The sequence below is a fragment of the Bubalus bubalis genome, chromosome 2, assembly GCF_019923935.1.
Source record: "Bubalus bubalis isolate 160015118507 breed Murrah chromosome 2, NDDB_SH_1, whole genome shotgun sequence".
Classification (NCBI taxonomy): domain Eukaryota; kingdom Metazoa; phylum Chordata; class Mammalia; order Artiodactyla; family Bovidae; genus Bubalus; species Bubalus bubalis.
In genome coordinates, this window is record NC_059158.1 from 27,117,423 (window position 1) to 27,405,780 (window position 288,358).

The window sequence follows — 288,358 nt, forward strand, 5'->3', positions numbered from 1 at the left end:
AGCCAACCAAGAGCAGGTACCCAGTTGCCAGTGCAAACAGAAAGTCTCTTTTGTTGCTTAATGCCAGCAGAGTGAAGCTGCCAGTGTTGGCCAGGAAGGTGGGCTGCTCCGGAGACCCTCTCTTGCACAGCTTGCAGCACTCCTAGGAGGAGCAGCCTCTCCAAGGCAAGAACAGATGTCCTTTCTCTTCCTGTGACTGCTGCACAGTTTAACATCACTGCTGATCAGGAGTGGCCATGGTGGAGCCAGGGTCTTTATTATCATTATTATTACTTGTGGCTGCACTGGATCTTTGTTGCTGCACCAGGGCTTTCTCCAGTTGCGGTGCACTGGCTTCTCGTTGTGGTGGCTTCTCCTGCTGAGAAGCACAGGCTCCAGAAGTGCAGGCTTCAGGAGTTGCACACAGGCTCAGAAGCTGTGGTTCGTGGGCTCTAGAGCTCAGGCTCTGTCATTGAGGCACAAAGGTTTAGTTGCTCCAAGGCATGTGGAATCTTTCCAGACCAGGGATCAAACCTGTATCCCCTGCATTAGCAGACAGATTCTTATTCACGGTACCAGCTGGGAAGTCCAAGAGCCAATGTCTTAAGCTTGTTGGAGAGCTACTTTGATCAACAAATAGCCTTGCCCAGACTGAACGCTCCCAGTGAATCTTCACAAATACTTAGTATTTAAAATTTAAATGTCCATTCTGTGTTGGCCACTCTTCTATATGTTCTGATCCATTAGCACCTCCGGCAGCTTCTCTCAATAGCTGAGCTCCTGAGTGCTGATGCACAACAGATATCAATGACATCATCTTGATATAGCTTCCTCAAGATAAACAAGATCACTCTTAGATCAAAACTTAAGTCGTAAACAAGTGGACTTGAAATCATAACCAATCCACAACAAGTTTTGTGCCAGAAACGGGGATGAAGACCAAACACATCTTATTATAAATCACAATATCACAGGTCCTATCACCATCAGCTGAAAAGACTATTCTTTCCCCACTGAATGTCTTGGCACTCTTGCCAACTGACCACGTAGATTTATTTCTGGACTCTCAATTCTATTCCATTGATTAGTATGTCTAATCTTATACTAGTACCAAACAGTCTTGATGACTGTAGCTTTGTGGTAAGTTTGAAATTAAGAATCGTGAGTCCTAAACAACTTTGTTGCTCCTTTTCAAGAATCTTTTGACTATTTGAGGTCCCCTGAATTTCCGTGTGAATTTTAGAATCAGTTTGTCCGTTTCTATAAAAGGGCCAGACTGGATTTTGACAGGAATTGCATTGACTCTGTATATAAATCTGAAGCATATTCCCATCTTAACAGTGTTAAGCCATTCAAACCAGTACTTGTTTCCTTTTGTTGAGGAACATCTTCCATAATTTCTTTCAATGGTGTTTTATAGCTTTCTGTGTAGCAGCAATTTTTGCAAAGCTCTTCAGAGTTATAATATGCAGCCAGTATGGATCATTGTTCAATATCCTGAAAATCTTGTCCTCAAATCACAAATCTTAGGTTATGTGTTCATGTATGGCCCTGCTAGGCATAAGGAAGTGGGGCTGACTTTGACCAAGATGAACCACTTCTGAGAGATGTCCATTTCATAATATTTCTTAGGACAAATCTGGCAGCAAAATCTAATTACACTCTACACAGAATCATAGAGTTGCAAAATCTTAAGAGGCATGAAAATTAATTTGTGTTGGCCCAGAGGGATGAGATCTATCCTGTTTTAGTGTCTGCTGAGAACAAATGTTCTTTGAATGATCTTTATCATGATAACCCATTCCCATGTTAACAATTTCTCTCCTCTGGAAATATCCTCATCCACTACCTCTGCTTCCCTATTTATCACTAGATTTTTAATCCTCTGGGCTCTCCATCCCATCTGCCCCAAAATTATGATGTGTCTAAATTTTTATTATTACTACTTAAGGCCATTTCTCAGTGATCGAGGAACATCTGCTCACCATCTCTACTGCAAAGACCAGAAGGACTTTGTTTTTGTGTTGTTTGGTTTGGTTTGGTTATTTCCTTCTGGCTCTTGATTTTCACTGCCTTCTAGACTGGACAAAAATCACTATGTCATCTAAAGGGAATGAAGTGACCTTTCACTTTAATCCTATATTCTATGATCTCGTCAATGTCTAAATTGGGCCATGAGTAGCTGGATGTGTTGACTTAACATGCTTTCCTAGGACTTCCCTGGTGGTCCAATGATTAAGACTCCAAGCTTCCACTGCAGGGGGTGTGGGTTTGATCCTGGTTAGGGAACTAAGATTCCCACATGCCGTGCAGTATGGCCAAAAATAACTATCCTAACAAATGATCAGTCTATCTCTGGGGAAACTTTGGAACATGTCAGCACATCGACTTATCTGCGGCTGTCATCTATTCTTGACTCCATATCTCTCTCCTTCCCATTGCTCAACCTGAGGGTCCCTCTAGGTCCTGACACCATCTGCTCTTCTGAAAGTCCAGTCCAGGTGAATTGCCTGGAGATTGAGGAGCAGTCTGGATTTGGGAATACTGATGTAGAGATGGAGTTGAAATATAGGCCCAAGGTTCTCATCTTTTTCTTACTGCTATCTGAATGATGGATGATGTTCACAACCATGCCACTCTCTCATGATCTATCCAGATATTGAAAAATATCTGGAAATATTTTATACAGAAAAAAAAAGAAAATAGTACTACTGACCTTTTTTCTTTATTTGAGATTAATGAAATCATTTTATTCATCTGATGAATTAGTCCTTTGGAATTTAAAAAATTATGATACAACATGGAAAACCACAGCGTTTGTCTAATTTTTAAATTTTATTTACAATGCAAGATGAGTTATTTTTCAATTCACTTGTCCACATGTATATTAACATGGCAAGGAAACATTACAACTGAAGAATAAGCTTAGATAAAACTAGTCTTAATATGCCATCTGTTGAGTTTTTTAAATTAGCATTAATATAAATAAAATGAATAATATATATTTATAAATATAAATAAATATTTGTAATATAATAAATAATAGTGATGCTAATTTCAATCACATTGTTTCAGTAATAACTACTACATATTATGTTGTTGTTGTTTAGTTGCTAAATCATCTCTGACTCTTTTGGGACCCCGTGGACTGTAGCCCACCAGGCTCCTCTGTCCATGAGATTCCCCAGACAAGAATCCTGGAGTGGATCGCCATTCCTTCTCCAGGGGATCTCCCCAACCCAGGGGTCAAACCTGCATCTCCTGCACTGGGAGGCAGGTTCTTTACCACTGAGCCACCAGGGAAGCCCCATTGCATATTAGTAGTGATGTACACAGTCCCACTCTTGTTTGCAAACAGTGTATGCATGTTGTCTACTCTCTATTTGTATTCTACTATACATCTATTCATGCTTCTCGTTTAAAAGAAAATGAGAAATTTTCTCATGAAAAAACGTGTTACAATGATTTACACTTTTCTTAACAAGTAATATTATCTAAAAAATGAGGGCTAATTTGGGGCTTTGGAGAAAATTTGGCAAGCTGTATGACTCTTTTCCAATGGGAAAAAAAAAGCATCCTACCAACAGCAAAGGCACAATCCATAGAATAAATAATTGATAAGCTGGATTTCAATTTCAGTTAAAATTGGAAACTTCTCTGCAAAAGACAACATGAAGAGAATGAGAACACAAGCCACAAACTCGGAGAAAATTTTCAAAAACACATCTGATAAAGGACTTTTATCCAAAATATACAAAAAATACTTAAAACACAACAAAAAGAAAAAAAAAAAAACACAACAAAAAGGAAGCAAAAAACCCAATATAAAAAATGGACCAAAGACCTTAACAGACACCTCTGTATATGTAAAGAACATATGCAAATGACAAGTGGGGAAATAAAAGTATATTCCACATCATATGCTATCAGGGAAATGAAAATTAAAATAACAATGAAATACCATTTTACATCTATCAGCATGGCCAAATCCAAAACACTGACATCACCAAATCCCACCAAGGAGGTTGAGCATCAGAAACTCTCATTCATTGCTAGGGTGGATGCAAAATGGTACATAACACTTGAGAAGGAAATGGCAGTTTCTGAGGAAACTGAACATACTCTTGCCATATGAGCCAGCAATCATGGTCCTTGGTATTTACCCAAAGGAGTTGAAAACTTCTGTTCAACAAAATTCTGCATACAGATGTTTTTGTTTGTTTTAAATGTTTATTTATTTGGCTTCACCGGGTCTTAGCTGTGGCATGCAAGATCCTTAATTGTGACATTTGCGATCTGGTTCCCTGACCAGGGATCGAATGCCAGTCCCCTGCATTGGGAGCTCAGAGTCTTAGCCACTGGACCACCAGGAAGTCCTACATACAGATGTTTTTGTCAGCTTTATTTATAATTGCCAAAACTTAGAAGCGACCAAGATGCCCTTCGGAAGATGAATGGATTGATAAACTGTGGTACACACAGATAATGAAATATTATTCATCATTAGAAAGAAACTATCAAGCTATGAAAAGACATGGAGGAAGCTTACATGCATGTTACTAAGTGAAAGAAGAAAATCTGAAAAGGCTACATACTGTATGATTCCAACTGTGAGACATTCTGAAAAAGGCAAAACTATGGAGACAGTAAAAAATGTAGTTGCCAGGGGTTGGAGGGTGAAGAGAGGGATGAATTGGAGGGATGAACTGGCAGAAGATTTGGGGAGCAGTAAAAATTCTTTGTATAATACAATAATGATGGGTTCAGTTCAGTTCAGTTCAGTCACTCAGTTGTGTCCGACTCTTTGTGACCCCATGGATGACAACATGCCAGGCTTCCTGTCCATCACCAACTTCCGGAGCTTTCTCAGACTCATGTTCATTGAGTCAGTGATGCCATCCAGCCGTCTCATCCTCTGTTGTCCCCTTCTCCTGCCTTCAATCTTTCCCAGCATCAGGGTCTTTTCCAATGAGTCAGTGCTTTCCATCAGGTGGCCAAAGTTTTGGAGTTTCAGCTTCAGCATCAGTCCTTCCAATGAGTATTCAGGACTGACTTCCTTTAGGATGGACTGGTTGGATCTCTTACTGTCTAAGAGACTCTCAAGAGTCTTCTCCAACGCCACAGTTCAAAAGCATCAATTCTTTGGCGCTCAGCATTTTTTATGATCCAATTCTCATTTGTCCAAACTCATAGAATGTACAACACTAAGAGTGAATCCTAACATAAACTGTGTACTCCGGCTGATAATGACATGTCTGTGAAGGTTCATCAGTTTTAACAAATGGTAGGGGATGTTGGTAGGGGAACAAAAATAGTCTTTTAAATGAAAAAACAAAATTACAGCACACTACCTATATAAGAACTGAGAGATAAACTGAATCTGCTCTGATTTTTAAAAATCCCAATCTGATATAAAACATTAACTGCAACATGTTTCACAGTTAATTAATTAAGACTGAGAGCCTCTGGTCTAGACTGATAGTCTCCGATTTTTTTTTTTTTTTTTTTTTTTTGCATCCTACCATTAGAAAACGTGATCATGCAATCCAGTGCTCTGTGACAACCTAGAGGGGTAGGATAGGGTGGGAAGTGGGAGGGAAGTTCAAGAGGAAGGGCACATATGTATGCCTATGGCTGATTCATGTTGATGTAGGGCAGAAACCAACATAATATTGTAAAGCAATTTTCTTCCAATTAAAAATAAATAAATTTTTAAAAACATGAGCATGAACACCCCATATATGTGTGTGTGTGTGTGTGTGTGTGTGTGTGTATTTATTTTTAAATTACATTCATGTACCACTGTGCTGATAAATTCTGTACAGAGAGAGAGGGGAAATTTTTAAAAGGTGACATGAAAGTAAATACAAATCAAAACTCTAATATGTTTTTGTTCCATCTATATGGATTGTGTTGCAGAGACTTTGGCAAATTTATTTTCCCTCCAACTTTTAGCAAAAATAAAGCAGAGAGTTATTTATGGGTCCACCAGGGAATACAGGCCTTAAATGTTGTTCTTTGGTTAAAAAACAGCAAAACTACTAAAAAGCAGGTCAGATATTTGCTTATCCGTGTCATCTGTGTTCTGTGGGTGTCGGGAGGACTTTGGGTCTGCTTTAGAAGATTCCGGATTGGATTGCTTTTGACCTCTCTTGTGAACTCTGGAAAGAAGATAAAAATGTGTCATCATAGAGACTTGCAATTTTTCTCTTATTTCCCCCTTTCTTCCCATTGTAGGAATAGTACAGAGTTTTATGCAGCTTTCACAATCTTTTCCTTTTGATGAAACATTGAAATGGTGAACCTTTGTCAATTGTAACACAAGGTGTGTCATGGGATATTCATAGACGTCTGCATCTGACTTTTGGTCTATTCTGTACTTTGTTTTTGTTATTCATGTCTCCAGCATCAATGATATGGGAATTGCAGTTATTTCATCCTCAGTGAAACTGAACCAATAATAATTCATTTACTTTCCTAGCTTACTTTCTTCTTTTTTTAAATTAAAAAAAAATTTATTTTTCTGTTTTCTGATTCACTGATTTCTGTTCTTATCTCAATTTCTGTTACAGTCCCTCAGGTTATTTCTTGTTTTTATTTATTTTTCTTTTCTTTTGGCTGCATCACTCAGAGTGCAGGATCTTAGTCCCCCGCCTAGGGATGGAACCTGAGCCCCTGCAGTGGAAGCAGGGTCCTAACCACTGAAACTCCAGGAAAGTCCCTGGATGGTGGTATTTCTGATACACTGAAGCAAGGCAGTAAAGCTAGGCAAGCTCCAGGAGCCATCATTCCTCTGTAATTCAGAAGCCCTGTAAAGCAGTTTTAATTTTTTTTCTATGCTGAAAACATAATCCTTCCTCTTATGACCCCTTTTTTTGTTTATGTTTAGAATGTCCTTCTCTCATTTATATCTTAATCTTTATTTTCAAATAAAATTGTATATCTTATGGCTATATGGAAATCTTGAGGCCAAAACATTGGAATTAAGCTTGGTTTTGTTGTTCTTTTTCATATAATCAATGAAAATATATATCATCTGTTGAATAATCTTTCCTTTTATCATTGGATAGTGATATTCCATCTCAAATACATATATTGATCAGATCAGATCAGTCGCTCAGTCGTGTCTGACTCTTTGCAAACCCATGAATCGCAGCATGCCAGGCCGCCCTGTCCATCACCAACTCCTGGAGTTCACCCAGACTCAGGTCCATCGAGTTAGTGATGCCATCCAGCCATCTCATCCTCTGTCGTCCCCTTCTCCTCCTGCCCCCAATCCCTCCCAGCATCAGAGTCTTTTCCAATGAGTCAACTCTTCGAACAAGGTGGCCAAAGTACTGGAGTTTCAGCTTTAGCATCAGTCCTTCCAAAGAAGTCCAGGGCTGATCTCCTTCAGAATGGACTGGTTGGATCTCCTTGCAGTCCAAGGGACTCTCAAGAGTCTTCTCCAACACCACAGTTCAAAAGCATCAATTCTTCGGCACTCAGCCTTCTTCACAGTCCAACTCTCACATCCATACATGACCACTGGAAAAACCATAGCCTTGACTAGACGAACCTTTGTTGGCAAAGTAATGTCTCTGCTTTTCAATATGCTGTCTAGGTTGGTCATAACTTTCCTTCCAAGGAGTAAGCGTCTTTTAATTTCATGGCTGCAGTCACCATCTGCAGTGATTTTGGAGCCCCCAAAAATAAAGTCTGACACTGTTTCCACTGTTTCCCCATCTATTTCCCATGAAGCGATGGGACCAGATGCCATGATCTTCATTTTCTGAATGTTGAGCTTTAAGCCAACGTTTTCACTCTCCTCTTTCACTTTCATCAAGAGACTTTTTAGTTCCTCTTCACTTTCTGCCATAAAGGTGGTGTCATCTGCATATCTGAGATTATTGATATTTCTCCCGGCAATCTTGATTCCAGCTTGTGTTTCTTCCAGTCCAGCGTTTCTCATGATGTACTCTGCATATAAGTTAAATAAACAGGGTGACAATATACAGCCTTGACGTACTCCTTTTCCTATTTGGAACCAGTCTGTTGCTCCATGTCCAGTTCCAACTGTTGCTTCCTGACCTGCATACAAATTTCTCAAGAGGCAGGTCAGGTGGTCTGGTATTCCCATCTCTTTCAGAATTTTCCACAGTTTATTGTGATCCACACAGTCAAAGGCTTTGGCATAGTCAATAAAGCAGAAATAGATGTTTTTCTGGAACTCTCTTGCTTTTTCCATGATCCAGCAGATGTTGGCAATTTGATCTCTGGTTCCTCTGCCTTTTCTAAAACCAGCCTGAACATCAGGAAGTTCACGGTTCACGTATTGCTGAAGCCTGGCTTGGAGAATTTTGAGCATTACTTTACTAGCATGTGAGATGAGTGCAATTGTGTGGTAGTTTGAGCATTCTTTGGCATTGCCTTTCTTTGGGATTGGAATGAAAACTGACCTTTTCCAGTCCTGTGGCCACTGCTGAGTTTTCCAAATGTGCTGGCATATTGAGTGCAGCACTTTCACAGCATCATCTTTCAGGATTTGAAAGAGCTCAACTGGAATTCTATCACCTCCACTAGCTTTGTTTGCAGTGATGCTTTCTAAGGCCCACTTGACTTCACATTCCAGGATGTCTGGCTCTAGGTCAGTGATCACACCATCGCGATTATCTGGGTCGTGAAGATCTTTTCTGTACAGTTCTTCTGTGTATTCTTGCCACCTCTTCTTAATATCTTCTGCTTCTGTTAGGTGCATACCATTTCTGTCCTTTATCGAGCCCATCTTTGCATGAAATGTTCCTTTGGTATCTCTGATTTTCTTGAAGAGATCTCTAGTCTTTCCCATTCTGTTGTTTTCCTCTATTTCTTTGCATTGATCGCTGAAGAAGGCTTTCTTATCTCTTCTTGCTATTCTTTGGAACTCTGCGTTCAGATGTTTATATCTTTCCTTTTCTCCTTTGCTTTTTGCTTCTCTTCTTTTCACAGCTATTTGTAAGGCCTCCCCAGACAGCCATTTTGCTTTTTTGCATTTCTTTTCCATGGGGATGGTCTTGATCCCTGTCTCCTGTACAATGTCACGAACCTCATTCCATAGTTCATCAGGCACTCTATCTATCAGATCTGGCCCCTTAAATCTATTTCTCACTTCCACTGTATAATCATAAGGGATTTGATTTAGGTCATACCTGAATAAAACCACATATATTGATAGATACTAATAAATCTGCTTCAGGGCAGATGTTCTCTTCTATTGTATTAATTTTTTTTCATTCTTACAATACCGCAACATTTAAAAAGCTGACATTCTGTGCTTTATTAGTGGAACAATAAAAATCTTGATTTTTCTCCTCATTTTATTCTTCCAAGTGAATTTTAGAATCATGTCCTCAAATGCCAACAACAAAACAAAATTCCACTGGGATTTTTTGATGGGATTGCCTTAATCTTGTAAATTAATTTAAGAAGGATTTGTTCACCCTTTTTAGCAATCAGGTTTTATTCACCCAGGAATATACTCTACCTCTCCATTTATTTCACCCTACTTGCATATTTCTTAATAAAGTTTTGGTTATATCAGTTCAGTTCAGTTCAGTTCAGTCGCTCAGTCGTGTCTGACTCTTTGCAAACCCATGAATCGCAGCACGCCAGGCCTCCCTGTCCATCACCAACTCCCGGAGTTCACTCAAACTCATGTCCATCGAGTAGGTGATGCCATCCAGCCATCTCATCCTCTGCCGTCCCCTTCTCCTCCTGCCCCCAATCCCTCCCAGCATCAGAGTCTTTCCCAATGAGTCAACTCTTTGCATGAGGTGGCCAAAGTACTGGAGTTTCAGCCTCAGCATCAGTCCTTCCAATGAACACCCAGGACTGATCTCCTTTAGAATGGACTGTTTGGATCTCCTTGCAGTCCAAGGGACTCTCAAGAGTCTTCTCCAACACCAAACTGTCCATATTATCCTGCAATTTACTTTTTCCACTCTACTGACAAGGAGAATTAGCTCCCTGAGTACAACCATTAGTGCTTCCTTTTCCTCGTTGTATGATAGTCCACCATGTAACTGATTGAAGGCCAAAAGAGCAGGGGGCTGCAGAGTATGAGATGGTTAGCTAGCATCACTAACCCAATGGACATAAATTCGAGCAAACTCTGGAAGATAGGGAAGGACAGGCAAGTCTGGCATGCTGCGGTCCGTGAGGTTGCAAAGGGTTAAACACAACTTGGCGACTGACCAACAAAACAGTACTTCCTTCCTTTGTTGTATGATCTTCCACAGCATGACTACACTAGTGTATTTGTCGTCTTTTGTTAATGGATACTTAGGTGGTTTTCTGGGTTTTTTGCACAAGCAATGTTGCAATAAGTATCTTTGCCCTTGCTACCTAGGGCGGATAGTAAGTGATGAGATATCAACTGAAATATTGATTGGTCATTGAGTTCCTAACCTATTTTCAAGGTCTTGGATCATTTTCATTATTTTTTTCCATTGTTAAATAGTTAAACAAGATTGAGGCCCAGAGTTCTTCTCTCAGGCTCGAACTAGTTAACAAGCAGATCTGGCCGTTGTTTTCTTTATTGGGCAGGGTGATTCCTGGAAGCCTCTGGAAGCAAGCTGCTGCTGTTTGTTTTTTACTCTGGGTCGTTTGACTTGGAACATTTCTAAGGCTGTTCAGTTCCTGTGCATCTAAATGGACGGCTGTTTCTGAGTACAGGTTGGTTGGTGGTTTTTAAAACCTGGACACGGGCCTCTGTTTTTGGAGGACTGTGTTCTGTGTATTTGTGTTCCTCCGTACAAGGGAGCCTTATGTGAGGAGCCATTCATCACACCTCTCAAATGGGCCACAGGAGAGAAGCAATTTCCCTCCAACCCACTGGTTATTACTATAAGGTGAGGGCCTGAGCTGAAGTCAGTGAGGGAAACATTAGTTCTACTCATTTTGCATGGCTTAAATTCCTCTCTCCCATATCTCATCAATATGAAATACCCCTCACTCTCTTCCCTGCTGCATCCTCCCTTTACTCCTCATTTCCTCATCCAACACCGTGTTTATTATTATGTACCTACCAGTCTAGGCAAGACACAGAGTAACCTGTACACTTGGATGTATGAGGAAGGGTGATGGAACATGCTAAAACTTCTTTGATGAATACGGAGTAAATTTCAACTAAACAGACCTTAAAATTAGCTGTACTTTGGAATAAGATCATTCTGGGTTCAAATCCCAGCTTTGCTTGTTCATAATAAGCAAATATTTACAATCAACCCTAAGACCTCGAGCCAGTTACTTAGACTGGTTGAGTCTCAATTTTTTCATCACTAAATGAGTATAGTAGCAGGTATCTCACCCAAGGTCATGAAAATATATGAGTTTGTTGTGAGTGCTCAACCAGTGATACCTGTTATCTTTATAGCAAGAGTTTAATATGAAATCCCACCAGGTTATAGACTAGTCTCTGTACTAATTTAGGTAAATCTCCTATATTGTTCTTTTAAAGCCCTATAAAAAGCCTGAATTCTCAAAGATTGACTCAGTTGGGTTTCTCATACTTTTAGGACTAATGTAAGGAAATTGATCAAACATCTTAACAAGATAATTAACAATAATCCTAGAAAGAAAGACCTTACTTAATGCTCCCAAATACTCCATTCCAGATTTGTGGGACTGGGGCATGGCATTCTCCAGATGACAGCCAGATCTGGTCATGAGAATCTGTGGCTTCAAACTTATCCGGCCTATGCCTGTCAGCCGAGTTGATGAGATCTCCACTGATCTAGGCTCGCTTCCCTCTGCAGCCTCTATTGGTTTCCCTACACACAACTCAACACACACACACATACACACACAGTGCAAACTTGTATTCCACGTTCCATTCTGATTCACATTCTCTCTGTTTCTTAAACACAACCTGTTCTCATCACCAGGGCATTGAGTACACTGCTTTTGCTGTCTGGAACACATTTTCTTCAGCTTCTTGCCTAACATCTCACTTTAAATGTCATTTTCTCTGAGTGACGTTGCTTTACTTCTGCAAAGCTGGATAGCCATGTCTGTGTGCACCCGTCACATCTGGTGCTTAATTCCATCCAGTGCTCCTTCTGTCATTGTCATACTCAATTCATTTGTCTGAATCCATGTCTAAACAATAAACTCTTTGAATACAGAAACTGTACGCCATTCTTTGTCACAGCACTGCCACACAGAAGACATCCAATCCATTATTATTATTATTATTTTTTGGCTACGCCACATGGCATGTGAGATCTTAGTTCCCCAATGAGGGATCAAATCCATGCCCCCTGCAGTAGAAGTGCAAACTGTTAACCACTGGACCACCAGGGAAGTCTCATCCAATCTATTCTTGAATAGATGAATAAATAGACTGGATGTATAGTTTTAGCATAACAATCTGACCAATTTGTCTGAGCTGAATATTTATAAAGAGGAGTTTGGAAAGTAAGGTCAGAAAATAAGTTCATTTCCAATTTTAGAAGCTCTTATATTTGAGTTAAATTAAGAGTTTGATCTTTATCCCGTGAGCAGTGACGAGCTATGAAAAAGTTTTAACTCTCTGAAATGACATGATTAAAATGTTTACTTAGAAATATTAATTTGGATGTGGAATGCTTGATAGAGAAAATGACTAAGAGATTACAGACAGGAGACTTGAATTGAACCTTCAATTTCTCACAAGGAGAAAAATACCTGAGAAAGATGATGACCATGACCCTTAAGAAGCTCTGTAGGGCTTCCCTAGTGGCTCAGTGGTAAAGAATCCACCTACTAATGCAGGAGACACAGGATCTGGGAAGATCCCACATGCCACACAGCAACTAAGCCCATGCAACACAACTATTAAGCCTGTGTTCTAGAGCCTGGGAGTTGCAACTGAACCCACATGCTGCAACTACTTCAGCCTACAGCTCTCAAGTCCATGCTCCGCAGCACGAGAAGCCGTTGCAGTGAGAAGCCCTGCACCGCAACTAGAGCAGCCCTGCTCACAGCAACTAGAGAAAAGCCTGTTCAGCAATGAAGACCCAGCACAGTCAAAAGTACATAAGTAAATAAAATTACCAAACAAAAAACTTCTTACGATAAGAACCAATTCTTCTTGGTGGTGGTTTAGTCACTAAGTCATGTCTGACTCTTGCGACCTCAGGCTACAGTCTATGGGATTTTCCAGGCAAGAATACTGGACTGGATTACCATTTCCTTCTCTGGGATCTTCCCAACCCAGGAATTAAACCCAGGTCTCCTGCAGGAAATGGCAACCCACTCCAGTATTCTTGCCTGGAGAATCCCATGGACGGAGGAGCTTGGTGGGCTACAGTCCACAGGTTGCAAAGAGTCGGACACGACTGAGTGACTTCACTTTCACTTTCTCCTGCATTGCAGGAGCTACGAGGGAAGCCTATCTATTTCTTAGTCTTATTTTTACCCACTGCAACCGATACAATGGCTTACATTTCACTGATGCTTAGTAATTGTCACTAAGTAGATGAATAAGGAATGTAAAAAAGAACAGATGCACAGGCTTTGGAAAGGAAGAACTGATAAGACTTGGCTGGTTGTCTCTGGAAAGGTGTCATGTAGAAAAGAGGCCCTTTGCTAGAAACAGAGGATATGGGAAGAAGATCCAGTTTATGGAAAAGATGAATCCAGGAATGCAACTTTTCATGGATGTTTTTCCTAGAAGGGATGGACAAAAAGCAATTCATTCTCATAATATCCTTAGGCCTTTGCAGCATTCATAAAATTCCCCACTCTCCTTGTCACCTTAAATGGCAGGAAGAAATTTGCCAGGTGGTTGAGTGAGTCACCTGCAGTCATAAAGCCAGGAGAGGCCGTCCTCAGAACAGAAGCCAAGCCCCCTCCTGACACGGGATCCAGGGGAGAGACCATGCCAGCTCCTCTTTGAACTAAAAGGCAAATGCAGTCTTTAAATAAGCATATCACGACACTCCAGTTGTGCTACCCGCTCTTCAACTTTTCACCGAGGCTCAAGTAGATGAAACCCTAACTGCCTGACTTCTGAGTGAACAGCAATAGTTGAAAGGAAATAAATCCACACACTCCGCTTAGCAGAGTCCTCAGGTGGGCTGTTTTCCGGGAATGCCCTCTTGAGTAAAGAAGTAAAATGTGGTGGAAATGGCTAAATTACAACTAAAACAAAGGGTGCAAGTGAAGCCTGGTGACGTGTAGTCCAAACTGGGATTAAGTAAATGGTAATCATCCTTGATGCAGGTTCAGTTAGGGGCCTTCCTTTCTATCTATATATCTTTCTTTTTTTAAGGCATAAAGATGTTAACTGTCACACAGACTTGGCCTGGGGTCTGTGGTCTTTGCCTGCCAGCTGTGAGCCACACACAGCCCTCCCAGACTGCCTCTTTCCTCACAAATGCTCCGGCTGGGTCCCCTCATGTCAGGGATACTGGCGGCGTAATACTTAGGGCAGGCCATGGTTATTCACTCACACACAAATATTTATAGAGTGCCTGCTTGCCTGACACTGTGCTAAGCCTAGTGGAGGTGGCAAAGAATCATAAATCCCGATATGCAGAAAGCATTCCCTGAAACTGAAAGGAGCTTACCATCTACTCTGGCAGACAAAGGAAGTAAAGCAGTATAAAACTGTATAAACATTATAAACACATGATAAGAGGTATAGGTGTCCCATGATACTGTGCTAGGACTTTACAATGTGTGGAAAAATTCAAAGGTGGGTTGAGTCTGTAAGACAAAGACAGAGTTTATTTTTTGTTGGAAGGAAGATCTGCAGGAGGACAGAGCTAAGCTGGACTCTTTTGCCATCATTATCCAAACCTGGCCTGAGGCTAAGCTAAAGCTGTTGTATGAGTCACCAGAGATAAAACAATTAAACAACAGACCGAATGGCTTGCGCAGCCCAGCATCCACTCCTGAAGCATTTCCCTCTGAATGGTCGACTCTTCTGATATCACACAGCGTCAGCCTACTATTGCACCCTTTATTAAGACTCTAAGTTTACTGAATTTACTGTTTTAAGACTGGTATGAGCTTTAGTTGTTGTTATAACTTCCCTGGTGACTCTGATGGCAAAGAATCTGCCCACAATGTGAGGGACACTGGTTCGCTCCCTGGGTCGGGAGGAGCCCCTGGAGAAGGGAATGGCTACCCACTCCAATATTCTTGCCTGGAGAATTCCATGGACAGAGGAGCCTGGTGGGGTACAGTTCATGGGGTTGCAAAGATTCAGACATGGCTGAGCGACTAACATACACACACACACACACACACACACGAATGATTAGATAAATCCACGCACATATGGACACCTTATCTTTGACAAAGGAGGCAAGAATATACAATGGATTAAAGAGAATCTCTTTAACAAGTGGTGCTAGGAAAACTGGTCAACCACTTGTAAAAGAATGAAACTAGAGCACTTTCTAACACCATACACAAAAATAAACTCAAAATGGATTAAAGATCTAAACATAAGACCAGAAACTATAAAACTCCTAGAGGAGAACATAGGCAAAACACTCTCCGACATACATCACAGCAGGATCCTCTATGACCCACCTCCCAGAATACTGGAAATAAAAGCAAAAATAAACAAATGGGACCTAATTAAACTTAAAAGCTTCTGCACAACAAAGGAAACTATAAGCAAGGTGAAAAGACAGCCTTCAGAATGGGAGAAAATAATAGCAAATGAAGCAACTGACAAACAACTAATCTCAAAAATCTCAAGCAACTCCTACAGCTCAATTCCAGAAAAATAAATGACCCAATCAAAAAATGGGCCAAAGAACTAAATAGACATTTCTCCAAAGAAGACATACAGATGGCTAACAAACACATGAAAAGATGCTCAACATCACTCATTATCAGAGAAATGCAAATCAAAACCACTATGAGGTACCATTTCACACCAGTTAGAATGGCTGCGATCCAAAAGTCTACAAGCAATAAATGCTGGAGAGGGTGTGGAGAAAAGGGAACCCTCTTACACTGTTGGTGGGAATGCAAACTAGTACAGCCACTATGGAGAACAGTGTGGCGATTCCTTAAAAAACTGGAAATAGAACTGCCTTATGATCCAGCAATCCCGCTGCTGGGCATACACACTGAGGAAACCAGAAGGGAAAGAGACATGTGTACCCCAATGTTCATCTCAGCACTGTTTATAATAGCCAGGACATGGAAGCAACCTAGATGTCCATCAGCAGATGAATGGATAAGAAAGCTGTGGTACATATACACAATGGAGTATTACTCAGCCATTAAAAAGAATACATTTGAATCAGTTCTAATGAGGTGGATGAAACTGGAGCCTATTATACAGAGTGAAGTAAGCCAGAAAGAAAAACACCAATACAGTATACTAACGCATATATATGGAATTTAGAAAGATGGTAACAATAACCCTGTATACGAGACAGCAAAAGAGACACTAATGTACAGAACAGTCTTTTGGACTCTGTGGGAGAGGGAGAGGGTGGGATGATTTGGGAGAATGGCATTGAAATATGTATAACATCATGTATGAAATGAGTTGCCAGTCCAAGTTCAATGCACAATACTGGATGCTTGGGGCTGGTGCACTGGGACGACCCAGAGGGATGGTATGGGTGAGGGAGGAAGGAGGAGGGTTCAGGATGGGGAACACATGTATACCTGTGGCAGATTCATTTTGATACATGGCAAAACCAATACAATATTGTAAAGTTAAATTAAAAAAAAAAAAAAAGATCTCTGTATAATTACTCAGCAAATGGAAGCCAGCTCTCCCTAGAACTCTGGATTATCAAGACCCATCGGGAACCCCAGAGACCAGTGGAACATTCCCGGCCTGATGCGTGACCCCAGTCTAAGACTCCAGCAGACAGGAGATCCTTTCCCCTTCTGAGCAGAGCCCTGGTTGGGAGGAAATGCTCTGAGATGGGGTAGAGTGTTCCCTGTTCAATCTCTTTGTTTAGAAGTGGGGAAAGACAGTTTGGGGTCTAGAACTGTGTAAATTTGCCCATCTTCTATTTCAATCCAGAAACTGTGATTTCAGTACAAGCTTGCCCACACCATGGTTGTTATAGAGCCTGGGAGTGTACTCAAGGCCTTTCTACTGAAAGTCTGGGGCCCTTGTTTTAGCCTAGTGAGAAGAGGGTACCCCATATAGATGGTGAGGTCTGAGCTGGGCAGGGGGAAGGGAGTGATTTCAAGGGCAAATCCTCAGAGACAGGTACCACCCCTGGCCTCTTGTTCATCTGCAAATTCCTTTTCACCCAAGCTTCGTCTATTAAAAAAAAAAAAAAAATATATATATATATATATATATATATACACACACACACACACACACATATACACACATATTTATTTATTTGGCTATGCTGTGTTTTTGTTGTGGAATGTGAGATCTAGTTCCCTGACCAGGGATGGAATCCAGGCCCTGGGAGCAGGGACTCTTAGCCCCTGGACCACCAGGGAAGTCCTGCTTCATCTATTCTTTAAAGCTGTTCTGCCTGTGCCCCTTTGAGCCCCCAGGGTTCCCTGCCCCACCCTCTGTAACTGCACATTGCATTTTGCAATGTGGTGAGTCACTCACCCAGGTGAATCGCTCCTTAGAGAGTTCCTAGAAGGAAGAGACTGTCTTAATCACCTTCAAATGCTCATTGCCTTCTTCATGCCTGGCACACCGTAAGGGTTCGACACAGGTTTATTGAAAGGATGAGTCCTTGGAAATAATAGCTGGCAAAGTTGTGGCCAAGCGTCGTGTTTCTTAAGCTAGTTTCATCAGAGTCCTGGAGCTTCTGACACTCTAGAGGTGTTCTAAAGCCCCAGAGAGGTGTCTTGGGAACCCTCGTGGGAATGTGGGGGAAGATGTTCCCCAGGGCTCCTTCTCCTCCTGTAACTGTCTTTGATTTGAGTGGTTCTGCTTTTGTGTTTTATATATTAGGGGGTGGGCTACAGTCCATGGAGGTCTCAAAGAGTTGAATGCAACCGAGCACACACACACATCTGGTTTTGCTTGAAACTTGCTGGCAAACCCCTAAAGGTGGAAGGAGAAAGAGCCTTTGGGTCAGTATGGTACCATATCAGCAGGATATCATCACAAGATAAAGAGGAGTGAAGCACCTGGGAGTGTCTGAGCATGGTCACAGCCTCAAGACTGACTGCAGGCCACTAGGGAGAAGACCTCAGGGGAAGGAGAAAGGTGGTCACAGGGGTCTCTGAGTCACATCTCAGGGGCCTCCTTGAGAAGATCACCGGCCATGGGCCAGACTCCTTAGGACAGCAGACAAGGCCCCCCTTCCTCCTCTTGCTGTTTCCATTCCCTCAGTCTATACTCCGGCCACTCTCCCCTCAAACACAATGCAATCTTTCCTGCCTCAGTATCTTTGCACAGGCTGTTTCCTCTTCCTGGAAAACTTCCTTCCTCCTCTCTATCTGGACCAGTCCTTCTTTAAGCCTCCACTGAATTGCCTGTCCCTGACGTGCATCCTATCTCCCTCGACCTAGACCGGATAGGAGGAGCCTTTATTCCCTGTATTTCCAACTCAGCCTGTTTGTTACCAGTTGCAATCATCTGCTGAATGTCTGTCCCCTTTCCCCCAGATAGGTTGTGAATTGTGATGAGAGAAGGGTGCTCCTCACTGTATCCTCTGTACCTGGCACAGGGCCATGCAGCTAGGAGGGCTCAACAAATTCTTAATAGATGAGATTGACAACCTCTCAGATGGTCCCCAAATATCTCTACCTGCTGCTGTTCACAGTCTCGTGTATTCTCCTTACCCTGAGAAACTTGTTTCTAAACCATGGGAAATGGCAACTGTGAGAGGATCTCACTCCATTTTCAGGTTATAATTGAGTATAACTTCCATCTTGCTGGTTACCTTCTCAGCTTGCATACTTTGATTAAGCAAGCTGCCATGTTGGAAATGATCACATCGCAAGGAGCCAAGGGAGTCCTCAGGAGGAACTGAGGTCCAGTCCAACATCCTGCAAGAAACTGAATCCTGCCCACAACCACATAAGCTTGGGAGTGGGCGCTTCCTGACTGGAGACTCCATGCCTGGCTGACACTTTGATTACAGCCTTGTGGGAGACCCTGAAGCAGAGATCTCAGCTAAGCCACATCAGACTCCTGACCCTCAGGAATCAAGAGATAATAAATGTGTGCAGTTTTAAGCCACTAGGTCTTAGGGGTAATTTGATACACAGAAACAAATAACTAATAAGACAAGCACATGAATAAATCAGTACACGAATGAATGAAACTGAAGAGCTCACCAAAAAAAGGGGGGAACTTCAGACTTCGGGGGGATAAACTGAATTGCTAAGTCAATAACAAGGGCTAATGTTTCCTGTTTGTTTCTCCTGGCTGTGAAATCTGAAGATGGGATTCTGAAGTTTTGATTCTGAAAATTCTCCAGAGTTTTCAGAATCAGAAATCCATCAAGTCTGTAGACATTTTATTTGCCCAAGTCCTATTTGACATCTGAGCTCTTGAGAAACCTATATGTAGGTCAGGAAGCAACAGTTAGAACTGCACATGGAACAACAGACTGGTTCCAAATAGGAAAAGGGGTATGTCGAGGCTGTATATTGTCACCTGGCTTATTTAACTTATATGCAGAGTACATCATGAGAAACGCTGGGCTGGAGGAAGCACAAGCTGGAATCAAGATTGCCGGGAGAAATATCAATAACCTCAAATATGCAGATGACACCACCCTTATGGCAGAAAGTGAAGAGGAACTAAACAGCCTCTTGATGAAAGTGAAGGAGGAGAGTGAAAAAGTTGGCTTAAAGCTCAAAATTCAGAAAACGAAGATCATGGCATCTGGCCCCATCACTTAGTGGGAAATAGATGGGGAAACAGTGGAAACAGTGTCAGACTTTATTTTTTGGGGCTCCAAAATCACTGCAGATGGTGACTGCAGCAATGAAATTAAAAGACGCTTACTCCTTGGAAGGAAAGTTATGACCAACCTAGACAGCATATTCAAAAACAGAGACATTACTTTGCCAACAAAGGTCTGTCTAGTCAAGGCTATGGTTTTTCCAGTGGTCATGTATGGATGTGAGAGTTGGACTGTGAAGAAAGCTGAGCGCTGAAGAATTGATGCTTTTGAACTGTGGTGTTGGAGAAGACTCTTGAGAGTCCCTTGGACTGCAAGGAGTGCCAACCAGTCCGTTCTGAAGGAGATCAGTCCTGGGTGTTCAATGGAAGGACTGATGCTGAAGCTGAAACTCCAATACTTTGGCCACCTCATGCAAAGAGTTGACTCATTGGAAAAGACTCTGATGCTGGGAGGGATTGGGGGAAGGAGGAGAAGGGGACGACAGAGGATGAGATGGCTGGATGGCATCACTGACTCAATGCACATGAGTTTGGGTAAACTCCGGGAGTTGGTGATGGACAGGGAGGCCTGGCGTGCTGCGATTCATGGGGTCGCAAAGAGTCGGACACGACTGAGCGACTGAACTGAACTGAACTATTTGACATCACTCAAGAGAATTTGTGTTTATAGGTAGATACTGAAAACACATCCTCAGTGATGCCAATTTGGTCTGATTTATGTCAAAATAAGCAGTCTGGCTTCAGAGGCCTTTATTATAAATGACTGTATTTTAAATCTTGATCTGAGTGACCCTCTCAAAACATCTCTATCTCAGGTATATCTGGCTGCAAGAAGGGTCTCGTGTGACTTTGAAAATGGAAACAGCACTAATTAACTGGAATGGGTTAGTGGGCATTGATTGTGTATATAGTCTAGATGTAAGTAATATAAAATCCTCGATAGAGCTGTAAATACCAGCTTTATCAAAAACTCTCATAATTTATAATTTACCAGTGCATTTCAAGATGCCAACTTTCACCTTTTCCCGAGATTGATGCCCTCACTTCAGTGTAATAAAAGGGTGGGAAAAAATAATGATATACTTTAATGTGGGGCTTCCCAGGTGGCTCAATGGTAAAGAATCCGCTTGCCAAAGCAGGAGATGCGGGTCTGATCCCTGGGTCAGGAAGATCCCCTGAAGAAGGAAATGGCCACCCACTCTAGTATTCTTACCTGAAAAATCCCATGGACAGAGGAACCTGGCAGGCTACAGTCCATGGGGTCACAAAGAGTTGGACATGACTTAGCAACTGAGCAAACACACGTACTTTAAATGCTATGCAGGTTTCAACATCCAATTTTAATAGAGGTCTACAAAGAAGTTCCTTTTGTACATTCTTAAATCTCATATTTTTCCTTGCTCAGTTATATATGGGAAATATAATTGCCTATTGAGTTTCCCTGGGTTAAGCTTACTTCAATAGGAACTAATTACTTGATCACTGTGGCATTGTAACTTGCCCTAACATTTAAAGTTTATTTGCTCTCAGATAAAGGGCATTTGCTTTTCCTGTTATTTATAATCATTTTCTTAATCTCCTAGCAGCGAACTCCCATTTCAATTGCTCATTATGAAAAACTCTTATTTGCTGTGTGGAAATGCAGAAATGTGTGTAATGGCATGAGGTACCTTTGTGTGTATCCTAAAAAGAAAGGGAGCAGGCTTATTGAAGAAATCTGAATGGTGAAATCCTGAGCTTGAAAATAGGTTACAGGCTGCCTATTTGAGTAGAAAACTCTTTTTTTGGCTATGTCATTTGTCATGTGGGATCTTAGTTCCCCATCTGGGATTGAACCCATGCCCCCTACTTTGGGGGCGCAGAGTCTTAACCACTGGACCACCAGGGAAGTCCCTTGAGTAGCAAACTTTTAAAAATCACTCTTCGCAGAGGGATGTGTTGCACTTTTGGACTACTGGTTGCAAGACCATTATTCTTAAAGCTGCCATTTTAGAAGCCACCGTCAAGAGACAATAGACCAGAAATTAAGATAAAGCATCTGTGAAGTTGTAATGCAAGTGCACCGGAGCTGAAAGTTTACCCACACTGTGCTCAGGTGACCTGAGAAAACAGCTTCTGACTTTCCCTCACGCCCTTGCCTACCGACTCCTTCTGCTGCTGCAATAATAAGTGAAAATGCTTGGGCTTTCTGATTTTGTTGCCCTCTCCTTTGTTTCCCTAAAATGGGATTGGGAGGAATAATCATGGGACTAGGGACGGAGGTCTAGAATCCAGAAGTGTCTCTTGTGCTCCGATCCCCACTGTTGCCCATTGCTGCCTCCCTGCTGACCTCTGCATACAGCTCAGTTGACTGGAGATCAGGGTTTGGGGCTGATTCCTGATGCCTGGGGGCTTCCTGGCAGGGCTTCTCAGTGTTAAAGAATCCTCCTGCCAATGCAGGAGACTCGGATTCGATTCCTGGGTCAGGAAGATCCCCTGAAGAAGAAGAAAATGGCAATCCACTCCAATATTCTGCCCAGGAAGTTCTGTGAACAGAGGAGCCTGGCAGGTTACATCATGGGGTCTTGGGGAAGGACACAACTTAGCGACTAAACAACAACGTGGCTGCCTGCCTTCTGCAGCCTCTTGCTGGTGTTAAGCCCTCCAAGCCATGCCCTCTGTCCAGCCCCTGCTCTGGGGGATTAGCCCATCCTCCCTGCTGTAGGGTCAGCTCCCCTCGTGACAGTGGGCAGCTCTCAGCTCAGCTCCATCTTCTTCTCCCTTTCCATGAGGGGATGTCTAGGGCCCCTCCATACCATATGGGAGCTGAAAATAGTCATGGTGCGACCAGGCTTCCTGAGGAGTGGCTACCTCCTAGGTTTGGCACAGGAAGGTAGCAAGACAACCTGAAAGGAAGATGGCAAGACAAAATGAAATGCCCCTGCCCTTGGCATTCCTCTCCACTGCTCCCCTAGACTTCTCCTAAAATGGAGAGACGGAGTACCATGTGACCCACTTCCCTACTCACCCGACTCTCTCCTCACCCGTTTATCCATACGGGTGAGGAAGGGAGCTTGTATTTCCCCTTTCTGAATCCCTGAGATCTCCTCCTTGCCAGCCCCGACCTCAAGGCTGAGACTTAATGACTGATAGTGTATGACAAAGACGCGCTTACCCATAAACGAACTAATTCAGGAGGTATTTGAAAGGTATCACACCTCTTCTATAAGTCAACGGAAAATATATCACCTGATTTGAAGTGAAAATTGTATCTTGATTCTTTAAATCCACTGAGAAACATATTGGATGTCAAGTATATGTCAGTCTTTAAAAATGATGAGCTTTCTTCTATTAATACATACTGCATGGTGACATTTATGACATTCAGTAAAAGGCAAAACTAGAGGGAGAGAAAACAGATCGGTGGGTGCCTGAGGTGGGGGATGGGGAGAAGAGTTGATGACAGAGGGGAACAGAAGAACTTTTAGGGGTGATGCATCTTGATTGTGGTGTTGGTTACATGATTGTGTGTGCTTGTTAAAACTTGTACATCAAGTGGGGTGAATTTTATTACACATACATTAGACCTAAATAAACTTGACTTTTACCAAAAATGATGAACTTTCACACTCTCAGCATTATAGCTGACATGTATTGAACATTTATGAATGTTAAGTGGTTCTACCACTTCGACTGCCTTAGCTCATGCAGTCCTCAAAATAACTCTGATTGGACGGAGCCATTGTTATCATCATCTCCATCTTCCTGATAAAGGAACTGAGACCTAGAAAAGTTAAGTAACTTGCCTAAGGCCACGCAGTGAGTGCAGCTGGAATTCACAACTACATCTCTCTCTGTGCCTGTGGGTTTCATCATGTTATATAAGTAAGTTTAGGCTGATAAATCTTTAAGAGATAAACTTGTAACATTTATGTATGCCTGTAACTTAACCTTTCCCAGGATAAGTTCAATCACATTTGCTCTCCGATTAGAAAGTAAGTGGTACACCCCACCCCCAACACACACACACACACACACACACACACACATGCCCCAGGAATGTATTTCTCCAGTTTCCCCAGTTCAACATCCTTAGTTAGACTGAGAGTTGCATTCCTGTCGGTGAACTAAGAATGAGTCAGCGCTGGGTAACTGCTGGTTAGGAAGATCTCCTGGAAAGTTCCAGGAGCTGTGTGGCCCACCAAAGCTCAAACTCCTGACCAGGCCCCCATCCTATACTCTCAAGTAGGGGTCTTGCAGTTCCAACCCAGATACCACCACAGCCTGGTGTAACAACGATGGCAGACTTCTCCTCTGCTTCCAGAGACTCCTTCTCAAGTTGACCAGGGTCTGAGAACTCCAGCTCCTGCTTCCTCTGACAGCAGATGAATGAAGCACTATTCTCATTAGCTGCTGGTTGCTAGCACACCCAGATTTCTGAGAGAGTCTTCCCAGCTGCTTCTCTCTACAGCAGAGGGCTTTCCATAATCAGCCATGGAGTTCGACGTAGGACAGTGGTCAGTCAATTCAGTCACTCAGTTGTGTCCGACTCTTTGTGACCCCGTAGACTGCAGCACGCCAGGCTTCTTTGTCCATCACCAACTCCATGTGGCAAACTGTGAGAGCTCCAGGCTGATTCTCGCCAAGGGAAGGGGGCACTGAGGACCACATCTGGTCTTTGGTTCTCTCAGTTGGGAAGGTAGGCTGTGGAGCCCACTTACCAATGAGCAAGGTGGTCCAGGAGTGCACATCATTACAACAGAGGCATGGGCATGTGCTATGCTCACTGCTGGGAGAATCTAACTGGTTGTATACCAGTTTGCTCAGCCAGGGACCTTGGTTCAGAAGTAGATGGTGCAAACACACTGAAAGGGAAATGATTTACCGCAGCAAAGACTACTTTGTGTTTTTTTTTATCTGCTTTACTTAAGGGACAATTTGGTCCTCTGAAGTACCGGTGAATCACCAATGCCCATAGGGCTGGGGAGAAGGCAATGGCACCCCACTCCAGTACTCTTGCCTGGAAAATCCCACGGACAGAGGAGCCTGGTAGGCTGCAGTCCATGGGTTCGCTAAGAGTCGGACACAACTGAGCAATTTCACTTTCACTTTTCACTTTCATGCATTGGAGAAGGAAATGGCAAGCCACTCCAGTATTCTTGCCTGGAGAATCCCAGGAACAGAGGAGCCTAGAGGGCTGCCATCTATGGGGTCACACAGAGTTGGACACAACTGATGCGACTAAGAAGCAGCAGCAGCATAGGGCTGGAGGAAGGTGCTATGGAATCGGGAGGGGACCACACAGGGGACAGCTTCACTCACCTGTCATCAATCTTTATGGGGCTCCTGGATCCAAGGGCAGGGTTGCTTATGTTGGGTGCTTTGAAGGTCTATCATCTCAAAAATGCACTTTAATTCTCACTATTAAGGGGCCTGTTGTTACAGTTGGTCAGTTTTTGACAAAGATACTGAAGACTGGGGCAAGGCTGGGTAAGTTTGGATGGGATGGTGAGAAGGGGAGAGGTAGGGGGATCAGGGCGAGACTGCAGGTCCAGAGCCTTCCCAGAGGCAATAGAGAGCCTCAGATACATGCTCTGGGGTCCAAGGACACCTTGATACTGAAAACAGGATTAAAAGTAGTCAAGGAGGGGGCTTCACTGGTGGCTCAGTGGTAAAGAATCTACCTGCCAATGTAGGAGACAAGGGTTTGATCCCTGATGTGAGAAGATCTCATATACCACAGAGCAACTAAGCCCATGAGTCCATGCTCTAGAGGCTGGGAGCTGCAACCCATGTACCCTAGTGCTCCACAGCAAGGGAAGCCTCTGCAATGAGAAGCCTGTGCACCGCAACCAGAGAAAGCCCGCACAGCAGTGAAGATGCAACACAGCCAAAAGTAAATGAATAAATACTTTTAAAAAAGTAGTCAAGGAGAGCCTTAGGAGACAAATTGGTCTGCAGTTTGGCCTGGAATACCACATCTCGACTACTCTAAACTGTCATCATTACCAGTTGTTCAGACCTGTGTATAGTTTTTCCTTGTTTTCTAGAGGAAGCCATGAAAATACAGGACACCTGATGGGAAGGATCATGGGTGTGGGTCAACAAAGGACCCAGAGGAGTGAAGACTGGAGACAAAAGAGCAAATGTCGCTTATATTTACCTTTGCAACCTAGGCATGAAGGATGAAGATTATTCAAATTTGAGAGGGCCTAGCAAATAAGCAGTAGAGAGATCAGTCAAGGGAGTAACAGAAAACCAGTCTTCTTTCCTGAACAGAGGTTGGAGGGACCTGAGAAGGCAGCCCTCCTCTAATTTTATTTTCTCAAGCATTAGAAATCATGTGCGTGAAACCTAGAAAGCCATCTTATATGTGTAAACATAAAAGAACATTGCTACACTTAGAGCCACCTCTTTTTCTGTCTCTTAGCAACCTGTTTTGTCCTCCTAAATCTTATTGTTTTGATATTCTTTTGTTTAACAAATAGGTATTGGTGATGGTATATGCAAACCTCTTTCAAAGTTTGTTGCTACCAGTGGGGAAAGATAGCAACTTCCTAAAACTGCTCAGTGCTCTATATTCGGATTGTGAAAGAAATATCAGGGTATTTTTTAAAATGAGCACCTACTGTATACAAAGCACCCTGCTGATAATCCAGAGTCGCGCTGCTCTAACACTTTTGAAGATGGGGAATCCCTGATGGAGAGGAAATGTCCTGGGAGGGAAATTGAGTTATGAAGTTTCCATTTCCATGATTAATTCCACTCTTTCCAACCTCCCTCCCCCAAACTGCCTTTTCTCATCTATAAAATGCACTCAATCACAGTTTATTGATTTCGATAGTCTGCTCATTGATTTGTAAACACAGATCAAGATGCCAGACCAACATTTGTGCAAACTGGCCTTGCTCCCAGACATAGAAACTAAAATAAATCAGACTTTGGGTTACAAGCGGTCAGCATGACCTCAGGAGGCAGAGACAGCGTGCTCCCCAGGGGCTGTCTCCCTCCCTCCTTCAATGCTAAGCGGTGAGTCAATGCTGACCTGCATGCTGGCTTGGTCTCATCAACTCCAGAAGATCCTTGCCCTCCCTCCATCTCCCAGGGTTCAGTTATCTGCAGAGTGCACCTATCTATACAGATAGAATTTGCCTTTAACCATGTTTTCTAGTATTGTTATGCATACATATCCAAATCACTTTAAGACTGTATTTTAGATCAAAATCTGGCCCTTTTCATATGGTTGATTCTCCTCTTTCTTTAAGATTACCCAAGACTCTCCATGAAATCTTCTTTATCCTTTGCTCTACCCTCTGACCTGATCATTAAGACCATTCTTGGCAGAGAAAGAGGAGGGGACAGATAAAAATTCTAAATACAGGATGGCAGTCCTTTCCCAATGATTTGGATTGTGTAAGACACTTTCAGAAAATGCAATTCCCCTGTTTTATTTTAGGTTTTTGGCAGTGGTGGTGTGTGTGGAAGGGAATGCCAGGACAGAACAGGAGTATCTTAGTCCAGAAGACAAACCTCAGGGGCAAGTCAGAAACACAAGCCCCCTGGGTCCACCCAGACCTACTGGTTGAGAATCTGCATTTTCATGAGATTCCCAGCTGCTTCCACACTGTGCACCTGAAGTCTGAGAAGCCCCAGCCCATGGAGCCCCTTTCTGGCCTTCCTCAGGTGGTGCTGATTGTCAGGATTTGTACCTAACCTTCACACCTCCTTGATTTTGAAACTAACAATGAAAATCCCACCTCCACAGGAGTAAACACCTTTGGCTCAGGCCACAGCCCTCATTCTTCTGGGAGAACTCTATAAGTCATTCTCAATGCCCCTGGAGAGCTGGTCTAAATGGAAGTCAAAGGAGGAGGCCAACTTTTTACTCTGCACCACCCCCACCCTAAAGTCCACTCCAGGGTCAGAGCTGTTACCATAAATCATTCACCAGGGGGACAAGAGAGATTCAGGACCACGTTCTTTATTATTTTTTTTAAGCTTATTTACTTATTTTATTTGGCTGTGGAGGGTCTTTGTTGCTGCATGCGGGCTCTCTCTAGATGCCACAAGCCGGGGCTCCTCTTGATTGCGATGCCCAGGCTTCTCCTTGTGGTGGCTTCCCTTGTTGAGAAGCACAGACTCTAGGTGCTCAGGCTTCAGTAGTGGTGGCATACAGGCTGAGTTGCTTCTCAGCATGTGAGAGCTTCCCAGACCAGGGATTGAACCCATGTCCCCTGCATTGGCAGGCCCCACCAGGGAAGCCCCGAACAGCACTCTTTAAATTCTGTTGGAAAAATATCTATCCAAACCCTCCCTCCCCATCTGCACCACCCCACTGGCCTCATTTCCAGCCTCCACTGATGCCTTTAACCTTGGCTGATCCACCAGGGGGCCCCACGGGGGCACAGGCAGGGACCCACGGATTGTGGCGACCCTAATCAGGAGAGCTGGGATCAAGGACTCTGAGTGTGGTACTGCTGATAGAGGGAGAAGAATCCGTGGCAGCAGCCAAAACAGTCGTGTCTGCCTGGGCCGTCAGCCACAACCATGTGTGCACATCGGGACGCGTGTCAGCCCAGCCTGGGTGAAGTCTCCAGGGGGCTGCTGCCATTAGGGCTTTGGTTGATGCCTCCGACCAGGCAGGTGGTGTCTGAAGCCCATCTGAAAAGGAGCATCCCCCTCCAGGACTAGCTGCACCCAGGGGGGAGGGGCGGTGGTTGTCATTCCTCTGTCTCCACACAGACTTCAAAGGTATCCCAGAGCCTTTGTGCCTGGGCACTGCAGCTCCCTCTGGGTGCTGGCACCACATCCTCTCTATCTGTTTGGCAGCATCAGAGGATCCCGCTGGCGCCCAGCCCCGGCCTTGGCTATCAAGCTCTCATCTGGCGTCTCTTCTCTCCTGGGGTTGGCACCCTAAGCTCTGGTGTTGGATCTGCAAATCCTTTCGTGGGCACAGATGGGACACTTATGGGGCCCCAGGGCCTGTACCAATAGGGAGAAGGATGGTTAGAAGTGGCTGCTTCCTAACCCTGGGGGAACTTACAAATGTCACCCAATCCATCCTGGCAACACTGCGTTTATAAAGCAAGCAACTACAGTGGTCATCTTTCCAGAGGTTATGGTGCATAGTGAAAGTCGCTCAGTCATGTCCGACTCTTTGCGACCCTGGCCAGAATTCTCCAGGCCAGAATACTGGAGTGGGTAGCCTTTCCCTTCTCCAAGGCATCTTTCCAACCCAGGGATCGAACCCAGGTCTCCCACATTGCAGACAGATTCTTTACCAGCTGAGCCACAAAGAAAGCCCAAGACTACTGGAGTAGGTAGCCTATCCCTTCTAGGGCCGATCTTCCCGACCCAGGAATTGAACCGGGTCTCCTGCATTGCAGGCGGATTTCTTTACCAACTGAGCTATTAGGAAAGGAGATGGTGCATGCTGCTGCTGCTGCTGCTGCTAAGTCGCTTCAGTCGTGTCCGACTCTGTGCGACCCCATAGACGGCAGCCCACCAGGCTCCCCCGTCCCAGGGATTCTCCAGGCAAGAACATTGGAGTGGGTTGCCATTTCCTTCTCCTATGCATGAAAAGTAAAAAGTGAAAGTGAAGTCGCTCAGTCGTGTCCGACTCTTAGCAACCCCATGGACTGCAGCCTACCAGGCTCCTCTGCCCATGGGATTTTCCAGGCAAGAGTACTGGATTGGGGTGCCATTGCCTTCTCCGGAGATGGTGCATAAGGGGTCGAAAACTCAGACCCTGAGGTTGCAGAGGCCTGTACTCAAAACCGGGCTTCCCATCACTAGCTGGGTGCTTTAGCTCTAAAGTGGGGATCACAAGCCCAGCTTCACAGGGTCTTATGAGAATTAAAAGAGATGCTATATATAAAGCATAGTGCCTGGCAGTGAGTGTGTGCTCACTAAGAGGTAACTGTCATTGTTATTATTACCTAAAGAGGACAGCAAGTCAGGCCAGAAACCCCACGAATCAGCGCTGGGTTCTGGATCTATTCTGGATCTGCCTTGAATCACCCTGTTTGTCTCTGTTTCCTCATCTGTAAGATGTGGATAACGCTGTCTGGTGTCCTGACTTTGCTGTAGCTAACACTTATCCATTCGTACCAGGCACTGTTGTAAGTGCTTCTTCTATTAATTCATTTTATCCTCAGTACATCCCTGTTTGACAAGTGAAGAAACCAAGGTGCAGAGATAACCTTTCCAAGGTCAAGCAGTTGGTAGCAAATGGAGCTGAGATTCCAACCCAGGCCGTCTGGCCCCAGAGCTTGCATTTCTGCCCTTCTTACTGCATCTCCGTTTTTCTCCACCAGCAAGTGCACATGAGTGTGAGTGCTCAGTCGCTTCAGTAGTGTCTGAACAAAGTGTCAGACAAAGTGTCTTTGTTTGACCCCATGAAGTGTAGACTGCCAGGCTCCTCGGTCCATGGGATTATCCCAGCAAGAATACTGGAGTGGGTTGCCATTTCCCCCTCCAGGGGATCCTCCCAGCACAGGGATGGAACTCATGTCTCCTGCATTGGCAGGCGGATTCTTTATCACTGAACTATCTAGGAAATTCACTTTTCTCACTGTGGGGAACCAAATGGTATTTTGATTATGAAAGTGCTTTGGGTAGGGGAAGTATGATAAAAACATGAGAGATTATTACTACTTATTCAAGTCTCTTGGTGCTCGGTCTTATTTTTTTAATTTCTTTTTCTTTTTCTTGTTTTTTGGTGACTCCCCTTGACTTGTGGGATCTTAGTTCCTTGAGCAGAGATTGGACCCGGGTCCCCTTCAGTGGAAGCTCGAAATCTTAACCACTGGACTGCAGGAAGTCCCTCTTGGTGTTTGGTCTTGACCTGGAATCCTTACTCTTTCCTGGCAGGGTATAGAGCTGGGGGTTACTTTAGTTTTTCCTGAAGTCTTTTAATCACTGGATGTTGAGTTGAATTGTGTTCTCCAAAAAAAAATACATGTTGAAAGTCTAGCCCCTCATACCTCAGAGTATGACTGTTTTTGGAAATAGGATCTTTTAAAAATAATTTGATTGATTGATTAATTGATTTTTTCTGGCTGTGTTGGGTCTTCCTTGCTGGGAAGCTTTTTCTCCAGTTTCCGGTAGCTGTAGCTCTTCTCCAGCTGCAGTGCTTGGGCTTCTCATTGTGGCAGAGCTCGGGTTCTAGAGCACAGGCTCGATAGCTGTGGTGCACAGGCTTAGTTGCCCTGTGGCATGTGGGATCTTCCCAGACTAGGGATTGAACTCATGTCTCCTGCATTGGCAAGTGGATTCTTTACCACAACCCACCAGAGAAGCCTAGAAATAGGGTCTTGACAGAGGTCATCAAGTTTAGATGAGGTGATTGGGGGAGCCCTAACCAATATGCCTGGTGTCTCTAATAAGAAGGGAAAATTTGGGCATGGATGTACAGAGAGGCACAGAGGTCATGAGAGAATGCCAAGCGGAGGCAAAGTATTGGAGCCATCATTCCCCAGCCAAGGATCACTGAGGCCACCCGAAGCTAGGAGGGAGGCACAGAAAAGGTCCTGTCGTGGTTGCCAGCACCTTGATCTTGAACTTGTAGCCTCCAGAATTGTAAGATGAAATTTTTATGTTGTCTTAAGCCATGTAATCTGTGGTACTTTGTATGGCAACCCCAGGAGACAAATACACTTACTAAGATCAAGGAGGTGGAGATGAGATGAGGACAAAGATGAATGGGAAAGTCAAGGCTGACAATGGGTGATGAGAGGATGCTGAGAGGGGCTCAACACTCCCACGTGTGCACATGTGTATGCACATGTGTATGTGCGCTCCGACTGTGAAATCTGAGCTGTAGGCTCACCAAGCCTGCAGAACTTTCTTCTACAAGATCACAGGAGAGGTCAAGCAAACGTTCAATCTGTTCCATCTCCACCCAAACAGGTAGGAAGAGGTGTCTTCTCCGGGACAGCATTTAATTAAACCCCACCCCCTTTTTTCTGCACCAGAGGATGTGAGAAGTGGGGAGCTGGGCTCCCAAGACCCCCACATCAGTGAACAGCAGCAATGGGGTCGACATCAGCCATGCAGACACTAGAGGTTTATTTTTGGTTGGCATGGAGGAATTCACTCTTATGCTATTACAACTTACTTTACAAAATTACATTCTGGTTTGTTTATTTTTTAGGAAACTTTTGAATGAAATATAACAGACATACATGTCACAGATCCTAAGTGGACAGACATCGAAGTGTGTCTACATCTGTGTAAGCAGCATCTGGACAAAGACTGAGCCCATCACTGTACCCCGAGGCCCTCCTGCCCCTCCCAGCCACTCACACCAACAAAGGAACCACTATACCGACTTCTAACATCACAGACGGATTTGCCTGTTTCCGAGATGATATGAATGGGATTCAAAGTCCTCCTTTGTGTCTGCCTTCTTTCTCTGCACCTTACGTTTGTGAGATTTCTCTTTATCTCACCTATGGAGCAGTTCATTCTCACTGAGAGAGAATAATCCGTGTTTCTGGTCTTTTGAATCAAATCAAGAGGTGCACAGAGAGAGAAGTGTCCTTACATAATTCAAGCTAGTCCTTAAAAAACAAAAACAAAAACAGTTAAAGCCACTCAATTGCTGAGACAACAGCAAAACAAGTTAATTAATCTTTGTAAATTGGATCCAATTTATTGGTCCTCTTTTAAAAGCCACTTTCCCAGATCACTTTCAACCCACCCTTTCCTTTCCTGTTTCCCTGGATTCCCAAGCCCCAGTTATGTCACTCTGGGCTGACCCAGTTTGGACTTAGAGGAAGGGATAGGGGGTTCACTTGCTCGGATTTCCCCGGGTGAACCCATCTCGACCCCAGAGTAACTGGGAGCCTGGACTATCCCTCACTTGGCTAGTAGGGTTTCTGTGCCTTGAGCAATGTCAGAGCCTCCTTCACCTAGAGTCGAGGAGGCTGCCCTCCACATCTGAGATTTTGGAGTTCTTCCCCGCATCTGAATCAGAGATAAAGCTCCAGTCCCTCCGCGGCAGGAGGGAGTCTGAGAAAGGGGGCGGGTCCTCTGCCGAGTCCCTCCCCTGGTACCGTGGCTGAGAGTCACTCCCACAGCTCGCTCTCGGGCTCTGGCCTTCCTTCCTAAGAGCAGCTTGGCTGGAAAGGGTCTGCACCCCACCCCCACCCCACCCCGCCCCGTCCCTCATGGTTCCACACCAGACCACAATTGGCCAGATTCCTTTATGCTGACCAGCCTTTCTAGGGGCTTCCCTTTGGCTGGTAGCAATGACTTAATCCCAAAATGCAATTTTCTGGGAGCCCCGATGCCGGCCTGAGCCCGAGTCCATATATGGTCTTAATACAACCCCTGGGCCGGGGCAGGGGTAGCGCTGAGAGGCCCTCCCCCTCCCCACGCCGCGCCTGCCCACTCCAGTTTCCAGTGACGTCAGCCCTGCACCCATCACAAAAGGTTAAGGCGGCCCCCTCGCAGCACTTCTTTGTGCCTTTGGAAGGAGCAATCTAGTTGTTGCTTCTTTTCAGGCTCCCCAGTTCCTGGGGGCGCTTTCCCTTCTGGAATGTGATAAAACCGCCACACGACTGGTACTTTTTCTTCAGTTACTGCTCTGGCTGTGGGTGTGGGCAGGGAACATGAGGAGAGAGGACAGTTACTTGCTCAAGCCCAGTTGCCCTGGACTGTTTTGAACTGGAAGCCGTCTCAGGGCCCCACCCTGGCATGGGGCAGAGTCCAGTTTTCGCAGACCTTAGTTGGAGCCTTGGCTGTGCCCTGGTCTCCACCCTCAACTAGTTTTTATTTGTTTGGCCTTCTGTGTGAGCGAGGGAACTAAGACATTGTCAGACGGGGGAAAGAATATTGAAGTCTAGTTACCAGCTCTATTCAAAGCTCATTAGTAGATGAGCATATTCTTTTTATTAGCATCCTCACCACCATTCTAGAACCAATTAAAAGTAAAGCCTGGGACTAGACTCCAGCAGTGGCGTGCTGGAGCTAGCTCAAACCAGTTGTGAACCTAATTATTAAGTTTTCAGGAATTTTGCAAGCCTATGGTTAAACACAACAATTACTAAAGATTAATTTATGTACAATTATAATAGAAGCAACTAGATTTGAAACAAATTTTAAGAAATGATCAAAACTTATTCACTTCTTAAGGATTTTACTGAATTTGCTGTTATCTGTGTTCTTGAGGTTGAAAAAGGAATGAAACTGTCAGTTGCTCAGTCGTGTCTGACTCTTTGTGACCCCACGGACTGTAGAGCCCACCAGGCTCCTCTGTCCATGGAATCCTCCAGGGAAGAATACTGGAGTGGGTATCTGTGTTCTTGAGATTATTCACATCTATTGTATCTGTGGGCTTCTCTGGTGGTTCAGGTAGTAAAGAATCTGCCTGCAATGCAGGAGACCTGGGTTGGATCCCTGAGTCAAGAAGATCCCTGGAGAAGGGAATGTTGGTGGAAACCTCCTATAACACAAACATCCTATGATGCTGTGCACTCTTCAGTCTTCCCATTCCTGGTTCAGTAAGATCACACTGGGATGTTGAAATCAGCCATGATGGGGGTATTTAACAGCTAGAAAGCATTACAAATCAGACCTCCAACCCCCAACCCCCAAGGCAGTTGTTGACCTTGACTGTAGCTCTGAGAGGCAATAAGAAATGACTCACTACCTGCCCTCAGGGTGCTTATAAGACATGGAAGGGGACACGTCCTTCATGACTTGAGCTGCTCAGTGTCTTCTCTAAAATGCCAAATGAAGGGTGTCAGAGGACACAGGCATTGAAGTCGGAGAGACCTGCATCCGCATCCCAGTTTTGCCACTTAATGGCCATGTCCCCTTAAATAAGTTGCCTGATGTTTCTGAATCATTTGCCAGGGAACAATAGCATCACAATATGGTCGCAAGGATTTCATGGTGAAGATATGCAAGTGCAGAAAGAATATTTCCAGTTGGGGGACCAGCCTGAAGGGACGGTGTAGAAGCATACAAAAGTGGAAGGACTATTCAGGGAATGGCCAGCAGTCTGGGAATGTCTGGATATCATGATACACCGGAAGTATTGAGCTGGGCAGAGTGCAGGTAAGATGTGAATCTGAAAATACAGGATTAACAGGGAGGGAAAAGCTGAGACTCCTTGGAGCAGTGCTGGGGAGACTGAGCTGCCATGAGGGCCACCAGCAGTCCAAGTCACCAGGTTTGAAGGATACAGCAAGTTCACGTGTGATTCAGACAATCCTCTCAACCAGGATGTACAGTCTTTGTTGTTATTGTTCAGTCGCCAAGTCATGTCTGACTCTTCCGGACCCCAAGGACTACAGCACACCACTCTTTCCTGTCCTTCACTATCTAGAAATTGAGTTTGCTCAAATTCATGCCCATTGAGTCAGAGATGTTATCTAACCATCTCATCCTCTGCCTCCCACTTCTCCTCCTGCCCTCAGCCTTTCCCAGCATCAGGCTCTTTCCAGTGAGTCGGCAGTAGTCAGAGTATTGGGGCTTCAGCTTCCTCATCAGTCCTTCCAATGAATATTCAGGGTTGATTTCCTTTAGGATTGACTAGTTTGATCTCCTTGCAGTCCAAGGGACTCTCAAGAGTTTCCTCCAGCTCCACAGTTCGAAAGCATCAATGCTTTGGCACTCAGCCTTCTTTATGGTCCAACTCTCATATCTGTACAGTCCAGCACACAACATTGTGGACTATGGGCAATCTATTCCTCTAAGACTAATCCCCAGCCGTAACCAGAAATACAGGGTCCTCCTCCAGCCCTAAAGAGAGGGCCAGCAGGAGTAGGTTAATTGGCTATGTTGATTCAGTGGCTCAACATGGTCGTCAAAAGGCCAAGCACTCTTTTCATTTTGATATTCCCACTACTGTTCTCGTGTGTCAGCTTTTATTCTTGGTGTTGATGCCAAGCATGGTATGATGGTTGCCACAGCTCACAACCCCTCAATTAAAGTAGGTAAGAGTGGGACAAACCTCAAAATCATTATGCTGCGCTATGCTTAATCGCTCAGTCATGTCCAACTCTTTGCAACCCCATGGACTGTAGCCTGCCAGGCTCCTCTGTCCATGGGATTCTCCAGGCAAGAATACTGGAGTGCATTGCCATACCCTCCTCCAGGGGATCTTTCCAACCCAGGGATCGAAGCCAGGTCTCCCGCATTGCAGGCAGATTCTTTACCAGCTGAGCTACCAGGAAAGCCCCAAAGTTATTGTATCAGGAAGCAAAATCTTTCTCCAAGCCCCAGCAGATTTCCTCTGTATCTCCTCAGCCACAGTGGGTCACAAGCTATATAGCAGGCAGACAATGGCCTCCAAAGACTATTACACTCTTATTCCCTGGAGCCTGTGAATTTGTTACTTTAAACGACAGCAGGGACTTTGTAGGTTAAAGGTAGATTCTTGAGATGGAGAGGTTATCCTGGATTTCTAGGATGTTCAGCATAATCACATGGAAATTCCCTGGTGGTCCTGTGGTTGGGACTTCAAACTTCCACTGCAGGGGGCATGGGTTCAATCCCTGGTTGAGGAACTAAGATCCTGCAAGCCATCCTGTGTGTCCAAAACCCCCGCAAAAAAACCAAAAAACAAAAATCCAGCATAATCACATAAACCCAGATGGGTTACAGAGATGGTAGTGTGGGGCAAGGGTTATATGTAAGACAGAAGCCACTAGATACTAATAAAGGCCCCCAGCTGATAGCTAGGGACCTCAGTCTTTCAGCTGCAAGAAACTCAATTCTGTCTATGCCTAAAGGAACAAGGAAACCAATTCTTCCCCAGAGGCTACAGAAAGGAACTCAGCCCAGCAGCCTTGATTTTAGGCCAGTTAGATCTATACCTGACTTCTGACCCATACAGCCATAAGAAAATAAATTTGTGTTGTTTTATGCTCATTTGTTATGGCAGCGATAGTAAACCAATACACCTGCCCATCTTGTAAGCCAGTAAAGGCAAAAGAGACTGAGCTAACTATCCCTGGCTTAGGGAAAACTAGGGATTTTCCCCTGGGACTAGGTGACAAGCCAAGTTCCCTGTGGATGCTGGCAACAGTCCATAAAATCAGGAAGAAGTACCACAGCCAGGGTGGGGATCGAGTAAGCTCCAGGACAGACATGCCAATGGTTTTCAGTAGTCTTCTTCTTCTTTTTAAAAATATTTATTTATTTATTTAGCTGCATCAAGTCTTATTTGCAGCATGGGGGATCTAGTTCCCAGGGATGGAACCCGGGCCTCTTGCATTTTCCAATGTAAGGCCCAGGGATTTGGGCCTTGCCCAAATAACCACCTAACACAGATGCCACCTAACAAATGCCACCTAACACAGAGTCTTAGCCACTGGATCACCAGGGAAATCCCTATCTTTTGTTTTGCTGCTGCTGCTGCTGAGTCACTTCAGTTGTGTCCGACTCTGTGCGATCCCATAGACGGCAGCCCACCAGGCTCCGCTGTCTCTGGGATTCTCCAGTCAAGAACACTGGAGTGGGTTGCCATTTCCTTCTCCAATGCATGAAAGTGAAAAGTGAAAGTGAAGTTGCTCAGTCGTGTCCGACTCTAGCGACCCCATGGACCGCAGCCCACCAGGCTCCTCCATCCATGGGATTTTCCAGGCAAAAGTACTGGAGTGGGGTGCCATTGCCTTCTCCATGTTTGATTGTATCAAGTCTCTAAACATTTTAAATATCACACAGGGTTGCAAGCAGAGGTCCATACAGGCTTCCAGAGATCACTCCTGTTACACCAGGACCCAGGTCTGATTGGTGGGGGATCTGGTGGGGAAGACTCAGAGAATGGGCAAGCAGCTTCCTAGTTCCTGGACAAGCCTCCAGAGCTCTACTGTGGAAGACGCTACCCACCACACTCCATCAAACCTGAGATGCCTCCAGTTGGAAGCGACATCGTTACTTCATGAACCAACAAAAGAAAAAGTGCTGCCAGATATACAGCAGCCTGCCACCAATTGCAGTGTTTAAATGAGTAAGGTGTTAAAGTGAGAAAAAGAGTGCATCTTAAAATCAACCAAATAGGATGCTATGAATCTTCCACCAACAATCAGAGTTAACTCTTAAGATGTTGCCAGCTCAATCAAAATTGGCAGGGGATATACTCATGAGTTTCTAGGGACCAAGGTGGGAGGGTTAGTGTGTGCTTACGGCTCTCCTCAAAGCCAATCTTAAGGATGCGGGCTTCCTCCTGTGGGCAATGGGCAGTCACTGAGGGGTTCCTGGCAGGAAGCGGGCCCCCAGTTTCTGAAATCAAATTTACAACTTTGTTTCAGATCAGAGCATGAAAGACCGCTCCTCTATTGCCCAGGAGAGTTGGGCAAAGGTGACCTCACCTTTGACTGGCACTGGTCACCTCTGTTACAAGTGAGGATGCATTTGAAGGATAGCTCTTTATTAATAAGGGGCTTGGGTTTACCCACCCTGATGTGCAGGGTCTATGTGTTCTTTGATTTATTCAGTTCAGTTCAGTTGCTCAGTCATGTCCGACTCTTTGCCACCCCATGAACTGCAGCATGCGAGGCCTCCCAGTCCATCACCAACTCCCGGAGTTTACCCAAACTCACGTCCATTGAGTCGGTGATGCCATCCAACCATCTCATCTTCTGTCATTCCCTTCTCCTCCTGCCCTCAATCTTTCCCAGCATCGGGGTCTTTTCAAATGAGTCAGCTCTTCACATCAGGTGGCCAAAGTATTGGAGTTTCAGCTTCAACATCAGTCCTTCCAATGAACACCCAGGATTGATCTTCTTTAGGATGGACTGGTTGGATCTCCTTGCTGTCCAAGGGACTCTCAAGAGTCTTCTCCAAGATCACAGTTCAAAAGCATCAATTCTTCAGTGTATAGCTTTCTTTATAGTCCAACTCTCACATCCATACATGACCACTGGAAAAACCATAGCCTTGACTAGACGGACCTTTGTTGGCAAAGTAATGTCTCTGCTTTTGAATATGCTATCTAGGTTGGTCATAACTTTCCTTCCAAGGAGTAAGCGTCTTTTAATTTCATTGCTACAGTCACCATCTGCCCAGAAAAATAAAGTCTGACACCGTTTCCACTGTTTCCCCATCTATTTCCCATTAAGTGATGGGACCAGATGCCACGATCTTCGTTTTCTGAATGTTGAGCTTTAAGCCAACTTTTCACTCTCCTCTTTCACTTTCATCAAGAGGCTTTTTAGTTCCTCTTCACTTTCTGCCATAAGGGTGGTGTCATCTGCATATCTGAGGTTATTGATATTTCTCCTGGCAATCTTGATTCCAGCTTGTGCTTCATCCAGCCAGTGTTTCTCGTGATGTACTCTGCATATAAGTTAAATAAGCAGGATGACAATATACAGCCTTGACATACTCCTTTTCCTTTTGGAACCAGTCTGTTGTTCCATGTCCAGTTCTAACTGTTGCTTCCTGACCTGCATGCAGGTTTCTCAAGAGGCAGGTCAGGTGGTCTGGTATTCCCATCTCTTGAAGAATTTTCCACAGTTTACTATGATCCACACAATCAAAGGCTTTGGTATAGACAATAAAGCAGAAACAGATGTTTTTCTGGAACTCTCTTGCTTTTTCCATGATCCAGCGGATGTTGGCAATTTGATCTCTGGTTCCTCTGCCTTTCCTAAAACCAGCTTGAACATCTGGAAGTTAATGGTTCATGTATTGTTGAAGCCTGGCTTGGAGAATTTTGAGCATTACTTTGCTAGTGTGTGAGCTCATTTGCAGTAGTTTGAGCATTCTTTGGCATTGCCTTTCTTTGGGATTGGAATGAAAACTGACCTTTTCCAGTCCTGTGGCCACTGTTGAGTTTTCCAAATTTGCTGGCAGATTGAGTGCAGCACTTTAACCACATTATCTTTTAGGATTTGAAATAGCTCAACTGGAATTCCATCACCTCCACTAGGTTTGTTTGTAGTGATGCTTCCTAAGGCCCACTTGACTTCACATTCCAGGATGTCTGGCTCTAGGTCAGTGATCACACCATCGTGATTATCTGGTCATGAAGATCTTTTCTGTACAGTTCTTCTGTGTATTCTTGCCACCTCTTCTTAATATCTTCTGCTTCTGTTAGGTCCATACCATTTCTGTCCTTTATCGAGCCCATCTTTGCATGAAATTTTCCCTCGGTATCTCTAATTTTCTTGAAGAGATCACTAGTTTTTCCCATTCTATTGTTTTCCTCTATTTCTTTACATTGATCACTGAGGAAGGCTTTCTTATCTCTCCTTGCTATGCTTTGATTTATTAGGTGATAGACAAACCTGCTTTGGGGCCTCCCAGGTGGCTCAGTGGTAAAGAATCTGCCTGCCAAGCAGGAGTTGTGGGTTCAATCCCTGGGTCATGAAGATATAACCTATTGGTTAGGTTATATCTCAGGTTAGGTTAGGTTATATATGGAGAAGAAAATGGTGACCCACTCCAGTATTCTTGCCTGGGGAATCCCATGAACAGAGGAGCCTGGAGGGCTACAGTCCATGGGGTCAAAAAAAGAGTTGGACACAACTTAGCAACTAAAATCTTCTTTTAAACAACAGCAAATCTTCTTTTCATCCACCCAAGGATTTGGGGGGCCAGAAACATAGCAGGACTCCAGAGGCGTGGTCTGGACAGAGGGAAACATGGTAGATGGAACTCTGAGGGGTCACCAGTGATCACCTTTGCCACCCACTCCATCCTTTTGCCTGTGGTTGACGTCAGGTCCAGAAAGTTTGGAGATTTTTCTGACTCTCTTTATAAATAAGGGGGAAAAGTCACAGCATCACCACATGGAAGGGTCCCAAGAAATCACCTCTTCCTCTTAATTTTTCCGATTAGGAAAGAGTGTAACTGGCCTAAGGTCACCCACCCGGGATTGGCAGAACCAGTCTGGAATCTAAGTCTCCTCTTGCCCCCAGGGCACGTCTGGAGAGGTGAGGGTGGGGACAGGAGTGCCACCCCCAGGCGCACCCTGCCCTGCCTCCTACTGTCCTGGGACCCTGGGCCAGTTACTTAGTATCTCTGGGCTTCTACTTCCTGTAAGTCGGGACTGGCAGCAGGTACTGCTGCCGAGGTTGTCGTGAGGATTACGTTTTGTGAGAGGGCAGAGACCGTTGGGTGCCAGCTGGTAATTGCTCCATCAAGAGCAATGGCTGTCATTGTTATTCTTTCGTGTGATCTCAGGCCGCCTCCATCACTGTGCTCCTGCTATCAAGCAGGAGGTCTGAACTTTGAGACTCTGGGACTGAGGCATTCATGGAATTTGCTCCCCTTGCTAATCTGGCAAAGTCAACAAACCCTTTCTGTCCAACCTGACAGGAGCCTCCTGGAGGTGTTAGGTCGCAGCATGGAAGAGTGTGCTGGGAGGTCCTAGGGTGCTGGCTGGAGGGAGAGCGGGTAGCCCCAGTGATGGGGGGGAGGCGGCCCTCCAGGGGCTGGGGGAGCCCGGCTGAGGGTGCCGGGGAAGGGGTGCAGGAGCCAGCAGGCGCCGGGCGGGGCACTTGGCATGTGAGTGGAGTGTGGAAGGCCAGGAAGGGGGTTGTGATTGGGCCTTCACGCTAGAAAGGAAGGGGACTGGAGTCAATGAAAAGAAGCATTTTCTGTGGTGCTCAGGAAGGGCCTCTCACTGGGGATTTCCTACCCGGGGCCGCAGGCCTTGGCCGCCTTCCCAGGAAAAGGTGGTGCTGGTCGTGGGGAGCCCGCACACTGCGAGGCCTCAGTCTGCGGACAGAGGTGCCCACTCCCACCTCTGGCGCTGCCGGGCTCCCTGAGCCTGCTTTAGCCTGGAACAAAACACTCTTTGCTTGAACCGACCATTTCAGACATCTCTGTGCAGGACAGGGACACCAAGGTCTGGGCGGAAGTGGAAGAGGGGACTGGAAATTACGAAGAGTGGGGAGTAAGGGAGGTCAGGGCCTCACAGGGTGGGCCTTGGAGACTGAGCAGAAAGGCTATTTTAAAGGAACAGGCCTTGGCACAGGGGCTGGCGTGGGCCTAAGACCACAGGTCAGCCCCGGACCACTGGTCATGCTGACGTGGCTGTTCCAAGGAGCTCGATGTGGGCTAGGGCTAAACCTCCTTGGGGAAAAGAATTTCAAGATTTAAAAAAGAAAGAAAACACACACACACACACACACACAGATCAACTCCCTTTTTCTCTTTTTTCCCAACCCCAATCAAAAAGTACACTATCTGCTATTGAAAAATCACATCTCAGAAGCAGCACCACTTTCTGACAGTATCTGCCAAGATTTCTGATGAGGCTGATGGAAGCGCGTTGCATTTTCATGTTGTATAGTGAGTAGACAGAGTCCTCTCACATTTGTTCAGGGGAGATAATGATGATAGTATTACTAGAAGCGCTGTGTTGCAAAGAGAACCTATCTTTTTTTTTCTCTTTCCTATCCGCTGCCTATATCCAGCCTCGCTTTCTTTCTTTCCTCTCTTCTGTCTTTACTGTCTTATGCTTCCCATCTTCTGGTGTTTACTTTCTTGCTCTCACTCTTAACTCTTCTCTTTCTTTCTTTCCTCACCTCAGTGCCCCACTCAGCTTGTGGAAACCCAGGGGACAAAGCAAGGAATTCTTCTCTTATCAGGTGGAGGGGCTGCTGAGAAGGGGCAGCGGCCAGGGACTGGCTGCCAAGATCAGGAGAGAGGGGTCTTGTCTCCCCCCACAAAACCGTGGTGCCGCCCGGTGAAGGGCCCTCTCCCACTCGTCAGTGAGTCCTTCAGCCCAGTCAGAGAAACCTCTGGGCTTGCCCAGCAAAGAATCAAGCAAAACAGCAATGTGACCCACTCATTCTTGCCAAAGAGATAACAGATGGAAAGGGTTTCATGTATTAAGCATCCAGGAATATTTTGCATCATAACTGGACACTCTGGACACATACTTGATTTACAAAGGAATGAATTTTTCATGTTGGAATATAATTGCAGAGAATCAGAATGTGACGATGAATATCAGAGTCAGGAGGAGCTTTCATTGTATTTCCCAAATCATTTATTCATTCATGTTTGTCAACAAATATTCACTTAGCACCTGTTCTGTAGCAGAGAATGAGGTGGTTATTAATACTAAGGCACACATGAAAAGCTATGATTCCAATCTCTCAGGGTCTTAAAATCAACCCCAAGGTTCTATCCAACCTAAATAGAGCTTTGTCCTTGAACACACCTCCTGTGTGGAAGCAGACTCCCCGTGGGGCTCCTTCACTATGGAATTACCTTGGGCACTGATATAAATATGGGATAGTATGGATTCCTTCATGATAGTGGTGGTTTAGTTGCTAAGTTGTGTCCAACTCTTGCAACCCCACGGACTATAGCCCGCCAGTCTCCTCTGCCCATGGGATTTCTAGGCAAGAATACTGGGGTGAGTTGCCATTTCCTTCTCGAGGGGATCTTCCCAACCCAGGCATGCAACCCACATTTTCTGCTTGGCAGCTGGATTCTTTACAGCTGAGCCACCAGGGAAGCCCAGATTCCTTCATATTGATCCATTAATCCATCCACTCTTCCACACATCCAATCATCCACCTTTCCAACCTTTCATTTACCTATCCACCTACCTTCAACCTACATATCCATTCATTCATTTACCTACCCATCCAACCATCCTACCATACACCAATCTTCCCTCCACTTACCTATCCATCCATCCACCCACCCTTTGACTCACCCATCATCCTTTCAAGGACATAGCAGGAGGTCAATTATCTGCTCAGTGGGGATCGAGGCACCCAGAAACAGTTATTGTGGTTGGGAACTGTACAAAGAGAGACTCAGTAGTTGTATGTAGTGTTCCTGATCGTCAGCTCACAAGTGAATGGTTCCTGAACCCTGGGCTGTGATGTGAGAATCAAGCTGGGATGGATTTCATGGATTGGTACCAAAGGTCCACAGAGAGGTGCTTAAATGTAATCAAAACAATATCTCCCTTTCTCCCCAGTCTGGGCGAAAGCTGCTTGGGGAAGGCAGTGGCTCCTATAAGCCATCTTTCCATTGAGCTTTTCCTCACTGTGACGCCCACTGCATAACAGAGCTGCTACTCTGATAGTTACTGCTTTCTTTTTAAACAAACTAAGGATAACTTTCCCAGATAGTTTCCATCTAAAGATGCCCCCCCACATTGGAGAACTCAGTGGAAGTCAGGATCTGAAATTGTTCCTTTGCTCCCCAAATGTTATATTCCGATTATTTTTCTGGTTGCAGGAATTCTGACCACAATGTATTCATTTCTGTGTTAACTTGAGTTGCATCTCTTCTTAAAAATGCCCCCCACTTCCCTTCTGAATGGTGGCACATTCATTAGTCGTCTGGAATAAATCTGTCTCCAGCTGAAGGAGCTGGAAAGAGGAAATAGAGGGCAGTGGTTAGAGCCCTGAGTGGTCAGGAGTCCTGGATCCCATGTGTTACTCTGCCACTGAGTCACTAGCTGCCACTGGACGAGCTACTTGTTTTTTCTGAGTTACTGCCTGTCTGCCAGAGACTAGTGAGCATGGGATACTGAGACTGGGCTGGGAGCTCCAGGCCAGGAAGGGAGGCCTTGTCCTCGCCCCAACTCACCAGTCTTATGGGCTTTCCTCTCATTGTCTCTAAAAGGAGGGGAGTGGGCTATATAATCTTAAAGGTAGTTTTTAATACCTAGACTCTTAACTCTACATTCTCTTGTACTTAGAATATTTAATAGTGAGCTGGAATTTTTTTTTTTTTTTTAAGACTCTGCTCCTTTACCAAAAAAAAAAAAAAAAAACCAGAAATAATCATGACACATGACATGAAATTAATAATAATAATAAATAACAATGGTATTTTGTACTCTGTCTCACTGTTCTAAATTTTAAAACATAAATAAGAGCTGCAAGTGGTCACACAGAATGATGGAACTAAAGTAACAATTTGTCTCTTCATCTGTAAAATCATTATCATTGTTTATTTCCAATTTGTGGTTCAAATGCAAGCTTCTGTTGCACCAGAGGGTGGAGATCTGGCTGTGCCGGAATTGAGCTCCGCTGATTCCAATCCCGTATGAACTTACTTGAAACAAATGTGAGCATCTGAGAACCTGTAAATTAGGGGCCAGCGGTATATATGAGAGCTAAATTAACTTCACATAGGATGCAATGCTTATTAAAAGATAAGTAATAAAAATGGGCTAAGTTACATATGTATTATTAAAACTCAATAGCAACAACAATTATTTAGAACTTATAGCAAAAGTTTGGGCAAGCAGGAGGTATTTTTACTTCTAAAATTGCTTAGAATTGCCATGGTGATATTAAAAAAAAAAGAAACACCAATTTTTAGTCACTTTTGTCATTTAAATTCTTTTAACTTTGAAATAATTTTAGATTTACAGGAGAGTTGCAAAAATATTATGGATAGTCCTCATAAAACTTTTCACTCAGCTTATATAACTGTGGTCCATTTTTTGAAACAGAAATTAACATTGGTACAATACTATTAACCAAACTACACTCTTTGTTTGGATTTGAGCAATGTTTTCACTAGTGTCCTTTTTTTGTTCCGGGTTCAATCCAGGATACCACAGTGCCTTTAAAGGTTTATCATTGTTTTAAAATTCTTTATAGATCATGCAACCCCTTTGTCCCTGCCCCCAGGGCTAACTGCTTCCACTGCCCTGACCTTGGCACACCACTGATTCCACTACACTGCTGTGGGGTACGAGGCAAGAAGATCAGATGGTTCATCATTTGGCAAAAGGTGGTATGGAGTCTGTTTTAATATGCTAGACTCCAAGAGAAACAATACCTCACTTTGTCAAGCTGGAGTTCCATCAGCCAGACACTTCAACAGTGACTGTTAGGGGTGTGACATTTGCAAAATTCATGTGTCTACTGTACAGAAACCAGAAAGCCGGACTCATTTTGGGCAAGAGTGCCATGAGTTCCATAAGGCAAAGAAGCGAAAATATACAGAGTAAAAAACCTTGACAGGGGCTTCCCTGGTGGTTCAGTGGTAAAGAATCCGCCTGCCAACGTAGGAGACGTGGATTCAATCCCTGATCCAGGAAGATCCCCCATGCTGTGGAGCAACTAAGACTGTGAGCCACAACTACCGAACCTGTGCTCTAGAGCCCAGGAGCCACAACTAGAGAAAAGCCTGTGCAGCAACGACATCAAAAATAAATAAATCATAATCAAAAGCCCTGACAAAAATTACCATGCAGACGTTTCTGGATGCCTGCTCCATACCAGTCTCCCAGCCCTTTTTTCTTGCCGTCAGTTGTCAGGATCTTCACAGGAGGCTGAAAGTCTCAGCTCCTTTGAGGATGGCTTCCTGGTGAGGTTACTCTAATCATGTCAGTTCCACTCACCTTGCCAATGATTGGATTAAGTATGGACATGTGGTACAATCTGGTCAATGAGGCATGATGGGAAAGTCTGGGGTTTCTGGGGAAGTTTTCTTCACTCTTCAAAATGCCCCTCTCCATCTTGTCTGAATTTTGGGTCTTATTGTATGAAGGATACAATACCTGGTGCTGTTGCAGCCCCTTTGTAACCATGAGGAACAAGTCTGAGACAAAAGCAAAGTGGGAGGACAGTGAGACTCCAGGGTTGGATGAATCACATACACACCTGGGAATGAACTAATTCAGGACTTCTTGTTATGAGGGAAAAGACATTTTCAATTTGCTGGGGATAGTTGTCATACTTGTACTGGCCATGACCACAGCATTTCTCTTTCAGCCATTTATTTGATTAACACTTGATGAGGACACACAATGATATGAGAGTGAATGGCTAGATTCCTGCCTTGAAAGGTGACATCATCCAAAGGGGGTGTAAAACTCACGGACAGATCCACTGGTTGCAGGAGAACTTGCTGCTTCCTGAGAGGAGTGCACAGGTGCCATGGGATGTCTCCAGCCTGAACGCCCTGAAGACAGTTTTGTGAAGGAAGAGGTAATGCCCTTTATCTTGAAGGTTGGCTACTTTTAACAAAGGGACACGGCACAAGGGTCTTATGAAAGGAACAAAGACACAGAAAGCAGAAACTACAGGGTGTGGTCTAGAAAGAGGGGCTACTCCAGTTTAGCTAGGAACCGGTGTTTCAGAAATATCAGTCCCCACTTCCCTGGTGACTCAGATGGTAAAGAATCTTTCTGCAATGAAGGAGATCTGGGTTCAATCCATGGGTCAGGAAGAACCCCTGGAGAAGGGAATGGCAACCCACTCCAGTATTCTTGCCTGGAGAATCCCATGGACAAAGGAGCCTGTGGGCTATAGTCCATGGAGTTGCAAAGAGTCAGACATGACTGGGTAACTAATGCTTTACTATGGGATAGGTGGAGAGAGAGAGATGGCACCCACCTGATCAGTGCCATGCTCTAGGAAGCCTGAAAGGCTCCAGCCTGGGCAGGCAGAGAGGACCCGGTGCTGACCTCTGGTCTGAGTCCTGTTTCAGCAACCTGCTAATTATGTGGCCCTTGGTCATTCATGTGTCTCAGAACAGCTATAAGAAGGGGCTGGTAATCACTGTCTTGCTCCCTTGTGGGGCAACTGTAAGCACAATATAAATGTGAGAGGTTATTATCTCCTCCACCTCCAGGCCTAACTATATATTCACCCATCTTAGGTCGCTGTCCCAGGCTCAGAGGAGTTTCCCTTCTTGCTTTTGTTGTTGGAGCGGCCCTCATGCCTCTTCCTTGGTTTCATCCATGATCTCCCATATTTCTAGTATTTTATATTTCCTTCTCTCTCTCCTGAGTGTTTCTTCTCTGTCTCCAAACAATGTCAGATCTTAAAAAATAAAGATCCTCCCTTGGATCCTCCAAATCTCCCAAGAACACCATCCATTTTCCTTTTTTTCACCAAACTTCTTAAAAGAATAGACTACTTTCTCATCTCCTTTTCTCATCTCCTACCCAATGTTAACGAAGTCCACTCCAATATCCATTTAAGAGTGGGCCTCAAAACCTCCATACACTGTTGGTGTAGCCAAGACATGGAAGCAACCTAAATGTACATCAACAGATGAATGGATAAAGAAGATGTGATATAGATACACACTGGAATATTGTTGTTCAGTTGTTGTGTCCAACTCTTTGTGACCCCATGGACTGCAGCACACCAGGCTTCCTTGTTCTTCACTATCTCCTGGAGTTTGCTCAAATTCATGTCCATTGAGTCAGGGATGCTATCTAACCATCTCATCCTCTGCTCTTCTTTTCTCCTTTTGCAAACTTCCATCTTTCCCAGCATCAGGGTCTTTTCCAATGAGTCAGCTCTTCACACCAGGTGGTCAAAGTATTCAGCTTCAGCATCAGTCCTTCCAATGAGTATTTAGGGTTGATTTCCTTTAGGATTGACTAGTTTTATCTCCTTGCAGTCCAAAGGACAGACACACAATGGAATATTAACCAGCCATTAAAAAAGAATGGAAGGACTTCCCTGGTGGTCCAGTGGCTAAGAAGACTGCACTTCCACTGCAGGGGCATGCACAAGAATCTGAAATATGTATATAACTGAATCACTTTGCTGTATGCTTAAAACATTGTAAATCAGCTCTACTTCAATTATTTTTTTTTTTTAAAGTAGGCTCTTGAAGACTGTAATGCCTACATCTAGGGGCTTCATCCTCTTCTCATCTTGCCTGGTTTAACCTGTCCTGGTGAAATGCTTATGTTCCAGCTTCCTCCACCCCACCCTTTCCTTTTCCTTCTCCTCTCTTCTCAGGGTTGGGGGTCCCTCAGATTCTGCTGAGTTTGGGCTTTTTCCTCACTCAGCACACTCTCCTGGAACACTTGGTTAACCTCATTGATTCAACAGTCCCCTTGCAGATGAAGCACTGCTGCTGCTGCTGCTGCTCCTGCTAAGTCGCTTCAGTCGTGTTCGACTCTGTGAGACCCCATAGACGGCAGCCCACCAGGCTCCCCCGTCCCTGGGATTCTCCAGGCAAGAACACTGGAGTGGGTTGCCGTTTCCTTCTCCAATGCATGAAAGTGAAAAGTGAAAGGGAAGTCGCTCAGTCGTGTCTGACTCTTCGCGACCCCATGGACTGCAGCCTACCGGGCTCCTCCATCTATGGGATTTTCCAGGCAAAAGTACTGGAGTGGGGTGCCATCGCCTTTTCCTAGAAGAAGCACAAATACCTTTAATTCTGGCTTTCCCTCCCTTAATCCAATCCAATGGTTTCCAACTGACCTGTCAAAGCATCAAGGACCTCTCAGGCTCAGCTTGTGCAAAGTGGAGGCCCACTTTTCCTCTCTTATAACTGTTTTTTTCTCTATTGTTCCATATACATTTTTTTTTAATGGTCCCACTATCATTTAGGTCATTGCCTGGAAAATTCCATGGACAGAGGAGCCTGGTGGGCTACAGTCCATAGGGTCGCAAAAAGTCTGACTCAACTGAGCGACTGAGCATGAGCACCAGAGCCTAAAGTTTTGCTTCCTCCAACTTCTATACATCATCTATTAAAGCAAACAACAAATCCAATGAATTAACCCTTGAAATGTCCCTGAAATCATCCATTGCCTTTTCACTCTTATCACCACTATTGAGAAGGGTTCCTTTTATTTTTTTCTTGACTAGGCTGTTATAATAGTTTTTCAATTGGTCTTCCAGATACCACTCTTTTTAAATAAAAATGATCTTTATATTCCTGATGGTTCTCTCTCTAAAGAGAGATTCAGTTATACTAAAAAAAAAAATTCCCACTGTTTGCAGAGTAAAGTCACAATTCTCTCTCTCTTTTTTAAAATTTTCAGTTTTACTAAGGTATAATTGACAAATAAAATTGTAAGATATTCATGGTGTTTTCATAAATGTATACCTTGAAAGGTACAATTCTTTATCATGGCATTTGAAATGCATTACAATCCAGCTCCATCTTAAGTCTCCAAAATTTATCTCACACTGCTCTTCTGCATTCTCTATTAATAAAATAGAGAATGGAGCTACTGAAGGTCCAGCCTGAACGTCCTCTTCCCAATACCCCAACCAGAACTAAGTTGCCTTTCCTTTGTCCTCATGGGGTACATATTTTAAACTGTTCTTAGAGTCACCATCATCACACTGAATTGTAATGATGCCTCTGTCTCTTCTAATAGATTGTAAGCTGCAGCATACCTCTTGCTGTATAACAAATGACAACCAGATTCACTGACTTAAAACAGCAGATGTTTATTATTTCACAATTGCTGTGTGTCAGGAATTTGGGAGTGGCTACCTTGCTGGTTTTGGCTAGGGATGTCTCATGAAGTTGGAGTCAAGAGGTCAGCCAGGGCTGCAGTCATCTGAAGGCTTGATCAGAGCTGGAAGATTTGCTCTCAACAGGGCTCATGCAGAAGGTTGGCAAGTTAGCACTGGTTGTTGGCTGGAGGTCCTGGTTCCTGTCCATAGGGACTTCTCCATAAAGCTGCTTGAGTATCCTCACAATATGGCAGCCCACCCCCCCCCCCACCCCCAGAGCAAGTGATCCAGCACAAGAAAGAAATAAGAAAACCAAAATGCTTTTATGACCATCACTTATTCTGTTTGTTAAAAGCGAGCCACCAAATCCAGCCCACACGCAAGGGGGAGAGGTATATTAATCACCATCTCTTTTTGGGAGAGATAGGGAAGAACTTGAGGACATATTTTAAAACCACCAACAAGGGTTGTCCTATCTTTCTGTCTTCAGTAACTAGCACAGTTTCTGGCACTTGGTAGGTGCTCAGTAGATGTTTCTAGTGGAATAATGTGTGAAGGGGGGAGATATTGGAGTCATTGTAATATGGGTAATTAGTGTGGCCCAGGTGAAGAATGGTGGAGGTGAGAGTTGATGGGAGAGATTCTGAGGTAAGAATTCGTGGGACTCCATGACTGGTTACATGAGAAGGGTTGGGAAGAAATCCATTTGGGGTTGAAGGTGGTCTTGAAACTAGGACTTAAAGATGGTTGTGACAGTTGAAGTAGGCATTCAGGACTTCCTTCTTGGGGTTTCAAAGGTAATGACATATGAATCATACAGCTAAACTTAAGCCCCATGTCTAATTGTTCAGTTATATTTGGAAAGGTTTGGAGTTGGCAGTCATCAATTTGAGCCAGAAGTCATCCCCTATATATCATGTTTCTCATTTATAAATGTGGAGGTTATAGTACCTAACTGTGTACCAGAACTTTCCAACTAAACTCTTGGGAATGTTAAAAGGTTGGCAACATCTCATCTTTTGCAGGAATTCCCACCACCGCATCCTCTAGAAATGGTCATGTTTAAACACAAGGGAACTATCAGATTAAACCATATGAAATGCTGGTATTCCAGTTTTGACTTATAAAGAAATCAATTCCATAGGGTTCAACCTAATAGATATATGTCTGCAGTTTGAAGATTTGAACACCTCTTCACAGATGGAAAATTGAGATGTTCCAGAGTTCTGGATCTTTCTATTCCTGAGACTGAGGTCCAACTAAAAGAAAGGTCAGTCTTGAAGTTAAATTAGGTTTAGCCCAATACAGGCATTACTTTCTCATTTCCTTAAAGTCAGATAAAGGAATTAAAGAACAAAGACTAAATACTGGATTCAAGAAACTTAAGATGGAAAACTTATCTTGGAACTCCAGCTAAGTCCAGATTCAACCCCATTTCCTACACTGTGCCGTTTCTAAGAAATTGTATTTACTTAGAAGTGAAATTGCTGAGGACCTAATAAAAAAGGAACTAGGAATTAAATAGTTCTTTGCTCATTTTTGTATTTTTGTATATCTGGAAGGTGATTAGTTGACTCCTTCATTATTGGTAGGAATAAATCCAATATTTGCCGATATAAATTAATTTATGAAAAATACCTTTTGTCATTTCCAGGAGTACTTCTAAAACTTAATACTGAATAGAAACTTTCAATGTGAAAGTTCTTTCTTCTCTTCTTCAGTGTTTATTCTTCCACTTTTTCAGATTAATACCGAAGATATTTGGGTAAAAGGTGTGAAACTCATTGATAGTGGCACAAAGATCTCAAATGTCAATAGAGCAAAACTGCACGAATTCATCCATTCCTCTCTTTAGAAAGCAAACTCCCCGAGGGCAAGGTCTTCGCCGCATATTCCCAGCATTCTGAACCGTGCCTAACGCTCTCTAGCTCTCAACAAACACTTGGTTATCCGTCCATTCATAATCATCGGTGCAGGGCGCGGGCCATCAAGGAAACCGGCCTGCAGCTTTTCCTTCCTGTGCCCAACCTGCGCTGCTCTCAGCCCCACAGGGTCAGAGCTCGCACCCCCGGAAGAACCCTGGAGGCGCGGCCCACCTCTCGGTGGCCCTGCGGCCCTTCCCTTCCCGTGGAGGAAGGAGCGGTAACCGAGGAGAGAGGGAAACCCGGGCCCACTTCCTGTCCGGGCAGGGCAGGGCGTTCGTGAGCCCCTCGGCTGGAAACTGCAGATTCGCAGCACAGGAGAAGGGAGTTGGGTGCGCGAGCCGGGCGAGAAGGACCCGGCCGCGGGTACCGCCCCCACCGGCCCCGGCCCCGCCCCCGCCCCCGCCCCCCCGCGCGTCCCCGGCGGCGGCGAGAGGGTTAAGCGCGCGGGGGGCGGGGCCCGAGCGAGCCGGGCGCGCGGATTGAGGGCCGCGGGCGGCGAGGGGGCTGCGCCGGGGGCGGTTCCGGGCGGCGGGGGCGGGGGCGGGCGGAGGAAGGGGGCGGGCCCCAGAAGTTGTTGGGCGCTGGGCCGGCGGCGGGAGGGCGGGCGAGTGAGCGGGCGGGCGGCGGGCCGGCGGGTGGAGCGGGGCCGGGGCTCGAGAAGTTTGCACGGCGGCTCCTGAGCGCCGGGTGCGGGCCCCGCCGGCCGTGCGCGCCCACTGCCATGGCTTTCCGCCGGCGGACGAAAAGTTACCCGCTCTTCAGCCAGGAGTTCGTCATCCACAACCATGCGGACATCGGCTTCTGCCTGGTGCTCTGCGTCCTTATCGGGCTTATGTTCGAGGTGAGCGACATCGGGGCGGGGAGCGCCCCTCTCGCGCGCCGCCCGGCGTCCCCTGGCGGGTCCCCCGGGGTCTGCGTCTGCGCCCGGGCGCCGGGCCGCCGTGTCGGTCCCCCGCATCCCCCCGGCTTTGTGCACCGTGCGCCCCTCGGCCTCCTAGTAAGCCCAGACACCGCCGCCAGCTCCGCGTCGTGCCCGCCAGCCCTGCCGCCCCCTTGGGTACCCACTGGACCCTGCAGCTCTCTCTGCAGCCCCGACTCTCAACCCTGGCCTCGAACTGACGCGGCTCTGCCACCCTAGCCCGCCCAGCGGAGGTTCCTTTCTGGTGTCCAGGAGCCAAGCCCGGAGACTCCCAGACCCGCAGGCATTGCACAACTCCCCCTTCCTAGCCCTAGCTGCCAGCTCCTCTGGGCTTTTCCAGTGGGAGGGACCCCGGCCCTTTTCTACTTCCCACCTGATTTTCGGGGTCTTTTGCATCCTCAACTTTGGGCCATAGTGGAGGTGTTCGGGGTACGGCCCTAGCCCCATCCCAGCAGTGCCCTTTGCGGTCCTCCTGACACCCTCCTTTTTTTTTTTTTGCTCTTGCCCCGAAGGCCAGTTTTCATGTACCCTGTGATCATAACGTTCTGTGAACGGTTCCTTCACTCCATCTGTGGTAGACCTAGAGCTTCTCCCTGTGACAGGAGCAAGGTGAAGGCGAGGCATACCCTCTGCTTTTAGGAGAAAGGTGATTCTACCATAACTGTGGGGGTAGGGGACAGCTGGGGCAGGCCTCACCGACTTACCGCGAATGGGGTCGGAATCCAAGGGGGCTGATGGAAAGACTCCCTGCTCCAGACAGCCAGAAAAATGTGATAGTCACAAGCAGGGAGAACTGGCGAACAGTGAAGGACTTGCCCTGGTCTGCCTTGTCTCAAGGTGAGTGCAGCTTCATTGGCAGCTTATCTGCATCTCAGGATCGGGCTGGGAAGCTGTAACCATCTATCAGTTGCCTTGGATATGGAGGATTCCTGGTGTGGCTAATTTCCTCTTCCGTGTCCCTCTGTGTCTGGGTTTCCTATCTCCTCTCTCAGGATAAGGAGGGCCCTGCTAGGCAGGGAAGCTGCCCTCAAGGTGGGGATGTTCTTGTGGTGGCTGAGCCAGGGTTGGATGGGTACACGTGTCCTTGGCTGGCCTTCAGGGTCTGTCGGAAGTAACTGGAGACTACTATTGGGGTCTGCAGGCCCACTTTACTCTTCCCTCAACCCCCACAACTCTCGCGGTATATCTGCGGCAAGGGCTTTGTCAGGCCAGGGTCATCTCCTGTGCTGCTGTCTCTGCTTGGTCACTCATCTGATGAAATTAAAAAAAAAACAAAACAGCTGCAGCCTCAGTTTCCCTGTCAGTACAGATTAGTAAAAACCTGTCTTTCTCCCCGGGGGTTATTGTGAGGTTTAATTGAGATCATGTGAGCAGCAAATGCAGTAACAGCATCTCCCAATATAAAAGCAAGTCATTTGCGCCTGAACCTTTATTGTTGGCCATAAAAATAGCCTATGGGATAGAGAATTTGTTTGCTCCAGCAGATGCCCTCAGTATCTCCTTGCTGTCCTTCATTCTGAGAGGCCTCCCAATGCCTTGTCACCAGTCTGGGAGGGTGTGGTTGGAGAGACACACGTGACAGCTGTAGCGTGCACGGCCACATGCCCGCTCTGCAGCTGGTGGGCCTCTGCGGTGTCTCTGGCGTTCATTAAGGGTGGTGACTCTACCTACTCTGTCTTTAATCCAAAAGAGCTGCCGAGCATTTGAGCTCCGGATACCTCCTTCCCTCGCCGCCTGTGGTCTGGTGGAAAGTCCTGTTGGTTAAACGTGGCCGCCTATGGGAGGTAGAAAGCGCCAGGAGTCCTTAATCCCGTGAAGAGGAGGAAAGAAGGCCCAGGGTGGGAAAAAACAGCGAAAAGACTGCCCTGCTCTCCTCCCCGTCTTGAGATTGGACTGGGAAATGTGGAAAGGGCCGTGGCCGAAATGCCTATGTCCGTCCCACCACCGTCTTCCAGGAGAGCCTTAGTCCGGTGGCATCCATGCCTTCAGGCGGGTTGTCTCCTGGGAAAGGTGCACCGAGGTATGATGTGGGTCAGTGTGGGCTGGCCTGGGAGGAGGAGGGCCATGCCCCAACCTCCCTTACAAAGCATGTGTGTTCTGCTGTGCTAGGCACACGGAAGGTCCTCATCGCATCTACCAGCTGATGCTCCATGGAGATAGGTATTTGGGGAGACTCAGGTTTCTAGAACTACCAAATGAGAGTGGAAACAACTCACTGTCTTCTGGGGACCTCCAAGAAACGCATGTGGGCGCCCTCACAGGGGAGACTGTCAGGGACTTACTGCTGTCACTCGGGGCCATCTGGGCTCTCCCCTGGAGGGGTGCTGTGCCTGTGTGTGTAGGTAGGGATGTGGGTCAGGGTGCGGGGGCAGGCCAGCACTTAACACAGCCGGATTGAAGACGGAAGGAGATGGAAAGTGGAGGGGGAGGCAGGGCGAGGGGACTGCCGGCTTTTGGGTTTCTAACTTGGGGCAGGGCTAGGATGCCTTCATTCAGAAGCTGAGTCAGGAAAACTCAATTATAATTCTTCCCACAAAGAGCGAGTATCCTGGCCACTCCCTCCTCTGGGGTCCCCTGCCCAACCTCGGCCAATGAGCTGAGGCCCTCTCCCCACACCCTGGCAGCCACGGCTCTTGCATCCTAACTGGTCTCCACCTCTTCTGTGCCTCACCCCTTCCCCAACTCACTGGTCAGCTCACCAGCATTCAGAAGGGCTCTCGTTCCCCAGCAGGGACCTCGGGACCTTAGTTCTGTCCCCTGGGAGATGCTGACTCCAAGTTCCTTCCTTTGGGATCGCTTCCTTTGGGAACACACGTGAAAGAGTTCCCCTCCCACCTCCATCTGGCTCAGTTTTGAACCCTCCTGAGATTCCTTCTCCCAGTTTTGAGGCTGGGGTAGGGGGACAGGCTCTTCCCCCCTGAGCCCAGGTTTTCTTTCCATCCTGCAGGCTGTTTGGAATAGAGCTGTTCTGTGCAGTCTCGGCACTCGGCTAAAAAATGTCAGGAATGTGGAGCTTTATTTCCCCCTCTCCTTCCCTTCCAGCTCTCTTTCTTGACTCTGCTGGGGAGAGATGGTGCAAGGAGGGGTTTCTACTCCACACTTTGGGTCCGTCAGGCCTGTTAGGTGGAGTCCGGCCCCCGCGGCCTTCAGGGTGTGGGCAGCCAGTGGGGTGTGTGTCCGATTTGAAAGCCGCATTCCCTCCCCTTTCCCTTCCCTTTCCAATGTCCTGTTCCTTCGGTGCCACGTTTCAGACCAAACCAGGCAGGGAAAGAGAGAGGAAAAGGCGCTCATTAGCAATCGGAGAATGAGAACAAGGGGGGGCACATCCAGCAGAGACGAGGCGACTTGTATATTACCTCTAAAGTCATTTCGAGACAGAAACTTTTGTTTGTTGCCCAAGCTCATTTGCAAGCGCTGCCGGTCTGCAGCATGGAAACGGTTCTGAAATTCTGGGCCCATCATTTGAAGGTTGGGTTTCTGATTTGGTCCATGATGACTTTAAATTTGGACTCAGAACTTTGAGGGCAGTGGCTGGCTTTTGCTTTCAAACTGTTTTGGAGACAGATGTAGTAGGGCCACCTTTTCCCCAGGAACTACCTTCTTCCTGGTTGCTGACTGGTTGCCATGGTCAGCTTGTCAGGGTGATGTGTTTGCAGCATATACAGTGGGAGCCGGTTGTGTTACAACCTGGCAGGACATGGGTCCCCTGGCACCAGTCCACATCCTGCCAGGCGTCCCCGTAGGCACCGAACCTGAAGTGAGGCTGCCGGTCCTGCCCCTTAGCATTCATGAGTGCCCTAAGACAGTTCTGCGTCTGTTCTGTTAAGATGAAGAGCTGTGTATACAGCACAGATGTTCATCCATGGGTATGTGTCGCCTCTCTTTGACTAACTCCTAATGTGCTTTTGAAGACGTTCCTCTGCCAGCTTGTATAGTTCCTGACTTACGCGTCTTCCTCTCCTGCCTCTGACGTGGCCCATCAGTGGTGTTCTAAAGAAATGAGTCAGGGGAAGCCGAGAAGGGCTGTCTCTAGGGTGCCCTTGTTCTGTGATTGGATTTCTACCCGCATTTCAGTGATCTGAACAACAGAACAGAGATTTGGAGCTAGTGTTCCTCCTGGTCTACCTAAAGTGTCAAACCCTCTCCTGTGGGATGTAAGGGTACCTCAGTGATCCCTACTTATTCCCTTGGCAAAAATGTGACGGCCAGAAAGGAGGTGTTGATCAGTGAGTGAGTTTTTAATTCTCACCACAGGATAATGTGTAAATGTCTCGCACTGGGCCTGGCATGCAGGCACTCAGTTGATGGTCTCAGCAACCACGCTGGTGGTCTCTGTTACTGGCGTCCCAGTTGGGTGTGTGAGCACACCTTCCGCCATCATGCTGGCCCCGATTTCCATTTAGATATGACCTATTTTTCCGTGAGACCTTTCCCCCGAGTTCTCCAGTACCAGCCGCCTGCCCCAAAGGGGACAATCACAATACCCCAGGTGCCTCTTTCCCCAGAGAACATCAGTTGTCCCTCTTCCATCCATCTTATTGAAAGGTGGGCTGGGGGTACTAGAGGGTCTCAGATATGTGGCTGTCAGCTGCCCTGCCAGCTCCGACCTTGCCACTTCCCTCTCGCCTGCTCTGTGTCTGCACCCTCAGCTGCTGCTTCTCCGGAGCACTGTCCAGCCCAGTCACAACAGAGTGCCTTAGTCCTGCCTGTTTGCAGAGTCCCATGTGTTGCTATGGAGAAAACTTCAGTCTGGCAGGCATGAGCTCCTTTTTTGATCTGCTTCATCGTGGGCAGGGGCCCCAGAAATCACTCTATGGCAGATGTATCCCCCGTTCCCACCCTGATAAATGCCTAAGCTGAAGGGTTGATAAGAGGGGATTAGAGTTCCCAAACTACAGAAGTGCTTTCTAATCAACCAGAGTGCTTTTAGCAGGCCGTGGTGGGAAACTTCACTGATATGATCTCGTAACCTTTTTATCCAGCTCTGTGTATCTGGTGTCTATTGGTACCTAATGGTTAAAGAAAAAGGAGTTAAAAAAAAAGCTGGGGGGAGAAAGCAGTAAAGCTACCACCACGGCTCCTGACACAGCCCTTCTCATTTCACAAGCATGCCTTTATCTCGTATACAGCTTTGACTTGCTCCCTTGTCTCAGGTGTCTCGGGTGGAAAGAAACCCAGCCTAGCTTACTCACAGCTGGGTAACGTTGGGGGTTGACTGTGAGGTTTAAAGAGCTTTGCAAGCGGGTCTCCTGGACCGTGCAGGTTCGCGTAGCTTTCCTGCACGAAGGAACGGAGCCTGGTCATCATGAGTGGGGGCCTGGGAGGCCCCTGGAGGGAATTTGGGGACATGCAGGGTTAGGTGAGGTGCTGCTCTGTGGCTCTCCACCCGAGCCACGTTGCCTCTCGACAGCTTCCCTCATCTGTCTCAAGGGGTTGGCAGCAGTCTCCATCTGTGAAATGCTTTACTGGCCTCACCCTGTAATCTGGATGGTTTATGGGGGTTGTCATACCCATCCAGAGCCTGGCTTCTAGAGCAGAGACTTGGCCAAGGACCATCCTCTCCGAGTCAGAGCCAAGACAAGAAGTCAGCCCCGTCTGGCTCACACTTAGAGCTCAGCCCTGATGCTTCCATGAATGGGGCGTCTACGGAATGTAGCCAAGGGCTGCTTTATTTTTCTTTGTCTGAGTGGAATCCGTTTATTACCTGGAAGTAATGTCTGGGGGTCAATGTTCCATGTGGAGACTTTTCATCCTGGAACAGTCATTGCAATTTGCGAATCCCTGATAGAGACTCCAGAGAGTAACCCGAATATGTGTGTCATATGTGACCAAGGGTGAGTGGGCAGAAGCTTTACCTCCTGTTAAAGTCACTGCCTGCTCTTGGTCCACATCTGCATGAGAATTGTTGCCTCTGGCGGTGATATCTTCATTGACCTTTTCATCAAGTTAATTCCGTGGTCACCGCTCAAGACACAGCTTTTTTTCATGTTTTACAAGCCCAGGGGCTAAAGGAAAACCTAGACGTCATCTACTACGTTCATAGAAGGGGAAAACAAGACCCCAGAGGTTGAGTGATTCGCCCAGGATGATTGAGTGAATTTCTGGCAAACTCGGGGCTTGAACCCACATCATCTAACTCAGGTCCAGTGTGTTTTTACAATTCTGCTCACTGGCTTTCCAGATGCTGCCTTTGAATGCAACTGTGGGTGCAGAAGCCTTGAGACTGATAGATCTTTCTTCAGTGTGCTGCATGCATTTATTTGGCAGCTCTTTGCTGACTGAGTGCCTGCTGTATGCCTGTGTGGAGCTCTGGGGACGAATGTGAACATGGTGACCTCCTCTCCAAGGAGGTCATGACATGGTAGCTTGAAGCTGATAGTCTGTTTTGCAGGTAGAAGTAAGATCTTGAATTTGATGACAGCGGCAGGTGCAGCTTACAGAGTTACAGATGGCTGGGCCTCACCATCAAGCCATTGCCATTGGCGGAAGAGCAGATTTATTGAATAGAGCCCCAACACCCTGAGCAGAGGACAAGTGTGGCGGTGACTCCTAGGCATTGTGTATGACACAGCTTCGTGGATGAGTGAACTGACCGAAGGCGGGGTGTGTGCGTGCGTGCATGCAGGTGTGATTTCTGGTATGCAGAGGCCTTCATTGGTTGGAGCTTTGGTTGAGGTTTGAAGAACTCCTCCCTATGGTTTCTTAAGATTTTCAACATCAAACCCCAACATGATTTGAGTTGGTAGGGGTGAGAAAGACGTCATCCCCAGAGCCTCAGTTGTCCTACCTCTGAAGAGGGTTTCTTTTCCTTTTTTGGGCTGCACTGGGCTTTTGTCACGGCCCTCAGACTTCGTCTTGCGGCGAGCGGGGCTGCTCTCTAGTGGTGATGCGCAGGCTTCTCCTTGCAGTGGGTTCTCTTACTGCAGAGCACGGGCTCTAGAGTGAGTGGAGCTTTAGTAGTTGTGACTCTTGGGCTCTAGGGCATGGGCTCAGTAACTGTGGTGCTTGATGGGCAAGGAGTAACTGTCGATATGGATTTTGTGACTACTGTTTGAAAGAGGCTGACGGGGGACCTGGGAAGAGCAAGAGGCCACTGTCCTGGGCAGAATGGCCAGCGTCCGCCCTGCCCGCCCAGCGTTCATCACACGGGTGCTCAGGGTGGTCCTGGGCCCTGGGCCGGAGCGTGTGTGCATATTCAGTGATATGCCACATACACACATGCGCACACACACACACACACACACACACCTGTGGCCTCTTAATTTCACATCAGTGGGGTGAACCTAGAGTCTGAAGCCACCCTAACCCCACACCCACAGCAGTGTTCTTAAGGCGTTGCCGGCCAGCTGGTAGGGTCCCACTCCATCTGCAAGGCCTCTTCAGCTCCTCTGACCACGGGCGTGCTTTCTGCCTTGAGATTATGAGAGCGAGTTAATTAAAGGGGTGGAGAGATGTTGTAAAGGAGAGGCATCAGCACTTGGTGACATCCTTCTGAAGCCTAGTTTCGAGGAGGGATTATCTGTTCCGGTTAGCATTTGAGCTGTCAGAGTTGTGGGCTCAGCCAACACAGGCCTCACATGTGCCGTCCAGTAGGCAGCCACACGCCACACCCGGCTGTCTCAGTGTAAACTCATCAAGATGATACAAAAGGTTCAGTTGCTCAGCCACACTGGCCACATTTCGAGAAAGTTCTGTTGGACATGCTGGTCTCCGTGTAGCTTTCTGAGAATTTGGTTTTTGTGGTTTTTGTTTGTGTAGTAATGTAAAATGGGGGGGTCTTTAAGGTGCGGTTCTGTTAAGGACTGTCAGAGGCATGAATTATGGGGCTGAGGTCATGGGCCTGGAGCCACATGGCCTGAGTCTGAATCCTGGTTTTCCCTGTCCTAGCAGCATCATCGCTAGATTATTTCATCGCTCCATGCCTCAGCTTCCTCATCTGGAAAATGGGGGTAACACTATGTCTGATGGTTGTTGGGAGGATTAGAAACATCAACACAAAAGATGAAATGTTGATACAGCCACAGCGCTTAGAAGATGGCTTGGTGCAGGGCATCAGCTGAGTGCATGTGCCCCGTTGTTTATGTTGCTCTCAGGAGGTGTTGGAGAGATGTCTTGACTTGTAGGGCTCCCCTTTGCGGCTCCCTCGGCATTTGGAATGCAGCTGGGAACAGGGTGTCCGGGGAGGTCAGCCCTGTGCCCTGTCCTGCGACCACCACACCGGGTAGTCACTCAGGTCCTTGTCCAGCCGCCCGCACTCACTTCACGTACAGTTATAGGAGGCGTGGGTATGTGATCCAAGGTTACAGGAGAAAGAACAGGTTCAGATGGAGCAGTGGCTGGGCAGATAGACAACCGTGGGCAGCTAGGTGGTGGCCGCCAGCCTGAGACTTTCTCCTGGAGGTACTGGGGGCCTTTGAAGAGCTTTGGGAGGGCAGTGACCTGAGACTCCGTCCTCTGCTCTGCTGATCCCTGGGGGATGAGGTTGGAGATGAGGAGTCTGATCAGAAGGCTGTGGCAGGGACTCCCCAGGAGGACTCCTCCTACCTCCTAATACAATTTCAGTCTCCACCCCAACTGGGAAGTACGCCCTGGGCCCCCACTTTCCCTGGGACCCCCACATCTGAACTTTCTGGTGTCCACTCAGAGACTCTCCCTGTCCACCCGGTGTGGCAGACACTCTCTGTGACCAGGCGGTTGTGTGGGACCCACTGTGACCTGGCTGCCCCGGTGCAGAGTTGCCCTTGAACGCAAGTGTTGCTCTGAGCCACTGTCTGCTGCTGCCTTTGTGTGACCTTATCACTGAAGTGTCCTTCAGACTTACTCAGACAGTATGTTTTGTGTCTAATGCGATTTCTAATTTTTTAAGAAGTCAGGCCTCAGCCAGATGGAACATCTTCACCCCCCTTCCCTTTTTTTCTCGCTACATAAGCCATGGAGGGGCTTATGTTCAAGTACAGCAGCCTGACCCAGGGAAGCAGGGTTTGTTCCAGTGTCAGAGGAGGCGGAGGGCGGGGGAGCCCTTTGGGGAGGTTTCCTGGGGTTGGGGGATGGGGGTTGACTGGGGAGGGGAGGAGAGAGGCTCGGCCTGTGCACAGCTTCGTTTTGTTCACGAAGTTGCTTCGCTCACTGTACATAAGGGGCTGTCTGCGCTCCGTCCGTCAGGCGGTGGGTGCTGATGGATGTCAGTCATCATCTTTGACATGTGTCTTCCATCTCTGTGCTGGTGCCAGGCTCCTGGAGACAAAACGAGGGGATCGGGCCCTTGTCTGACCTCTCACACCCCGGTGGAACCGTGGGGGTCTTCTTCCCGAGGCCCGTAGGTGATCACCCGTCATCTTAACAGCCCTGGCCCCACTGCCTGTGATTTACGTGGTCTACAGCAGAGGGAGGTAAAGCAAGTGCATCTGTCGGAACAGACCCCCGTGGTCACTGGCCCACGTCTGGTCTCTTAGTCCCACCGGCTGACCTTCTGAGCTGCCCCACATCCCTGCTCACCCTTACTGCTCCTCGACCTTTGCTCATGCCCTGGGCGTCTCCCCCCTGAACGGCGACAGTGAGTCCCAGCTTGGTCCTCGGCCTCCTGTCTGGCCTCCTCTGTGGTCCCTTCTCCATGGATGTCGTCTGGCTCAGAGCTGGGTCTGGGTCTCCCTCCCTTCCAGGCATCTGGTGGTGCCCACCTGAAGTCTGAGGAGCCCAGTGTGGCATTCCAGGTCCCCCTGGAGTCTGACCAGCCTTTGTCCTCCAAGCTCAGCCTGCTCCTGCCCTGACCCCTCATCGCAAACCACCCTAGTGCTTCCTGAACATTCCTCTTTCCTGCCTCCTGCTTTGTGTATGCAGCCCTCCCCCATCCCCTGTCTCCCGTTTTGTTGACTGACTCTAGCTTCTCCCTAGACGTCACCTCCTGTGTCACCTCCCATGTCGCACCGGCACCACCTGCTCTGAACACTCTCGCAGCCTCTAACGGTTCACGCCTCCTCACTGCCAGCCTCGGCCTTTCTCATCTGTTCATTCAGCCCGACTCAGGCCGGGCGTGTGCTCTCTGCCAAGTGGGTCACAGATGGAAAGGTGAAGGTCCTGCTGTCACAAGGGCCCGGAGTCCTGTGGGAGGGGGCAGTATCCTTGGTGCTCTTGTGTGCAAAGGTACAGAGTGAGTCACTGTAAACAGGAGATGTGTGTGCTGGGCCTCAAGGCCCGAGGGGTGCTGGCCAGGCAGATGGGCCTGGGAGAAGGTAGGTGTTCCAGGCAGAGAGAGGATGTGTGGAAAGGACAGAGAGGTTAGGGAATGGGAAGAGGCTCTGTGTTGCCAAAGTCGGGGAGGTGGCTCAGGAAGGAAGTTATGGAAGATGAGTCTGCACTGGTCTCAGGGCCGTGGACACCCAGCGTTTGGATTTGCTCCTCGGCTTAGGGAACAGGGAGCCATTGCTTGAGTCCATTTTAATAATACTAAAAAACATTTGTATATGCAAAGGCAAAATCCGGAAAAATCATAGCAGACTGTCAACATCGATTATGTCTGTCCCAGGTAGCTCATGGAAGACTTTAGTTTTCAGTGTTATATCTTTCCCTTAATTTTTTTTTCTAACAGTAGATGTATGTAGCTTTTAAATTCATCTAACTCCTCTCAGTTCTGTTTTGGAAAAAAAGAAACTTGAGATAAGAATTCTATCTGAATCACTAGATATCAGTGTAGGAAATAGTGCTAGATATCAGCTGATAACTAAATGCTGAATATACTTGTGGTGAATACAGTGGTTTTACCCACTGTGTAAGCCTGGAGTTGAGAAAGCTTTTAGATTCCAGCAAGGGAAGTTTCGTCAGAGAAGAGTGGGACTTGGCTGGAGCCTCAGAGGATGCTGACGTTCATGTAGCACTTTACAGCTTGTGGGGTCAAAGGACAAAATGTGCTGAGTGCTGACCTCGTGCCAAGCACTGCTGGGAGCACCTTCCTTGGGTCCCGTTTTCCCTCCCTCCAAGCCACCCTTAGGGTGGATACTGTGGTTGCTCCCATAGTACAGATGAGGGAACTGAGGTCTGCAAAGAGCAGGGAGCCTAACCAGCCTTCCATTGGTCAAGAGGCCAGAGCCAGGATCGACAGCCCACCTGTCTGACTTCAGAGCCCGAGTCCTGACTCCATTTTAAAGAGAAGAAAACTGAGGCCAAGGGAATTCACATAACTTGCCTGAGGTCACACAGCTAGTAAATTGGGGAGCCAGGTATACACTCAGGATATTCTAAATAATCCGTCTACTCACACTGATATTTCCTGATTCGAGTTCCAGGATGTTGGAATCCCTGGCATGGTGCCAGGAGGCTGGAAGTTTCTGGGTCAGAGGGGTACATGAAACTCTTCCTACCAGGCCCCCTTCCTTGGAGATTCATGCACCACATAAACTTATCAAAGTAGAGGAACATCTCAGATCTACTGGCCCTCCCTTTCCAGTAGGATTTAGTAACATCCACAGGTTTACTCGGGCTTCCCTGGTGGCTCAGTGGTCAAGAATCTGTCTACCGAGACACAGGAGATGAGGGTTCGATCCCTGAGTCGGGGAAGATCCCTTGGAGGAGGAAGTGGCAACCCGCTCCAGTATTCTTGCCTGGGAAATCCCATGGACAGAGGGAGCCTGGCAGGCTGCAGTCCGCGGGCTCGCATAGTTGGGCACAGCAGAGCCACTGAGCACGCACACACAGGCCTGCTCTGTAGACTGCCACCCTCCCGTCCTGTTGGAAGGAGCTGGGAGTGAAGCAGGTGTGTGGACCGCTCGCACTCCTGTGACCAGTGGAGTGCCGGCTCTCAGGTCTGGGGTTGAAAGTGTGTAGGGAAGAGTCTGGTTTCTTGGATGGATGTGGGGCTTTGTCTCTGACCCCTTACACGTTTATTGACTCTTCCTGCTTTAGGATACCTGGAAGGGCCTACTGAGTGTCCCGTTTGCCACCTCTGTGACATTTTGTTTCAGTAAATCATGGTTCACTGTTAATTGTTACCTTATTAAACCCACCCCATACTTGTTAAACTCAAATTATTCAATGCACACAATGCCACACTTCATACAATGGATATTAGAAGCATCTGAGTGTCACCGCCTTTTATTTTTCTGTGATACGTGTTATTTTTTTTTTTAATTGTGGTAAAATATACATAACATGGGCTTCCCTGGTGGCTCAGAGGTTAAAGCATTTGCCTGCAATGCGAGAGACCTGGGTTAAATCCCTGGGTCGGGAAGATCCCCTGGAGAAGGAAATGGCAACCCATCCAGTATTCTTGCCTGGAGAATCCCATGGAGGGAGGAGCCTGGTGGGCTACAGTCCATGGGGTTGCAAAGAGTCGGACATGACTGAGCGACTTCACTTTCACTATACATAACATACTAGTTAGTATCTTACCATTTACAATTTTTAATTTTTTAAATTGAATGAAAGGTTCTTTAAATTCCATAGTCCTTTACAATTTTCAGAAGTTTCACACACATGACTTCATATAATCCCATAGCCCTTTTACCCCCGTACCCTGATATTACCATTTAAGTGTACAGTTCTGTAGCATTAAGGACATTCCCATTGTTATACAACCATCACCAGAACTCTTTTAAATTTGTCATTGTTGTTTATTTGTTGTTTAGTTGCTAAGTTGTGTCCGACTCTTGAGACCCCATGGACTGTATAGCCCGCCAGGCTCCTCTGTCCATGGGATCTCCCAGGTAAGAATACTGGAGTGGATTGCCATTTTCTCTTCCAGGGGATCTTCCTGATCTGGGATCTCCCTGACCTGGGTCAAACCCAGGTCTTCTGCATTGGCAGACAGATTCTTTACTGTTGAGTCACCAGGGAAGCTCAAATATTTATTGAGCCCCTGCTGATTGAAGGTGCCTGGGACCTGGAGATGATTGAGACTCATGTGGACTGCTCTGCCTCATGTGGAGGAGGGATAGGAAAACCAGTGGTCACAGTTCCTTGTGGCCATAGTTGTGAGGGGCTCTGTCTGAGCTCGATCGCTGGGGGGGCTTCTGCAGCTGGGGAGGGGGCCACGTTACCACCTCGTGCTGCAGGGCTTCCTGGCTTCCTGTTGGCTCCGTGCTGGTTTTCTCACCGCATCACTTCCTGGAGTGCTGGTGCCGCCTCTGCTCCTCGGAGCCCCAGGGAGGATTCAGGGATGTGCCTGTGTCAGAGCCAAGTGCTCGAGCCACATGGCTTGGGTGGGGGCAGGCGAGGGTGGGAGAAGGGCACTGCCACCCAAGCCAGCGCTCCACGGAACCCCCCATCAACAGTTTGCCCAAATATAGTCTCCTTGCCCTTCTGCCCAGCGCGCTGAAGCTAAATAGACGGTCTTTCAGCTGTGATTAGTCCCAAGTGCCTTTGCTCCACTTTACTGCTAAAAAAAAAAAAAAAGACCATGGTGACGTGGCCAAAGTCCCAGACGAGGGGCATGTGTAAAACCAAACGGATCGGAGAGGCCTGGCTCCAGGGCGCAATTGGTTCTGTGCATTTCCATGGAGACCTCCGGGAAGTGAAAGGCAGTCGTGGTGTTCTTGTGCGGGTTTATTGGGATGGTTCACTCCCAGGCTGTCCTTCTCCTGGAAAACAGACTGCTGGTGTGAGGCTCGGCTGCCCTTGCCATCTGGGTGGGCATCCCGTTTCCCAACGTCATGTTGCCAGGTCGTGCCGGGCTTGTAAATACCCCAGAGCATGTACAGCTTGGGAGTGCAGACGTTGCTTTCACACTGCCTGGTTCTTTACCGGCTCCTCCACTTCACTAATTTAGGATCCTCAACTGTGCCCCACACAAGCTCAGTAAAATGGGAATGAAAATAATTGTGCTTATCTCATTGAGTTTTTTGTGAGCTAATAGTGCATGTACATACAGCGTTTTCACAGAGCTTGATATCAAGGACTCCATCAGTGTTCATTATTCATGAATACTAATTAATTCTGTGACCCTCACAAGCCATCATCAGGCAGCTGCTTTTCTGTTGTCTCTCATTTTCATATATATTTATATATCATCCTGATGTATCCACACCACACCAGACACACCATTTGCTGCCTGGGCCACCAAGACTGCTAAGAAATGTGGAAATGGGGTACGTTTGCTGAGGTTTTCTCCTTGGTGGGCTCTGAGCCCCCAGCCCATGGTTCACTGGGCTCCCTCAAGTGATCAAGCCTCAGAATTACCTCTCACCTCTTCCCCTTCTCAAAGATCATATGACTTCAGACTACTGTCTCCTTCTCCCCCTAGAAAGAAAACTCTGTGGTCCAATGAAGTGGAGATCTGCTGCTTGAACTATGTTATACTATGGTGTGGCCTGTCATGAGCTTCTCAGGTGGTAATCTACCTGCCAGTGCAGGAGACCTGAGTTTTATCCCTGGGTCGGGAGGATGCCCTGGAGGGGGACATAGCAACCCACTCCAGTATCCTTGCCTCGAGAATCCCATTGATAGCTGTCCGTAGGGTCCCAAAGAGTCAGACACAACTTAGCGACTGAGCACCCATGCACAGCTCATCCATGCACAGCCCATCAGAGCGTTTTTAAAGATAATATGGTATTTGCATTTTACGAATTGCTTTTATTGAATGACTTTCTTTGCTGTTTGAATGCCACTTTTATAAACAGTTTCTTCGAGCCCTCCCGCTTAGCACAGTTGATTTAAGTTTTACTCTGTTTGCCCAGTGTACTTGAGAGCTTAGTCACGTCTGACTCTTTGGGACCCCATGGACTGTAACCTGCCAGGCTCCCCTGTCCATGAATACCGGAGTGGGTTGCCATTTCTTACTCCAGGGTATCTTCCTGACCCAGGGATCGAACTCGTGTCTCCTGTGTCTCTTGCATTGGCAGGCAGATTCTTTACGGGTGAGACACCTGGATGCTGTGGTTTTTCATGATTGTAATAGAAATGCACAGACCAAATTCCGACCTTTCCCCCGGGCAGTGGTATATCCAAATATTTTGAGATGTTAGCATTTTTAAAAGTTGAGGTTGTTTCTGAATGCCTGCCAGTAAGGGATTGGTTAGATCAGTTGAAAATGGTGACATAAATCTATATGCAATGTCACAGAAGGCTGTCCATAGCCTATGGGTGTGTGTTTCTTTTTAAATCAGGTTATCAGGTTATAGAATGTAATGTTAGTGTGGTCCTCTCTAAAAACTTGGATTTGTTTTATTTTTATAAGAAGACAGTGGTAAGGGTAATTATCAAGATATAGTCGATGGTTTTGTTTTCTGTGTGTGGCACAACTGTAATTTAATTTTTTTCCATGCTTCTATCTATATTTTTTCAACGAAATATAGTTTTGGTAAGCAGAAAAGGCACATTAAGGCTGTTACCATTTTGGAGATGGAAAGATGGAAAGTTTGGATTGGTGCAGAGCCTGTTGCTTGGAGAACAGGAAAGCTGAATGGAGAGAGGAGAATGGGGAAGCACCTGGAGGTGGAGTGGGAATTTGGGTGTGTTGGGTGGGGGAGCTGGAGAGGGGGGTCCACGGAGCTGCCAGGGGATGCTGTAGATATAAGCTCGTGCCCTGGATCTTAGAGACGTCATTCCCACCTGCTGTAAATAAGAGTGTGCTTTTCTGAAGCCTTTTTTAAAGAAAATATTTATTGATTTGGCTACTCCAGATCTTTAGTTGTAGGGTGTGGGATCTAGTTCCCCTATCAGGGATTGAACCTGAGTCCCCAGCATTGGGAGTGTAGAGTCTTAGCCACTGGATCACCAGGGAAATCTTTCTGAAGCCTTTTGAAGAGAGGTTCAGAGGGTGAAACGGGGGTGTTTCAAGCCATTCAGAGAAGCGAATACAGACACCTCAGGAAAAACGCAAGTCAGGGTGGACCAGAAGTGGAAATGAAACTTCTCAGTTTCAGTTATTAACCGAGCAAGTCACATGAATGAAAGGGCCTGTGGTGAAAATTTAAGCTTTTAGAAACAGCAATTGAAAATTTCAAGTTAAATCCTAACACAGCAGGTCATCGTGGCCCAATGTGGGGCTGTGGAAACCGGCCACCCTGTCCACTTTGGGGTGACATCCACCCGCCTTGGTTTCCCGAGCACCTCCCTACCCTTCCAGGGCTGTAGCGGGTGAACAGGTGGTGGGGGCAGGGCTGGATGGTACTATCTCGGGGAGGGTTTCCGTGAAGGTATGGGTCTTGACTGCTTGAAGAATCTTTGGACCCACAGCGTCTTGCTCAATGCTAATAGCCTGGGGCTGCTGACTCCTCTTCCCTGCCCAGGTGTGTACCCACCTGCTGTTTGCGATGGTGGCTTTTGTGCATGCTCCTTCGCTCAATCGTGTCTGACTCTTTGTGACCCCATGGACTGTAGCCCACCAAGCTCCTCCGTCCATGGGATTTCCGGGCAAAAATACTGTGGCCCTTTCCTCCTCCGGGGTATTTTCCCAACCCAGGGCTCAAACCTGAGTCTCCTGTGTCTTCTGCATTGGCAGGCAGATTCTTGACCACTGAGCCACTGCATCAACACATTATTTGTTAAACCTGATGGTGTAGAGGGAAGAGTGGGAGAAGGGACAGCCTTGGGGCTTTCTGTGGTTTTCCATTGAAAAGATACACAGAAAGTGATAAGTGGCAAAGCAGCGGTAACAAATTGGAAGAAAAATGGCTGATGATGACTTCCTGAGTATGTGATGTGCCCAGCCTGTGCTGGATCTGGCCCTTCTGATTGCGCTGACCCTGTCAGCAGCTCTCTTCAGTACGTCCTGTTGTCTCTCCATGCACAGAGCATTCTAAGCAGCCCCATCAGAGTTGCTGAAGGCAGGACTGGGATTTAACATCTTTCTGAATTCGGAATCCAGGCTCTTCACTGCCGTGCTCCCCTGCATCTCAGGAAGGCCCGTAGGCAGCATGGGCTTCGGGGCGAGGCAAGGAAGCAGTGTGGGCACGGACTGCAGGAGGGGGAGTCTGGGGAAGGGGCGGCCAGAGCTGGCCCTCGAAGGGAAATTGAGGCAGAAACACAAATGGAAGGCAGAATGGAGGGCTGATCTTCCAGGCAAGAGAAGTCGTGCAGAGAACTGAAGGGAGCCGTTAATAGATGAAGTGCTGCAGAAGTTTCTAGGCTGAGTAGGCTGGGGAAATGATAGGCTAAACAGGTTTCTTTGCTTCAGGATTTATCAGAGCCTTTAATGGAGCATAATGAGTCTTGTATACCTGCTCCCCAAACATTTGTTGGCCTTGGAGAGTATTTCATGGAGTGATATTCTAGAACATTCTTTAGGGTATCCAGGGCTATTGTACTGAGTTTGGGGAGTTGTGGTAATCAAGGGCGGAGAGGGAAGGAGGTTCAGGAATGTCAGATGGAAGGGTTAGACGTTTTCCTGTAAGCAGTGGGGAGCTTGGAAGAGCGTGGCTGTTCTAGCTAGGATGGCCAGAGAAGAGGAAGAAGACTGAGTCCTGAGGCAGAGACTCCAGTTAAACCCTCTTCTGTAGGCTGGTGAGAGATGAGGGTGTGAGCAGAAATAATGGATTTAATTACATAATAAAGCCAACAGGTGACTGTAAAGGCCAGTGGGAGTCCTTGACTGCATCCTGGGACATGGGCAGATATGGGCATGTCTCTTGGGTATCAGCTTTTGAAATAAAGATGCATAGTGTGAGTTTTGGCATGCCAAATGGGGTCAGTGGCGTGCTGTTTAGGCAAAGATGCAGCAACGTCCCCCAGGAGAAAGAGCTGAGTAGGAAAAGTAGATTTGAATGTCACTGGCTTCGAGGTGGCCACTGGGGCAGGATTTCTAAAGGACCAACAAGGGCCAAGCCTTGAACCCTGAACCTGGGGGTGAGCCGCTGTCCTGGCAGCATCTGTGTGTGGAGGAATCTGAGGGAGCAAAGGGACTGCAGGGAAAAACCCTTTGGAAGAGGTGACTCCCCAGGCCTTGTGGGCGGTGGCTTGTAGCCTGAGGCTCCACAGCTGCTTTGTGGCTGAGCTTCTAAGAACAGTCCGCCGCGTCCTCTGGGTGCTGTTTTCCTTGTGTTCTGCAGGACTGCCTGCTTTTTCTGCTTAGTGATAAATATCACGTCAGGGTTAGATATTTACTGGTGCTTCACGGAGGGCTGCTTCCCTGGGTCGGGAACATCCCCCGGAGGAGGGCACTGCAACCTGCTCCAGTATTCTTGCCTGGAGAATCCCATGGCCAGAGGAGCCTGGCGGGCCACAGTCTGTGGGTTTGCAAAGGATCGGACACGGCTGAGCACGCATGCACACAGGAGGGCTGCAGGCAGCTTCCTGTCAGCTGTGTCCCCCGGTGCCCCCCAGGACTTTGGACTTGGGTCACTTCTTGTCCCCCGCACCCTCTGTCAGGCGGCTGAAGGTCATGAGGGTCTTGTGGTCCCACCCAGCAGTCCATCTCCTCTGAATCCTTGCCTTCTGGACTTCACCTGGGGGAGCCTGAAGTCTCCGTATTTGAGGCTGGGGCCCGGTGTGGCCCGGGGCCTGCTTGACAGCACGTGGCTTGGGTTTCCGTGTTAACGTTCCCAAATTGGGATCACAGAGGATCGAGTGTCATGCTGGCTGGTCGTGCCGAGCCTTCTGGAGCAGCCAGCTGCAGAACTTTCAAAAGGCCGCGTGTAACTTGCGCAGGAGATGTGGAAGGGGTGGGGGGACCGAGATGGGGACAAAGAAGCCAGTTTGTGAAAGAGAAAAAATAAATGAGCATAACAGCCCTGGGCCATTGGGTGGGGCGCAGCAGGACACTTGGGCACTGTGCAACCCCTTTCCTCTTCCCTTCGGATTTTTCCCCTTCCACAGCCGCCTTTAGTCAGCGCCTTAGTGACCCCTGCAGACCCCCTCTGGGTAAATACAGCCCCTGCCTCTCACCCCCCCACTCATTATGCATTCCTTTAATCCGGCCCATCTCCAGGTTGCCAGCTGGCAGAGACTCAGCGGATTCCAAACCCCAGCTGGTGCCGGAGTGTTTACACGGGGAAGCTTGGCAGACAGCTTGCCCCCAGGCTGCTCAGCTGGAGGAAAAGGTGGAAGGACGTCCCGGAGCTGAGGCCCGGTTTGTCTGCAGGCTCTCCCTTCCCCGCCACCTACCAGACCTCCTCTGTCCCTGAAAAGGAAAAGGGAAAAAATCCCCCCATGTCTGAGGAGGTGCTGGGCTGGGGTCTCCCTGGCTTACCCCTTCCACCCACTTGGAGCCTAAACAGGCTGAGAGCCTTTCATTTGCCTGCTGGAGCAGATGAGATTATTATTTCAAAGCTGTTATTTGTCAGTATAAAGTCAGTCTCCAGAGTGGATGTGACTTTCCAAAATCAGGGCTGGAAGCTCTGTGATCAAATATTCCTGAAGCCAAGCCTGGGGTTCCCTTCTGCAGCCCGAGGGCAGTGGTGTCCTAGGAAAAGGCCCCTGAACACGCAGGTCGCTGGTCTGAAGCAGGGGCTTGTGTTGTCGAGAGTGTGTGAGAAGCCAGTCCCAAGGCATCTTGCCCAAGGGAAGTGGTTTCTGCTGGTTGTCAGCATTGCTGGTCATCGCAACTCGGAGCAGCCGTCTGTCCGCCTTCCCGCTAGTTTCCTGGTTAATGCTCCCAGCATACACGGATGGGAGAGGATTCGGCTGATGTGATGTGCCCTGTTGCCAGCAGTTGTATTGATGAGGTTAATTATTGTCACGTGGTATTAGTAGTAAGCCTTTTATTTGAAGAGCATAACAGTTTCAATCCAGGTCCCGGTGGAAACAGATGAGATGATTGAAGGTGCTGTTAACAGGTGGAGACAGATAGGATGAGGGGAAATGGACAAGACATGGTAAACCACCCCAGGGCTTTCGATCTTGGAAGGTGGCCCCAAATCTGAAGACACGGAGGATGGAGCCGGTGCAGAACTTGTGCTGTGAGGGAGAGAGGGAGGAAGAGGGAGAGGTGGTGGGTGAGTGAGCTGTGGCTGAAGGAGGGGGCTGGACCTTTGGTATGTGATCGAGTCACTGCCTCGTCACCCAGCAGGGAGGGCGCCAGGTAGTGGCACCTCCTGGGGTCCTCTCACCTCCTGTGGAATCAGATGAAGCCAGGGCTCCAAGAAGCCCATTGATGCACTCGGTAAAGGTCATCACGCCCTCTGCCCTGGGCCCCAGGGCAGGATGGAGACTCAGCCAGACCAGTAGCACTTGCACATTCTCTTCTATCTCCTGTTTTGAATCCTGCCTCCTTTATGCCCGCGGGCAGTCGGAAAGGGGGGCAAAGGGATACCGGTACTCCTGAAATACTGCAAACTCTGATGACAGCCTTTTGGGGCAGATGTTTCCTGATTGCAATAATTCAAATCCTGGAACACGTTTACTGTAAGCTACTGACTACCCTGATTGATCTCTGGGGAGACCAGGATCGCCCTGGCTCCTGAACCAGTTCAGATAATGCTCAGGTACCACTTCAACCCATTTCCTTCTCTGCCAATGCTCTGCACCCTCGGCCTTCTGGGACCAAGAAGAGGTTCCAGTGGAACGTATATAGGATTCTTATCATGTGTCCAGTTACCACTGGTCTTGGAACATCGGTATCCAACAGGAAATTACTTCCCTGATGGTTTCACGTGGAGAAGCTCAGACTCACTAGACCATTAAATAACTGATAAAATTTAATTGGCAAACAAATGCAGGATGGTCTGTCAAGTTTTGTGTCTGGAAGTAGAGTTCGGATTTTTATGTGACAGTTTTGCCTCCCTAATTGAGGGAAGCAATTACTTTTTCATCTGTGCTTGGCTCTTTGGGGAAGCAAGATGTTGAAATGCCCATGATGCAGGAATGGACAGCATCCCATGGATGAATTCAGTAGGCCAAAAGTCTACTTTGGAGCCAGGTTGCTTTTAGAATGAATGAATGAATGCTAGAATGAATGAATGAATACTTGAATGAATGAATGCAAACTTTAAGGGGTCTGAGGGCCAGATTTCCCTTCCTTTTCTTGTTTTTAGACTAGCTTGTTTGAAATACATGGGATTCAGCTGATCTGAATTGACCCACATAGTAGATGCCCCCCAAAGTTGCCCTACACAGTAGATGCCCCCCAAAGTTGCCTGATGCAGTAGATGCCCCCAAAGTTGCCCCACACAGATGCCCTCCAAAGTTGCCCCACACAGTAGATGCCCCCCAAAGTTGCCCTACACAGTAGATGCCCCCCAAAGTTGCCCGACACAGTAGATGCTCCCAAAGTTGCCCCACACAGTAGATGCCCCCAAAGTTGCCTGACACAGTAGATACCCCCCAAAGCCGCCCCACACAGTAGATCCCCCAAAGTTGTCCCACACAGTAGATCCCCCAAAGCCACCCCACACAGTAGATCCACCTCCCCGCCCTGCCCCACCAAAGCCCCCCTGGTGCACTGAGCTGGCTGGCTCCATCTGGGTCCTCTGCACTGTCTCAGCACAGTTGTGTCTCTTCTCACCCTCGCCCCTCCCCTCTACTTATCCACAATCTGTACATCTTTCTGGCCGAGCTCACCCCTCCCAGGAGTCTTCCCCAAGGAGATCCATACGCTCCAAGCCCAGAGCACTTGCTGATATTTAAGGAGTCGCTCCTTTGTACCAAGGACCCTCAGGGTGCAAAGATGAATAAAGCCACAGTCTCTGCCCCAGATAGAAGGACCCCCACTTGTTCTTTGTCTCGTCATGTCCTGATTCACGGCATCTTTTCTTGTCTCACAAATAACTCTTCGCGCAAGAGAGTCTCCATCGTTAGTTTTCAGGCTCACTGTTCAGGGGTGCATGTGGCTAAGAGTCCACATGTCATAGTCTGATGGATCTGGGGTTCCAGTCCCACTTCTGGGGCTTACTAGTCATGTGCCTCTGGGCAACCCTCCTAAGCTTTTTGAGCCTCACTTGTTCTGTATAATAGGGCTTGTGGGAGGGTTAAATGAGGTAATTTCTGTTAAGTGTTTACAGCGATTCCTGGCACATGGTAGGAACATAGTAAGTAATAGTAGAGGCAGTGTTCGTAGCAGTAGGAGTTTCTACAACAGAAGGTTAAATGGGGTGATCCTGTTTGCTGTTTACCACAGGGCCCAGCATTTAATGAGATCTCACACATTCATTGTTGTTCCTTACAGGCTGTTGAGGGTTACGTGAGGTAATCACGTAAAACGCCTCAACCTGGCCCAGCTGGCAGTAAGTGTTCAGTAAAGCGCAGTTTTACCACTGCTGAAATTAAGGATTTGCACTGGATTGACAGGCTGTAGCTTCTGGTTTGGGTCTGAGCCTTTGAGGGAAGGAAGTGGGTCTTAGAAATTTGTGTGTCTCCAGTAGCATTGTGCCTTGCACAGAGCATGCCCTCAGTAAACATTTTGTGATTGATAGGTTGATTTTATATTTTTAGAAGTTTTACATGTTCTTTAACTTTTCAGATTTTTCAGTTCTAAGCAGAGGTATGTTTCTGGGGAGAGTGTCTTTCTTACCAGCCTGTTTTACATGCATGCGCACACACATACGCACTTCTCTTGCTTTCCTTGACCCAGCTGTTAGAAAACTTGGTGTGGCCACTATAAGATCCAGGAGAAGGCCCCAGAATCCCGCCTGCGGCTGTGGTGGAGAAGGCGGACCCCGGCCTCAGCCGGCCCTTATATAACTGCGTGTCTGAGGGTTCTGATTCCGAGCCCCATCACTCCGACCAGAGACAGTGAAGGCTGCTGGAATGATGGGAAGTCGGAGGCCTCCTGGTGGTCCTCTGGCCAGCATCCTAACAATTCCCCTGAACAGCTGTCAGGCAGAACAGCTGTCCTCCTGTGAGTCCATCCAGGCGGCCCTGCCTCTCCCTCTCGGGCCGCGACTGAAGGTGAACTGATGGCCTCGGAGGTGGCCGCGCGGTGCTGGGCCCACGCGGTGCTGGGCCAGGGGAAGCGACGGACAGGCCAGAAGGTTTCCCAGCCCTGTTGAGCGTGATGGTGCAGGGCTGTTGTTATAATTTTGGTTTTGCTCCCCCACCACATCCTCCCCAGTCCTCTTGACTTCCTGTTTCCCCCTCGAATTACATCAGTTCAAGGCATACTGAATGAGCATCTTCTCGGATCTGAACAAGTGTCAGAACTTCAGAGGCATCAGCAATCTTGTGGAGCTGCCCATGGCCAGTGCTCCCTCAGCCACCCCTCGTCTGTGGTCCTGTATCTCATTTCCTCAAGAGATCCCCTCTGAGTAGATGTATTCCTTCCAGCTCCCCCGTTTTCTGCATATCCAGTCACTTCACCTCCCGTAGATTTTCTCCTCACCACGCGGAGGTTTGAGAACTCTTCCATCCCTCCCTGACCTCCTGGCCAGGTCCAGATCTGTCTCCCCTTCTCTCTACGTTTCACGCTCATCTCATGCGCCAGCTTCTGCCACCTCCTTTTCTGCAACATTTTACTCAGCAAATAATGAGTTTATGATCTTCCCGTCCCCAAATCAGATAGACTATTCATGCACTCATTCTTTCAGCAAATATTTATTGGGGTCCTAGTGTGTACTGAGCACTGTTCCAGCTGCTCTGGATCCATCAGAAGAAAAAAAGTTAAGACCACTGCCCTCTGCAGCAAGAATCTCCATCCCAGGCTGGCTGGTCCTCCCTGGAGCCCAGACTCCTCCAGACTCCTCCCCTGGCTGCTGTTCCTTCTGCCTCTCTTGTGGGTCCTTCTCAGCCCCCTCCCTTTCCCTCCCCCTCCCGGCCCTGGACCACAGCTGCCTTCTCTCTCAGTTGATGATCCCACCACCCTCCCAGCATTCTGCATTACCATTCTAACCCCAAGCACATCTTACTGAAGTTATATGTTTCACCGTCCATCTCCTGAACCAGACGGGAACATCGCTGTTGGATACTCCATCTGAATTCACTGTGTCATCGAATCTTCTGAAAACGACCCACGCTGCCTGTGTTTGTGGCCATTACTTTCGTCCAGGTCTGCGTTACCCTTCCTTCCAAACTGGTTTCCTGCCCCCCAGCCTTCCCCAGCCCCTCCTCTGCGCCCCGAGCAGGTATGCTCTCAGCAGTGGAAACCTCAGTGTGTTCTCCCCTGCTTAAAGCCTCCCACAGGGAGCAAAAAGTCCAGTTTTTATACCCACCATAGAGGGTCCTTCATGGGACTTGGTTCTTGCCAGCCTTCCAGCTTCATCACTTTCCACATACAGGCCATTCATTTCCCCAGAGTCATATTTCTCTGGTGTCTCTGAGAGCGTGCAACCTGCTTCCTGCCTGCCTTTGGCCTGTCCATCCCTTCAGTTCTTCACGGCAGGCAGAGCCCCCGTCTAGTCTCCAGAGCTGCTGTGTGTACCCTCTGATAATGACGAGGTTGTGTTGTAAGCTTTTCCACGTATATCTGGCTTTATCTGGCTGGGCTCCAGGTTTGGGAAGTGCCTTTCCCGCCTGGGATGGTGTTTGGGGTAGGGGTATTCTTGTGTCTGGGAGTTGAGGGGGCAAAGCTTAGGTGGGGTGGGGTACCTGTGGTGTCCTGGGATCCAGGAGGGGGCCTGATTCCTTTGTAGGCACTAAGGAGTCACAGAGGACTGTGGAGTGGGCCTGTGGTGTTCTCAGGAAGGCTGATCTTGGTCTTTCCCAGTGCAGTCTGGGAAGAGGGTGAGACCGCACTCAGGCTAGCTCCTTGACCTGCCCTCTGCAGGCCATGGCCTGGGCTCCTGCCTTAGAGGGGGCAGAGCAGTGGCTGAAGCACTGTCCCCCGTCGAGGCCTTGGCAGCGAAGCCCCCCCCGCCCCCCCGCCTTTGTGTGTGCCTGTCTGTCTGCATCCTCCCCTCCTCCACCTTTGCTGTGTGGTTGATTGCTCTACGTGGAGTTCATCCGAGCTTTTCAGCCAAAGCTTAAGGTCACTGGTGTCCCCAGCGGTTCCTGTTCCTTCTTATGTCCCTCTGAAATAGAGTTGCCCAGTTTCGCCCCTGGCCCTTGCTCCAAGGCCTGGATTCATCAGCAGGTGGTCGGGGGTTTGCACACTGGATGTTGGATGAGGGTGCCTGCTGCCGCCTGTCTGCCTCTGAGGACCCAACCTGAGTTCAGCCTCAGTCCAACCTTTCCCTCTGAGGTGTGGTTTTCTTCCTGGGCCGCCTTCACCTGTGTGAGGTCACAGGCAGCCTCCTGGGTTGCTGAGAGACTGTGAAGGAAGCTGGCCTCCTCAGCAGAGAAAAAGCACCACACATTTTTAGATCTCATTTAAAATACTGCTTTGAATTAGTAAAGTGAGATTTTGCACTAACATGCATTGCTTAATCTGAGAGTGTGTGTGTGTGTGTGTGAGAGAGAGAGAGTATCTTGGCATATAGCTTGTAACCTAGATATTAGTGTTTGCCTGGGCTCTGTTTATTCATTTTAGGGTTACAGAGGGACTCTTGTGGCAGTGTGGGCACCTCAAGTGGTGCCTTGGGGGTTAGAATTGTGTATTCCGTCTGTCTGTAGGACATTTTTCTGGGAACTCTTGCCTTTCATGTTATTTTCCTTTTCCACTTTGAAGACGATTTGGAACATCCCCCTGTGAATATTATTTGCAGACAAGGGATGTTTGAGTGCCTGGTGTTTTTCATTCACCTTGATGGCCTTGATTTAATTCACCTGAACCAAGTCATCATCCATGAAGTTCTCTCAGGTGCCCTCCTGCGGGTGGTCTTCGGCAGGCCTTCCTGGACTCGTGCTGGGTAGACTGGGGGCCGCCCAGGGCAGGGTATAGTGCATGCGCAGTGAGCGCGGGAGAGCGGAGGTTCAGAGGTGCGATGCGCAGAGCAGAGCTCAGGCCTCGAGTGTGGAGGGTAAGGTGTTGCCTGCAGTTAGGTGGCACCCCAGGGGACCCGCCGAACCCGCCCTTCACTCCTCAGGTGTGTGTGCAGAGACCAGGACGACAGACAACGCACATCCTCAATTGCAGAGGAACGGCTGAATGTAAGAGCTCACTGATTTGCCTTTTTGCCCTCTGTTCGCTCAGTTCGCGTGTGGGCGGAGGTGGACAGCCTGAGTCAGGGCCTCTCTTCGCGGCTCGACTGGAGCCCAAGAGGAATCTGAAGGTTCCCACGGGAATCAGGCCTGGTCTGCAGCCCCGGAGAAGCTTCATCGCTTTCCCCAGTTCTCTTCTCTAGCAAGCTCCGCTCCCCACGCCTGGCTGACGTTTTTAAGTAGGAAACTTTCCAGACGGTGGAAAATCATTTAAAAGGGTGGCCTTCGACTCTGGTCTACCCCGCTCTTTCCTTCCTTCATTGTAAACAAGCAAATGAAGGCAGATCCACCTGGGCCTCGCCTGGTTCCTCCCCACCCCGCCCCCCAATAATCCTTCCACTTCCTCCAAACAGGAGGAAATGCCACGAGCTCCTTGGGTCCGAATCTCGCTGGCAGCCCCTGGTGATGATGGCCAGTGAGTAGTGACTGGCTGCCGCAGACACATGTGGCTTCAGAATTGCCCCCTCCCTGTGTGTCCCGCCTTATGGAGCTAAAGCTTCTCTAGAAACTGCAGTTTGGTGGGCGTTGTGATATATTGGTGCCACAGTTCCTTTTCTGCAATCAAGTCTAAGATGTTACTTAATCCCCAAAAAATCACTTGGAGCCTAAAATTCTACACTCCACAATCCTTTCTTTTTTCTGTGTTGATTTTTATTTTAAAGATGATACTGCATCTGAACAAGTAGCTTTTGCTCATAAAAATAGTTTGTTTTCACTCATGTATGTGCTCTGGGAATATCCACAGAGAATCTGAACTCTGCCATATCCTGCAAGAGAAGCGCATTTTAAGAGCATTGACATGCTAGAAAGGTATTCTGTGTACACACTTCCTTATTTTGTTATTTTTAAATTTTGAATGACTAAGTGCTGCTTTGAGTGTCCTGGGTGGCTCAGAGGTAAAGAATCTTCCTGCCAGTGCAGGAGACTCAGGGTCAGACCCTTGGTTGGAAAGATCCCCTGGAGAAGGAAATGGCAACCCACTCCTGTATTCTTGCCTGGAGAATCCCATGGACAGAGGAAACCTGGTGGGCTACAGTCCACTGGGTCCCAAAAGAGTTGGACACAACTGAGTGACTAAACAAGAACAACAAGGCTCTTCTTTATTTTTATATAGTTTTTAGCTTCTGTGGGGAATGGTTTCTGAGTATGCTGACCCACCCAAATAAGGGGAGAGCTGCTGAGGATGAAGGGGAGGTGAAGTATGTAATCAACTAAGAGTATTTAAAATATTGGCTCAGGGCTCTTTGTGGGAGGGAGCAGATGAGAGTGTGTATATATTAAGGCCTCTAGAGAAGAAATATACATGGGATGTAGGTATTTTATCTAAGGCTGTCTGTAAGGCACATAGTGGGTCGAATTCCTTCTATACAAGCATAGGTTGCATAAACATGCAGTCTTAAGGTTATCAGTCAGTTGTGGCTGTAAAAGAAGTGCAAAGAGCTGACTTTAGACCACCTCCTGTGTTTTAGTACTGGATTAACCTCAAATTCAGTTTTCATATGTATCTTTTTTTTTTTTTTTTTTTTCTGTTTTTGATTAGCTCATCTTGGGAATTCCCTTGCTGTCCTGTGGTTAGAACTCCGTTCTTTCACTGCCAAGGGCCAGGGTTCAATCACTGGTCAGAGAAGTAAGATCCTGTAAGCCGCTCAGCATGGCCAAAAAAATTAAAAGCTCAACTTCAGAATTTTAGAAACTGTTTAAGTGGCCCTTTCTAAATTCCTCTTGATTCCAATATAATATAGTTTAGACCTTGGAATCAATGAATGTTCTAAAGCCCCTGCTATCATTGTATCATGGTTGCTCTGATGATGGGTTTTTCTCATAAATATACAGTGTCATTTTTTTCATTTGATATAGGACTATGATCATGACTGTTAACAGAGTCTTTTCAGCACAATGAACACAGGTTTGTAGAGAATCTGTTGTGTGTGTTTGAGTAGTTTTGCCTTGTTCTTACATCAAGGCAGTTTTTCAGGTGAAAAAACGGAATCTCCAGGTGTTTATAAAAGCCACACGGAAGGTACCATCAGCAACCTGCCCCTGACTGCAGGCACTCGGCCCTCCCTGCCAGCCCCTGCTTATCCAGATGGAAACGTTCAGAAAGCAAGTGTGAAAATCATCTTTGTCTCAGCTGTATCTGCCTTTATTGAGTGGCAGAGGGGCTTCAAACCTCCTTCACTGAGTCCCAGCCATATTACAGTGCATGTAGGTGACCAGCCGGAGAAGGCGATGGCACCCCACTCCAGTACTCTTGCCTGGAAAATCCCAGGGACGGAGGAGCCTGGTAGGCTGCAATCCATGGGGTCGCTGAGGGTCGGACACGACTGAGCGACTTCACTTTCACTTTTCATTTTCATGCATTGGAGAAGGAAATGGCAACCCACTCCAGTGTTCTTGCCTGGAGAATCCCAGGGACGGGGGAGCCTGGTGGGCTGCCTTCTATGGGGTCACACAGAGTCGGACACGACTGAAGCGACTTAGCAGCAGCAGTAGCAGATGACCAGCTGGACTCAATGAAGCCAACACTCCAGGAGAGAAAGGCTAAAAGACTCATTAAAAACACTCACCAGTTGAGCATGACGTATTTACTTTTTCTTACAGTTTAAAACTGAAATATAGTTGATGTACAATATCATATAACTTATAGGTGTACAATATACTGATACACAATTTTAAATGTTATAGTTATTATAAAATATTGGCTATATCCCCCATGTTGTACACTGTATACCTGTAGCTTATTTTATACATAACTGTACCTCTTAATCCCCTACTCCTATATTGCCCCTCCCCCCACCTACTGGTAACCACTAGTTTGCTCTCTGTATCGGTGAGGGGTGTGAGTTTTAAATGTTTTTCTGACTGAAATTTTTCTGTGCACCACCTGGGCAGGAAGATGCAAGAGCAGTTTTGGGAAATTCTAAGTGGAGATCATGTGGCTTCGGAGAGCAGGCTGGGGCACGACAGGGGGATAGGTCACTTGGCTCACTTGTGCTCCTGAGGAGCTGGGTGTGAGCATCCCTCCCCAGAGGTTCCAGGTCGGCTGCATGGACTGCGGTTCAGCCCCTGGGTGGGTGAGCTTCGTTTGGAGCAGGACCCCTCCCATCTCCTGTCCTTGGTGGTGAGTCCTGCTGTGCAGCCCCATTCAAGGACCAGTGTGTGGATATGGCCACGAAATAAACAATAAACCAAACCGAAGGTCAAATACTGCTTACCTGGAAAGCCAGGAGACTGCCTTCGTTGCATCTCTCCTCTCTTATCTCTGCTGTCCAGACATCAGCTTGCAGTGAAGGAGAGCAGACTGGGGCATTGGCAAGCCCAGGTGTATGTGGTACATAGGCATGGCAGGTTGACCCAAGAGGTCTTGTTTTCTTGCTGTTGGTTACAGGTGACACCTGGGCCTTATCTTCTCATGATGCAGATGCAGTAGTAGATTTTACACTCTCAGCAAGCTGTCAGCATGAAGCTGTTTTTTAAATTTGTGTGTGTGTGTTTGGCTTGCTGGGTGTTTCTTAGTGTGCAGGATTTTCTCTGGTTGTGGTCCTCTGGCTTCTCATTGCAGTGGCTTCTCCTGGGGTGGAGCGCGGGCTCTAGACTTCAGTAGTTGCGGCTCCCAGGCTCTAGAGCGCAGGATCAGTAGTTGTGGTGCATGGGGTTAGTTGCTCGGAAGCATGTGGGATCTTCCCGGACCAGGAATCAAACCTGTGTCTTCTGCATTGGCAGGCGGATTCTTTATCACTGAGCCACCAAGGTAGGCCAAGGCTATGTTTTTAGCATTAATGGTAAGTGGAACCAGGAAATAACTTTTTGGAGCTGAAGGTGGAGAGAGGATCTTTAAGGACATGCGTTCTGATACCTAATCCTTTCTATGCTTATCTGTAAAATGGGAATATTATGAGGATCTGCCTCACAGGGTAGTTGTGAGAATTACAGGAAATAATTTCTGTGAAGCCCTTAGAAACATGCATTGCACTGAGTAAGCCCTAACATTCACCACCATTGTTGTTCATGGATGAAAAAACTGGGGTCCAGAGAGGTGAAATGCCTTGCCTGAGGTCGGTCACCCACACCCACAGCAGGACTGGTACTGGAGTCCGTCTATTATGCTTTGCTGGAGGCAGCTGTTTTACTGGCATCCTTGGTCTCAGTTGCAACTGAGAGCTCAGATTCATGTGCCCCTAATAGAACACGGCATGTGCAACAGTTTGGGTTCTGTTACGGCTGCACAAGCACGCTCAATGTCACTGCCTTTGTGCTTGATGCCCTGTTTGAGTTAAAAGTTCAGTGAAGCTTCCTGTGTGTGTGTGGTGGCCCCTCCTACATAATTTAGTATTCTTCTTTACATTAGCATATTAGCACGTTTGCACTTTCACCCACTGAGCCTGGCATTTAAAATGCTATTAAGCTCGATAATGTTTCCTATAAACAACCTTAGAAGGATGGGAAATAAATGGAATGACATTTTTAGTAGGTTCCTGTTTCTTAGCCCTCTGTGTTAACGAACCCAGCCAGTGCTGGCAGGCGGGTGTTTGTTGTTTCATCCTTGGTCTGAAGTTGGGAGAAGTTTGGAGTGAACCTTTGGGGTGCCAGAAGACCTCAGAAGTTTCTTGTGCTGGAAAAGTAGAGCTGCCTTTTTTGTGTGCTGGAAAAGTAGAGTTGCTTTTGGAGGGGCCGTCTTTTTTGTTTTCTTAATTAAGGGATGTGATCAGTCTAGGAGCTGATGATCCTCCTCCCTTCCTTCTGACGACTTTGAGAAAGTTTAAGGCCAAATTTCTGGGGGCCTTAAGCCAATGAGACTTTCTGAAGTGAGTTTTTGTGGATCAGCCTCATCAGTGCTCCTTCTCTTTGCCTTCAATATATATTTTTTGGTCATCCTCTCCTCCTATTTTATGTCATCATTCTATTTTATGTGTCATGTTGTATGTCTCCTAAATTTGTTTTTGAAATGCATTAAAAAAAAAATCAAATTGTTGCCTTTTCTGCTTGTGAGGTCTTGGTGGACAGGGGACTTCTCTGTGGCTCAGGTGTAGTCTCTTTGTCGTCAAAGCAGAGAAAACACGTTATCTTGCTGAGGCGTGTAACGTGGAGGCAAGCTTGGCTGCTGCAGACAAGGATGCATGGCTTGAAATGGTTTCTGCTGTTACGACCAGGGGCGTAGGGATGGAAAAATACAGGAATCTCGAATTTTTTGCCTTAAGCAGAGTCCCAGATGCTTTCCTCTTAGAATCATGTTTAGAAAGCATCTGTTAAGCTTTTGTCCGTGGTTACTAAATGCTATAGCTTCTTGCAGTATTCGCTCATCAAATAGTCATTTATGAGAGATCTACTACATGCCCAGCACTGGGAAGGCCCCCAGGGAGAGAGAGGGGACATGCACAGGGGATGAAGGCAGAGGACAAGCTGAGGGTCAAGTGACAAAGCAGCAGCGCCTCCCCTGCCTAATCAGGTCTGCATTTAACAAGCACTTGCCCAGTGCAGGCCGTGTCTAGGCACTGTTGCAACAGTGGATTGAAGATAATCAAAGACCCCTCCTTTCATAGAATTTACATCCCAGTGAAGAGAGTTTAAAAACAAGGAAAGATAAGCCATATAAAGCCGGCTGCTTATCAAGGATGACGTTTATGGTGCGTAAATTACACCCCAATAAAAGTTAAAAAGGAGAAAACCTTTCGGGTTCACCCCAGAACAGAACTCTTGGCGCCTCTCACGTGTGCACTGCTGCTGTGTGCTGACGTGTACCTGTGATCCCCAGCACCCCATCTCCAGGCGACTTTGCGGTGTCTGTGGACATGCGCAGGGCAGTGGGGTGTATGGCTCACTCGACAAGCACGTCCCGGATGGAGGGGAGCCGGCTGATGCTCTGCCTTCCTGATCCAGCTCCTGCCATGAGCAAGTGGCCTTTTTGCTGTCTGATTAGTGCCACGGTCTTGCATCTTCATGCCTTTCGTTTGTGACTTAGCTGCTTACAGGGGCCCTCACATGGGGTGCCAGGGTGCCGTCTGGGGATCTTGAGCATGGAGAGGCCGGGATGGGCCTGGCGGAGAACGTACGTGTGTTAGAGAAGCTTCCTCAGGCTCAAGCCACAAGCTCAGGGTTCATGTTTCAACAGTGTGTGTTCCATGCAGCGTCTCTCAAAGGGAACATGTGTAAACCACGGTTACATATTGATCAGTTGATGCAAATGTGCTCAGAGGCCTGTAGGAGTCTGATCCCCTGTCCCCTAGGAGCAGTGAGTGGTCCACTGTTCCTGGGATCACAGTGATTTTGCAGAACAGCAGCAGTAACAAGAATTGACTGGGTATGCAGGGCTAGGCCAAGGGCATTGGTACAGCCCATATACCAGATTGCTGTCATCCCTAAAGCGAAGTGGGATTATCCTTCCACCAGTTAGAGGCTAATGCTCTGGGTGTTAACTCCTGTGTCAATAGCTGTTTCCCTTAATTCCGGGTACAGCGTCTTGTGTAGGACAGCATTCCTTCACATCCCATTTTTGTGGATGTGTATATTGGGGCTAATTGAGACAGAAACACAGCTTTTTCTTTAACATATAGTTGATTACAATATGGCATTTCAGGTGTACAGCCAAGTGATTCAGTTATATATATTTATTCTTTTTTCAGATTTTCCATTATAGGTTATTCTTTTTCATATTTTTCCATCGTGGTTTATCACAGGATATTGAATGTAGTTCCCGGTGCTGTGCAGTAGGTGCTTGTTGTTTATCTGTCTTCTATACTGCCGTTTGTAAGTGCTAATACCATACTCCAAACTTATCCCCAACCCCCAGCTTTCCCCTTTGGTAACCATAAGTTTGTTTTCTATGCCTAAACGCACAGCTTTCTAATTTGTTTAAAATAGACTTTCTGCCTGTTACACTTTGTGCTTTTAACCAATTAAAGAAGCTAGCGGCATGCTTCGTTCTACCTTGTCCCTATGTTTTCTACTTGTATATCCCTGTTGACTTGTTTGTGCCCTTTATTGTCATTTTCTAAAAATTTTTTTTCAATGAAACGAAAAAAAAATCCGTCTGTATACACTTCCACAGAGAGGCCATTTTATTTGGCCTAACTTTTCAGCATAAAACTTTAGGGGTAACCCCATGGGAAATTGTAATGAAAAGGCCTAGTTTTTATAGGAAGTTTTTATTATATAGCCACTTATCTCTGTGTTCCCATCAGTAAAGGAAAAGTCAAGCTACACATTCTGTGTCACCATACTTGGAATACTTTCATGCATGCTGGATGTTTTTGTGCCTTGGTCTGTACATTCCTGCGACAACCATTTGATTAACCAAGCTAAGAAAGTGACTTAAACAGTACTTAATAAGTTCTTTTACTAAGTGAAGTAAGTCAAGGAGATAGACAAATACCATGTAATATTGGTATATGTGAATATATTGCCTATATGTGAAATCTAAAATATACAAACAAATTTGTTTACAAAACAGACAGCATGGAACACAAATTTATGGGTACCAAAGGGAAAAAGCTAGGGGGCAGGGAGGGATACATTAAGAATTTGGGATTAGCAGATGCAAACTACTATATACCAAATAAATAGCAAGGTCCTACAGTTTAGCACAGGGAACTGTATTCAATATCCTGTCATAAACATAGTGGAAAGTATGAAAAAATACATGTGTGTATAACTGAATCTGGTGCCCTAGTGCTGTACACCAGAAACTAACGCTGCATTGTAAATCAACTATACTTCAATTAAAAAAAAATGGAAAAAAAAGTAGTAGCTCTTTTAAAATTTCTTCACTCTTTAATCCCTTCTGTCAAGTGGTATAAACACAGACAAAGTTATGATGTCAGAGTCAAATGAAATTAATTCCAAGTGGATAGATGCATAGGAAAGCTCTCAGAAAACTGACCCCGCACAAGTGGGGAGAGAGGAAAAACCAAGAATGTAGAGTGAATATTCAGCTCTTAGTTTACATTTCTGAATTGTTTCAGTTTTTAAAGTATGTGTGTTTCTCTTGAAGTTAAAAATGGACCTAAAACATAACTTGATTACATGAAATGAATTCTATGGAGGACACAGACAGAAACTGGCCAGAGAGACGTGCTTTGCGAGGCTGGGGAGGGTGGATCTCCCATGAGGGGCTCCCAGGCCAGGCTGCACCTGGCCTGCTTTGGGGAGCCTGGTGGGTTGCTGACACCCCCGAGGGGTAGGGTTAATTGAGGGTGGTCCAGGAATCGAGATTCTAGAAGCTCCCCCAGAGGTTCGAACATGCAGCCTGGGTTGGATCTCAATGCTGTACTCATGAGACTCTGATATATCTTAGGATGGACTCTGACCCAACTTTAAGGGACCGCCTGGGGGTTCCTATGGTTGATGTGAGTCTCTGCTTCAGGAACCCCAGCAGGAGAGTCTGGCAGGCACATGGCACTGACCAGGTTTTCCTCCATCCCCGCCCAAGATTCAGAGCCCGGGAGAAGGTGTCTGATGGGCTGGGGAGAGCTTCTGCCCCCTCCATCCTTCCAGGAGGACGGGGGTCACCAGACCACCGTCACCACAACTCAGGTGGGGAGAGGTATCTCTTCAGGAAATGTTGGTGCCATTGGGCAGGGGCCAGGGGGTCCTGGTCAGCCAGAACTACAGAGAGGTCCACTTCAGCCTGCCAGCTTAAAAGGCGAGTGTGTTTCTTAGGTGACACTGGAGGAGACTGTGCCCTAAGAAGTAGGCAGTGTTTGGTAGGGTGTCCTTCAGCCATCTCCCTGCTGTTCCTGCCACAGAAACCCGTGTTCCCTCACACCCACAGGGCACCCTTCACATCTTTCTGTTTAGAGGCAAACCAGTAACTCTGCTGATAAAGTGTCCCCAGGGGCCTGCCAGGAAAGGCCTGGTGTCTGGCTACCCCATACCTGGCCTCTGCACCTGCTCCAGAAACATCAGCACATCAGAAACATCTGGGGAGCTTTAAATGACGCTGACAGCTGGGCCATCGCTGCCCCACACCGCACCCCGCCCCAGACCAGCTGGGGCACCGCAAATATCCTGCCTTTTACAGACACAGGAAGTGAGACTCCAAGTGTCCGATGGGCTGGGGAGAGCATCTGCCCCCTCCATCCTTCCAGGAGGACGGGGTTCAAGGTGGGCAAATGCAGAGGCAACGTGTGAGCCATGGCAGTCGGTTCTAGAGTCCAAGCGTCAAATCCCCTCATCTTACAGTCTCTCCCCTGCAGGCTGAACCACGAGAGGACTGAGTTGGCTGTTAATAACCCAGGTGACAGCCACGGTTTTATCACAGCACCACTGAGATTTGAAAGGCAGCTTTCGAAATAAACAGACCAACAGTATGGGGTGTTGTGTCCTGCCACCCCCTGAGTAGAGAAGATGTGAAATTAGCAGCTGGAGTTCTCTGTTTCTGAGGCTCGGGTTTAGATTTGGAGGGCTGCCGCCCACTGTGCAGTTAATCAGCATGCTGGGGAACCTCAGCTAGGTCCTGAGTTCTGGAAACTCTGGAAGGCTGTGACCTTATCTTCTATTAGTTCCTGTCTTCACTGGTGCTGGGTACTTAGAACCAACTTGATAAACACTTGAGTGAATGAATGAATGATGCACAGACAAATGTGTATCCTTTGCCTTCGAGCTCTCTGCCAGTGGGTGGAGCACACCTTGTCGCATTCTGTCTGCAGCGAGCACCAGTCTAGATACCATCCAGGACTTGGGGTGGTTTCGTTTGTTTTCAGTGCAGGTATTGGGAGGGATGCCATTAAAGAAAATGGGGGAGAAAAACAAATGTTGCTAACTCAGCTCCAGGTGAAACCCTTCATTGGAGAGGCCTGTGGGTCTGAGAATGTGAAAGGCATGGACTCCAGGGCTGGTCGCAGGCTTTGCTGGTTGGTTTTTTTTTTTTTAATGTGGCCAAGAAGCTAACTTGGAACTTTTCCCTCTGTTTCACAGGTCACCGCCAAGACTGCCTTCCTATTTATCTTACCTCAGTACAATGTTAGCATGCCTACAGCAGGTAAGGAAAGTACTGGTCTCTATCTTTCTCGGGTCCTGTTAACCCCAAAGTTCTTGGAAAACTTCCTTTTCCTGTGCCATGTATGATCATTTTGGATATCTAGACTGAGCATCCCACTTCCTGTTGCTGAAAAGGTGTCAGCCACATGCAATGCTCAGCCAGGGGCTCTGCAAGCTTGGGGTTCTGAGGTCCACCTCCAGGAACTGGGTGGGCATTTCTGGGGCCCTCCTGGTGAATAAAGGGGGACACGTTCTTCCCTGAATCCAGTCCTCCCTCCTCATCCTGCAGTGAGGTGGTGAGTTGTCTGGACATGGAGGTAAGATTCCTTTCTTGGCCTGGCTCCACCAGAGGCTACCTGAAGGGCTTTGGGGGCAAAACTCTTAAACCGTGGCCTCTGCAGGACATGGCTGGCGTCTCTCCCAGACTCGCCTGCCCCTGCAGTCCCTGTAGCTAGGCTCTAGGGGAAGTCACACCCTGGGGACGGCTTACTCAGCCCTTCATCTAGAATCAGAGCTGGTTGGAGAGGGAGAAAACACCATACTCATGACGGAAGAGACAGGAAATGGCACGGCCAGCTCATCCCAAGGCACATGCCAGCCTGGTGGGCACACGGACCATCTTGCTCCTTGCCATGTGGTCCAGGGTCAAATTCGGCCTTCTGTACCTATGTCTCTTGAAAATCGTAAGAACTAGGACAGCTCTGGACCCAGCTATACTTATGATTTATGCATTTAACATTTAAAAAAGTATTTTGGCTTTTTAAAAATTGGGGTAAAATACACATGTCATTTACCATCTTAGTTATTTTAAAGCATACCAGTTCAGTGGTATGAAGTTCCTTCACCACCATCCATCCATCTCTAGGACTGCTTCATCTTGCAAAACTGAGCTCTGTAGCTCTTAAATGACTCACCATTCTCCCCTGCCCACTACCACTCTACTTTCTGTCGCTATAAATTTGACTCTTCTAGGGCCTCCTATAAGTAGAGTCGTATAGTTTTTGTGTGTGTGTGATTGGTTACAATTTAGTTTTAAATGGTTTCCAAAGTACATTTATGACTCTCACAGGGAACTTATAAAATACAGGTAAACATAAGATAAAAATCATACATGACTCTACCACCCAAAGACTACATTTAGCATTTTGTAATCTTGATTCATATAACCCACTTTTCTGCTGTTAGCATATGATGAACCTTTTCCCTAGTCATTCATTATTCTTCCATTCAATTAGGCATTTGCAAAAACTAAAGAAAAGTTATTAATAAGGATTACCACAGTTGTGTATTCAGTCATACATTGTTGGATATATAAGTTTCCAGTTTTTATAGTGCTACAGTAAACATTCTTGTGACTTCCTGCATTCATGATTTTTTTTTTTTTTTGATAAATTCCTATTACTGGAATTTCTGGGTCAAGTAGTATATACATTATAAAGGTTTTATATATGTATTGCCCAGATACCCTCAGGCATCTAATTCTTATGACCCATAAATCATGTTTTTTATAGATAGCATCAGATGCATTTTTTTTTTTTTTTTTTTTTTGGAGAGTCACTCAGTTGTGTCTGACTCTTTGCGACCCCATGGACTGTATAGTCCTTGAATTCTCCAGGCCAGAATACTGGAGTGGGTAGCCTTTCCCTTCTCCAGGGGATCTTCCCAACCCAAGGATCGAACCCAGGTCTCCCACATTGCAGATGGATTCTTTACCAGCTGAGCTACAAGGGAAGCCCCAAAATACTGGAGTGGGTAGCCTATCCCTTCTCCAGCGGATCTTCCTGACCCAGGAATTGAACCAGGGTCTCCTGCATTGCAGGCAGATTCTTTACCAACTGAGCTATGAGGGAAGCCCAAATGCGTAGGCTTTTTAAAAATGTCAGAATGCCAGTTTATTAATTCGTAAAGAGATACCCACTCCAGTGTTCTTGCCTGAAGAATCCCAGGGACGGGGGAGCCTGGTTGGCTGCCGTCTATGGGGTCGCCCAGAGTTGGACACGACTGAAGTGACTTAGCATAGCAAAGAGATATCCAGGGGCTTCCCTGCTCATGCAGTGGTAAAGAATCGGTCTGTAATGCAGGAGACACAGGTTCAATCCTTGGTTCAAGGAGATCCCCTGGGGAGGGAAATGGCAACCCACTCCAGTATTCTTGCCTGGAAAATTCCACGGACAGAGGAGCTGGGTGGGCTAAGTCCATGGGGTTGCAACGAGTCCAACACGACTTAGCAGCTAAACAACAACAGTTGGACACGACCTAGCAACTAAGCCAAAGAGATACAGCAAAGAGATATGCACCTGTCAGAGGTGGTGCCTGGACTTTCTTTACATTTCTGCCCAAAATCGACTTAGAGGGGCTGCCTGCCAGATCCTAGCCCAGCCTTGCTTTGTTCATTACTGGGAGAACGTACCGTCCTGGGGACCACAGTGGTTGAAGCACGTGTGAGTGGGACATGGCTTTATTTTAGGAAGGGCCTGTTTGTAAAGCCAGATCATGACTAGGGGATTGATTGTTTCAGTCTGAAACTTTCCAGGAGAAATTAAGGGACAAGGGATATCCTAAAAGTGTCCCTCTTCACAGTAAGGGTAACAAGCGAGACTTCTTGCTCCAGGGCCGAACCCAGAGCTCCTGAGCAGGAGGCGCTTCCTATCCTGCCCTCATTTGTTTGTTTTAACTAATTAGTTAATTGATTAATCCAGACAAATATTTGTGTGCCTGCCGTGTGCCAGGCCCGGACTGTGAAGCAATTCATGAAGCACGTCTGATCTCTGACTCATGGAACTTAACTGTTTATTAGGGAGGGAATAGATACTACACAGCAAACAATAAATAATTAAAGCTGTGATATGGGAGTCGAAAGGAGCATACAGGTTGTGCGATAAGGAAACATCAAAGGGTGATTGCCAGATGTTTCTGGGAAACTGCTGTTTGAACTTCTGGGAAACAGCTGGTGTGAAGGGGGTTGGGGAGGGGGGTATGTGCAGAAGAAGGAACATTCCAGACACGGATTGGCATGCACAAAGCCCCCAGGTAAGGCACAGACACCTCAGCATGTTCTAGTAACTGAACCAAGGCCAGTGTGTCTGGAGCCAGTGAAGTTTGGCATTTTTCTCAGGTGGGGCTATTGAATTGTGTCCTGGAATCCCCATCCAGGCCAGAATAAGGCCTGGGTAGAGGTGGAGGGATGTACTGACAGAGGAGATAAAGTATTGGTAAAGAGCCTGGCTTTTGTTTAAATCTTGCCACTGGGGCTGTTCAAAATAAGACTGGCACATCACCCAGAGAGACAGTGCAGTTAGAGCAGCCTGCTTAATTTTGCTTTGAGCTCCTTGATCACCAGACCAGTGTGGTGGTATTTGGTTTGTAAGTTGCAGAGGAGGGCCAACTTCTCACTGAAAAGAAGCAGTTCACAACCCAGGGCAGAGGGCCTTTGAAGCTGCGGATTTAAACCCCACATCAATGGCAACCCACTCCAGTATTCTTGCCTGGAGAATCCCATGGACAGAGGAACCTGGTGGGCTACAGTCCATGGGGTCGCAAGAGTCGGACTAAAGTCACTAAGGTTTAGTGACTAAACCATCACCACATGCCCCTTTGGGACTTTCCTGGTGGTCCACTGGTTAAGAATCCACCTTCCAATGCAGGGATTCAGGTTTGATCCCTGGTCAGGGAACTAAGATTCCACATGCTGCGGGGTCAACTAAAGCCATGGGCCATCAAAATTAAAAAACAAAAAAAAAACAAAACAAAACCCTCCGGCTGACATCTCTTCCAGCCTGCAGCTTCTTGAGGATGAGTCCTATTTGTAGAACCAGGGTCAGTTCTGATTTCTAAGGTTTCTTCTTTCAGTGGCTTGGGACTTGTTCAAATCTGTGTTTAACCTGTGGATTTTAGGAGAGCAGCGACGGTTTTCATATAACCGGCCTGCTGTTTCTATATCCCTAGCCTCCCTCGGTGGAGGTGTTCAGGTTCTACAGGAAACGGCCGGTGGGAACGCTGAGGAGTTTCTTCCGAGCTTCCTTTCCTCCCTCACCTCTCTTCTTTCCAGCTCCCAGCATGTGTTTATAGGCCAGCAGCGACAACAACGTACCGCAAGCTGAGTGGCTTAAGCAACAGAAATGTAACGCACTGTAAAAGGGTAAGATCAAGGTGTCAGCAGGGCTGTGCTCCCTGGCTAGGACCAGCGGGACACCAGTCTTTGTGTTTGCGGCCATCTCTGCATCCAGTTTCTCTTTCTGTAAAGACGTCAGTCATATCAGATTAGAACACGTTCTACTCCATTATGGTCCCATCTCAACTATTTACATCTGCAATAACTCTGACTCCAAAGGAGCTCACGGTCTGAGATGCTGGGAATTTGGATTTCACAGGAGTTTTGCTCCATTCAACTCATAATGCTGGCTAATAAATGCATGACTCTGTCATATTATATTAAGCTAGCTAAGAAGATTAAGCTCCATTCAGAGAAATGAACTAAAAGAGAAGATGGCACAGACCTTGCAGTCAGAAGTTGTGCATCCTGGGACAGTGTCAGTGTCCCTGGGGTTTTCTTTAAGGTCAACAGTGATGAAGTGTTCTTGTCACATCATTCCCACCTGTTAGGGTTGCCAGACTTTGCAAATAAAAATCCAGGACTATCTGTTAAATTGGCATTTCAGAGAAACACTACTTTTTTTTTTCCAGTGTAAGTATATCTCAAAGTATATATGGGGCATAATTATACTAGAAAAGTAGTCTTTGTTTATCTGGAATTCAAGTTTAACTGACCATTGTGTATTTTATCTGCAACCATACACCCAGCTTTGGCAAGGAATAAAATGTCATGTTTCTGGTCTTAACCATCAGACAGAGTCTTTCTGATTCAAATACCCCACAGTATCTGGTATTACGGCCAGAAGTATATAGACTGTAAAAGGTCAGCAAAGAGCAGAGGCTTGAGTCCCGCCACAAACAGACTTGTGGCTTCCTGACCCCCCTTCTGATGTAGAACAGGGGACCCCACACAGGCTGAAATGTAGCAGCTTCTTTTGAGTTGTTCAAGAGTTTGCTGAGCTGTCTTGGGCAAACCAGGCGGTGTCAGGGTCTCCATCACCATCTGTCAAGTTGAGGGTGATGGTCACTATCTCCACCCAGCACCTCCTGAAGACAGGGATCCAGGAGGCACTCACTCCCCAGATTGTCACAGACCTGCACCATCTGGAAATCGGTTAGAAACACAGACTCCAGGCCCCACGGAAGACTTCTGCCTTGGATCCCTTGTGGTAACGAGACCTCCAGGTGTCTGAAGTGCTGCTCCCCATGCTCTGGGTGGAACCCACTAAGTAGGCTTTCAGAGGACCCTGTGCTTTCAGCCCCCAAGTTCAGGGAGGGAAACCCCCTAAATCCAGGAACTCATTTGCATCTTTCTGTTCTCGTCCAATTTTGGCTTTTCTAGAACTGTTTTTAGTCTGAGGAGTGGAGGCAAGGGGTTACTGTTGTTGGGTGGATTTGGTTTTGAGCTGGGGCTGCCACTCTGCAGGAGTCAAGGGCACCTAAGTGTTCCTGACACCTGGAGAGAGAAGGCTGGGTGTGCAGGGCCTGTTCCGGAGAAGGGCTGGTTTCACAGTGAGGAAGGAGGACAAGGACCATTCCCTGTTGGTCCCGGTGGTTTTATCACCACCAGCTGCCACGTAGCATTTAACAGCTGGAGATGAAAAGCCCAGGGACCCCCCGGGGTCCCTCCCCTGCACCACAGTGTGGCCCTTGTTCTCACAGCCCTCCCAGGGCGAGACACACGGCCCCATCAAAACAACCTCAGACAGATGGTTTTAAAGCCTCATTCAGCTGAAAGCCTTTGTCCAGGGCTCAGAGTGTGTTTTGTTCCCTTGCTAGCCAGTAGGAGTTAGCCCTGTGCTTGTATCATGTACTTAGGAGATTGGTGTCACATACCAAACTGAGCCCCTGTTTGTAAGATGAGCTTGTGGGAGACAAAGAGGGAAGAGACAGGTGGGCAACAGTGACTCTAGAAGTGGAAACCTGGCTTGATTACAGGCGGAAGCTGCCCAACCAGGACCTGTGGTCTGTCCAGCTGCAGGAGTCTTGAGACTCACAGAGTCTGGCCTTGTCCTTTTACAACAAGGAAAAGAGATGATGGACGTTCCTAAGGATACACCAGTAAGGACAGAGCGGATGCTGGGCTGTCACACCCCTGAATGCAAATGGGGCGGTGGGCGTGACTCCAGGGGGCCCAGTGAGGCTGGCAGAGAGCTGGCTCCATCCTAGTCCCTCTGGCCAAACAGCTGCCAAGATCCCCTTTTGCCCTGAGGTCCTATCTGTATGAATAAGAGAACATGAAAATAAACCCAAGTCTTCACTGCCCTCACCGTATTGGATGGCATCTGAAGAAGCATGGGAGTTTATAGCCAGCCCTGAGTATAATCTGTTTTTTCGTTGTTAATTTATTAAACTTTCTTAGTCTGTTCAGGCTGCTGTAACAAAATACAGACCAGGTGGCTTATAAACAACAGAAATTTACTTCTCCCAGTCCTGGAGGCTGGAGTCCGAGATCTGGGTACAGTCTGGTCGAGTGAGGCCCCTCTCCCAGGTCACAGGCTTCCTGCTGTGTCCCCACGTGGTGGAAGGGGCAAGGGAGCACTCTGGAGCCTCTTTCATAAGGGCACTAATTCCATTCATGAGGGCTGCACCCTCATGATTTAAACACCTCCCAAAGGCTCCACCCACTAATACCATCATCTTTGGGAGTTGGGAGTCCAACTGAACTCTGGGAGGGGGGGACACCAACATTCAGATCATAGCACTTAATTATTTAAGTGTAACAGTTGTGCAGAAAAGTGGACGCACAGTCATTGGTCAGCCCCAGGTAACAGCCCCTCAGAATGTGTCCCTTTCCTGCCTAGACTTGATTTTTATCCAGTCCCCCTGTTATAGCCCAGAGAATTTATGCCACGTGGAGCTCCTGAGGTTTAAGCAGGGGCCGCTGAGTTGCTGTGGCTAATTGTTAACCAGCCTGAAGCCTCCAAGCCGGCAGCATCTTTGAATAGCTGCCTCCCCTCCCCTACACGGCCATTTCTCCTGAGCAAATCTTTTCTTCTCCTGTCTAGCCAGGATCGTTTTTTTTTTCCTTGCTTAGTTCTTACTGAAATAATTTTTGTCCTTAATTAAAAAGTGAACCTGATATTTTTATCCAAGTTAAAAACAAGGCTGAGATTTTAGACATTTTTTTGGTGTATGATCTTGAGTTGTTTTTTCTTTATGGCTCTCAGTTCACATTGTCCCCTCGGTAGGCACTCTTCAGGGACCACACAATTTCTGCCCAGGCCTCAGACTTGTGAACCACAGTGAGGCTGAGTGTGTGCCTGTGGTATTTCTTGAAGGCCTCAGGCAGAGCTATACAGCCTTATAGAAAGAAATGGTTCACCAGGAAAACTACGCAGAGGCTGTTCACTTTTATTTGTAGGTTCTCTTTAATGCGTCTCTCATTTTTTGCTGCATTTTTGTATCATAAAAATATCCTTGTCTTCCTACCTCCAGTGAAACTGGAGAAAAATATATTGCAACAAATTGTGCAGTCTGCAGTTAAAATGATGACTTTGAAGATTTTTTCATTCTCTGAGCAGCCTGGGAGAGAGAGAGAGTGTGTGTGTGTATTAAGTTTGCCAAGGCTGCCTTGGTAGCTTGGATGGTAAAGCGTTTGCCTACAACGCGGGAGACCTGGGTTCAATCCCTGAGTCGGGAAGATCCCCTGGAGAAGGAAATGGCAACCCACTCCAGTATTCATGCCTGGAAAATCCCATGGATCGAGGAGCCTGATGGGCTACAGTCCATGGGGTTGCAAAGAATCGGACACGACTGAGCGACTTCTCTTCACTTTTCTTCACTTCACTTCAAGGCTGCCATGATGAAGTACCACAGACTGGGTGGTTTGAACAACAGTAAAGCATGTACATACTTGGGGGCACAGTGAGATGAATTTTTACATCCGTGTGTGCCATGCGCCCATCCCCCAGGTCAGGAGGCAGCCCTCCTAGCTTCCTCAGACCCCTCTGGTGAACACCCCCTCCCAAAGCAACCACTTGTCTGCTGTATTGTTTTCTGATTAGTTTCTCCTGTTCTCGCCCTTCATTTCTCCCTGAGTTTTGTAAACTGGCTCCATTGTCTATATGGACAATGTGTTGGGATCCCCTGGTGACATTAAGCATGGATTCCTGGGCCATGTCCCAGTGTCTGATTCGCTGGCCCTGGGGTGGACGTGCAGCAGTGTGCATCCCTGAGGAGGCTTACACCTGTGTTATAAGGTGTTGTAACCCAGGCACCAGAGATGAAAACTACTTGGGTTGTTTTCGTGAGGGTAAAAACCATGCTGCCATGCACAACCTTTTGCAGGTGTCATTTTGAACATGGCAGATATGGCTATACGACAGATTCCCAGAAGTGGAATTGGCATATCCAAAGGCCAATGGTTTGTAATCTCAGTGGAAATTTTCAAATCACCTTTCCAAAGAGGTGGTCCATTTCGCATCCCACTGCAGGGTGAGAGCCTGGTTTCCCATAGCTTCAGCAAGAGTTAGAGACCAGTTTTGGATTTATGCCAGTCTGACAGGGGTGGAATGGTATCTCATTGTGTCTATAATTCGTTTCTCTTCTCAGTGAGGTTGAGTATCCTTTTAAATGTAAAAGGGCCATCTGTGTTTTTTTCCTCTGTGAATTGTCTGTTCAAATCCTTTGCCCATTCTTCTTTTGGGTTTGTTATCTTTTCATCCTCAAGTTCTAGGAGCTCTTCATACATTGGAAGATCAACCTTTGTTTCTAATCCGAATTATAAATATTTTCCCCTCGGACATCATTTGCATCTTGATTTTGCTTTTGGTGTTTCTTCATGTCAGAGTTCTGGATTTATTTATTGTGTAGAAGATTCAGAATAATGGGGAAACAGTTGGCCATAAGCACAGAAACCAATAGAAAGTGACTCATAAATCCAGGTTTGCAAGGGTGAGGAAGGAAGCTGGGAGCAAAAGAGGCATCCAGGTTGTACAGTGGTGGTCTTTGAAGCACCAGGTTTCGGGACAAAGGCAGAACCCTCGCTGGCAGGGCCTAGACTTTAAGCGGATGCAAAGAGCGGATGGGGCATCAGCCATAGCTGGCCACTGGCCAGCTCAGGTCCCTGGGAGGAGGTCAGACACTGCACAGCGGTATCCAGACAAGATGGGACTTGTGGAGGCAGGCGGGAGAAGCTGCTTCCAGGTGACACCAGGGGAAATGGGAAAATGTCTGTTAGTCATAGGAAGCAAACAAAGCAGGAGGTGAGAGGGTGCTCCCGAAAGGGCCGGCTCCACCCGAGGTTGTCAGGACAGCCAGGCTTTTATTGAGCACGTTGATTCTCTTTTTAAACTGTTGTTGTTCAGTCGCTAAGTTGTGTCCAGCTCTTTGTGACCCCATGGGCTGCAGCACACCATGCTTCCCTATCCTTCACTTTTAAACTGTGATCAGAGATAAAGCAAGTGCCACTTTTGACAGGAGACAGGATGAGTCACTCATAGAGGGAGGGTCATTATTGAAGGTGCTTCTTCCAGGGCAAGGTTAACTCCTCCAGGGCATATATTGACCTTCTCCATCGTGGTGTGCGGGAAGAGGACTTGGAATATGGGCGTTGGGAGGTGTCAGGAGGCATCTGGGCTGGGGATTGTAAATCGGTGACCTGTGGTCAGAGCTGGCTTATATGTGTATTTTCTTTGGCCAGTTTGGTAATTGGCCCATAAAGTGTTTTTACAATTTTGGAATTAGTCACCAGCATTTTAAAATCAGATGATTTCACGTAGGGAATCTCTTTCTCTCTCTCTGCTTTTGAAATATGGGGCCGCACCCCTCCAGTGGCCTTCCCCCTCCTTCCTTCACCCGCTCGGGGCAGACGCTCTGCACTTTACCACAATCGCCACTCTTCTCTAATGTGCCCCCAACACCGAGACTGCCTGGCAGCCACCGCATATCCCGGTCTGAATTGTTGTTTTTCTTCTAGCAAGGTTAAAAGGGATGTCACTCTTTTCTTAAACTTGTTTCTCTCTGAAAGTGGAAATGTGAAAGACAGACCAGGAGAGCCCTACAGCTGAGGAGAAACAGTGGGGAGCTCTGTGGTCCTGAAGACTGTTAGTGCAGAAGACCCTGGGTTGAAAGGACTTACCTGAAGACGCCTGGACCACTTTGCTCATTGCATTCCCCGCCTGGTCTCTGCGGGCATTTTGCTGTGTCTCTGGGTTGGAATCACCTCTCTGGTCTAAGAGCTCAGATGTGCCAAAACATACTCTTCTTAAAAATCACAGCAGCTCAGAAACTTCCCTGGTGGTTCAGTGTAAGACTCTGCACTTCCAGTGTAAGAAGTGTGGGTTAGTTCCCTGGTCGGGGAAGTAAGGTCCCACATGCCATGCAGTAAAGCCAAGAAAGTTTTTTTTTTTTTTTCTTTTAAAAAGGGACCTATTGGCTATACCCCAATATAAGATAAAAAGTTAAAAAAAAAAAAAAAGGACCTAAACTTTAATAAAAAAAAATCACAGTAGCACTGCCAGACTATTGCCGTTCTTTTTTGAGAGCTCATACCAGGCGGGGGTGCTGCTTAAAGGGTCAGAGCTCTAACATGGGGAGAGACGGGATTTTTTAAGAATTTGTTAGCAACCAAACATTTAAAAAGAAAAGAAAAAATCCATTTGATTATAACCTCCTGAAAAAACACAGGTTTCAGACCTCCATAGCTCCGTGGTGAGCGGAAGGGGCCAAACCAGTCCCCTTTCCTGCTCTGATCAAGGGCAGGAGGGTAGCAGATAAGGGGAGAGCAGTGGACATGCTGTGCGTGAATCAGAGCACAGCTCATGAGTGCTTGTGTGATGCTCCTTGCTCCGTGGTAGGAGAAAGAAGTCCAAGGATCAGCTTCGCACCAGTCAGGGCCGGGGTCATGAAGGGGGGTCCTGTTGACCTGAGGTGGCTTTGGGGGCCGTGCTGGGCTGTGGGACACTGGGAGACCTGAGAAATGGCCCTGTCCCTTAACCCTGTGAGTTCTGCTGCTTCGCCCACTCTGCTTCGCCATGGATGGGGACAAGAACCAAACCAGACAGCAGGTTGACGCATTCTGAAACTGTGGGCGCTACCAGAGGACAGATTCCAGAGGGAACTTGAGAACCGTTCTGCACGGCCAGCCCACCAGCTGGTCCTTGTGAGTCCATTGCCCACATCTCTCTGGATTTGTCTTCTCAGACATCACGCTGCCACCCTCGGAGTGGAGGGCACGCCTGTACCCAACCCTGGCCTCCTATGGGCACATCCTGACTGCTCTGCCGGCCCTATTCCAGCCCACTTAACCCGTCCATCTGACAGGAAGAGTGATCTTTACAAAAGGTGTCTGTGACTCAGTGCTCCAGAACCTTCCCTTGCCTTTGGATGGTTGTCAGTGGTGGGTGGTGGGGCGTGGCACGACCTGCTCACCTCTGCTCTCCAGGTCACCCAGTCCTCTGCCCATCAGGATCTTCCCTGGTTGCCTCTACCCAGACCACTCTGCCCTGACCCGCTCTCTGACCAGCACACCTCAGTGACGCCTCCTCCCCAGGACCCTGCCCTGATCCTTTCCTGCCCAGGTCGCAGCACTCATCACACCTGGCCGCTGCTTTTGTTGTTGTTATGAAATACGCTTATCATGAGATGTACGATCTTACCCGTTTCTGAGCGTCCAGTTCAGTGGTATTAAGCACACTCATACTGTTGGTGCAACCTCCAAAACGCTTCATCCTGCAAAACTGAAACTGCATCCATGAAACAGCGGCCCCCATCCCTCCCCTGCCCCAGTCCCTGGCAACCACCATTCTTGTTGTGTCTCTGAATTTTTCTCCTCTGGGGCCCTTCGGTAATGAAATCATGCAATATTTGTCCTCTAGTGACTAACTTATTTCACTTAGCATGATGCCCTCAAGGCTCTGTGTAGCATGTGACAGGTTTTCCTTCCTTTTTAAGGCTGAATGATGTTCGTGTTCTGTTGTGTGTATGGACCATAGATTTTGTTCTTCTATGCATCTGTGGATAGACAATTGGGTTGTTTCTACCTTTGGCAGTTGTGATGTGTGTTGTGAACATGGGGTTTACAGATATTTCATTAAGATCCTGCTTCCAGTCTTTTTCTTCTGTGTACGGAAGTGGAATTGCTGGATCATCTGGTAGTTCTATTTTTAATTTTCCAAGGAATCATCGTACTGTTTCTGATGGTGACTACACCATTTTACATTCTCAAAACAATGGACAAATACGGTCCTAATTCGTCCACACCCTCACCGACACCTGTTCTTTTCTTCTAAATTGTGGCCATTCTAATGGATTTGAGTACCTTATTGTGGTTTTGATTTGCATTTCCCTAACGATAGTGATGTTGAGGGTCTCTCCATATACTGGTTGACCATTTGTATGTCCTCTTTGGAGGAATGTCTATTCCTTTGCCCATTAAAAAAAAACAAAAACAAAAACACTTCTTTTCCATTATGATTTATTATAGGATATTAAATATAGTTCCCTGAGCTATACAGCAGGGCCTTGTCTTCCTAGTTTGTGTATAGTGGTTTGTATCCGCGAATCCAAACTCCTGCTTTATCTGCGTACCCCCTTCCCCCCACCTCTTTCCCCTTTGGTAAGCATAAGTTCTCTATGTCTGCGAGTCTGTTTCTGTTTTATAGATAAGTTCATTTGTGTCATATTTTGGATTCCACGTATAAGTGATATCATATGATGTTTGTCTTTCTCTGTCTGACTGACTTCACTTAGTATGATCATCTCTAGGTCCTTCCATGTTGCTGCAAGTCTTTGCCCAGTTTTCAATCTAATTGTGTTTTTTTGTTTTGTTTTTGTCGTCATTGTCAGCCTCTGGTTTTGGGTAGAGAGAATTTGGTGTGTAGGTGCTAAGCTGCAAGAGGGCAGGGCCGTGCCCACCTCCTTCCCTGCCATGCCCCAGTGTCCAGCATGGAGCCCTGCCTGTGGTTTATTGGTGGGTGAGCAAATACGCATGGAGCTCTTATCAGCAAAGGAGTAAAAGGATGTTAGTCCACGCATCCCTTCTTGTTTCAAGAAGGATTTAGGGCTCTGGTCACATCTCTTTGGAAGCATAGTGAATAGAGTGGTGAATGGAAGTAATTTGAAGAGGCTGTTTAAGATGGATAATCCAAAGTCTTGACATTTTTTTTTTTTTAAGATTTGTTTATTTTGGCTGTGCTGGGTTTTCGTTGTTGCATGGGCTTTCTCTGGTTGTGGCGGTCAGGCGTTACTCTTCCTTGCGGTCTGAGGGCTTGGCAGTTGCCAGTCAAAGGCTCTAGAGCACTGGTTCAGTAGCTGTGGCTCATGGGCTTAGTTGCTCCACAACATGTGGGATCCTCCCCAACCAGTGATCAAACCGGTGTCCCCGGCATTGCAAGGTGGATTCTTAACAATTGGGCCACCAGGGAAGCCCTTGACATGTGTTATTCAGCTACTCTGGGGCCATGCTTTTTTTGGTTGAGTCCCATTTTACCTAATAAGGCTGGTCTTGATGGTGAAACTTTGCATGTATTATTTTATAGTTTCAAAATATGCTGCCAGCTAGTTAGTCTCCGTTGATCCTCCACTACGAAGGCTGGGAAAGGGTGATGCTGGCTTTGCAAATGGAAGGGCAGAAGCATAGGCTGACCCACACGCCCGCCTCTCTGCTTCCTCCGTCCTGGGTCCCAGCTCCCCGCCCGGGTCTCAGCCCCTGCCCGGGTCAGTCACCTCGTCTGACAGGTCTCGGCCACCGATGGCCCTCCTCCCTCCCTGTTTCCTCTTCGACTTGACTTCCTGTCCCCCTAGTTCCTTACCTGTCTCACTGGCGTCTGCCTCCAGGCCCAATGCTTAGCAGCACTGCTGCCAGAGTGAACTGTCTGAAACCCAATTTCCGCGTTTTCCTGTTGAGTTTGAATTCTTCGATGTTTCCATGTTGCCTTCAGGATCATGTCCACACCCTTTTATGTGGTACCCTGGCCGCCCTCAATAATGTGTCCTTGTTCCCTGCATCCTTAGCAGATGCTCCTCTGCCCAGGATGCTCCACCACCCCCTCCCGCCCCCCGCCTGCCTACCCCTGCTTGTTCTCAAGTTTCTATTTCATCCCATTTATCCTGACAGGCTACCCCACCTCCCCCGCCCCAGCTGGAGTCTCCCTCACCTGCCTTGGCTCCCTGTGTGGCTGTGTTTACCTCTTGGTACCATGTGGTTGTCTGCCTGTCTGTAGGTCTTTGTACACTTATTTTTCAGTCTCCTGACTGGTCTGTGCTCTCCGAAACTAAGGCAGTGTCTTTTGTCTCCATGTTTCAGCAATCAGCCCAGTGGCTCTCACAGAGTAGGGTGTTTGTGGAAGCAAGGAGGGAGAGGACAAAGGAAAGCCGGTCTGATCTCAAAGTTCATGTCTTCCTGCCCCCTCCCCAGCCCACTCCCCACCCACTCCACCGCCCACCAGTGCATTCTCCCAGTCCAGGGTGGCGGGGTCATGGGTTGGCTCCCAGAGTGACCCAGTCAGCTCTTCTTGGCTCTGGCCACCCTGAAACTCACTCACCCTGGCCTACCTTCTGGTAAATGCATCCCAGCAGAGAGAGATGACTCATGTGTGTGTGACTCAGCGCGAAGGCAGCACAGCTGGAGAGGTGGCCAGGGTGTCTGCCCGGGGGAGGGAGGGCCACAGAGCACCAGGGATCCAGGCCTGGGACCTGAACTCCCGCAGGTCTGCCAGCTGGACAGAAGGCAGGAGCCTCCTCTGTCCGTGGAGGGAGTGGTTGCACTAGCAGAGCTTTGCAAGACTTAAGATACCTGGAATTGCATCTCGTTTATCGCTACTAAATACTATTTTTAATAACTTTAGTGTATGCTTATAGGCACTGGTAAGCATCTTGCATGCAACCAAAACAACAAAAAAAATAATAGCAGATACAGGTACAGTACTTCCTATACACCAGATACTATTCTAAGTAAGCACTTTGCATTTTTGAAGTCACCTAATTCTCACAGAAACCCTATAGTACAAGAATCCCATTATCCTCATTTTATAGATGATGAATCTGAGGCCCAGAAAGGTCACACATAGAGGTGCCCCAGAGCTACATAGGGAAGAAATGACATTTTCTTTGTCCATTTGTCTGTTGACGGACGCTTAGGTTTGCTTCCGTGTCTTGGCTTTTGTAAAATAGTGCTGCTGTGAACATTGAGGTGCTTGTATCTTTTCAAATTATAGTTTGCCTCTTTTTTTTTTTTCTGGATAAAGATGTTTTATATATATACAGTGGAATATTAGCTGTAAAAAGAATGAAATAATGCAGTTTGTAGCAACATGAATGGACCTAGAGATGATTATACTAAGTGAAAGTAAGTCAGACAATGACCAGTATTATATGATGTCACCCATATGTGGAATCTAAAAAATAATATGAATAAATCTATTTACAAAACAGAAACAGACAGACATGGAAAACAAGCTTATAGTTACCAAAGGGGAAGGTAGGGGGAGGGAGAAGTTAAGATTGACAGATAGGATTAACAGATGCGCAATACTATATATAAAATAGACAAGCAACAAGGAATTACATATAGCACAGGGAACCGATTCAGTGTCTGTGATAACCAATACTGGAACATAATCTGAAAAAAATTACATATAACTGAATCACATTGCTGTGTACCTAAAACCAAAACAATGTTGTAAGTCACCTATACTTCAGATTTTTTTTTTTTTGAGGAGGAGTGGGTTTCCTGGTGGCCTAGAGGTTAGGACTCCGGGCTTTCGCTGCCATCGCCTGGGGTCAGGAACTGAGATCCTGCAAGCTGCACAGTGTGGCCAAAAAGCAAAAAGAGGGAGGAGATAAATGGCAGTTTTGATACGAGCTCAGGTTTCTGAGTCCACACTCTGAACCCCACCCCGTGCTTCCTCAATGAAGTCTATAATCTGCGGTCCTGTTTTTACAGAGGAGGCGATTATGGCTCAGAGGTTGGTCACTCTTCTGTAGTCACGCAGCCAGGGAGTGATGAAAGCTGGTTGTCTCCAACCTCTAGCTGCAGCCACCAAGCCCTCCTGCCCAAATCAGGGCATGCCATGGGCTGGCTTCTCTTTACCCCTCCCCACTGGTGCTCCCGGGACCCAAGTCCAGATGGTGGGTGGGTTCTCTGGAATAAACTCTTTCTTCTCAGGCTGAGGTCACAGCCAAAGGGAAGCCCTTGATGGCACCTTCCGCTCCTGTCTCCCTTCAGTTGTGGGTTGCAGAGCGCTTCCTCCGCCGGGGTGCTGACGTGGCTCTCCTTGCCTCCGCAGACGGCGAGACGGTGCACTACCACTACGGCCCGAAAGACCTGGTCACTGTCCTGTTCTACATCTTCATCGCCATCATCCTGCACGCCGTGGTGCAGGAGTACATACTAGACGTGAGTGCCGGGTCTGGGCTCGGAGGTGCGAGGCTGGAGCAGCTGCAGCTCAGGGGCCTCCATCCTCCCCTTTTGCAGGCTCCAGCTGGCCCTGGGGGCTGACCTTCCACACCACACTGTGGTCCCCCTCCCCCTCCCCGCCTCCTAGTAGCGGTGTTTATTCACGGGAGGGAGCTGCCTGAAGTGTGTCAACACAGCGTCATCGGGGCTCACGTGACACGGGTCGGGGATGTCGCCTTTACATCTCGGCTAAAGACATCCACCTCGCTGCTCTTTCAGAGTGCTTGCCTTCAACTCAACGCTGTATGCACATGCAACACTCACACGAAATAGCTTCAGCCCCTTTGTGGGGAGAGCAAAGGTGTTTGAAACCTGCCCGTTATCCATACACTTATATATTAACGCGCAGGTCCCTCTCTTTTCTTTAGAAAATCAGCAAACGGCTTCATCTCTCCAAAGTCAAGCACAGCAAGTTCAACGAATCTGGGCAGCTGGTCGTCTTTCATCTCAGCTCGGTGATCTGGTGCTTCTACGTGGTGGTGACGGTGAGTGGTCCTCGTGACGGCCGGGGCCCGGGCAGCCGTGGCGTCGTGGTGGAAGAGGGGTCAGTGGTTTAGGAGCTGTGTGAAGCCAGGGAGCATCATCTGGTCCAAACGATGTCACGGTGATGACAGCGTACAGCTCCGTAGCTCCGTGACCGCTCCCAGGGCCCCCGCACCGTGCTGTCCCTTGAGCTGAGGTTTATGTTCACCATGGCACCTGGGTCATGGATTGAAGAAATCCAAGCTCAGGTTTTGCAGTGGTCCTGCAGTCACGTGGCTCTGCAGTGGACAGGACTTGAGGCTTTGCTTCTGATTCACCACGTTGGCCTCCCAGGGCATGGCCAGCCCCGCTGTGTGCACATCAGGCCCCTGAGAGTTAGCACCGCCCCCAACGAATGCCTGGAGGAGCAGACAGCGGACCTGCCTCCCCTCTTTGCACAATACGACTCTTAAGCAACCTTTGATACAGCCAAATTCCTTTGTACAGCAGAATGTGGACAGTCCTTTGAAGTTCGCTCTAACAAGCCGGTTGTGCTAGGAAGTTTTTAATTCCCCAACCACAGCCTGGAGCACCTCCTGTCTGTAACCAGGTCTCTTCCTCAGGAGCTAGAATTGTCCTGTGAGAAATCCAGGCCAGGGGCTTGGAAAATTCTGCAACCTTGTGATCTTTTAGGAGTTTCTTTCCCTGCCTCCCCTGACCCCTCACCCTGCTTCCTCTTCCTTAGCGACAGTGGCCCACTCTCCCATCCTCAGGACCCCTCTGTCTCTGGTCTGAACCCTGGACCCATGTTCTCAAAGCAGGACTCAGCATGTTGCCTGTATTTCTGTTACCACAGAACACTAGGGATTTGAAACCCAGGGCCCCAGGCCTCTGTGCTGCGGAGCAGGCCCTGGGGCGGACTTTCGGTGTGGTCTGTGCTGGTAGGGCCCCCCTGCTGTTGTGCAGCGCAGATGCGGGCCCAGGAAGTGTACACACCGCTGGGCTCAGATCTCATCTTGCTGCTGGGTGTTTGGGTCCTGCGGCCTCTGGAGACCTGGAGCTCCCTTGAGGCAGGGCAACTCTGGGGTCCCTCAGATACCTCACTGCTCTTGCCTTGTCTCTGAATCACTGTTGCCCTTTCAGTCTCACCCCACCATCCACCCGAGCTGTGACCCGGCTACTCACGCAGGGGATTTCCCACCCGCTCCAGAGTGTGCAAAGCTCCACGCCAAGTCCCTGCTTCTCCTGGGCCGGTCGAGGGCTTGGAAGCGAGGCTCATTAGTCTTTAGCGGTCGCGCTTTCCTGCGTTCACTCTTAACAGGCTTTTACTGTGGTGACAGCCAGGCCTCCACTGAGCGTCTCCAGCTGGAGATCGAGACCCTGGAAAGTTCGAGTGACCCCGGTCCTTATCCACCACGTGGCTCTTAGCCCTCACGTGCTCCCTCCACGCCATTCCAAGTGAAAGTGACTGAAGAAGAGAGGGTCCTTATGTAAAAGGAGTAAAAATAGCTAGGTTTTTAAAATCATATGTTTCTGTTATGATGAACTTTTTCTCAATTCTTCTCTTTCACTCTCCAGCCAGTTCATCAGCAGGTCCCCTGCCTCCACCAGAACGTGGAGGGCCTGTCCCCTGCTTTCTGCCTGCATCGCTGTCCCCCAGGCCGGTGGGTCTCTGCAGGGGACACTTGACAGGATGCTTCCGGCATCTGGTGGGTCGAGGCCAGCGATGAGCTGAGTGTCCTGCAGTGCACAGGAGAGTTTCCACAGCGAAGCCCGGCCTGGCCCCGGGCATCACTAGTGCCACAGCTGGGCAGCCCTGATCTGTAATCGAGGCCACCATCGTCCTTGCTGGACCACTTGCAGAAGGAGGCTGTTTCCACTCCTGTATCCATCCACCCACCCCTGTCCATTGTCTGCCCAGCCAGACCGATCTTCATCGAGTGTAAACCAAGTCATGCACCCCCTGCTTTCAAAGCCGCTGTCCCACTTGTAGAGAAATTGTGCTTTTTCCTGAGCTCTGGGCCAGCCTTATCCATCTCTTCTCACTCACCCCAGCCCCCACCGTTCCTCTAAACTCTCCTGGCCTTCCTGCCTCCTGGGCTTCGCAGGCAGCGCTCCATCCCCTGACATCCCATGCCTTCCAACTTTCCACCTATATGTCACCTCTGCAGAGAACGCCCCTCCTCTTGTATCTGCTGCACTCCGCCCTCTACTCTGGTGTCTGCTTGTTAACGGGTGTTCTCTGCTGCCTGCTTCTGCCTAGGACTGCTCCCAGAATTGTGCTCACAGCTGGCCCCTGAGTTCAGTTCTCGGTGTGTTCCCAGCATGTACAGCATGTACAGAGTGCTCTCTCAATATTGTTGTGAGAGGGAATAAACTGCAAATGTATCTTCTTGTTCCAGCTTTCAGCAGTTTTTAAAGTAATCAATCACTTGTTTTTATGAATTCACAGATCTTTTTTTTTTTTTTCAAACATGAGCCATACATAAAAGTTTATAAAAAGAGAGTAAAAACTGACCCTAAATCCCTCCCCCACAAATAACCAGTTTTATCTTGGCATTGGATTCAGATTTCTCTCTGCATTGATGTAGGCAGGGTGATGGGGTTGTGGATGGGCCAACTGAACATTTAATAAGAATGTCAACCTCCTACCTTTAATCTAGCCCAACTACTGTTCATCGTTCAGGGCAAAGAAACAGAACTCTACTGCGGAAATCGGGCTGGGTGGGTGCCTGGTCCCCCTGCCTGGCTTCCCAGGGACGCCTCCCTTCCTAGTGTAGGGCTGCAGCTGGGCACTCAGCGGGAGCCTTGCCCTGGAGCACCTTCGGGGCAGGTGTGCAGGTCAGGGCTGCCGCGGCCTGACAGACAGACTGCCTGGAGCGGAACCTCCACAGCGGTGTTCCTCGCAGCGGTGTTCCTGAAGGACCAGTGGGTCCAGGGAGCAGCTGGCCGTATCAGGACTGGGTTCTCCTCTTCCGCGAGTGCTTTCTGGCTGTGGGGGAGGGGAGGGAGTGTGGAGGCTCTGCCGGCCTCCTTGTTGCCTAGTAGATTTGTAGAACCAGGAAGGAACAGAGGACCCCAAAGGCCCCCAGACGGCATACCCGGCGGCAGGGAGATCTGGGGGCGGCGAGCCCACACTCCATGTGGAGCTCCGAGGGTCCCAGCCTGGGCCCCGCTGGGCGGCTGCCTGGCCCGAGGTCTGGAAAAGACTGTTCTCAGAGCAGTGAGTCATTCTTCCTCCGGCTGCCCCGTGCGCCACCCTCCTGCCCTGCGCAGGCAGGCAGCATTGTTCTGGGGCGTTTTCTCTGCCATCGGTTGGCTTCACAGTTCTGACTTCTTTGTCTCCTAAATGAAGGTCCAGGCCAGGAACGTCCCTGTTTAATATCCCAGGATTCTCTGGGCTTTAGATTTCTGTCAGTGCTGCTTTTCTTGGTCAGTGGTTTTTTTTTTTTTTTGGCAGCAATTCTCCCACCTGAGTCCTCGAAGTACTATTTTCCTCCTTAAGTGCATTGGTGCTTCTTCTAGGAAGGAACATCCTGCCTGCTCTGGTTTCTTGGAAGCAAGGGTGGAAGGCTGTGAACCTCTGTGCCCAGGGTTGGTGTCTGATGCAGGTGGCGTGTGGGTGGCAGCAAGGGGTGGCCTCAATGCAGAAAAGGCCCTCTCTTCACCCAGCTCGCCCCGGAGCCTCCCACCGCTTCCGGACTGTGAGGAGGAAGATGGAATGAGGCTAGAAGGGTTTGGGGGATACCATGACTGCCCTGGGCCTGGGCCTGAGGGCACCCAATCAGTTGGGAAGCTGTGTTAATGAGGCCCCGGTCGTGGGTTTGGGGCCATGGGCCATACCTGAAATGTCCTCAGGTGTTGAGTGACTCAAGTGGAGGTAGACTGGCCCTCCCGTGGAAATAAGGCTGAGGCTCCTGTAGCCACCTGGAGGTTCCCCTGTGAGCCACTGGGCCTCCTCCCCCCAGCACAGCCTGGTCCTTGGTCCTGGTGGGAACATCTGAAACTCTCGGCCTCCTCATCCAAGCCACTAGCGTGGTTTCTTTCTGACGGACCGGGCAACCAGGCCTGGGGTGCCAGGACCAGGAGGCTGGGGATGCATCTCAGATTCCAGTTGTACTGCTGAGAAACCACCTTGTTTCTGGGGCTCCTTCCTTTCCCTGTCTCTAAAAGGAGGTCAGGCTGCCATCACCTCCTCTGTCCTCTTTGAGCATCCTGTTGGCCTCCTCACTCTTGGTGGGTTGTTTCCTTGTATGTTTTGTGATCCTGGATAATAAAGTCATCTTTAGCAAGGCTTTGCTTGTCAGAACCCTGTATGTCCTTGGACAAGAGTATGTCCCAGTGGTCTCACTGGCCCACAGTACCGCCAATGCTGAGTTCTTAGGTGGGGACTCCTGGACACACAGGTGATGTCCATGTGCACTCCAAACCCACGTGAAAATGAATCTGAGGTTACAGATGTTCAGGAGGTCATATTTTTTTGTTTCCATACTGAGCCGAGGGTGAGCAGACATCGACCTCTTCTCCCTCTGTTCTTCACCAGATCCTTTCTAGTCTCCCCTTCCTCTGGAGTGGTAGCCTTTTGAGGGTCTTCCTGTCCCCATGTGGGTACATATGCCCTGGTCCCACAGCCTCCGCCCCCTGCTCTGCCCTCCTGGGCCCTAGGGGTTTTGCCTTTCTTATTGTGAGCTCAGCCTTGCATCTGAAAAAACATTTGTTAGATTTCATGCAGCATGTCCAGGTGTCTTCTGATCGGAGGGTTTTCAGGTTGCCTCCCCCTTACTCTGTAAGAGGCCCTGGGCTAGATGCTGGAGATGCAAAGAAGGACTAGAAAAGAACCAGAAAAAAAAAGCCAGAAAAGAAGGCCCTAGGTGTCCTGGCACCAGGACAGGGACTGCACTGTGCGAAGAGTGTCACATGGGCCACCGGTGGGGAGGCCTGTGGGGTCCTGCTGTTGTTTTTGCTCACAGCGTTGTGAAAAACCAGAGGAGGCTTTTCATTTTTCCAGTGGACGGTGATTCTGGAGTTGATCTGCTTATTCACCCTGCAAGCATTTCCTGAGTGCCTGCATGCCAGGCATAATACTCGACACTGTCACATAAACATAAACTGTCACATTTATTTCTAACAATAACTCGGGGAGGGTATTTTTATCCTCATTTTACAGACAAGCCAGCTGAAGCTCAGGGAGACAAACTTGCTCGGAGGATGCGGCCAGTCAGGGTCAGACCCGCAGTCAGACTCGGGTCTTCAGTCAAGTCAGACCCCAGAGCAGGGCTGTTCCTCCTGCATCATGACTCTTTTTTATAATAAAGAGACCGGCCAAGTGCCAGAGAGCCTCCGTGTTCACGTTTTCCATTGCCTCCTTGTTCTGTCATCTGGGGACTAGGTGTGTCTGTGACCCCTAGACCCTGGGCCTGCCCTGGATCCCTGCTGGCCTCACGGTCACGTCTCTAAACACGGTCTCTTTCTGCCCATAACAGGAAGGATACTTAACAAACCCGAGGAGCCTCTGGGAAGACTACCCACATGTGTACCTCCCGTGAGTATTGTCACGTTCTGTCCCCAGGGAGGAGCGGGCTGGGTGTGCCAGCTTCTCGCCCCAGACTGGCCAGAACATGGGCCAGTGGGCATGAAGACTGGATGCCCCCAAGCCTTCTGGGGCCAGTGTCGTGGAGGCCAGTCTGAGAGCTGCTGCCTCCCCCAGTGCTCGCGGGTGCTTCCTGCAGGAGCTTGGGTGCTTCCTGCAGGAGCTCGGGTGCAGGGTCTCCGCCCAGCTGCCCTCAGGGAGCACTGCAGATGGCAGGGGTCCAGAGGGCTTATAAACCCCAGACAGTCCTTCCTTACAGTTCTGGAGGCTGGCAGACCTAGCGTCTGCTGAGGCCGCTTCCTGCTTCACAGAGGCATCTTCCTCACATGCAGAAGCAGAGAAGGGCCTCTGTCACCAGGGCCCTAATCCCACTCAGGAGGGTCCACCCCTGTGCCCTCATCACCTCCCAGAGGTCCCACGTCCTGGTACCCTGTCACTGCGGAGTTAGGATTTCAAATGTGAATTTCAAGGGTAGGGGCTGCAAGTGTTGGGTCTGTAGCAGGTTCCTAAACTGCCGGGAGGAAGGGGGAAGCAGAGCCACTGCCTGGAGCTCCGTGGGCTGCGCCTCCTGGCACCTGCTCACATCCACACCTGTGTGTCTCTGAGCAGCACCCCCTCCTCTCCTAGTCTGATGGGATACCAAGAGGGCAAAGCTGGGCCCACATGCCCCTGAGACGACTCTCAGGCTGTCCTAAGATCCTTAGAACGGCAACCCCAGAGACTTAGCAGAGTTAGATCCATCCTCTGGCTGAGACCCCTGCCTTCCTTGGCACATAACCACTGCCCACTACCTCCTCCCTGACAGGGCTCTGGAATCAGGCCTCTCCTTAGCCTTTCCTCCTCTGGGCTGAAGACCCCCCTCCTCTGCTCTTTTCATCCTTCTTGTGTCTTTTCATGGGCTTCCTGTGTCCCTCCACGTGTGGAGCAGTGTCCCAGCCCAGGGATCTAGTGCATGCCAGCTGCCCGCCCCCACTCCCTGCAACCCAGCTCTCCCCAACCCGCCCCTCCCTGCAACCCAGCTCTCCCCCACCTGCCCCTCCCTCAGCCCAGCTCCTCACACAACCTGCCCCCGCCCGCCCTGGCAGGGGCTTCTCTCCATCCCTCTGGGTGACTGGCCCCCTTGTCTCCAGCTTCCAGGTGAAGTTCTTCTACCTGTGCCAGCTGGCCTACTGGCTGCACGCACTTCCCGAGCTCTACTTCCAGAAGGTACGGAAGGTGAGTACTCGCCACCCCTCTCTGATACCACCTGTCCCCCCACCTTCCTGCTGTTCCTCTCTCTGGCCACCCACTCATGGGGGGTGGAGATGGGTGTGTGTTGAGTGAGATGCTGAGCAAGCGCCTGTCAGAGTCTCCCTGACATCCTCCAGGATTGTTGGGGGTGGGGTGGGGCGCTGCCAGGTCGGCCTCTTCCTCCCCCTGAGGATGTGTGACTTTGGGGGAAACCTGACTCATCTTCAGGGGAGCTGATGGAGAGATCTTTGCCTTTTCCACAGAGATTTTTTTTTTTTTTTTAAACTTCCCTCTGACTTATTTCCAAAAGCCCTTGTTCCCCAGTTCCTGTCTCTTCTTTTTCAACCCAGTCCCGCCCTCTGACCATCGAGTTACCTTTGGACTTTGAACAGCCTGGTGCACGGGTCTCTGGGGGGACCCCAGGCTGCCTGTGTTAGAGCAGCATCGTTCTGCACCCCTCCTGCCTGCTCTGCAGCTCCACCTGCACCTTCTTCCCCTGCTCCTGCATCTCAGGTTAGGGAGTCAGCACATGTGCAGTTTGTGTCTCTGTCTTGCAGGAGGAGATCCCGCGGCAGCTCCAGTACATCTGCCTGTACTTGGTCCACATAGCAGGCGCATACCTCTTAAAGTGAGTGGGACCCAGAGTGGGCCAGGTCTCCCCGCCCGTTTACGTTTGTGCCCCTCTCCACACCATCATTCAATCAGGAGGCACTGATCAGACACTGTGTGTACCAAGCACCGTGCTGACACCTGGGAACACTTAGATGGACAGTGGATGGTTGCTTTATGTTTACCGGACTTTTTCTCCGACGAGTAGGAGAGAAAACTACAAAGATAAGTGGGATGAACACTGTGCTACCACGTGGACCACCTGCCACGGGAACCCAGAGGAGTGACCGCCTCAACCCGAGACAGAGCTGGGAGGGATCTGAGGCATACAGCTGCCGACCCAGGGCGTTGCAGGTTGCCGGCAGCCTGAGCGGGGCTCCCGCCCCACGCGTCCAGGTGGGGGCGCTGCCAGAGCTCGTGGCCCTGGACTTCCCTTTGGTCTGCAGTGAAGCGTAGAATAGGCACTGCTTGGCTGTCCTGAGGTCAGAAGCGTGGCCGTCACCCCGAGTGTGTCTGTAGTGAAGAGAATCACTGCTGGGCAGGATGTGTCTTCTAGTTTGGAGTTTTCTCGGGCTGCGTTTTTTAGCAGGACAGGAAAGCAATGCGCCGTGTAGCCTTCTCAGGTGCCCCGGGGGTGCCGGCCCTGGGGTCTCCTGGGTCTGTGCTACAGGCCTCCTGTGAGAATGACCAAACAGGGCGACCCAGAGCCAGGTCCGTTCTCTCTGGAGGCTGGGAGCAGCGTCCGTGCCTGGACAGGCCTCTGAAGGGCACAGGCCGTGTGGGGCCCGCTCTGCTCTTGGTGCTGCGTGCAGGGCAGGTCTGAGCAAGCCAGCCCGCAGTCACCCAGCAGTGAGGCGAGGATGGGCTGAGGGTGCACAGGCAGGACCGCTCGAAGGAAGGGAAGGAGTGTCCGTCAGGAAAGAGTTTCCCGTGGTGGGCAGGATGAGGAGGTGGCCCCTCTGTGGTGGGAAGAGCTCTCTGAGGAGGGAACTTGGTGCGGGGGCGAGTGGCAGAATCAGGCAGGTGGAGACCTGGGCGGGGGCGGGCTGTGCAGGAGAGGGGACCCCAGGAGCAGAGCCCTGAGGTGGGAGTGGGGCTGGGAAATGAGGCTTGTGACGGTCAAGGGCACGATCCCACTGGCCAGCCTCGGCTGTGTGGAGGCCCTGGGCCACCCTCAGTCATGCTCTCGACCATTCTTAGGATCCAGAGAACTCGTGGTTTAAGAGGCCAGTTCACTCACACGTATTCTTACGTTGTGTTGAGTTTTGCTTCTTCGTGCGCCTCTTAGCCATGAAGACTTGGATGATAAATCGGGCAGTGGGACTCCCTCCCACCAGCCCCCCCAGTATTTCTGCACGTGCACAGCTCAGCTACTCGCCGTGAGCACCTTTTCTGTGGCCCCACCCTGGGCCAGGTGATGAATGCAGAGTGACGGGTGCTGTGAAGTCAGCCAGGTCCACGGGGGGAGCGGGTCGGGGCAGCGGGCCCAGACAGAGCAGGTGAAAGGCCAGGCTCGGTGTGGGGGCAGACTGGAAGCAGAGCTGAATCGCGGGCTGAGGCAGGGCCCCAGGGCGATGGGTGTCTCACGGGGACTGTGAGGCTCGCCTGTGTCTCCGCAGCCTGAGCCGCCTGGGCCTCGTCCTGCTCCTGCTGCAATACTCGACCGAGTTCCTCTTCCACACGGCCCGGCTCTGCCACTTCGCGGACGAGAACAACGAGAAGCTGTGAGTGATGCTGAGGCCAGGGCGTGGGATGGGAGGGCCCTGGGGCTAGGTGGAGCCCTGGGGTTATTTTTTTCCTGGAGCATCTTATTCTGGACATCTCAGTTCTCAAGCACCCTCCCTGACCACCCTTGAACCCTCTTCCCGTTCGGGCCCCAAAGGCTGACACACCTTCTGCACCTCCCTGCGGGCAGGTTCAACGCCTGGGCGGCCGTATTTGGAGTCACCCGCCTCTTCATCCTCACCCTTGCCGTGCTGGCCATCGGCTTCGGCCTCGCTCGCATGGAAAACCAGGCCTTTGACCCCGAGAAAGGGAACTTCAACACGTTACTCTGCAGGTGAGCTGGCCAAGAGCCTTGTGAACTCAGCCCAACTTCAGCTAGAGGTCAGGAGGGGGCAGACCCCCAGGTCTCCTGCACCTTGATGTTTAGGGGGGAATCTCAGACATCCAGCTGGGAGGGGAAAAGAGATGCCACCCCCCTGCTTCCATCACAGCTGTCTCTCCTGCCTGGCCCTAGTCCGTCAGTCTGCAGGCCAGGTCCCGGTGCCAACAAGGGTCCCCCGCCGGTTCACGCCTCACGGTGGGTGCTGGGCTCACAAACAGCCTCTCATCTGTCCGTCACGGCCCCTTGTGGGCTCTTCACAGCATGTTCTCCCAAGTGGCCAGAAGGGCAGCGAGGAGGCCATGGACCTCATGATCTGGGGTGGGGGGGTCAGAGATTTATCTGGGTTGCTCGCCGGATGAGAAGTCGCTCTTCTAGAATGATTTCTGCTGTATCGTACCTCAGTTCACTTGAACCACCACCCCCCGCCCCAATGATATGGAGCTTACATGTGCCGTGTTCTGGGCGGCAGGTCCCGGGCAGGTACAGGGCGTTGTGACAGGAGCTGGAATCACATCTATCACCTCCTCCCGGCCGGCACACCCCCCTCCCCCGCCACGCGCCTGGAGCTGAGCCCGGCACTGGCTACGTTCTTCCCGGAGGGCTGGCGGGCCGGGCGCTGCGGGGTCCTGGCTGTGCCTCCGCCCAGGCCCACCCGGCCCTTCTCCCCACAGGCTGTGCGTGCTGCTGCTGGTGTGTGCCGCCCAGGCGTGGCTCATGTGGCGCTTCATCCACTCGCAGCTGCGGCACTGGCGCGAGTATTGGAGCGAGCAGAGCGCCAAGCGCAGGGTGCCTGCTGCCCCCAGGCTAGCAGCCAGGCTCACCAAGAGGGAGTCGGGTGAGTGTGGATCTGCGTGGGGCAGGTGGGCTCCCCCAGGACCCTGGACCAGACCTGCTGCTCCTCCTCCCCAAAGGGGACTCTTGGGCTCCTGCCGGGGCCTGACTGGCACGTGGCTGGGCCCAGATGGCTTGTTGCGGGGGCAGGGGCAGGCAGGTGAGGCAGGGGCCCTCGTGGCCACAGAGGGCAGGGCGGCGGTGGGGTGGGGAGCTCTGGCAGGAAGCATGCCTTCAGGCTGGCCTTGGGGACCCCATCAAGGGCGGCCGCGTGTCCTCACCTGCCCCCTTGCTCTGCATCTCGGCCTGGCTGTCTCCCAGGATGCTGGCTCTGCGTCTCTTCAGGGGTGACCCGAGGTGACAGCACTAGGGGCTGGCGGATGGGGGACACCCCCTTCTCCTCCGGCCCCGCCAGGTCCTGGGGCGCTGCCAGCCCCATGCTCTCCATGCAGCCTGGGGGCCTGTCTGCGCCAGGCTCTGTCTTCTGAGTCACCGGCCTTTCTCCAGGTGTGGCCTGCTTGGCAGGGCTTGTGTGTGTTTCAGACACGTGTGCGGCTGGGTGTGGCTAGGAGTCAGGCCTCGCTGGGGGCGGGGGTGGGTACGGGGCGAGGCTGCAGCCAGATGAGCCTCTGACTCTGAGCAAGGAGACTGGGGTGTTGCTGACAAGAAAAAGCGGAGTTTTTTCGGGCAGAGGGAGCATCAGGCAAGAGGGTACGGCCTTGTCCCTGCAGCCTCTCCACCACCTCCTGTCCGGCTGGTCAGCTTCCCTGAGTCTTTGCTGAAGCCGGCCAGTGCCCTGCAGGGGCCTGAGGGGAGCTGAGGAATCCAGAGGCCTTGGAGTGATTTCAGGAGGGTCTGGGCCGGCCTCGGTGGCTGCGTGTCACCCCAGCGCCTCCTGCGAAGGATAGAGACCAGCCAGCTTAGCGGGGATCAGGAGCCCCCGGGAGCGGCCTGCTGGTGTCCTTCGCCATGGGGGGCTGCAGCCTGGGTCCCCTCAGCTTGTCCCGTGGAGAGCCACAGGGCTGCCAGGCCTCCCCCGACCCCTCTGCTCCCACCCCTACCTCCCGCTTCAGACGCAACAGAAACACCACGTCCGTCTCCTTTTATTCCCAGGTTACCACGAAAATGGGGTGGTGAAAGCCGAGAATGGAACCTCCACACGGACTAAGAAACTGAAGTCTCCTTAAGGCCAAAGTGCTGAGAACAGCAATCCTCTCGTGGGGGCCAGCAGGGAGCGCCCCCACCCGCCTTCCTGCTCCAGGCGCCCCGCCTCAAACAGCACAACCCCGTCTTCACACAGGGCCTTTTCCTCTTTCTTACGTCTCAGCTGTCTCCTCTTCTTCCTCCATGAACCGTTCTCAATAAAACCAAAAATCTCCCTCTTTCCCTTCCTCAGACCGCCTCACCTCCTCACCTCTGTCCTGGGTGGGGTTTGCTAGAAGCCCAGGCTCTCTCACGGTTCCTTTTCTGTCGGCCTCCTCTTTCTCTTCTTTCATGGCTTGTTTCTCTTTCTACTCGTTAGTGTACCTTATCGTGCAATTTCTCCATGTCTGATTTTTTACAACGAGAGGAGGCTAAGCCTGCAGTGCTGGCCATCCAGTACCCAGTCCCTGGGACTTGAGTCGGCCGCCCTGTGCCATGGAGCCTCCGCCAGGCCGGCAGCGGCCCCTCGGTGATCTCTGTGCGGATGGGCAGCAGGAGGAGAGACCGGCTCTCTCGGATCATCATCTCCTAGGTGCTGATGAACTGACGAGATGTATGATTCCAGTTCTGCACGTGCCATCTTGAGTACCACCCCCCCCTCCCCCGTCCCGGGGGCCCTTTCTAGTCCTAAGTGCCAAGGCTTTTGGCTTTGGGACGTGACAACTCGTTCCAGAAGGATGGTGGTGACTGAATTGGGTCCCGTGGCTGATCATGCATTGGCAGCCACCCCTGCTCTCTGTCGGGGACCTGCTAGAGGAGGATGAGTCATCACACTCTACAGCAAGAGCAAAGTAACCGGCGCGGTGGGCACCTCCAGAGAGGTAATGTGGCAGAAACGACGGCGTCGACCTGGCCTTCTGCAGCACGTCCAGCTGCACTGCGCTTCCCATCTTTCACCAGCAACCAAACCAAACAGCAGTTAACAAACCAGCCCAGCGGGGGACACGCCGGTTCTAAACCCAGCAGCCCTGCCTGTTGGGGGCTGGCCTTGCCCCTGACTTCATCTCTTTCGCTGCAGGAACACTAAGTTCCCCGGTGACCCCTGGTGCCCCATCGAGGGTCACCTAGGCCCCTCACCCGCAAGCCTCACTTGCTGACTGTCCTATGGAGTTGTCGTTGTCTGCTGCTGTTTGCTGAGCACGCCCACAGCATTTTAGACGGTATAAACCCAGGCTGACTCAGAATCGCTCTGCTGGTTAGGAGGGCAGACCCAGCTTTGTTGACGGGAGTCTTTTTGCACCTTCCCCCTACGTGTTCCCTCCCAACCCCCCAAAGACAAGGCTTCCAGGCCTCACAGTGCCTTGTGAGGACTCCAGCAGGGAGCGAGGCTCTCAGGAGGACACCTGAGTGCCGTGCGGAGCTGGTGGGAGCAGGCATGTTAGTGCCATTTGAGGGGCTGCTCTTCTCCCTGACATCAGAATAGAAAGTAAACCTTGAGTTATTACCCAGCATGGGGGAAATGGGTCTCTTCATCAAGGCAGCTTCCTTCTCCAGGTCACTTGCCCCAGAGAGAAGTTTTAATCTCCCAGTGCCTGGGATTTGCTTCCTGACAGCCTGGTAGACCCTCACCTCTCTGCTCAGGATGAGGCCCTGGAGAGGGGAAGGGGTTCTCTTGATTACCATTAGGAGAGGGACAATGCTTGTGAAAACGCGAATTTCTCCCATCTTCTCCTTCCCTGACACTTATCTGGGCTGCAAGGGAGAATGTTGGTGAAAGGGTGGCTTGTACCAACTGAGCGGACCCAGTCTAGAAAGCCCTCAGCCGTTCAAATAGTCCCCCTCCCCACTCGTGGCTGTAGCTAAGTTTCTGCTCCTGCTTGCCTGGGGATGCTGTGTATGTAACCCAGGTCAGCCTGCAGCCTCCTCAGCCTGCCCGCTGGCCTCATGCCCGGCCCAGTCCTCTCTAGGTGTCCTTGGCCTTGGCACTGCTCCCCGGAGGCCACCCCCCATGCTGGGGAGCCCTGCAGCCTCATGCCTTCTCCCTGGGCCGGGGAGGAGGGAGCCGCAGCTGGGGCCCTGCCCAGAGCAGCGTCCCTTCTCGGGTACCAAGGTGATCACTGACAGAACACAGGTGTTTGGCGTGCCCTTGGTCTCCGCGGTACCGTGTGCCTCACGGTGGCACCACCGGCCTGGGCCCGGGCCGACTCTCACTGCATCCTAAACGATGGGGTCGGTTCCCCGATGAGAGTTTGGGAAATCTTCCCCACCGTGTGAAGCCCCTGAGAACATTACGGAAGGCTAGTGTCCCACCCGCCAGCTTCAGGAGTGATTTGAGGGGAGGCTGAGAGGGTAACTGTGGGTGCCTGTCACCCCAGGCATGCCTGGCACATTTGCTTCAGAGCAGAGCCAAGCCTGTGGCAGGTTGGCTCACAGTGTGTGACCAGGGGCCGAGAAATCTCAGTTCCGCTTGGTCTTGAGAACTTGGGCTGCCTTGTCTTGGTTTGGCCATTCTGACTCTGTTCTTCAGTCTCAAATCCTCTGTGATGGCCCGGCCAGACGCCCCCAAGTTTGAGAGGCTGCTTAGCACCATCTGCCAGGAGCCGAGCAGACACTTATCTACCTCAGCAGCCCCACCCCACCCCATCATCGCCGGCTGGCACACGTTGGGGCATCTGGTAGCATGGGAGAGGAGGCCCTGGGGTGGCGATCCTAACCCTCCCTGGAGGCTCTGTGATGGGAAGTTGTTGTCTCGCTCTGGGTTCTGATAACTGCATATTATTCCTTGGTTATAGATGCCCCTTCTGAAGGCAGGGCAGTTCTGGGGGACACAGGAGCAGGCCGAGCTGGGCCTGGTCAGTCCTAGTCCTGCATGTGTCTCTGCAGACCTGCGTCCTTTCCCAACAAGGGCCTCTCCCATTCCTGTCCCAAGCAGAGCTACCACACTTCAGAAACCAGACTACCAGCTACCAGACTTCAGAATCCCTGCCCTGGCCCCCTCTGCAGAGGGTGCTGTTGACTGGAAAGCCCTGGAGCTGGGCCAGGTGTTCCGGGATGCGCGCGGCTGGGTTTGCTTTGGGGACCTGTTTTCTTGTCACCTTTGACTTTCCTCGGTGCTGAGGAGAAGGTAGGGGCAGGGTGTGTGCCCCCCTCCCGGGTTCAAGTTCAAAGTGGCTGCTCCTTGCAGCCTTTTGGGTTCTTTCCTGGGCTTCGGCCTCCCTGTCGGTCTGTCCTAGGCTGGGGGGCCAAGAAGGCTGGGAGGTCTGCATGTGACTCGCACCTGCAGGGGCCCCCGTGTCCCAGTGAACAGACCCCCTCTCCTGAGGGTCAGGGCCTGACCTCGTGGAGAGTGGCTTGTGAGTCAGGGCCGCCGAGTGGTCTTTCTCTCTCCACACTGCCATCTTGGCTCGCAGCCCTCTCCTCAGGAGGGCTTAGGCACGACTGCACCACTGGGCTGTTGACAGATCACTTGGGACCTAAGTCGAGTCTCCCCCAGGTATGGCTGCCTCAGGGAGGAGCCTTCACTAACTTCTCTCTCTCTCAGTTCTTGCGTGAGTAGTAATTCTTTTCAGAAGGCTGTGAAAGACCACGGTTCCCCCAGCCGCCTCCCTTACCAGCTCGCTCTCTTTTATGGAGGTCCCCAGAAAGCACGGGGACGCTGGCTCTGCGAGGCCTCTTTCTGCCCTGAGCTGATCCTGTATCTTTTTGTCAGAAGTGCCTTCCTTACCGGGGTCTCCTGGCCTCCACTGCAGTGTGTGGCCAGCCCCCGGCCCCAGTACGGCTCCGTGGAAAAGGGACACGGACTGTGAGTTTCCCCTCATTCGTCTTAGCCTCGCCCCCGCCCGTTGTCAGGACCTGGTGGTTTCCAGTTCCTCCTCGAGTCCAGGTGCTTGTGAGGGCCCCTCTGCGGGCAGCTGCCCATCAGGGAAGCTTGGGGCTCCCTGGGCACCAGGCGCCATGCCTCTGGCTCATGCGCTGAACCCTGCTCATCCAGCTCCCCCGACGTGTAGAAGAAAAGGTATCCTCGCAGCAGCCTCTTCTCATCTGTTCTGTTTCCCATTCGACCCAAAGTTTATGCAGGAAGGTGTTTACTCTTACAGATGCCCGTCTGACGTGGGTCCTGCTGGGCTGTGGCAGACGCCCCCTCCGTGCAGTGTTACCTTGTTGAGCATCAGCTCCCCCTCGCCCGCCCCTTCCCGCCACCTCCTCCCTCTTCCGGGTTGTGCAATAACTCTCCCAGCCAGTGGTCTTTCCCACAGGCCGTCTGTCCCTCCCAGTGCTCGGCCACTGGGGCAGGACGGGACCCACGGGAGGGTGGTCGTCATCCCCACAGAAGAAACGGTAGCCACGCTCCCTCTTTGTCGTTCTCGTGACCTTGGTGGCACTCTAGTGGAACATTATAGCATTGTCTTAGAAGTCCCTGTATTTTTTAAACTGTTTAAAAAGGAAAAAAAAAAAAAAACCATCCTCACGATGGGGCATTAATAGGTTAGCATCTGGGAATAAGATCTGTGAGACACCCGAGGCATCACCAGCACTTCGCTGAAAGCATTCACGAGTTTGTGTGGAGAGGAGGGAGGTTTTCCTGGGAATCAGCCGTGTGTGGGCACCCGGTCACCCGATCACATCTGACCAGTGCTAAGTGCCACCATCTCCTTGGGTACAGAGTCAAGTGTTTATGTGATGAGACGCTACACCTCATCGTTTTCAGTTTCTCTTGTTTAATAAACATCTGAAGGATGAGCTGAGGCTGCTGGTGCCCTGAGCAACTCATAATGCAGATGTGGACGAAGTATCTCTTCACTTTTCCACTTCAGCCTGTTCATGTTATGGACCAAATTTCCAACGAGGAACTCAAGGAAAATTTGTACCTGCCGTATTTATGCTTTCATGTAAAAGGGTTTTGTTTTTTTTTGAGGGGGCTCTTTATACTTTCAGTGAACTTTTTTCCAAATCCTTTTCCCACTGTGTCTGTCCGATTTTAAAACAAATTACAGTTTTGTATGAATTTTTTAAAATGTACATTTTGAGACAAATGATCAAATATTTTTGAAATAACTGAATAAAAGGCATAGAATTATTAGTCTAGTTGTCTCAGGTATTATTGCTTTTTACCTGGATGCTCACATTTGCTTTTTAAAATTGCAGTTATTTTATTTCACCTCGAAATCAGATGGTTATAAGGGAATTGATTAGGGTGTTGCTTCAATGCATTTATAGAGTATGTTTCTTCCCCTGAAGATTGAAAAGGTTACAATTAAGATTGTTTGAAAATAGTGACATTGCTGGCAACTTTTTTTTGTAAGAACTTGCACCAACTGTAATCTTAAGTTTGTATTCGCAAGTGTGCTTTTATATGAAGAATGAGTTTGCGGCCATTTCAACCTCATTTCTAATGTTTTTCACTGTTAGTAATTTCTTGCATATCTTTTGAGATAGTTGTTTATTGTGGTCATGTGAGTAAGGGAGCTGGACTTAAGGACAGAGAACAAGTCAGTTATTTTGAGTGGTGGGTAGCAGAACGCCTTTTACTTGTGTCTGTAACAGGAGGTGTAAATGTGGACAGGAGTGTGCCGACGTCGGGGGGGTGGTTAGGAAGCTCCAGGTGGAGGCTCCCCGTCATCCACAGGGGTGTGTTCTGAGACCCTCAATGGATCCCTGAAACCCCAGACAGGACCGGGCCCTATACACACTGTGTTTTCCTAGACATACCTACCTACAGTGAAGTCTGTAAATTAGGCACAGTAAGAGAGAACAATTACAAACATACACCATAATGAAAGCTATGTGAATGTGGTCTCTAAAAATGTTATCTTAACTGTGCTGCACTTATCCTTCTCATGACGTGAGTTGACTGAATGGCTGTTTGGTGGGGTGACATGAGCTGTATGCTGCAGACGCCATGATGGAGCCTTGGGCTACTGCTGACTTGACCACACGTCAGGAGAAAGCACACTTGCTTGGGGCGATCCTCGATCTCGACACTGATGGCTGGAGATCCGGGGTGGGACAGAGCGGGATGGTGCAAGAGTCAGCACAGTGCTCAGAATGGCACACAATTTAAAACTTACAAAGCATCTCTGGAACTTTCCGTCTAATATTTTCAGACCATGGCTTACTGTAGTAATTGTAAAGTGAAGGTGTGGATAAGGGAGGACGACAGGGTTATGGCGTCACCTGGCTAAAAGAAGACAGGGCTGAGTCTGTGTAGAAGCCATCAGATGTCAGTGTCGGTGCTGAATAGATGCTGCCTGAGTGCTTGTGCCAGCGGTGGCAAGGGATACAGCTGGCACAGTCAGGTGGCCTGTTGCCCGTCTCCAGAGCGAGCTTAGGAGATGGGTGCAGTTGGCTGAGGGACATGCACGGACTATGAGGACCAAGCAGTAACCATGCACCTGAGGCGAATGCACGGGAGAGCCAGGGGCTCAGCTAGGTGAGCCAAGCGGTCAGCCTTTCTGAGCTAGCTTACTCACTCACCTGTGCTCGGTGTTTTGGGGGAGGCAGTTGGCTGGTTGGTTTGCTTCAGTTCAGTTCAGTTGCTCAATTGTGTCCGAATCCTTGCAACCCCATGAATCGCAGCATGCCAGGCCTCCCTGTCCATCACCAACTCCCGGAGTTCACTCAAACTCACGTCCATTGAGTCAGTGATGCCATCCAGCCATCTCATCCTCTGTCGTCCCCTTCTCCTCCTGCCCCCAATCCCTCCCAGCATCAGGGTCTTTTCCAATGAGTCAACTCTTCGCATGAGGTGGCCAAAGTATTGGAATTTCAGCTTCAGCATCAGTCCTTCCAAAGAACACCCAGGACTGATCTCCTTTAGAATGGACTGGTTGGATCTCCTTGCAGTCCAAGGGACTCTCAAGAGTCTTCTCCAACACCACAGTTCAAAAGCATCAATTCTTCGGTGCTCAGCTTTCTTCAGGTCCAACTCTCACATCCATACATGACTACTGGAAAAACCATAGCCTTGACTAGACGGACCTTTGTTGGCAAAGTAATGTCTCTGCTTTTGAATATGCTATCTAGGTTGGTCATAACTTTTCTTCCAAGGAGTAAGCGTCTTTTAATTTCATGGCTGCAATCACCATCTGCAGTGATTTTGGAGCCCCAAAAAATAAAGTCTGACACTGTTTCCACTGTTTCCCCATCTATTTCCCATGAAGTGATGGGACCAGATGCCATGATCTTCATTTTCTAAATGTTGAGCTAAATTTAAGCCAACTTTTTCACTCTCCACTTTCACTTTCATCAAGAGGCTTTTTAGTTCCTCTTCACTTTCTGCCATAAGGGTGGTGTCATCTGCATATCTGAGGTTATTGATATTTCTCCCGGCAATCTTGATGCCAGCTTGTGCTTCCTCCAGCCCAGCGTTTCTCATGATGTACTCTGCATATAAGTTAAATAAGCAGGGTGACAATATACAGCCTTGACGTACTCCTTTTCCTATTTGGAACCAGTGTGTTGTTCCATGCCCAGTTCTAACTGTTGCTTCCTGACCTGCGTATAGGTTTCTTAAGAGACAGGTCAAGTGGTCTGGTATTCCCATCTCTTTTAGAATTTTCCACAGTTTATTGTGATCCACACAGTCAAAGGCTTTGGCATAGTCAATAAAGCAGAAATAGATGTTTTTCTGGAACTCTCTTGCTTTTTCCATGATCCAGCGGATGTTGGCAATTTGATATCTGGTTCCTCTGCCTTTTCTAAAACCAGCTTGAACATCTGGAAGTTCATGGTTCACGTATTGCTGAAGCCTGGCTTGGAGAATTTTGAGCATTACTTTACTAGCCTGTGAGATGAGTGTAATTGTGTGGTAGTTTGAGCATTCTTTGGCATTGCCTTTCTTTAGGATTGGTTTGCTTGCTTGATTGCTTTTGGAGGGAATGGTGGTGGTGAGATTGAGAGACAGTGAACACTAAGCTTGTGGTTTGAACAGAGCACTCGATGAATTGATTTCTCATAGGAACAGGCTCATGGTCCTACACCAGCAGGATATTCACTCATCCAAGTGACCCCTGATCTCCTGGAAATCTAGAGATATCTTCTCAGGTACCCCTGAAGCCTACAGGTAACAGGCTTGACTAGATGGTATTTTCAGGCCCCTGGGAGTGCAGAGAGAGTACAGGTGGTAAGGAATCCAAGACAGTGCTTATAAAGGTGAAGCTGGTGGCTGACTTCAGCTGAGGAGCAGCCCTGCTTCTGGACTTCCAAAAGTGCATCAGAGCCTGGTTGATAACTGGGAGCTATTATTCTAATCTGTTCTGCTTATCTTGAGGCCAGGCTCTCTAAGAGCAGTTTCTCTAAATTTATTTTTTTTAAGCTACAGCCAACATCAAGAAATACATTATACATCATGACTCATGAAACAAACATTTCATGAAACAATACTAATCAGTATACCACCCTGTGATAGTTCCTGTTCCTTTCAGGTCAGGTCACGTCAGTTGCTCAGTCGTGTCTGACTCTTTGTGACCCCATGAATTACAGCACACCAGGCCTCCCTGTCCATCACCAACTCCCGGAGTTCACTCAGACTCACATCCATCGAGTCAGTGATGCCATCCAGCCATCTCATCCTCTGTCATCCCCTTCTCCTCCTGTCCCCAATCCCTCCCAGCATCAGAGTCTTTTCCAATGAGTCAACTCTTCCCATGAGGTGGCCAAAGTACTGGAGTTTCAGCTTTAGCATCATTCCTTCCAAAGAAATCCCAGGGCTGATCTCCTTCAGAATGGACTGGTTGGATCTCCTTGCAGTCCAAGGGACTCAAGAGTCTTCTCCAACACCACAGTTCAAAAGCATCGATTCTTTGGTGCTCAGCTTTCCACACGGTCCAACTCTCACATCCATACATGACCACTGGAAAAACCATAGCCTTGACTAGACGAACCTTTGTTGGCAAAGTAATATCTCTGCTTTTGAATACGCTATCTAGGTTGGTCATAACTTTCCTTCCAAGCAGTGATTTGGAGCCCCCCAAAATAAAGTCTGACACTGTTTCCACTGTTTCCCCATCTATTTCCCATGAAGTGATGGGACCAGATGCCATGATCTTTGTTTTCTGAATGTTGAGTTTTAAGCCAACTTTTTCACTCTCCTCTTTCACCTTCATCAAGAGGCTTTTTAGTTCCTCTTCACTTTCTGCCATAAGGGTGGTGTCATCTGCATATCTGAGGTTATTGATATTTCTCCTGGCAATCTTGATTCCAGCTTGTGCTTCTTCCAGCCCAGTGTTTCTCATGATGTACTCTGCAGAGAAGTTAAATAAGCAGGGTGACAATATACAGCCTTGACGTACTCCTTTTCCTATTTGGAACCAGTCTGTTGTTCCATGCCCAGTTCTAACTGTTGCTTCCTGACCTGCATACAAATTTCTCAAGAGGCAGGTCAGTGGTTGGTGCAAAAGTAATTGCTATTTGGCATGGTTGAACTTCATCATTTGATGTCGGAATACATTCTTAAATAAATGTAGTTATGTTATACATCATTTTAATCCATATTTCTTGCTTTGTTGCTTTTTTTTCGCTAATGACTTATTACTTGCTGTTTATTTTATATTTATTTGATGTGTTTGAGCCTTGTTACAATGATTCAAAATTCATGGTCTAAAACATTTGTAACTGCATTTGGTGCAGTTACATTTGCACCAACCTAATATCTAATTTTTGAAAATGCAGGTCTACTAAGGGGCCTAGAACTGCAGTTGAAAAACGGTGTCTACTTCTCTACCCGGCTAGGGGGAGGGGTGGTCTGGCAGCAGTACCACACCCCACATGGTGTCTCTCTGAGCAAATTCTGTTGGTGCTGCTCCTATTCATTCTGCTCCTGCATTAATCAGGGTTCTTTCTCCAGAGAAATAGAACCAATAGGCTCTATAGAGAGAGAGAAAGGGACTGATTATAAAGAACTGGTTCTTGTAACTGTGGAGCCTGACAAGCTCCAGTATCTATAGTCAGCAGTCTGGAGACTTGTTGAGAGCTGATGAGGAGGTCCCGTCTGAAGGCCAGCAGCCTCGAGACCAAGGAAGAGCCGACGTCTCAGTCTGAGTCCCAAAGCAGGGAAAAGCTGATGTCACGGCAGGCCTTGGAGGAGTCCTTTCTTATCAGGGAAGGGTCAGCCTTTTTGTTCTATTCAAGCCTTTAGTGAGGGGTGAAGGGTGAGGGGTAAAGGGTGAGGGGCTCCCATCCTAGAGGGGGCCATGTGCTTTCCTCCATCCACCAACTCGGATGGTAACCTCATTCAGAAACAGCCTCACAGACACACCCAGAAATGTCCAGGCACCCATATTTAGTCAAGCTGACACAGAATTAACCATCACAACACCCCTGTCCCCTTCCCTAAATAAGGCACCAACCTTAGCTCATTTAATTTAGACTTCAATGGTAGTGAAATATAAGAACCAAAAGAGAAATGGAATTTCAAGATGTCTGTAAATGCCTCTATGAGGCATACAGGTAGATGGAGGCCCAAAGTCAGCATACTCTGCTGCGTTCTGTCCTCAGCAGGTCAGTTGGAGAAAGCACGGACGAAGTTGTAGTAGTCAATCTTGTCTTCTCCGTGAGAGCACATTCTGATGAGCTGCAGGTGAGAGACAGGAGGCTGCTTTCAGCTCCGCAGCAGAGCCTCTTCAGTGACCGTCCCCCCACACTGTAACAGTTAAACCGTTTATTCCCTCAGCTGATCTGACATGATCTTGGGAGCCTTCCCCAATCTTAATGCTTTATGAAAAGAAAGCTCAGATGGTGTAAATGGCCTGCCCGAGGTTTCAGCTCTAACATTTGTAAGAATACTGTCATTTTCAAAGCATTTTTGTTCTTATATTCAGTTACAAGACTACCCATCAGGGCTGCTGTTAACACAGCCTAAGAGAAAAATACAGTTATGTCACTGCTAACACCAGGTCTCCTGAAACTCACCTGTGAGTGGCAGTAAGTACACCGATGCACTGTGGTTAAAAGATGTGTGCAGACCCATCCCTGCCCCACCCCCTGATGCAGCGCCCATGTCAGGTCACAGGCGATAGAAATGACGTAAAAATCAAGGGCTGGACATGCTATTGGCCTGAGGCTTGGGAAGCCAGATGGGCGTTTTGCTCACACGAGACTGCTGAAGGCCAGCAGTCTCGAGACCAAGGAAGAGCCAATGTCTCAGTTTGAGTCCAAAAGCAGGGAAAAGCTGATGTTATCCTTCCACCTGCCTCCTCACTCCTTGCTAAGGTTCCTGTCTGACAAATTCTTGTCCCCAAGCTAGTCACACCAATCCCAAACAAAAGCTTGCCCTAAATGACTCTTAACTTCCCAGCATCCCATGTGCTAAAGTGTCATTAAGAAGGACTCCAGCACCACAACGCTCTGCATCAGTGAGAATGTCTCATATCAGCCATTGTCACTGGCAACTGAGGGAGAAAGCCTGTTCTAACTTCTAGTCCTGACAGACATCCTGAACCTGGTCAAAGGGATTTATAAAGAGAAAGTGAAAGTGAAGTCGCTCAGTCGTGTCTGACTCTGCGACCCCATAGACTGTAGCCTACCAGGCTCCTCTGTCCTTGGGATTTTCCAGGCAATAGTACTGGAGTGGATTGCCATTTCCTTCTCCAGGGGATCTTCCCGACCCAGGGATCGAACCTGGGTCTCCCGCATTGTAGACAGACGCTTTACCGTCTGAGCCACCAGGGAAGTCCTTTATAAAGAGAAAGAGGTAGGAAATGCCCCCTCAGCTCCCTCATGGAAACTCTAAGAGGAGAATGTCCAGCTGGCCATGGACCTGGGTCAGTGGTCACGCCCTCTCCCATGCCAGCCCTACCAATGGACAAGCATAGGTGTCACCTGTGAAGGTGTCAGAGGCGCCCACCATCCTGCTCAGTCCAGCTTTTCCATCTGCCCTTGGCGACTGCCCTCCTTCTGCACCCACATGGCTCACCGGCTGCTCTGCTGTCTGAACCCTGCCCACTTAAAGAGATGCCCTACAACAGCATTAGGAATGACCAACCAATGACAAGAGTCAAAGGCAAATGCCATAATCAGGACTGAACGGCAAATCTGATTCGAGCACCCCAAAGCTTCCCCAGTTAAAATACATATGCAGCTGCCTTTGGGAGCGAGTGAGCAGTGCCCAGCCTCCACAATTAGACCAGAAAAGTAACTCCTACTCACCTCCTTAATCAAGGAGTCGTCAACTGGGAGTTGGTAAGAGTCACAGATTTTAAAGAACGTCTCCCTGTCCACGTATCCTGAAGCTTCCTTGTCATAGATCTGAAAGGCCTCGTGGATGTTGTCCCTGCATGGGTGATCTTTCAGTTGCTTCTGGATCGTGTCTATCAGGGCCTCCATGTCCCGCACACCCGGGTCCTCTTCCGCTTGCTGGCTGTGGAGAGAGGAAAGAAATGGCTGGACGTGGTGTTCATTCTCCAACCATCTTATCTCGGTGACCAAAGTTCTCACTTGGTGAAGCTGAGGAAGCCTCTAATGATACAGTTCTGATGCTGAGCTGATCAGTAACTGTTCATGTCTGTGGCTCAGCCTCCCTCGCTACCATCTGTCAAATACTTGCACCACAAAAAGCCAGACCTACCACCACGGCAGGCCCCCTCCAAGTCAGGCGTCTGCGGGAGTCACATGATTGTCAGCATCTGTGTTGCATCACCTAGAAATGAATGTTTTTAGAAACAGATGCCTAACAGTAGTGTGATGAAGAAATCAAAGTAAAAGAGAAATAAAATATCTAGAAACAGACAAAAATAGATATACAGTTGACCCTTGAACAAAAGCAGGGTTTAGGGGCATCAGCCCTCCACACAGTCAAAAATCTGGGTATAACTTATAGTCAGCCCTCCGAATGTGTGGTGGTTCTGTATCCACAGATTCAACCCATTGAGGATTGCGTACAAGTGCAATACATATTCACTGAAAAAAAAAAATCTGCGTATAAGTACACTCACACAGTTCCAACCTGTGTTGTTCAGTGGTCCCCTGTACCACATACCAAAATTTATGGGATACAACAAAAACAGTTCTAAGAGGGAAGTTTACAGTAATAAAGAAAAAGGAGGAGTTTCTGGACAGTCCAGTGGTTAGGACTAGGTGCTTTCACTGCTGTGGCCCAAGTTCAATCCCTGATGAAGGAACTAAGATCCCATGAGCCATGCAGTGAAGCCCAAAAGAAGAAAGAAGATAGATCTCAAACCACCTAAGTTTATACCTCAAGGAACTAGAAAAATAAAAATAAAAGCCCAAAGTTAGCAGAAGAAAGGAAAGATCAGAGCAGAAAGAAAGGAAAGAGATCCTGGAAAAATGATAGACAAGATCAATGAAACTAAGACTCTTTTAAAAAAAAAAAAAAAGATAAAACTGACAAACTTTTTAACTTGACCAATTTTTTAAAAAAAGACTCAAAATCAGAAATGAGGGGAGACATTACAACTAATACCACAGAAATACAAAGGATCAGAAGAGACTACTATGAACAATTTACTTATCAATGGGTTGGATAACCTGGAAGAAATGGATAAATTCGTAAAAACACACAACCTACCAAGCCTGAATCACAAAGAAATAGAAAATCTAAACAGACTAATGATATGAAGATTAATCAGGAATCAAAAATCTCCCAACAAATTCCCAGGACCAGATGGTTTCATGGTGAACTGTACCAAATATTTAAGGCAGAATTAATACCAATCCATTTCAAACTCCTCCAAAAAAAAATGAAGAGGAGGAAACACTCCCAAATTCATACAAGGCCAGCATACTTTGACATCAAATCCAAACAATGACACTACAAGAAAAGAAAATTACAGACCAATAACCCTTGGTGAACACAAATGCAAAAGTCCTCAACAAAATACCAGCAAACTGAATTCAACAGCACATTAAAAAGATTGTACATCATGATCAAGTGGGATTTACCCTGACTAGGCAAGTATGGTTCAACATATAGAAATCAATACACACTGAGAATGAAGGATACATACATACATAAATACACACATACTTAAATATGATCATCTCAATACACACAGAAAAAGCATTTGACAAAACTCAACATCCTTTCATGATGAAAATTCAAATAAATTAGGTAGAGAAGGAATGTATCTCAACATTATAATGGCCACACATGAGAAGCCCCCAGCTAATAACATACCCTGTAGTGAACAAGACGATGATGCCCATTCTGTAAGATCAGGAACAAGACAAAGGTGCACACTCTTGCCACTTCTACTCAACAGAGACCTGTGTGCCCACTCGGTTGTGGCTGACTCTTTGTGACCCTTTGGACTGTAGCCCACCAGGCTCCTTTCTCCATGGGGTTTTTCAGGCAAGGATACTGGAGTAGGTTGCCATTTCCTCCTCCAGGGGATCTTTTCTGACCCAGGGACTGAACCAGAGTCTTTTGTGTCTCCTGCCTTGCAGGCAGATTCTTCACCGCAGAGCCATTGGGAAAGCCCTACAGAGACCTAGCCAGAGAAATTAGGCAAGAAAAAGAAATGAAAGGCATCCAAAGAGTTAAGGAAGAAGTACAACTGTTTCAGTCTATAGATGATAGGATCTTATATATTAGTCTTTCAGTTCAGTTCAGTCGCTCAGTCGTGTCCAACTCTTTGCAACCCCATGAACCACAGCACGCCAGGCCTCCCTGTTCATCACCAACTCCCGGAATTTACTCAAACTCATGTCCATTGAGTCAGTGATGCCATCCAACCATCTCATTCTCTGTCATTCCCTTCTCCTCCCACTTTCAATCTTTCCCAGCATCAGGGTCTTTTCAAATGAGTCAGCTCTTCGAATCAGGTTGCCAAAGTATTGGAGTTTCAGCTTCAGCATCAGTCCTTCCAATGAACATTCAGGACTGATTTCCTTTAGGATGGACTGGTTGGATCTCCTTATAGTCCAAAGGACTCTCAAGAGTCTTCTCCAACACCACAGTTGAAAAGCATCAATTCTTCGGTGCTCAGCTTTCTTTATAGTCCAATTCTTACATCCATACATGACCACTGGAAAAACCATAGACTTGACTAGATGATGTTCTTTGTTGACAAATAAATGTCTCCCCTTAATATGCTATCTAGGTTGGTCAAAACTTTCCTTCCAAGGAGTAAGCATCTTTTAATTTCATGGCTGCAGTCACCATCTCCAGTGATTTTGGAGGCCAAAAAAATAAAGTCTGTCACTGTTTCCCCATCTATTTGCCATAAGTGATGGGACCAGATGCCATGATCTAGGTTTTCTGAATATTGAGCTTTAAGCCAACTTTTTCACTCTCCTCTTTCACTTTCATCAAGAGGCTTTTTAGTTCCTCTTCACTTTCTGCCATAAGGGTGGTGTCATCTGTATATCTGAGCTTATTGATATGTCTCCCAGAAATCTTGATTCCAGCTTGTGTTTCATCCACCTCAGCATTTCTCATGATGTACTCTTCATATAAATTAAATAAGCAGAGTGAAAATATACAGCCTTGACATACTCCTTTCCCTATTTGGAACCAGTCTGTTGTTCCATTAGCAAAAACAAGATCTGGAGCTGACTGTGGCTCAGATCATCAGCTCCTTATTGCAAAATTCAGACTCAAATTGAAGAAAGCAAGGAAAACCCCTAGCCCATTTAGGTATGGCCTAAATCAGATCTCTTAAGATTATACAGTGGAGGTGATGAATAGATTCAAAGAATTAGATGTGGTAGACAGAGTACCTAAAGAACTATGGACGGAGGTTCATTACACTATACAGGAGGTGGTGACCAAAACCATCCCCAAGAAAAAGAAATGCAAGTAGGTAAAGGGGTTGTCTGAGGAGGCCTTACAAATATCAGAAAAGAAGAGAAGCAAAAGCAAAGGAGAAAGGGAAAGATATACCCAACTGAATGCAGAGTTCCAGAGAACAGCAAAGGGAGATAAGAAAGCCTTCTTAAGTGAACAATGCAAAGTAGAGGAAAACAATAAAATGAGAAAGAATAAGAAAATTAGAAGATACTAAGGGAACATTTCATGCAAAGATGGGCACAATAAAGCAGAGAAACGGTATGGACCTAACAGAAGCAGAAGAGATTAAGAAGAGGTGGCAAGAATACACAGAAGAACTGTACAAAAAAGGTCTTAATGACCCAGATAACCACAATAGTATGATCACTCATCTAGAGCCAGATATCCTGGAGTGTGAAGTCAAGTGGGCCTTAGAAAGCATTACTACGAACAAAGCTAGTGGAGGTGATGGAATTCCAGCTAAGCTATTTCTAATCCTAAAAGATAATGTGGTTAAAGTGCTGTACTCAATATGCCAGCAAATGTGGAAAACTCAGCAGTGGCCACAGGACTGGAAAAGGTCAATTTTCATTCCAATCCCAAAGAAAGGCAATGGCAAAGAATGCTCAAACTACCGCACAACTGCACTCATGCAACTTTCACATGCCAGCAAAATTATGCTCAAAATCCTTCGATCTAGGCTTCAGCAGTACGATGAACCAATGATTTTCAGATGTTCAAGCTGGATTTAGAAAAGGTGGAGAAATCAGAGATCAGATTGCCAACATCCGCTGGGTCAGAGAGAAAGCAAAAGAACTCAAAACCATTCACTTCTGCTTCACTGACCACAGCCTCTGACTGTGTGGATCACAACAAACTGGAAAATTCTGAAAGAGATGGGAATACCAGACCACCTTACCTGCCTCCTGAGAAACCTGTATGCAGGTCAAGAAGCAACAGTTAGAAGCAGACATAGAACAAAAGACTGGTTCAAAATTGGGTAAGAAGTACGTCAAGGCTGAATATTGTCACCTTGCTTATTTAGCTTCTATGCAGACTGCATCATGCAAAATGCTGGGCTGGATGGAGCACAAGCTGGAATCAAGATTGCTGAGAGAAATATCAACAACCTCAGATATGCAGATGGTACCACTCTAATGGCAGAAAGTGAAGAGGAACTAAAGAGCCTCTTGATGAAGGTGAAAGAGGAAAGTGAAAAAAGTGGCTTAAAGCTCAACATTAAAAAAACTAAGGGCATCCGGTCCATCACTTCATGGCACATAGATGGGGAAAAAGTGGAAACAAAGACAGATTTCATTTTCTTTGGCTCCAAAGTCACTGGAGATGGTGACTGCAGCCACGAAATTAAAAGACACTTGCTCCTTGGAAGAAAAACTATGACAAACCTAGACAGTGATTAAAAAGCAGAGACTTCATTTTGCCAACAAAGTCCATATGGTCAAAGCTATGGTTTTTCCAGAAGTCATGTATGCATGTGAGAGTTGGGCCATAAAGGCTGAACACTGAAGAACTGAGGCTTTTAAACTGTGGTGCTGGAGAAGACTCCTGAGAGTCCCTTGCACTGCAAGGAGATCAAACCAGTCAATTCTAAAGGAAATCAACCCTGAATATTCATCGGAAGGACTGATGCTGAAGCTGAAGCTCCAATACTTTGGCCCCGATACAAAGAGCTGACTCTTTGGAAAAGACCCTGAAGCTGGCAAAAACTGAGGGCAAGAGAAGAGGGTGACAGAGGATAAGATGGTTGGATGGCATCACTGACTCAACAGACATGAGTTTGAACACACTCAGGGAGATAGTGAAGGACAGGGAAGCCTGGTGTGCTGCAGTTCATGGGGTCACAAAGAGTTGGACACCACTTAGGAACTAAACAACATGAAATGCATAACAATTAACTATTGAAAGAAAAATTAAAACAATCTCATTTATAATAGCATTTAAAAAATACTTTAGAATAAATTTGACCAAGGTGAAAGATCTATACACTGAAAACTATAAGACATTGATGAAAGAAACTGAAGACGACAAACAGATGGAAAGTATTTCATGCTCCTGAATTAGAGTAATTAGTGCTGTTAACATGCTTATAGCCCCATCACTTCATGGGAAATAGATGGGGAAACAGTGGAAACAGTGTCAGACTTTATTTTTTTGGGCTCCAAAATCACTGCAGATGGTGACTGCAGCCATGAAATTAAAAGACACTTACTCCTTGGAAGGAAAGTTATGACCAACCTAGATAGCATATTCAAAAGCAGAGACATTATTTTGCCCACAAAGGTCCGTCTAGTCAAGGCTATGGTTTTTCCAGTAGTCATGTATGGATGTGAGAGTTGGACTGTGAAGAAGGCTGAGTGCCGAAGAATTGATGCTTTTGAACTGTGGTGTTGGAGAAGACTCTTGAGAGTCCCTTGGACTGCAAGGAGATCCAACCAGTCCATTCTAGAGGAGATCAGCCCTGGGTGTTCTTTGGAAGGAATGATGCTAAAGCTGAAACTCCAGTACTTTGGCCACCTCATGCGAAGAGTTGACTCATTGGAAAAGACTCTGATGCTGGGAGGGATTGGGGGCAGGAGGAGAAGGGGACGACAGAGGATGAGATGGCTGGATGGCATCACCAACTCGATGGACATGAGTTAAGGGAACTCGGGGAGGTGGTGATGGACAGGGAGGCCTGGCGTGTTGCAATTCATGGGGTCGCAAAGAGTCAGACATGACTAAGCGACTGAACATGCTTATGGATGTGGGAGTTGGACTATAAAGAAAGCTGAGCGCCAAAGAATCGATGCTTTTGAACTGTGGTGTTGGAGAAGACTCTTGAGAGTCCCATGGACTGCAAGGAGATCCAACCAGTCCATCCTAAAGGAGATCAGTCCTGGGTGTTCATTGGAAGGACTGATGTTGAAGCTGAAACTCCAATACTTTGGCCACCTGATTCAAAGAGCTGACTCATTTGAAAAGACCCTGATGCTGGGAAAGATTGAGGGCAGGAGGAGAAGGGAATGACAGAGAATGAGATGGTTGGATGGCATCACCAACTCAATGGACATGCGTTTGAGTAGGATCCGGGAGTTGGTGATGGACAGGGAGGCCTGGCGTGCTGCAGTTCATGGGGTCGCAAAGAGTTGGACGTGACTGAGCAACTGAACTGAACTGAACACGCTTATACTACCCAAAGCCATCTACAGATTCAATGTGACCCCATCAAAATTCAAGTGGCATTTTTCACAGAAATAGAAAACAAAATGCTAAAACTTGTATGTAGCTACAAAAACCCCAAACAGTCAAAACTTAGACAGAACAACAAAGCAGGAGGCATGGCACTTCCTGATTTCCAACTGTATTATAAAGCTATAGTAATCAAATCAGTATGGAACAGGCATTAAAAACAGACACATATACCAATGGAATAGAACAGAGAGCCCAGAAATAAGGGTCCCAAGAATACATAATGGAGAAAGGACAGTCTTCAATAAATGTTGCTGGGAAAAATGCATATCCACTATTTTATATAATTAGAATGAAGCTGGATTCCTATTTAATACAATTCAAAAAGTACTGCAGACCTAAACATAAGACTTGAAAACTGTAAAGCTCCTACAAGAAAACACAGGAAAAAGGTCCTTGACTTTGTTCTTGGCAATGATTTTTTGGATAAGACACCAAAAGCACTGGCAACGAAAACAAACAAGTGGGACGACATAAAAGTCAAAAGGTTCTGCACAGAAAAGGAAATGATCAACGTACAAAAGAATCAACAGAATGGGAGAAAATGTTTGCAAACTCTATCTGTTCGGGCTACTATAACAAAATACTACAGACTGGATCACTTATAAACAACAAAAATGTATTTATCATAGTTCTGGAGGTTAGAAGCCCAAGATCCTGGTGCCACAGATCACATATGGTGGCTAGTGCTGACTCTCTTCTGGGTCACAGCTCTCTCACTGTGTCCTTCCTTCCTTGTGGAAGGGGGCCAGTGAGTTTTTAAGGCCTTTTTTTATATAGCCACTAATAACCTCCCAAAGGCCCTACCTCTTAATAGCATCACATCAGGTATCAGCACGAATTTTGGAGGGACACAAACATTCAAACCACAGCACAAACCATATATCTGATAAGGGGTTGAGATCTAAAATATATAAGGAATTCACATGTGTCAACAGCAAAGAAAAAAATAATTTAAAAACGAGCAGAACTGAATAGCTATTTTTATAGGACACACAAATGGCAATAGGTACATGGAAAGATGTTCAACGTCACTAATCACCAGGGAAATGGAAATCAAACCACAAGGAGATACCTCACAGCTGTTAGGATAGCTATTATCAAAAAGACAAGAGAGAAGATGTTGGTGAGGATGTAAAAGGGAACCCCTTTACACTCCCACCAACAGCGGTGGGAACTGGCACAGCCACTATGGAAAATAAAAGCTGGAAAATATTTTACACTATGGAAAATAGCGTGAAGGCTCCTTAAACAATTAAAAACAGAAAGACCATATGATCCAGCAATCCCACTTCTGGGTTCATCTCCATGAAGGATACAAAATTAGTATCTCTACTAAAGAGACACATGTACTCCCCTGTTTTTTGCAGCATTATTCACAACAGCTAAGATACAGAAAACATCCGAAGTGTCCCCTGACAGATGAATGGATTTAAAGCAGAAGTCTTGCCATTTGTGACAACATAAATGAGTTGTGACCATAGTTAGTAGTACTGTATACTTGAAATTTGCTTAGAGAGTAGATTTTAAGCATTCCCACCAGTCACACGCAAGAATAAATGGTAACTGTGTGAGATGACTGCACTCCCTAGACTGCAAGGAAATGAAACCACTCCATCCTAAAGGAAATCAGGCCTGAATATTCATTGGAAGGGCTGATGCTGAAGCTGAAGCTCCAATACTTTGGCCACCTGATGTGACAAACCTAGACAGCATATTAAAAAAGAGAGACATTACTTTGCCAACAAAAGTCCAACTAGTCAAAGCTATGCTTTTTCTAGTAGTCATGTATGGATGTGAGAGATGGACAGTAAAGAAAGCTGAGTGCCTGAGGAACTGATGCTTTTGAACTGTGGTGTTGGAGAAGACTCTTGAGAGTCCCTTGGACTGCAAGGAGATCAAATCAGTCAATTGTAAAGAAAATCAGTCCTGAATATTCATTGGAAGGACTGATGCTGAAGCTGAAGCTCCAATACTTTGGCCACTTGAAGCGGAAAACTGACTCACTGGAAAAGACCCTGATGCTGGGAAAGACTGAGGGCAAAAGAAGGGGGCGACAGAGGATGAGATGGTTGGATGGCATCACTGACTCAATGCACTTGAGCTTGAGCAAACTCAGGGAGATAGTGAAGGACAGGGAAGCTTGGCATGCTGCAGTTCACGGGGTCGCAAAGAGTCGGACACGACTGAGTGACTGAACTGAAGCTCTGGCAGACGGTGAAGGGCAGGGGAGCCTGGGGTCACAAAGAGTCGGACACGACTGAGTGACTGAACAACAATGTGAAATGATGAATGTGTTAACTAACTAGGTTGTGGTAATCACATCACAATGTACATGTATATCAAATCATCACATTGTACACTTTACACAGTTTTGTCCATGACACTTCAATACAATGTATGATGAATTTGGAGTCAAGTGCCAGCATGACTGGTATGATAACTCGCGGCCTGGTAACTCGGTGCAATGGGTTAAAGAAGAGAATGGTGGCAGACAGATGAGTCAGAAGGCACTGTGGTAAAAATCAGTTTACATTATCTGCAGATCAAAAGGCTGAGCGCTAGACCAGGGGGGCCTGGCCCAAAGGCCAAAGCCAGTGGGCGGCCTGTGTTTCTAAATAGAGTTTAAGTGAAATCCAGTCACACCTATTCGTTTACACACTGTACACGGCTGCTTTCACCCCACAAAGGCAGAGCTGAGTCGTTTACAACAGAGATGCTGGTATGGCTTACAAACCTAAATTATTTACTCCTCATTCCAGAAGCGTCTGCCAACCTCTGCCCTAGACAACGAGCTCCTATTCTCTCATCTGGCTGCCTTGAGTGTTTATTAAGGTCCGGCATGTGGTGCAAGCTCCAATATCACTGAATTAATGAATAAATGACAAGAGACCATTAGATCTGAAAACAATCAGTGACCTCAAGAAACAACTTCTGGAGGGTATTTGGATACTAGCGCAGTCAGAAAGGAGGCAGTGACAGACACAAAAGAATTTGGAGAAATGGGAGCTACTTAGCTGTGACAAGAAGGTAAAGAGCTCAGTGAAGAAACATTCCAAGGCAAAGAGTAGGAAAATGGAAGCCACTCACACTGGATCTACTTGAGACCAACTGCAGAGTGAATATGGACGGCTTCCCTGGTGGCTCAGTGGTAAAGAATCCACCTGCCAGTACAGGGACCTAAGCCTGAATAGAATTTCAGATGAAGTCAATATTCCAATCACGTGGGAACTGTTTTAATTTTATGGCTCAGAGGAAGAAGATGGCTAACTCCAAATTCCATCATCCGGTAGCCAACACCTCTTGCCTGGGAAATCCCATGGATGGAGGAGCCTGGTGGGCTACAGTCCATGGGGTCTCGAAGAGTCGGACACGACTGAGTGACTTCACTTTTACTTTTCACTTTCATGCACTGGAGAAGGAAATGGCAACCCACTCCAGTATTTTTGCCTGGAGAATCCCAGGGATGGGAGCCTGGTGGGCTGCCATCTATGGGGTCGCATAGAGTTGGACACGACTGATGTGACTTAGCAGCAGGAGCCAACACTGGACATAAAAAGTTCTTGGGCATGATAAGTACTCAGGATCCCTTTTCATTATTCTTTCCAATGATCAAATACAGGGTTTGTGTTTCCTTAGAGCGGGATTCTTTACCAGATGGGTGAGTCAGGAGCCAAGAGAAGTAAGGCTGTAAGACACAGAAGGCGAGACCCCTGGGTTCAAAGCACCTTTAAGCGTTTTCTCTCATTTATCCCTGACTCATCACAAGAGAAGAGAACGAAAGTGAGGGTCAGAACAAGGATAGCCATGGATCTATTAACCCAGAACTTATATTTATTTTTATTCTTATCTTACTCTAAGTGTCCTAATTCTATCTTTTCCTCATTACTAAATAAAGGGGGAGAAAACAGCCCACCTGTAGTATGCCAAAGCAAGCAGCTTTCCAGTGTTCCTGGTATTGGCAGAGACATGGGGAAATTACAGAAAAAAGCTTTTGAGAAGTACTCAAGTTAAATGTGTGCCATGAATCTCAACCTGGCCCTTCCTGGTGCCCAGCCACCAAACTAGGGTTCTCGTGCCATCTGCCTCCCACTCTCCTAGACGGCTGCCATGTTTCACCAGCCAAAGAAACTTATTTTCCTTCATATTTTTCACATCTCTAGAATCAGGATGCATTTTAAAATTGATGGTGAGTCTCAATTACAACTGACAGTCTTTCTTTCTTAGCAGCAGGTAAAATGATGGTATGTATTTATTTTCACTTTATTTTTATATTCATTTTATTTATTTGTAGAGTCAACAGAACATTTCCCAACTTGTCCTCCCGGAACCTCCAACGTCTCCACATCTGCATTCTCCCTACTGCACTGCTACAGTGAAAACAGCGAAACAATGAGAAGGACCCCTCAGCCACGTGTTGACCCCTCAACCAACCTGCCAGCACCTGCACCCACACACCCTGCCTTCCTGCCTGGCACACACATTATGGTTTCAGAGAGTAATCCAGAGACCCTGGGAGCTTCTCGAGACCCTCATGGAAGTCTGTGAGGTCAGAGCTGCTCTCTGACCTCTGAATGTGAACATTCCTAAATGTGAACATTGGTGAACCACTGCCTGAGATGGATGACCAATGCTTCCGTCTAAAGCCAGTTCCTCCCCCTGGGTCCTGAACACCCCACCGTCTCTCACAGACACCAGAAATCTCCCCTCTCTCACAGATTTATCAATGCTTCCTTCCCTACAGAATTATTCCCGTTTACATACAAACTTGCTGCCCTTTATTCTTACAAACAAAACAAAAAGCCCTCTCTCTATTCCATTTCCTCTGCCAGCTACTCCCCATCTCCCTATTCCCCTTTCCACCAACTTCCTCAACTTCCTCTCCTCCCATCTCTTAAGCCCACCCCCCGCCCCATTCCAGTGGAAGTCCTCACTGAGGTCCCCAGTACCCCCTCAGTTCAGTTCAGTTCAGTCACTCAGTCGTGTCCGACTCTTTGCGACCCCATGAATCACAGCACGCCAGGCCTCCCTGTCCATCACCAACTCCCAGAGTTCACTCAGACTCACGTCCATTGAGTCAGTGATGCCATCCAGCCATCTCATCCTTGTCGTCCCCTTCTCCTCCTGCCCCCAATCCCTCCCAGCATCAGAGTCTTTTCCAATGAGTCAACTCTTCACATGAGGTGGCCAAAGTACTGGAGTTTCAGGTTTAGCATCAGTCCTTCCAAAGAACACCCAGGACTGATCTCCTTCAGAATGGACTGGTTGGATCTCCTTGCAGTCCATGGGACTCTCAAGAGTCTTCTCCAACACCACAGTTCAAAAGCATCAATTCTTCAGCGCTCAGCGTTCTTCACAGTCTGACTCTCACATCCATACATGACTACTGGAAAAACCACAGCCTCGACTAGACGGACCTTTGTTGGCAAAGTAATGTCTCTGCTTTTGAATTATGCTATCTAGGTTGGTCATAACTTTCCTTCCAAGGAGTAAGCGTCTTAATTTCATGGCTGCAGTCACCATCTGCAGTGATTTTGGAGCCCAAAAAATAGAGTATGACACTGTTTCCACTGTTTTCCCATCTATTTCCCATAAAGTGATAGGACTAGATGCCATGATCTAGGTTTTCTGAATGTTGAGCTTTAAGCCAACTTTTTCGCCTTCCTCTTTCACTTTCATCAAGAGGCTTTTTAGTTCCTCTTCACTTTCTGCCGTAAGGGTGGTGTCATCTGCATATCTGAGGTGATTGGTATTTTTCCCGGCAGTCTTGGTTCCAGCTTGTGCTTCTTCCAGTACCCCCTACTTGTTGCTAAATCCTCACCTGAGACAGCATATCACTGTCTTCATTGATGTGCAGACAATTACGACTTCACATGGCTCAGATATGCATGAATTTCAGTTACCACAGTTCACTGGTTAAATAACCCAGTCCTTCAACAACATGGTTCGACTTTCAGTTACCACAGTTCATTAACTGTGAATTACTGCCTAAAGTGAAAACTCACTGTCAGATTTCTAGCCCACAAGTCACTGTATAAATAGCAGATGTGTGTCATAATCAATGACAAGCATATCCTCTCTTCAAAATCTGTCAGTAACGAGTAACCAGGCATGCGTTTTTGAAGCCACACACAGATAGCAAAGTGTGTAGCTGCATTGCCTCCTTTTCTCTAAAAGATAAACTCAAGTGACAGTTTGAAAAAATGGACAATGAAAGAGAGAACTCTGACCAGCAAAGATGAGAGTGCAGCAGAAAAACCAAAAGTGATAGAGCTAGAAAGGAGAATTCAGGTCAAACACAGAGGAGTTAGAGAAGAACTAGCTGACTGGGAATATGGACCGCTGCCGTTTGAGAGACTCGACGTGCAGCCAGAGGACCCCAGCAAAGGCCAGCACACTGACCCAAAAGGAGGAAACGATCAGGACAAAGAGGATCACGATATCCCAGTTGCCAGCAAGACATGAAGCCAAAGTCACTCAGTCGTGTCCAACTCTCTGTAACCCCATGGACTGCAGCCTGCCAGGCTTCTCTGTCCATAGAATTCTCCAGGGAAGAACACTGGAGTGGGATGCTGTTCTCTCCTCCAGGGGATATTCCCAACCCAGGGATCGAACCCAGGTCTCCCATGTGCAGCCGGGTTCTTTACCATTTGAGCCACCTGGGAAGCTCAAAAACTTCACATTAAAAGGACTCTGAGATATTTCACTGTCATTAAAGGAACTCTAGGATATAATCACAACACTAAAAGCGAGAATAAAACATTGGAAGTTGATTCAAACTTGGAAAGGAATCTGATGATTTGCGGAGGCACAGAAAAGATACTCGCATTGTGTGACAACAGGAAGGCAAGCACTGTCCCAACTACTCTTAATTGTTTTTTAAAAACAAATGAAACATTTTTAATCTTCAGCATTGGCAATGTCTTAAAATTACAGTGGACTAAATAAAAATCAATTTTACTATTTTTTAATCTCCCTATACATTTGTAACCATCAGAGTTTTTCATGTTTTGACAAAAAGTTTTTGAAGTTGCAGAACAAAAGTGAATTTTCCCATTGGCACAAAGATTGTCTGCGTGGTCACATTTATAATGCCACTATAAACTTCTGGGCAAAAGGGGATGCCTGGACCCTCCCCCTGGATTCCAGGACACACCTGCCTAGCTTTCTTCCAGCCTCACTAGCTCTTCTCCGGTTTCTCTTCCCAACTCTTATTGCTGGAGGACTCCAGAGTGCAATCCTTGGAGCTATTCTTTCTTCTGTCTATAACAACTACCTTAGAGATTTAACCCAGTCTCGTGGCTTAAAATATCATTTATATGCCCACAACTCCCACAGCATAGGCCTCTCACCTGAACTCCAGATTTATATGTCCAACCACCTGCTTGATCACTCTACTTGACTATCTAAAGGTATCTTAAACCCTAGTATGTCCAAAACTGAAACATCCCCACCACCCCACCACCTCCAAAAAACCCTCCTCTACCTACAATATACGTCTCCATCCCAGTTGGTGGCAACTCCTCCTTTCCAACTGCTCAGGTCAGAAACATTCATCCTCCGTACCGCCTCCTCCTCTCATCTCCCCTATAGCCACTGTCTTAATCATTGTTGTTTAGTCACTAAGTCATGTCTGACTCTTTGAGTCCCAAAATAGACTGCAGCCCACCAGGCTCCTCTGTCCATGAGATTTTCCAGGCATTAATACTGGAGTGGGTTGCCTTTTCCTTCTCCAGGGGATCTTCCCAACCCAGGAACTGAACCAGTGTCTCCTGCATTGGCAGGCAAGATTCTTTACCACTGAGGCACCAAGGAAACCCAAGTTATTATATTAAACCCAGGTAACCTGTGTAGACCACCTGCCAAGCAGGAAACATGGGTTCCATCTCTGGGTCAGGAAGATCCCCTGTAGAAGGAAATGGCAACCCACTCCTGTATTCTTGCCTGGGAAGTCCCATAGACAGAGGAGCCTGGCGGGCTACAGTTCATGGGGTCATAAAAGAGTAGGACACGACTTAGTAACTGAACAACCACCACCACCTGTGTATAAGAATTTCCACTGGTGAGGGAAATTTGAAAAGCTAAAATGTGATTACCCATTCATTAAGAACTGTTTCCTGAATATCTCATTGTGCCAAAGCCAAAATGGATCTCAGATGGTCAGACATACCCATCCAATTCTGGTGCAGGAGCCTCTTGCTTTCGAATGTGGTTCTGAATCGACAGGAGTGCTTCTGGTGAATACTGGGCAGCGTTGCTCTCCATGTATTTTAAAACATAGTCGTCTGTGTCAAGGATGATGAACCGGTGGCCAAACACTGGGGAGAAGGTAGAAATACATTAGCTTGGTTATGTTTTTATCAGGCAACCAAGAGTAAAAATTCACAGACATGTATTTGTGACCTAGACTAATGAACCTTAAATAGCTCTCCAAACTAATGTGCACTAGTTTGCTCAGCACTTAGGGAGCTCCAAGTCTCCATCTACAGCCAACAAATGCAACCAATTTACAGTTTAATTGATAAAGGAGGACATTACGACACTGAACCACATGTACTTCTGGACTGCAGACTAATGCCTCCTACAAGTGTTCACTCAGTTAAATCCCCAACAAAGCCAGTAGGAAAGCCTGAACTCTGCTGAGACCTACCCTCAACCACAGCACCAATGAAGAAGTCACTGGGGCCATAATAGACAGGGTTTTCCACCGAGGAACCTGGTTTGACAACTTTAGTTCTGCCGAGATACTTGCCCCCAATGATACCAGAATTTCGAACAGGAGGCTCAAAGATACTGATCATGTCAGTGGCTAGAAAATAAGACAAGACAAACCGGCGGCCCTTGTCTTCTGGGAAGGGGGATTCCTGGAAAGGTGAAGAAAAGAGGACATTATGAAGATACATGATCTATGCAGATGCCACCAACTAAAACACCTACAGGGACTAGGGTACAATATAAACCTAACATATGGAATATAATATGAATGAACAGTATGGGGTGACTCTGGAGGCCTGGACAGGGTACACCTCACCTAAGGGAAGCTGCCCCAACTCACACCAGTTGACTGTTGCCTGTGGGAATGAATGCAGGCCCAATGTTGCTAGATCTTCCAGTTTTTCATGAGAAGATAGAAATATGGATTACTATATTAAATCCCTGACTTTAACATGTTGACTTCAACTCTTTAAAAGCACCAGGCAGGCCAGAGATAACATATGAGCTATATTCTATCCAAAGGTGGCTAGTCTGAAACCTCTTAGCTGACATTATGTTCAGCTTCAAGGACACTAAAGTAATTACGCAAAGTCTATGGCTTTACACAAATCCATTTCTATACATAATTTTAAAAAGAAAATTTTAAAGGGGAGGAAAATGTATGAAGATCCTTTTCTGTGCATATCAAGGAGTCCGTGATGTCAAAATGTCTTTTTATTGGTGACGCTGACCTTGATCACTTGGTTAAGAAGATGCCTGGTAGGTTTCTCTCCTAGGAAGTCACCATCTTTCCCTTTGCAGTTAATAAATATCTTGAGGGAGATACTCGCTAACTATGGAGATCGTGTCTACTTGCAAACTATGAAAATCGTGTTTTTCCCCAAAGGTTTTCCCACTAATTTTAGCATCTGTTGATGGATCTGGTCAGCAACAAATTTACTGTGGGGTGTGCATAATGCTAATTTTCTACTTCACTCTTCTCTTCCAGGCTTGTTTATTGAAATTCTACTATATGATAATCTCTAGGTCAATCCATGTTGCTGCAAATTATTCCAAGTTTTCTTATGGCTGAGTAATATTCCATTACACACACACACACCCCCTTCCACACAGCTTCTTTATATCCATTCCTCTGGTGATGGACATTTAGGTTGCTTCCATGTCTTGGTTATTTTAAACAGTACTTCTGTGAATACTGGGGTGCATGTATCTTTTCAACTTGAGAGTTTTCATTAGGTTGAGTTCCAGTTCTGCCTCTGTCTAAGCAGTAAGACCTGGGACACACCAATTAACCTCTCTGATTCTTATATTTCAAAACATAAAATGAGTAAAACATTATATTGCCTGACTCATGGACAGTGTATGTGTAAATAAATTCATTTACCAACTCAACCAATAATTATCGAGTGCCTACAAAGTCTAAAGAGACACTACCCCTGCCCTCAAGGAATTCACAATTACTATGTTATAATTCAACAAACCTACTGAACTTTAATAGTAACTCAAAGAACTTAGCAACAATGCAAAACCTTCATTAATCAGAATTCTTTTATTTTATTTTTTAATCAGAGGAAAACTGCTTTACAATGTCATCTTGGTTTCTGCCTTACCAGAATTCTTACAGTGTGAAGTGTTCTAATTGGCCTAGAATTTGCTAGAACTCTCATTTCAAAGCTTTGTTCAACATTTCAAAAAATGTATCAGTTAACTATGTTCTCATTTTTCAAACACATTTCTATTGCCAGAGTAATGTGTCAATTTCTGCTATTTATGTCTACATTTCTAAATAAAACAGTTATATTTCTATTTCTGGTTTTTTTTTTTTTTTCTATTTTTAGAGACATTACCCTTTGAATTCTTATCAGTAATTTGCTTCAGGCAATTCAGCCACTGAGTGGAACATTCAGGATCTAAATTTGTCTCTTTCCAAACCTCTTAGCCACTAAACATATGACCTCCCAAAGTTACCTATTAAGTTAGTACGATTCCATTTGTTACATTTAATGAATATAAAAGACACGGTCCCTGCTGTCAAGGAAATGACAGTTCACTGGAAAGGCACACAAAGAGACAGATACTTTGAATATAAGTCAAGGCTTTCATAACTGCTTAATAAAAAAGGCCAAAAAGTCGGTCAAAATGTGAGGGCTAGCGAGGAGAGATGAATGATTTCAGAGAGATTCTGAAGGCAGATAGGACTTGAGCTAGGTCTTGGTTCGGGAGCACCATGCTTAATGCCGTCCACCCTGCCTGAAGGCTGGAGTTCAACGTGACTCCGACAGCTGTTACTCTCTAGCTTACAGACGAAACGGACAACCGTGCACAGCACTGAGGCACAGCAGAACCTCAGGATACAAACACTGTCCTCACCAGTGTGGCCAGATAACGAAGCACCTTGTTCTCGTTCATCAGCATTTTAATAACATCTTTTTGGGGAGCTTTTGGGATGAGAGCAAAGCAGTTTTGAGCAGAGTCTTCAATTAGGCCAAAACCATTATAGGGAGGCAACTCCTGAAGAAAAAAAGGAAGCAAGAAATAAAGCAGATGCTGCTTGTTTTTAACATTTCATTAAAGGTAACTGTAAGTTTCTTTTTAAAGTCTGGAAAATATTTAAAAGTAATTTCTACATATTCAAATGCAATCGGAAAAAACAACATATCACATATTCCGTTCTTCTTTATAGATTTTACGCCCTTGATCACTGCTCACACAAGTGACTCATGATGCTACAAAATAACCCTCCAGACTGGACTGAGACATCGCTGATGTCCACTGACCGCTTACCGCCATAGCAGAGCCCTGCCCTGCTCCCCAGCCCTGGTACTCATGGACTTGCAGCATGGTAAAGCCCAGGGGCCTGTGAATTCTTTGTTCTGGGGTGTAGGTCTCCGCCTGGCAGATCCGGAAACCATTTTCTTGTGTGTTGGAGCTCGGGTAGGGTGGAGGCGACAGGGCTTGGTTCATGCTCCTTTTTTCCCTATTACCCTCCATACTTCTGATATTTTTATTTCTTGATTTTTGCCTCATAGTAATGACAGTCATACTTTACTGAGAACTCAGACCCCCCACTGTCCACCCAGGACTCCCCTTTCCTGGTGAAGAAGTAAACTCATGGAACTGAATTCCAGATGCAAAGATTATTCGGTAAGTGTGGAAGTACAGGGTGAACTTATGTTTGTCATGAACTTAGGTTCCATAAAGGGCTGAAGGTACCACTACAGGATGCTGGGATTTGTCAAAAACTTAAGTATTAATAATTCAGAGGTTTCCTCCCTCTCATCAATGCCAGGCAGACTTCAGCTGAATTCTTTTTCTCGGACTCCTTTTTGCGCTGCTTTCTCAGCGAACTTGCTCGTACCATGCTTTCACCTGTAGACACCTTCCCCAAATCTTCAAACATATTGTATTCAGCAAGTTTAACAAATTAGTCTGTATGAGCCCTGATCCATCTATAATGGGGACTCCCTCAAAAACCATGGACTTTGTTATGTTCATTCAAGGTGAAGTGCTTAGAACATTGATCCTTCACCCACCCCTGGGCTGTATGTGATTAATATGATCTGCATGGCTGGAATGTGACTAAATTAAGTGAAGTCGCTCAGTCGTGTCCGACTCTTTGTGATCCCATGGACTGTAGCCTGCCAGGCTCCTCTGTCCATGGGATTTTCCAGGAAAGAATGCTGGAGTGGGTTGCCATTTTCTTCTCCAGGGGATCTTCCCAACCCAGGGATCAAACCCAGGTCTCCCACATTGTAGGCAGATGGTTTTACCATCTGAGCCACCAGGGAAGTGTGATTAGTGGATCCACTAAATGGACAATGACTAATTTGTCCCATATGCGAAACCAGTAGGCAGTGAATACATAAGTTGCCATGGACAGAGCAACTTTGGTTGAAAGTCCCTCATGCTAAGCTGCCCATAGCACTGCCCACATGCTAAGCTCTAACTTACCTGTAAGCAGCAGAAATGCAGTGGCACTATCTAATACCAATACACAGTGAGAGCAACCTGGTTGGGGGGTGCAGGGGAGATTAAGGGGTTTTGAAATAGGGAGGTAAGCTTCTGAGCACCTTCCTGCCAAATTCCTTTTGTGTTTTAACAGGTTTCCACCTATTTCCCTCAAATCGAATCTCACTGCCCCTCTTGGGATGCAGGCCTTCTCTAGATATCAGCCCTTCCGCCTGTGGCCCTGGTACTGTGCTTCCCATACTCCATCATACGCCAAGCTGCTGCATGGGTCCTGTTCCAAACTAGAGCTATTCCTCTGTGGACACCACCACTCCTAGATACCCCTGTTCCAATGACCCACCCTCCAGAGTTCCTGCCCAGGGTTGTTTTTTTTTTTAACATGTACACACACACATAAAGTCTGAGAGCCCCTCATCCCTTAAATGCTGTGTTCAGAGGCTGGCTCCATGGCAGATGGACCCTCCTGGCCCTGGCTTCTTCCTCCTCTCTACCAGCATGTCTCCAGTGGACCAAGTCTGAGATCTAGCTCATGTGGCCTCTGGATCCATGTGGACTTACTCCTGATCTGAGGGTCACGATTCTCAAATCAAATATATGCACTTCATATCCGGCTCTGTCCCTGCCCATCGGCTTGACTCTGGCTTGGTGCCTCTAGAAACTGCTAGCCTCCCATCCCTGTGTCCCCACTTCATTGTGTAGAGTTTAGATGGCCAAGGGTAATGACTGCGGAGAGCTTAAAGGTACTTGCTTCTTGGAAGAAAGAAGGCCTACACTAAGTTGTGAGAGGTAAGAGAGAGCCGTGTAAAGAAATGATGCAAAGTGGTTCAAGCAGGAGAAGGAGCATTAGCAGAAGTCCAGGGGATAAAACAGGACACAGAACCCTTGTAACTCAGCAGATAGGCAAGCGGCTCGGGCCAAGAGATGTGGGTAAAGCAGCGGCCAGGCTGGAGGAACTCAACCATTCCATCCTTCCAATCACTGTCTTTTGAGAAGAGGCCGCTGACATAATTTTACACACATGCTAGCAAAATAAAGATGGGCCATGGATGCTCACACACTATTTTATACACGAGCAACACACAAAGAGGTTGTGTGAATTGTTCTTCCCCTAGACAGGTGTAATGGCACCAGTGCCTTTGGTCTATGACACTGTGGGCCTTGATACGTGAGATGCTTCTGGAATTGGCTGTGTAATTCTGAAAACACGCAGTTGTTACTTCAAACTCTAAAATACGTGGCTGAGCCATTCTGAAGGCCCAAGTTTACTAGATTACTATTTTGGTGCATTAAAGACACCATGAACTTACTCTCAGATCACAGTGGACTTTGAGGTACACAGAACTGAATTCTGGGATTCTGCCTGATTTTTAAGGACAGCAATACTGCAATTAAAGAACACCATCTTCCAACATCTTCAATTAATTAGGTTTTTTTTTTTTTTTTTTTTTTTGCTCCCAATCACTTTTTAAGTGAAAGGTTTGATAAATAGACAAAAAAAAAAAAAAAAAAAGAAATGTCTTAGGGGTCTGGAATTTAATGAAAAAATTTTAAAAATTATTAAGGTAATATACAGCTTGGTATAGAAAGTGAAATTAAAACCACACAGTATAAAAAACAGGTCCCTGGTCATCTCCCACTTCCCTCTTTCCCTCCCTTCTGCCCACTGGAGAACTAACAACTGTAGATCGTTTGGGGAAACATTCCTCCGGGTCTTTTCCTCAGTGACGGAAGCAGATGCTGTATACAGTAATCTACAGAAATTAGTGCCACATCATGTATTCACACTCCCTTAAAAATGTTATGGACATTTTTTTCATGCCAATATGCACAGACTTCCTCTTTTTTTTTTAACGAGACTTACAGTCTTCTAATTGTATGGATGGATATACTATAATTTATTCGGCCAATGTTCTAACACCTTATTATAAACAATGCTACAATACAGGTCCTTACACCTATCTTTTTATAATCCCCAAACCAGATTTTCTGGGTTAAGAGATATGTAATATTTTTATTTTGGAAAAGTTAAAATGATAACAAATGGTCTTTCAGAGCTTTCCTCACTGGGTCACCTATTAGCAGTCCGGGAAAAAGCTTATTTCATCACATCAGGGCAGACATGGGATGCTGTTGAGTCTTTTTAAATCAAAAATCCTAAACCTCAGTATTTTAATTTCTATTTCTTTGATGATGAGTTGAGGGTCTTTCCATATGTTCATTAGCCATTTGTATTTCTGCTTTTGTGAACTGCTCTATTTCATATGTTTTTCCCATTTTTAATTGGGTATTCATATAAGAGCCCTTTTTGTCCTTAAAGTCCTCTATCAGAAGATGAACTCTCTCACTACCCTCAGAGCCAGTGTTCCATTACCTGTTTCATAGGAGGTGGTTCCTTCTTGCTCATATCAATGCGTGGTAAATCAGAGATTCCAAATTTTTCTTGGTAATACTGCCGAGTAAATGGATCACAATCATAAATGAAGAAAGTTCTCCCGAGTATAGTGAGCGGCTTCCCAACGATGAAGTCTTTGGCCGTGTACCATTCCAACACCTCCTTATCAGAGATCTCCAGCACGCACCGAGGGAAGTTCTCTAACAAAAGACAGCAGAAAGAGGAGAGAGAAAAAGGAATGAAGATGGGAAGAAAGATAGACACACAACAGCCGGGCAATCCTGAGAACAGAGCAGGTGTGGGCTTCAGCTCTGATGGAGGGTCAGTGACTCCTCCACGCTCCCAGCAGAACACAGGGCTGTGTATTTCTATCTGTGAACGGGACCCATAAATAATGGCCCAGATGGTTTCTGTAAAGTCTCTCTCCCATATTAGGCTCCCGATATCCCTGTTGGGTGTGTGTTAGTCACTCAGTTGTGTACGACTCTTTGCAACCCCATGGACAGGCAGGCTCCTCTGTCCATGGGTCACTAATCTCAGTAGAATTAAGGCTTAGAAGGAATCATCACAAGAGAAAAGAATAAACATCCTTCTCTAAAGACAGAGTACTGGATCTAGGGTGGGGGGATCCAAGTCATTTAGTTCAACTGCCCACCCATTTGGGGGCTTCCCTGATAGTTCAATTGGTAAAGAAACCGCCTGCAATGCAGAAGAACCCACTTTGATTCCTGGGTCGGAAAGATTCACTGGAGAAGGGATAGGCTACCCACTCCAGTATTCTTGGGCTTCCCTTGTGGCTCAGCTGGTAAAGAATCCACCTGCAAAGCAGGAGACCTGGGTTTGATCCCTGGGTTGGGAAGATCCCCTGGAGAAGAGAATGGCTACGCACTCCAGTATCCTGGCCTGGAGAATTCCATGGACTTTATAGTCCATGGGGTCCCAAAGAACTGGACACAACTGAGCGACTTTCACTTTCACCCACTCATTTATCCACTCATCTAACAAATTATTAGTGACCACAATTAATAATATGGATAAAATTCCTGGCTTGATGGAGGCAACACTCTGTTTGGGGCGGCAGACTCTAAACACACAAAAAATGGTTTCACTGCAATTGTGATCAATGCTGTGAGGCCAGTGTGATCCTGTGGCAGAAGGCAGGGACAGTCAGTGTGGATGGTTCCAGTAATCTGTTCATCCGGGGAAATCAACAGATGTCCAAACACAGAATCAGACTTCACTATGTCTGTGAGTCTGTTTCTATTTCATAAATAGGTTCACTTGTGTCTTATTTTAGATTCCACACATAAATGATATCATATGATATTTGTCTTTCTCCTTCATTATCCATTCATACAATGAATATACTCAGCCATAAAAAAAGAATGAAATCTTGCCATTTTCCACAACGTGGCAAGACCTAAAGAGTTATTAGGCTGAGTGAATTAAGTTGAAGAAAGACAAATACTGTAGGATTTCACTTACATGTGGGATCTAAAAAGTAGACATGGAAAAACTGGTTCAAAACTGGAGAAAGAATACATCAAGGCTATATACTGTAACCCTGCCTATTTAACTTATATGTAGAGTACATCATGTGAAATGCCAGACTGGGTGAATCGCAAGCTGGAATCAAGACTGCCAGAAGAAATATCAACAACCTCAGATATGCAGATAATATCACTCTACTGGTCAAAAGTGAAGAGGAACTAAAGAGCCTCTTCAAGAGGGTGAAAGAGGTGAATGAAAAAGCTGGCTTAAAATTCAGCACTCAAAAAACTAAGATCATGACATCTGGTCCCATTACTTCATAGCAAATGGATGGGGAAGTAGTAACAGATTTATTTTCTTGGGCTCCAAAATCACTGTGGACAGTGACTGAAGCCATAAAATTAAAAGATGTTTGCTCCTTGAAGGGAAAGTTATGACAAACCTAGACAGCAAAGGTGCATAAAGCCAAAGCTATTGAGAGTTGGACCATAAAGAAGGCCAAGCACCAAAGAATTGATGCTTTCAAACTGTGGTGCCAGAGGAAACTCTTGAGAGTTCCTTGCACTGCAAGGAATCAAACCAGTCAATCCTAAAGTAAATCACCCCTGAATACTCCCTGGAAGGACTGATGCTGAAGCTGAAGCTCCAAAACTTTGGCCACCTGATGCAAAGAGTCAACTTGTTGGAAAAGACCCTGATGCTGGGAAAGACTGAAGGTTAAAAGGAGAAGGGGAGGCAGAGGAGGAGAGGTTTAGACAGTATTACTGACTCAATGGACATGAGTGAGCAAACTCCAGGAGATAGTGAAGGACAGGGGAGCCCGGCATGCTGCAGTCCATGGAGTCACAAAGAGTTGGACAAGACTCAGCGACTGAACAACAACAACAAAAAGTAAAATAAAAGAATAAACTTAACAAAACAGGAACAGACTTAGAGATACAGAGGACTAACTGGTGGTTGCCAGAGTGGAGCAGGGTGATAGGATGAGTGTAAAACTGAGGAGGAAGATTAAAAGATACAAACTTCAGCTGTAAAATGAGTCACAGGGATGTAAGGTACAGCATAGGGATAGAGTCAGTAATAAGTTTGTATGGTATGACAGATGGTAACTAGACAGAACCTGGTGATCACTCTGTAATGTATACAAGTATCAGATCACCTGAAACCAACATAGTATTGTAAGTTAATTCTATTTCGATGAAAATAAATAATCCACAAAAATACCCACTTTTCAAAACTTGTTTTCTTAATCCTATCATTGCTTCAATATCATTATTGTAATACACTTTAATTTTATCTTGATATTCTTAACCCCCTTAAATTCAATCCTGGTGGCTCAGCTGGTAAAGAATCCACCTGCAAAGAAGGAGACCTGGGTTTAATCCCTGGGTTGGGAAGATCTCCTGGAGGAGGGAACAGTACCTCCAATATTCCGGCCTGGAAAACTGCATGGACTGTACAGTCCATGGGGTCGCAGAGTCAGACACAACTGAGCGACTTTCACTTTCACTTTAAATTCAACATTATTCCTTCAGTGGGTATGTATAGTCAGTGTTTATTTAGATTCACCTACATTTTACCATTTTCTTTCTTTACTGCTTCTTACATCTCAGATTTTTACTTCTGGAATCATTTTCTTTCTGTATATAAGATTTTTCCAAGTAAGGGTTAGGTCTTAATAACCTAACCCTGTAAAGGCTCTCCTGTAAAGGCTTCTTCGGTCTTTCTAGCTCACACCCGGTGTTCTGAGCTCTGTCTACATGACACGCGAATCAGCAATCAGATCACCTGGGGCACCCGTGTTACTGTTTAAGCACTCTGAATGTGTATATAACTTGTCTCCCCAGCCACTGAAAGTGACTGAAGGACAGGCATTCTAGGTCTGGAGCAATTTTATCTTATCCTCCACAGCACTTAGCACATGACATGGTTCTCGGAGCAGATATTTAACTCTTGTTTAACTGAATTCAATAAGAACTACCCACTAGATAAAGGCCTCTGGAAGTCGATCAGATGCTTTAACACCATTTATTTTTCCACTTTAAGAAATTATTTAGCTGATGGGAGCTTAGCTTTTTCTGTCCTGCTACCACAAGACTAATTGTAACTTTCACAAAAATATATGTCTCCTATCTTTTCAAGGGACCATGCACAGGTCACCTGGCTACCTCTCCATCTACCTCTGATGAAAATTTTGTTAAAATTTGGGAAGTTATAGGAGCGGATGATTACATGTTAAAAAGTTTAAACATAGGTCACATTGATAAGGCAGACAAACAAGGAACATAAGAGGGACTTCATGAGATTTACTGACCCTTCTTCATGCCACCCTGAATACATTCCCATTCTGCCTCTCAATTATAACTCTAACACTTATCAGCTCCAGACGGCAGGCATTTCAGCTCATTTAAACACCTGGAAGGCCAAAATTAGTACACAGTCCAATGTCATGGAACTCTAGGAGGGTTCTATGGGAGCTAAGTAGAACAGAGCAGGCAGCAGCTGGATTAAGCTGAACAAGGGCACCAATCCAGTTATTGCTATTTGAGAATGGGAGCTGTTAAAGCACTTATTCTCACTTCTTAAAATAAGAGGGTTTTAAAGTTAACTCTTAATTTAAAAATGATGACAATTTTTATCTCCCTTTCCCCAGTCTCATTCTCCTCTGCCTCACAGGCCACCATTCTAATGAACTGCTTTCTGGTTTTGTGTGTACTATTTACACCGTTTTGTGTTTTACTTTATGTAAGTGGTATTCCACTATGCATCTTGTTTTCTTTTTTCTACACAGCAGTATGCATTTAAGATGCACCCATTTGCTTTCTTGTATATTTTGTTTATTGTTTCTAACAACTACATATTTATCAAGGTGTATTTTCACCACATTTTGACTATTCACTCTCCAAGTGATGGAAATCTCTACCTCCTTGCCCCTAAACAACTCTGCATTTTTAAAACACACTCTGCGGACCCAGCAATACATGTGGGTGGGCTGGATTTAGCCTTCAGACTGCCGATTTGTTTATAACCTGAGACAAACCTCTTGCTCAATACCTGGAATTTCTTATCTCTGAGTTCCAAAAAAAAAAAAACAGAGTTAAAAAAAGAAAAAAACAATGAAAGTATTTACAGAGTTCTGTCATCTATCCAAACATTGGTCAGTACATGTGACCAAGATGACACTCTTGCAAGAGAAAATTCTTAAACTCTGAAGTCAATAACTAAAGCAAGTTCACTTATTCCAGAGAAGTAGTGACAGACAGCATGTCTCAGCTGCATTCTGTTTGCATTCTTACTCCAATTCACAAGGTTATTTTATACCAGCAAAGAAAGACCAGGGGCTGATAAAATGGGGATCCACCTTTACGAATCAGAGATGTGTCTTTACCACCTGAAGTTATTCCACACGGAAACTTCCTGATTGATTAGGAAGTGGTTGAGGTGAGAAGCAAAGTCCAAAGCACACCTAAGGACATGGTAAGCTGTGCCTCTGAATGAAAACAAGGCTATTTCAGAAAAGCACTAAAAGCCTGACATGAAATGGCTCAGAAGCCCTTCCACACTTAAATAAATCTCCCACTGCTGTTTTGGTTCTGGTCCCTTGATCTGGGTATCAATCATCTCTGCCAGACCATTTCAGAGACAAGCTTGGACTGAGGGGCCAGTAACGGAGGGAAGTTACGGGAAAGCCTACAGAACACAGCAGGCATCTCCCAAGTGTAAAGGGAATGATCACATGATTGAGTAACTCCTCTGAGATCCAGGAAAGGTCCCAATTAATAGAGGATAAATTGAATCACACATACTTGCATTCTCCACCAAAACCTTGGGCATGCGCTGGCGGTTCATCAGGAGGGGGAAGGGATCTCGTCCATCATTCCGTTCGTGGACCTCTCGAATTTCCACCGTGTCATCCATAAGATAGTAATGAATGATGTAGGTCCGACATTCACCGAACATGCTGTCTGTGTCATCCCAGATGGCATAGAATCGAAGAACCTTTGAAGAACCCAAAGCAGTGACTTAAAGAAAAAATTCCACAAGGGCAGAGTTTAACTTAGCTACTTTGGCATTTATGTATCAGTGATGAAAAGACAAGCTAGAAAGACTATGAAGTAATCTCAGATGGTTATTAAAAAAAAAGTAGTCACCAAAGATACAAAAACATCTGAAATTATAAACCAGATGTCAACAGTTGGAAAATATTAAGTAATAGGCTTATAAGCTTGTGCTGAGAAAGGATTCATTTTGGTCCAAAATATTAGTCAGTGAAAGAGAAGCTGAATTAAAAGAGCAGTGGGCCCTTCATTCAGTGGTTTACACGTAATTAATAAAGATACACGTGAATGGTTTGTATATAATTAGTATGAAAAGAATTTTCATTTATTAATCAGTATTTTAGTTCTTTCAACCTCAAAAACAGAATCTTTACAAAAGAGTAACAGTCATATGACTGGTTTAAAGAATGTTCTTAAAAGAATTTGGTAGTGCTAGGTAAAATTTTCTGTACTAAACAGAATTACATTTCTGAGAGAAACAGCAGCAGAGAAGCACTGAGGGAGATCTCGCTGTTTTCTCTTTCCCTTTAGTACAGAGAAGAGAAGACTCAGATCTGCGCTATACACCAGCTCACAAGGGGGAAGACAGGCTGGAACAGAGTTGGAAAATACCCAGAACATTCTGTACTCAAATATCAATGTATTATAACATTTAACAAGGAAGCATCTGCAATGGGAATGCTTTGAAATGACTATTTTAACATTAGAAACCTCCATATATGCAGCAGCTTCGAAACATCCCAATATAATTCACTCAAGGTTTCCCAAAGGATTCTTGGAGATTAATTCATATTTAGGAAAAGAAGTGGGCGGCTGGAAATGTAAAGTTAGGGAGCAGATGGTGCTTGGGAATTACTTTAAGAGAGAAGTTTGGTGGAACTCACAAGACTTAACTTCACAATCTTCTTTGAATCTCTGATATGAAACCTAGGGATTCCTATACCTGTAACCCCAGAAAGATAGCACTGTACCTGACCAGTTAAAATACAGATGTAATGTTTCAAAATACACACCTACCAAGACAGCTTGCTAATAAGCAGTGCCGCTTCTGGGAACAAACCTACCGGCTCACTCACCTACCTGTTTGTCAAAGGTGAGAAACTGCTTGAGTTGATCAAAGTCCGCTGGGGTCACATATTTACGGAGAGGCTGTTTCCGGAGTTCGGTGTAAGGATCGAGCGGCATCTTCTCTGGGGGATTTAGCTCAATTCCTTGACTTTCCAAAAATACCTATGTAATTCAAAATTAATAATGATTATCCTTCTTGAAGCTTCTTAAAGTAAGTGCTAAGTGACGCTATTAAAAAAAACACTAATATAATAAGAATTTCTAAGCCACTGTCCACATTAACCATTAGTTTAAAGCTTGAGCATGTCTTAGCAGTACCAAGCCTCCAATTAACCCAATTCTGTAATGCAGACAATAACTGATAATTACCTTAAGTAAAAATGGAAGACGTGGTGGCAAGGTAACTGGCTCCAAATATGAATTCAGATCAATTAGATTTAGGTGCCCATGAACAGAGGAAAAACTAGGATTGCTTATACACACTTATATAATGCTTATACATTGGGAACCTAATCATAGTCTGAACAGTATGTAATTCATGTCGGGTATGGGGCCAAGCTGGGGTTCCCAGGTGGCACAGGGGTGAAGAATCCGCCTGCCAATAAAGAAGACCCAAGAGATGCAGGTTCGATTCCTGCATCAGGAAGATCCCCTGGAGTAGGAAATTGCAACCCACTCCAGTATTCTTGCATGGAAAGTTCCACAGAAAGAGAAGTCTGCTGGGCTACAGTCCATAGGTCCCAGAGATTCGGACGGGACTGAGCCTGTCACAGAGCACACGGTGGCAAGCTGCACAAGGCAAAGTTAAGCTGAAATCAAATTCCCAGCTTTCCATCTCAATTAAAACAAATATATGATTAAGCACTTCCCACAAAAAAAAAGAAAAGAAAAGAAAGCAAACCCACTGGTTATTTCAGACCAAAAAATATTTCAATCAAACAGGAAAGATGAATCAAGGGCTCAAATCTCACTAGAAAAAGTTAAAGAAAGCCATCTGAACTCGATGTGATCTTGAATTTCTTTGCTGATTATGAGCAAATATGTATTATTTTAAGTCACTATATATTTAATACAACTCAATTCTTCTTAAAAGCACAACAATTTTTTTTGTTGAGCACACACACACAAAAAAAACAACAATTTCCTGGGATCTGTTTACATTCTGGAACTGGAAATTAATGTGGGTTTCTTTGGGGAATTGTGTGGTTTGCTTTTGGACAATTCCATACAAAATGTACAGATTTCAGGGCCAGAATATACGGGCTCTAGTATCAGTTCTGCTAACTAGCTTGTAATCTTAGTATTTAAAGTTTTGGCAGGAATGTAGAAGCTTCCTGAAGTTGACTATTCTTCCTGTCTCTTAGAAAAAAGCCTAAGCTCTTTGAAGTGGTTATTCTGAAGTGTCCCTGGAGGAGCAGAGAGAAGGGAGTGTCTTTGAGAGCAGAAGAGAGAAGTGGGGGAGGGAACTCCCCTAGACAGGAAACTAAGACACAGACTGGTGGGCCTGAAAAGAGCAAGACTCCCCACGTCTCTGCACAGACGCTCGAAGCCCAGGTGCAGCCCGCCAACACAGGTGTTCGAAGTCTAGTCTCTTACCGGCACCATGCTCCAGGAAGGTGCCCTTGGTCACCAGACAACCTGTGGACCCTGGATGACCCCGTTAGGTCTGGGAATGCTGCTGCTTCCTTACTATTCCTAGGGCCCGGAATCTCAGGTTCAGCTCACTCTGTCTATGGGACCATTTATGCAGAGCCCTGAGGAGGGGGTGAGAATGGATGGTGATGATGATGTGTGTGAACAGAGATGGTGCCTTGTCCAAATCACACTGTAAAGACAGTTTCCTTTCTTATTCACTCATAGGTCTAGCCATGGCGAAAACCATCAAATTAGGTAAGATGTGGACAAACTTCAGACTATTATAGGAGCCAACTTCTAACAGATCAGTTATTGAAACCATAATCTAATCATCAATGCCTGAAACACTCAGCTCTTGTCTATCAGTCATTAGAACTTCAGCTTCCACAAATTTCTGTATTTGTTTACCTGCTCAACCTTATCAACTTAATCAACCCTTGTGGAGCTTTTGTGGTCCTTTTCAGCCGAGCATGGAGCAGTGGGAATTCTGAGTTGTCTGATGCACACTCTCAGCTGAGGTCAAACACTGGGAAGTTCTGCCTGTTTCAGTCCTTTTCCTCGAACGTCCTTTTCAGTCTATTTGGGGCCAGCCACTTTTTCTCACTTATTTGCTTTCTGTAGGCGATTCTGCAGTTTGAAGTGGCCCCCAACCTTAGTGCTATGGTGCTGTCTCATGTTCTCAGTACAAGAGGATTGATAAGTACTCAGTACATCTAAAAATGGTTAAAGTGCTGAATTTCCTGTTACCTACATTTTACTACAAAAAAGAAAAGGCAGCTGTGATGTGCCTTAAGGAAAAATTACAAGTGTCAGCTAAGCTTCCTTCAGGCATGACTTACAGAGCTGTTGGCCAAGACCTCAATGTTAATGAATCAACAATAATCTGTAAACAGAAACAACACACAGAACAAGACTGTGTATTGACCACAGGCTTGTAGGAACCCAACTCTGCATTTCTTGTAGGAGCAATGGTTCAGTATTTGTTAATTCAGTGTCTTTGAAGACTGTACTGCACGTAACTACCATTATTAACGAGAAGTGACTATAACTGGCTTGGATCAACAGCTCAGGGATCAACTTGCAAATGTTCAAACTGTAAAGATGTGACTGTAAAAACAATTGTAATACCTCAAATTCATACAACACTTCATAATTTTTCATTGGTGGCACAATCCTGGAACTGCCTATGATAAAATGGACTTCAAAACCAGAAAGAGATATTAAGACCCATTTGAGGGGGACGGTCTCTCAAAGATGGTCTGGTACCTCCACCTTCTCTATGGTTTTCTTGGCTGCTCTCAGGGCAGCACGGATGCCATGGCTCCCTCTCTCACTGCCCTGAGGTCCTGCCCCTGAGACATCTCATCAGTGAGGCCTTCCCTGGCCAGCCTTCACACACGGCACCCCCTCCAACTCCAACCCCTTTCCCCTCTTTAGTTTCTTCCATAGCTCTTTGCAGCATCTGACAAACATTTGTTTGCTTATTATTTGTTTCCTCCACCCAGAATGTAATAAGTTCTATAAGGGCAAATCTTTATACCTGGCACCTAGAACAGTGCCTGGCATTCAGCAGGCATTAAGTATTTGCTAAATAAATTACTAATTAAAAAAATAATAAATGAGTGAACTCATAGGGGCTCAGTGCATGGTAAAACTTAATTACATTTGGCATTACGTCACATGGGATTAAAGGCATAAAAAATTTAGGAACTGTATCTTTGCTAAGGCAAATTTGCAATTATTTACTAATACCTACACTCTGTGCTAAAGAAAGTGCTCTCTTTTGCTTTTCTCTCTCTACAATTAAAGGTGTCAAAAATCCATTACATATGAAATAGAGAAATAAAGATTTTTCCCAATATGTGTTTTTCTTTAAAAATGGTTTGATTCCAGGAATTTTTTAGATACCAAGTTTCCCTAGTATACAGCAAGTATGAGTTCCAAAAAAATACAAATCGCACAAAAAACTTTTGGCTCGTATCTGCTAGTAGAGATAGTGCTATTTTTGTAAATCCAGACTTAAGCTAAATTGCCCAAGGTCTCTTTCATATTTCTATCCCTTCAAGGGTCCCAGCTCCACTACTCTCTATCTGAACTGGCATGTGAACTGATTTCTAACCAAATGATTCAGCCACAATGGGACTTTAACTTTATTACTCAAATATCCATCTAGGATATGTACCAATGTCATCATGAAAACGATGATGTCACCACGCAGTGATGGCACATGTGTGCTAAGCCGCTTCAGTCACGTCTGACTCTGTGAGACGCTATAGATTGTAGCCCGCCAGGTTCCTCTGTCCCTGGGATTCTCCAAGCAAGAACTCTGGAGTGGGTTGCCGTGCCCTCCTCCAGGGCATCTTTCCAACCCAGGGATCAAACCTGCATCTCTTACATCTCCTGAATTGGCAGGCAGGCTCTTACCACTAGTGCCACCTGGGATGCCCACGATGCCACATATGACATACACAAATGCCAAGTTAACCTACATATTAATCCACTCAGGACAGAGGATCAGTGCCCTCCTCTTATCCTGACAAGTGACATGTATTCTCTCATAGATTAGAACAATGCCTCAGACACCAAAACTTCCCCAAACACATACTATACCTGTGTGAACTTGTCACAGTCAACAATGCGGAAAGTTTTGCCATAAATGGTGATGTTTATTCCTCGGTTTAGGTCTTTCCAATGGTAGTGGTCTCCCCGGTCATTCTTGGGGAGGCGCTGGCGTTTGATTAACTTTCCTTGAGGGATCCCCGAGTTTTCCACGACAGGCTCTATGATGGACATGCTGTCATCTTCTAGATAGTAGTAAATGTGCACTTGGCGGATCCTGTAATGCTCCTCAGTTGACATAGGAACATCTTCTTGGAAATAGGCATCAAATTTAAGCACCTGTGATACAGAAGGGCGGGAGAAATGGTGTGTTAGTGTCTCATCAAAAAATAACAAGTCTCTTCTCACGCTGAGAATCACTCAGGGAGGTTCAAATACTCATCATGCCCACCTTGTAATTCCAAGGCTGCCAAAGTATGAACATGGGACAAATCTACGCCTGCTGTCTATTTCTACAGAACATGCAACTAAGAACAGTTTTTAATACATTTAAATGGTCGCAAAATCAAAAGGAGAACAAAATTTCAAAACAGTTGGGAACTATACAACATAACATATAATTGCTAATGGCTGCTTTCCCATGATAAGGGCAGAGTTGAGTAGTTGGACTGCTGCTATGGACTGAATTATGTCCCCACCTCCACAATATGCAGTGTTGGAAATTTAACCTTCAACATGACTATATTTGGAGAGAAGGTGCTAAGGAGCTAAGTAAGATTACATGAGTCCTGAGGGTAGAGCCCCAATCCAACAGAACTAGTGGCCTTCTAAGAAGAGGAAGAGAGCTCTCTCCCTCCCTCTCAGCACACACGCACTGAGGAAAGGCCATATGAGGACACAGCAAGAAGCCAGCTGCCTGAAAGGCAGGAAGAAAGCCTTCACCAGAAACCAAATCAACAGCAATCTTGGACTTGAAGCCTCCAGAACTGTGGGAAAATTAATTTCTATTGTTTAAGCCACCTGTCTGTCTGTATTTTATTATGGCAGCTCAAGCAGACTAAGTCAGTTGCAAAGACCAAATATTGATTACTTGGCCCTTCACAGAAAAAGCTTGCTGACCTCTGAACTAAATACTCAAAATAGGGGTAGACAGTTTATTAATGTGTTCCTTAAAGACTTAACTCTATTAGCCTTATTTCAACGTCAAAAATTTCATTTCAAATTTGTGAAAAGGATAAGAAATTTGTACAAGATGACGACTTCTGGTTTCAAAATGAAAAAGAATCTCAAGTCCATTTCTTTAGAAGTGGGGTGCCTTGTAAACATATATTAATGACATATTCATTCTTAGACACTTTATATGAATGAATCTCAAATTGACCATCCATCACAACATCTTTGGGTGGCTTGTAAATACCCGTTTTGTGCTCAGAAACAACCATCCCAGATGGAGCAAATCCCAGGTCTTCTGGAAGCAGCAGCATCAGTGTAAAGTCAAAATGGCACAAAATGGGATTTTAAAGTTTCTATTATTCTATTTTTAACATTTCTTTTCAAGGAAAGAATATATTAGAATGATGTTTCAGGGAAGCAAGAGTGTTAACCCAAACCCAACTCTATTAAAACAAGGGGAACAAACCAAGGAGACTTTTTAGCGAAGACACAATTATGGCTCAATGGAGGAGAAGATGAAATAATGTATAATGTTTACTGTGGAAGAATAAGATAAAAACCAAAAAAGAATGGGCAACTGCATAGCAGAAATATGAATATAATGGAGTCAGGGCCTTAAAACTCATAATAAAAAGATGAAATGGATGAATGTAGCAGAATGTTTAAAGCAAAAAAATCATACAGTGAAAGTCAAATACGAAGATCCTTTTAAAGTAACATTTTACAGCAACTGCAAAGAATGAAATGAAGACATGATCAGTAATTCATGTACATAATAGTCAGTATTTGAACCACAGACTTACACAGATTTTTCTGAGAAGATGACTTTGTAGTGCAGATGGGGGGCTCGAATTTAGGCTTACTGAATTTAAGTGACAGCACGGTTAATACCGAAGGAGGCGACTTGAGATGTAGAGCTGGCTTTGGGGAAAGAAGTCAGCATTAGGAAAAAAACAAATGACTCAAACATTTTGACCTGAGCAACTGGAAAAAATGGAACTACAAATTGATATGGGGGAGACTGTAGTGGAGCATATTTGGGGGATGAGGAAACAAAATTAGGGGTTTGGTTTTGAACATGTTTACTTCTGAGGTACTCATTAAACATTCAAGAGGAGATGTCAAACGGGTAACTCATCTAGAATTCAGGACACAGTTCATCATGTAAAGGACATTTCAAGGTAAGAGTCTGGAGTCAAGGAGTGAGCAAAAACAAAGGAGAAGAACAAACACTGAACCCTGGAGCATACCCAGCTTCCCAAGCCATCTGTTTTCTATGGTGGAGGGGATACAGATACCTTTGGCAACAGAAAGTTGGCCTCAGAATGGGAGGCAGGAAAAAGATACATACACACACACCACATTTTAAAGGCTCAAATAATCAGGATTTTATGCATTCTATTTTTTAAAACATTAATGAGTTATTTAAAAGCAAACCTTATAGAATTATGTCACATGATCAGTACAAATGAATCCTAATTTTTGTGCTTACAGTTGTGAATTGTGACCACTGTAGGCCAGAGTAGCTGGGTAGTGCTTACATTTTCCTAAAGAAGTGATGTTCTCAGAGCTGTGCTTTGAGAAATAAATCAAGCAGAAAGAAGGTAGGTTTGTTTTGTTTTGTTTTGTTTTTAAGACAGGATGGTATGACCCTACGTAGAGAAGCAGTCCCCTGAGTGAAATGGCAGCAGGATGAAAAGATGAAAGAAGAAGAACACCACAGAGTGGGAAGTCAGCCTGGGGAAAGATGAGAATGGTACAGGAGCAAAGGGGAAGACACAGGCACTCCCTGGAGAAGTCCTGGTCTTTATCATCTGTGTAAGAGATCGTTGCTGCTGCTAAGTCGCTTCAGTCGTGTCCGACTCTGTGCAACCCCATAGACGGCAGCCCACCAGGCTCCCCCATCCCTGGGATTCTCCAGGCAAGAACACTGGAGTGGATTGCCATTTCCTTCTCCAATGCATGAAAGTGAAAAGTGAAAATGAAGTCGCTCAGTCGTGTCCGACTCCTAGCGACCCCATGGACGGCAGCCTACCAGGCTCCTCCATCCATGGGATTTCCAGGCAAGAGTACTGGAGTGGGTTGCCATTATATTCAGTTATATTCTAATCATGAGGAACGGCATGAAGAATGTCCAAAATATGGACACATATCTTGGGTATGAAGTGGATTTCTGGGTATTCTCAAAAAATTTAAACTCTGATTTAATTCACAGAACCTGTAATTTCCTTACTGCAAAAAAAAAAAAAAAAAAAAAAAACACCTCAGGTTCAAAACCATGCATTTAACTACTCTACTTCATAATCTATGGTAAGAATTATTTATCAAGAAATTATGATGATCCAAGTAACATGAATAGAAAAAAAATGTAAATATTCTTTTCACAACAAATATCTTTAAAGAAATGAATTGTAGTATTTAAAAAGTATAAATTAAGTAATGACAGTTAGCATAAAATTACATAGAAAAACAAAAAATAAGCTTATTTCTTATCAGGCACAATTTTCTCTCTTTGAATTTCATTAATACTTTTTCACTTTCTAGTTTACAATAGTTATTTGCTATTGTTTTCAGTAAAAATTGAACATAACCATTTATATCTTGATAAACTGTTAAAACCTGCCTGCAAATGCCAGAGACTTAAGAGATGTGGGTTTGATCCCTAGGTCGGGAAGATCCCCTGGAGGAGGGCATGGCAGGCTGCTCCAGCATTTTTGCCTGGAGAATCCCATGGACAGAGGAGCCTGGTGGGCCCCAGTCCATAGGGTCACAGAGTCAGACACAGCTGAAGCGACTTAACACAGCACAAACTTAAAAACGCCTGTCTCACTCCTCTCTCGTATTTTCAGCCCTCTCCCTTTTCTATTGGCTTTGCAGTGCCATTCACAGCTGTAAATAAACAGGAGACACAAGAACAAAGTTAAGACATACAAAATCATATATCACTGATAATGGATGTTTAGGTTCAGCTTAGGAAAGCACATGTCAATCTGTTTGTATCAAATGAGTTAGCTGAGATGGGGAAGGGGAGATGATATAGATTATGGCTGATACAGTAAAAAATACTTGTTTCTAATTAAGTGATTACCAGTGCAAATGGAAAATTTCCACAGGATTATTTTGTACCTTTCTGCCTCTAGCTTCAATAAGTACTCTGTAAGACCAAGAAAACAGACAAGTAATACAGGCCAGGAGTAAATGAAGACGGTTAACTCCTCATTAGTAGTTGTCACATTCAGTTATATACAGACATCACTGGGAAATCAGAATCAATGAAGGGCTGGGGTGACACCCAAGTTTCTTAAAAGTCCCGTCAGTAATTCTGCTGCATGGCCAGGGTTAGGACAACCTTACCTTAGTGAAAAAAGAAAGCTCATTGACAAGGAAAATCAAGAATGATATGGAAATGTTAACAGATGGAAATAAAACTCACATTACAAAAGCATAAGAATAAATAAAACAAAAATGTTATACTACCCTTTGGTTCAGTTACGACAAATCTGAAATGTTCCCTGAAAAACAAAAGCTTACAGAAACAGCTTAGACAAAAACCGACAATAGAGGAAGTCATTTTCATGATATTTTGCATTTCACAGAGATTAAGAATTTGTCATTACTGCTGAATACAGGACTTTTAAAATGTGGAAAACACATCAAACAGGTAAACACAGCAATACGAACTCAAGAATCCAGAACCACCCCATGCAACTTTTAAAAACAGTATTTAGAAAATATTTCAGTGACATCTACAGGGAATTATTTTCTGTAATCAGCTTCCTGAGTAAAGAAAGAGTCTTTCAATCCTGTGTCCAGCTGTCTATGACTAAGGGTTGAGGCATTTGAACAATTTTTCCTCAGAGAATCTGGAAAGCCTGTGGTTTACTACTGACTTTTCTGCAAACAGCTGGCTCTCAGAAATCTGAATTTGAGGGGTACCCTTTGATCCCAGATGATACCTTTTTGTCGAAAGCCACATGCGCAGGAACAAACGCTGCAGGCGGGGCCTGCCTGGCCTGTCCATACGTGAGGATTGGGATCTTGCTGGCCAGCTCATCCAGATCAGCCTGGGACAGCTGGTTGACCTGGAGCCTGTCCCCGCCAATCCCAACTGTTGGACGTCGAACAACTGCATAGCCATTCCTATAGCCCAGAGTCTGGCTTCTATGAAATGCTGTTTTCTGAAGGAAAAAAGAAGTGTGTCATGATATAACAAATATTTGTTAGGTAGAAGAGCTAACTTCCAAAGGTATCAGATTCAACCTTTACTTATAAACATCCACAAACCCTGTATCAAAAATTTTACCTACATGAGAAGGTTCTTGTATTTTAAGCTAAAACACGTGGCCAGGAACAAGGGGGGAGGCAGCAGCCTGAGCTTAAAATAAAATTTAAAGCCCTGTTACTGAGCATCCAATTTTAATTATCAGCTCACCCGCCACAAAAAAACTAAAATATCTTTATGTAGACTCCTAATTTTGTACTATCTTACCTGGTGGTCATAAGTCACAGAACCAAAACAATCCAAATCTGTGAAATGAATTCTTACCTGAAATGAAAGGCTCTCTTGCTACAGTGACACTAAGATATTGTAACTCTTTGGAAAGCAAATGGATATTATGGATTAAAGTCAAACTCAATAACTCCACCCTCCATCCTTTAAGTATATAATCCAAAATCATGGGAAAGAACAATATGCCTAAGGCTGCCAATTACAATGTTAATTACAATATACCAAAACATGAGAAGCAATCTAAAAGACAAGCAGAAGCAAATGATGGAAAGCTCACTTAATGGGCTAGTATGCAGCTATTAAAATACTTGTTTTGAAGACCATGTAGCAATCTGGGGGAAATGTTTATGATTTAATAAGCTCAGAAAAGCAGCTTATAAAATTATACACATACTACAATTACAAGCATGCAAACACGTGCACAAAAAGACTGCTTTGGAGAATGTTCTATGTTCTATACATTTCTGAATTATGTTGTTCTTTTTTACAATCAACACTTTTTTTTTGATAACTGGAAAAAACAAAAGATTATATAAAAAAGTGAAAATGAAGTATTTTTGAAGGAAGATCAAAACAGTGGCACGGGGACCCAGCCTCCCCACCACTCCACAAAGATCAACGGTCGGACAGCTATCCACAAATAAGAGCTCTGAAAGAGGTCCATGTAGTAGGTTTCAGCAACACAGTGGTATATTTGTACAGGAAGAGAAGGAAGACTACCTCATTTTGTCTGCATCATCCCATCCTCCAAACCAGCACTGTTCAGTGCCAGGAGACAACTTCCCCTCAACAGGAAAGGAAGAGCAGAGTGAGCAGTCAGTCTCCAGTCTTTTTTACTTTACCTTCATGACCAAGGAGAGGAACTTATTGTTTAAATTGTTAAACTACATAAATGATTATTGTTTCATCTTTGAAAATCAGCCTATTGAATCTTAATGCTGACCTTCCCACACATATTTCAGCAACCCTGAAATTTCAATATTAAAATCATAATTTTGTCAAGGGCTAAACTGTGTTGGAGAAAAAAAACACAAGCCTATTTTTTTTTTCTCTTCAGTTTTGTCTAGAAGATACAACTAACAACACTTAAGGTAGGGGAGGAGTGAAACAAAATCCAAATAGGAATCTTTTATAAAAATGTTAAAAGCGAAAAGAAAGGGCTAGAGAAGAAAAAACAAGAACACATCAATTGTGGCAGAGGGAACTAAAGTGCAATTATCTCGCATAAAGCACCTGAGGATGATTTGGGAGGAAGATGGCCAAGTGTTGAAAATTTAACTTTCCAAGCAAGAGGATTTGGGGAAAAAGATTAAACAAGACTGCAGAAAAAGTCGACGTGCTGGACAGAAAAGGAGATGGGGCTTGGTAGAAGCATAAATGAGACCGAGGAAAAGGACCTGACATAAAGAAGCCAACAGATGGAAAATGGAGTTGGGAGTGGGAGCGATTACTGGGTCTAGGATTCAGAAGAGGGAAATGCGGGCGGCAATGATGGGCTTGGGGAGAGTGGGCGGGATGGGGCTATGGAAATAAGCATGAAGGCGTATAGAGGTTGAGCCGGGGAAGGGGCCCAGGTTGAGGGAACAAGAGTTTAAGGATGGAATTGGGCAGAAAGGGGTATGCAGAGAGAGAATGAGCTAGGGAGAAGGCCGAGGGAGCTCGGGAACCAGGTGGGGAAAACCAGCAAGAGCAGAGCAGCAAGGAAGAACGCTGGGAGGCCAACAGACTGCCAGGATGGAGTGGAAAAACCAGAGAGGGATGGGCTGAGAGCAAACTGGAGAAAGACAGTGAGGTTGGGTGCGGGGGTGGGGGTGTGGAGAACAGAGTTGGGGGCAGAGAGAGGGTTTGAAGGGGAAAAGGACAAACTCGCGTGGACGAGCAGAGACGCAATCTGCTGCGAGCTCTCCGAGGCTGCCAGGAGGTGGGGACAGGGGTTTGGCCGGAGAAGTCCTCACCGTTAAGTCCTTAAAGGACGTGCCTGGGAGAAAGGGCAGGCCATGCACTGGGTTAGACACCATCGCGCCCGCTCTCGCTGCAACCACCCGAGTCGGGTTTGGGGCTCCCGGGTTGCCAGGGGAACCAGCGGCGTTCTGGGCGGCCCGGTAGCTCCATGGTAACGCCAAACACGCCGAGAGCTTGCGGAAGAGGGGCGGGGCCTGAGACGCAGGCGTGTCCGGCCCGCGCTTGCGCAGCCCGTGGACTAGACGTTCTCGCGGGAGTGTGGCCGAGGGGAGCTGGCCCCGCCCCGCACTGTCACGTGAGAACACGGGGCGGGACGAGGTGGTTGTGGGATGACGTGATGGTTCTCCCCTTGAGGGTCCGGGTTCCGGGCGGGTCCCTAGATCAGTTACAGGGGAAGGGTCCTTCCTTCGCTCCATCCCACTCCTCACCTCACCTCACCTCACCTCACCTCGCCCCTCCCGCTCGCTCTTCTCCCACCTATGGGAAAAAGGCTCTTGTCCCAGTTCACACGGAAGTGTCACTGGTTGGTTCCGGTTGAAAGTGTTACTTCTTCTGAACCCGTGCTTCCCTGGGGCCAGGGATTGAGAATTATTCATTATTGTAATTCTGTTGTTCAAGGATGTTCAATAAACAAAAGCAACTGACTGGTGCCTAATCCTCCAACCACGTCATTCAAGTTTTTTCCTACTTTACCTTTCTGAAGGAAATGGCAACCCACTCCAGTATTCTTGCCTGGAGAATCTCATGGACAGAGGAGCCTGGCGGGCTACATACAGTCCATGGGGTCGCCAAGAGTCGGACACGACTGAGCGACTAAGCGCAGCAGATTCTATTTCTACACCCTCCTTCACAGGCCTTGGGTGGGGGGGAGGTGGGTCTTACATAGTCACCGCAGGACACTCATTATTTGTTGACTGGAGAGCTACACGGCGCTCCTGTCAATTCTCCGAGTCTCTAGTATCACTACCTACAGTTGCAATAAAAAGATCAGACCCACGAGGGGAAATAAATCTTCCAAGAAAAATTTGTCATAGGAGAAAAGCAAATAAGCGCGGTGATAAATTGTCAAAACCGTAGGTACTCTTTTTACAAAACTTGTTTAAAGTATTATCCCTTAAAAAATGTAATCCTGTACTTGAAACATCTTCAAGAAAGGAAAAAACAAGCTATCAGAAGCGCGGAGGAGCTTAAAAAGAAAAACAAAACCCAGATGCCTGGACATTGGATTCATTGGGTTTGAAATGGGGCCCAGGCATCTGATTTTTATAACAGCTGTTTCTGAGAATGAGCCAGTTTAACTGCGTGCAATAGAGTAGCAAGCTTCACGCCAAAGGCATCCATGTCATGGGTGGTTTACTGCCAACACAGACAAAGGCTTTAGTTTTACTGCTGCTTGTCAGAGTAAATCCCCCTGATGGGTTTCACTAACAGGCATAAACCCCAGGGGGCCCACGACATCAATGCAGTAGTTTCAGTGAAGCAGTTCTTGGTGGCTGTCTGCACACCTTACCCAAAGAGTTTCTTTTCTGATAACACTTGGTCTCCCCTAACTACTTCTATTTCCCACTTTTGTCCCCCACTCCTTTTTTCACCATTCCAGATTTTTTTAAATTTCTTATTGGTGTAGTGCCCTAATGTAGGTGTTTAATACATTTTTTGAATCAATGCATTGTAATGATACTAAAGACTTTACAAGTATCTGTCCATTACATTTTATCTTAGCCACTGACCTAGAAGGGCAGTGTGGACAAAGGATGTCACCTGCCATATCAGTAAATGAAAAGATGTTGCAGCCATTAAGCCATCAGGCACAGAAGTCATCCATAACTGTGCATGCTGAGGTGATTTAGGATGGAGAAAAGCAGGATACTGGTCCTCGATGGTAAGGTGCCTATCAAAGGAATGGGTTCAGTGAGCCCAGACTCTTACATCTTCTCATACAAAGAAAAGCACTCATTCATTAACTTGAGATGTTTGGTTTTCTTTAATTAACAGTATTTTTTTTTAAATGTTCTGACCCCCTGTTTTTTGTTGCAAAAGCTCCTGGCTCCTCCCTTGCCTCTTTGTGGTGGTTGCTTGGAGCTGAGAGGCTGTCTTCCTGATTTGAGTCCTCAAAAAGTCCACCAAATAAAACATAATTCTCAACTTTTAGGTTTTGCTTTTTTTTTTCTCATTTGACAGAAGTCAGCCACTGGGAGAATATTTCAAGATGGCAAGTTCAGCCTCAGAATCACTGGAAACCATGATCCTTGCTGACTCTTCATGATAAACTTACACTGTTCCTAGTTATACGATCCATCCCCCGCAACCCTGCCACCACCTTTTCTCCTAATTAAAGTAAATCCATGGCATTAGGATACACTTGGAAGAGCCACCCTGGACTCAGTGCAGAGGTGCTCTTGAGTCCGTATTCCCTGGGCTGGGTAGGGAAAGAGCCTGCAGGGCTTGGAAAGGGTGAGTCCTTCACAAGTTTCTTGTCCTTTATGGCATCTGTTCCTATTGGGGCAGTGCCTTCTGGTCAAATGCCTTTCTTTCCCAGAAGGGCACACCATGATGCCCTTAATAGAGTGTTTTAACTACTTTCAGACCTAGACATGCATGGTGAAGGAAACTTCTCTCAGTCTGTGGCCTCATAAAAAATGACTTCACCTCTGAGGAGGTGAAGCCAGGCAGTACTGCATCTGTGTTAAGAAGCACAGGTACAGGTCTGTGAAGAAGGCTGGGGGAGTAGGTAAGACAGGGCTTCAGAAAGCTGTATGAAACCTGAGAAGGAGGGTATGATTAAAAGTTTATATCCCATTTCTCCTAAACACGATGATTCAGCATGGATTGCAGTCACCATTTCTCACCTTGTGGACTATACAGGAGAGGGCCGGAGCCTGACCGTCCCAGGCAGCTTAAGTGGAAAGTGCCCTGTTAGGAAGGCTGAACATAAAGCCTTGACTCAGAAGGCCACGGGGACGTTGCATAACCTTACAGGGTGCTACGAAACTTGGGGGATGGAAAAATTAGGGAAGATCAGACTGCCAGGAGGCTGAAAGAGGGCATCTTGGGCAGAATGACATTTCTCAGGGACTCTTGATGGGAGAGGTCGGACAGCAGAGCCTGCAAGCAGTTGCCTAAATAAATCTCCTTTTTCAGCAGTTTGCCCAGAGCTGGCTTTTACCCAGAGTTTGTTTACAATCCTGGGACATCGTTATTTTTTAGTACCTAATATCACAGGATTAATATCCAGCAGGCTTTCTGCCGGAGAAGGCAATGGCACCCTACTCCAGTACTCTTGCCTGGAAAAATCCATGGACGGAGAAGCCTGGTAGGCTGCAGTCCATGGGGTCGCTAAGAGTCGGACACAACTGAGCGACTTCACTTTCACGCATTGGAGAAGGAAATGGCAACCCACTCCAGTGTTCTTGCCTGGAGAATCCCAGGGATGGGGAAGCCTGGTGGGCTGCCGTCTATGGGGTCTCACAGAGTCGGACAGGACTGAAGCGACTTAGCAGCGGCAGCAGCAGCAGCAGCAGTCTTTCTGCAATAACTGTGATGCACTACTGCCCTCTGCTGGATAAAAGAGGTACAGCATGGTTTGTGAAAAGCAAACTCAATGAAGTTTGGAAGTACTGGTGGTGTTGCTAGTGAGTGGCTGCGGAGGTGACTTGGGCTTCAAAATCACTGCAGATGGTGACTGCAGCCATGAAATTAAAAGACACTTGATCCTTGGAAGAAAAGCTATGGCCAACCTAAACAGCATATTAAAAAGCAGAGACACTACTTTGCCAACAAGTTTCCGTCCAGTTAAAGCTACGGTTTTTCCAGTTGCTGTGTATGGATGTGAGAATTGGACTATAAAGAAAGCTGAGTAGCAAAGAATTGACGCTTTTGAACTGTGGTGTTGAAGAAGACTCTTGAGAGTTCCTTGGACTGCAAGGTGATCAAACCAGTCAATTCTAAAGGAAATCAGTCCTGAATATTCATTGAAAGGACTGATGCTGAAGCTGAAGCTCCGATACTTTGGCCACCTGATGCTTAGAACTGACTGTTTGGAAAAAACCCTAATGCTGGGAAAGATTGAAGGCAGGAGAAGAAGGGGATGACAGAGGATGAGATGGTTGGATGGCATCACCAATGCAATGGACATGAGTTTGAGCAAGCTCCAGGAGTTGGTGATGGACAGGGGGCCTGGCATGGTGCAGTCCATGGGGTCGAAAAGAGTCGAACACGACCGAGTGACTGAACTGAACTAGACTGATGGAGGTGACACCTTGCAAGGGCAGGTACCTTGGTCAGATGCTCTCTATCCTTCATTTCTATCACTCCATGGTCTCTGGACTCTACCAAAACATTCTGGTCAGCCACTTTGATCTTTGCTAAGTATGAAAAAAGAAGAGTGAAGCACCCACAGTGATTTCCAAGCTGATTCTGAAGGTTTAGGACACACAGGAAATCTTCATTTGACACAAAAATCACACAATTTAAGTTTAGACTATTTTAGTCTTGCAGTGGGTTCCTTCTAGAGGGTTGAAAAAAATTGTGCTTCTGGTGCTTTTTCCTCTAAGTCAAACCCATTCTATTATCTTAACTGATTCACTTGGAATTCCCTTCCCTATGAAAAAGTCTATCAAACACAACCTCACAGAATTAGAGATTCCACAGTATGTAAGTTTCCCAAGGATAAGTCCTTTGTTCAGTGCCATTTTCTCAGCTTCCATCACAGTGTCTGGCACCTCATAAATACTCAGTAAACAGTTATAAAATGATTGACCAAGAAAATGAATACTTGAAAATCACCTAGTACTTTTCAAACTGTATCCCCTTTACTAGGTCTTTAAATCATCTTAATGATCATGTCACCCAGAATTTATTTTTAAAAAAGAAATAGAATATTAATTATCAGGATGCATCAAATGTTAAATGGGTGAAACTCAGTGGAAAAACATTTTAATACAAATTTTAATACAACATTTTAATACAAATACACCCATTGGTATTGTGGGTATTACTGTGGTCAGAGTCAAAAAACTTGGAAAGTGATTAACACCACCCAGCCCCTCATTTCACTGATGCAATATCCTCACGTCGACTGGTTACTAATTGGGTATTTCTTACACTTAATCCCAATCCTCACACAGCTGGGAAAGATATTCCTCCTTCAGCATGTGAGGGATCATTGATTCTGGCATCCTGTTTTTGAGACCTCTCTGCCTTGTCATTTCACAGGATGGAGAAAGAGATGTGTTAGAGTGATGGGACAGTAATGTTGATTACAGGTTTGAATTCCAAATGCAGACAGGACGTGAATCCACTGATTCAGGTAAATGACAACCTTGAACATGGGGAGATGTCTTTGGTGCCTCCTCTCCCACTCAGTGGAGACGGCAATGGCACCCCACTCCAGTACTCTTGCCTGGAAAATCCCATGGGCAGAGAAGCCTGGTAGGCTGCAGTCCATGGGGTCGCTAAGAGTCAGACATGACTGAGCGACTTCACTTTCACTTTTTCACTTTCGTACATTGGAGAAGGAAATGGCAACCCACTCCAGTGTTCTTGCCTGGAGAATCCCAGGGACGGGGGAGCCTGGTGGGCTGCTGTCTATGGGGTTGCACAGAGTCGGACACGACTGAAGTGACTTAGTTTAGCTTAGCTCCCACTCAACATCTCGATCCATTCTTCATCCTTCTCTCCTCTCACATGTGCAGCATGGAACAGAATGTACGCAGCATGGAACAGAATATACACAGCATGGAACAGAACATAAGCAGCATGAGACAGAAAGTAACAAGCCATGTTGAGAGTGCTGAGAGCCACGTTCATGTACTCCCTGAGTCATGAATGTTTCTATGAACTTGGACAACTTACATGAGTTTTTTTTTTTTTTCCTTACATGTGTTTTTGTTTTTTTTTTCATCTCTACATTGAGAAGGCTGGGCCAGAATTAGTGATCATTAATTGCTTTGAAAACCTAGCGAAAGCTGTCCTGTCTTCCCAAAAGCACATACTCACAGGTATAGATTTCAGCTATGACTTTATGGAGTTAGGGAGCCTCAGTGGGTCTCAGGTCTAGAGCTGTCCCCTCTCTGAAATCTTACATAAGGAGGAGTCCGTATCATAGCTCCTCGGAAGCAGAATGATGTGTTGGTTGAAAGTATTGACAGTAGAAAGCTCTTTAGGACAGACAACCCTTTTTTGCCAATAAATGAATTGCAAGGAAGGGGACAAAGAGTGAAGTGGAAGGGAAACCAATAGATTAAAAGCCTTCAGTAACAAATCAGCCAGCTGCAATATATGGGCCCTGTTGAGATTCTAATGTAAACAAATACACTTTAAAAATAACGATGCCATTAATGAGACTGCTGGGAATTTGAACGTGAGAATGTTAAGGAATTGTTCTTCAATATTTTAGAAATGATCAGTATGGTGGTTTTGCAAGAATGTCTTCATCTTCTCTAAAAACTTTTAGAGATACATACCCAAGTGTGTTGGAGAAGGCAATGGCACCCTACTCCAGTACGCTTGCCTGGAAAATCCCATGGATGGAGGAGCCTAGTAGGCTGCAGTCCATGGGGTCGCTAAGAGTCAGACACGACTGAGCGACTTCACTTTCAATTTTCACTTTCCACTTTCATGCATTGGAGAAGGAAATGGCAACCCACTCCAGTGTTCTTGCCTGGAGAATCCCAGGGACGGGGGAGCCTGGTGGGCTGCCGTCTATGGGGTCGCACAGAGTTGGACACGACTGAAGTGACTTAGCAGCAGCAGCAGCACCCAAGTGTGTATGATGGAGAAAACGATAACATGTCTGGTATTTGCTTTAAAATAATATGAGAAGTGAGTCAGGGTAGATGAAGCCAGATTGCCCATTAGTTGACCTTTGTTGACATGATTAAACACTTCACTAAATACTTCTGTCTATTTTTGAATATATTGAAATTTTCTATAATAAAAAGTTAAAATTAAAAAAAGAAGTATGGACTCTGGAGCCAGATGGCCTGGGGCTGGGCCCTGATTCTACCGCTTAGCAGCTCTGTGACCTGTGGGAAGTGCCCAGGGACTGCCATTAGTGTGGTCTGGGGGACTCTCCTGAATGGGCTGTTTGAAGAGAGACAGGAAATTGGAAAAATAATGATCAACTGAAGACAGAGAAAGAGGCAAGTGTGTTGGGCATGTTAAAGCCTGCGTAACATTTAGGAAGCTTGGTAGCTATCACTTAAGTCTTTCTTTCCGCTCTCCTCTTGGACTCTCCAAACTCTCAAAATACATCTTATAGATACACAAAGGCACACAGACACACACATAGACAGATGCACACAGAACAGACACAAAGACACAGACACAGAGACACAGACATACACACACACCCCTACACACCCCACATCCTTTAGCAGGTAGGAGGGACTCCAAACTCTGAGTCTGGGTTATGGAAAGGAACCCGTTTCCCCTTTGTGCCATGGAGGAGGCTGGGGATCAGGGTTTCCCTCTGCGCCCTGGACCTGTGTCCGGTTCCCGTGGTCACCATCCCCTTTTGACACCACGGGGATGGAGAGCAGACTGTGACTTTGCAGCTGTGGCAGGTGGATGGGTGGCTGTGGGAGATGAGAAGAGGCCAGGACCCCAGAGGGAACTTGCCAAGGTGGCCCAGGTGCCCCAGCTTCACCGGGGTGGGTCAGATGTGTGGGAACTCCTTTAGCGGCACTCGGACCAGCTGTTCGGAATGTCTTCTCTGAATTTAACCTCCCACCACATGCGTGATAAGCTTCCCAGAGTATCTCCATTGAGTTTACGTGAGAGACCACAGATCTGCACCTCCCTTTAGTGGGTGTGGGTGGTGAGGGGTGGGGTTCTCCGTGTTCTCGTCTCCCTCCAGCCTTTCTCGAGCCTGCTGAGCTGAGAGATCCACGCCACTGGGCGGCCAGACTGTGTCAGTTGATGGAGGTAAAAGCTGAGATCGCCTGGAACAGGTGTTAACATCTTAAGGCAGCCATCGCACAGCAGCAGAACCAAGGAGCTTAGACCGCACACATTATGCTCCAAACTTTCCGGAGGCCAGAATTCAGACATCACGGTCCCGGCAGGGTCACCCCTCCCCTCCCGGCCTCTGGGTGTTCCCATCACCCCTCCAGCCTTGGCCTCCATCATCTCCGCTGTTCTTCCCGCGTGTCTCTGTGCACCATCCCGGGGCCCTGCATCCTCACCTTCTCTCCGTGTCTCTCTCTTCTATAAGGACATCGGTCACACTGCGCTAAGGGGTCACCATACTTCAGTATCACGTCCTAATCACTCACATCTGCAGCTGTCATTTCCAAAGATGGTCACTTTCTGAGATCCTGGGGATTAGGACGTCAACATATCTTTGGGGGAGACATAATTCAAGCTGTAATAGATGTGAGTCAAGAAGTAAAAACAAAGAGGGGGATAAACTGAGGGATTGGGGTTGATATGTACATACTACTATATATAAAATAGATAACTAATAAGGACCAGGGCTTCCCTGGTGGTTCAGCTGGTAAAGAATCTGCCTGCAATGTGGGAGACCTGGATTCAGTCCCTGGGTTGGGAAGATCCCCTGGAGAAAGGAAAGGCTACCCACTCCAATATTCTGGCCTGGAGAATTCCACGGACTGTATAGTCCGTGGGGTTGCAAAGAGTCAGACACGACTGAGTGACTTCCACTAAGGACCTATTATATAGCACAGGGAGCTCTACTCAGTACTCTGTAATGGCCTATAAGGGAAAAGAACCTAAAAAAGAGTGGATATATGTCTAACTGATTCACTTTGCTGTATTCCTGAAACTAACACAACATTATAAATCAGTTCAGTTCAGTTCGGTTGCTCAGTCGTGTCCGACTCTTTGCGACCCCATGCATTGCAGCACGCCAGGCATCCCTGTCCATCACCAACTCCCAGAGTTCACTCAAACTCATGTCTATTGAGTAGGTGATGCCATCTAGCCATCCTCATCCTCTTCTCCTCCTGCCCTCAATCCCTCCCGGCATCAGAGTCTTTTCCAATGAGTCAACTCTTCTCATGAGGTGGCCAAAGTATTGGAGTTTCAGCTTTAGCATCAGTCCTTCCAAAGAACACCCAGGACTGATCCAACTATATGCCAATAAAAAAAGAAGAAATAAATGAGTGAGTGGAGCAGTGGGGATTCCTTCACAGGCTGAGAACCTGGGAACCACATACATTAAAGGATCAGGCTTCCAGCCTGTCAGGGTGGGAGCACTGCGGGAAGTTTCTCCACTGATGCCTGTCATGGTCTGTGATGTGCAGAGGGTGGAAGGAGGAACTCTCACCAAAACACCCACAGAACCATGGGGGAATGACATACATCTTAGTCTGTGATGGGTGGAGAACAACTGCTCTCCAGGGCAGTAAGCTTCCACTCTAGTGAGAAATTTCAGGAGCCCACGGGGAGGGTGGGCGAGTTTAGATAGAATCCATAGCCCCCTGTTCAGGGGGCAGTGATAGAAATCATAATGGTTACAACAACAATCACCACTTGCACTGATTGAGCACAAAGTTTATGCTGTTTCCTCCCTCCTACAGCAAAATTAGTCAAATTCTGGGCTCATTTGTTCTTGATTGAAAAAAATGCTGAATGGAGACGTTTGCTATTAAGTTGCCTTTAAGAAACTGTTTTGGAGAAGGCAATGGCAACCCACTCCAGTACTCTTGCCTGGAAAATCCCATGGATGGAGGAGCCTGGTAGGCTGCAGTCCATGGGGTCACTAAGAGTTGGACATGACTGAGCGTCTTCACTTTCACTTTTCACTTTCATGCACTGGAGAAGGAAATGGCAACCCACTCCAGTGTTCTTGCCTGGACAATCCCAGGGACGGGGGAGCTTCATGGGCTGCCATCTATGGGGTCACACAGAGTCGGACATGACTGAAGTGACTTAGCAGCAGCAGCAGCAAGCAACTGTTTTAGCCAGAATGGTGCTCTGAGTGACTCTGAGGACTAGGGTATTTTTAACAGGTCCTGAAGTCGAGGATGATCCAGTGGATGCTGGGAATTTGATCTCTGGTTCCTCTAGTCCCAGTAGTCATATATAGATGTGAGAGTTGGACTATAAAGAAAGCTAAGTGCCAAAGAATTGATGCTTTTGAACTGTGGTGTTGGAGAAGACTCTTGAGAGTCCCTTGGACTGCAAGGAGATCCAACCAGTCAACCCTAAAGGAAATCAGTCCTGAATATTCATTGGAAGGACTAATGCTGAAGCTGAAACTCCAATACTTTGGCCACCTGATGTGAAGAACTGACTGTTTGGAAAAGACCCTGATGCTGGGAAAGATTGAAAGCGGGAGGAGAATGGGACGACAGAGGATGAGATGGTTGGATGGCATCACCGACTGGATGGACATGAGTTTGAGTAAGCTCTGGAAGCTGGTGATGGACAGGGAAGCCTGGAGTACTGCAGTCCATGGGGTCGCAAAGTGTCAGACACGACTGAGCGACTGAACTGAAGTTGAAGAAAGCTTCACAGGAGAAACATAGGGAATTGACGTGAGCAGGCTTGGTTGTTCTTTGAGCTGCCTGCAGTCCTTGGAGGTTACCCAGGTGGTTGCAGCCTCTGAGACTCATGTGACCAGGTCTGCAGGGGATTCTAGCACAAAGAATATTTAAGAATTTCACTATTGGTGGTAGCCTGGATGGGGAGGGAGTTCAGGGGAGAAGGGATACATGTATATGCATGGCTGAGTCCCTTCACTGTTCATCTGAAACTATCACAATATTGTTAATCGGCTATACCCCAATACAAAATAAAAAGTTTAAATTAAAAAAAATTTTTTTAAGAAAAGAATCTCACCGTTGGTATTATACCAATAATCACAGCCTAGGGACTTTTCTTGACCAAAGTATCCAGAAGTGAAATACGAACTGCCTTTATTTCATTTATCTTGAAAAAAGTAAAAAAAAGATCCTCATGACATTTCCCTTTCAATTCTATACTGTTTCCAGTTCACCCAATTGGCAACAAGAAAGTTAGACCAAAGGGCCTTCTACATTCACTTTATTTTTGTGCCTAAGAATATGGACTCTGGATCAAAGGCCTGAGTTTCTGTGAGATGCTATTACTTAACATTCTGGGGAAACAGTCTGGGGAAATTTTTACTTAATATGCCAATTTTCTCTTTTATAAAGTAGGGACCATAACGTACCTACCTCCCAGCAATTATATGAGGGTTAAAGGAAAGAATTTAAGCAAAGAGCTGAGTGAAGGACTTGGCGCAGGGTGAGCACTAAATAATGTAAACTGTTCAAGTTATTATTATTCCTTATTTGCAGACTCTGCCCTGGACGTTTCATTGCACTTCTACCTGGAGGATTACACAGAGCAGGGGAGACCTGGGTACAAACCAGAGTCAGTAGAACTTAAGGAAATGTCAAAGCCTGTCTGGGAATGGAGGTCAGCATTCTAGGCACTAAAAAGATGGCAGGAAATCTGGGAAGAAACCTGTGAGCACAGGAGTGTGTCCACAGGAAAGCAATCTATTGAGCCAGGCCCACAAGTGGGATAACTTAATGATAACCTGGTTTTTTTGTGTTACCATTGGCAAGCCACAGCATCTGCTCTGTGTTCTACCAGCAAAGCTCATGTGCAATTAGCAATGAGTCCACAGAGATAAATGGCTCCTCTATAATTTTGTCAGATAGGATTCTCCCCTGGTATTCTCCAATCTGAAATCACAGTAGAAGACCGAGTCCTAACACGGCCCTCACAGTCTGTCCTCAGACGATGACTCCTCCAACCTCTCCATTCATACAGGTTCTTAGTTCAGTTCAGTTCAGTTCAGTCGCTCAGTCGTGTCCGACTCTTTTCGACCCCATGAATCGCAGCACGCCAGGCCTCCCTGTCCATCACCAACTCCCGGAGTTCACTCAGACTCACGTCCATCAAGTCAGTGATGCCATCCAGCCATCTCATCCTCTGTCGTCCCCTTCTCCTCCTGCCGCCAATCCCTCCCGGCATCAGAGTCTTTTCCAATGAGTCAACTCTTTGCATGAGGTGGCCAAAGTACTGGAGTTTCAGCTTCAGCATCATTCCCTCCAAAGAAATCCCAGGGCTAATCTCCTTCAGAATGGACTGGTTGGATCTCCTTGCAGTCCAAGGGACTCTCAAGAGTCTTCTCCAACACCACAGTTCAAAAGCATCAATTCTTCGGCGCTCAGCCTTCTTCACAGTCCAACTCTCACATCCATACATGACCAGAGGAAAAACAATAGCCTTGACTAGACGGACCTTTGTTGGCAAAGTAATGTCTCTGCTTTTCAATATGCTATCTAGGTTGGTCATAACTTTCCTTCCAAGGAGTAAGTGTCTTTTAATTTCATGGCTGCAGTCACCATCTGCAGTGATTTTGGAGCCCCCAAAAATAAAGTCTGACACTGTTTCCCCATCTGTTTCCCATGAAGTGATGGGACCAGATGCCATGATCTTTGTTTTCTGAATGTTGAGCTTTAAGCCAAATTTTTCACTCTCCACTTTCACTTTCATCAAGAGGCTTTTTAGTTCCTCTTCACTTTCTGCCATAAGGGTGGTGTCATCTGCATATCTGAGGTTATTGATATTTCTCCTGGCAATCTTGGTTCCAGCTTGTGTTTCTTCCAGTCCAGGGTTTCTCATGATGTACTCTGCATATAAGTTAAATAAGCAGGGTGATAATATACAGCCTTGACGTACTCCTTTTCCTATTTGGAACCAGTCTGTTGCTCCATGTCCAGTTCCAACTGTTGCTTCCTGACCTGCATACAGATTTCTCAAGAGGCAGGTCAGGTGGTCTGGTATTCCCATCTCTTTCAGAATTGTCTACAGTTTATTGTGATCCACACAGTCAAAGGCTTTGGCATAGTCAATAAAGCAGAAATAGATGTTTTTCTGGAACTCTCTTGCTTTCTCCATGATCCAGCGGATATTGGCAATTTGGCCTCTGGTTCCTCTGTCTTTTCTAAAACCAGCTTGAACATCAGGAAGTTCACGGTTCATGTATTGCTGAAGCCTGGCTTGGAGAATTTTGAGCATTACTTTACTAGCATGTGAGATGAGTGCAATTGTGCAGTAGTTTGAGCATTCTTTGGCATTGCCTTTCTTTGGGATCAGAATGAAAACTGACCTTTTCCAGTCCTGTGGCCACTGCTGAGTTTTCCAAATGTGCTGGCATACTGAGTGCAGCACTTTCACAGCATCATCTTTCAGGATTTGAAATAGTTCAACTGGAATTCCATCACCTCCACTAGCTTTGTTCGTAGTGATGCCTTCTAAGGCCCACTTGACTTCACATTCCAGGATGTCTGGCTCTAGGTCAGTGATCACACCATCGTGATTATCTGGGTTGTGAAGATCTTTTTTGTACAGTTCTTCTGTGTATTCTTGCCACCTCTTCTTAATATCTTCTGCTTCTGTTAGGTCCATACCATTTCTGTCTTTTATCGAGCCCATCTTTGCATGAAATGTCCCCTTGGTATCTCTAATTTTCTTGAAGAGATCAGGGTCCTTGCAATTCTTCCCTCTGCCTGAGAATAAAACACAGCTATTTCCCTGCCTCTTTCTGTAGTCTCCCCTGATCCCAGTTAAAGCTGCACACTCACCCTATCCCTCTGCCTCCTCCTGCCTTGCTTTCTCCTTGGCACCATCACCTTCTAACACATTAGCTATTTTTTAATGGCCACATAGCTTGCAGGATCTTAGTTCCCTGACCAGCAATTGAACCTGTGCCCTTGGTGCTAAAAGTGTGGAGTCCTAACCACTATGCCACGAGGGAATTCATGGCTTGTTGTCTTCCCTGGAGGCTCAGACAGTAAAGAATCTGCCTGAAACGCAAAAGACCAGGGTTCCACCCCTGGGTAGGGAAGATTCCCTGGAGAAGGCAATGGCTACCCATTCCAGTATTCCTGCAGGGAGAATTCCATGGACAGAGGAGCCTGGCGGGTTACAGTCCATGGGGTCACAAAGAGTCGGACACAACTGAGTGACTAACCCTCCCCTTTGCTGAGCGTAAGTGTCCATCAGGGCTGGAATTTGTTTTGCGCATGGCTGCATCCTGGTGCCTAGATCAGGGCCTGGCATCTGCAGGCTCAGTGTTTGTGGAGTGACTGCCATTGAACCAGGATGTTCCACAGGTTGGCTCTGCCTCCCGCCAAAGCCTTTCTGGCAGAGGACTCTCGGAGGGCTTGATTCGCATTTCAGAGTTCTTTCAATGAGAGATAATGTACCCTTGGCTTTGTATCATGAGCCAGTATCCCAGCCACAGTGCCATCAGAAATGTCAGAAGGAGTGTCACATGACTGAGAGCTGAGCCAGACTTGATTTTTTTGTACTCCACAGAATCAAAGTATTAGGTTGCCCAGGAGTTCCTAATTTCCAGCTTTTCAGGAAGTTCTATATTACACTGCTCATTAACTTATTGACAACATTTTGACATGACTTATCCTTACTCTGAAAGGATTCATTTTAATGATGGGCCAATGATGTATCTTTTTTCTCTATTTTATGGCATTTTCATTAAAAATTTTTTTTTATTATCAGTTTTTTTTTTTTTTTCCTTTTGGCTGTGCTGGGTCTTCCTTGTGGTGTAAAGGATTAGTTGCTCCACTGCTTGTGGAATCTTAGTTCCCTGACCAGGGATCAAACCTGCATCCCCTGCATTGGAAGGCAGATTCTTAACCACTGGACCACCAGGGAAATCCCTGGCTTCTTCTTTAAAAAGCATGAATTATTTTAAAATGAGAAATAACCAATGACTTTGGGAGGGGGTGGGGATTCCTACTGAGCATGCATACCTCTCTTATGAGGCAAAGACTTGCCTGAATTTCTTATCTGGCCCCTGATCAATTTCTATTGATTAAGGAGGCAAAGAACTCTGGTTGGTAACAGAGCCTCTAGTCAGAGAATGCTATTTTCTTCCTGTTATTGTGATAACATAATCACCTTTTCCACAGCTATTTAAATCTAATAGTTAGGCCACAGAATCCTTTGGCTGTTGGGTGACACATTTCTAACCATAGTTACCTATTATGATATAATGCTCCCCAGGTGGTACTAGCGGTAAACAATCTGCCTGCCGATGCAGGAGACATGAGACGTGGGTTTTATCCCTGGGTTGGGAAGATCCTCTGGAGTAGGAAATGGCCCACTCCAGTATTCTTGCCTGGAAAATTCTATTTTTCAGGCAGAGGAGCCTGGTGGGCTACAGTCCAAGGGGTCACAAAGGATCTGACACGACTGAGTGACTCGAGCACACACAGTATACCATAGTATAATTCATAATTTTTAGGCTTCAAAAAATATAATCGATCGACTCAAAAGTTTGGAATATTTAACACCATTGTCCATGAGATCAGAAATATTTATTCAATTAGATTGAAATCCTCAGAAAAATCAACTCCATAGCTTTTGAGGGGAGGGAGGTGCCATTTGATCTACTACCAAGTGGGGATTTGGGGAGGGGCAGTATTTGGGGAGCTTGGGGAGGGAGATTTCTTTTTTTAAGCTTTTATATTTTCCTACCTCTAGATGGCTATGAAGTGTCCTGGTTTCCTTCTGACAATGTTTGTCTAGATAAAACTTTTCTTTAAGACAGACCTTGTCAAAGACACAAGGTAGCTGTTGAGAGTACAATAACCCATTTACAAAATGTTTAATGGTCATTTGTGTAAGTCGATTTATATAAACACAAAATAGTTCTATGTTTTCTTTGCCAAGACATCAAGCGAAACACTAGGACCAACACAATTAGGCTGAGGCTTTGGGGACCATGGCCGTACCTCCTCTGAATGAGACTTGAGCGCCATCTGGAGAACTCACTTGAAACTACAGCACGGCAACGGAAGAATCTCATGTTTTCAAGCAACCCGGTACAATCGGGGAACTTGATGGACAGCAGAGGCAGGAAAGAACTGCCTCCATTCCATGGTTTGCGCTCCTACTATTTCAAGCTTCCATCGGAGGATTGAGAGTAGTGTTACTGAGTGAGGTACTTTCAGCCGAGGTGGGAGATGAAACCATAACATCTGAAGAGCAGCAACATTAGCTTCTTAGTAAATACAGGTCAGGAAGTGTTTGCAAGAGGGAATCAGGCAAATAGTTCCCCAATTTGTTGCATCTTGCTATCCCCTCTCCTTACGTTGAGTAGAGGGGTGCACACAATATCCACTTTATTCCCAAGATATAACTGACTGATAGTTAAGTTTTTTAAGAGGCATTTACATTTTAATAGATTGAAAGTCTTAGTAAAAAAAGAAAAAAAGAGACAGAAAGAGAGATAATAGCAGAATTTCCAGTAGATGTCAACTGTTGGCTTTGGTAGAGTAAGAAGAACCATCTCCTTTATTAAATACTTAATTATTCCTTTTAAACAAACAAGGTCGCTTCCTTACTGATTCAGTCATTTTAATGAAATTGTTTTAAAAGGAGTGTGTAACCCTCAAGAGTCTGAATAGTGAAAAACGCCTGCATTTCCCGTTTCTGTATTTCTCCTGAGATACTGGAATTTCTAATGAGATAGTAGTCTCCTACCTCAATGCTTTTCAAATATCTCTGGTGAAAAAATACTTGTTCTTTTTAAATTTCCAATCACTTGGTGGACCAATGCTTGGGTAAATTAAAATCAAAATGTTATGAACTTTATGTTCATATCTAAAAACTTAGCATCGCTCTGTACGTGTCACGGACTGTTTCGTGTGCAGACGGGCATTGGCCTGTGGATGGCATAGAGAATCACCCCTCTAGTCTCTCTTTAAAAATACTTGCATTTGGCCTACAGATCTCTGCCCACCATGGCCACCATGGTTACATTCAAGAGCTTGACTTACACTTTTCTTTCAACTCTTACAAGAAGAGAGTCTCCAAATCCATAATTATGAACATTTCAGATGCTTTCTTGTCTCCATTCTAAACTGACCCTCTACCTGCACTGTGTTGATGCAACTTTCTATTCCTTTGTTTATCAGTTCAATCCCGTTCAGGGTCCCTAACTTTACTGGCAGTGAATTTGGCCTGGATGCCAGAAGCTCGTGTAAGACACGTGGGTAGCACAGAAGTTCAGATATTTGAGGATTCCCAGGAGGAATCCACCAGGAGGAAACAACATAGCTGACAAGACATATGCTTTCTCTTTTTTTGGCCACCCACGGCACGTGGGATCTTAGTTCCCCAACCAGGAATTGAACCCACATCCTCTGCAGTGGAAGTGTAGAGTCCTAACCACTGGACCACCATGGGAGTCCTGCTATGCTTTCTTGATATAAAGATTATAGGAAAGCTTCAGTTGAACTTTTCTCCCCCAAAAAACACAGGTCGAAAGAGTCTTCTGACGGATAAGCGATTCCAGTGTTCTGAGTTTCTTTCATCCACTGGTTGAAAGGCAATGAATTCTCTTTTCTTATCCCAATAACCTCAAACAGGAAATTCCACATGGCCGTGTATTAAGTGAAGTGTTTGTAAATTTTCATTTATAAGGCACAAACCCTACACATCTCTCAAGAGAAAGGGGAAAAAAAAAGATGCGAAGACAGTAACCTAGGAAGAGAGGAGGTTCATCAAACTGGAGTGAAAAGCCACCTCCCTTTTAGTAAACAGAGACCTTATACCGATTGGAAATGCAGTCTTTGGGGAGGGTTTCAATGCAGCCCCCTTCCCTGGATCACTGCAGAAGGCGGTCCTCAGGGGGCTGCGAAGCCAGGACACATCAACTGTAAGTACCCACCCCCACGCCCCATCCCACAGAAGCTGCTGGCCAGTGATGTCCTAGCCGAACATTCTGCCTACAGGGTGCTCAGTTCACCAGCCTCACCCAAAGGAGCCTTCGGGGACCAACCTTGCATGAGTACACACACGTGCCTGTTCTGGGGCTTGATTTAAGCTGCTCTAAGCTGAGGTACAGTGCTTTCCCAAGGACCGTGAACTAGGATAGTTACATGGGTCCTTCATGGGGCAGCATCTATTTAAGAGGCTGGACCTTGAGTTCCTTTTGAAATAATCAGATCCCTAGAACCAATTCACTCTACCAGGGGCTTTTTGAACATGCTGGTCAAAATCTGGAGGAGATTATCTGAAGAAAGCTCCAGATCTTCTGGCATGTAAGGCAGCCCTAGTAGATATCAAGTAATCCTGCAGTGCACAGGGATAAAACAGAAGGGTCCCAGGACACCAAACAGTAGCCATGCTTGCTGGCTGGGCCTCCTGATGGCTCTTGGCACTGTATTTTCTAGTACCGTTTCCATTAGTATTATATGAGAGTAAATATCCTGAATGTCTGCCTGGATCCAAGCATTTCCCAGAAGCATGACTGCTTCATCGTCCTCGCTATGCCCATGCAAGGTACAGCTGGGAGTGAATACCACTCTGGAGACAACAGCCAGGCAGACATCATCCTGAGAAAAGTGGGCTAGAGAAGGGACCAGAAGTCAGACGAATCCAGTATCCAATCACCAAAGACCAGCATCGCAGAAGAATGCCCATTTCAATACAGTGTGGTCCAGCCACCTTGTAATGTTTTCAGTCCAATTAGATTTTCCCTTTAGTCCAGGGCTGGCCCCCGGAGGCCACAGTCAGAATTCTACTCAACTTTCAGGCATGAAGATGGTTCTTAATCCCGTGGCCGACGAACCTTAGCCGAGGTCCCTTCCCTTCCTGTGTCTCATAAGGCTACAGCCCAGAGGATGAAAGATAAACCTTTCATTCACGACAATGATAACAAAACTCTTGGAACCTTTGGCTTCCCAACGCCATAGCCATAGCCACCCTTGGAAATATGTACTCATTTAAAAGCCCACTCTTAAAAACACAAAGTCATCTCCTACTGTGGACTCAAGTTCTCCCCAAATCTCGACAGGCTGCCTCCACACCGCGCCCCACCTGGCAGCCTCAGGAATCCTTCTTGGTCAGTCTGGCCTTGATTTTTTGTCTCAAGAAGGCTGCAGTACCCGCACTGCAGGCCACCACGAGGAAGAAGGAGAGGCAGGCCAGGTAGATGGACAGGGGGCTGTGGCGGGGCAGGTAGATGTCCTGTCGCCCCTTATAGTCCAGGAGGATGGCCTCCAGCTGGGAGAGTGTGCAGACAGACAGAAAGGTGTGGAAGATCTGGTGCCCGTGGCCCACGATGTCACAGGAACCAGGGAAGTACTTCTCTGGAACCGGGCAGGAGAAGAAGTAGGCACTGACCAGGAAGAAGATGATCTGGAGGGTGTGGTACCAGGCCGCTGGGTCCTGGCAGCCAGACAGGTGGCACAGAACCACGCGATGTACCACGGGGCTGATGTCCAGGATGTAGGCCAGCCCGGACGGCACCACCTGGCAGATCTTCCTCATGACCGGGTAGGGCCGGCAGTAGCGGTACTTGGCGTAGCAGCAGCCGGCGCAGGATAACCAGCCACAGAAGGCGGCGGCGGGCAGGAAGAGGAGCCAGAAGTGCTCGTACCAGGCTTGGTCGGAGGTGTAGAAGAAGTGGACCAGGGCGCTGCCGTACTGGTAGACGCTCACGCCCACGTAGTCCACGAAGTAGAAGGTGTAGTGGGAGAGCTCCGACTTAGACTGCAGCAGGTGGGCCAGGAGGCTGAAGGTGAGGTACGTGATGGAGGACAGGACGTAGACGAGCAGGGGCAGCGTGTAGGCAGAGGTCCACGGCAGGCCCTCGGCCTCCACAAAGGCCCAGAACCGCAGGAGGACGGCCAGGGCCGCCAGCAGGTGAGTCCAGACGTTGACCACCTCATTGTGTTTCTGAAAGAGGCTGAAGAAGTAGTAGCGCCACTCATGGCCGGTGGGGCGGTACCCGGCGCGGATGTAGGGCTCCCGGAAGAGCTGGGGCACGTCGGTCTCGGGGACGGTGCCGGGCATCTTGGGCAGCCCATCCTCCAGGATCTTGGGCAGGCGTCGCAGATGCTGCCCGCTCACGGACAGGGTGCTCAGACGCTCCAGGATGGCGGTCGTCATGGCTGCCCTGGGATGCTACCTACAGGAAACAGTAAAAATGGGCAAAGATGCCGTGAGAGAGGGGCAGGTTTTCTAGTGCAGCTGGGCAGGCGGGGACTGTAGACAGCTTCTTTGAGCCTCATTCTTTTTTCATATGTAGAATAACAGAGTTGGACCCAGGTCCCTTACTGTCCTGATATTCTGATTTTGACTTCTCTTCTATCCTCTACAGTGTGAGGCCAAGTTGCATCTTGTAAAATGGAATGTTGCTGCTAAGTCACTTCAGTCATATCCGACTCTGTGCGACCCCAGAGATGGCAGCCCACCAGGCTCCCCCATCCCTGGGATTCTCCAGGCAAGAACACTGGAGTGGGTTGCCATTTCCTTCTCCAAAAGGGAATGTTAGCAACCCTATTTTATGACATCTACGAAGTAACTAAGGGTACCTTTAAAGCTTTGCTAGATGATATTTGCTAGATGGCTCAGTGGTAAAGAATCTGCCTGCCAGTGCAGGAGACTCAAGAGATGCAGGTTTGATCCCTGGGCTGGGAAGATCCCCTGGAGAAAGAAATAGCAATCCACTCTAGTATTCTTGCCTGGAAAATCCCATGGACAGAGGAGCCTGGTGGGCTACAGTCTCTGAGGTCACAAAGAGTTGAACACAATGAGCACATACCCTTACACAAGACAATATTAAAATGTAATCAGACAGGCTCTAAAAGTACAAAGTATTTTACTGAAATACAAAAATGATCAATGTTGATATGATGAATGAGAGTCTACATTTCTTGAGCACTAATCTTAAATTATCCACTAATTTCACTGAGAACTTGAAAATCTGAGATAAGCAATAGTAACTTGAAACTCAAGGTCATCCATAGGGTGGTAAAGACCAAGGAATATTCTGGGAAATCTTAACAGTTGAACAAAATTAACATGTGGCCTCAATTTAACATGAAATCTAATTGCAAAGATTGTGTGTGTGTGTTTAAATTATGCTCTGGAAAACAAGTAGTTTTGGATTCGCCTTTCCTGAGTACCCAAATCTGTATCCAATAAGTTTCAGGCTTCAAAAATTTAACTTGCACTTGGAATTTTTAGGTGATACATGAACCAGATGAGCATGGTGATTATTTCATAAAAGAGCTGCAAAATTTCAGATGAAGTTACTGAATAAAGCAATAGATCTTCAGTCTATCTACAGATACCTTCATATTCCTCAAACTCTTTTCTTCAGAAAAGTTCAAAACCTGATTGATTCAAATGTCCTCCCTTTCTTTAGAGTCCTTTAGCAAAGGATACAGCCAGTGTTTCTCAGGGCATTGCAGATTTTAGCCAAGAAAATGTCATCTTCCCATACACACTTCTTAATCAATATTAAAAGGGAAAAAAATACCTCATCGGGTCAAAAATGTAGGGCATGAAAATTAATAAAATGTAAAAAAAAAAGTCTAGGGAGACTTGGAGTCAAGTGTTTGGGTGGCTGCTCCCTGGGTGACTTTGGGCCAGTCACAGACCTTGCTAAGCTTGTCTCTTCATCTGTAAAATGGAGTGATCTTTGTCCATATTGGGTGGGATGTTTTGATGGTTAAATGAGAGACTCTAAATAAAGTGAGGAGCACTCTGCCTGGCCCAGCTGGGTGCTTGAATGTCAAATCCTGCTGCTATGCCATAACTGGGAGCTGGGCTCTGTGCTGGGGTATGGAGACTGATTAGATCTGCTCCCTGCCTTGGAGGAGGTCAGACTCTACAGGACGGACAGATATACAGGTAAATCATGACAGAAACCTGGGATGAGTGCCCCACAAGAGGCGAGGGCAGTTCACTGTTTCTTGTGTTTTAACAATTGATAAAATATATTTATTTAAGGACAGTACAGGGGCCACCCATAAGCAATACATGAATAGAACAGAGAACACACATCCAAACAATTCGAATAAGAGAGATATACTTGTTGCCCACAGACCACGAGGTCTCTGTAAACAACCAAAGCAGAAGGTGGAAGGGGTGGGTGAGCAGGCTTTTCCAAGTGACTCCTGAACTACCTTTTAAGGAAAAGTCAGAATTCCCAAGAGACAATGGGGAAGTGGGTTTGGGTTGGGGTGTCGGAGAAGGCAGTGGCACCCCACTCCAGTACTCTTGCCTGGAAAATCCCATGGACGGAGGAGCCTGGTAGGCTGCAGTCCATGGGGTCGCTGAGAGTTGGACACGACTGAGCGACTTCACTTTCACTTTTCACTTTCATGCATTGAAGGAGGAAATGGCAACCCACTCCAGTGTTCTTGCCTGGAGAATCCCAGGGACGGCGGAGCCTGGTGGGCTCCTGTCTATGGGGTCGCACAGAGTCGGACACGACTGAAGCGACTTAGCAGCAGCAGCAGCAGTGGGGGTAGAAGATGTCCAGGCAGAGAGCAGGGTCAAAGCCCAGGCTCCCGAGGAGGGGGCCCTTGTGTGGCTGGAAGGACGATGCTGGCTCCAGAGATCTGGATCCCGTCGACATGCCTGCAGCGCCAGCCTGGGCTTTGTCATCTGGGAAGCAGAGCTAATGACATAGGACTTTATGACGTAATGCCTGTAAAGCGTTCAACACGGGGCTTGCTCCCAAATCCTCAACTGGCAAAATGTTGCCATTATTATGACATGGTTGGTGGTTGGTGCGAGAGGCAGGGGGCATTGATGAACAGAGGGCCCAAGCCTGCTCTATACCAGGTCCTGAGACATCTGTTTAGCCAGCACCCACCATGGATTCCCCACCAGGATTCGGCTGTGAACTGTGCCCATAGAGGAATTAAAGACACCAAGAGAAACTAAGCATTACAGAGTCAGTCAGAAAGACAGAAAGAGGGGAAGCAGGAAACAGAAAAAACAAAAAGGTATCATTTGAATACTTTAATTCATTTAAAAACAAGAAAACAGAAAGAGGAAAAGCTAAGCAGTGCTTCCGCTATCAGCCAGCAGAGGGATCCAAGAGCCCGGAGTTTTAAATTCGGTACAGCCTCGCCTCCAGCTGACCTCTGTGGCAGTTGGTGACTGAGCACAGCAGGGGAGGTGGGGAATGGGTGGGGTGCACTGGCCCTGGAATCAGTGGATCCACTGCAGGGCTGGGCCTGGGACGGGGCGGCACCGAAGCTAAGATCTGCGTTGGCTGAGAAGCTCTGATGGGGAAGCAAGGCTCACGGGGACCTTGGGGAGCTAAAGGGTTCTATTCTTTACATACAGGTTTCTACCATGTCTGGTGAAGCACGGAGGGAGATCAGATGAAAGTTATCAGTCTGGTTTTACTGTTGAAAAAAAAAAGAGGTGAGTCACTGGGGGTATGAGCTGTGGGAGAAGGAATCCCGGAAGAAGCTCCTTGCTATGCTCCACCCGCATTGCCCACTAAGTGCTGTGTGCTTAGTCGCCCAGTCGTGTCTGACTTTTTGCAACCCCATGGACTGTAGCCCACCAGGCTCCTTTGTCCGTGGACATTCTCCAGGTAAGAATACTGGAGTGGGTTGCCATTTCCTCCTCCGGGGTATCTTCCCGACCCAGGAATCGAACCCACATCTGCTGCCTCTCCTGTATTGCAGGTAGATTCTTTACCTGCTGAGCCATCAGGAAAGCACCCTTCTACCCCCTTAGACAGGCTTAACTTCACCAAGACAGAGTGGGCACTGCTTCCAGAAACAGGTATCCAAGGGCCAGCTGTAGGGACTTCCCTGGTGGTCCAGTGGCTTGGGCTCCGCGCTCCCAGGGCAGGAGGCCTGGATTCAATCCCTGGTTGGGGAACGAAATCTCACATGCTGCAACTAAGACTCAGTGCAGCCAAATAAATACAAATTTTTAAAAAGGGACACCAGCTGTAAAGTCTGAAAGCACTCTTTGGAGGAAACCACATCTTGACGCCATGGCGTTGGTGCAGGCACACACACAGCCAGCTTTCCCTAAGGCCCCTCCTGACTCCCCACCTCCACCCTCAGGATGCCCTAGTTCCCACCTACCCTGGCCTTGCCTCCCCATCACACTTCTCTCCCAGCCCCTGACCCCTGGTGATGCACTCACTTCCCCACCAACAGCCAGTCCCTTTAAGGGAAGGGACTTTGTGGTGTGCAAGTTCTCAGGCTAAAACAGTTTGCAGCATATAAAATAATCATACCCTTGATCATGATTTACCGAACAAACAGTTCTTTAGGCTCAGACATACAGCACCAATTTCATTCTGTTCTGCCAGGTTGAAGGGGAAAAAAAAAATCATGGTTTGTAAGTTGGGAAGTCTGGCTGTTAATATTTGCTCTACACAATGAGCTATGTGGCCATGCCTAAGACATTTAACTACTCCAGGTCATTCTCCTCATAAATAAGAGTGGGTGGGAGATGTTTTCCTGTCTCTCTAGGTCTTAGAAAAAAGAGTCAATAATGAAAAACGAGCAGTAGCTGAATGGTACTTTGAAAAGACAAACCCTGCACGTTAAAGTATCAGCAAGATTTGAGCTAAAGAACACACAGACGGATTACAATTAGTAACTTACATATTTTGTAACTTATGATTGATTTTAATGCAATCTTTGAAAACGGAAATGGAATTTAATAATTTTGGATACATTTATAGATTCTTCATAATACCTCCCCCAACTGCTTTATATAGAGTTTAATTAGATTTAGATTGTAATAGGATTGGAATCAAAAGTTCTGTTTCTTGAGTATAATATCTGCACCATGAAAGGACTGTAAAATATTACATCATACTTTGGACTATTTAGGAGTCCAATCTTAAAGTTTATCTTGGATTCTCCTATAAAACTATTAATAAAGCTAATAGTTTTACACCTAGAGTATGCCATCTAAAAAAAAAAATTAAAAGCTGCACATTTGGGAAATGGACATAGTTTGGCATTGATGATATTTTATCTGGAGGCCAAATAGAGGACTCTTAAGGCAGTGATGTTCCCTAATTACAAGGGCCCTAGGGGAACTGACTACAGACTTGGAGTAGCCAATTCCCTGGAGAAGCCTGGATGAGGAATTAGCAATTCCAGCCCTACCATTCATATAGGATTTTAGGCACATGGTTCAAATTCTCTATACTTGTGTCTTTGTCCATAAAAATGAAGGAACGGTCTCTACACGTTCTAATGCTATGAAATTCTGTCATCCATCTGGGCTATGTTTTGCTGTGTGCTGAAGGTCCAGCAGTGAGCTGAAGTCACCAACCAACAGACCCAGTGACATCACCTCGTGTCACTGTAGTGGGGGGAAGAGGCTCACACAGATGGCAGGAAGGTGGCCTGCTGGTTGTTGGACAGAGAACAAAAGAGCAGCAATTTCCATCAAAGAGGGAAGAAGAAATGCTTCCAGAATCCATAGATACCCAGCCTCACACAATGCTACAAAACCATAAATGACTGAGGAGGAACAGTGGCCAAAATGCCAGCTTGGTGTCTGTTTATAAGGCAGGGAACCCTGCTGTGAGCAGCCTTTGGTCTGACCAGAGACTTAAGTGGACTTGCAACAGCCTCAGAAAACCCCAGGACCTCCACAGTCATCCATCAAGTAAGAGGCCTCTGGGCGCACACTGAACTTGGCAGCTGCATCTGCCAAGGATCAGACCACTGTTTATAAAGTCATATTTTAAAAGGCGGCAGTACCAGCAGAATTCTATTATTAGCAGAGACAATTTTAACATGGGTTCAGATTGACCAGCTGTTAACGCATATCCACTCCATATTTAAGAAAACCTAAAAAAACAAATAGGGGCTTCCCTAGTAGTTCCTTGGTAAAGAATCTGCCTGCCAAGCAGGAGATGTGGGTTCGATCCCTGGGTTAGGACAATCCCCTGGAGGGAATGGCAACCCACTCCAATATTCTTGCCTGGCAAATCTCATGAACTGAGGAGCCTGGCAGGCTATATAGTCCATGGGGTCGCAGAGTAAGACACGACTTAATAACTGAACCACCACCACCAACAACAACAACAAACAAATAGCATTTCAGCATCCAAAACTGGGAGCTCTGATTTAATGCTGCTAAATCTATACAATGGAATACTACACACCCATTAAGATAATGATGTACATATATTGCACTTGTTGCTATAGAGAGATGCATGTGACAGAAATGTGTGCTCCATTGTTTCTCACTGTTCTGGCACTTAGAACAGCACATAGTAGATGCTCAACAAAGACTTGAATAAATACATGAATGAAAGACATTATTACAAAGGAGCAAATTAGAAGTATGCATCCCATTTTTGTAAAGATATACCTATGGCGCAGAGAAAGAATGAAATATAATCAGAACATCAGTACAGATATTTCAAAGTGATGGATGAGTCAATACTACTGTATTTTTGACAATGGGTATTTACTACTTTTATAACTGGAAAAATGAACTTATTGCTATTTTACAAATAGGAATATTTGACACAAATCTACAAAAACTGGTAAAACGATTAATCAGTATATTTAATTAGTACATCCTTCTCCCCACCTGCCAAAACATTCCAGCAATATAAAGGAATATATACTTGTGTTATCCTGTGGATTTCAAGCTCAACTAGTTAGTATATCATGCTAATGACCTTCTTGTCAGAAGCGTCGACTGGAGAAAAAATACACAACCTAAAAGTTGCGAATTATGTTTTATTAGCAGAACTTTCCCTAGCCCAACCTGTGTATGTCTTCTGGGTAACCTGTGGCCAAAGTTATTAAGATAAACCACTTGGAAAGTCAGAGAAAGACAATACCAGGGGAAATGTTTCTTTTTAAATCACTAAATCAATCTTTTTAAATCATTGAGAAGAACTAAAATATGTTTTGGAAAAAGACCACATTTCCTAACTTGGAATATATGTCATTGCTAAGAACTTGATACTTCCCCAGCTGAGATGATGGCACTCTTCTGCCAACAGATGTCCTCTGTTAAACAAAGCAAGTGTGTCCCTCAGGGCTAAATAAGCAAACTAGACTCCAGTCAGCAATATTTGACCGGGTAGCTTTAAACTTACAATAGACTCATGGATTTTCTTGGCAACCTTGGCTTTCTCAAGAGCACAAAGTCAAAATGGCTTTGTAAACTATTTAATTCATTATCATAAATGTACAGCTATCAATAGAAGCAGCTTTTATGTTCAGATTTTTAAAAACTTGTCTAGGAATAATTTTAGATTTACCAAAAAGTTGCAAAGATAGTATAGAGGCTTCTTATATACACTTTATCCCTAATGTTAACTAAGGCGCCAACACTGGTTGGTTCTATTAATGCAACTCTAGACTTTATTTGGAGAAGGCAATGGCACCCCACTCCAGTACTCTTGCCTGGAAAATCCCATGGATGGAGGAGCCTGTAAGGCTGCAGGTCCATGGGGTCGCTGAGGGTCGTACACAACTGAGCGACTTCACTTTCACTTTTCACTTTCTTTCTTTTTTTTTTTTTTTCCACTTTTCACTTTCATGCATTGGAGAAGGAAATGGCAACCCACTCCACTGTTCTTGCCTGGAGAATCCCAGGGACAGGGAGCCTGGTGGGCTGCAGTCTAGGGGGTCACACAGAGTCGGACACGACTGAAGTGACTTAGCAGTAGCAGTAGCAGCAGAACTTACTGAGGAGTCAGCCTCTCAGACTCTCTGAGGAGCCGCTCCAAAGACATAAGAAAGAGGCCTGGATATATTAGGAAATTTCTTTGGGGAAAAAAAAAATGTAGTAGAACATCAAAAGATCAACTGCTTATTTAAAAAACCAGATATCTCAAGTTAATGATGTTAATGCTTTGCGTATGGGAAATTGCAAGAGTCTGGGTTTATTGAAATTATTCCTTAGATATATATCTTAAACTTTCTAGGATCAGTATTCAGTTTTTCTCCACCCTGAATTCCCCCCAGGACTCACCTGAGGGGTAGCTGCAATGGATGAGGGCTTGATGGTGGAAAGCATTCTCTGTTAATGGAATGACAGGCAACATTTTTGCCGCAGGAGTAACATAGCTATACTTGCCACAGTGTAAGCTAAGGGTCATAGGGGTGGGGGATGAGAGGGTTGGTTAAAGGAGAAAAATTGTGTAATATCTGCTGGTAAGGCTGCAGTCATGTTCTCTGAGCTTAGGAAAGTCAGTACAGTATATATAATATTGTATATACAATATTGTCAAAACACTTTTCTTGCAGCACACAAACCCAAAGAGCCTTAATAAGCGAGTCCATCTCTGACTTTATAGGCCCTGGCACTGCTGAATCCTGCCTATAAAAAAGGTGAGGTACACCTGTTTGCCAGGAACACATGTCACCTGGGCTCAGTGATCCCCGCCTCTGAATCTCTTCCTCTGTGGCTCTCCCTAATATGGATAGGAGAAAGAAAGTGTTGGTCACTCAATTGTGTCCGACTCTCTGCGACCCCATGAACTGGAGTCTGCCAGGCTCTTCTGACCTTGGGATTTCCCAGGCAACAACACTGGAGTGGGTTGCCACTCCCTTCTCCTGAGGATCTTCCCGACCCAGGGATCAAACCTGCATCTCCTGCATTGGCAGGTGGATTCTTTACTGCTGAGCCACCAGAGAACCCTCTCCTCACTTAAGCAGGTACTATTTTCAAAACGCCTCATTACAGACCCAGAATGTACCTTCCACATGCAATAAGAAGCATCTGTGTTTCATTCTAGTGGTAGAATGCGGAGGAGCTGGGAACAGTTTAGAATGCATTGGGCCGTCTAAGGTCAATGGCCAGCTTGGCTGGGTGTGACGATCCTTTTCCTTCAGAGACTGCTTGTTTGGGTAAAGGTGAGCTCTACTGTCTGAACCACCTGTAATTAAAGCCTAGGGACAGGGAGCCTCTTAGGACTTTCCACAAGAGTGGAACCACTGGCTTCATTCGGCACAGTCTGGCTTCAGCTACGCAATCTCTTACCTGCAGGAAGCTTTATTACCCAGGTTCCGCAAACCTGCTGGGACATGGGCCAGCCCAGGTAAACCCCAAAGAGAACCACAGATTGCCACTGGCAGGAAATCAATCCTGGAAATGTACTTTCCACAGAAGAATCTGATAACAAAGGAAGGCTGGGTTGGCACAATGAGTTAGGTGTTTCCTAGCAATTCAGTTAACCCTTTTGCAACTAATGCCATACACTCTACTGGAGGTTCCAAGACTGGGGTTTTTCAATTTTCTAGCATGTCATTTCATTCACAGTTTTCTCTATAGACATCCTCAAGCATGCATTCCTGATCAGTTGCTCAGTCATGTCCGACTCTTTGTGACCCCATGGACTATGGCCTGCCAGGCTCCACTGTCCATGGGATTATCCCAGTAAGAATACTGGAGTGGGTTGCCATTTCCTCCTCCAGGGGATCTTCCCAACCCAGGGATCAAACCCCGTCTCCTGTATCTCCTGCATTGGCAGGCGGATTCTTTACCACTGAGCCACCTGGGAAGCCCAGACATCCTCAAGGGCTTAGTAAAATTCTACACTGGCCATGGAGTTTTCTCCAGGCCATCTTGATTTCTTTCCTCCCAGAACACTTACCTACTTATCTATCCTACATGGTTTGGTTAGCAGGACGTCTGGACTTGTGTGCTACTTGCCTGCTGTGTGTGCAGACAGCCAGTTACTGGGTTGCAAGTTCCTTGAGACAGAAACATGGACTTCAGTTCAGTTCAGTTCAGTTCAGTCGCGTCCAACTCTTGGCGACCCCATGAATCGCAGCACGCCAGGCCTCCCTGTCCATCAACAACTCCCGAAGTTCACTCAGACTCACGTCCATCGAGTCAGTGATGCCATCCAGCCATCTCATCCTCTGTCGTCCCCTTCTCCTCCTGCCTCCAATCTCTCCAAGCATCAGAGTCTTTTTTCAATGAGTCTTTTTTCACCTCACATGAGGTGGCCAAAGTACTGGAGTTTCAGCTTCAGCATCATTCCTTCCAAAGAAATCCCAGGGCTGATCTCCTTCAGAATGGACTGGTTGGATCTCCTTGCAGTCCAAGGGACTCTCAAGAGTCTTCTCCAACACCACAGTTCAAAAGCATCAATTCTTTGGTGCTCAGCTTTCTTCACAGTCCAACTCTCACATCCATACATGACCACTGGAAAACCATACCCTTGACTAGACGGACCTTTGTTGGCAAAGTAATGTCTCTGCTTTTCAATATGCTATCTAGGTTGGTCATAACTTTTTTTTCAAGGAGTAAGCATCTTTTAATTTCATGGCTGTAGTCACCATCTGCAGTGATTTTGGAGCCCAAAACAATAAAGTCTGACACTGTTTCCACTGTTTCCCCATCTATATGCCATGAAGTGATGGGACCAGATACCATGATCTTAGTTTTCTGAATGTTGAGTTTTAAGCCAACTTTTTCACTCTCCTCACTTTCTGCCATAAGGATGGTGTCATCTGCATATCTGAGGTGATTGATATTTCTCCCGGCAATCTTGATTCCAGCTTGTGCTTCTTCCAGTCCAGCGTTTCTCATGATGTACTCTGCATATAAGTTAAATAAGGAGGGTGACAATATACAGCCTTGATGTACTCCTTTTCCTATTTGGAACCAGTCTGTTGTTCCATGTCCAGTTCTAACTGTTGCTTCCTGACCTGTATACAGATTTCTCAAGAGGCAGGTCAGGTGGTCTGGTATTCCCATCTCTTTCAGAATTGTCCACAGTTTATTGTGATCCACACAGTCAAAGGCTTTGGCATAGTCAATAAAGCAGAAATAGATGTTTTTCTGGAACTCTCTTGCTTTCTTCATGATCCAGTGGATGTTGGCAATTTGGTCTCTGGTTCCTCTGCCTTTTCTAAAACCAGCTTGAACATCTGGAAGTTCACGATTCATGTATTGCTGAAGCCTGGCTTGGAGAATTTTGAGCATTACTTTACTAGCATGTGAGATGAGTGCAATTGTGCGGTAGTTTGAGCATTCTTTGGCATTGCCTTTCTTTGGGATTGGAATGAAAACGGACCTTTTCCAGTCCTGTGGCCACTGCTGAGTTTTCCAAATTTGTTGGCGCATTGAGTGCAGCACTTTCACAGCATCATCTTTCAGGATTTGAAATAGCTCAACTGGAATTCCATCACCTCCACTAGCTTTGTTCGTAGTGATGCTTTCTAAGGCCCACTTGACTTCACATTCCAGGATGTCTGGCTCTAGGTCAGTGATCACACTATCGTGATTATCTGGGTCATGAAGATCTTTTTTGTACAGTTCTTCTGTGTATTCTTGCTACCTCTTATTAATATCTTCTGCTTCTGTTAGGTCCATACCATTTCTGTCCTTTATCGAGCCCATCTTTGCATGAAATGTTCCCTTGGTATCTCTTCTTAATATCTTCTGCTTCTGTTAGGTCCATACCATTTCTGTCCTTTATTGAGCCCATCTTTGCATGAAATGTTCCCTTGGTATCTCTAATTTATATCTTCTGCTTCTGTTAGGTCCATACCATTTCTGTCCTTTATTGAGCCCATCTTTGCATGAAATGTTCCCTTGGTATCTCTAATTTTCTTGAAGAGATCTCTAGTCTTTCCCATTCTGTTGTTTTCCTCTATTTCTTTGCATTGATCGCTGAGGAAGGCTTTCTTATCTCTTCTTGCTATTCTTTGGAACTCTGCATTCAGATGCTTATATTTTTCCTTTTCTCCTTTGCTTTTCACTTCTCTTCTTTCACAGCTATTTGTAAGGCCTCCCCAGACAGCCATTTTGCTTTTTAGATTTTCTTTTCCATGGGCATGGTCTTGATCCCTGTCTCTGTACAATGTCACAAACCTCAGTCCATAGTTCATCAGGCACTCTGATGGACTTACCCATCCTTTATTCCTCTTTTCAGCAATTATCAGAGGAAAGGAGGCCCAGAATGTGTCAATGGATGTTTGTTCAAAAACAAAGTGAAAGAAGACTCTCCTTTGGCCCTCTTTGCTTCTAAAGGTAAAACCAGTGAGATTTTGGATAAGGAACACATACGGGATTTTTTCAACAGGAAACATTTGACTTAAGTGTTGTTTATCTGGGTGTAGTTCATCCACTTGGGAGGTATCCACAACAATATTTAAATTGTTCACTGGGTTTCCAATCACCAGATGACTTTTGGTCCATTTCCTCCTATCATTGGTACTTTTGTGCCCAAGAATGCCTAAGCAAAGATGCAGGGAAGAGAGGCCAGGCAGAAGAAAAATAAAGTCAAAGAACACTGGAGCAGGAGTTAGGAGACCTAGTTTTTTATTCTCATTGCATAGAAAAGCAGAACAGACTGTCCTGGTTCCCTGAACAAGCCACACACTTCACATTGCCAAGCCTCTATCTATGCCTGGCAAACCCTGCTTCTCTCTCAAGTCCAGGCTCAGATAGAACGTTCTCTGGGAAGTTCAGCAACAGCCTCAAGCAGAATTAATTGCACCCTGTTATATCCCCTTAGCCTTATGTTGTAACTGGTTGTACTTGTGTCTTCTTTACATTAAACTGTGAAATTCAATGAGTTGCACAAGGGAGTCACTCAAAACATTTAAAACATTTTTTTAGTTTGTATTACTTCATCATGAGAATAACTGAGGTATGGAGAATTGAAGTGACTTATTCAAAGCTCTGAACTGAATCTGCCCTAAGGTATGGGCACTTCTTTCTGTGTTCCACCTATCAAACACAAGTGGAATAGAAAGAGTGGGATAAGTCGTGGGAGCCTGCCTGCCTGTGAGCTCATGGCAGCCTCGGAAAAAATCCTGCATCTGGCTGGGACATTTGCCTGTGTGGTCCAGAGTCCCCTCCCAGGCATCCCAGGAGGCTCTCCTAAGGGAACCCCTCTCCTCTATGGGCTTTTCCACAGTTGAAGTAGAAACTCATGATGAGTAGCTGATCTGGTTAAAAACTCTTAGTCATTCCGCAGATGAGTTTCATTGGAAAAGGTCATTGGTTCAGATCAGCAGCTGTGAACAGGGCCCCACCCTGGTCTTCATCGCCATCATTTTACAACCACCTGCCCGCCTTGCTGGCAGTTTCTACAAGGTGGTGGCGGTTTCTAACTCAGGGTTATTGAACTCCAGGGTCTCAGATGTGACGCCCCTCCCTCCTGATCACAACCCACCTCATTTCCGGCTAGACTACTTCCTCCCACCAGCTCACAGGCTCTGGGCTCCTCGGGACCTCCGACCCTTGTTCTCTTGGTTCTCCCACCTCACTTGGCCCCACTGCCATCCCAACATCCCATTTTTAACTGAAAAAACTCTAAGTAAGAGGAAGACTATTCTATCCTTTTAGTGAGATTCTGAAGTTGAGCATACTATCAGTCTTCTTCCTTTTCTTCTTTGTCAAGGTCAGCAGGAAGCAATGGTCTCTCTTTTTCAAGTTCTTCTAGTTAACCAGGACTATCTCTGCTTCCATTTACAAATCCTCTTCTTGGAAGTGTACTCTTAGGCACAGGACTGCACTCTCCTGAACAACTAGACACAAACTGTTCTTGGCTCCCGTAAGACAAGAGTGACATTTTTTCATCTTAGTTTTGCTCCAGGGAAATTAATGGCTAATCTAAGTTAAGTTCTTTGAGACACTCTAATCAATCAGTCTGTCCAGAAGATGCCATAGCTTCATCTTCAGTACTTCCTTATAGTTGTTTAAATGCTTTCTTCGTATTAGCCACTTGGCTTCCCCTCTGGAGCAGTCCATGCCCTCTATCCAGCCGCACCCTGATGACTTCTAATTTCTCTTTTTCCCTCAGCAGGTTCTGGGTACTGCTAGAGAAGGTCATCAAACATTACAAGATCATGTTGAATTTGTGCCTTTTCACTCCACAAGACATCACTGTATCCATCTTGAGGTCCCATCAGCACCTTAAACTTCGTGTGTTTAAAACCAGACCTCTGCTGTGTCTAGTTCTGTGACTGGTCACCAAGCCTTGAAATCAAAGAGAAATTTCTTCTTTTCTTCCTCTGCTAACATTCCAGTCATCAAATCCTCTTTTTTTTTTTTTTTTAACTGCAGTCTATTCCTTCTCTCACTCCCCTGCAGGCTAGTACACTGTCCCAGTTAGATTCCTGTGATAACCTCCTAACTGATCTTCTTATGTCCTCCAACCTCCGGCCACAGTTTCATCTGATTTGATTTGGCTAAAGTTCTATGCCCACAAAGCCACCAGCTTTATTCTCTGCCAAATAAAGCTCACACCCATAATGCAGTCAGTCAAAATCTTCCCTGCCTTGACCCTCACCCTCAACATTATCCACTGTTGATTTCATGCAAAATGAAACAGATCAGAGTGAAGAGAACAGAACCTGTCAGAGTGCACCCCACACATTAAGGATAAATACTGCCATGAAACTCCTGGTTCCTAATACAATCTCTTATGACTGCTACTGCTGCTAAGTCGCTTCAGTTGTGTCTGACTCTGTGCGACCCCAGAGATGGCAGCCCACCAGGCTCCCCCGTCCCTGGGATTCTCCAGGCAAGAACACCGGAGTGGGTTGCCATTTACTTCTCCAATGCATGAAAGTGAAAAGTGAAAGGGAAGTCGCTCAGTCGTGTCCGACTCTAGCGACCCCATGGACTGCAGCCTACCAGGCTCTTCAGTCCAGGGGATTTTCCAGGCAAAAGTACTGGAGTGGGGTGCCATTGCCTTCTCCGAATCTCTTATGAAGGGTCAGGCTAATGTTTGAAAACCACTGATCTCTGTACCATTAGCTATTCCCAAACGTGCCCTGTGATTTTCTCTTTCATTTTGAAATTCAAAATGCTTTGCATACAAGAGAAAAGTATAAAGGATGATACGACAAACAACTGCTTGTCAAATCTTGTGTCATATTAAGATTCAAAAATATATATGCACGATCCAGAGAAAACTCTAATTTGAAAGGACACTTTCACCCCAATGTTCACAGCAGCAAAAACTATTTACAATAGCTGGGACGTGGAAGTAACCTAAGTGTCCATCAACAGACAAATGGATAAAGAAGATGTGGTACACATATATAACGGAATACTACTCAGCCATAAAAAAGAATGAAATAATGCCATTTTGAATCAACAGGGGGTAGACCTAGAGATATGACACTAAGTAAGTCAGAAAGAGAAAGACAAATACCCTACAATATTATTTATAGGTGGAATCTAAAATGAGCTTATTTATGAAACAGACGCCCAGACATAGAAACAAATTTATGGTTACCAAGGGGGAAAAGGGGTAGGTGAAGGATAAATTAGGAGTTTTGGATTAGCAGATACAAACTACTATATATGAAATAAAAACAAAGTCTTACTGTATTGCATGGGGAACTACATTCAATATCCTATAATAAACCATAATGGAAAAAAATATAAAAAAGAATATGAGCGTGTGTGTGTGTGTATATATATATAAATTACTTTGCTGTACAGCAGAAACTAACACAACACTGTAAATCAATTATACTTCAATTAAATGTATAAATGTATGTATATAAATATGTCACTACATATATGTGTTTTTTGTGTGTGCATATATACATATATATATATGACTGTGTATACACATATGACAGGGAAGCCTGGTGTGCTGCAGTCCATGGGGTCAAAAAGAGTTGGATACAACTGAGTGACTGAACAACAACAAATAGATCATCTGTGTCTATCAAACAGGCAACTGAGATCTAGCCTCCTGTAATCACTCGTTCCTTTCCTCCTTTCCTCCCTCCCCAGCAGCAGCCACTATACACTAAATTTGGTATTTTTCATTCCCAGTAATGTTTTCACATGAAAACATTATGAGATTATAAAAGTATATAACTACCTGTAATGATTAATTTAAAAAACATGAAATTAAAAATCTATAAATTATATATATATATAGGGATTTTTAAATCTTTGTATAAACTTTGCACCTAATGTTCTGCAGCCTTCTTTCCTAATTTAATGTTTTGTGTTTTTCCCATGTTAATTGCTGTGTGATTCTTGATTCACTTTCTCTGCTGAATATTTTCCAATGTATTTGTCCCTCCTCCTATGGACAGACAGACAGGTTGTTTCCTTTATTTACTGTGACAAACAAGGCTGCAGTGTGGTCTTCTTGACTGTGTGCCTAGAAGGGGATTTCTCTTCAGTCAATCCTAAAGGAAATCAACCCTGCATATTTACTGGAAGGACTGATGCTGAAGCTCCAATACTCTGGCCACCTGATGCAAGGAACTGACTCATTGGAAAAGACCCTGATGCTGGGAAAGATAGAAGGCAGGAGAAGGGGGTGACAGAGGATGAGATGGTTGGATGGCATCACTGACTCGATGGACATGAGTTTGAACAAACTGTGGGAAATAGTGAAGGACAGAGAAGCCTGGCATGCTGCAGTCCATGGGGTCACAAAGAGGTGGACATGACTGAGCAACTGAACAACTTCAGGTCTTGGGTTAAGCTGCTCCCTTTACCTGGAAGGGCCTCCTCCCTATCTCTACCTCTGAAAACCTCACTCATCCCTAAAGTCACTTCTCAGAGGCTGATTCCTTCCATGCCCTTCCAATCCACTGAGTCAAAGCAAAACCCCTTCTCCTGCCACCTGCAGTTTGTGTCACAAAATGATGCCATCACATACTTGTTCTGGGGTGGTTTGGGTACTTCTCCTATATCCCTAGCAGGCCTTATGAACAAGCACTGTCTCACATGACCTTAAGTCCATTTCCCTCACTTAGAGCCTGGCACATATATCTGCCTGGAGTGAACCCTCAGTGAATGAACATGGAGTCCACCGAGCTTGTTTTCCTTCTTTTGGTACTAAGTACTGCTCTCAGCGCTTCCCAGGTGGCTAAGTGGTAAAGAATCCACCTGCCGATACAGGATATGCAGGTTCAATCTGGGTCAGGAGGATCCCCTAGAGAAGGAAATGGCAACTCACTCCAGTATTCTTGCCTGGGAAATCCAAAGGACAGAGGAGCCTGGCGGGTCACAGTCCATGGGGTAGCAAAAGAGTTGGACATGACTTAGTGGCTAAACAACAACAATTGCTCTCAGCGTGGGATGACACATATCTAATGACAACAGTCTGCTGTATTCCCGTGCCTTTCCCCACAAGGGCAAAGAGAAGCCTGTCTCTACCATCTACATGCTGCGTTGGGAGAAGCCGGGCACTCACAGCTTGATAACCACCTGGGGGCAGATGCCTGGAGGCAGCTGTGCGTGCGAGCTCGAGTGCACTCAGTCATTCAGTCAGGTCTGACTCTTTGTGACCCCATGGAATGTAGCCCACCAGGCTCCTCCGACTATGGAATTCTCCAGGCAAGAATACTGGAGTGGGTTGCCATTCCTTCTCCAGGGGATCTTTCTGACCCAAGGATCAAACCTGCGCTGCAGGCAGATTCTTTACCACTGAACCATCAGGGAAGCCCTCTGTAGACAGCTGCTTCTGCATAAAGATCAAGGGGGGAAATCTTCCTCCTCTCCAAAGCACCCAAGATATTACATTTATGCCAAAAATTTTGTAAGAATTTTGTTCAGGGAGTTCCCTGGTGGCAGTAGTTAGGATTCCAGGCTTTCATTGCCATGACCCGAGTTCAATACCTGGTTGGAGAACTGAGATCCTGTAAGCCACATAGTGTGGCCAAAAAAAAAAAAAAATTATTTTGTTCAGAACTTAAAGCAAACTGAAGGCAGATAAGATTGTTACCAAAATACAGGGTGGGATTTAGCAGGGGTCAGTTTCTGAGCTTGGTGCTGTGCCTTTTCAGCCAACAGATGCTCATTGCCATCTCGTAGGCAGCAGTTCATACAAGATGTCTGCTCCTCTTTCCTTTACCTGGCCCCTGTGACCTTAGCAATGATCCTGCAACTTTAGGCTGGGGAGAGAGTCACAAACAGCAAGTGTGTTCTCAATGGCTGCTGGCGTGGCTTCAGAATCCTCAGCCAGGGCCAGGATTGTGGGGGTGAAGGTGCCGGTCTACCTGCAGACGTTCATCATCCCCTCATCCCTCCAAGTTCAGTGCAATGGAGATGAGGGCATGGTAACAGACTTCTTCCTGATTCCAAAGTAGAGATTCATGCTCATTGTACTTCTCAGTTAGGCATGGAAAAGGTTAAAACAGGAGATGTGAAAAAATCAGTTCAAGAATCCAATGCTGCAAGCCTCTTTCCATTTTTTCAGAAGTTCAAAGTAGAGACTTACATGATGGCAAGTTGATACCTGTGTATACCAGCCTCATAAATTAGTAACATAACATGTCCAGCTCACAGGATTTTTAGAAACAGCTCACTATTCCATGCCATATGACCTACCAAACAGAGAAAAAGAGAACAAGTACTCTCAAGCTGGCCTGCTTCTATTTGGATTGACAGAAATGTCAGCTGAAGCTCTGAAAATCCAAGTCTTATGGAGTTTAAAGCTCAGAAACAGGCTAAACAACAACATGCAAACTTAGGTGTAACTATAAAAAATCAAACTCCTGACTGTTGTTTGTAGGTTATGGAGTTTGTAGAAAGGGCCAAGAACAACCAATTCTCTTTACTGTAATATAACCTCAAGTCTCAGATGACATCTGATTATAATCTGTGCAAACTGCTACCTGAGTGCCTGTTTTTCCAATTGAGTTGAAATGCGCATGTCCACAGTTTCTGCGTCAGCTGCCCACCCCGCCTCCCCGTGATTTTTACAGACACACACCAGGTGATCATTGCCTGGGTCTTGCCACACACCGCCTGTGGGCCCTGGATGATTTAAACGTCCATTGTATCACAGCTGAGAGACAGACAACGCCTTCCAGGCCTCGCTCAAATCTCATCTTCTTATGCAGTGCAAATAAAAAAATGTTGCCTGCCATTCCAGTAAACAATGAATGCTGCCCACCGTCAAGCCAACAGCCACTGCAGCTGCCCCCGGCGGTGCATCCTGAGGGGAATTCAGGGTGGAGAGAACCGGTTTCTGGCCCTACAAAGTTTAAGGTGCACATCTAAGGAATAATTTCAATGAGTGCAAAGGGTCTTGTCTCTTCCCAAAGATAGAAAAGCACTAAAATCATTAACTCGAGATATCTATTTTCTGTGACTAACAGTAACCTTTGATGTTCAATCACATGTTATGTTTTCAGCAAGAACTCCTGTATAGCCTGGCTCCAGGGAATCCCCCTTAGGGTCTTTTGAAAGCATTTGCTGAGTGCTGTGCTTTTTAAAAATTTTTTTAAATTTTAAAATTTTATGTGCTGTTATTTTTTTAAATTTATTTTTAATTAGAGGATAATTGCTCTACAGTGTTGTTGGTTTCTGCTGTACAATGTGAATGAGCCATCAGTATACATAGGTCCCCTCCCTCCTACCCACCCCCAAACCCATCCCATGCCTCTAGGTTGTCACAGAGCACCAGGTTGAGCTCCCTGTGTTACACAGCAACTTCCCACTCTCTAGCTATCTATTTTATGCATGGTAATGTATGTTTCAGCGCTGCTCTCTCAATTCGTCCCGCCATCTCCTTCTTCCCCTGCTATGCCCACAAGTCTGTTGTCCGTGTCTGCTATTTCTGAAGCACCTGGAATTTATTTTGTTTTTGACAGCTCACAAGAAATCCGTAAGAAATAAGGAGGGAACCCTAGTACACAGAAAACTTAGTCATTAACTGGAATGAGGCATATTCAATGTCCATATGGTATCTCTGCTCAGCTGTAACAAATATACCTCAAAATGAACACAACCAACAACAGGTTTAGTCTCTTCACTAAATCTATTTCTGTCCCATGTTCCTTGTTCTTGTTCAGTAAATAGCTTCACCAGGTGCTCAAGTCAGAAACCAGAGATATATTTTTTCCTCATCTCACTCCTCTTTATCTAGTTGCCAATAATTATTATTGAGGGTAGGAGGAGAATGGGGCGACAGAGGATGAGATGGTTGGACAACATCACTGATTCAATGGATATAAGTTTGAACAAACTCGGCGAGATCATGAAGGACAGGGAAGCCCGGTGTGCTGTAGTCCGTAAAGTCTCAAAGAGTTGGACAAGACTTAGTGACTGAACAACAATGAGTCATACACGGAGCATTTATTCTATGCTGGGCACCATTCTAAGTTCTTTGCATATTATTAATTCACAATCACTCCTTACCCCTCTATGAAATGGAATCTGTTCTTTCTACCTATTGTACAGATGACAAAAGAGGTTAAGAGTCCACCCAGTCAGGAAGTAATGGAGCCAGAACCCAGAACCAGGTAGGCTCACTCGAGAGGCCATGTCCTGAATGCATTATTCAGGAAATGATTTCTGTCTCAACTTCATTTATTGAAAGTGAAAAAGTGAAGTCGTGTCCGACTCTTTGCGACCCCATGGACCATAGCCTACCAGGATCCTCCATCCATGGGATTTTCCAGGCAAGAGTACTGGAGTGGATTGCCATTTCCTTCTCCAGGGGATCTTCCCGACCCAGGGATCGAACCTGGGTCTCCTGCATCGTAGGCAGACGCTTTACCGTCTGAGCCTTCTAAAATACATTAGTTCCTAAATGTGGAAGCAATACTTTTGATAATCAGAACTGTCCAGGTCCTTCATCTTCTGGATGCCAGTGGTCCCGATGCAGCTTGGGTAACGGAAGTACCGATGGTCAAGAAGATTGGACCATGTCTGCAGTGAACCTAGGCTTTACTGGGAGGTTGTTCTTAAATAAAAGTTCTAACAGGACCTAATTTACCTGTGTTTTGATGTTTTTCCTTCAAAGTGGAATACATTGGTAAGTATTAGTTTAACTGAAGACTTGATTAATCAAAGCTACATGGAAGTAGGTACATTGTCATTAATACCAATGAGACACTTCCATTCTAAATGCCATTAAGAAACAGACAACTCTTCCCTCTTGGAGGCTGTATTGATCTCAGAGGCAAAGTAAGCTGGAAAGCAGAAGGCCCAAATCCTCTCCTCAAATTAAATGAATCACGTACTTAAAAATAAACCACGATCCTTCTGGCACTAGTAGCGCCATCTGTAAACTGAGAATGCTAAAGGCCAAGGACTTGATATTTCTGAATTAAAGTTGAAAAAAAAAAAAGAATGTCATTACAAGCCTAAGACAAGATAAATACGGGTCTAGAAAGTGTCACTTTCAAGTTTTAAGTTTACCCAGTATCTAATAACCAATTATATAAGCCCACCATCCGGTCAGCATTCAAATGAGATGATTTTAAACTCCAAGGAGTGCATTCTCAAGTCCCAGGGTGCCAGTAGAAAACAAAAGCCACAATACCAGCCAGAAGCTATTCGAGCAAGTTCCACAGATCATATGGTCTTGGCAAGAGACAAGCACTTATTGTTGTGAGAAAACTCAAGGTCAGCACAGTACTTGCAGTTCCACTGCCCCATGCTCCCTTCCACAAAGGATCCTAGTATCTACTGAAAAGTTGCAATTATTCCCCAGCTTGCCATTTCAGCCTTACAGGCCACTTCTCCCACTCCAGAGAATTCAGCTAGTTTGGACATTCCTGAATAACAACCCCAAATAATGTTTGTTTTCTGGCTTGCTTTTATATGACATCCTAAAAGATGGAAAAGGCTTCCCTGGTGGCTAGTAAAGAATCCACTTGTAATGCAGGAGAATACCTGCAATGCAGAAGACACATGGGTTTGATTCCTGGGTTGGGAAGATCTTCTGGAGAAGGAGCTGGCAACCCACTCCAGAATTCTTGCCTGAGAAATCCCCAGGACAGAGGAGACTGGTGGGCTACAGTCCATGGTATCTTAAAGAGTCGGACGTGACTTAGTGACTAAACCACCAACCAACAAAAGATGGAGAAAGCAAAAAATAATAGTGTGTGTGTGCTCACTTGTGTCTGACTCTTTGTGACCCCATGGGCTATAGCATGCCAGGCTCCTCTGTTTGTGGAATTTTCCAGGCAAGAATACTGTAGTGGGTTGCCATTTCCTTCTCCAGTGGATCTTCCTAACCCAGAGACTGAACCTGTGTCTCTTGTGCCTCCTGCGTTGGCAGGCAGGTTCTTGACCACTGCGCCACCTAGGAAGCCCAAAATAGTAAGCTAGAAGAGATTTCAGCTTAAGTGTGATTTTTACATAAGCATTGCCAGATAAAAGTACACACTTAAGAGGAGAAGGATTCTAAATCTAACCTGAATTTTTTAAGAAATACCTTTAAAATACTTGGCCAGCGTAATGCTTTCTTTGATCTGTAAGTTTTCTCCCCTTTCCCTTCTTTTGCTCTCAGTAGCCAGCCGAGACTTCTGAAATAGAGAAGTACCTCTGCTAGTCCTTGCTGGTAAATCAGCGCACTCCAGAACGAGCTCTTTCTTGCAAAAAAAGACTTTTCTTGACTTTTTCTTGTAAAAGAATGTGCTGTGGATTAAAACAAGAAAAAATCACACTTGTGCACACCAGCCTGATCCTAACCACCCAGAGAGCAGCTTGGTCTCCTCTGTTAATCTTCCTGGAGGTAGCTGGTCTGCAGCAGTAGGCCAGTCCATTATCTATAATATGATCATAAATAGTTATCACATCTTCTGTCAAAGAAGTCCCGGTGCTTCATAGGCATTATCTTCACACCCTCCGCATGTCTTCAAAAGGATGCTAGTCAGCTGAGAGTGAGGCACTAAGTTTCTCCTTCTTGCATCTCATTAAACTACACGGAATCTCAATTCAGCTTAATATTAATACAACTGCTCTATTGGATTAGGAACTCCTAAATGACAGGCTGTGGGCTCCCATTTCCTTTATATTCCCCGGTGAGCATTAAACATTCTGGTTCTCCATAAAAAGGATGACTTTAATTAGTCTCACTGACTCACAAACCAAACTACAAACCCAATGCACAAGCCCACTACGGGTCAGAAAGGGAGAGTCAGCACCTCCAATTCCTCTGTGAACCATCAGGTTTAAAACATTTCCCTGTCATCTGCTTTCCAGAAAGGGTTTAGTGTTCTTGAGTGGTAACACATTCCCTCCCTTTGATCTGATTCTTGGGGAAAGAGGAGAGCTGGTCCCTAGCTGTTAAGGCCCTAATGTGACCCATTTAAGTCTGGGAAGGGCTTTAAAGATCACTTACTTTGGAAAGGGCAAATAGGTGTCAACCCTTGGTAACTGGCTTCCTGGGGTCCTGCACTGAGAGGCACCCCTCCCCCCGACCTCACCAGTGAGCTCCAGGGAAGCTGCTGTGATCCATGTACAAGTCTGCCACCAACCCCGGGCTCAGGAGGGGGCCAGGGCACAAAGCCATATATTTGCCATCCCTGAGCTGATTGTATGACAAAGAGCTAGCAATTCCTAGTCTACTGTTTTCCTTAATTTAGTTTTTCAAAAAGTAGAAGTCACAGCAGTCATAAAAAAAAGAAAAAAAAAAACAATATTTATGTTTTTGCAACAACAGTTTTAAGGAAAATAGATGTTCCCTGAAAAAGACACTGGCAGAGGTCCTCACTGGTGTTCCTAGAGACAGTCAAAGGCAGAATTTCTAGACACATCTTCACCTACACCCTGACAAGGACCACCACTAAGAGCTTCATAGGTGAGAGGACTGAGAAGGACTGGGTGGTTCTGTGGTTACTGGCTTCTGCTATTAGACTTCACAGGGATCAGGGAAAGAAAAGAAACAGATTTGAGAATCACTTAAAAGGGAGCGATTCCTGGACTTCCCTGGTGGTACAGTGGATAAGAATCCGCCTGTCAGTGTAGGGACACGGGTTCGATCCCTGATCTGGGAAGATTCCACATGCCGTGAAGCAACTAAGGCCTGCTCATATCACGACTACTGAGCCCGTGTGGTGCAACTGCTGAGGCCAGTGCGCCTAGAGCCTGTGCTCTGCAACAAGAGAAGCCACCACAATGAGAAGCCCGCGCACTGCAGTGAGTAGCCCCTGCTTGCCACAGCTAGAGGAAAGCCTGCAAAGCAATGAAGACCCAGTGCGACCAAAAATAAATACAAATTTTTAAAAAGATGTAAAAAAAAAAAGTGATTCCCAAAGCCAAAGAAAAGTATTAAACAGAAAAATCAATGTGATGCTCATTTTGATAGGGGAAAAATGGAGAATCAATTTCTTGAACTTGAGCTAGCCAAGCTCTTAGATCAGTCAGTCAATAGTATTCACATGTTCTCTGCTCTGTTCTTAACACTGATGGACCAAATGGGCACACACAAGGCAAATGACATGGTTCCTTTCCCCGCAAGCTTATATAATCTCTCTGCCTCTCCGCTGCGGTGGGTTTGGACGCCAGAGGCCAGGTCAGGCCTCTGGAGAGACAGCTGGCCTCCCAACATCTACTCTGTGTTGTCAGCCAACTGCTCCCAGGTGAGAGGAACGTTTTTGGCAGCAACCGTAGTACACAGCAGGCAAGAGACCTTAAGAAAAGGCAAGGGAGAGGAGGCAGGCATGTGATTCTGGAGACAAATAAACACAATTAGCTATGCTAGAAACAAACTGAAAAGACTCAGTGGGAAGGCTGATTCCTTCTGCCAAGAGAGAAAAACCAAAGGAAAATTCATTTTAAAAGAAACCTTTTACTTCCCCTTGGCAGCCAGAGCACCATGACAATCATATTTTCTGTGAAGTCCTTTTCATTATGGGCTTTTCCACCCTTTCAAACACTAGCACAATCAAGGTTTTGGACTGCTTTATCAGTTTTGCTACCCAAAGAGAAGCTATGAATATTTCAGGTCGATCCTTTCATACCTGGAGATGACAAATGTAAGACTTTCGCAGCCGTTCTGTCCCTGTGTACCTACATAGACCCTACCTGTAACAATGACTGGGTGATTGAATCATAGAACTCAATAGTGTTGTCCCTAGGGGTCTATTTTTCCACTTCCAGAATCCAATTCTGTAGTGGAGGATTAGCTACAGCAGAGGGGTCTAATGGCTACTCTAACAGGATATGGTGTTTAATAGGACAGGCCCTGGAGTTAGGCAACTTGGATTTGAATCCTGACTCTGCCTTGGATGACCTTGCTGTTAAGTCACTTCAGTCGTGTCCGACCCTTCGCGACCCCATGGACTGTAGCCCACCAGGCTGCTCCATCTATGGAATTCCCCAGGCAAGAGTACTGCAGTGGGGTGCCATTGCCTTCTCCTGTGTTCACCTGCTGCTGCTACTAAGTCGCTTCAGTCGTGTCTGACTCTGTGCGACCCCATAGATGGTAGCCCATCAGGCTCCCCCATCCCTGGGATTCTCCAGGCAAGAACACTGGAGTGGGTTGCCATTTCCTTCTCCAGTGCATGCAAGTGAAAAGTGAAAGTGAAGTCGCTTAGTCGTGTCCTACTCTTAGCGACCCCATGGACTGCAGCCTACCAGGCTCCTCCGTCCATGGGATTTTCCAGGCAAGAGTACTGGAGTGGGGTGCCATTGCCTTCTCCGTGGATGACCTTGGGCATATAATTTAACCTCCTTGTGCCTCACTGTCTTCACCTATAAAATAAGGATGTGGAGGTACCTGACTAACAGGGTTGTTGACATTTAAAGAATTACGATAAAAGAGCCCTCATCTTTTAGAAATCCATTCTGAAATGCTCACAGATCATGATATGATGGCTGGGGTTTGCTTCAAAATCATCTGGAGGTAAGGTGTATGCAGAAAAGTTGGCCATGAGTTGGTAATTGTTGAAGTTGCGGGATGGTTGCACATGGAGGTATATTCTACCATTCTATCCACCTCTGCCCGAAATGTTCCATAATAGTAAGTTTAAGAGAAAGAGATGATAGTCCAGGTAAAACTGCTAGCACACATGTGCTCAACTAATGCAATCTGCCCTAGATCAGAGGAAGCCTCGAGGCTATCGTTCCCAGGTCCAAAAGACAGGGATGCCTGCCTCGCTAGAGACATGGGTGGGCTCTGGGACAAGCAAGGTGGCGGGTCAGCGGGTTGCAGCTGAGATCTTCACTGTCACTCTAGGCTACCCATTATTGCCCAGCATTTTCATTATCAAACCTGTTTGTGTTTTTTTTCTTTTTTTTTGGCTGCACTGTGAAGCATGTGGGATCTTAGTTCCGTACCGCCTGCAGTAGAGTGCCAAGTCTTAACCACTGAGGATGTGTTGTGTGTGTTTTAGTCATTAAGTCGTGTCCAACTCTTGTGATCCCATGGACTGTGCCTGCCAGGCTCCTCTGTCCATGGGATTCTCCAGGCAAGAATACTAAAGTGGGTTGCTATTTCCTTCTCCAGGGAATCTTCCCGACCCAGGAATTGAACCCGGGTCTAGTCAAGGCTATGGTTATTCCCGTGGTCATGTACGGATGTGAGAGTTGGACTGTGAAGAAAGCTGAGTGCCGAAGAATTGATGCTTTTCAACTGTGGTGTTGGAGAAGACTCTTGAGAGTCCCTTGGACTGCGAGGAGACCCAACAAGTCCATCCTAAAGGAGATCAGTCCTGGGTGTTCCTTGGAAGGACTGATGCTGAAGCTGAAACTCCAATACTTTGGCCACCTCATGTGAAGAGTTGACTCATTGGAAAAGACCCTGATGCTGGGAGGGATTGAGGGCAGGAGGAGAAGGGGACGACAGAGGATGAGATGGTTGGATGGCATCACCTACTCAATGGACATGAGTTTGAGTGAACTCCAGGAGTTGGTAATGAACAGGGAGGCCTGGCATGCTGCGATTCATGGGGTCGCAAAGAGTCGGACACGACTGAGTGACTGAAATGAACTGAACTGAACTGAACTCCTGCATTGCAGGCAGATGATTTACCAACTGAGCTATGAGGGAAGCCCAACCACCAGGGAAGTCCCATCATACTTGTGTCAAAGAGATCATTATTAGTCTTCCATGCTTTGAAAGTAAGTCAACCACATCCATTCAATGATTCATGACCCTGTATCATTTAGTCAGTCACACCTAATCTCAGGTTAGAGTTTAGAAGAGCTGGCAGGTGGCTCCAAGTGAAGCTACTATCACCTGAGCTAAAAGCAAAGGATTGCCAAATTTTGATGGTCTGTGCAGCTATTTGACACACACATATGTGGCTTTGTAGGCATAGGAAATCATGAAAAAGAGCTCAATGCACCACCCCGAGACCCTGCCCCCTGGCCCCAGAGCCAATGCTTCCAGTAGGTTCAAGGAACCACATATACAAATTTAGCAACTCCCACCTTCTGGAATCTGTTATATAGGGTGATGAACTGAGCAGACAGGAAATCCCACCCTGGACCTATTCCAGGCTATAGAAGCTTTGTAATGGAGCCCTAAATTAAACACAAACTCATCTGCCACAGGCCCTTTCACAAATAACAAATCTATAACCAGCTCTGACACTTCCTAACTATAGTGACCTTGGGCGAGCCACTTCCTTTCTTTTTTTCATTGGTAAACTGGGATCTCTGTCTCCTAAATTTGTTTCAAGCAGTAGAGCCAACGTAAAGAAAGACTGCACTGCACAATGCCTGGCACATAGGAATCTTCAATATAGTAGGTATTCGTCAAAATAGTAGGTATTTTGTGTTTCAATATGCCTTCACACACACGAGTGTATTATTATTATTACATCCTGTGGAATTAGGTTAATGTATCTAGACACAATGGTCCTCCAGGCCATGAGACACATCACAGCCACATAACTGTAAACAGTCTAATATTTTCTTTTTCTTTCATGGGACAAAATTGTGCATGTACTTCATGAATTAATCTGAACCTCTTCAGCACAATGAGATCTGACGAATCCGTTTCTACCTGCCTGAAATGCTGCCCAGTTTCAATGAAATTCTTGGCACTTTATACCTGAACCTGTCTGTCTGGGTGACATTCTACAACTGCAGCCAATTCCAATCCCAGCATGAGTCCATGCATGAAACTAACTAATGCCACTTTATAAAGTGCTCAGGGTTCCTGGCAACTCAAGAGAACAATATTGATGCCCTCATCTTGCTTAAGTGCAGGAATAGCAAGGCTAAGATTGAACTCCTGGAATGAATCCTTTGGACAGGGTGAAATACACCATGGAGAATTTAAATTTTCTAATTCAAGAGCCATTACACTCAACATTGATTTTTACATCCTCCTCTTTTTTTCTTCCATAATTTATACAAGCAATTTGAGTCTAAAAGGAAAATGAGATTTTACCAACAAAGTTTTATTTCTCACAAAAAGTATGACCTACAGGCAACATTTAGCAGAGTATTTCTATTCCATCTTCAAGTGGTTTGGGGAACAGTAGCCATCTCCCAGTTTCTGTGCTACGGATTGATCTTGAACCTCTTGGGAAATTCTCTTAGCCTCCAGAAAGCAGGTGCTAAGAACAGGGCAAATACATAGCTTCAGGTTACTGGTGAAAAGCAACAAATTATCTGTTCCTTAAAAATTAGGATGGGGAGTGGGTCAAGAACCTTCCTCGGTGGTCCAGTGGCTAAGACTCTATACTCCTGATACAGGGGGCCTGGGTTGAATCCCTGGTCAGGGAAGTAGATCCCACATGCTGATTAAAGACCCTGCATGCTGAAACTAAGACCCACAAATGCCAAATAAATAAATAAAAATACTTTTAAAAAAGAATTGAGTTTTTTCTTGCTTGCTTTTCTTAATTCTGGACTACATCACCATAAGTGGAAATAAATGTCACTGCCCTTAACGCTAATATCTCAAGACCAACCCTTAAACTCTTAAATCAATAACCCTAGCTCTGATTGCCTTTAGGTTCTTACAGTCCCAGGAACCAGCTCAGCCTGGAAAGTGGGAAGAACTTGACTCTTCTCTGGGTGTGCTTGTCTTGAAATCTTGACATCTTCCATTACCTTTATTATAGATGACCATTCTTTATAATCATTATTAATTCACTCATTCAACAAACACTGGTCTGCTGAGGTACGGAGTCCTTCTCACATAAGAGAAAAGGGACAGTTTGTTAGTTATCTAGATGGCTTGGAGCTTGCACCCTCCCAGACACTCTGAGGACACACCCTGAGCCCCAGGCTTAACTCAACCTGATCATCCAACCCAGGTGACTTCCAGCAGAATGTGGTTCCCCACCTTTGAGGACGTGGAGTTCTGAATGTCATGTGGGCTAACGTGAGGTCTTGTTCTTCCATGCTAAGCTCCTGAGTACAACCAACTGTTTGTACTTTTGTTTACACATGGCCTGAGCTTTGCTTCAGCTCTGTGCTCAGGTATGAGAAAGCCTTGAGGAATCCTTTCCCCACCTGCTTCTGAAGCACAGCATCCTCCCTTAAGTACTCACCTCCAAACTGTAACCTCCACAAGGGCGAGGACTGCATTTGAGTTCAACATTCCATCTTTACCCGTGTTCAGCATGGACCCCAGCCCTGGTAAGGCATTAATACTGATAAATGAGTGAGTGGATAAATAAACAAATGAACAAAATAGCCTTTGCCTCCCAGACTACTGGGAAGTCTATCCAATCTCACTCCACAGGGTCAGTCTTCAGGTTTCTTCTCAGCTAGAACTACCAGGCCAGACCCAAGGATGGCCTAACCCACAGGTTGCTCAAGGGTCAACTCTATGTTTCCTGGTATCAGTAGGTGTTCAGTCAATAGTTATTATTTTGATGCATTATTTGAAGTTGCATCAAGGCCATGCTCCAACTACATCAGAAGAGACAGAAAGATGTGGTGGACACAGCCCTGTAGCAGTAATCAGAAGTCCTGGGTTTGAGTCCATGTTGCCCCTTTTCTCACTGTGACTTTGACAAATTTCTCTTATCTCCAGCCCCAGGTTTCCTTCATCTGTATGAAAGAAATCAATATAATGATATCTGCTTTCCATGGCTCACAGAGTGACTGCAGAAGTTGTATTTGATGAAGTATATAAAAGCAGTTAGAAAACTGTCTAGCAGAAACACATACAGAAATATTTCAAGAGACAATTTGCCAACATTAATTAAATACCTCTAAGGCTTTAAAATAAAGTTTTCAAACTTTTTTGACTACAGCCCTTTGGAAAGAACATATTTTACATCACAAGCAGGTGATACATTCATCATAAAATAAACATTTAACAAAACACTACTTATGTTACTCTCATTTTTAGTTTGGCTCTCTTTTCTTTTGTTTTCCTCTCTCTTTCTTCCTTTTTCTTAAATGTAGGTCATTAATTTCACAAGGCATGGTTCTGAATCTCAGGAGCATCTTAAAAAATGTGATGCCCTAGCCCTCCCCACTGAGAGTCTGAATCAACTGTCTTGGGTGGGGCCTGGGCATCTGAATTCTTAGAAAGCCCCAGGTACTTCTATTGTACAGCCAGGACTGAGAACCACAGAACTGATGGTTTCTAGCTCACAGCTGAAAAACCACTCCATTTGTTTACATCTGGGTCTGCTAAACACTCTCGGAATGTCATCCCACCCCCATCCCGCTGAGGCGCCTCTGGTTGCTTGAATGGACCACTCACTCCTCTGGCTCAAAGTGCACCAGGAAAAACACAGCAAAGCAGGAAGGTCAAAGCGGGGCCTGAGCTTCATGGGCGGCCTCCTTTGTCCTCCCCAGATGGCCAAGAAGGCCCATGAAGAGCAAAACCTGCAGCGGACTTGGAGTATTTCATTAAAAGTGAAGGGACCCGCCAAGAACTTTTGCTTGAGTAGAAGAGGCTAAGAAAAAGTAAAGAGAAACTGCCAGACACCAGGGCTGCTCAAACAGTAGAGGAAGTTGTGCCTGTGCAGAGATAGGGGTCCCAGTAGAGCCCAGAAGACAAGTTCGGGGGTGGGGGTGGGGGGAGGACTTCACCACCTAGCCTTCTCCTTCTTCCAAGTGTGGAGGAGGAAACAGAGAGCTCCTCCAGCCTCAGCTCATCTCTGCCCTCCAGAAAACAGGTCCAAAGCACTGCCCTGCTCACCTGGTTGGAGGCAACTGCAGCCCACCGCCAGCAGAACCAGAATGCAGAAGGAACCACAGACACAGGTGGTTCTGTGTCCCTGCCCTACCTACTCTAGGACACATGGATGGGATCAGGAAACCTGACCTGGATCTGTGCACCATAGGTTCAAAAGCCAAAGCTATGTCTTTGATGCATAGTCCCCAGACTGACTAACCAGACATTATACTAAGAGTTACCATTTACTGGGCAACTCTGTGAGCTAAGTATTTTATATACACTATCCCATCTAATTGCACAACAGCATTTCAGACCTGCATTTTTAAGGAGCTCACCCAGGGTCATTCTAGGATGCTAACACAGGTTGGTCCCCACTCCAGATCCCTTAATCTAGTTCAGGATCTCTCAGCACTACTGCCATTTGAAATGAAAATGAAAGTCGCTCAGTCATGTCCAACTCTTTGTGAACCCGTGAACTATACAGTCCATGGAACTTTCCACACCAGAATGCTGGAGTGGGTTCCCTTCTCCAGGGGATCTTCCCAACCCAGGGATCGAATCCAGGTCTCCCACATTGCAGGCGGATTCTTTACCAGTTAAGCCACAGGGAAGCCCAAGAATACTGGAGTGAGTAGCCTATCCCTTCTCCAGTGGATCTTCCCAACCCAGGAATTGAACTGGGGTCTCCTGCATTGCAGGGAGATTCTTTACAAGCCGAGCTACCTGGAAAATTCTTTGCTGTGAAGGGCTATTGCATGCATTATACAACATTTAGCAGCATTTCTGGCCTCTACCCATTAGATACCAGTAACATCTCTCTCCTTTCCAGCTATGAAAATCAAAAATATCTCTGCTGCTGCTGCTGCTGCTAAGTCGCTTCAGTCGTGTCCAATTCTGTGCCACCCCACAGATGGCAGCCCACCAGGCTCCCCCATCCCTGGGATTCTCCAGGCAAGAATACTGGAGTGGGTTGCCATTTCCTTCTCCAGTGCATGAAAGTGAAAAGTGAAAGGAAGTTGCTCAGTCATGTCCGACTCTTCACGACCCCATGGACTGCAGCCTACCAGGCTCCTCTGCCCATGGGATTTTCCAGGCAAGCGTACTGGAGTGGGTTGCCATTGCCTTCTCCAAAAAATATCTCTAGACATTGCCAAATATCCTGGCAGCCTGGGGGTGAAAGGGATGTAAAATCGTTGCCCCTGCTCCTTATTAAGAACACCTGCTCTAATCTCAACCACCCTGCGGTATTGTTTCCTGGGTGTGAACTACCATTCAGAACACAGACAGCAAAGGCCAAATGCCACTATAGAAGGGATAAACAACAAAAATAGCCTCATCCTCCAGTTATACAGTGGCCCCTCAGTATCTATGGGGATTGCTTCCAGGATCCTCCTGGCATACCAAAATCTGTGCATGCTCAAGTCCTTTATATACAATGGCACAGTATTTGCACGTAACCTACCCACATCCACCCACATACTTTAAAACATCTCTAGATTACCTTATATTACCTAATACAATGTAAATGTTATGTGAATAGCTGTAAATACAATGTAACAGTTTTGTGTAAAATAAATGCTTTGTAAGTAGTTGCCTGGTCATGACAAGTTCAAGTTTTGTTTTCTGGAACTTTCTGGGATTTTTATTTTAACTTTTTGTTTTGTATTGGGATATAGCCTATTAACAATGCTGTGATAGTTTCAGGTGAACTGAGAAGGGATTTAGCGATACATTGGAAAAGACTCTGATGCTAGGAGGGATTGGGGGCAGGAGGAAAAGGGGACGACAGAGGATGAGATGGCTGGATGGCATCACCGACTCAATGGACGTGAGTCTGAGTGAACTCCAGGAGATGGTGATGGACAGGGAGGCCTGGAGTGCTGTGATTCATGGGGTCGCAATGAGTCGGACACGACTGAGCGACTGAACTGAACTGATACCTGTATTCATGCTCCCCCCAAATTCCCCTGGGATTTTTTTCCCTGACTATTTTCTGACATTTATTTCAACTGACATTTTAAGGCTAGACAAGAAAAATTTAAACATAAAAATTTTCTCTGACCTTTGGCCTCCTCCCTCCCATCCACTGGTCATTGTATATCTGCATTATGCATTAACCAGATTCCCCAATGGCAGAAATCCCTGCTCAATCAGAAAAATCACTTGTGCTTCTTCTGGCAGTCATACAACTCTTTAGAAAACATTCCTTTGTCAATCTTTAAGAAGTCATGATAACCCACCTTCATCTTCTACCTGTAGACATCTTTGGTGAGCTTTATGTACAATACCAATATATCATTTGCCTTAAATATAGCAACTGGTATAGAATAGACTGGTCAGAGAACCTGGGGAGATATTGGGTCACACCTAATGGAAGCTCTTCACTTAGATACTTACTTATGACCTTATTAATGCCACTAGCTGCATTACTTGTATTCTTCCTATTGAATAAGATGATTGTTCTTGCATGACCAAGTATGTGGCCAAGGGTCTGGTAAAATTAATGATGATTCAGTTCAGTTCAGTCGCTCAGTCGTGTCTGACTCTTTGCGACCCCATGAATTGCAGCACGCCACGCCTCCCTATCCATCACCAACTCCCAGAGTCCACCCAAACCCATGTCCATCAAGTCAGTGATGCCATCCAACCATCTCATCCTCTGTCGTCCCTTCTCCTCCTGCCCTCAGTCTTTCCCAGCATCAGGGTCTTTTCAAATGAGTCGGCTCTTTGCATCAGGTGGCCAAAGTATTGAAATTTCAGCTTCAACATCAGTCCTTCCAATGAACACCCAGGATTGATCTCCTTTAGGATGGACTGGTTGGATCTCCTTGCAGTCCAAGGGACCCTCAAGCGTCTTCTCCAACACCACAGTTCAAAAGCATCAATTCTTCGGCGCTCAGCTTTCTTTACAGTCCAACTCTTACATCCATACATGACCACTGGAAAAACCATAGTCTTGACTTGATGGACCTTTGTTGTCTAGGTGACTTGAAATGATTGACTAAATACACAATTCTATAAGATTGATGATTATAATAGTGTAACTCTAGATGTGGGAAGAAGCAACAAGAGGAAACCATTTCCCGGACAATATTACAGGCTGGCTAGAGGCTCTGGCTACTGTTAACAGAGTCTTGTCTTCCAAGAGCACATTGAGAAGCCTATCAAAGAAATCCTTGCCCAACCCGGGAAGGAGCGTTCCTAGCATCATGAGACAAAGTGGTCACAAAATGCCTCTCAAATCATGGTCAAAATTAAGACTGAAAAGGAGGGGATTGTAAAAATAAAGAATGTTGTCCACCATCAATTCTACAAGGATTAAGTCATCAGCCACTTTGGTCACTGATCTATGCAGTACACCTCAAAAGGAATTTAGGGCAAAGATCAGGATGAGGCATTTTGTGCTACAGAAAAACAGAAATTGACCCTCAGGTGGTTAAGATTTTTTCAGGAGAAAATTTTATGAATCCAGCTTCTAGAATCTTCCCATACTTACAGGGCACTAAAACCATCAACTAAGACACCTGTTTCTTGCAGATAGCAATAACTCTACCAAGATGTGTGCTTTGATTGGATGTACCCCCTTCTCCAAAGTCACATCTAGACTGGCCACAACCTTCACCTCTTTGGAACAGTTCTCAGACCTCTCTGTGAGACTGTCTCCCAGGTTATAATCCTCAGGTTGGTTTGAATAAAATGTTCCATTTCTTTCTTAGCTTGACTATGGATTAATTTTTTCATTGACATTTCCATCTTCAGTTGGTTGAACCCGATGATGCAGACTCCATCCCCCACACCAGCCCCCATAGAGAAGGCAGACTGTCTATCACTTTACAATTCACTAAGCAATTTTAGAGCCCTTATTTCCTTTTATGGCATCTGAGTACATAGCAGGATCTAATCCTGAAAGAATTTATCCATATCAAAAAATATAAACACTATTGAGAGATCCATATATTTAGCCTTCTCCAAGAAATTGAGGGAAAGGAACATATAGTGAAATTAATATTAACCCTTAGCCTTGTAAGCCATTAGGAGAAAAAAAAACCCCAACAATTCTCGCTAATGTATTGTCCTAAGTAAGAGGGCACATTATGTGAACTTCTGGGGGAAAAAAATCTGTTCCTTATACCTCGTCTTCTGCACATACTTCACTGAAACACAGAGAATTCTCACTAAATGTTGAACATTTCATGAAACAGCTATTTCATAGTAACCATAAATTATTTCATTAAAATTAAGGTAAAATTAACTGAATATAATAAAATTCATAAATTTGCAAAAACTGACTGTTGGTATTTATGAAAGAGCTGAGAATGCAGTGCCAGGTTCTTCCTCTCTATCACTTAAAAAAATAAAAAAGAACAAAACTCCAATTTAACTGAAACAAACGTTTCCCAGAATCATCCCTTTCAATATATGCCAAGAGAACTAGAGCTATGTCATTAGAATAATATTTCATTGGATCAGGGAGAAAATTATAGGAGAAGCTTTTGAACAATTTTCCACCAGCTTTTTACCAAACTGTTACACCTAATACACACTCAAAACTGGACTTTTCATATTTTAAAATATGTGCATGCTTGGTTGCTAAGTCACATCAGACTCTTTGCAACCCCATGGACTATAGCCCACCAGGTTCCTCCGTCTAAGGGATTTTCCAGGCAAGAATACTGGAGTGGGTTGCCATTTCCTTCTCCAGGGGATCTTTCTGACCCAGGGATTAAACTGGAGTCTCCTGCTTGGCAGGTGGATCCTTTACCTCTGGGAAGCCCAATAGGAATTCAAAATAAAGTAGCTTGCTATGGTTGCTGTTAAGGTCACTCTTAAAACACTCCTTAGAGGACAGGTTCATTTGCAAAGCCCAGCCACAGGGACTATCATTACTTGGACATTATAAATTTTTACATGGCTTAAAAGGAATTATAATACAAAACGATCAATAAGCACTCTTAATAACACAAAGAGCTAGACTCTATGGAGCACTGATTATGTAAGGGACACTGATCTCAGGGTTCTACACACACAAATCTTACTTCATCTTCATCACAGCCGCATGAGGTACCTGCTCGTCATATCTTCATGTTAGGGTAAGAAAATGGAGGCCAAGAGAGGTGAGTATTTTGTCCAAGATCACAGTTAAATCAAGATTCAAGCTATGGCTGTATTGAAACCTGTGGCTTCAATTCAACCTATGGCTGTATTATACAACCTGAGGGGGGAAAAATAGAATTTAGGGAAACAAAGGCAGAAAAGGGATATGTTGATTTTTCATGCTATGTGCTATGGAATCCCAAAACTAAAATGGATTTGCAGAAATCATTCTCTTCCCCTTGACTCTACATAGATCTTTTCACATAAAAACTTAGGTATCGGGCAATGATACCTAATTACCAATATTACCTATTGGTAATGCCCAATAGGGTAAATGACTTTCTGACTACCTTTTTTGCTGGAAAAAAACAAGTCTTTTGTTCATTTTGCTTTTGGTAAAAAATACAAGGGGATGGAAACTGCCTGGTACAGAGGACATGGAAGGGGAAAAGAAAGGCTGATTTTCTCCAACCCTATAAGCTATAAGGTGTTGGTGTGTGTTAAGTCACCTCAGTCATGTCCGACTCTTTGCAACCCTATCGATTGTAGCCCGCATGCTCCTCTGTTCATGGGATTCTCCAAGCAAGAATACTGGAGTCGGTTGCCATGCCCTCCTCCGGGGCTCTTTCTGACCCAGGGATGGAACCTGAGTCTCTTATATCTCCGGCATTGGCAGGCAGGTTCTTTACCACTAGCACCACCTGGGAAGCCCCCAAACCATAAGGTACGACAGAGTATAACACTCTGTGTTCAGTTGCTGCTGTGTCCGACTCTTTGTGACCCGTTCCTCTGTCCATGGGATCTCCCAGGCAAGAATACTGGAGTGGGTTGCCATCTCCTCCTCTAGGACCAGTTTTTTTTTTTTTTTTTTTTTTTTTTTTTTAAATGCACCAGAGCACAAACAATCAAATGAAGGCTGCATTTCAAAGCAACTACTTTACAATCCTAAACACATACTCTTTACTGGATGACCCCTGTAGAACTGCTAGCCCTTCAAGAGGACTTTCATTACTTTAATGGACACACTTCCTATAACAACCCCAATTCTCCACCAAAGTTGGCTCCACACAAGTGTTTGGATGTTTCCCAACTGCGGAAGGTTTGCCATCACAGAGGCAATTCAGTCAACGTGTTGCCAACTCTGAAGGCAACTCCAAAGCAGGGCTCCAAAATTATTCTCGGCAATGACAGCATCACTAGAATTAGTACACAGCTTGCCACGATGAGGGGTGAGAAAGAAAGGGTGAAACACGAATTTATTTGAATGTATAAATACTTAGGTACTTATTCTAACATTTGGATAAAGAATTGGAAGAATCAGCTAGCTATATGTCCAAGTGGATAAATATGCTACCGTAATAATGATAATGCAGATTTTGGTGCAAGGTTCTGACCACCCCCTGATGGAAAAAAAACTTGTCCTGAAATGACACCTGTGAAATTGAATAGATCACTTTACCGTTAACTCGCATACTTATTGATGAGCTTTCCTCTGAATGAAGAAAAAAAAAAAATGGGCCCACCATATTAAAAAGTGAAAGTGTTATTCGCTAAGTTGTGTATTGTGTACAACTCTTTGTGAACTCATGGACTGTAGCCTGTCAGGCTCCTCTGTCCATGGGATTTCCCAGGCAAGAATAATGGAGTGGGTAGCTATTCCTTTCTCTAGGGAATCTTCCTCACCCAGGGATCAAACCCAGATCTCCTGCATTGCAGGCAGATTCTTTACCATCTGAGCCAAATACTAGATGACAAAAGTCTTTGGTCCTCCCAGGAAGCTCGAATCTCAGTGTATACTAGAGGATGGACCTATATCTACAGCAGAAAAGAAAAGGAGTAGAGCCCATTCCCTCCCCCTCCCACTGCCCCTTAAAGCCCAGGAACCCCCTCAGGGAGAAATCTACTTAACAGGATTCCCAAGGCCCTAGGTCTTCCTGAATTAGTTGTTATATCAAATAATTAAGGTAATTACCACCCATAATTAACCATATAGAATACATTAATATAAGATGTCAATATTATTTAACTAGTAAAAGAGAGCCAGACACCTAAGACAAACAACAGGGGAGAAAAAACAAGATAAAGCAGACAGTGCACTGGTCATTTGTTTATATTCAGACAGACTCTAGAATGCCCATTCACTGAGGTCCTGAGCAGGCTAGCGCCCCACCAGGTGACCTGGTCAAGGGTGCAGCAACTCAGGGGTGGGTCCAGGCTGTGGACATCCTAAGAGGGCAGTCAAGGGCAGTCCACCTTCCATGCAGGTAACTCCTTTTCACTCCACTAAAGGGAGCCCTCGCCAACAGAAGCAATCCAAAAGTATAATACTCATGTTTACTAGACCGTGGAATGCAATGCATTTGTGGGCGGTTAGTTTGTATGTGTGTATGCTGAAACCTTCCTGATTTTCCTCCAGTTTTTACTCAGAAACAACCTCTCACAAAGTACAAAAGAGGAGGAAGCAAGCAGCACATGTGGATCTAAAAATTACACACACTTTTATTATGAGTTACACACACACACACACACACACACAGGTAGAGCTTACCTATACAATTTGAAAACTCACTCCAGAGCTATTCTGAGCTATAAGCCCAGACTCTTCTCATCGGATCCCTGGGCAAAATCACTTCTAACCCAGCTCAGAAATATGAGACGCAACCCTAAGCCTGTCCAGTCCACAGGTCTCCCTTTTGTGAGTCTGTGCCTGAGGGCCACAGATGCTTAGGGCACTGCAGTGCCCACGCAGGTCTGCCAGGTGCGCCCCTCTCCGGTCCCCCTGCCTAAGTTGCCAACACTGCCCGAGCTCGCTAGGTGGAGGGTCCCTACCCAACCCCGTCCAGGGTGGCCCTTCCTGCTCCCTTGAGAGGATGTCCTCTTGAGATGGCCATGACCCCACCGAGTGGGCTGCGTCCCCTAGGCCGAGATGTTCCCTGAGTGCCCGCCCTACAGCTCCGCGGGCCACCTCGGACCCCCGCCGCGGCGTTCTAGCTCTCCAATCCCGCATCCTCCAGAACAGAACCCCGGGTTCTCCGCACAGCTCCGCTCCCCGCACCCGCCCTCTAGGCGAAACCCCCTCCATCCTTTCCCGGAGAAGTCACTCGCGTCGCCCCACCCTCCCCTGTCCGGGGCTCCCCTCCCTGGGGCTTCTCTCCTGCCCCGCCCGCCTCGGGCTTCCTCTCTCCGCACTCCCTTCCCGGGTTCTGCTCCCCTCCGCCCTGCGGAGGGCGCCCCGAGAAGGCCGACTGGGCAGCCCTCATTCCGCACCCCTGGGGACCTCTCCAATCTCAGGATCCTAACCCCGAGGTCCTCCAGGATCGGGTTTCGGGACGCCCCAACTTCGAGTTCCTGACCCTCTGCCTCGCCTTCAAGGCTCCTGGACGCCCCAGCACCGGAGGCATGTTGACTCCCCGCCCCCGGGCTCCTCTACCTCGCGATGCTCCTCCGGGGGCCCCCACAGTCGCGATCTTGACATCTCGGTTCTTGCGCCCTGGGGCTCCCCAACAGCCGGGTCCTGACCCGCCTCCCTCCGCTCACCGCGCCGCCAGCCCAGGGACTCACCGGCAGCGGCGGCCGAGCCCGTGCACGCAGCCCAGCCCGCACTCCCGGTCCAAGATCCCGCTCCCAGCTTCCTGCAGGCGGCGGTGACTGCGGCCAGCGCGGGTCGGAGGAGCGGCGGGGAAAGAGGGGCCAGCCGGGGGCGGGCTCCGCCCGGCTCCGCCCCTTCCCGGCCCGGGGGCGGGATGCGCAGACCCACGCACCCACCGCCGCCGCGGGTGTTGCCGGCGAGGAAGTTGACTTACGCCTCTTCCTTCCAGCTGGGGGTCAGGCCCGCAAGGCCCCCTTTCGGCGGCTGAAGGCCCGAGGGGACAGGAGAAAAAGAGACGAGTCAGCCGCTGTCCTGGTCTTTCCGGGTGTGGGGGTTGGGGGGGCACTGCAGAAGTCTTTCCGGAGGGGGAAAAGCAACAACCTTCTCCTTTTAAGACAGAATCCAATCTACTCTTAAAGCACTCAAATCTGCACATTCAGGGTCATTCTGCCCATGAAATCATGTTATGACTTGCCGAGGAGGGCGACTGTCGACACACACTTTCACACCCCTGAGACCCATCCTCGAAGGACTCCCCTATGACACGATCCATACAAACACACCTCTTACACTGACAGGCCGTCACCCACTTCTATACCCCCATCTCCTCTAGCAGGTTCCGATAAGCATGACCTACGTCCACAAGGGACGGAGTGGAGGTGGTCAGGAGAGGAATTTCCACGTTTGGTCCTCCCCAGACTTGTCCCCTTCCTGCATTGCTGTCCATGTGTTACCATAAGGAAAATACACTTAAGATATTGGAGCACAGGGGAGCATGGTGGTCCGGTGGTTAAGACTCCTTGCTCCTAATGCAGGGGGGCGGGATACATCCCTGGTCAGGAAACTAGATCCCACATGCCACAACTAAGACCTGGTGCAGTCAAAAAAAAAAGAAGAAGAAAGAAAATAGGAGCAATTAACAAATCAAACTGGCTTTGCTGTTAAAAAAATCAGTCATTATCATTATCTGGACAAAAAAAAAAAGAGACTCATCAGATCCTGGGAAGATGACCTGCACTAGAGTTACCTTAAGAGATTCCTTTAATTCACTTCATGACTCTGTTGAGACAGGCAGGCCCAACTCCTGTCTGTTGAAACCTGGCACTTTTCCATTATATACCCTATGAAACCACCTAGATGTGGAATCTAAAAAAAATACAAAGTATTTGCAAAACAGAAACAGACTCACAGGCATAGAAAACAGACTTGTTCTGGATAGCTGTATGGGATTAAGGGATTCAAACTACTATGTGTAAAAATAGATAAGCAATAGGGATATGCTGTATAGCACAGGAAATTATAGCCATTATCTTATAAGAACTTATAATGGAATAAATTCTGCAAAGATACTTAATCACTATGCTGTACACCTGAAACAAATGTAATATTGTAAGTCAACTGTACTTCAATTAAAAAAATTGAGATCTAACTAAAAAGAAATAATAAAACTTGCTTTCCTAAATACACATAACATTAAATTAAAAACATTTTAATTGTGGTAAAATATGCATAATATCGCTGGAGGAGGGACTGGCAACCCACTCCAGTGTTCTTGCCTGGAGAATTCCAAAGCAGAGGAACCTGGAGGGCTACAGTCCATAGGGTTGCAGAGTCAGACAGGACTGAATCAACGTAACACCTCATGCATAATATAAAATTGACCACCTTAATCATTTTTTAAAATGTACAGTTCATTACTGTTAAGTACTTTCATATCTTTCATGCCTTTTAAAACTACTTGGGGGACTTCTCTGGTGGTCCAGTGATTAAGAATCCACCTTGCAATGCGGGGGCCATGGGTTCAATACTTGGTTGGGGAAATAAGAGCCCGTATGCCATGGAGCAACTAAGCCCATCAGCCACAGCTACTGAAGGCCCTGTACTCTGGAGTCTACATACTCTGGAGGCCGAACACCACAACTAGAGTCCATGCATTACAAGGAAAATCCCACACAGCCAGATAAATAAAATACATAACTACTAAAAAGCTACTTGCATCTCATACTGGCTCCTTTCATTTCCTACTCTGAAATGCTGTCTCACTTCGGTTTGGGCAGTACAAGTGACACTTTTGTAACTCTGGAAAAAAGAATGACCTTCTTATTTTTGAATCATTGTAAGAGGCTCTTGGATCTTTCATAGAAGGGTTGACATAAAATTCATATTTTAAGCCAAGAAAAACTTTAAGCATAAAACTTTTTCTCTGCTCTTTGGCCTCCTCCCTCCCCTCTACCATTCTTTGTGCAATGGCATTCTGCATTAGCCAGACTGCCCAGTGGCAGAAATACCTGCTCAAACATAAACATCAATTGTTCTTTGGATGCCAACCACATGAGTCCTCAGAAGATAACATTCCTTTGTCAGTCCTTCAGGGGTCACCATGATCTACCACTCACCTCGTACCTGCAGACATCTTCGGTGAACTTTGAGTATGATAACAACATATCATTTCCCTTAAAGATAGTGATGGATGCTAAACGGACTGGTTAGCGATCTGGGGAGATACTGGGCCACGCCTACTGGAAGCTCTTCACTTAAATACTTATTTATGACCTTATCAATACTACTAACTATATTACTTGTATTCTGCCTATTGCAGAGCCTGGCAGGCTACAGTCCATGTGGTCACAAAGAGTTGGACACGACTGAGTGACTTAACACAGCACACTGTACAAGATGATTGTTTCTTGCATTACTAGATGTGTAATGATGATTAGCTGACTTGAAACAACTGATCAAAGATACAGTTTTATAAGATCAATGATTAGAATAATGTAACTCTAGATGTAGGGAGGGGCTTCCCATGGGGCACTTATTGTAAAGAACAGGAGACAGAAGAGATGTGTGTTCCATCCCTGGGTTAGGAGGATCCCCTGAAGAAGGGCATGGCAACCCACTCCAGTATTCTTGCCTGGAGAATCCCATGGAGAGAGGAGCCTGGTGGGTTATAGTCCATAAGGTCACACAGAGTTGGACACGAGTGAAGTGACTTCACTCTTTGTGACCCCATAGACTCTGTAGCCCACCAGGCTCCTCTGTCCATGAGATTCTCCAGGCAAGAATACTGGAGTGCATTGCCATTCCCTTCTCCAGGGGATCTTTTTGACCTAGGGATTGAACTCATGTTTCTTATGTCTATTGCATTGTTAGATGGGTTCTTTACCACTAGTGCCACCCAGAAAGGCCCAGTCTCTCTTCTGGATAAATATTAATAGTTCCTGACTAAAGAGTTACCAATGGCAAACTGAAAAAAATGATAAAGTGACCAAGCCAGAAAACTTCATATTATTAATAAAATGATATGAATTGCTAAATCCCAGCAATATTTGATGTGTACACATGTTTATTTTAACATTTGTTCTGAAATGAGACTTGAATGTATGTAATTGGACTGTATATAATTGGATCATGATAATTGAATGGCAAATTAACCTGTGGATATTAAAATATGAAGACTTTTCTCACTCTTCAGTAGAAATTTGTAACTAAGGGGACTTTCCTGGTGGTCCAGTTGCTAAGACTCTGTGCTTCCAATGCAGGGGGCTCAGGTTCGATCCCTGGTCAGGGAACTAGGTCCCACATGCCTCAACTAAAGATTCCTGCATGCCACAACTAAGACCTGGTGTAGCCAAATAAATAAATATTTAAAAAAGAAAGAAAGAAAGAAAGTTGCATCTAAGATGGCTCAGAGTAAATGGCCCAGATGGTTCCCCTCTTCAAAGGTCCTAAAAATTGTGTTTCTTCCATTCGCTTTGCTCCTAATTCTTAATCATTTTATCCTGGGATGGGAGGCGGGGAGGGGGATGGGAAAGTCAGAACAATTGAACTTCAAAGACTGATGTCAGAAATTTTGAAAAGTAAATGTTTTCCAGTCTATCCAACTCTGATTCAATCCAGACTGGGTTTTAAAGGAAGATTTTGGAGGGAAATTTCTCAGAATTTATGGCTAGAAAAGGGAAGTCATGTGAACTTACCCAGGATGGAAAACTGATGTTGAAACTTTGGACTTTGCCACTCCCTCGTTGGTGTGTTGCTAGGGAAGGTATTAATACACACCCTCTCATAGCTCATTTCAGTCAATCATATATCATCTAAATTAAGCTGATGAGCAAAGCCATGCAGCATCCTCTATTGAACAGCTGAGACTCAGAGTCTCGTGCCATGGCAGAGTGTTCAGTCCCTAACATTTTAGCTGATTTCTGTCTAGAGGACTTATCCTGGCTCTCAGTTCCTTCAAACAGGATGAAAGGTGAAAAGGGCAATGTTGGACAAGCAGGATAACAATCACATTATTCATACTTGATTCTGGCCTGGTTTCAGAGTTTTAATGATTTAATAAAGAAAAAAAAGTCAATACTTCAATTGACCAGTTTAATTCAGCTGGTGTTTACTGAATCTCTTTTTACAGCTTAGCGGGAAGTTAGAGGGAAGAAGGGACCTGTCCAGATGAGACTGGTATGGGGCAGATAATTTGGAATCTTCTCCATATTTATGCCTCTCTGAAAGAGCTCAGGGACCTGGGTGTTGGGCCAGGTTTAAAGCTTTCAGTTCGGTTGAGGGTGACCTTTGGTCTAATGAGACAGCATCTTTTTATTTTTTTGAGACATAGCGTGTTGAGCTGACTTCTTATTTTGTTACCTCATTTTGTAATCCCCTATCTACTTCCTTAGCACCTCCACTGGACTGTAAGTTTCTAGAGAACAAGGTTTATGGACATGCTGCTGCTGCTGTTGCTGCTGCTGCTGCTAAGTTGCTTCAGTCGTGTCCGACTTTGTGCTACCCCAGAGACGGCAGCCCACCAGGCTCCCCCGTCCCTGGGATTCTCCAGGCAAGAACACTGGAGTGGGTTGCCATTTCTTTCTCCAATTATGGACATGCTATTAATTGCCAAACTCATGTTATCTAACACATAGTACAGGCTTAAAAAATATTGCTGAATAAATGAACTAACATGCATGCTATGTCGCTTCAGTCGTGTCTGACTCTGGACTCCATGGACTGTAACCCGCCAGACTTCTCTGTCCATGGGATTCTCCAGGCAAGAATACTGGAGTGGGGTGCCATTTCCTTCTCCAGAGGATCTTCCCCAACCAGGGATCAAACCCGGGTCTCCCACATTGTAGGCACCCGACCGAGGAATGGAATCCATGTCTCTTATGTCTCCTGCATTGGCAGGTAGGTTCTTTACCACTAGAGCCACCTGGGAAGCCATATAACATGGAAGGAAGGAAGTAAAGTCGCTCAGCTGTGTCTGACTCTTTGCCACCCCATGGACTGTAGCCTACCGGGCTCCTCCCATGGGATTTTCCAGGCAAGAGTACTGGAGTGGGGTGCCATTTCCTTCTCCAGAGGATCTTCCCCAACCAGGGATCAAACCTGGGTCTCCCACATTGTAGGCAGACGCTTTACTGTCTGATCATATCTGGAATTCAGTCCATGATCATTTACTCCAGAACCCTTAGAGGATGCTAAATCTAGAAATGAACTAGAAGGGCAAGCACTCCAGGCATGAAAAAAACTATTGAGGAGAAACACGTTCCTGTCTAGGAGAGAGGAAGAAAGAAGGACAAAGGATGAACGGAGTTAATTCTGAATCCTTAGTAGGATGTGCTACAGAAAAGACAGAAATTTTTTTAAAGTGTTGAATGGAAGTGAAGTAAAGTGAGATGTAGGCATGTAGCCTTTGGAAGGAACATTCAGAAGAATTCCAATTAAAGCAAAAGTCTCTTCCTTCATCGGCCTCCCAACTAAGTTGAACTTCTCTCATTACCCTTCCTACCAGCCTGGAATCCTTCAGCTCCGAGGACAACAGGGAGGAACCCAAAAGCCACTCAGGTTCGGGACCCAACTTCATCAGGCCTGTCTCTCCAAACACTCTTGAGAGACTACAAGAATTATGGAGTCTTGCTAATGCCAACCAAAATTTCTAGCAGGAAGTTTACAAGGCAAGTAGTCCATGGGTAAGATATAATGACTGAGGGAGGCCTGACCAAATTAACTAGGGTCTGTGCATGAGACAGGAGACCCAGGTTCGACTCCTGGGTCCGGAAGATCCCATGGAGAAGGAACTGGTAACCCAGTATTCTTGCCTGGAAAATCCCTTGGACAGAGGAGCCTGGTGGGCTACACACCATGGGGTCACAGAGAGTTGGACACAACTGAGCGACTAAACAGCAACAAAAACCCTCATAATGATTTTTCTGAATGATGATTTTGCCAGAAAACTTAATTTTCCTTTTCACAGTTCTCAATATTTTTCAAAAATAGCCTTAATAAAATAAATACACAAATGAATGGCTGTTGCCCATTATTCTGGACCTAAGTATAATTCTCATGGGCTATAATTTATAGTAGATTATTACAGGATGGAAATATAATAAAGTTAATTATAGCAATTGTAGGGTGCTTTGTGGGCACTGTGCTTCTGAACTTATAACAACAACAAACAAGAATCTTTATTCTCTTTTTTAAATAGACGTTACAAGAGGTAACCTGCTCAAGGCAGTCATAAACCGTGTCGGCATCACTCCCTCATCAGTGGAACCACAGGAACAGGCGGCAGGGAGGTCAGTCTCTTCGAGCTCAGATTCCAGGAACCCGAGGTTCTTGCGGGGAACACGAGTGCAGTGGGCAATGTGTCCCTTCTCTTCACAGCCACTGACGGGCAGGACTGTCTCTCCTGACCAGCTCCTTTGGATCCCTTCCTCCTGCACTCCCGTTTAATAGTGCAGTCAACAACTCTTGTCCCACCATTAAATCAGGGCTGGAGGACAATGGTGCCAACTGATTCAATTTTACTGAGACTGAATCCAGTAAACTTTGCAGGGAGATGAGGCTTGGCTGTTTTAAGTCTTTCTCTCCCATCATTCTCCTTCTCTTCTCTTTAGACAAATCCAATTATCCCAACCCTTCTACATTTCTGAGAAGGGGCCAGCGAATTGTTTAGGTGAGAAGGGAAGCACCTTATCAGGATGCCCTGAGGATAATGAATAAGATTTAGTCTGGGTCAAAGGGATGCGTGGCAATTTTTCAATATGCAGCATTCTGTTCTTAATTCCTTCAGCTATTCAGAAATGATTCATTGAAAATGACCTAGGCGCTAAGCACTTTGGTAAGACCTAAAGATAAAGAGATGAGCATGACACAGCCATCACCCTCCATCTATCGGTGAGGACACACTTAAACCAATAATTGCCCTCCAGCATTACAAAGGCTGTAGGAGAGGCGCCCTGAATGTTATAGAAAAAGCAGAAGACAGACACCTAGCCCCCAGTCACCTAATTTTTTGTGTTAAGAGGGTCAGTAAAAGCTCCAAGGTGAGCCATGAAGTATGAGGTTGAATAAACTGATAAGACGGGAGAGAAGCATTCCAGCCTGAGGGCACAGTAGGTGGGAGAGCACAGAGGCTCAATAGCCTGACTGTGGAGGGAATGGCAATGGCTAGTGTGTAGGCACACATGGGTGCAACCCCTGCTCACACTCCTCAATGGAAGGATGCGATGGTACCGTGATCGTTCATGTGCTGGTACCAAAACAACCAAGTAGCTTTTTATTGTTTGTAGCTATCAGCACAGGCTTCCAGGTGATGCTAGTGGTAAAGAACCCACTTGCCAATAAGAGACATGGCTTCCATCACTGGCTTGGGAAGACCTCCTGGAGAACATGGCAACCCACTCCAGTATTCTTGCCTGGAGGATCCCATGGACAGAGAAGCTTGGTGGGTTATCGACCGTAGGGTTGCAAAGGGTTGGACACGACTGCTGACTTAGCATGCACACACAGCTATCAGCACATATGGGATATAAAAGAAAGTAAAAGCAGTTCTTTGTTTTGGGCATGTTCCAACTTGTAGAAAACCCTCACAGGAAGAGACATTGGGGGGCAGCTCTTCTTACCCAACCAGTTCCTCTAACTCACATCACAAGACTCGATGTCAGCATGCCCAGAGGCAACATGGTCCACACCCAGAGGAAGCAGGGGCGGGGAGCCATCTCTCCTCTCTGGTACTTTCTGTCTCTTTTCCGCCTCATTTCTTTGGTCCATTTAAACTCTTTTGTTCCCTCCTCTCTCTGCTTTGCCCAGGGTCCCTCTTCTTCTTGCACAGAAGCTTAGGGAGGCTGTCAGTCCCTCAGTTCCATCAGCTTCTGCTGCTGGACTGAATGAGGGCTTCAGTCAAGTGGGTGGCAGTCAAGTGGGTGGCAGACAGAGGCCACGAATGGGTCAAATCCTGAAAGATCTTCAGAACTTTAATGTGGCCTTAGTTCAGCTACCTGGCAACAAAGCACTGGTGAATTTTTAAATGAAGTCTGTCAATGAGTCTGCCTTGGGAAGCATGCTCAACTGGTGTTGAGTAGACTACGGAGATGGGGAGAAACTGGAGAAAGAAAATCCATCCTCTGAGCACATGGGAGAAGCCATGGTGGTGAGATTGAAGAGGTAAGCAGGGGTCACTTTATGAAGGACATGTTATGTCCTGGCAAGGAATTTGAACTACACAATGATTCTCCATCCGAGTTAGGAAGAGGACCAACTCCCGTTATCAGTCACTGCAGCCCTTCTTCTGGTAGGAGCATATTATAGCCTTCAGGTTTGTTGAACACTATAGGAGACAAAATATTATAAACAAGGAAATTGCATGAGGAGGTGTTTTGTTTTTGAATGGTCTTTCTAGCAGCAGGGTGGGAGAAGGATTTGAGACTAGCAAGGCTGGTGGCATGAGAAATTGGGACAAGGAGACCAGTTAGGAAGCAACCGAGGTCATGTAGACAGGCTTGAAGGAAGACAAGAGTACTTTGAATGAGGAGCAAACACTGGCTTTGAGAGGTATTTAGGAGGCAAAATCAATAGCATTTGGTGCATAATAACAGGTGGGAGTTGGCTCCCTCTATCCCCCAGGCCACTGTTCTCATCTCACTGTGTCTGAATGATCTATCCCATGGTCCTCCACAAGAGCTGGAACCATATGTGTCTCATTCCCAGCTGCATGTCCAGCACAAGCCTGTGCCTGATATGTGACAGGTCCTTAAAGACGATTTGCGAATGGATGAACAAATGATTGAATGATATAAAGAATGACTCACACATGGATGCCTTACATGACTGAGTGGTCAGTGAACCCATCACCTGAAGGAGGAAATACAAGAAGAAGAGAAAGTTAGGGTCCAACATTGCAATTTTATTTTCATTATGTTGGGTTTGAGGTACCTATGGGGAATCTCCAGGAAGCTGCAGGGGAGTCCTAGGCTGGTGTAACAGATTAGGGAACTGTCTGTGAATAAACGAAATATTCACACCGAAGTATAGAAGGAAAGAAGAGAAAGAAACTTTTTCTGAACAGAAGGCTTATTTTTTAAAATGTGTCTTTGCTATTGTTTTTGTTTTGTTGAGACATAGTTCACCGATTTGAAGTGAATTTGAAGTATGCTGCTGCTGCAGCAGCTGCTGCTAAGTCGCTTCAGTCGTGTCTGACTCTGTGCGACCCCATAGACGGCGGCCCACCAGGCTCCCCCATCCCTGGGATTCTCCAGGCAAGAACACTGGAGTGGGCTGCCATTTCCTTCTCCAATGCATGAAAGTGAAAAAATAAAGTGAAGTCGCTCAGTTGTGTTCGACTCCTAGTGATCCCATGGACTGCAGCCCACCAGGCCCCTCCTCCGTCCATGGGATTTTCCAGGCAAGAGTACTGGAGTGGGTTGCCATTGCCTTCTCCAGAATTTGAAGTATAGTTATGCTTTTTTGTATACTCACAAGGTTGTGCAATAGCCACAACTAACTCCAGAACATTTTCCTCATCCTCAAAAGAAATCCTGTACATGTTAGGAGTTCCTCCCCATTCCCTCTTCCCTCTAGCCCTGGGCAACCACCAATTCTCTTTAGGTTTCTATGGGTTTTCCTACTGTGGTTATTTCATATAAGTGGAATCATACAATATGTGACTTTGTGTCTGACTTTTTTCACTCAGCATAATGTTTTCAAGGTTCATCCATATTGTGGCGTGTGTCAGTACCTCATTCCAGAGGCTGGTGTTTAAGCTTGAGCAAAGTTTCTTGCAGTCCCATCCTTGACTTAGAAAAAGCTCTTGGACCTTTTGAATACATCCGTCAACGTCCACTGATCGGTCCCTTCATTAATCCACAGGATTTAGAAATTCTTTACATTGAGAGGAGATATAGAAAGTATTCTCAGCCACACCCTGTCAGTGTCCCTGACTCTCCCGTCCACAGGGAGCTTTTCTACCCCTGACTCACAGCGCACTCACTGGGCGCCCTCTATAATCAGTGCCTGGTTCTGTAAATTCTTCCTGTCTCACTCAAATCAGAGTGAAAGCTCCTAGAGGCAGAGGGCAGGGAGTGTTCTGTGCTGTATTTTCCTTTTTTTGGTTGCAGCATTTAGCACACAGTTGTGCTGATAGAAAACAAAATGGCACTTAACTAATCCCTCTAATTGCTAAAAAAAAAAAGTTTCCAAGAACACTCTGCTTTTAACATGGGCTTTGGCTATTTTTTCATAGACTCTGGACAGACCACTCTTAGATTAAAAGCCCAATTCATGATTATTTTCCATCTGCTGGGAACTGGTCCTCTTCTTTCCCCATTCCAGACTAGACTGGTCCAGCTGCACTGGTTGTTTAGGGCTCGTGTCCTTTCTCAGTGACTGAAGCCCATCTCACACCAGTTGTTAAGAATTCTCAACATCGTTCCTGCACTACCACCCGCATTGACAGTAAGAGGCCCCCAGCAGCTACTTTTTTTTTTCCAATATGACAAAATCATCCCGGTCACAGGTAGATGGTCAGGAAAAGGAACCTGACCCAAGCTTTGCCAGTTAGACTCCTTTCAAGAGGAATTTGGGTCTGATTCCTCTTGAGTCTGTGTGATATTTAGAACAACAACAAAAGGTAAATTTAGGAGCATATAGACTGGAAACCAGACAAAGACAGTCTGAATAGATGAAAGATAAAACAAACCAGTGAGGGAGTCCTGCAGAGAAGAGCCCACAAGTGAAGGATCTAGAGTCTTGCGGCCATACAAGCCCCTGGTTCTAATTCATTCTTGCAGGCTGGTTGCATCTTTGCCCTTGGGTTCCCTTAAATGTCTGTGTATCTCTATGTGTTGATTTAATTTATTGAGGTATTATTATTCTTGTTTGAGGGTGGGGAAACCAGAAAGGAGAAGCACTTGTGTTTTATTATTTATTCTCTCCCCCCACCCCCTCTATCCCACCAACTCCCACCCTTTCAGGCAGGCCTGTGATCAGCTGGCGTGTACCTTTGCACCTCTAGCAGCTGTTAGATATTTTTAATATCATCTTTGCTTTTCAAACCCACATTCCTGCACCTACACACACCCTATCCTTCAGTTCCTGCAAGCGCAATGGGATGGAGGATCCGAACCAGGTTTCTGTTTGAATCAAAAAAAATTTACTAAGGTTCCTTCTGTTACACTCTGGTGTTTTGATAACTCTCTCTCTTTAGCTTTTGCTAGCTCATGCGAATTTCTGTTCAGTTCAGTTCAGTCGCTCAGTCGTGTCCGACTCTTTGCGACCCCACGGACAGCAGCACGCCAGGCTTCCATGTCCATCACCAACTCCCAGAGCTTACTCAAACTCATGTCCATGGAGTCGGTGATGCCATCCAACCATCTCATCCTCTGTTGTCCCCTTCTCTTGTCTTCACTTTTGTAAGATCTCTGAGAAATAAAAGTCATGAATTTCTGTTATTGGTCACAAAAAGACTTCTAAATTGAAAATGATTTTAATACAGACATCAGGAATAGAATTGGAAGAGACTTTAGGAATCACTCCATGATTTGATGGATAAGAATACTCAGGTCTGGAAAGCTAAAGAAACGTGAGTGATATCACACAAGTGTGTCTGAGTGGAGGCAGTGACCTCATTTTCCCTTCAGTTGTCTTGCTTTACCATTCTCTCTCCTTCTCGATCTCACACCTGTGGTTTCAGGCAAATATGAAAAACACATTATTTAATGATGAGAGAAATATTAATTAATGCTTATACTACTTACCCTAATAAATATCACTCATAGGGAGATAAAACTGCACTTTAGGGGGTGCACAGCCACTTTGAATCTATCTGTCGAATTGGTAGGAAATTTGAGTCTTGCTGACAAGCAAGAATTGATGCACACTGTGGAAAGGTGGTTTAATACTATAACGATCAAATCAAGGCAACACTGAACTGATTGTAAGAGGTTTTCCTTGCCGACTGCCAAGCCCTCTCAAGCCTCCCTGCCTGGTAACTCCACGCCCAGCAACTGTCTTTTCATTATGATTTCCACTTCCACATTCTGCAGCCTCTGTCTTAGTTTAAGCTCATCAGAGGAAAGTGAGGAAACCTAGAATATCTCGCGTCATCTATCACTGGCCGTGACACAGTTCTTTGATTGGTTAAGTCCCAGCATGGCTGCAGGCAGCATATGGAATACCAGACACAGTATAATGTCTGAGATCTAGCCAGGTGCTCCGAGCATGCCAAGGTGAAACACAATTACAGCCTGTAGACACTCCCCATGTCTGCCAGGATGGAGTACCTCTCACCTAAGGGCATATCTAAGATAGCAAGCCGGATGGACTCACGAGGTTTAGTTGACCCCCTCAAGGTAAAGATCCTGTATTTTGACCGCACTTGGGTTACAACATTCAGTGCAACTGTAAGTACATCATTTACATCTTCGGCTTCAGTTTGTTTATTCAAACGACACCATTAACTTGCTTCTGAGTCCCTGTTCTTCAGAATCTCATAGCCTTGTCTACACTATGTATTTTGTTAAATACTTTTTCATTTGTCACCAAAAGAATTCTATTTAGCTTAGGCTATAAATTGTCCACCCTGCTATAAATTGTCCACCCTAGGCTATAAATTTCTTAAAAGCAAATACTATCAAATTTTTGTATACTGTCAAAAAATAAAAGCATTTAAAAATCAAGTAAAATCTTGAGTAGACTATTTCCTGCTATTTTTTTTTTTTGCCACGTGGCACAGCTTATAGGATCTTAGTTCCCCAATCAGGGATCAAACCCTGGCCCTAGACAATGAAAATGCTGAGTCCCAATTACTGAACCACCAGGGAATTCCCTAGTACTACTCCTTAATGATACCTCAATTCAGTTTAGCAACAATATATCAACTCCCTTCTGTATTGGTGATGGTTTCTACTGGCATCTTTACCTTCAGAAGCTCAGCCTCCCTCAAATGGCAGTGCTGACAGTCACATCCCTTCCCTTTTCCAGGCCTGCGGGTCAGGAATGGATCCAGACTGGCCAATCAGAGTTTCCTAACCCCTTGGCAGCAGGGACGAATCTAATCCAAAATGGACCATTGGGTGTTGTCTCTGGGACTAGCAAGAATCACTAATAAAGAGACACACTTTTTTTCTGCATCATCTGCTTATCAAGGACCATGTAAACCGAATGCTGCCATTGGGATAATCACCACCATTTTGAAAGACTTTGCCTGAGAAAAGAAAATCTGCTGGACTTGGCTCTGGAAAAACTTCTATTAGTACAGGACAAAGTCAGGATCCCTTTTATCTTCCTCTCTTCTGACCTGAATGCACGTGTTATGGTTGGAGCTGAAGCAGCCACCTTGAGGGAAAGACAAAGAGCATCATAATGACATCAGTCTTCTCATCTTCAAGCCACCCAAACAGTATCTAGCAACTACCTTACTGTAATCAGGGGTTGGAAAACTACAGCCCTCATGCTAACTTTGTGTTCCTATGCCTTTGAGGCACAAAGAACTGTGTGACGACCAAGCCAGGGCATCCTTCTATACCCTTGGTCCCCCATCTGCCCCCCTCACGGCATGGAACATCTCGAATCCCCTATACCTACAAAGACTGTAGCTCAAGGTGGTGAAAAAATCTCATTTCTCACTCTTGTGACAAAAGGAACATTTTTACTACAACCAACATTTTTTTAAAGAATGAATGGAATATAAAAGAAAAGGTAATGTATTATACATAGTAATGGTAAGCATTGTTTTGTAAAACTTATCTTTAGTTATATGTGTGTATATACATATACTATATATAGGGTTAGAATATAATAAATACACATATATATTCACTTAGATTATAAATACTATATAATTATAAATTATATTATACATATAATGCATATAATATATAATGAATACACTATATATTAGTGTATATATACAAGCATATTAGTATATAAAATATAACACATGGTTATACATTATATGATAAAGACATGTATAACATGTGCATTTTAAGCATTTTGAGTGTATATATAAACATACATATAACTAAAACAAATGTTTTACAAAACAGTTTTTACCCTTACTATGTGTAATACACTATATTCTCTTCTTTTTATATATTCTACGCTTTATATAGAGCTGGTAGTATTATATATTATGATATTTCTTACTATGGGTGATGATAAAAAGTGAAGAGTTTAAGAAACTGTAATGGTGAAAAGCTGGCTGGGGCTAGACTGTGCATGTCAGTCTGAGGAATTCTGGCTTAAAGCTGCCTTCTATGTGGCACCCTGGGGACTTTTCAGGAAGGAGATGGTGTAACCAGATACATGGAAATAAGAGTTTGAGGGGGAGAGAGACCCCTTGGTGGGCAGTGAATTCCAAAGGTACCAGGAGGCAGAAAAGAGAGTGTAGAAGTTGAGGTCCTTTCTGTGAAGGTGACAGAAATTCAACTCAGAGAAGCTGAGTCTGTTTACTGCTGGCACAGCTGAGAAGAACATGAGGGCATTTCAGAGAGTTAAATGTTATAAGCTGCAGGAAAGCGGAGCTTTGGTGACTCCTTGTGTGGGGACTCCTTGCTGTTAAGCCTCTCCTTCTCTCTCTGAGCTTGACCTCGTTCTTCCCTGCACAGAGGCCCTCGGAATGTGGTGGTGAAGACAGCTCCCAAGCAGACTGGATTCATTTCCCTCTCCAGCTTAGCAAGCCTACAGGACTTTGTCCAGAATCAGGTCATCAATCCGAGTAAATGACTCTGAGAGGCTCTGCTTTGGTCGCCTGCCCATTCCTTGTACTGAACCTATTACACGATTTTAGTTAGAAAGCTTTGGGCTGGGAGCTGTAGAATATCCATTTTTAGGTGGCTTAACTATTGAGGATAATATAATATTTTACTTACATGAAATTCTGAGGTAGGTTACCTTTGATTAAGTGATTATGATTAGTGAGTCTATGATGTCAGGGTCCCAGGTGAGCTTCTCTGCTGTTCTTTGAGTTTCTAAGAATCATCTCCTCGTATAACAAGCTCCAGGGCAGGAAGCAGCAAGTCCTTGACTTGAATTTATATTTAGGATGAAGAGAGCTTCCAGAAGTGCTCTCTTCAGCTTCATCAGTTAGGATTGTGTCATTGATGCACGCTCAGTTAATCATTGCTGAGGCAAATGGAATAAACAAGACCGGCTTAGACCAATCGACCCTCAAAGGGTTGGAGAGGGACCTCAAAACCTAAAACACAGTCAGTGTTCTGACAGAAAAAATATAGGGGGAAATGGCTGATAAGCAACTAACGTATCTGCCATACTACAGAGAATGGGATACTGTATTAGTTTTCTAGGGCTGCACAAAAATTTACCTCCAGGACTTTCATGGTGGTCCAGTGGTTAAGACTCCACCTGCCAGGGCAGGGGACGTGGGTTCAGTCTCTGGTCTGGGAGGATTCCACATGCCTAGGGGCAACTAAGCCCACGCACTGCAACTGCCTAGAGCCTGTGCTCTACAACAAGAGAAGTCACCTCAACGAGAAGCCTGCGTACCACAACTAAAGAGTAGCCCCTGCTTGCTGCAACTAGAGAAAGCCTAAGTGCAGCAATGAAGACTCATTGCAGCCCTAAATAAATAAATAAAATAAAAAATCTACCACCAACATAGTGGCTTAAAATAAGACACATGTCTTATCTTGCAGTTTCTATAGGTCAAGAGTTTGGGCAAAACATCATCACTGGGTTCTTTGGAAATGTTCAGTCGAGGAGTCAGACAGCACTAGGTTCTCATCTAGAGGCTAAACTTGTGCAAGGTCTGCTTTTAAGCTCACTTAGGGTGAATGAGTGGCAAAATTTACATCTTGCTATTGTGGGACTAAGGTACTTGCTTTCTAGCTGGCTACTGGCTGGAGGCTGCCCTCAGCTCCTAAAGGCCACCCACAGTTCCCTGTGAAGTGGGCTTCCCCAAGATGCCACTTAGTCATCAAGCCAGCCAGAAGAATCTCTAGAGCAAGTCTTACAGCAAGGCAAGTCTTATATAACATAATGAATACACAGGAGTGACAGCCCATAAATTTTGTCATAGTCTATTGGCTAGAAGCAAGTCACAGGTCCCACCCACACTCAAAGAGAGGGGCCACCCAGGGGCATGAGCACAAGGAAGTGGGGACCATGAGAGGTTACCTTAGCATCTGTTTGCCATAGACAACATGAGTAGCCAGACCTGGGTCATATACCCACTCAGTTACCAGAAGAAGGGGGATGGGAAAGCTTTCTGGGCTCTTTCAGTTCACATGAATATGAAAGAGATTCTGAAAATGGAATTGCTGAGATTTGGCAACCATTGAGTATGGCACAATGCTGCAGGAAATGGAAGAGAGACAAGTGACTCAGGACTTGAGAGCCAGTGACTGGAAAGAGGGATGGTGCTATGACTGAATCTGGGGACTCAGAACAAGAGAGAAGGAAGATAAAGAGATTCATCTGGAGTTCCCATAGGATGTCCACATGGAATTGTATATCCAGAGCTCAGGACAGATGTCTGAGACTCAGATTTCGATATCATCAACCTAGAAGACGAGGACATGTACATATATGGGAATGGATGGGTCACAAACCAGGTTGGTGACAAGGTTCACACACTTCTGTGCTAAAAGCCTTTCATATTTCCACTCACACTCCTTACGCTTGCAAAGTCTTTTGTGGTTTAGTTTGTTTCTCTCTCTACACTTTTGATAGACCCTCTCCCTAGAACTCCACTGTACTCTCTGCTGCTGCTGCTGCTAAGTCGCTTCAGTCGTGTCCGACTCTTCACGACCCCATGGACTGCAGCCTACCAGGCTCCTCCGCCCATGGGATTTTCCAGGCAAGAGTACTGGAGTGGGTTGCCATTGCCTTCTCCAACTGTACTCTCTACAAGTCTCCAAAATACTCTGTGCTATTTTCTTTGAGCCTTTGCTTACTATTTTCCATTACAAGATTCTTCACCCCTCCCCACCATCACTGCCTGGCTATGTATCCTTTGAGTCTCCATGTAGATTATACCCCGCTGAAAAGCCTTCCACAATTCCCTGAAACAATTTACATGTTCCTTCTTTGTGCTTCCATAGCATGCTACACAACTCTGTTCTGGGGTATTAATGGCCTATTCTGTCATTTTCTATTTACTTGTCTCTTTACTAGCTTACAGGCTTCTGGAAGGTAGAGATAGGTAGACAAGCTCACAATTGTCTCCAGTAATTAGCATGATCCTTAGCACAAAGAAAATGCTTGATTAAGTACTTGTGGAATGAATGGGGAATGAATGTTAACAGATTTCCTTCTCAGTTAAAATCCCTTTGCTTATATAAGTATCAGAAAACTCAGTACAAAAAGGGATTAATGTATAAGCAGAAGGGGACTTGATGACTCATGTAAGTGAGAAAGTCCAGAAGTTATGTTGCTTTAGGTGTGATTTGCTACAGAGGCCCAAATGATGCCACCAGGATACAGGTTTCTTTCCCCATCCTTTGGCTCTGCTTTCTCTGGCTATGGGGCTTCCCAGGTGGTGCTACTGGTAAAGAGGATCAGGCTGCCAATGCAGGAGATATAAGAGATGTGGGTTTGATACCTAGGTTGGGAAGATCCCCTGGAGGAGGAAATGGCAACCCACTCCAATATTCTTGCCTGGAGAATCCCTTGGACTGAGGAGCCTGGTGGGCTACAGTCCATAGGGTTGCAAAGAGTTGGATATAAACTGAAGTGACTTAGTACATATGCCTCTGGTTTTAGCTCCATTGATTGGCTAGGTCTCCTGCTTGGGAGCAGGATGACTGCATTTGCGTCTGGTCTTAAATCTTCACACTTTCAAGCTCAGTGAGAAAAAAAGGGCCCCACTCCCAAAAGCCGCAGTAGATCTCATGGACCCTCAGTGATGCTGTGGAGTCTCTAGCCCATTCTTGAACCAATCACTGTTTGCCCAAAAAGATGCTAGACTCTGATTGACCAGGCTTGGGTCACTGACCATGCCTAGATCTGCTCCATTAAAACCACTCAGACAAGGGTAGGGGATATACGGAGCTTGGAGAGGGGGGAGGTTGGGAAGGGAGAGTCTCTCTGATCTTGTCCTGGAGTTTTGGTGAGGGGACCCTCCCCCAAAACTAATTTCTATTAAGTAATGCCTGCAATTCAGGAGGAAAGGAAGGTTAAAGATCCTGCAAAGAAATTTTAAGTAAGAAAGATAGGAAGAAAACTAAAAAGACTGTATAGGGTCATCAAAGGAAAATAGTCTAGTATTTGTTTAGCATCTACCATGTGACAGAAACCTTTCATACAATATCTCATTTAATCCTCTCAATAACCCAGACACATAAACGTTTCAAATTCCCAGTCAACAGAGTCTCAGGATAAACTGATCCCACAAGAGGGTTAGGATAAGTGAACACTAAGGTGGGGATTGGACATTCAGAAATAGGAAGTCCCAGCTGATGTTTCTGATGGTTATTTCTAAAGAGCTGGAAGGACCACAGGGAATGAGTAATGAATAGGTGGTTTTTCTCCAAGGGAGTTTGATGATGAAAAGGAGGATAAAGGTGGCACCAGTATATTCCTGTTTAAATGTGTCTCCCTGACCACAAAACGGGCTCCTTGAACGGCAAGGACCTTATCGGTTTCCTTTGTCTCCAGCCTAGGAGAGGTCCTTGCCACAGTGTCCATCACCACGTATTTGTTAAGTTAATGAGTAAATGAATGATCAAAGGGAAAAAAAACTGTATTCCAGGAGGAAAGGAAGACAGGGAAAGAAATATAGATGTAGGTTAGTTTGAAACATGTTTCTATGGCAAGTATAATGAGGTTGAGAAGGAAAGAGAAAGTTGATGAATGACGTAAAACTCCCTGTGAAGCTCAAACCCCAAGGAGGAATAAGGCTCAGATAAAGATTTCCTTCTTCCCTCAAGGCAAGAAGGAAGGCTATGATTTTCAGAAAGTCTCAAGTTGGAGAGGAGGAAAACCAAATTCATTTGTATCTACTGCCCTCAGTGAAATAGTAAAGATGCTTACTTCTCTGGGCTTCCCAGGGGGCACTAGTGGTGAAGAACCCACCTGCCAATGCAGGAGATGTAAGAGATGGGAGTTCGATCCCTGAGTCGGGAAGATCCCCCGGAGGAGGGCACGGCAACCCACTCCAGTATTCTTGCCTGGAGAATCCCAAGGACAGAGGAGCCTGGAGTCCACCAGGCACCAGTCCATAGGGTCGCAAAGAGTTGGACAAGACTGAAGTGACTTTGCACTCAAGCAGCTTACTTCTCTAACTCTGCTCAAGGTACTTTAAAGCAGCCCTAATATGTTAATTCATGTCTCACCCCCACAGTGCCAGGCATAGACTAGATGCTAAAACAAATGTATCAGAACCCTGAGACTTCCCTGGTGGTCCAGTGGTTAAGAATCCACCTTGTAATGCAGGTGACACAGGTTGGATCCCTGGTCAGGGAACTAAGATCCCACATTCTGTGGAGTAACTAAGCCCCCACGCCACAACTAGAGATTCTGTGCGCCACAACAAAAAGATTCCACATGACGTGATGGAGATCCTGCGTGCTGCAACTAAGACCTGCGTGTGTGAGTGTATGTGTATATGTGTGTGCACGCACATGCGTGTCCTCAGTCGTGTCTGACTCTTCAGCCCCATAGCTCACCAGGCTTCTCTGTTCATGGAATTCTCCAGGCAAGAATCCTGGAGTGGGTTGCCATTTCCTTGGATCCTTGGATCCATTTCCAAGATCTCACTCTAGGGGAATCTTCCTGACCCAGGGATCGAACCCTCATCTGCTGCATCTCCGGCATTGGCAGGCAGATTCTTTTACCACTACTGCCACCTGAGAAGCCCCAACCAAGATCTCATGCAGTCAAATAAATAAAATTATTTTTAAAACAATAAAACAAATGTATCAACTTAGTGAGTTGAGTAGAATAAAATCAAATTTTCTTTTACAAAAATTTGAGCAGAGCCTGCAGAAAGCACAGCCACAATACAATGCTGATTTGGTGGCTTGTAGGGACTTTGTAGATGGAAAAGAGGGAGGCAGGCAGTACAATGTGTACATGTTATCTGCTCTCCAGAATGTCTTTGCTGGGCAAATAGCTCCTTATCATTTTTTTTTTTAAATACAAGCTTACACCCCATTTCTTCAGAACACCTGGGCTTTGGCCATGATTATGAGGTTTAGCACTTGTAATCACAGGTCTGTCTTGGGAAATTATAGGATGTGAAGTCTCAGAGGTTGGCACTCAGGAGGGATTTACTAAGCCTCTTCTGGAACATTGCCAGGACGGCCCCTCTTAACAGACCAACTCAGACATCATTGTCACCTATTCAGCAGGTGGCAGAACTGGTCACATTGCCTCTGCTCACATGGCCGTCCCCTAAAGACCCCCAACACCAGCCTAGTGGGTAAAGCCTAGGGCTGTCAGGTGCCTCCAGCTGCAGGGGGGCAGCTTCACCTTGAACTTTAAATGTTTAACACAGCTTTAAATGTTTTACTCCACAGAATGAGGTGACTGGGAAGATGGATGATTGCTGATTAGAGGAATGATGAATGAAAAAATAAAATAATCCACAGTGAAAAACTCACTCCCCTGGCTGTGGTTAGTCTCTAATAGGTACAAGGATAATGTAAATGGATGGAGTAGGGGTGGGATATGGGGTGGGGTCCCTTTGGCCATGTGTGGGCACCTTTGTGGATGTGTTCTTGGGAGGAGGAACAAGGAAAGGAGACTGGAGAAAGTGAAGTTTACTCTTTGTGGTTGTGGATGGTCAAGAGCAGGCTGGGATGGGCAGGGAAGCAGGAAGGCTTTTGCCCATCTCCAGGGATTTCTGCTTTCCCTGCTTGTACAAACAGGTGCTTTATTTCCACGTAAGCTATTTTGGATTCTTAGTTTGCAGAGTTGGTATGTCCTTTCTGCAGAGGCCAGAAAACGGCAGGGAAGGGAGGGAAGTCTGGCATTGAAACCAGTCAGAATGAAGTTCTTGATGAATGAATCTTTTACCTAATTTCAAGCAAATATATCTGCTCCCTTTACCTTTCCTTACCCAGCTCTACCAGGCAGGGTTCCTATCTGTACCAACAGATATACGTTCATCAACTGCCCCATTATGGTGGAAGGTCTATTATCACAACAGGGGCCATTTTTTCGGAAAAACTGTACAATGATTGAAGTCCATCTCAGCTCCTCCGTCTCCCAGCCCTCCCCTCCCCACCGACTCCATAGCACAGTCTATAATAGTTGTCAGGGACCTCGTCAATTTCTGTTTGAAGAGGTGACCTTTCTCATGGTCTAGGTTCATTCTAATAATAGACCTTATACTTCACTTTCCTGTACATTATCTCATTTGGCAGCAGCCCTGTGAGGAAGGCAGTCATGGTCATTATTTCCCAAAAGGTATTTCTGACAACTTATAAAATGAACTCTCATTTACTCTCTACTTCTTGCTTGCCTGACCCTGTGCCAAATGCCTTACATACTTTGATTAATCATCATGTCCACTCTCAGAGGTTGACAATATTATCCCTGTTTTACAGAGGAGAAAGCCAGGTGTAAGCAACTTGCCAAAGGCCATGGAGCCAACTACTGGCAAAACCAAGATTCGGGCCTGGGTCTGGCCAAGTCCGAGTACTGTGTTTTTATCTCCTATGCCTTTCTGTCTATGCAGCAGGCAGGCTAGATATTAGTACAGGGGCTTCCCTGGTAGCTCAGCTGGTAAAGAATCCGCCTGCAATGTGGGAGACCTGAGTTTGATCCTTGGGTTGGAAAGATCCCCTGAAGAAGGGAACAGCTACCCACTCCAGTATTCTGGCCTGGAGAATTCCATGGACTGTATAGTCCATGGGGTCACAAAGAGTTGGACACAGCTGAGTGACTTTCACTTTCACCTTTAAGGAATATTTTCCTCTTTCAAAAATGGAAGTTCTGAGACCTGTTTTAGAGAACCCAGTAGAGCTGGAGCTAGAACCCTTTCAAATAAGTAACACCGGAAGACAAGTTCCTCCATCAACAGGGACTGCACGGCCACGCTGGATTTCCACAGTAAAAAGCATAGAATAAACTCTTTGTACCTATCAGATCGTGCACAAGGAAGACCCCCACCTATGGACAAGTTCCCTTCCAAGAGCACTTTCCTAAGTCCAATTCATTCACAAATCCACCAGTTAGTCTAGGTAACCAACTAAGACAATCAGCCACAGTACTGTACTGTAATAGGTTTAAATACTTTTCACGCAATACATTTAAAAATAACAAAAAAATAAAACATTTAAAATCTTACAGTACCTTGAAAAGTACAGTAGTCCAGTACAACAGCTGGCACGCACGGGCTGGCATCGAGTGAGCCGGAAAGAAGAGTTACTGATTGGAGGAGGGAGAGGAGGTGGGAGATGGTAGAGCTGAAGGATCATCAGCAATAGGAGATGGAGGGCAAGCGGCAATTTCATTCACACATGACCTCGATGAAAAGCACCTTCACATCTTTGAAAGTTCACAGCTTGAAGGTTCATACGCAGGGGACTCACTGTAGTAATACTTGACTATAACACCTCCTTCTTACTTCATAAGTTGAGTCCAAATAAAATGGAAGAATTTTCAAAACCTCGGCAGCTGGCTGCCTCCCCTGCTATGTTCCACTGAAACTGCTCCTCTCAAGATCACCTGTGACCACCTGGCTGTGTTATTTCTACTTTACATTTGTAGCTGTCTTGACCTCTCTGCAACATCTAACTGCTGACCACTTATCAAAACTCTCCCCTCCCTTGATTCGGGGGCAGCAGTCTATCCTGGTTTTAGTGCTCTATCTCTGGACTTTTGTTCTAAGTCTCTTTCAAAGGCTCAGGTTTCTGCGACCATCTCTGTGACGGTTTGTTAATAGTTGCAAAGGGCAGAACCCACCCTGGCTAGTTTAAGTGGAAAGGGATCATTACAAGGTATTCATCAGCTTATAGAATCCATGGGTGACTAAAGACCCTAAGCTGAATTACCTGGAACATAGATGCCCTTAGGCATCTATGCTGAGTTGCCACAGGAACTGCTGCGCCCACCGCCATAAGGAAGTGCCTGCTGAACCAAGAGACTGCTCGGACTGCCGCCCACCTGAGACCTAGGGCTGCACCCTCAGCACCAGCCAAAGGGATGCCTCCACCCTGCCTGTGCCCCACTCATTCCGCTCGGAAGCTGACGTCTCATGTGAGGGTGTCTATTGGCAGAAACCTAAATCACATCCTTGGAAACCCTAGCTGCCAGGAGCCTGGGGAATGACGTCTTTATCTTTCCAACTTTGCTGTACAGGAAGGCACGCTAAAAGGAGATCCAAATAGACATTGAGTCACATAGTCCCTTACATTTCGGGGTTCTTCAGACTTCTGTTCTCATCCTTTTCTTTTCTGGTGCTGAGACTTGTCAGCTCATGGCGTCAACCACCATCTGGGTTATCTTTAACCATGAACTCCAGGCCTGAATGTCTAGCTGGCTACCAGACAGCTCCGCTTCCTCTGAAGTCAGCAGCCTCCTTCTGTGTTTTTCACATTAACAAGTGGCACCACCACCTATCCAGTAATCCAAGCCAGAAACTGGGGCCTTCCCTCTGTCTCTCATCTGCCTTGAGCAAACAGTTTTGTGGGGTAGGTAGTTGGTCTGTGAAATGGTTCTTGGGGGTAGACAGTTGGTCTGTGTTTTCTAGTCTTTCTTCAGTTAGGTGGGGCCATGTGACTGCATCCTGGTCAATGTGGTCTGAACACAGGTGGTATGAACAAAGTCCAGGTGAAACCCATGGACACCTTTCACACAATATCTGCCAACTGAATGGAGAGACCTTTAGAAACCTGGAGGAGGGCAGAGCCATACATTTAAGCAGACTGGGTCCCTGAATGACTTGGTGGAACTCTGCAACTCCCAGAATTGATCTGTGTAGGGGGATCAATTGAACTGATGAGGGGGACATGGAGTCATGAAAACATGCAGTTCAGATCTCTTGCTGTGGGGAACAAGATGTACTACGGCCCCAGCCCTGCCCCACTGGATCTAGCACACTGTTTGAGCCAAGGCTGTACTTCCCATGGGCTCCTCTCTGCCAAAGGCTGAGGCTGGTGGGGTACGAACTCAGACCCACTCCTGCATGACCTGGGATTCCTCCAGCAGGTGACTTTGACTCATGGATCCTCCACTGGCCTGGCTGAGTCTTTCTTGGGACTGCACTGAAGTTCAGAATGCTTCCTACCCATCCTCCTTCCCTCTCCTTTGTAGGTGTCAGAGCTGCACCGTAGTCTGAAAGCTCTCCTTGCCTTCTCTATTATTGTTTTTCAGTCACTCAGTCGTATCCAACTCTTTGTGGCCCCATGGACTGTAGCACACCAGGCTTCCCTGTCCCCTTCACTATCTCCCGGAATTTCAATCTCATGCACACTGAGTTGGTGATGCCATCCAACCATCTCATCCTCTGTCCTCCCCTTCTCTTCCTGCTCTCCATCTTTCCCAGCATCAGGGTCTTTTCCAATGAATCGGCTCTTTATAACAGGTGGCCAAATGATTGCAGCTTCAGCTTCAGCATCAGTCTTTCCAATGAATATTCAGGGTTGATTTCCTTTAGGATTGACTAGTTTGATCATTTATCCTTCACAGGAATTCTCCCCAATAAATCTCCTGCGTGTCTAATTTTATCCTGGCATCTGTTCTCAGAAGATCCAAGCTAACACAGGTGAGAAATAAAAACTTTATTATATGATAGAGATTGGGAGGGCAGGTTATGTGACAGTAAGTTAGCTTACTCTAATGTAATCATCGAGGTTTGAATATTTTTAAAAGGTATTTGCTTTCCTCTTTGCAACTGCCTTAGTTTAGGCCTCCTGAGCCAACTGTTCTTATTACTGAGTAAGTCTTCTCTACTTAGTCTTGGTAACAACCCAGAATCCACATTCAAATCACCTTCACAGTGATCTTTTTACTATTAACCACCACTTTTTTGTTTGTTTGCTTATTTGTTTTCTCTTTTTTTGCTCTGCTTTGTTTGTTGTTTTATAATGATTAATTTATTCTTTGCTGCTGCTAAGTCGCTTCAGTCGTGTCCAACTCTGTGCGACCCCATAGATGGCAGCCCACCAGGCTCCCCCGTCCCTGGGATTGTCCAGGCAAGAACACTGGAGTGGGTTGCCATTTCCTTCTCCAATGCATGAAAGTGAAAAGTGAAAGTGAAGTTGCTCAGTGGTGTTTGACTCCTAGCGACCCCATGGACTGCAGCCTACCAGGCTCCCACGTCCGTGGGATTTTCCAGGCAAGAGTACTGGAGTGGGGTGCCATTGCCTTCTCCGAATTTATTGTTTACTTTATATTTTTACTTACATCTTTTTAGTTTTTGTTTGTGTCTGTTTGTTTAACCACTGCTTTTAAAACACCTATACAACGCTCTGATACATGTTCTTCCAATTATCACAACAATCTTGCAAGGAAATTATTATTAGTTCTAATTTATATAAAGGGAACAAAGATTTAGAGAGGTTAAGTATCTTGCCGGATATTATATCTCTGGTAACTAACAGAACTGGAACTTGAACCCAAATCTATCTGTTACCAAAATCTGTCTTTTTCTTACCACCCAAGCAGGGCTTGGATTTAAATTTTTTTTTTCTTGTTGCAATATACATTCACAGGCATTATCTATTTCTTGAGTTAACCTCAATTCTGATGCAAATTTGCTGGAAAGTAAAAGCAAATAGACCACAGGCTAATCTGGGAAGGGGCATTATATTCATAAAAGCATATTATAAATTATGTAAGTAAATAAAATATCCATTTAAGGATATTGTTGCTCTAGGCATGTTTTCTTCATTAATGTTTTCTCTCCATTTTAAACTAAACATATAATCACTGAAAAAACTAAAAAGAAAGTGGGAAAACTATAAAATGATAAATGACCACAATTTTGAATCTTAATTGGTATTAGAGGTTACACTGGGTGCTAAACTGAAACACTGATAAGCTGGGGTGTGAGGAGTGCATGCCATGCCCAAGGCTCTGGTGATAACTCCATTCAAAAGAACATTTAAAAGCCAGCAGCTCAGAATGCTAAGTGTAAAGGTACAATCAAGTATCTATTTTAATGTATTAAAAGCAAGACATTTATGATTTCAACTCATCATCACTATTTTCAGGGTTTGAAAGCATTTGATAGAGAAGTTATCTCCACGCACGGACACCAGTACCGCAAGACTCCGCTAAGCCACATGCAAAGCTGATGACATCATGCCCTGGTAAATAGCTTTCAGAAGAGCCACATCTCACTGGGCTTAAGGAGTAAATTCCTAAGACCAGCACTGCAGGCCCTCTGTGAACCTCGCTTCACTTCTTGCGACAGTCTCTGTAGCCACGCTCCACTTGGACTCAAACAAGCTCTCCGGAGCACAGTGCTTCCTCCTGCCTCTGGGTCTTTGCAAATGCTGTCCCTCCTGGAAGAAATGTCTTAACTCTAAGAAATCCCCAAGATACAGTTCATGTGCCTCCTTGCCCAAAAAGCTCTTCCGGAAACCACTCTCAGATCAGATCAGATCAGATCAGTCGCTCAGTCGTGTCCGACTCTTTGCGACCCCATGAATCGCAGCACGCCAGGCCTCCCTGTCCATCACCAACTCCCGGAGTTCACTCAGACTCACGTCCATCGAGTCAGTGATTCCATCCAGCCATCTCATCCTCTGTCATCCCCTTCTCCTCCTGCCCCCAATCCCTCCCAGCATCAGAGTCTTTTCCGATGAGTCAACTCTTCGCATGAGGTGGCCAAAGTACTGGAGTTTCAGCTTTAGCATCATTCCTTCCAAAGAAATCCCAGGGCTGATCTCCTTCAGAATGGACTGGTTGGATCTCCTTGCAGTCCAAGGGACTCTCAAGAGTCTTCGCCAATATCACAGTTCAAAAGCATCAATTCTTTGGCTCTCAGCCTTCTTCACTCTCAGCCGTACCCAATTCCCAGACTGTATTTGCTGCCCTCCCCACTGAAGCCTCCCCACACCCCTTCCTCTCCTGCTCCTCCATGACCCTTGTCACAGCACCCAGTTGTAATTGTCTTTTAAATATTGATTCTACCCATTAACTGCTTTGATTCTTGAAACTGGACGTTGATTTTACGTAAAGGTATTATTCCAAAATAAAAAGTGCTTAGCAAACAAATGTTTGTTAAACGAATGAGTGACTAACAGAGGAAGGAAGGAAGGAATAAAAAAGTTGACTTCTCTGGTGCACAGTTCATATATGCTTTAGGTAACTTGTAAGGACTTCATTTGAAATATCCAAAAACAACAGATCTTATATCTTGTGGTAGGCATCTAAGGTATTTTAGTTTAGTTATAATTTGCGGACTTCAGAATTTTAGGAACAGAGAGTTCGGCTAAGAAGTAATTAAGAGGTTATTAACTGGGTTTATTCGGCAGTCCTGAACTCACCGAAATGTGAAAAACTGTGTTTGTATGTATATACGTGAGGAAATAGTTCACATTTTCAGGCAAGACAAGAAAAACTTTAAACATAAAATTTTCTCTGCTCTTTAGTCTCTTCCCTCCCCTCTCCTATACATCATGCATCTACATTCTGCATTAATCAGAGTTCCCGATGACAGAAATACCTCTTCAGACATAAACATCAGTTGCTCTTCTTTGAACACCAGCCCACATAATTCTTCAGAAGATAACATTCCTTTGTTCATTCTTAAGGGGTCACCATGATCCATCACTCACCATGTATCTGCTCCGACATCTTTAGTAAAGTTTACTTATGACAACAACATATCATTTCTGTTAAAGATAACGACAGAGATAAAACAGACTGGTCAGCAACCTGGGGAGAATCTGGCCCACAGTTAATGGAAGCTCTCACTTTAATACTTTGTTAAATACTTGTTTATAACCTTGTTAATGGTACCAGCTATCTTACTTGTATTCTGCCTATTGTACAAAATTGTTTCTTGCATGACCAAATGTGTGACTGAGCCCCCAGTAAAATGAATGATGATTAGGTGACTTGACATGATTGGCCAAATATACAGTCTATAAGATCAATGACTATAATAGTGTAACTAACTCTAGATTTGGGAAGAAACAACAAGAGGGAACCATTTCCTGGACCATAACAGAATGTAAGGCAGGGGATCTAGAGACTTCTGGCTACTGTTCACAGGTCCCAGTCCAGTAAATGCCACATTAAGTGGCCTATCAAAGAAGTCCTTGCCTGACCTGGCAGTGAGCACCCCTAGTGCCATGGGATAAAATGGTCACAAAATGCCTCCCAAACATTGGTTGAAATTAAGGCCAAAAGGGAAGGGACTGTAAAAACAAAAAATGTTGCCCACTATCATTTCTACAAGGATCAAGTCATTGGCCACTGCAGTCACTGACCTATATAGTACACCCCAAAAGGAATTCATTCAAAGGGTAAAGATCAAGAAGAGGCATTTTGTGCTGCAGGAAAACAGACAGAACCAACCCTCAGGTTGTTAGATATTTTCACAAAAAAATTTTGTGAATCCAGTTTCTTGCATCTTCCCAGACTTAGAGGAGCACTAAAACCATTAAGATACCTATTCTTCAAAAATAGCAGTAACTCCACAAAGGTGTATGCCCGACTGCACGTACTCTCTTCTCCAAAATTCTGTAACTGGCCTCCACCTTTACCTCTTTGGATCCATTCTCAGAGGTCTCTAAGAGACTTGTCTCCTGGTTATAATCCTTAAATTGGCTCTAATAAAAATTTTCATTTCTTTTTTAGGTTGACTATTGATGAGTTTTTTCATCAACATTATCTGTTTATATATCACTTCTTCCCATTATCTGCTTTGATTCTTGAAGTTGGAGATTAATTTTATATAAATGTTTTACTCCAAAATAGTAAGTACTCAGCAAACAAATGTTTGTTAAATGAATGAATAAGAAACAGAGGAAGGAAGGAATGAATTAAAATGTTGGCTTCTCTGGTACATAATTTATATATACTTTATGAAATTTACAAAGATGTTTCATTTGCCAATCCACAAAAGAAAATAGAGTTTGTACCTTGTCGAGGGCATCTAGGTGTATTTAGCTAAAATTTGGCAGTTGCAATTTTATGAATTGAGAACTTGACAAAGAAAGTAATTAAGTGGTTATTAATTGGGACTTAGACTTTCCTGGTAGCTCAGTTGCTGAAGAATCCACCTGTAATGCAGAAGACCCAGGTTTGATCCCTGGGTTGGGAAGATCCCTTGGAGAAGGGAATGGCAACCCACTCCAGTATTCTTGCCTGGGAAATCCCATGGACAGAGGAGTCTGGCAGGCTACAGTCCATGGGATCGCAAGAGTTGAACACCACTGAAGTGACTGAGCACTAGCTCAATTGGGGCTTATTCAGGTGTCCATGAACTCAGTGAAATTATATGAAAAACTGTGTTTGTGTGTATATGCACAGTATGCACTTCATATTCGTGTGTTCTAATCAGGCAGGTTGACAAGCATTCTTTGAAAGGACAAGTGGAACAGCCAAGTCTATACCAGACAAAACATGGTGGAAACACTTTGATGGACAGTGAAACTAAGAAAGGGATAGGAAGTCCTAAGAATAATGAAATGACAGCTCTAAAGAAGTTGTCGATTCATATATTTTAATTATTTTGGGGTTATTCTCTTATGGTGAAGTGTGTCATGTCAAATACAGAGTTAAAGAATACAACACATTTGCTGATTCAAGGGTTACAGGGTCTAAATTTACAGCTCCCCTCCCTGGTTAATGAGTCTGCTTGCCTTTTGCATGCTGTTGAGAGTAATGAGGACGGGAGAAGGGAGAAGTGCAGAGAAAGGCTTAATTGATTTGCATACATAGAACTGATTTGCATATATACCTGTGAAAGAAAGCACTAAGTCCACAGGTAGAGGAAAGGGTCTCTGGAGTTTGCCAGCAGTAGAAAGGAGAGATCTGTTAACAATGCCTTGGATGCACGAAACCTAGGATAAGCTGATGAAATAAAAATTCACATTTTAAGGCAAGACAAGAAAATTTTGAACAGAAACTTTTTCTCTGCCCTTTGGCCTCCTCCCTCCTGTCTACTGTCCATTATGCATCTGCATTAGCCAGACTACCCAGTGGCAGTAATACCTGCTCAAACATAAATATCAATTGTTCTTCTAACACCAGCCATAACTCCTCACAAGATAACATTCTTTTGTCTGTCCTTAAGGGATCACCATGATTCACCACTCACCTCATACCTGCAGAGATCTTTAGTGAACTTATAACAACATACCATTTCCCTTAAAGATGGTGATGGATGCAAAACAGACTGGTTAGACAACCCTGGGAGATACTGGGCCACACCTACTGAAGCTCTTCACTTAAATATTTACTTATGATCTTATTAATAACATACCTACTAGTTATATTACTATTATTCTGCCTATTGTACAAGATTATTGTTTCCTGCATTACCAGATGTGTGACTGAGCCTCCAATAAAATTAATGATGATTGGTGTGGTGTTAGTTGCTCAGTCATGTCCAACTCTTTGCAATCCCATGGACTGTAGCCTGCCAGGCTCCTCTGTCCATGGGATTCTCCAGGCAAGAATAGTGGAATGGACTGCCATTCCCTTCTCCACAGGATCTTTCTGACCCAGGAATCAAACCCGGATCTCTTGCATTGCAGGCAGACTCTTTACCGTTTGAGCTACAGGGAAGACCCGATGACTGGGCTACTGGAAAAGACTGACCAAATATATAGTTCTATGAGATCAATGATTGTCATAGTGTAATTCTAGGAATGGGAAGCGATGACATGAGGGAACCACTTCCTAGAACCATAATGGAATGTAAGGCAGGTGATCTAGAGGTTTTGGCTACTGTTAGCAGGGCCTAGTCCAGTAATAGTACATTGAGTGGTCCATCAACCAAATCCTCACCTGACCACCTGGAAGTCAACATCCCTAATGAGTGGACAAAATGGTCACGAAATGCCTCCCAAACACTGAAATTAAGAGGTACACCCCAAAAGGGATTCAGGGTGAGGTATTTTGTACTGCAGGAAAACTGAGAACCAGCTCTCAGGTGGTTAGATACTTTCAGGGAAAAAATTTTATGAATCCAGTTTCCTGCTCTCCCCTGACTTAGAGGAGCACTAAAACCATTAACTAAGATACCTATTCCTCAAACGGGCTTCCCCGTTGGCTCAGACAGAAAAGAATATGCCTGCGATGTGGGAGACCCAGGTTTGATCCCTGGGTGGGGAAGATCCACTGGAGAAGGGAATGGCAACCCACACCAGTTGCCTGGGAAATCCCATGGACAGAGGATCTTGTCGGGCTACAGTCCATGGGATCGCAAAAAGTCAGATGTGACTGAGCGACTGTCACTTTCATTCCTTGAAAACGGCAGTAACTCTACCAAGGTATATGCTTGATTGCACACACCCCCTTCTCCAAAATCACATCTAGACTGGCCTCCCCTGACCTCTTTGGAACGGTTCTCAGAATTCTCTGAGAGACTGTCTCCCAGTTGTAATCCTCAAATTACAATCCTCATATGGGCTCAAATAAATGTTTCCCTTTCTTAGGTTGATTATGAATTAATTTTTTTTGGTGGACAGAGCTGTTGAAATAGGACTTTTAGGAACTGTAATTTTTTAAGGAAGTGTGGTAACACGTCCTTGCATATTTTCACCAGACTTCAGGAAAGACAAAATCAGTTTTCAAGGTCTAGGGCATCAGATTTATGTCTCTTTTCTAGTGTGGGTGCCACTTCTGCTTCTGCAAGCAGAACTTCTCAGGCCTCCATGTTTTTGTTCGGGTCACACAGGTTTTCCTGCTTGTCTGGCTATGGAGCAGCCTGGCATCCACACCCAACACACCCGTTTTGGGTCTGGGTTGGGTAGGTTGGGGACAGGTGAGTCATGCCAGGCTAACTAACCCCCTATCGCAGTTTCACTGACCAAGCCACTCCTGAGTTTCTATTTGTTTTGTGGGAAGTCTGGACCATTCTTCAGTTGGGGTGAAACTTCCCCAGGACAAACCATGGAGTCTCTGGACAAAAGGATGTCATCATTTTTCTCTTGAGCACTTTTTTTTAATGACTTGATTTTTTTTTTAACAACTAAAAGACAATTATAGCAACTTCAAAAACGTGGCGGTGGACATTGTGGTGTGCTGCCCAAATCGAGCTCGTCATTTATGCCTCCTCCTCCAGCTGCTTGGGGACGGAGGGTGGGTGACTGGCAGATCCCACTGAAGTCCCTCCTCCCTCCGATCACCCTCTGCTGAAGTGAGCAGCTTCATCCAAATAGATGTCGTCTTCCGAGGGACAGCTCATATCCAAAGCCTGGCCAATGTCTTGGATTTGAGGACAGCTCTGTCAGGACCCTCACGGAATCTGTGGAGGCCTCTACAGTGACAGCCTCACAGTCAGACTTCCTTCTCTGTTCAATCCTGCCTCTTCACACCCCTACAGATGTTGCTCCAAGGGCGTCCTCCAATAAGCCTCCTGTATGCTGATCTCCACTGCAGAGTCTGCCTCCCAGGGAAACCTGGCTTGTGGTGGTAAGAGTGGGTGCAAGAAAGCAGATGCTAAAGCTGGGTCACCCACCAGCTGGCTAGAAATAAGGAGCCCATGGTGGGTGGCTGGCGGAGTGTGGATAAAGCCAGGCATGCAGCAGTATTAGGAGTGGTGATGTTTTCTGGGAGGGCATGCCTTTGGAAGGGCATGCTTTGGCTGAGGTGATGGAACCAGTATTTGAGAAGCAGGAGCAAGTTAATAATTATAAGGGTAATGGTATCAAATGGCTGTTCCTGGGGGCAATGGAAGTTCAGAAGAAAGACAAGCAAAGGCTGAGGGTAATGAATGAGCTATTAAAGGCTAAACAGAAAAGTCAGAGGGCCTCCTTGGCAGAGTACAGTGGAACGGATGCATATCCCATAGCTGGAGGGTAGATGAAGCTGAAACTCAGGTTCAAGATTTAAGCATAAAAGTAATAGGCTCCATAAAAGGTTGAATTCCCCTTGGCAAGTCTGCTACACCTAAATTCAAGCTACAACTTGGACAGCCTGAGGCCTGGAAACAAGGGATGTGGATCTTTGCAGTGCAATGGAAGTCCTCATTCTGGAGGTCTCTGCCTTGCAGGACAACATGTGTCCCCAACAGGTTCTGCCACTTTTGCCTTACTGACACTATACCCATCATAACCCATTATAGCCAATAACATAACCCAGTAAGTCAAAACAAGTACCATCAGGGATACACTTGGGTCTGCTAAGGAGAAAAGAGTCTGTTCCTTGAAGGAGCTGTGGATCCTGGCTGATTTGTACCAGCAGATCAACGGGAGGTCAATGGGAAGCAGAATATAAAGTTGTTAATTAATATGGGAACATTCTTTCTTTCTTTTTTACCCTTGGATGCCCTGCACAGTCAGTGGGAACTTAATTCCTCAACTAGGGATTGAACCTGGGCCCTTGGCAGTGAAAGTGCAGAGTCCTAACCACTGGGCCATCAGGGAACTCCCCAGCCGATAAACCCCCCAGAACATACCACTCAGAGTTTCCTTGGCACTTGGAAAAGTGATGCCCACAATCAATGAGCAATAAATGCTGGACTTCTTTTTTAGGCAGTGGAAAAAGGAACCAAATGTCTCATACAAGGGGGTATACTGCTGCTAAGTCGCTTCAGTCATGTTCGACTCTGTGCGACTCCATAGATGGCGGCCCACCAGGCTCCCCCATCCCTGGGATTCTCCAGGCAAGAACACTGGAGTGGGTTGCCTTTTCCTTCTCCAATGCATGAAAGTGAAAAGTGAAAGTGAAGTCTCTCAGTCGTGTCCGACTCCTAGTGACCCCATGACTGCAGCCTACCAGGCTCCTCCATCCATAGGATTTTCCAGGCAAGAGTACTGGAGTGGGGTGCCATTCCCTTCTCCAAAAGGGGTTATACTTGAGTGGATTTATTAGATGAGGCAGGAAATTGAACCAGGTTTACCATGTGAGGGCCAAGAGGACATTTACCAAAGTAGCAAGGCAGGATATGGTAAGAGGGATATAAAATTCACTGAGAAACGCACTGGGGACTCTCCTTTATGGTCCAAAGCTCATGGTGAGAGATGTCATTATAGAACTGAGCTCCTTGATGGGAATGATAATAGCCTGAAATATAAGAGGTCATGAGAGTGCCTTAACCATTAGAAATAAAGTACATTCAGCTGTTGCAGTGAGAGGCAAAGCTGGAGAGGCAGCAAGAAGGGCCTGACCTACAGAAAGCTGTTGTTGTTCAGGCCCTCAGTCACGTCTGACTCTTGGCTACCTCCATGGACTGCAGCACACCAGGCTTCTTGGTCTTTCACCTTCTCCTGGAGTTTGCCCAAACTCATGTCCATTGAGTCAGTGATATTTTCCAACCATCTCATCCTCTGTTATCCCCTTCTCCTCCTGCCTTCAGTCTTTCCAGCATCAGGGTCTTTTCCAGTGAGGCCATCAGTATGGAGTGGCCAAAGTATGGAGCTTCAGCTTCAGCATCAGTCCTTCCAATGGATACTCAGGGTTGATTTCCTTTAGGATTGACTTGTTTGATCTCCTTACTGTCCAACGAACTCTCAAGAGTCTTCTCCATCATCACAGTTCAGAAGCATCAATTCTTCGGCATTCAGCCTTCTTTATGGTCCAACTCTCATATCCACACATGGCTACTGGAAAAACCATAGCTTTGACTATATGGACCTTTGCCCACACAGAAAGCTGTGGAGATGGTTAATAGAACAGATCATCCTTATGGGCAAGATAAATGGGTAACAACAAAAGTACTGTTCAATCTATCCAACCAAAATAATCAAAGATGAATGATCAAGAGGCTAAGGGCAGCTTCCCCAGTACAAACTCATGATCCCTCCCTCATGCAGTTTCTGTATCTGAGTCAGTTTTCACTCCCAGAACTCTTAACTAAACCACAGAAGATATCTCACATTAAGGAGACAAAATGACTCAGTCAGTTGATATCAGCCAGCCTCTTTGTTGTGCCTCAGCTGTTGGCACAACAAAGTAGCCACAGTTGGAGGGATGGAAGGCAGGTATGGGCTCAACAATCCCAGCTCCCACTCAGCAAGCCTGCTCTAGCTGCAGCTGCTACCAAAGACCAGCACTATGTCCCTGGTACAGCACCACCTCTTGAAGAAGACCCAAATTGGCTTCACTAAACTCCTACTCTGGAAAGGGCAACAATTCCTCTTGGTTGGAATCAATAAATAGTCCATGGGATGGATTTGGAGGTTGGGGTTAGCAGGTATAAGCTATTATATATAGAATGGATAAACAACAACATCCTACTGTGTAGCACAGGGAATTATATTCAATATCCTGTGATAAACCATAATTGAAAATAATATAAAAAAGAATACATATATATGTATAACTGAATCACTTTGCTGTACAGCAGAAATTAATACATTATAAATCAACTATACTTCAGTGTAAATAGAAAAAAAAATTTAATGCATACATTCCAGCTCTTGAGTTTGTCTTTCCTATTTATAGGACCTGCTGCCCTGAAACAAATAGACTGCTAGATATTTCTCTAGCAAAGATGTGTTGATTCAGATCAGCAGAGAATTGCCGTTTGGGGTCTGTTTGGCAAGCCACATGCAAAGTCCCAAAACAGCAAGGGAAGGAGACCCCTTTTATAGAGGGGGAAAGGAAGTCAGGAGGACTGTAATTTTTTTTCTTTAAAGAAGAGTCTGAGGCTTTTCATTGGCTGAGTCCTTGCTGGGGAAAAGGCCTCTGTCTTCTTCCTGTTGCTGCTACTGCTAAGTCACTTCAGTCGTGTCCGACTCTGTGCGACCCCAGAGACGGCAGTCCACCAGGCTCTCCCGCCCCTGGGATTCTCCAGGCAAGAACATTGGAGTGGGTTGCCATTTCCTTCTCCAATGCATGAAAGTGAAAAGTGAAAGTGAAGTCGCTCAGTCGTGTCTGACTCTTAGCGACCCCATGGACTGCAGCCTACTAGGCTCCTCCATCCATGGGATTTTCCAGGCAAGAGTACTGGAGTGGGGTGCCATTGCCTTCTCCCTTCTTCCTGTTGGGCTCTGCTATTGTAGCAGGGCATGAGAGCTCCCCTTTCTGGTCTCCCAACTCTACTTCACTGAGGTTCTTTAATAATTTGGGGGGCTTCCCTGGTGGCTCAGTTGGTAAAGAATCTGCCTGCAATGCAGGAGATCTGGGTTCGATCTCTGGGTTAGGAAGATCCCCTGGAGAAGTCATGGCAACCCACTCTAGTATTCTTGCTTGGAGAATCCCCATGGACAGAGGAGCCTGGTGTGCTGCAGTACATGGGGTCGCAAAGAGTCGGACACGACTGAGCGACTAAGCATACACACAATAATTTTTTACAGGCCTCAGCACCATTTTTCAAGGGCTTACAAAGTGTTTGATCTACTAAAAGGAGATCCTGCAAAAGATCACATTTGAGTAAGGGACATACTTTGTAGCAAACAAAGTGTGGTAGTGGGTACCTGACCCTGGGGTCATAGCCCTATTCTGAACTGCACCACACAGAACAATGTAATAGTTGTGATAGAACTGAGAGGCTGGCTGGGAGGTGTAGGTACCTTGGAGTATATTCCCTAAATCCACCACCATTCTATGGTGTGGTGTCCCTGACAGAATACATGTGTCTGAGAACCAAGGCCCTGCCTCCCCACACAGAGAGACCCACTGGAGAATTCTTTTCTCCTGTTCCTAAAACTCTGGGCTCTAAGGGCTTACAGATCTTGGCTCCCAGGAAGAGGATGTTCCACCAGGGTACACAGCAGGAATCCTAATCAAGTTTTGTTGAATGCCCAGTCCCTTCAGCTTCCTCATACCAAGAAATGAGCAAACTTGGAAAGAAGTCACCTGCTCAAACAGGTAAAGAATCATCCTAAGGTAGGCCTGTTTTCTGTTACTGCGGAAAAACCCGAATGAACTTTTTGGCCAACCCAATACATTGGGGGAGCTGGGATGGGAGATTGTATTTGACCCCAGATAATCTACTTGGTACTCCCTTGCAGCAGCCTTAGCCTGAGAAGGGCAAAGTGATCAGGAGCTCAGATGCCTAAGGCCTAAGAGTCCTGGTCATCCTGCTTAGGAAAGCCACCTAGACCAGCAAAAGTGCTTGCTAAGTGGGCGGGGACACCAACGTGGGCAGTATTGATAGAAGATGGAGATAAATGACTACTGAGTGGGTCTCAAGACCAGCTGCAGCAGTGGAGACTCTAGTTTTTCCCATTAACCTTTCTCTTAGAAGTTTCCCTTGAGGAAAGATGCCCACCAGCCTGAAAAGAGCTGCCTCCCCCAAAGCCACGGCAACTTCCCAGCAAAGTTCCTCCTGGAATTCCACTCCGCCTCAGTCCAACTCCCCCTCAGGTGCTGATCCCAAGACATCAAGAGGTAAAAAAACCTCTTACATTCAAATTTCCCTCTCTCTCTCTTTCATATATATATATTTGTTATTGTTTGTTATCTTTGAGTATATGTACTTTTGTGTTTCTTATTTTTTAACTAAACATTATGTCATAAAGCACTCTTTTCACATATTATTACAGATTATTCCTAATTACAATTTTAATGTCAGTATAACATTCCCTTCATTTGCTGTAGCATAATTTTTTTTTTTTTTTTTTGGGGGCCACGTCACATGGCATGTGGGATCTTAGTGCCCTGTCCAGGGATCAAACTTGTACCCTCTGCAGGGGAAGTGCAGAATTTTTTTTTTTTTTGCTATCAAAAGCTTTATTGTTTCCATTTGGTCCAAGGCTTGGGAGAAGGCTCCAGGATGTTAAAAAGTTGCCTAGTGGCTGCAGAGAGGGGCTTCAGGCAGAAGCCCTGACATTAGTGGGGCTCCTCAAAGCCCACTGGGCTCCAGAGGGCCCCAGGTGTGCCTGAGGGTGAGCCTTTTGAAGAGATATTCGCCCAGCTCAGTCTGGGGACTAGCCAGCTTTCAGGGTTGATCAGGTGGTCACCCATCTTCTTGATGAATTTCACCTCCTCATCTAGGAAGTGGTTCTCCAGGAAGTCACGGAAGTGGGGGTCTCCTCAGGCAGAACCCAGGCCACGTAGATCCAAAAGGGCCTGGTACAGGTTTCTCTCCAGGAGAAGGGCGGCTTCCATAGCATCCTGGGTTTTACTCCACTCATCTTGAGATGGTTTATGCATGTTCAGGAAGAGGGTCCTGCCGCCGCACTGTTTGCATTTTCAAGAGGCAATCATGCTCCCCCTTGGCCAATTTGAGGAAAAAGTGGCCCCTACCCTCCAGAGCCACATCGTTGAGGTCGAAAGAGAAGCCCAGAGATGGGTAGGTAGGAGGTCAGGAGGTGCAGAGATGGTGGTCTGCATCTCAGTGAAATAATTCTGACAAATCTGGAAGCCCATGGTTGATTGGTAATAAGCAGTTTAGCTTAGAAAAAAAAAATGGTGTTGGCTAGACCCGGTGATCACAGACAGCTGAGTGGCTGAATCTGAAGGTTGCTATGGGGAAAAAGTTGGAGGGTGGTCGGAAGCTGGAGCAAGGGGCAACCCTGAATCTGTTTGCTGGGACCTTGGAGTGAGTGCACTGCTGAAACCACTGGACTTCCAGGGAAGTCTCTGTAGCATAATTTTTTAAAACCATCTTGTATTGTTAGGCACTTAGATTTATTTATATTATAGAGTACATCCTCCATAAAGTCAGTACCTTCCTTCAGATGGTTATCTTCTTCAATTGATTTAAATCCTATGTACTCAAGTGATCCAGTGGGAGCGTGTGAACCATCTATCTTGGGGGCCTGTGGTATCTGTTAGCAAACTGCTTTCTCCAAAATGATAGCAATCTATCTTGCTGCATCAAGGAGGATTTCAGCATAATCCTCCCATCATTCAAAATGATCACTATAGACTTTGTTGATAGTATAAATGTAAAACAGTACCTCATTATCATATTAGTTTGTTCTCAGTATCTTTTTGGAAAATCATAACTGAGGTTAAATTTATTGTTATTTGAATTTCCTCTTGTGTATTAATATTCCTGGGATTATTGACATTTCTATAAATTGGAAGGCACACTCTCACCTCTGTCACCAGATTAGTGAATGGGTTTCTAATGAGTTAAATTCAAGTAGAAGCAAAGTCCTAATCTATTGCAAAGTGCACTGGACTTGGAGTCAGTGGATGCTGCTTTGAGTTCTGAGTCAGTTATGACTTGTGTTATGTTGAGAATGTTTTAGACCACCAATAAAATGGAGAGACCCCAAAGTAGGCCAGGCTCTATTTTGATTCTCCCCCGCCCCCAGCTTTTTTTTGCAAAAAAGGTTGGAAATGACAGAAAACAAAAATAGGAATTATTCAGAAGTATTTCAGTCCCTTGTTTTGCTCTACAAAATGCTGTATCATGCAATATTCAGGGGACATGCCTGGTAGTTCAGTGGTTAGGATTCAATGCTCCCGATGCAGGGGGTGTGGGTTCAGTCCTTGGTCAGGGAACTAAGATCCTACATGCCCCACAGGGCAGGCAAAAAAAAAAAAAAAAAAAGTAACACCCAGAAGTATCCACCTTATTCTGCCCTCCACCTGAAGGTAGAATCAATTGTCTACATTGTTCAGGGCACTGGGACTGGCCAGCACAGTAATATCAGTTTAAGCAGATGGCGTTTGGTGATAGAGGGGTTGGTGGGCATCTGAAGTGGAAATTTTGTTGGCAAAACAGAGAACCAGGCCAAGATGGGAAGGAGCTGTCACCTAAAAACATTATTTTATGTTTCATGGACTCAAAAATTTAAGACAAATAGGGCTGTTTGACAAACTGACATTAATGCCAGTTGACATTAACAGACACTTTGCAAATTATAGTTATTTTAGTCTATTTAGGATCAGATTATTAGTTTTTCTTTAATTTTTCAACAAACATTATTGAAGTACTAAGCTAAGTGCTAGAAATATAAAAAGGCCCTCAAGGAAGATCATAACTTAACAATGGAGACCACCACTTAAAAGATTATAACTACAGGTAATTCCCTGGCAGTCCAGTGGTTAGGACTCAGCACTTTCACTGCAGCAGTCCTGGGTTCAATCCCTGGTCAGGGAACTAAGATCCCACAGGCTGAGCAATGTGGCCAAAAAAAGAGTAACTACTACAATAGGGCTTCCCAAGTGGCACAGTGGTAAAGAATCCACCTGCCAAGAGACACAGTTTCGATTTCTGGGTGGGGAAGATCCCCTGGAGTAGGAAATGGCAACCCACTCCAGTACTCTTGCTGAAAAATTCCACGGATAAGGAGCCTGGCAGTCTACAGTCCATGGGTTGCAAAGAGCTGGACATGACTGAGTGACTGAGCACACACACACTACAAGACAGTGTAATAACCACGGCCTTCAAAATATACTTGATGACTTTCTTCTCTTGTTTTGAGTTATATATTTTAGAGTTCTAGTGTTCTAAAATATCTTGTACTTTTAAATATTAATCAAAGAAATTTGGGGCTGAAAACTTGGAAAAGAGGCCAAGATACCATGATCCGAAAGGGTGGGAGATAAATAGAGGCCCCTAAGATAGTGGTCATTTGGTTTTAATAATTTCATTCCAGTTGATCCTTGAACAGTGTGGGTACCTTACTCTCCTGCAGTCAAAAATCTGCATATAATTTATAGCTGACTCTCTACATTCATGGATTCAATCAACGTTGGATTGTGTAGGCATGTAGCATTTACTAATGAGAAAAAAAATCCATGTATACATGGATGCACACATGGGTTCAAACTCATGTTGTTCAAAGGCCATCTGTGTTCTGTGATGTTCCAGTAAGAACACAGAGACTTCCCAGCGAGCAATGCTAATAGTTACACTCCAAGGGCATTGCCATGGGACTAACAGGTAAGAGAGAGAGGTGTGAAAAGAATTGGAGGGCATTGAGAGACTACAGTCCTTGTTAGTAAAAATGCTAAGAAGGAAATAAAAGCCGGGGTCCCACAAGAAAGGAACAAAGCAAGGCATGGTGGCTCCATCACAGACTGGATTCTAATTCCAGGCTCTCTCTTTCTCTATGTGTTTGTCCTTGAAGAAGTTGCACAGCCTTTCAGATCTTCAGGTTCCTCATTTGTAAAACAGAGATGTAGCAGAGCCCTCTGCACAGAATTCTCATGAGGATAAAAGGATAGAAAGCATCTAAGTGCTTGGCCCAATCCCAGGCGCATAGTGTCTGCTCAATAAGAGCTGGGATTTTGTGTTACTGCTGTTTTTCTCTCTTATCTTACAAGTAGCAAGATGGTGCAACAGGGAACATTGGTGGGGCATTTCCTCTTTCACTGCAGCAAATAACAGTGAAACCACACTTTCAGGTCATATTGATAGTCCTCGAAGATGTCCTGAGAAAATGTCAAGTTAGACCCCAAGGGTGTCCCAGACTCAGGTGTCCAAAGGCCATCTATTATTATTTCTCACCCTATCTCTCTAACCTGCAGCCAGCAGAAGTGAAGGCATCTTGGTGACTTACAGCTACCATCTGCAGAGGGGACAAAGGTGCTTTCTGTTCTGGTGGGAGGAAGAAATAATGAGCTGTTTTGTATTGCAACCCTCACAGTCAGAATGTCAGGACTGGCTGCTTGCCCTGAGTCTGAATGACCGCCAATAACCCATTTTAATGGATTTAATCCATTAAATTTAACCCCTCTCAAATTTTTAAAAGTGGCTTCAAAATGATTGTGAGAGTTTGGGGGGCAACTTTGAGCCTTAAATATGCACAAATAAATTAGGTGGCTATTTAACATTGGGCTTGTTAGTCTGTATTTGCAATACAACTGATAGGATATATGCATTATTTACAGTGCCCTGTAGATTCAATTTTGTAAGATTTATGAGATTGTAGATGTGTTTGTACTTGAGTTAAATTAGAAATAGTGGTTGTCATCTATCATGTAAACTTAATTTAAACCTCAAGGCCACGCTTTCCCATTTTTATAGCCAAGGGTGTCTTTATCCTTCAAGATCATGCTTGGGTCACCAAATTGCATCCTGGCTTAACCAGTACATTTTCACTAGGTATCCACATGAATCTAAACATCATCATGGATGTCTGTTCTGCAATGTGGTTTTTATACTCTGGAAAATTCTATGACCTTCCCAATATTAAAAAGAAAAAAAAAAATCCTGTTTGTGCTTAACTTAGTCAGAATTGACTTCTGTTGCTTACTGCAGAGAATCCTGACTGATACATACTTTTCATTGATCATTTTTCATGTAAAATGTGAGGAGTGTTAATTAAACATTACTAACCCTAAATAGAGTATTAAAGTGTTAAGTAGTGAAAGTGTTAGTAGTCGCTCAGTCATGTGTGACTTTTTGGGACCCCCATGGACTGTAGCCCACCAGGCTCTTCTGTCCATGAAATTCTCCAGGCAAGAATACTAGAGTGGATTGCCATTTCCTTCTCCAGGGGGTCTTCCCAACCCAGAGATGGAACCCGGGTCTCCCGCATTGCAGGCAGATTCTTTACCATCTGAGCCATGAGGGAGGCCCCAAAATACTAAGTAGGTAGTCCAATTATCTTTCTTGCAAATAATTACCACAAAAATTACTGCACATTTAAAAATGAAATTAGGCCACTTTTCATCGTTCTTCTATTTTCTTTCAAAGAAATCTATTGTCACAACCCAACTTCAGTGGACAATGGGAAGGGCAGGAGGCTGGGAGCTGAGAGATGGACAGGCTGAAATGCAAGCCCTTGAGTGAGGTCAGGTTTGGAAAAGGAAGGTAAGAATGCAGCAAGTGTCTGAGTCTGTTTGGACAGTGTCAGAACAAAATACACAGACTGAGACTTAACAGACTGAGACTTAATCAACAGACATTTATTTCTCACATTCTAAAGACTCACATTCTAAGGAACTCCAAGATCAAGGTGTTAGCAAAGGTAGGCTTCATTCTGAGGCAGGCCTCCTTTCTTGACTTTTGACTTGTAGGTGACCACCATCTTGCTGAGTGCTCACAGAACCTTGTGTACATGGGATGGGGGCAAGGATGAGGGAAGTGGCAAGGGCTCTTTTGTGTCTTTCCTTTTTCTTTTTCTTATAATGATTTTTAAAAAATATTTAATTTATTTATTTGGCTGAATTGAGTCTTGGTTGTGGCATTTCTGATCTTTGTTGTGGCATCCAGAATCTTTAGTTGCAGTATGTGGGATCTAATTCCCTGACCCAGGCTCCCTGCATTGGGAGTTTGGAATCTTAGCCGCTGGACCACCAGGGAAGTCTTCTTATAAGGGCACTAATCCTACTGTGAGGGCCCCACTCTCATGACTTCATCTAATCCTTCATCTACCTCCTGAAGGCCCATCCTCAAATACTATCATATTGGAGGTTAAAGCTTCAACATACAAATTTTGGGACGGCATCATTTAGTCCATAGCAAAAGTTATACAAAAAAGGGGGACGAGACTTGAAAAAAATAAACACATTTTTTAAAGTAGTGAAATAGTGTAGAAAAGAGCAAGGACTTCAGATTCAGACAGAATTGGGCTGAATCCCATTTACTAACTGTGTGACCTTGGACAAGTTACTTAACATCTCTAAGCCTCATTTTTCACAGCTGTAAAATGAAGATAATTGGGCATTCATTACAGAATTGTAGTAAGAATTAATGAGATAGAGGTTTAAAGTACCTGGACCAAAGAAGAGGGCTTTTCCAAGTTTTGACAGAGCATAGCAGGTACAGGTATGTTGCTCAGGTACAGAAGTTGTGATGGTAATGGGTGATGGAGTTTAATGCTGAAATCTGCTGTTTCATGAACACTGGTCTCATTAAGTGGGAGGGAGGACTGGACAACTTCTCCAGGACCTTCCAGTTCTGAAGTCCCATGCATTCACATGTATTCACACATTGATGAGGAAGTAGATATATTCATCTCATCTGTTTTGTTGTTACTATCGATTTGTGCTCAGCACTCTTACAAATACCATCTCATTTATTTTTCACTATTTTCTTACCACCTAACATTAATGGTAGCTACTACTGGTCCTATTGGTTCTATTTTGCAGATGGGCAAACTGAAGCTCAGAGAATTGGATCAATTAGCCCAAGATCATATTTCTAGAAAATCATGGGATGTGGATTTGCATTCAGGACCTCCTGGCTTCCACCTCAGAACACCTTACCTGCTCTAACTTTCATGATGTTGGATACACATCATACAAATATCAGTAGGAAGATACCAAAGCACAAACTGTGTGTGATACTATTAGAGAAGGCATACTTGCCTTTAAATGAGCTATGTCTCCAAGCCTAGACCTACTCCAGCTGGGATACCAATAGAATTTGTATATGAGAAGGTCATTGGCAGGCTTCCAGGGACTATGGAGCCAGGGACGGGTGCCAGAGGACTGTCGATGGGCACACACTGTTCCAATTTGGGAAAGGGGGAAGAAAGTTGATTCTTTCAATGGTAGGAGCCAGTCCTGGGCAAAGTTCTTGAAGGTCATTTCGTGAACATCAAAAAGGGGAAGGAAATCATTAGTATGTGCTAGCATGTTTTCCCTGAGAAGACATTATTCCAGATGACTCTCAGTGGGGTTTTTTTTAATAGGGTAAAAGACTTGTATGTTTTTTATTTAGACAATGTCTTTTGCTTATTATAATGAGCATTTATGGATTCAAAGCAAGTTGGAATTTTTTTCAAATTAATAAAGAATTTAAAATTTCCTTTTTTTCAGGAAAAAATATAAAATTTTGGTTGTTTACTTAAAATAATTGAGATAATTGTAGATTTACATGCCATTGTAAGAAATAAAACAGAGAGCTCTTCTGTACACTATCCAATTTATCCCAGTGGTTATAGTTTACAAAACTACAGTACTATTTTACAATCAAATTAATGATATAACCTGCTGATCTTATTCTGATTTCCCCAGTTTTACTTGTACTCATCTGTATGTGTGTATTAAATTCTATACAATTTCATCACCTATGCAATATTGCTCATCTACCATCGCAGTCTACCAGACCGTTACCTGCCTCCCGAGAAATCTGTATGCAGGTCAAGAAGCAACAGTCAGAACTGGACAGGGAACAACAGACTAGTTTCAAATCAGGAAAGGAGTATGTCAAGGCTGTATATTGTCACCCTGCTGTTTTAACTTATATGCCGAGGACATGATGCAAAATGCGAGGCTGGATGAAGCACAAGCTGCAATCAAGATTGCCGGGAGAAATATCAATAATATGCAGATGACACCATCCTTATGCTGGTGTCAAAGAGGAACTAAAGAAAGCAAAGAAGAACTAAAGAGCCTCTTGATGAAAATGAAAGAGGAGAGGGAAAGAGTTGGCTTAAAACTCAACATTAAGAAAACTAAGGTCATGGCATCCGGTCCCATCAATTCATGGCAAATAGATAGAGAAACAATGGAAACAGTGAGAGACTTTATTTTCCTGGGCTCCAAAATCACTGCAGATGGTGACTGTGGCCATGAAATTAAAAGACTCTTGCTCCTTGGAAGAAAAGCTATGTCCAACCTAGAAAGCATATTAAAAAGCAGAGACATTACTTTGCAAACAAAGGTCTGTCTAGTCAAAGCTATGGTTTTTCCAGTAGTCATATATGGATGTGAGAGTTGGACCATAAAGCAAGCTGAGCACTGAATAATTGATGCTTTTGAACTATGGTGTTGGAGAAGACTCTTGAGAGTCCCCTGGACTGCAAGGAGATCAAACCAGTCAATCCTAAAGGAAATCAGTCCTGAATAGTCATTGGAAGGACTGATGCTGAAGTTGAAGCTCCAATACTTTGGCCACCTGATGCAAAGAACTGACTCATTGGAAAAGACCCTGATGCTGGCAAAGATTGAAGGCAGGAGGAAAAGGGGACGATAGAGGATGAGATGGTTTGATGGCATCACTGACTGGATGGACACAAGTTTGAGCAAGTTCTGGGAGTTGGTGATGGATAGGGAAGCCTGGTGTGCTGTAGTATATGGGGTCACAAAGATTTGGACACGACTGACTGAACTGAACTGAATCATACACAAGGAACAGTGAGGTTAGGTTCCTGATTTGGAACCAGTCTGTTGTTCGATGTCCAGTTCTAACTGCTTCTTGACCTGCATACAGATTTCTCCAGAGGCAGGTAAAGTGGTCTGGTATTCCCATCTCTTGAAGAATTTTCCACAGTTTGTTGTGATCCACACAGTCAAAGGCTTTAGCATAGTCAATGAAGCAGATGTTTTCCTGGAATTCTCTTGCTTTTTCTATGATCCAATGGATGTTGGCAATTTGATATCTGCTTCCTCTGCCTTTTCTAAATCTAGCTTGAACATCTGGAAGTTCTCAGTTCACATACTGAGAAGCCTAGCTTGGACAGTTTTGAGCATGAGCATTACTTTGCTAGCGTGTGAGATGAGTGAAATTGTGCAGTAGTTTGAACATTCTTTGGCATTGCCTTTCTTTGGGATTGGAATAAAAACTGACCTTTTCCAGTCTTGTGGCCACTGCAAAGTTTTCCAAATTTGCTGGCATATTGAGGGCAGCACTTTCACAGCATTGTCTTTTAGGATTTGAAATAGCTCAGCTGGAATTCTATCACTTCCACTAGTTTGGTTCGTAGTGATGCTTCCTAAAGTTCACTTGACTTTGTCTGGCTCTAGGTGAGTGATCACACCATCATGGTTATCTGGGTCATGAAGATCTTTTTTGCATAGTTCTTCTGTATATTCTTGCCACCTCTTCTTAGTATCTTTTACTTCTGTTAGGTCCATACCATCCCTGTCCTTTATTGTGCCCATTTTTGCATGAAATGTTACCTTGGCATCTCTAATTTTCTTGAAGAAATCTCTAGTCTTTTCCATTCTACTCTCTTCCTCTATTTCTTTGCACTGATCACTTAGGAACACTTTCTTATCCTTGCTATTCTTTGGAACTCTGAATTTACCTGGGTATATCTTTCCTTTTCTCCTTTGCTTTTCACCTCTCTTCTTTTCATAGCTATTTGTAAGGCTCCTCAGACAACCATTTTGCCCTTTTGCATTTATTTTTCTTGGGGATGGTTTTGATCATGGCCTTCTGTACAATGTTACAGACTTCCATCCACAGTTCTTCAGGCACTCTGTCTGTCAGATCTAATCCCTTAAAACTATTCGTCACTTCCACTGTATCATCATAAGGGATTTGATTTAGGTCATACCTGAATGGTCTAGTGGTTTTTCCCACTTTCTTCAATTTAAGTCGGAATTTTGCAATAAAGAGATCATGATCTGAGCCACAGTCAGCTCTCAGTGTAGTTTTTGCTGACTGTAGAGAGCTTCTCCATCTTTGGCTGTAAAGAATATAATCAATCTGATTTGGGTATTGACCATCTATGATGTCTATGTGTAGAGTAGTCATCTCTCACATTGTTGGAAGAGGGTGTTTGCTATGACCAGTGCATTCTCTTGGGCACCTACTGACCTAGGGAGTTCATCTTTTGTGTATGGTAAATATTCAATAAAGAGAACTGTTATTATTTTCAACAAACAATTAAGTCATGGGACCAGAAGAGGGAAAGAATGAAGCACAGGATACCAATGTTAATAATAACCATATCCTATCATAGGTCTTCTAATAGTCTTTTATCAACTCCTTTTTATTTATGTTGATGAAGTAAAATTTGTTTGTCATCTATGACCATATTCATTTCCTTTTCTCTTCAGTTTCCTTTGGTTTTATATCAATTGATGGCTTCAACTTGACTTCCTAAAATATTTTCTCAAGACTTGGGAGAGGCAGGGCAAGGCTCCAAAGAGTCCCTGGGAGGTATGAGAGTAGGCTAAGTACAGAAGATGAGGGTCAGCCTTCTAGGGAGGAGTGCTCCCAGGGGGCAGAGAGCTAGGGCAGGGGCCCACACTCAAATTCCCACAGGGACTGGACAGGAAGCAACATGTGCATCTGGAGTGGTAAAGACAGCAATGTAATGTATCTAATAACTGTCTTCTGCTAAAATGTGAGGAAATAAAGGTCCAGGGTTGATGGAAAGAATGAATCTTTTTTTCCCCCAAACTGGAAATCCACATTTTATAACAAGTCTCCTAATATTTTAGTATTAGCAATTAACTTTTTAAAATTAAAAGAACATAAGACCACAGACAGGTCTGACACAGGAGGGAAGGGGGCAGGGCACAACACAGCCATTGAGGATATGACATAAACTGGTTAGAACCAAATAGACTGTTTAGGCCCAAGATGGCAGCAAGATTTGACTTTTAGTAGACTTTGAGCTTCAGTATACACTCATTGTAATTCATCAGCATATGCTAACTGACATGCCCACAGGTGCCACGACAGTTCTGAGGCTGACCATAAAAGGTCCCAAGTGGGTGGTGGGCCAATTTCTAGAAATCTCCACCTCTTTACCCCAAGATAGTTGGAATAATCCTCCCACTCTTTAGCCTGTGAAATTATCCAGCTCATAAAAACTAACTACCTCATATTTTTGGGACCATTCTCACTTTCTGAGACAGACCTCATTCTGCCTATGGACTGTGTATCTATGCTTTTTCACTTTTCTATGGCTCCGCTCTTGAATTCCTTCCTACCCAAAGCTAAAGACCCTCACTTGCTAGCCTATTTCATAACTCTCCTGAGACCTGGGACATGACCATCCTCTAGAGCCCCATTTTCCTGCAACCTTTTTACAAAGGCTATTAACAAATCTACTTCTTACCTATCACTTTGCTGAAGTCCTTCTGGCCCAGACAAAAAGAACCTGAGCTTCACTAAGTCCTAAGACAGACTGTGTGGTTTCAGTTAGAAGATTGTGGGTTTGAGTTCCGTCTGAAGTGTGCAGTTTCAGGTTGAGCCCACTAGACCAAGAGCCTGGCCTCAGAATGTTCAGTGTTTCAGATGCAAACAGCCCCCCAGTCGCCTACACTGGACTCTGGAAGCTACACATCTGGTTGTAGCTGCAACAGAACTAGAAGCACGCTGACAAAGCCTGAGCAATTTCACTGTCAAGAGTGGAATTTAAGTGTAAATTTCTCTAGGTTCCTTAGCAGCCAACGTCTTGCACCAAGAGCTATCACTTCTGAATTTTGTTTTGTAGTTGCTCAGGAAAACCTTGACTGCAAACAGAGGAAGTGGGAAGCCAGAACGTGTAGGTTTTATTTTGTTTGGGGTTCTGTTTGTTCTTTCACTGGAGTACTTTTTTCTTTCTTCTTTCCCTTTTCTCTTTTTCATTCTAGCTTTCCCTTGGTGAGCGCCAAGTTCCCAAACTGCAGAATCCAACTCAGACGGTCCTGGACGGGGACACCCTCGCCCTGGGTCTGTCTCTGAGGACCTACTTTCCTTTGCTTTCAGCCAAGAATCTGACTGGAATAAGGCCAATAAACTCCCTCACTTCAAGAGTGAATAGCAGCCAGATCAGCGGCCCAGGGATTCCTTCTCCCCACCCCGCCCCGAGGTTTGAGAAGGTACTCAAGGTCACCCGTTCCTTCATGAGGAAGGTTTTGCAGTTCTTTAACTCTTTAACATCACATTTGGCTTCCCGTCCCTGGAACTGCAGGCCCTCAGTGGGTGGCAGCGAGACCCCCGGGTGGCTGGGGAGGGAGAGAGGACCCCTCCTACTGACGGAGGGTAAATGCGGCAAAAGAAGACGACTGGCGACTTTAGATAAATGGCGGAAGGGGACTCCTCTGACCTTTTTTGAAACTTTCCCATAACCTGGAATTTTTTTTTAAAAAAGGTACTTTAAAAAAGTGACTAAGTTCTGTCTGGAGGAAGCTAGGAGGAGGAAAGGAAGACCGTAAAGAGGGAGAGCAGAGAGTCTGAGAGGGGGTCGGAGACGTTGGGGGCAGGAGGAGCAGCGAGGGGCGGGGCGGAGACGAGGGCGGGGCGAGAGAGGGGCGGGGCGGTGGGCGGTCGGGACTGCAAGGTGGGTGCGGGCTGCGAGGGCACAGTTCGTGGAGCACGGGCTTCCAATGCTCTGGGGAAGAGGGGGCTATGGGCGGGGCGGGGCGGGGACGGCGGTCCTCACCTGCCTCTGCTTGGAGCCTGAAGTTCAAGTTCGGGGAACAGAAGCCTCTCTCGAAGTGAACCAGGAAGGCGGGAAAGCGAGGCTTTCGGTCTTCGTTCGTCGGTGGCTTCTGCACTTCAAAGACCTAGCGCAGGTTTTCATGTTTAACAGAACACCTTTTCCTTCAGAGACTGCGGGTGGCGCGGGTTGGGGGGCGGCTTGGAGGGAGAGAAACTTGGAAGAACGGAGCGATTTGAGCAATTAGTAAAGGGGACCTGGGGGCCAGCTTCTGTGAGAGAAGCTTTGAACCTGAATGGGAACATAAAGTTCTTAAACCTTCCTCATGCATTTTTTTCCCCCCAGCAGTGGGGCGGGGCCAGGTGGAAACCTTAATTTTCCTCCCTTTTCACCAACGAATTAATAGAAAGAGGCTTATTAGCAGCAGAAGCAGTTGTTTCTTATGTAGCGATGGGATGGGAGAAAAATCAGCAGGAGACTCCCCTTCATCTCCATCCATCTCTCTGCATTCGGTCCAGTGAGATCAGTTTAGGACTGCTTGGAGGAACTTTAAATGATTTGTGAGAAGCCCTAAGATGGTAATGAGTTAGTAGTAACTAAGGAGGAAGCCCAGAGTTGTGAAGATCTTAGGAGGAGTTATTGCTGAAGACGGGTCACGAAGAGGTCTTACATCAAAGGAAATCATAAGGTCAAGAAAGCAGAAGAGAAACTTACATTTCCTCTAGTTCAGTGGGGGTTGGCTACATTGCTATTTCCAAGTGAAAGATGATAAAAGTTTAGTGAGATAATTTCCCAGACAGGTGGGCAGGGAATATGCTATTGCAGTGAAACTGCAGTCAGCCCCAAGATTGTGACAGTGACTAATAAACTCTACCCCAGAGAGGGTTTTAGGAAATACGTTTAATTCCTTCATAAAAGCAATAAGCTTAATCTTTAAAGGCTTAAGTGTCAGAATATTCAGTCCTGTCCAAGTCAAAAATCAGCCATCAATAACAAGCAGAACCTCCAGTTATAAACAACTATTTAGAAGGGGATGACTACTGTATATTCCTTCTCCAAGATGCTGGTCCAATAACCAACATGAAATTTGGTTGGTTTCTGTATCTATGATGGTTATTTCACTTTATGCTCTGTGCCTATTACAATCCCTAGAACCTAGTAAGGCTCAATAAATATTTGTGGAATGAACTGTTGACTTCATGTTTACCCCATTATATTTATTAAACTACTTTGGAGACAAACCCTGAGATATATAGCGTTTCAGCCATCTTCTCAGCTGACATCCTGTGGGATCTGGTCTTTTAAAATAACCTGAGGATGTTAGTGGGCTTCCCAGGTGGCTCAGTGGGTAAAGAATCCCCCTGCAATGCAGAAGATGCCATTTCTATCCCTGGGTCTAGAAGATTCCCTGGAGTAGGAAATGGCAACCCACTCCAGTATTTTTACCTGGAGAATTCCATGGACAGAGGAGCCTGGTGGGCTATAGTCCATAGGGTTGCAAAGAGTTGGACACAACTGAAGTGACTGAGCACATACGCATAAGGATGTTAGTGCAGCAAGGGACTTTAGGGTTAGGTGAGTTAACCTATTTGTTCTACAAGAAACACTTGAAAAACAGAGGGATGGTAACTTTTCTAAGGTCACACAGCCAATAGAGCTAGGATACAAATGCATTATCTCTGACTTCTAATTCTGTCTAGGATGAACGCTAGCTCTTAGAGAAGGAGTAACCTAAAGGACACATAATATTATTGAAGTGGATTTTCATTAGGAGGAAAAGCATCAGGAAAGGCACTGCAGTGGCGTGAGCAGAAGTCCTCTGCAGCTTCTTAGTTCAAGCTCTAGGCAGTTCATAGGGTTTTCCACATGAGTTGGCAATGCCAGAACTCTCATGTTAAAGTCTATTCTTCCTTGTGGTTTTCATCCTGAAAATGTTAAGGAATAACTTAACTTAATAACTTCACAGGATCTCCTGTGAAGCAGATCCTCCTTCATAATAATAAAGTCAAAATCCAGAGTTAAAATTTTAACTAAAAGCCAGAAATCTGAGATTGAAAAGGATCTTGTCTTTTTTGTCCCCCCAAAATACTATCTCTTCATGTGTTTCTTTGTGGGGGAACTGCATGATCAGGACAAGTAAAATCTGTGAAGTAGTTTGGTTTTTCAAGGCACTCTTTGATTTTAGTGCATGGGAGGGGACTTTCCACTGAATTTCACTAATATGTTAGCTTGGAGAAGAGAGTCAGAAGGCCTGGAGAAATTAAAAGTCCTTTAGCAGAAGTCATCTGTGAAGAAAAGAAGACAATCTCAAATCTCCACTAAGAACATAGTCTTATTTGTGCTGGGCCATTCTATCGCAAGAGTCAGACAGGACTTAGTGACTAAATCACCACCATTTTGTCCTGGCTACTGTACTGCTGAGTCTGTAAGAAAATGGGCAGAGGATGCCAATGTGTGGTTTACACAGATATAATGACATTCACACCCTTAACTGGTTCATAATGGCAGGGCTGATATTCATCAGCTAACTCAACCTTGAGCTTCCCAGTGGGTGCCCACACCTACCTGAGGGAGAAACATTTCACTGACCATCATGAGGAAAAGCATACACACCCACACATCACTCTGGCCAGCTCAGCTCAGTGGTGCCCACAAGCTGCCAGGCATGCTCTGTGGATCCAGCTGAGGAAGCGCTGCATGGCTGCTATGCTGTGGCTGGGAGTGGGGAGGCTGAGCAGTGGCTGCCCTGGCCCAGGCCATGCAGGTCCAATTGAACCAAGCCATCCTCCATCTGTGGTCATCCACACTATGCTTATAGAGACACTTTGTCCCCCCGACCTTGGAAGACGAGCCCCCAGGACCAGGGTGCTCCCCACGCTGCTTCGTATTTGACAGATCCTCTGAGTGTGTAGACTAAGCCCCCACAGATGGAGGCAAGCCTTCCGGATGTCTCAGGAGACATTTTATTATATCTGCAAAAAGCTGGTCTGCATCTTCAAAGGGAGGCCACCCACTTGAAACTGCTTCTCTCTGTTCCTCAGAAAGCAGCTGTTAGACCGTATTGGCTGGCCTCCCTGGTGCCTCTGACCTTGAGTGTTGATCTAGAGCTGGGCATGCCTTTCGAGACATTGGAGATGCCATCTGTGCTATCTTTCAGGACCTCCAGAAAAGGCAGCCTGACCTACAGGAGGTCGTGGAAAGATCCCAATGTGAGTTAGGACTACTGGAGGCATACGTAGAAAACTATCTTAACAGCTGTCAGTGCCTTTCATGTCCTGCTGGTCTCGACCTTTATTTCAGCCAAGTGTTTGTCAGTTGCCCTGGATCCAGCCATAATTCACATGTGTTGGAAGCAAGTCAGCTTTGCCATAGGGGAGATGCAGGCACTCTCTTACCCGCTGTCCAGAAAGAAATAGAGGGGTGTCACAGGGCTTGTCCCAGTGGGTGATGGAACATACCCTGTTTCAGTGGCGTACAGCTCAGTACCACCAACCTGTCACCCCTGAGGAGCTGCGCTTCAACAGGTGATCTGGGCTGTCTGGGAAACTGTGGAGCAGGCCTTCAGGCGGCTGACAGGCCAGCAGCAGCGTAGCCACTGGGAAGCGGAGTGTATGGGTGAGGTGGTCACTGGCTGTTGCTGGCTCCATAATCTGCATTGTTGTTGTTCAGTCGCTCAGCTGTGTTCAACTCTTTGTGACCCCATGGACTGCAGCATACCAGGCTTTCCTGTCCTTCACCATCTCCCAGACCTTGCTCAAAGTCATGTCCATTGAACTGGTGATGCCATCCAACCATCTCATCCTCTGTTGTCCTCTTCTCCTCCTGCCTTCTATCTTTTACAGCATCAGGGTCTTTTCCACAGGTGGCCAAAGTATTGGAGCTTCAGCATCAGTCCTTCCAATGAATATTCAGGGTTGTTTGAGGAGAGGTCTAATGCCCAGAGTTGGACCACAGCCTCCACCCTCACTACGGCACACAGCAGTATCTCAAAGGATGAGGCACAAAAGCTGCTGAGGTTCCAAGTGCATCAAGCCAACAGCCAGTACCTGGCATCTCAGGCCGGGCCAACCCGAGGTGATACCTATCCATCCTGCTTTTTCATTTGACTTTCCCCTTCAGGTCCTTTTCCTTCTTTCCACATTAACCCTCCTTTTTCCATTCCTGAGAATAAAGTACTGTTGCTGATGTTTGTATTACTAAGGCTCCAAGGTGTTGTATCTTCTTATAAAGTGCCGAGAGAGGGCATGCACGCAGGTCATCCCCAGCCGTAGGGGAACAAATTGTCTTCATTGTCAAAGGAGCCTATAAACAATTGGTTATAGGTGCATGGCTGCTTTATAGCCCAAGCAGTTGATAGTGGCTGACATACACATCTGTTGGTTCTACTTTAAATTTCTTGAGTCTCACTTTGACCACTCATAAAGGCATGAACATTTATCTACCTCCCTTTACACCAGTACACACACAAATGTGCCCTTCTCTTCACCAACTCTGTTCAAATAACAATCTCTATTAGTTTCCTACTGTTTCTGTATCAGTGCCAGGTGGCACTATTGGTAAAGAACACATCTGCCAATGCAGGAGACATGAGACATGGGTTTGATCCCTGGGTCAGGAAGATCCCCTAGAGGGCATGGCAACCCACTCAAGTGTCCTTGCGTGGAGAAACCTATGGACAGAGGAGCTTAGCAGGCTACGGTCCACAGGGTTGAAAAAAGGCAAACACGACTGAAGTGACTTAGCATGCAAATATGCAAAGCACATATGTTGTAACAAATTGCCACAACTTAGCAACGTAACATAAGTGGGACTTGCAGAAGGCACAGGGGTGACACAGTGTGGTCCTTTGGGAGAACTGCAGTTAGTTCTGCAGGGTGGGGTGAGAGCAGGAAATGTGGGGCTGCAGAGGATCCAAGTTAAGGAGCTTGAACATTTTCCTAAGAGCCAAAGAGAAGCACTGATGGAAATTACCCATAGAGGTGACATGATCACTTTGGCCTTTAAAAAAAGATAACCCTTTGGGAGTAAAGAGGGATGAACTGGATTGGGGAGGAGAGGGAGCTGGGGACAGGAGGACCAGCTAGGAGGTGAGCAGGAGTTACACGGGAAGGGTGGAGAGTGAACTGTACAGTTGTGTGTGTGTGGTAGTTAACTAGAATATGTGTGTGTGTGTGTGTGTAGGCTAATCAATTGGACTACACAAGAACTTCTTCCTTGTTAAGCACCTGCCTTTTTCCAGTTGTGATTGGCCATTGTAGGACTGCAGCCCAGTAGCTCATTGGATAATGGGACTGTTCTTTCTCCAGGTTGAGTTAACCAGAGGGATTCCTGAAAGAGGTAGTTTCTGCCTTGACCCTTACAGTTTTCAGAAGGCGAGAACTTCCTTGGTCTCTCTCAGTCCTCCTTCCAGCCTACCCTCACCCACCTAGCTGAGGCTACAACTGTCAGAGGCAAACGGTGGGCTGGAGTCGTGCAGAGCTGGACAGGAGCCTTGGTTTCCCCATCTTTCGAAGTGGAGCCAGACAACCCCTACACCCAGCTGCGATCTGATTTAGCTGTGTTTACCTTGTGTCCTGCCCCTTTTTCAGTTTTCTCTCCTTCCCTCAGTGTCCTAGACGTGAAAAAACTCACTGGTGAACGTGTTGTGTGTGGAGGCGGGTGGGGGCTGTGCGGACGACTTCAGGGTGAAAACTACACCACAATGAGAAAGCTCTACTAGTTTAAGAAGTGTAATTTAATAAAAGTTTCTGTTACTCTTTTTCCCTCCTTTAAGGTTTATGGGTGGGGGGGGGGTGGTGGTGGGGTAATAGGTGGTTTTTAATGTTAATGACGAAAACAAAGCACAGGAGGAAGATTTTATTTTGCTCAGGGGACACAGTTGAGATGGGACAGGAGTTTATTTGCTAATTTGGAGGTGAGACTGAGAAGGCAATGGCAACCCACTCCAGTGCTCTTGCCTGGAAAATCCCATGGACGGAGGAGCCTGGTAGGCCGCAGTCCATGGGGTCACTAAGAGTCGGACACAACTGAGCGTCTTCACTTTGGAGGTGAGAAAGAAGAAGAACGAGCCTTGTCCTGAGCTGTTTCAGGCTTGAGGCAAGAGGAAGGCTGGTCCTGGGGCCCCAAGGACCCTAAGCAGCTGGAATCAGTGACCATGGAGGAGTGGCACTCAGTCCTTGGATCAGGAGGGTTAAAGCATAGTCCAGGCTCATGTTTCACTTGCGCCTGCACTCTGCCAAGAGAAAACTTCTGGGGAGAGAGCTGAGGGGGTATGTTAAGGTAAGCTTTGGGTGGATCCTAAACTTGGACAAGTTCTGAACTGGGGAAGCCCATCTCCTAGGACCCCAAGGTCCTGGAATCTCTTCAGGTCTCAACTTGTCTCTCTGTAACATGTGCGAGCCCGACTGAGACCAGGGTGTTCTAGGATCACTCAGCTTCTCGTGTGAAAATGTTGTCACTGTGCTCACGCACTGTAGACCCAGCAGCATTCTCTGGGGTATCGGTCAAGTTTGGCTGCTGATCAGAGTCAGTCCTAGTTCCTGGGTGGAGCTGGGTGGCAGTGGAAGGGGAGAGGAAGGGACCCTGCTTCTCCTGTTCCTGCCATTCTCAAACTTCTGGAACCACAGAAGGAGGTCTGATCATGGCCTCAGTGAGGCCGGGCTAAGGGGGGGAAGTTGAACAATAGAAGAGGTTGAGAAAGTCAAAAGCACACAGAGAGAGAAGTCTTTCCCACAGATTCAGCATCATTTGGTGAAAGCATCACAGGTAACCGTCTTCCCTTCAGAGAGTTTGAAAATATCCACTAACACACCTCCCCGTGAGGATGAGAGTTGGAGGTGATCATTATGAGTTATCTGTGTATTTACTCTCTACTGTATGAGTGCATGCTCAGTCGTGTCTGATTCTTTGAGACCCATGGACAGTAGTCCACCAGGCTCCTCTATTCAAGGGATTTCCCAGGCAAGAATACTGGAGTGGGTTTCCATTTCCTTCTCCAGGGGATATTCCCAATCCAGGGATTGAACCCACGTCTCCTACATTGGAAGGTGGATTTTTTTTTTACCACTGCACCACCTGGGAAGCCCCCTACTCTCTACTGCTGCTGCTGTTGCTAAGTCGCTTCAGTCGTATCTGACTCTGTGCGACCCCATAGATGGCAGCCCACCAGGCTCCCCCGTCCCTGGGATTCTCCAGGCAAGAACACTGGCGTGGGTCTACTCTCTACTATATGACCCTAAATAAGACACCAAGGATGCTTTGAGACCCTAAGGCCCCAAATGGGCAGTATCTATGCTTACAAAGACTAAAACCATTTGTACACAAAACACCTACCATAATACCACACAAGAATGTTCCAATGTCAGGTCAGGCAGTTAGTTCTTACCCTCAGCCCATACTGTCCTGGAGAATGGCTCTGCCTCCTAGAGACTGGTGTAGGTGTCTTGGACCAGGACTGCCATGTGGGAACTGTACTGGTCTCGGTGGCCCAGCAGCTGATTCCCAGGCCACTTTACTGACCAGGCGCCTGTTCTCTACTGTATCAGAGGCAATCATGGCAGCAACAGTCAGGTGGCACCTGACACTGTGGCTCTGGGCTGGAGCTGGTGCATTGCTCACTTGTGCTGTAGGGGGCACTGTAGACACCTCGGAAGGCGCTGGGGCTTATGGGAGGGTCAGGGTGGAGCTAAATCTAGCTTAACCTAGGCCAGCTTAACACAAAAGGCCCTGCACTCTGTTACTACCTGTATTTCAGAGAGAGGCTGGAATGGCAGTAGGTGAAGGACGATGTTATTGAGAAAAGGACTCCCAGAGAAGCCCCACTGCTGCAGAATTTGTTGTGGCTGCTGCCTTTGGGGTTCCTTTAGCAGCTGAAGATAATTAGGGATGTGCCTGGTACAACAGATGACGCTGTGGAGGGTCCAAGATAGTACAGCTTCCTACTGTCTGAGGCCCTTAGGCTGGACCCCTGCTTCATTCCAGCTGGAGCCTGTGCAGGGAGGGACAGAACCAGAGAGCTGGTCTCCCGGCTTTCATCCATCCAGGCTGACCTAGACCTGCCCAGGACCCAATAAGGAGTTCCCTAACCGCCACAGCCACCCCAATCTGTCAACAGGGAGAGGTAAGTATGGGCCTATTGTCTTGTCCCCTCTTGAAGCAAACAGCAGGCTTCCTCCAAATGAGCCACTGCTCTGCCCTCGTGTGTCTGCTTCACTGTTTTGTGCAGGGGGCTTCACTCGGCCCCCTGCTTACTTGCCTCCACTTCAACAGGGCCTCTGCACTGCTTATTGCTAAAGGCCAGCAGATCTTTCAGGCTGGCTGGCCAGTGAGGAAGCCGGCTCAAGGCAGGGCCAGTCACGCTCCATCATACCATCTACCAAACATCTTTGTTGGAAAATCCCTGCAATGGAAACCAAACAGAACAGATCGGTTCACACAGCACGACTGACAGAAATATCTTGCTGGGCCAGACTGCTGTCTCTGTTAAGATACCACCCACAGCTGTAAGCACCAGCTGACTCCTCTTGAAAAGAGAAGACTGTTAACAAAGACCAGGGCTGGCTTTGGAAGGCCAAGGCTGGGTGTGAGAAGGCTGATGGGGGCTCCACACTTCAGCTGGGGACCCAGGGTAGGAAGGGCATGAACACTAGGTGTCAGCAACTGTCATGTCCCTCTCCACTACCCTCTTGACCATGGCTCCCTGCTGCAGCTCCCACAAGGTAAGACAAGGCAGATTAAGATTCTGTGCTGCTTCTGGGGCCCCCCAGAAAGTTCCAATTTCCAGACACTGCCTCCAGTCTGTCTCCCTTGTCTTCCTGACAAAGCACCCTGGGAGACCCCCACGAGCTGCTTCTGGGGCCCCCCAGAAAGTTCCAATTTCCAGACACTGCCTCCAGTCTGTCTCCCTTGTCTTCCTGACAAAGCACCCTGGGGGACCCCCACAAGCTGGTTTGAGTGTCCTAGCTTAGAGCTGGAGAGAGAAAAGACTTCAAGGTTTAAAATTCTAAATGTCTCAAAGAGGACCCATGAAGGTAGTGAAGCAAGTGAGAAAGGCTTGGAGGGCTTCAATGAGAGGCCAGCAGAGCATTCATATAAAAGGGACTGTACATATCTTTGGCTACCTGATTTTTTCACGTGGCAGTCTCCTGATTAAACTTCTACATTCCAGTATAATAACCAATTCACTCCTTATTTACTTATAATAGTTCTTGGCTATTTACTCAGCTTTTCTTTGATTTTTCCCCCACCTCTTTTACTGTCTTCTATGCATCAATAGTGTTTTATTTCTCTTTTCCCTTTATTGCTTTGGCAGTGATAAATTTTTTTTAGTCTATATCCTTAAATTTAAAAAAGATGTATTTATTTATATGGCTGCACTGGGTCTTAGGTGCAG

The 288,358-nt window shown here is 45.9% G+C and overlaps 3 protein-coding genes and 3 long non-coding RNA genes across 21 annotated transcripts; 2 read left to right on the forward strand and 4 right to left on the reverse strand.

Annotated features, from left to right (window-relative positions):
* Positions 1-52,414: 52,414 nt before the first annotated feature.
* On the forward strand, positions 52,415-122,134 carry TRAM2 (translocation associated membrane protein 2). 11 transcript variants are annotated; one of them, XM_006056765.4, is made up of 11 exons: positions 52,415-52,665; positions 88,528-88,591; positions 104,913-105,022; positions 105,451-105,567; positions 111,028-111,086; positions 112,265-112,349; positions 112,922-112,992; positions 114,593-114,697; positions 114,889-115,032; positions 115,752-115,915; positions 117,025-122,134. In XM_006056765.4, exons 1-11 carry the CDS (start codon positions 52,546-52,548, stop codon positions 117,096-117,098), a joined length of 1,113 nt encoding a protein of 370 aa, XP_006056827.1. In that variant the 5' UTR covers positions 52,415-52,545; the 3' UTR covers positions 117,099-122,134. The 11 variants fall into 11 exon arrangements, with proteins under 11 accessions (XP_006056827.1, XP_044784951.1, XP_044784947.1 ...); XM_044929016.2 differs by having other exon boundaries at positions 52,455-52,665; positions 104,852-105,022; XM_044929012.2 differs by lacking the exon at positions 52,415-52,665 and adding an exon at positions 53,334-53,580 and having other exon boundaries at positions 104,852-105,022.
* On the reverse strand, positions 72,354-74,305 carry LOC123329660. Its single transcript, XR_006545173.2, has 2 exons — positions 74,167-74,305; positions 72,354-72,564 (listed from the first exon to the last, which is right to left on the reverse strand). It is a non-coding gene; the product is annotated as an uncharacterized LOC123329660 (long non-coding RNA).
* A 5,272-nt stretch (positions 122,135-127,406) lies between the features above and the next one.
* Positions 127,407-169,824, reverse strand: EFHC1 (EF-hand domain containing 1). 2 transcript variants are annotated; one of them, XM_006056763.4, is made up of 11 exons: positions 169,553-169,824; positions 167,044-167,265; positions 161,966-162,253; positions 157,733-157,882; positions 156,401-156,593; positions 151,083-151,303; positions 147,113-147,253; positions 144,678-144,891; positions 144,198-144,345; positions 129,199-129,409; positions 127,407-127,624 (listed from the first exon to the last, which is right to left on the reverse strand). In XM_006056763.4, the coding sequence occupies exons 1-11, from the start codon at positions 169,613-169,615 to the stop codon at positions 127,553-127,555; spliced, it is 1,923 nt and encodes a 640-aa protein (XP_006056825.3). In that variant the 5' UTR covers positions 169,616-169,824; the 3' UTR covers positions 127,407-127,552. The 2 variants fall into 2 exon arrangements, with proteins under 2 accessions (XP_006056825.3, XP_025124254.3); XM_025268469.3 differs by lacking the exon at positions 169,553-169,824 and adding an exon at positions 168,318-168,627.
* Positions 169,825-184,884: 15,060 nt separating this feature from the next.
* Positions 184,885-228,966, reverse strand: PAQR8 (progestin and adipoQ receptor family member 8). Of its 4 annotated transcripts, none has more exons than XM_025268495.3 (3): positions 228,739-228,966; positions 211,474-211,676; positions 184,885-189,504 (listed from the first exon to the last, which is right to left on the reverse strand). In XM_025268495.3, exon 3 carries the CDS (start codon positions 189,483-189,485, stop codon positions 188,421-188,423), a length of 1,065 nt encoding a protein of 354 aa, XP_025124280.2. In that variant the 5' UTR covers positions 189,486-189,504; positions 211,474-211,676; positions 228,739-228,966; the 3' UTR covers positions 184,885-188,420. The 4 variants fall into 4 exon arrangements, with proteins under 4 accessions (XP_025124280.2, XP_006056822.2, XP_006056823.2 ...); XM_006056760.4 differs by having other exon boundaries at positions 211,582-211,676; positions 228,739-228,965; XM_006056761.4 differs by lacking the exon at positions 211,474-211,676 and having other exon boundaries at positions 228,739-228,963.
* Positions 228,967-236,513: 7,547 nt separating this feature from the next.
* On the forward strand, positions 236,514-255,644 carry LOC112580220. Of its 2 annotated transcripts, none has more exons than XR_003104507.3 (3): positions 236,514-237,202; positions 253,628-253,703; positions 255,154-255,644. It is a non-coding gene; the product is annotated as an uncharacterized LOC112580220 (long non-coding RNA). The 2 variants fall into 2 exon arrangements; XR_006545196.2 differs by lacking the exon at positions 236,514-237,202 and adding an exon at positions 244,754-245,604.
* A 752-nt stretch (positions 255,645-256,396) lies between these two features.
* LOC112580221 lies at positions 256,397-259,428 on the reverse strand. Its single transcript, XR_003104509.3, has 2 exons — positions 258,858-259,428; positions 256,397-256,782 (listed from the first exon to the last, which is right to left on the reverse strand). It is a non-coding gene; the product is annotated as an uncharacterized LOC112580221 (long non-coding RNA).
* Between the last annotated feature and the right edge of the window lie 28,930 nt (positions 259,429-288,358).

What these genes read in the sequence shown, in the direction of transcription:
- EFHC1 (XM_006056763.4), bottom strand. Translation starts at nt 169,615, where the DNA reads ATGGTGTCTAACCCAGTGCATGGCCTGCCCTTTCTCCCAGGCACGTCC. An exon ending in TTCGTTATCTGGCCACACTG is followed by an intron (nt 144,892 to 147,112) that starts GTGAGGACAGTG and finishes TCACCTTTCCAG; the next exon opens with GAATCCCCCTTCCCAGAAGA. An exon ending in ACGACTCCTTGATTAAGGAG is followed by an intron (nt 127,625 to 129,198) that starts GTGAGTAGGAGT and finishes TCTCACCTGCAG; the next exon opens with CTCATCAGAATGTGCTCTCA.
- TRAM2 (XM_045162839.1), top strand. Translation starts at nt 87,545, where the DNA reads ATGACGCTGACAGCTGGGCCATCGCTGCCCCACACCGCACCCCGCCCC. An exon ending in CCAGGAGGACGGGGTTCAAG is followed by an intron (nt 87,715 to 88,527) that starts GTGGGCAAATGC and finishes TCTGTTTCACAG; the next exon opens with GTCACCGCCAAGACTGCCTT. An exon ending in GCTCACCAAGAGGGAGTCGG is followed by an intron (nt 115,916 to 117,024) that starts GTGAGTGTGGAT and finishes TTTTATTCCCAG; the next exon opens with GTTACCACGAAAATGGGGTG.
- PAQR8 (XM_025268495.3), bottom strand. Translation starts at nt 189,485, where the DNA reads ATGACGACCGCCATCCTGGAGCGTCTGAGCACCCTGTCCGTGAGCGGG.